General features: G+C 44.3%; 6 protein-coding genes across 24 annotated transcripts; 2 read left to right on the top strand and 4 right to left on the bottom strand.

The window, feature by feature from the left end:
* Window positions 1-11818: 11818 nt before the first annotated feature.
* ARL11 (ADP ribosylation factor like GTPase 11) lies at window positions 11819-12376 on the bottom strand. The gene has a single exon (XM_068395424.1). The coding sequence runs from the start codon at window positions 12374-12376 to the stop codon at window positions 11819-11821; it is 558 nt and encodes a 185-aa protein (XP_068251525.1).
* A 15873-nt stretch (window positions 12377-28249) lies between these two features.
* RCBTB1 (RCC1 and BTB domain containing protein 1) lies at window positions 28250-52023 on the top strand. Of its 3 annotated transcripts, XM_068424988.1 has the most exons (12): window positions 28250-28398; window positions 35115-35285; window positions 36129-36279; window positions 36804-36970; window positions 39629-39787; window positions 40879-40986; window positions 41920-42062; window positions 43080-43270; window positions 46347-46473; window positions 46970-47121; window positions 47816-47946; window positions 51106-52023. In XM_068424988.1, exons 2-12 carry the CDS (start codon window positions 35142-35144, stop codon window positions 51244-51246), a joined length of 1614 nt encoding a protein of 537 aa, XP_068281089.1. In that variant the 5' UTR covers window positions 28250-28398; window positions 35115-35141; the 3' UTR covers window positions 51247-52023. The 3 variants fall into 3 exon arrangements, with proteins under 3 accessions (XP_068281089.1, XP_068281091.1, XP_068281092.1); XM_068424990.1 differs by lacking the exons at window positions 46970-47121; window positions 51106-52023 and having other exon boundaries at window positions 47816-47929; XM_068424991.1 differs by lacking the exons at window positions 47816-47946; window positions 51106-52023 and having other exon boundaries at window positions 46950-47028.
* A 2426-nt stretch (window positions 52024-54449) lies between these two features.
* PHF11 (PHD finger protein 11) lies at window positions 54450-78330 on the bottom strand. Of its 2 annotated transcripts, XM_068425141.1 has the most exons (12): window positions 78244-78313; window positions 75170-75313; window positions 74467-74586; window positions 73428-73563; window positions 71173-71280; window positions 70239-70372; window positions 67089-67135; window positions 63081-63139; window positions 61632-61698; window positions 59845-59967; window positions 57930-58001; window positions 54450-55362 (listed from the first exon to the last, which is right to left on the bottom strand). In XM_068425141.1, exons 4-12 carry the CDS (start codon window positions 73533-73535, stop codon window positions 55223-55225), a joined length of 858 nt encoding a protein of 285 aa, XP_068281242.1. In that variant the 5' UTR covers window positions 73536-73563; window positions 74467-74586; window positions 75170-75313; window positions 78244-78313; the 3' UTR covers window positions 54450-55222. The 2 variants fall into 2 exon arrangements, with proteins under 2 accessions (XP_068281242.1, XP_068281243.1); XM_068425142.1 differs by lacking the exon at window positions 75170-75313 and having other exon boundaries at window positions 78244-78330.
* A 4755-nt stretch (window positions 78331-83085) lies between these two features.
* SETDB2 (SET domain bifurcated histone lysine methyltransferase 2) lies at window positions 83086-102575 on the bottom strand. 6 transcript variants are annotated; one of them, XM_068425135.1, is made up of 15 exons: window positions 102491-102575; window positions 101786-102150; window positions 100729-100788; window positions 98274-98396; window positions 96813-96878; window positions 95895-95997; window positions 94629-95195; window positions 92948-93067; window positions 91563-91732; window positions 90906-91134; window positions 88785-88869; window positions 87685-87793; window positions 86589-86920; window positions 85322-85410; window positions 83086-83401 (listed from the first exon to the last, which is right to left on the bottom strand). In XM_068425135.1, coding segments are annotated over exons 2-15 (2172 nt in total). In that variant the 5' UTR covers window positions 101787-102150; window positions 102491-102575; the 3' UTR covers window positions 83086-83283. The 6 variants fall into 6 exon arrangements, with proteins under 6 accessions (XP_068281236.1, XP_068281237.1, XP_068281240.1 ...); XM_068425136.1 differs by having other exon boundaries at window positions 101786-102156; window positions 102491-102571; XM_068425139.1 differs by having other exon boundaries at window positions 101786-102026; window positions 102491-102559.
* Window positions 102576-102755: 180 nt separating this feature from the next.
* CAB39L (calcium binding protein 39 like) lies at window positions 102756-174998 on the top strand. 8 transcript variants are annotated; one of them, XM_068422623.1, is made up of 10 exons: window positions 102756-102885; window positions 105177-105336; window positions 131988-132136; window positions 146746-146910; window positions 151226-151344; window positions 159610-159778; window positions 163278-163337; window positions 164910-164975; window positions 165667-165810; window positions 173087-174998. In XM_068422623.1, exons 3-10 carry the CDS (start codon window positions 132035-132037, stop codon window positions 173264-173266), a joined length of 1005 nt encoding a protein of 334 aa, XP_068278724.1. In that variant the 5' UTR covers window positions 102756-102885; window positions 105177-105336; window positions 131988-132034; the 3' UTR covers window positions 173267-174998. The 8 variants fall into 8 exon arrangements, with proteins under 8 accessions (XP_068278724.1, XP_068278715.1, XP_068278732.1 ...); XM_068422614.1 differs by having other exon boundaries at window positions 102756-102897; XM_068422607.1 differs by lacking the exons at window positions 102756-102885; window positions 105177-105336 and adding exons at window positions 122384-122505; window positions 122723-122950.
* Window positions 174999-183856: 8858 nt separating this feature from the next.
* CDADC1 (cytidine and dCMP deaminase domain containing 1) lies at window positions 183857-200701 on the bottom strand. Of its 4 annotated transcripts, XR_011050295.1 has the most exons (10): window positions 200623-200701; window positions 197192-197286; window positions 195467-195644; window positions 194054-194632; window positions 191904-191953; window positions 189967-190136; window positions 189253-189442; window positions 188346-188406; window positions 185565-187039; window positions 183857-184556 (listed from the first exon to the last, which is right to left on the bottom strand). XR_011050295.1 is itself a non-coding variant. In XM_068424971.1 (9 exons), exons 1-9 carry the CDS (start codon window positions 200699-200701, stop codon window positions 186966-186968), a joined length of 1476 nt encoding a protein of 491 aa, XP_068281072.1. In that variant the 3' UTR covers window positions 183857-186965. The 4 variants fall into 4 exon arrangements, 3 of the variants coding, with proteins under 3 accessions (XP_068281072.1, XP_068281073.1, XP_068281074.1); XM_068424971.1 differs by having other exon boundaries at window positions 183857-187039; XM_068424972.1 differs by having other exon boundaries at window positions 183857-187039; window positions 189253-189451; window positions 200623-200692.
* Window positions 200702-227461: the final 26760 nt, after the last annotated feature.

Genomic DNA, 227461 nt, shown 5'->3' with positions numbered 1-227461 from the left:
TGTGAGAGCTAAAAGTGGTGGCAGAGAAGCAAAACCTCCTCGCTGGGCAGGTTTCACCGCCGGCTGCAGGCTCTGTGCCTGGGGGTGACCTCCCAAGTCAGGCTATTCCCCTCTGTTACTCCTGAGAAACTCGGTGTGCGCATAACTTGCTCCTGACTTACTCAGTGTGTAGTTACCTGGAGTTGTGAAGCAGACAGCTGCATGGAGGCAGGCTCACTGATAGTCCCTGGGAACCAAACAACTGACTTGAGGCGGTTTGCTGCTTAAGAGGCTTTCGGTGGCAGTTTGCACCTTGGAGGAGGTGACTGCTAATTTATAAGTAGTTAAAAACTGCCCCTTTGCAACAACTTAGGTGGGCGTATCACTGCATTAGAAGCCCAGAAGTCTACCTCAAGGTGCAACAGCTTTCCTCCAGCTCTGCAGGGATCATCGTGGTTATCAACACAGCTTCTGGAGCACATCTCCAGCTTTCCAGCACTGCCAGCTCTGCCGGAAAGTGTCTTTCCCATCAGCTGGGTGAAGAGGTTGGAGCAAACTCCCACAAGAGCTGTGTTCTAGCCTAGACCTCACCTTGTACCTAAATACAGAGTTTAAAGCCTCCTTAAGTATAATGTCAAAAGAAAATGCTGATGGGAGTCTTAATGTTTTAAATATATGAAAGGCAGCTGCAAAGCTGAAAAGAAGAGATTGATCTCCATGCCCACTGGGAATAATACAAGAAATGCAGTCAGCAAAGGAGTCTAGGAGGGATGCTAGAAAATCTCCTACAGATAGGGAGAGAGACACCAGAGAAATACACAACCTTTATCTTCCACCCTGTTTCAGGACAAGTGAGTGAAGTTCCGTGGGCGGGAGCAGGGGAGTGACCAGCAGACCTGCTCATGGCTGTGCGTTCTTGGTGTCTCCTCTTGCCCGGTGGGTACCAGAAGTTGTGTTTCTCCGGGGTGATGGGAGACGAGGCCAGTGACTCCTCCAGTCTGGTGCCTGACTGTATGATCTGGGCAGATAACGGGCAGTTGTGACCTGGTTTCAGTACAGGAAAATAATTTATTTGGGAAGGATCTCTCCCCAGTTCATCATCGATCTGTCACACATATTATAGTCATGCCCTTGGTGTTCCTGTGCCCACAGAGCAATGCCCAAATTTGCTAAAATGGCTTGAGGTGCTCAGGGGAACATCACTCTGCAGGCTGAAAACCACCTCCCAGGCAAGAGCTTTGCATGGTTGCAGCAGAGCCGAGTCCCTGCTCCCCACTACCTCCTGGCCACCCTGGTGGGCAAAATCCCAGTCTCTTATTCCTGGCCCTCAATGAAGAACAGACAGTTTAGTGCAGCCTTGTAGGAAGCGGAGGGGGACATGGGACAGACATGTCTGGCCTATAGTGCAGCAGCATGGGTGCCCAGACACTTTGGAGGCTTGCAGGGTGGCTGGAGGCTTGACCCCTCCAAACATGGAGGGCACGTTGGATGGAGAGGTCCCCTTTCTTTGGCTCCCGCATTTCACATCTCTTTTGCAAGAAGAGCTTGAATTTTTCCCCTCTTGCAGCGGGTGCTTCGCAGTGCTGCTCCTCTCCCGCAGGCTCCCAAAAGTCACAGTCAGGTGTCATGTCGGTGCAGGCAGTGGCATGACCAGGAGCTGGAGGGGGGTCTGTGCCCACCAGGGCCACTGGCACATGTTAGGGCAGGAAGGGTTTGTCAACCGCTGCAGCAACCACCCACACCCCTCCCTGCCACCTTGGTGGGACCAGCAGTCAGGGCACCCCTGTGCTGCCCACTCGCTTTTTTTATTCCTTTAATCTGACACCTTCTGCTGGGCTTCACGAGATCTCTGTTAGCTCCATCGCAGATTAAATGCATTTCAGCCTGAGCATCAGCGTTCGTTGGGCGTGGTGTTTCAGTTATGGCTGCAGACAGATCAATGCACGCTTCTGCAGCAGTTCCTGCAGTGTGGGAATCTCAGCACCTTCCAGGTTGTCTGGAAGTTTGCTCCCCAGACAGGTCCCTTGGCTCAGGAGTATCTTGTTCACAGGCCCTCCAGCTTGCCGAAGGCATTTGCCCAGGTGAGAGCGGGTGTTAGGCAGGATGCTGCCACCGAGGAGCTTGGGAACAGCAGGGGAAAAACACATTCTTTTGCTTCCAGGTCTTTCATGAAAAATAAGGTGTCCTCCTTACACAAAGCCTGCAGTGGCTGTAGTCCACCAAGTGCTAAACCACCATGAAGGCAAGGTGAGATTCCCACTGACCATTCCTGCAACTAACTCAGGTGAGCATCACCCACACATAGAATCATAGAATGGGTTGGGTTGGAAGGGACCTTAAAGATCATCTAGTTCCAACCCCCCTGCCATAGGCAGGGACACCTTCCACTAGACCAGGTTGCTCAAAGCCTTATCCAACCTGGCCTTGAACAGCGCCAGGGAGGGGGCAGCCTTTCAGTTCTTTCAGTTTAAAACCATTCTCCCTCGTCCTGTCACTACATGCCCTTGTAAAAAGCCCCTCTCCCACTTTTCTGTAGGCCTCCTTCAGGTACTAGAAGGCTGCTAGAAGGTCTCCCTGGAGCCCTCTCTTCTCCAGGCTGAACAACCCCAAATCTCTCAGCCTCTCTTCATAGGAGAGGTGCTCCAGCCCTCTCATCATCTTCGTGGCCCTCCTCTGGACTCGTTCCAACAGCTCCATGTCCTTCTTATGTTGGGGGCCCCAGAGCTGGATGCAGTACTCCAGGTGGGGTCTCACAAGAGTGGAGCAGAGGGGCAGAATCACCTCCCTTGACCTGCTGGCCACGCTGCTTTTGATGCAGCCCAGGATACAGTTGGCCTCTGGGCTGCAAGCTCACATTGCTGGCTCATCTTGAGCTTCTCATCAACCATCACCAAACCTGGAATGACAAAGTGTCCTAGAAAGATTACTGTAGCTTTTAAAAATTATTTTTATTTCACTGCTTCTAAACCTTTAAAAATTAAAATGAAACTTCTATGGAGCACTGATAGTTTGTGTTTCTGGGAAGATCTTTGTCCTGAAGCTACAGTGCGGAGCATGTACTGCAGTATTGGCTGTGGCTTATTCCCTTGGACTGAATATATCGGGTTCAGTTGCTGAATAGAGATGCACAGTGCTGGGAATACACAATGCTGTGGCCCAAACCAGGTATAAATAAACCAAAATCCAGGCAGGACATGACAAAAACAAACAGTCTGACCCCGACTTCTTAATTTTCTTGACTCTGTAGTTGATGACTTTAATGAAGCAGCCTGGTTTGGGTGTCGCTTTTGTTTTGCAGATGAAACTTCCTGCACTGTCCCTGCTTTTAGGGTTTGGGGGTTTGTTTTGCCTTTTTTTTTTTTTCACAGATGTGTTATTTACTTTGCTACTTTATCTTTTTTCCTTTTTAAAAGGTTGACATGATTTTTAGAGCAGTACTTGTACTAGCATCATGGGTATAACATGCAGTCTCAAAATTCACAGCAAGTATGTTCTCAAAAGGTCTTTCCTTGCACCTATTTTCTTTCCTGGGGCACATCACCTTCAAGAAAATGGCAAGAAGCTCCATTAAGTTCCAGCACCAAAATGAGACTGAAATAATTTAATTAGGATGCATCTCCCATGAGGAGGACAGCAGAGACCATGAGATGATCCCGTGTGGCTGGAGCGATAGTGGCCATGAACTGGGCAGTGGGGGGACCACATCTCAGCAGACTGCTGCCTGCTGATGACAAGATCAAAGTGACAGGCAAAAGCAGGGCAAGCTGGGGCCAGCCCTGAGGATGCACTGAGGCACAGCCTGCTGTAAGCCAGCTTGCGGTATTTTCAGCTTCTCCCTCTGGCCGAGGCCCTGATCTTTCCTGGAGAGGTAACGCTCGCTGGGGCGCCCATTGTATTTCACAAAAGACCTGTTCTCCTGCGATTTTCCTGCATTCGTGCTTTCGTGTCAGCAGCGGCACGTGAACTCCCATGCAGCAGTGGAGGTGGCTAATGGGGTCTTTAGCTCTGTGAGAGAAGGGAACAACAAGGTCATTTGTTACCTCTGCTGATGGTGAGGGGGGATAGATGGCAATGTGAGCAATTTTTTTATATGGGATGAAGACGGGGTGCAGAAACGAAAAACAAAACTATTGAGGCTGTTTTCTTTGTCAAAGACAGAGCGGCATCTGATTGAAGGCAGTCACAAGTGCTTCTTCCCAGGGAGAAAATACAGGAGAATAAAGGTCTCTCTAAGGGAGAAAGCCCAGGGGGAACCAAGGGGCTGAACCAGCACCTTCGTGTTGGGCCGTGGTACCCACATCGCCTGAAGCCCTGGGGTTGCCTGCAGCCACCTCCACCAGGACATGTTCCTCACCTTCCCAGTCGTTCCCACACACTGTCTTTGAAGAGCTGCTTTTTCTTGGAGGCATGGCGAATGTTGTCCCCATCCCTCCTGGGGAAGCTCTGGAGGCTTGAGACCACTTTCCCGTGATTGCAGCCCAAAACCTGTTCTTCCTTGCTGAGCTTCCCTTGCTTTGCTGGTGACAGGCCCACCCCGTCTTGCAGAAATGGGGCATCCTTGGAAATGGCCTGTTGTATTTTGCTTCCATATTGACCTTCCCCCAGGAACAAGGGGAAGCTACTTCTCCACCCTTGTGAAAGCTCAGCCTGAGGCATGCTGTGCAGACACCTTATAGCTGGTGCGGTGCTGGACTCCTGCTCCAGCCCTGTACTGACCCAAACCTCGTGTCTCTGGAAATACTGCCTGTGTTGAGGGATGGACTTTTAGCATTGGTCTTCATTTACACTATTATCAAAGAAAAGGACTACTGTTAAATGCTGTCGAAAGCCAGAAAATAATGAGGTGTGAAGTGCGCATCTTTATGAACAGAACAGACCCACACCTGGATCATACGCCCCCGGGAAATGAAGGCCCCAGCTCTGCTCTCAGCTGGTATTTTTCTTCCCGAGGAAACCTCCAGTTTTATCTTTCCAAAGTCCTTTTCCTCCATTATCAAACCTCACGTGGGCCTGTGTGAGTTTGTCCTCTCGCTGCAGAAACTGGTGGCTTCATAACCCCACCACAGTTTGGTTGAAAAGCAAGTATTGCTCCCACATCCAAGGCAAGGCAGAGCGTTACCGCAGAGCCGCCCATCGCCAAGCGGTTTTTGTTTGTGCGTGTGGTTTTGACCTGTCGAAAAAAACCCTCCTTACCACATCCAAATGTGGTTAGCCAGCACAGGCCAAAAAAAAAATTAATAAAAATCCAAGGCCGAAGGGGGAATTTAAGATGGGTTCATTAGCTCTGGGAGCTCCAGGGAGATTGTTTCTCACAGCAATTAGCAGAGAAAACGTTGACGGTGCCAGACTGATTTAAAGCATTAGAGCTTTGGAGGTGACAGGTGTCATGTTGGGTCAGAACAGAATTTTATGCTTCTGGTCCGACCACAGAAAGGCTGGCAGGGGCGCGGGCAGAGGGGGACGCACTTGCCGGGTCCGGGTCGGCATCACTTTTCAAAGCAGTTGGCTAATTTATCCTTTTTTTTTTTCTTTTTGCAGGAATTTTTATACAAATCGCATTGTGTGAAGCTCGAGGTGGGGGGATGACGCGCTCCCAGCCATTGATGCATCGCTGAGGTCCTAACCCAAATGTCAGCCTTTGCCTGGCAATTTTAACGATATCCAGACAGCAAGCTCAGGGCTGCAACTCAAGCAAATGCATCATGAAAAAGTCAAGTATTGGAAAGTTTACAGAATCACAGAATCACAGAATGGTTAAGGGTTGGAAAGGACCTCTGGACATCATCTAGTCCAACCCCCTGCCAAAGCAGGTTCACCCAGAGCAGGTTGCACAGGGGCGTGTCCAGGTAGGTTTTGAATATCTCCAGAGAAGGAGACTCCACAGCCTCCCTGGGCAGCCTGTTCCAGTGCTCTGTCACCCTCAAAGTAAAGAATTTTTTTCTCATATTTAGATGGAACTTCCTGTGTTTCAGTTTGTGCCCATTGCCCCTTGTCCTGTCACTGGGCACCGCTGAGAAGAGTCTGGCCCCATCCTCTTGACACCCACCCCTAAGGTATTTGTAAGCATGGATAAGATGCCCCCTCAGTCTTCTCTTCTCCAGGCTAAACAGATCCAGCTCCCTCAGCCTTTCCTCCTAAGAGAGATGCTCCATTCCTCTGATAATCTTTGTTACACTCCATTGGACTCTCTAGTAGTTCCTTGTCTTTCTTGAACTGGGGGGCCCAGAACTAGACACAGCACTCCAGGTGTGGCCTCACTAGGACAGTGTAGCAGGGGAGGATAACTTCCCTTGACCTGCTGGCCACACTCTTCCTAATGCACCCCAGGACACCATTGGCCTTCTTGGCCACAAGGGCACTTTGTTGGCTCATGGTGAACTTGTTGTCCACCAGGACTCCCAGGTCCTTCTCCACAGAGCTGCTTTTCAGCAGGTCAACCCCCAGCCTGTACTGGTGCATGGGGTTATTCCTCCCTAGGTGTGGGACCCTACACTTGCCTTTGTTGAATTTTTTGTTTAGATGAAGGCTAGTTAATTAACCCTTTGAAAGCTGTAATATCTTGAACTGTAGTTTGTCTTAATCATAATTGCATAGCTGGTTTTTAATACCATTTGGCAATAGTATTTTTTTTTTACGAGGTGGAGTCACACGTGGTTTTGCTCCTTGTTTTTTCTTGGCAAGTTACATGTGGTGAATCTTTATAGGTGGTATTATTTCAGGGTTTCTTTAAGAGGAGGAGATTAATTTACAGCCATTAGGTCTATTAAAGCGATAATTAAGACATTCCCCTGCATTATACAGCCTGCCTCTTAACAAAAGGGTTTTTTTGCGATCTTTTTTTTCATGTTGTATTTTAAAAGAAAGTTCTTCTTAGCTTTTTTAAAGATTCTTATTGACCTTCCTTCCCCCAGGCGTTTCCCAGGTCTCTGGCTGCTGCCCTAACACTCTTCTCCCAGCATTACAGCCGGTCACAGCTCCCTCTCACGCGCCCCGTGGCTGCCTGTTCCCTCTTTAAATAGTTTATTGGCAACCGTTCATGCCCTCGCCCTGCAGCCCTGGAATCATCTGGTTCCCCTCTGATCTCAGGCCCTTCAGCAAGACCGTTGAAACCCATCAGAGAAGCCCTGCAGGGCAGTAACTGCAGGGCACATGGCATGTAGGTTCCTCTGAAAACAAAGAAATGGTGCCAAGAGCAGAAAACAGGTAATGCAAAAGTAGAAACGGTTTTGTGTCATGGACTGGCTGAAATATGGAAGTTGTGAAGAGACCACAAAAAAGGTGAATGGTCCTTCCTCTACCGGTGAAGAGAAAGGGAATCATCCTTCCTGTACTGGTTTTAACGTTTTTTTTTTCTTCCATCTCCCTGCTTTCCTTCTCTCTGAGGGTGGATGGAAGACTTCTTGTCAGAAATTAAAAAATAAATCTGTGCTGGGATCATAGTCACAAAAAGGGTTTGTTGAAGCTGCTTTAAAAACCAGTCCCACAGAAAGGTTAGTAAATCAGTGAGTAATTAGCTGTGTCCTTTCATAAACAGTGTGAAAGATGACTGAAGTGTCTCAGTGTCCTCAAAGGAAGCAGCAGTACGTGGAGGCAACTCCTGCTGCAGTGATCCCTGCAAAGCAGAGAAGGGATGGGAGGTGCCAGGGCTGGAGGAGCTGATGGCCCTGGGCAAGGAGGATTAATGCACAATTATGGATTCTGGTTATGTTACTGTAAAGGTTAATACATACCAGAGTGCCTCTAAAGGTGTTGAGTTGTTGAACCTCCATCCTTGGAGACATTCAAAACTGCTGTACCAGGCCTCGAGCAACCTGATTTAAGCAGAGTCTGGGATCAGATGATCTTTCCAAACCTTGCTATCCTATGAGTCAGCCACTTTTGCCAATACATTTAGTTCATAGCCACCAGGTTCAAGATCAGGGAAAAGCAGACCACGTTAACAACTAAATACTGACTTAGTCAGTTAAAGTGGGCTGATGAAGCTGTAGGAAGCTACTAGCAGAGTCTGGAGGCAGGATGTATGTTATAACAAAGGTGGTGAGGGGAAAAAAACAGCAGTGAGACTATTCCCAAGCAATACTTTTCCTTTGTAAAGAGAGCCAAATAAACACTCGTTGCTGAAAAATACAAAAAGGAAATACAAGAGAAACAGCCTGCTGTTCCAAACTTCTCCTTTTGGCTTTGAGACAGCCAATGCCAGGGATAGCAAGTGGACAGACTCAGCGTCCAGAAAAGCTGCTAAAAAGGGATCTTGAGCAACCAGAGTGGGCTCTGGGGCCAATAACCCAAAGGACACTTCAAATTTATGAGGAACCTGAAACAAGGAAATGTCCTAAGGATTTTTCTTTTGCCTGCTACTAAGAGAGAAGCTGTGTTATTTTAGTAATCAGCACAGAGGCTGTGACATCTATCACACACCCAGGAAGATGGAAACTGTAAGTTTGAGGGTGCCCTCCTGGCTGGAGTCCGTAAGCGCGGATGTTTAAGGGATTAATACCGCTCTGTGTGGCAGAGGCTTTCCTGCAGAATTATCAAGAAAAAGAGATAACAAACTTCCCTTCCTAGAGCTGGCTTCTTCCTGCAAACCTCCATGCTTCTGCCTTTGAACTGGGCAGGACTGTTGACACTGAAGCATTTAAGTGCTGTTGGGTGAGCGTCCTGCAGGCATTTGATTATAGCAGTGCAGAGCTCATTAGATTGACTTGTTTTAACATGCTTTCCAACACAGGAGAAAAGAGGAAATAATTAGAAGTAAACTCTGTGTTGCTGTTTCAAACATTATGACCCAGCATTGTTTTGACAGGCTCTAACAATGGCATAAATGAGCTGAGTAATGTGACCGAGCGTTTAGAAAAGCCTTATTCCAGAAAACAAGGATGGTAAATCACATGACGCCCCATGAGATGGGGATTTTGCCAAATTACTGCTTCAGGGGAAGTGAGAACACTTCCAGTAACCGGGATGTTGCTTCATCAGTTTCAGGCATTCAGGGTTCCCACTGCAAAGAACCACCTCTTCTTCCTCACCTCCTACCTCGCTATTTTAATTGGTGGTATCTACCAAAGGCTGGTGGTTACCTCTATTTGCTGCTAGGGGAGCCTATCTTTTCTCTTTAAAGGGCTTAAAAAACACTCACCGGGGAATGGGAAGGCTTCAGTGCCTTTTTTAACCACCAGCAGACAGTCCTGTAGAGTCAAATGCATGCACCACGAGCCAATTAAGAGTAAAACATCATCAGGACAACCCACCAGTCTACACTGAGTTTAAACTATTGCTGATCTGCCACCTTAATGTACAATACTCTGCTTTGTACCATGTGAGGTGCAAGATCAAAACACCGACGAACTCACTAAGGAGATTTTTTTTGGCATGGCAATGCAACACAGAGCCTTTTGCGTTGTGCCTCCAGAACTGGTGTTCAAAATGGCCAGTTGGACCCCCAAGAAGATGTGGCTTTTTCATGTACTGGTGACCGGGTTGCATAGATGACCTGAGTTTGTTCATCTCTGTCTAGGTATTAGCATTTGTGTTGTCTCTTGGTCTGCCTCTGACAGTCAAATACCCGACACGCACATTGGAGACTTGTGTGTGAGAAGCAAATGATGACCACCTACAACAAGCCAAAGGCAGATCAACCTACTTATGTTAACTGCAAAGATTTAAAGACATGAATTTTGTCCTCCTTACCATGCACACAGGTTTGTCATATAATTAATTACACAACTCAGTGCTGTTTAAGTAAACTCATAACCGTGATCATTTAGGCCAGACCAACACCGGAGCATTATTTATAGCATATAATAGTTCTTCTACATTAATGCAGCTAAAAAAAAGTGACTTTTTCTATTGGGAAGGATTTCTTTTATTGAGACCTTCCTATAAATGTCAGATTCTGTTTCTTCATGACCATTTAAACTCTCTATTCCAGCTGCTGCCTTCTATGAAATGAGGCTAACAACAACACCAGTAACAGCTGGATGATTAATTCCTTAACAACCGTAAAATGCTCTGGTATGAACAGAGAAGGATTTTGCCATGTATTTCTCCTTGGCATTTCTAGGTTGAATATGGGCCCCTCAGTTCAAGAAGGACAGGGAACTGCTAGAGAGAGTCCAGCGCAGAGCCACGAAGATGATTAAGGGAGTGGAACATCTCCCTTATGAGGAAAGGCTGAGGGAGCTGGGTCTCTTTAGCTTAGAGAAGAGGAGACTGAGGGGTGACCTCATTAATGTTTATAAATATGTAAAGGGCAAGTGTCATGAGGATGGAGCCAGGCTCTTCTCAGTGACATCCCTTGACAGGACAAGGGGCAATGGGTGCAAGCTGGAACACAGGAGGTTCCACTTAAATATGAGGAAAAACTTCTTTACGGTGAGGGTAACCGAACACTGGAACAGGCTGCCCAGAGAGATTGTGGAGTCTCCTTCTCTGGAGACATTCAAAACCCGCCTGGACGCGTTCCTGTGTGATATGATCTAGGGAATCCTGCTCTGGCAGGGGGATTGGACTAGATGATCTTTTGAGGTCCCTTCCAATCCCTAACATTCTGTGATTCTGTGATTCTGTGAATAAATTCTTCCTTGAAAGCAGCTGACTTCTGCTGCCTGAAAATTTTGTGTCCTTTCTCTCCCCTTCCCCCACCACTTTCATTCATTTCATAATAAAGTAGGGACTACTGTGAAATTGCTTAATTTTAACCCTGAATAACAGAATTTTGCGTACAGGGAGCCCTCAGGCACACATTTTATAGGTCTTTCCAATGGTAGGTTGAGCAGGATCTGACAAAGACCATCACTGCAACAAGGGACCTGGCCCTGTTGTGAGCTGCCAGGGGCATTTTGGCTGCCCTGGACGCAGCTGAGTGTGGAGATCCCTTTGGTTACTAACCTGCCTGTGCCCATGGTCACCAGTCATTGTCCGTAGAGTGGTGTCATCCACTTTCAAAAAGTCTGAGAGACAGGGCTTTGCCTTGGCTGGTCAGGCCACCATGAGGATATTTAGAGGTTGACTGGCCATGCAGACATGTTTCCAAGCATCTAGAAGTCAGGTTTGATTTCTTTCAATATAATCCAAGGAAAATGAGGTCCCATTTTCATGAAATCAGTATTTGATAAAAATAACGAATGGAAAAGAAAGACCCAAAACAAGAAATGCAGAAATTAATATACACGCATCCTTGAACCACGTTACGCCATCAAATCCTGACTTGTTTCCATGGCTTGAAGATTATACCCGTAGATGCTGCACTAAAAACAATTAGCTGTTGGCCATTCGAAGACCTGTGCTTAATGCTGCTCCCATCCAGCCATTCCTTTTAGTGGCTGCCTACTTTTCCAGCCGATGAACTTGTGATTCGAGCTGGAGAGAAGTGGCATGGGCACATTCAAACACCCTGCTGTGAGGATCACCCCATCAGGATAGCTGCACCTGGGCTGGGAGCTGCAGAAAGAAGAAAACCTCTTCTGTCCCTTGTGCACATCTCTCATAATTTACATTGCTCTGGCAAAAAGCATCCCCGCTGAAGCACTGGACATGCATGCAATGGATGAGCAGAGCCTGGCAACAGCGGCACAAGATGCAGCCAGTGATGAGAGTCCAAGAGACTGGGCCAAAAATGCTCCACGATGGGAGTTTTTCTTGGAGGTCCTCTTGGTGGGTTTTGGTGGTGAGCGGCTGGGTGTTTTGCGACACGTGCCGGCTGCAGGTCTGCTCATTTTAGGGGTACCTGGAGGCTGTGATCCTCTGTGACAAACCTGCTGGCAGCGACGAGTGAGAAGGGTCCACTTGAGGTTCAGGTTTGCTCTGGAGCTTGCCTTCTCCCCGCCGGCCCTGCAAGGGGCTACTCTTGGGATGGGGAGCTCTGCTCCGGACCCCGAAGCAGCTCTCCCAGGACAGCCAGGGCTTCCTGCAGGCCCTGGCCGGTGTGGGCGCTGCACGCCCGGAGCACCCAGCGGTGCCCTGCCAGCCGCCCCCACCGCAGCCTCTCCCCCAGCTCAGCGGGAGACAGCGCTCCTGGCACCTCCTGCTTGTTGGCCAGGAGGAGGACGGGGACACCAGCCATGCTGGGGTGGCTCAGAGTTTCCTCCAGCGCTGCCACCGCTTCGGGCAGCCGGGCTGTGTCTGTGCTGTCAAGCACGAAGATGAGGGTGTTGGTGTCCTCCAGGTAGTCAGGCCAGCTTGCCCGTAGGCTGCCTTGTCCACCAACATCCCAGAGGGTGAAGGATACATGACAGGGCGTTTGCAGAGACTCCACGTTGAAGCCCACCGTTGGGCAGGTCTCCACAGTCCGCCAGCTCTTCAGTTTGTACAGAAGGGTAGATTTGCCAGCAAAGTCGAGCCCCAACATGACAACTTGAGCATCTCTTTTGGGCCGGCCTTTGGAGATCAGCTTCCCCATCAAGATGCTGTTGCAACCGTGGCAAAAAAAATGCAGCCAAAAAAAGAAAGCAAGCGTATTTCCTCGATAATGTCAGTTAATAACAGAGTGCTCAGTCCTGCCTGTCTGAGAGAGAACCTTAAGTTGGCTGAAGAAAGACACAAGCAGCTTGCTTTTGCTTCTCTTCATAGGTAAAATGAGGTGAGAGCTATTATTTATGAGGTGTGGAGCAGAGCCAGGGAGCGCCATTCAAAACAATTTCTATAACCCAGCTCTGCTGCCGCTCGCTTCCATTTTCATTTGCGACCTGAAGTGATCGGTGCAAAAGAGAGCCAACATTTCGCAGGAAGAGGTGGGGAGATGGTGAAGCAAGTTCCCTCCTCACCACGTACAGAAATAAATGAGCTTTTGTTCATTGGCTTCTCTAGGGGAAATCCACACCCAGCAGGACAGGACAAGGAGGAACCTGGGTTTCAGACCAGAGTTACTCTGGGAATTTGCTGAATCACAGCTCAAGGGTGTGGATTTAAACATCAGCAACAAGACAACTGACAATTTTTCTGCCAGTCTTATGTTAAGAAGTACAAAACCAATCTCCATAGCATCAGCTTTTGCTACTTGCTGCGCAGACGGCAATGACAGCAATTTAAAAAAATGCACACCAGCATGTTTTTTTAATGTCTCATTGAAATACGACTAGTCAAAATGCCTTCCCTGGGGTGAAAAACTATAAAATTGTTTACATCAAGGTATTTACCACATTATAACATTCTAAAGTGAAGCAAGTCACTCTTTTGCGGCTGAGAGGGTAAAAAAATCCCTTAAAAGAAGGGAAAAATGTTTAACAAGACAGCACCTCTTGAACTTTACATGCCAGAGGCAAAAATGTACTGCTGAAAAAGCTCCCAGAGTGGCTTGTGCAAGAGCAGCTGATGGCAGCCAGGCTGAGTCCCAGCAAAGCCAGTATTTACCTTCTTTATTGGTTGGGTTTTGCTCCTAAAAGGCTGCTCAGAGATGTGCAGAACTGAAAGCCGCTGTAGATCTCCCATGGTGGCATTAACGCGGAGCTGCTTGCCAGCCACCTTTATTTTGGAAGGAAATGTGATTACAGAATCAACCAGGTTGGAAGAGACCTCAGGGATCATCGAGTCCAACTGTTGCCCTGACACCACCCTGTCAACTAGACCATGGCACTAAGTGCCATGTCCAGTCTTTTCTTAAACACATCCAGAGATGGTGACTTCACCACCTCCCTGGGCAGCCCATTCCAATGTCTAATGACCCTTTCTGAAAAGAAATGCTTCCAAATGTCCAACCTGAACCTCCCCTGGCAAAGCTTGAGGCTGTGTCCTCTTGTCCTACCGCTAGTTGCCCGGGAGAAGAGGCCAACTCCCACTTCACTACAACCTCCCTTCAGGTAGTTGTAGACAGCAATAAGGTCACCTCGGAGCCTCCTCTTCTCCAGGCTAAACAACCCCAGCTCCCTCAGCCATTCCTCGTAGGTCAGACCCTCCAGACCCTTCACCAGCTTGGTCGCCCTCCTCTGGACTCGCTCCAACACCTCAACATCTTTCTTGAAGTGCGGGGCCCAGAACTGGACACAGTACTCAAGGTGCGGTCTCACCAGTGCCGAGTACAGAGGGACGATCACTTCCCTAGACCGGCTGGCTACACTATTCCTAATAGAGGCCAGGATGCCATTGGCCTTCTTGGCCACCTGGGCACACTGCTGGCTCATGTTTAGCCGTCTGTCAATCAGCACCCCCAGGTCTCTTTCCGCCGGGCTGCTTTCTAACCACTCTTCCCCCAGCCTGTAGCACTGCATGGGGTTGTTGTGGCCAAAGTGTAAGACCCAGCACTTGTTCTTGTTGAACCTCATGCCGTTGGTCTTGGCCCATCTATCTAACCTGTCCAAATCCCTCTGTAGGGCCTTCCTACCCTCCAGCAGATCGACACTCCCACCCAGCTTGGTGTCATCTGCAAATTTACTGAGGGTGCACTCAATCCCTACGGCTAGATCATCTATAAAGATATTGAACAGCACCGGCCCCAGAACTGAGCCCTGGGGAACACCACTAGTGACTGGCCATCAGTTGGACTTTTCCCCATTCACCACCACTCTCTGGGCTCGGCCATCCAGCCAGTTTTTAACCCATTGAAGAGTCCACCCATCCAAGCCCCGGGCAGCCAGTTTGTCTAGGAGGATGCTGTGGGAGACAGTGTCGAATGCCTTACTGAAGTCTAGATAGACTATATCCACAGCCCTGCCCTCATCTACTAAGTGGGTCACTTGGTCATAGAAGGAGACCAGTCTGGTCAAGCAGGACCTGCCTTTCATGAATCCATGTTGGCTGTCCCCGATGCCCCAATTGTCCTGCATATGCCGTGTAACGGCACTCAGGATGATCTGTTCCATCACCTTGCCTGGCACCGAGGTCAGGCTGACAGGCCTATAGTTCCCTGGATCATCCTTCTGACCCTTCTTGTAGATGGGCGTTACATTTGCTAATTTCCAGTCAGCTGGAACTTCTCCAGTTAACCAGGACTGCTGGTAGATAATTGAGAGTGGTTTGGCAAGTTCATTTGCCAGTTCCTTCATTACTCTGGGGTGAATCCCATCCGGGCCCATAGCCTTGTGGGTGTCCAACTGGCACAGCAGGTCACTAACCGTCTCCTCCTGGATTACGGGAGGTTCACACAGCCCCCCATCCCTAACTTCACGCTCTGGGGGCCGAGTTTCCTGAGGACAACCGGTCTTGACATTAAAGACCGAGGCAAAGAAGGCATTGAGCACCTCTGCCTTTTCCTCATCCCCTGACACTACACTACCCTCCTCATTCAGCAAGTGGTGGAGGCTCTCCTTGACCCTCCTTTTGCTGTTGATGTATTTGTAAAAGCTTTTTTTGTTATCTTGGACTGTAGCAGCCAAATCAAGCTCTAATTGAGCTTTGGCCCTTTGTCCTGGTTTGGCCCAAACCAGGCCAATTAGTCTTAGAGAAACCAAGGTCACTGCTAAATTCCTCACTGCTTACGAGTGAAGAGCTGAAGGGGGGTCGCACCTGCAGGGAGGAGCAGACAGGGCAGGTGACCCAAGATTGACCAACAAGGTATTCCATCCCATACATGTCATTCTCACTTTCCTATTTATCACTAACCCACTGCCTCCTGGAGGTGGGGCCCAGGAGGGAGGGGCCCTCCTGTCTCCCACTGATTGGTGCCAGCTTTGCCAGTTCTCCAGTTAAAAGCCTGCAGGTGTGATGGCAGGGGGAGCTACTGCATTTTCCCCTCTGCCTATGCTGGGGGGAGCAACTCTGCCTGAGGAGGATTTCCAAGCTCTCGATCTTGGTTTTGTATATATTTGTATATATTTGATTATTTCTATTATTCTTATTATACTCTTTTTCATTACTATAGTTTATTAAAACTGTTTTAACTTTCCAACCCGTAAGTCTCTCTCCCTTTTCCCTTTCCCTTAGGGTGGGGGGGGGGAGAGGGTTAACAGAGAGCGTCTGCCACCGGGTTAATAGCCGGCCCAGTTTTAAACCGTGACACCCTTCTAATCTTCTCCCTACACAACCTGGCCACGTCTCTATAGACCTCCGAAGTTACCCGACCCTTCTTCCAGAGAAAATAGGCTCTCTTTTTTTCCTTAAGTTCTAGCCTTAGTTCTCTGTTTAACCAGGCTGGTCTTTTTCCCCGACGGCTTGTCTTCCTACACACCGGGGCAGCCTGCTCCTGAATATTTAGCAATTCCCTTTTGAAGCATGTCCAGCCTTCCTGGACTCCTTTGCCCTTCAGGACCGACTCCCAAGGGACTCAGTCCACCAGCATCTTAAACAGGCTAAAGTCAGCCCACCGGAAATCTAAGGCAGAAGTTCTGCTCTTGCCCCTCCTTACTTCCCCCACTATCGAAAAATCTAATATTTCGTGGTCGCTATTCCCAAGACGGCCACCAACCCTCACATCTCCCACTAGTCCTTCTCTGTTCACAAACAACAGGTCAACCAGGGCCCCTCCTCTTGTGGGCTCATTTACCACTTGCATGAGGAAGTTGTCCTCCACACATTCTAGGAATCTCCTAGATTGCTTCCTCTCTGCCATGTTGTATTTCCAGCAGACATCCAGCAAGTTGAAGTTGCCCACGAGTACAAGGGCCGGCGACCGGGCGGCTTCTGACAGCCGCTTGTAAAACTCCTCGTCTGCCTGCTCATCCTGGTTGGGTGGTCTATAACAGACTCCCACCGTAATGTCCGCCCTGCCAACCTTCCCCCTGATCTTCACCCATAAACATTCAACCTTGTCATCCTCACCATCTTCCTCAATTTCGACACAGTCCAAGCACTCCCTAACATATATCGCTACCCCACCGCCTCTCCTGCTTCGCCTGTCCCTCTTAAAGAGCTTATAGCCTTCCATAGTTGCACTCCAGTCATGAGAGTCATCCCACCACGTTTCTGTGATGGCAACCACATCATAACCTTCCTGCTGTACAGTGGCCTCTAGCTCTTCCTGTTTGTTGCCCATACTGCGTGCATTGGTGTAAACACACTTCAGCTGGGCTAGCGGCCTTGCCCCTGACACAGGCCTGTCACCCCTAGGTTCATTTGTGGCTGCCCTGGTCTTATCCCCCTCCCCCATCGAACCTAGTTTAAAGACCTCTTGATCAGCCCTGCCAACTTCTGGGCCATAACCCTTTTCCCCTTCTGATTCAGCTGTTCCCCATCTGGCATAAGTAGGCCCGGTGCCATGAAAGCCGCCCCGTGGTCAACGAACCCAAAATCCCACCTACAGCACCAGTCTCTCAGCCACATATTAATCTGTTGTACTTTCATAGTCTTTTCCCTATTTTCACCAAACACCGAGGGAATTGAAGAGAATATAACCTGCGCACCTACCCCCTTCACCAAACGCCCCAGGGCCCTGAAGTCCCTTTTGATAGCCCTGGCACTTCTCTCTTCAATCTCACCCCTACCCACCTGGAATACTAATAGTGGGTAGTAGTCAGAGGGCCTCACCAGTTCAGGAAGCCTCCTGGCAACATCCCTTACCGGAGCCCCAGGGAGGCAGCAGACTTCCCTGTGAGTCGGGTCTGGCCTGCATAAGATTCATCTGTGCTTCCCTGGGACCATGGGGGACTTCCACGCATCCACGGGAGATGCAGTTTCCCCAGCGATGATCTCCACATGACAGCTCCATGTTGCAAGCCACCATTGCTGGGGATGAAATTCAGCATGTGGAAGGGATTGTCTGGTCAGTGACCAGGCCACTGGTGGCCAACCAAGGCATATTTCCTGGGGGCAAGATGTGTCAGTTTTCCACCTCTTAAAGAAAGGAAGATGAATGAGAAACAAAACAAAACAAGGAGTCCAGCCCAGATAGGCTGCATGGGATCCTACAGACCATGTTTTGCAAGATATTTCTGTGATACATCTCTCCCGTAGTTAACCCACACAGCTGGTTAGCATCAAGAGCCTCCACAAGCTTTGTGCAGCTTGTGGATATGTAAGTTGTGTTGCTATGGTCAGGCTTTAGGTTAACTCAAAAGCTAATGTTTATTTACAGCAGTTGTTGCAGAGTTAATCTAACAGTATAAATGCACCACTATGCATGTGATAAATCATGCAGTATATGTTCATATGTGATCTTTTCTGAAACCAGTCTATAAATGGAAAAAGGGCAGGAAGCTCTCTAGATGGGAACAAAAAAAGAACTACAATGGGCGGTGGATCCGAATCCCTGCAGGGAACTGTTTGTACACTCTGCAGTGCATGCTGCTGCCTGTGGGTTACCCATTGTCTGAGTTCTTCATTTTTAAAAATAAGTTAAATTGTTGTCTGGCTCCTTAATCTTCTTGCTCTCCATTTTGGGAAAACCTTTCTCCCCATATTGCATTGTACTATAAAATCAAGGTATTTGGTATTTTTTGACGTACCAGTGGGTCAAGTGAATTGTCTCTTGATCTTTTGATGTTTCTCCTGTCTTTGCTACTGCTTGTCTTCTCTGAGGCTTGATAGGTGGCTGTGGTACACATCTGTTTCATCTGACCAGACATTCATAGCACTGTAACTTCTTTACGTAAACTAAAATATAGATACAGGAAGCAAGAATGGAGATTCTACCATCCAATGAATAATTAAGTATTAGAAATATGATGTGATGGAGTCTTTATTACATCACTCTCTAACATGCTACAGAAGTAGGCTGCTTCTGTAAAAGAAAAAGAAAATAAAATAAAAAGAAGAAATAAAGCCAGAATATAGAATACAACTAGGGTACAGTTTATTGAAGATTGCTTTCAGGTTTTCTATGGCACAGAATAGAGTAATTCATGGGCAAATAGAGGCAAATCTATATTCTTTTTTTTTTTACATTCTCATACCCCATGTATTGAACTGCAGCCTATTTTCTTTCTTTCTGCCGATTATTCCAAATACGGGGTGCAAATTGTGCCTACAGTCTGTTCCACCCACAGCTATGTTATAAAAGCTTAGTATTTCCAATAAATAATACATAGGAGCAATTGCAAGTCTGTTCAAGAAAGAATGAAAGAAAAGAAAGTAAAAGCAGATGAGATGAGCTCTGAGGGAGTGTATTGCTGGAGCAGAAAGGCCATACACTAAATAATTCACAAATTGTGTTCAGAGGCGAGGACAGCCCCTATGCCAGCTATGTCTTACATGGGTAGAACAAATGTTCTTGCCTCGTGTTTCATGTCTCTGAATTCACAGAAGCAAAGCCAGTGGTCGCTAATTCCATTTATAATTTCATAGAATTTCAGTCAATTTATTTGTTTGCTGTTTGTTAGCCATGCACTTCCCTGTTTCCTAGATATTCCTCACAAAGAGCAATAATCAGGACTAGTACTATAGGAGAGAATCCCCCCTTCCTAAATATTCCAGTAACTGGAATTTTGTCCCAATCACTATATTCACTGTCAAAGCACTTTGCCCTCACTCCATGGGGCACAGACAGGAGGAAGAAAGAGACTTTAAACTGCAAGAAGTTTATATTGGACATATGGAAGACATTTTTATGATGAGGGTGGTGAGACACTGGCACAGGTTGCCCAGAGAAGTTGTGGATGCCCCATCATTGGAAGTGTTCAAGGTCAGGTTGGATGGGGCTTTGAGAAACCTAATCTAGTGGAAGGTGTCCCTGCCCATGGCAGGGAGTTGGGCTAGATGATGTTTGAAGGTCCCTTCCAACCCAAACCATTCTATGATCCTGTGATTCTACAACTTGCAGTATGACATCAGGTCACAAACTGATCTTCTCTTACAGTGGGAGGGACTTTGCTCCCCCAGTCGCTGCCTTGAGGTCCATCCACTAGAGAGGTGTGGGAAGAGAGGTTGCCAGTGAAGACTGAGGCAAAAATGTTGTTGAGTACCTCAGCCTTCTCCTCGTCCATTATTACCAGTTTGCCAGTCTTCCTCATCAGGTGGATACGCTTTCCTGGACCTTCCTTTTCTGGCTGACATACCTGTAGAAGCCCTTATTATTATTCTTTGCATCCCTTGCCAAGTTCATCTCCATCCACGCCTCGGCCTTCCTAACCCCATCCCTACATAACCAGGCAGCGTCCCTATACCCTTCCCAGGATACCTGTCCCTGCTTCCACTGCCTGTGCATTTCCTTCTTGCCCTTTAGTTTGACCAGCAGGTCTTGACTCAGACATGTCAGTCTCTTGCCTTCCTTGCCTGATTTCTTACATCTGGGGACCAAGAGCTCTTGTGCTCTATGGAAAGCATCCTTAAAAATCTGCCAGCTCTGTTCTGCTCTGAGGGCAGTTTCCCAGGGGGTCCTATTGACTAACTCCTTGAACAGCTGGAAGTTTGCTATCCTAAAATTCAGGGTCTTGACTTAACTCTTCACCTGACCCATATCCCTCAGAACTGTGAACTCCACCAGCGCATGATCACTGCAGGCCAGGCTGCCTCTAATCTTGACATCACCAATTAGCTCACTTGTGTTGGTGACCATCAGGTCCAGTATCGCATCCCCTCTGGTAGGGCTGTCTATTACCTGGCCTAAGAAGTCATCCTCAATGCACTCCAGGAGTCTCCTGGATTGCCTACAGCTTGCAGTGCTACTTTTCTAGCAGATGTCGGGGTGGTTGAAGTCCCCCAGCAGGATGAGAGCCTGCGAGCACGATGCCTCCTGTAGCTGGAGTAAGAAGGCTTTGCCAATAGACTCGCCTTGATAGGGCGGCCTGTAGTAGACACCAACCACAAGGTTCCCTTTGTTGCCTCAGTCTCTAATTCTTTCCCATAAGCATTCAACCTGCTCATGGCTATTCTTCAGAGACAGCTCTTCACAATCTATCCATTTCTTGATGTAGGGGGCAACCCCTCTGCCCCTCCTTCCTCGCCTGTCCCTTCTGAACAGTTTGTAGTCATCGATAGCCACACTCCAGTCATGGGATTAGTCCCACCAAGTTTCAGTAATGGCAACTAGGTTGTAGGTTTCTAGCAGCATGGTGGCTTCCAACTCCTCCTGTTTGTTGCCCATGCTATGTGCATTGGTGTAGAGGCACTTCAGCTGGGCTGTCAGCTGTGTCACCTTCTTAGAGGAACACCCCTTAATTCCTTTGAGGTATTTCACTGTTTTTTCCCTGTTACCTCAGAAGCCCCTGGCTCATCTCTGTAAGACTTCAAGTGTACTCCAGTGTAAGCATGTCTCAGAGCAACAGGCTGAGGGCCCTTGCTACCACCCCATCCCTCTAACCTTGGCATGTCATCCCACAGCTTGTCAGAGGCAAACCTGATATTATCCCCCCGCCCTCAAGTCTAGTGTAAAGCTCTGTCAATGAGTCCTGCTAGCTCATGAGCAAGACCCTAGTTGAGAGTTCCCTAGGGAGAATACCTTATCTCGCGGTTAGACCACAATGCTCTTAGCATGGCTGTCAAGGTAGACTTCATGGCTGTGATGCCATACACCAAAACAGGGTGAGCTCTGAAGTAGGTAGGTCTAATTCTAACCAATTCACTGGAGATCAGTGTTAATCACATAGCAAAGGTGCAGCTGAGTCCATCAGAACCACTTCTCAAGAAAGCAGTGCCCCTTGTTACACATTACCAAATTACCAGAAGTATTCCAAAAAGCAAGGCAGAAACTTCCAAGCAAACTGCATGTCAATCCTTCCCTTTTATTAGTGCAAAACACTTCCCATTAACAGCCTCACAGGCATTGCACAGCCACTGCTGCTCACTCTCTTCCGCTAGACAGGCAGTGACCTTTGCATCAAAGGGGTAATTAGAGGCATGTGAAAGCTTAGTTCCTCTTGCCACCGAAACCAAAAGATTATCTTCACTAAAACTATAAATAGTTTTTCATCATAAATAGTTTTTCATCCAAAACTGAATTTCTTTGTAGATAATATGGGCCATTTCTAAATGACCTCACAAATCTCACCCAAATAATATTCACAATATCCACATGAGTGTCAAGGCACTGAGGACACTGAAGGGGCATCACCAGGCCTAACCAGCTTCCCTGGGGGTGTCCCCACCAGTGATGCTATGGAGCTCAGGAGACAGGTGCTTTTCCCCCCAGCACACACCTCTGACAGGCATGGCCCAGAGGGCATGTCCCTGCCCAGTGGTGGAAAGAGCTGGGGTGGGAGTTTGGTCCTACCTGTGTGTCTTAGTTTAGCCCACACCCAGGGCTAAACAATAGCAGTTTTTCTCTCACCCAATGTCCCTTCCCCAAATGAGGAAGGGAATTGGGAAAAAGAGGGAGACTCATGGAATGAAGTTAACCAGATTTAATGAAATGAAGAAAATCAATATAGATGACAACACAAAACAGACAAAAAATATACTCATCCACAAATCACTAGCAAGTTGCTCCAGGAATCACAACAAAAAAAAAAAAAACAAAACAGGGAGAAAGGAGGAAACACAAGGAAAGCAGGAAAAACCCCACCTCTTCCCAACAAATCCTCTCTTTTATAGTGAGCTTGATGTCAATGATATAGAATACACCTGTGGGCCAGCCAGGGTCAGCTGCCCCAGATTTAACTGCTGAGGGCCTTGATCACCATGGCTGGCCACAAACTGAAACCAAATCCCAGTGAAACCAGGACACCGTGTCACCTCTTTGGAAGGCAGCTCCAGGGGAGATAACCCTCAGCAGAGCCAGGAATTACAGGAGTAGATCTGGTCCTTACTGTGAGTGTTCGTCCTAATGGCATCCGCTTGGAGCAACAAGTAGATCTCAGTCCAGTAAAGGCAGAGCATGCCTCCCCATCCAGACTTGCTTGTGTCTCTGAAGAAAGCCACCAAAGCCACCATTCACCCAGCCCTGCCCGTGTTTCCTGCAGGATCTCCTCACTATATCATACATGGAAGGATCACTGACGGAGGGGATATTCAGACTAGCAGCTGGTGAGAAAGCCCGCTGGGAGCTGAAGGCGGCCCTGGACACAGGTGGAAGTGTTAACCTGCAGTGCCCACATGTCTACTTGCTGGCAGTCATCTTGAAGGGGACTTCTTCCAAGTTTGGGCTGTGAGAGTTCCTTGCAGAGCTGCTGGGTACCACTGGGTTTGACCTAGCCAGGACCGGAAGGACGATCCAGGGAACTATAGGCCTGTCAGCCTGACCTCGGTGCCAGGCAAGGTGATGGAACAGATCATCCTGAGTGCCATTACACGGCACATGCAGGACAATCGGGGCATCAGGGCCAGCCAACATGGATTCATGAAAGGCAGGTCCTGCTTGACCAGACTGGTCTCCTTCTATGACAAAGTGACCCGCTTAGTAGATGAGGGCAGGGCTGTGGATGTCGTCTATCTAGACTTCAGTAAGGCATTTGACACTGTCTCCCACAGCATCCTCCTGGACAAACTGGCTGCCCGGGGCTTGGATGGGTGGACTCTTCAATGGGTTAAAAACTGGCTGGATGGCCGAGCCCAGAGAGTGGTGGTGAATGGGGCAAAGTCCAACTGGCGGCCGGTCACTAGCGGTGTTCCCCAGGGCTCAGTTCTGGGGCCGGTGCTGTTCAATATCTTTATAGATGATCTAGCCGTAGGGATTGAGTGCACCCTCAGTAAATTTGCAGATGACACCAAGCTGGGTGGGAGTGTCGATCTGCTGGAGGGTAGGAAGGCCCTACAGAGGGATCTGGACAGGTTAGATAGATGGGCCAAGACCAATGGCATGAGTTTCAACAAGAACAAGTGCCGGGTCTTAGCGTGACTGACCAGCACTGCCTGAAACAGTGTCAACCATGACATGGCATTGATTTGTTTGTCCTCAGCACTCTGAAAAGACGTGGTATATGCTCCAGGGTCTCTGGGAAAGGTTTGATGCTTTTCTTGGTGGTGTTTAGTGAACATTTCCCTGTTGTTCAATTTCTGTATGCCTCATACAGCTGGAAAAGAAAGCTGTTGAGAAGATGTCAGGGCCCTGAGGGCCTCAGCCCATCCCCTTTCTCAGGGAGGTGACTCAGGGCTGAGGCTGACCCTGCATGCCCCCCAGCCTGCCTGCTCCCTGGCTGGGGACAGTGGGACAGGTCCTGGCTGCCAGACCCTGCCATGACACCCCCTTGGGAGCCCTCACTGCACCCTGTATATGTGGGGAAATATGGCACAGAGCAAAGACTTTTTCCTCATGTTCTCATCCCTTAGCTGGCAGGTGTTGCAACAGCTGATGAGGAAAGGAAAAGTACTCACCTTGCTTTGATTTCTGTTTGAACTACTACATCTTTTGTACACAACTGTACAATGTTTTTCATAAGTATTGTTACTCCAATCTCTGAATTTATAATTTCCAAAGCTGTTTAGAATTTTACCAGGATGCAGGTCCTCTCTGTAGACTCAATTTTTCAAGTGCTACCTAAATTATTTTAGTTTTTCCCCACATAAATTGGCAATGCTTTGTACTCTTCTGTCTATACCACTGTTCCTTCTTCTTATGTCTTAAGTTCACAGATCTCTTCCTCCTTGACTCCTAACATTTCAGCTTTATCTCCTCAGGGCAATTCAAAACTAAGCATCTTTGGCTTCCGTACCTATCCTAACACCACATTAGCTCTTCCTCTTACGGTTAGTCTGTATCCCCGTTTAAGTCATACATTTGTCCACGCTACATACTGCATACATGCTGTTTTCACCTTAGAAACTAGTTAAAATAGAGCTCTGAATATCTTGAAATGCCTTAACCTCAATTCTTCCGTTATTCTTGACGTTTCCAGTTGAAATGAAAAAAAAGGCAAAAAAATGGGTACGTATACAATATCAGTATTCTGTGTTTGCTCCTCCAGCTGTTGAATGTAAAAACTATGAAGAAAGGACTGGTTTTTTTTACTATTCTTTCAGTTGCTATCAAGACGAAGCCCTATAGAGGCTATCTAATGATCCTTAACCACACTGCCTACTTGCACTATATATAATACAGGTAATATCTTATCTGCATCTATTATTTCTATGGGAAGTAAAATTACAGCTTGGAGGTACAAAGCTCAGCTCTCCAGATCACTCCAGAGGAAATTCTGCTTTGCAATATACAAACCCAGTTCTCCTTAAGGGGCCTTCCCTTGTTCCAGTTCCACAGGAAGAAATATGATTAAAATGACAATGTAAGCATGGACCTGAAAATGCGCTTCGTACAACTTGAAAAGTTCCAGCACAACAGTGGAATCTCACTCTCAGCACTCCTCAGATTCAGGGGTTTTGGATGCAAGGTTTTGTTTGATCATTTGTTTTTAATTTTCATCTTAGCTTACATGTTTAGAACATTTTATAACAATAAAGGAAATGTATTGAAAAGATATCAGAAATTATCAACAAGAATGAAAGCTACAAACTGATCTTTACTACCTTTCTGTCTGGTAAAACGGATAAAAACAAAGAAAACCTGTGAAAATTGAGAAATTGCATTTTATCCGTCTGGCCACTGAGTGTCACTGTTATCCCACTCCATTTCTCAATGGAGAGACTCTCTCCAGGGGAATCAGGAGATTCCCTGCCAAACCGCAGATGTCAGAGCTCCTGCTTTGATTAGGGGAGAACTTCCCTCTGTAGAGCCCTCAGGCACCTTTTTGCGGCCGGATGACTTTGAAACACGTCTTGCTGAACAACAGCTTACGTATATTTTGTGTACCTGTTCTTTCACATCCATAGAAAGCTGATGGTGAGGACTGCAGAACAGAGTTGGAATAAGCTTCAGATTGTTTTTGTATCAGATTTAGCTGGCATCATATCCTCAGACTCTGCAGTTTGAATGAAAACTGTTAACCGACTGATGGAAAAAATAATGCTGAACGAGAAGGAGAGAAACGCTTTGAAGAATTTTCTTTTAATATCCTTTAACCGGTCACTGACAGTTGCCATCATGACTCTTCACTGTGGTCACTTATAGAGCCACAGATACAGAACAGACTTTTTAATCTACAACTGACAAAATTACAAATTCTCCTAAACTTGGGTTTATCTATGACTACACACACCTTTGTAATCTCCAGTTTCAACAACATATACTCAGGAATGAAACTGCTGATTCAGGTTGTATTATGGTTTGGGGTGTAATTCCATGCCATGCTATTGTCCCTTTCAAATCTCAGATGTTCCCAGTTTGGTCACTTGAGAAAAGCCCTTCATAGTCACCTGCTATGGTTATCAAAAGAGATGTAAACTGAGACTATCAGTGTAAGAGAGAGGGATTGGCATCTGAGTTAACCTGCCCAAGTCAGCAATGAGTTATACGCATCATCTGTATACTGTCTTAAGCAATAATTCCTTTTATTCTACAAAACTTGTCTCTGAATATCACTGCTTTGCCTGGGTGGCCTATTTAATGCTTTCACAACATTTCTAGTCTGTCATAACTTTTCCAAGTTGGATACAAGGTTTCATATCCCTTTTCCTGCTAGAAAAAAATGATGGGGGAAGGTTGCTTTTTGTTACTGTTGGCTTTTACAAAAAGCCAAACTGAAAGAAAAAGAACTGAAACTAGATATTGGTGAGATTATAAAATTACTTCTGCTCCATACAGAACACTTTTTTAGCTGTTTCAGCTGATTGTAAAGCTCAGACACAGTATAAACTGCCTGCAGCTACTGTTTAAGGACTTACTGCACGCAGTAAAAACTAATTAGTGCTAACTAACAACAAGAAACTTAAATCCACGTGAATGAAAAACCTGACTGGGGACTTGTGTTCCAGTACTTGTTAAGACAACAGGGTTTCTGTATATTGTAACTAAGCAGGTCTGTTCTACAGTTCTAAATAGGACCAAAGTCGTGTTCACACAGCTCCACCTTCGCACCATTTCCTAGCAATGTCAGGAAAAGCAGTTGTTCTTGACAAATGATTCCTTTGAGGAGCTACAAACACGAGCTGAAAATAATTGTCTGTGTTCCCTTTCCGGCTCTTGTAGGGCTTCCCGTGGAGGCTCTGATGACACTTTTCCACATATCTTCTTATTTGTGCCTTCTCTTTTTGTTGCTCCAGAATTTGCACAACCTATTCAGCAGTGCTTTCCTGATGCCAGCTAAAGTCACTCAACAGCACAGTAAGCAGGAACTTGGCAGGGAAAATCTCTTTTTACCCTGGGCCCACAGCTGTGCTTTCCTCGCCTCATATTCCAGGGCAGAATTTCTTCAGCATCACTGATTCCCTCTCAGAGCAACTCATCCACACTTGATTCCTGGGTATTGAAATTGATTTTTATTTTCCTTTTATTATAATTTCTTCTTTAAACAGCTTCCTCCTAAACTGACCACCCCCAAAGACAGATTGATACTTCTACTGGGCTCTACCCTACTGCTTTTGTTTCAGATCAATCAGCTCCCCACTCAGTGCAAACCCCAGCTGCCTTCTGACCCTGTGCACAGTCAGGAAAATAAGTGCATTTTAGGAAGAGCGGAAGCCATTTCCTGGTAACAACTTTGTGTAACAAAAGAGCTCTCTTGGGAGGGCTGGCCCCCAACCTTCCCTTTCCTGGATCCTCCCGCACAGCTGCCTCTGAATTGATCTGCAGGTATAGACTCAGAGAGGTCTGTAAAGAGACAAGAGTATGTCAATGGTAGGTTTTAACCGGTAGTTAAAAACTGGCTAAAAACCTTTGAAGGGAGAAAAGGCTTTACGTGACACTGCCAGAAGACCGTTAGCGCTATCTCTAGCAACCAGCTGCTTTCAGACATTACAGGCATTACCCTTAAGTATAACTAGCACAGATCCTGCCACAGCCTGCGAGATTCTGCTTGACCGCGGCCAGGGCGGGAAGCCTGGGCTGGTTACAGTCCCAGCTCGTTTTCCCCCTCGGCTTCGTGCCAGTGAGGATGCGGGGGCAGAGAGGTGCCATCCGGCACTGCCGCCGCGGGAAGGGACGGCCGTGCCCTCCAGCCTGCCCCTGCCGCGGCACCTCCGAGCGAAACCAGCCCGCGGAGCAGTTCCCTGGGCCCCGTCGGCCACAGAACCCCGCCCAGAGGCCTCACACGAGCCCGCGGCGCGACGGGACAAGCCCTCGGGCCCGTCTGAGCACCCTCAGGGCGATGCCTGCGGGACGCCAGCCGGGGCACGTGGGCTGTGCCGGCACAGGAGCCGCAGCTGAGGGGCAGGAGGGGCCTGTGAGCTCCCGGGGCAGGGGGGCTGTGCCGGCACGGGCGCCACCCCCTCTCCCCTCACGGCGGGGCCCGCGGTAGCTCCGCGCTTGACGAGAACTGGCTCGCAGCGCCGCGCGCCGGGCGGGCGGTCACGTGGCTACGCTTACAGCGTCCAATAGGCGGTGAGGGAAGGGGGGAGCGCCACCTACCGTCGGCCACGTGACGGCCCGCGCGAACGGTCAAGCGGGAGCAGGCCCCCCCCGAGGCTTGGCGTCACGTGACGCGGCTCTCTACACTCCCCCACCCCCCCCGCCGCCCCCCTCTCCTCCCTGGCCCGCCGCTGTCACGTGCCTTGACGTGCGGCGCGCGCGGCGGGGCAGGCGCGTAGCGGCCCTAACGGCAGCGGCTCTGGCAGGGGCACCTCGGAGGCAGCGGGAGCGCCCAGCCCGCCGGGCGGAGGGCCCGCAGGGAGCCTGCCGAGGGATGTCGCAGGGGCCCGGTGAGGAGCGCTTGGCGCGGTAGCGCGCGGGGCCGGGTCGGCGCCCCGCCGTTGCCAGGCTGGGGCGCCCCCCTGCGTGGGGCTGCGGGCTCCTCACGCCCCTCGCGTTTCCGTTAGGGCGCTGTGAGGGCTGCGGTGTGGCGTGGGCGGGAGCTGCGGGCGGTGGGGAGAGGCTGGACGGAGGTCACCGCGGAGAACCCGGTGAGAGGGTCTGTAAGGGTGGCGATGCCCATCCGGAGAAGGAAAAGCTTCTTCTCACTTAAATGGGGCTTGGTCGGGGGCCATCGTCCGAGTGACTTAGCGAAGCTTTCTCTTGGTCCGCCTGTGAATTTCTCCCACACAGCTCTCTGAAGGTCTCCCTTCCTGCTCGGTGTAGCTCACAGTATGTTCTTACAGGTTTTTTTTCTGATTCATGGTGTTTCAGTTCATCCTTCCCTTTGTTGCCTGCTTCCTGGAGGCCGAGGTCTAGCTTACTAAAAAAGCAGGGCTCTCAAATTTTTTTCCTTAGTGAGCTTTATATAAATAATCAGTGTTTCTTCAGTTTTTAATACAAATTTTCGAAATTAAATATTAAAGGAATATTCACTTTTTAAAAGGAACTTTCAGGGTTCTAATTTAGGCAGTTTAAGTGATCTCTTTCGGAAAGCATGTTGTCTACTGATGAAAGATCAAATGGACTTTAATTGTTTAAAGTAGGGATGGGGTTATGAGAAAAAAAAAATGCTAAATGTCCTGAATGGAAATGTGTTTGGAGCACAAAGTTTTTTAGGAAAAACAGTGTTTGGAAGATGCAATAATTCTTTAGAGCTTTGGTATGAATGATTTCCTTTGAATGCTTATCTCTGTATGCATCAGATTGAAATATAGGTATTGCTTTAGAAGATGTCCTGAGTGAATGGCTTCAGCAAGTTGCAGTAATGGCTCAGCTTAAAAAAAAAAAGGCATATTGTGACTGTAATTACAGTTTTGTTATGATGGGTGGATGACTGTCATCCTGCTAAGGGTTTTTTTCCTATGGCTAAAACAGTCTTAATTCAGTAGTATTCATGTATGTGGTGGTTTTTGCTTGCTTCTAGCTCTATCAGCTGGTTACTCAAAGCAAACAGGAGGTCTGATTGTCAGCAGGTTTTTCTTTCCCTGTATTGCTCATAAAAGGCATCCAAAAATAAATCGTGCAGAGGTTTGAACACACAGATTTTGTCATAGAAGTCTTGTCTTATGTAAGGTCTAAGGAAAGCAAGTTAAGGCACGTGGTTTCAGGGAGCGCAGTATCTTTCTGTTGGCAGGGAGAGAACTGCAATGAAATCACTTGGTTCACGTATCTGATTAATGTCAATAGTATGTATTGTTTCCCTGTTCTTTCTCAATACTGAAATATGAGATTAAGAAACCAAACATAAACTGGAGAAAGCATTGGGAAGATTAGTGTTATGTCTAGGATTTGACTCTTTCTGGGTTGAAGCGTACTTAAAAAAGGATCAAGTGTGCCAGTCATTTCGTGTGGTTGTAAAGCCAGATATCACAGCTTTTGTGTTCTCACTGCTGTTTATAATTCCCGTAGACAATGAGGAGAAATGAAGGCCTGAGCCTGCAGTTTCTTTCTGTGCAGGAGTAAGTCCGCCCAGCTAGAATCAACTGCAGCATTGGAGCCTGAGGAAAGAGTGACACAAACTAACATGCAATTGTGTTCAAATAGTCTTTACAAATAAAGGGATAATCTTTGAGGAGTTAACTATCGTTTCTTGTTGTGATGACAATTGGTACTGTTTTCCCAGTAGGATGTTGTGTTAGGCTATTGTTCTCTCCAGCACGGACTTGTGTAGCTGAACTATAAACTCTGTAAGACTTTGTCTAAAATCATTTAACAAAAAATTTTGTAAAGGCTGTCCTTTTTTTTTTTTTTTTTTTTTTAAGGCAGGGATTCATGTTTGTTTACGTATGTCACTGAGAATCGGCCTGCACGCTGTTTCTTTAGAAAGCAAACTAGTGAGAAGTTGAATGCCTAGACCGCAGTTTAGCATAGAAGTTTTGAAGGGCTTCTGTCTCTGAAAGCGTGTGGCTTTTTTTAATTGTGAGCAGATGTAGATTTTTTCCCCTGTTAGTGACTGGTCTGAGTTCAGTTTCTTTTCATCATAATATGTGGCCAGTTCAGTTTCCTGCTCTACAAGTCATCCTTTCTTGATTATTTTTAGCCTCACTGAAATTCAAACAATCATCTTTGTTTCTGTTCCTGTTTGTATACTGATATTGTTGGTAACTTCAAAGATGTCAAAGCAGTTAGAAGAGGTATTGTTGATACAAGCTCCCTCTGCTGGTTAGTTCTGCAGTGGAAATAAAGCTACAAGGTATATGGTTGTTTATCACTGAATCATGCAGCAGAAATGAAAAGACAGTTAAAAGCAGTGATATACAGTGTTTCTAAAAGCAACTATCTACCAGAACACCAAGTTTAAGCTTATGACTTTTATACTCATGAGGCTTTTAATTGCAATTAATGTAAAATCTAGGTGTTGATACGTGACAGATACTCCTTAGAACTGCTGCTGCCATGTTGGATACAGAATCTAAACAATAGCTTGACAGCTAATATATTGAGACGGCTATTTGCAGACAGATTAAAATAACTTCATTACTTTGGACTCCATCTGGTACATTTGCTACTACATTGCCCTTCCAAATTTTCAGTCAAGGTGCAGTCATTGCATAGTATGTAATGTAGTGGGATCCAGGCCTCTACGTGATTATCAGGAGAAGTAAACAATAATCTTAGCTCTCTTATTGATGCACTAAAAGAAGGGTGAGTGAAGAACGCTGTGTTTCCTTGTGCCACTGCTTGCAGTGACATGACTGAAGTCTCCTAGATCAGCCTCTCATAGCAAGGATTTGCTCAGAAGAAACTCTGCACATGCCTTTCACCGCCATGTTCAGACAAATGTTGCACAAGGGTGAGGTTTGAGTGTGATTGCTGTGAGAGGTCAGTCACAATATTGCAGTGTCTGCCCTTTTAGAAAGCGTGCAGTATGTCTTTGTCACGGTTTAAAGCTGGGCCAGCTATTAACCAGGTGGCAGATACTCTCTGTTAACCCTCTCCCCCCCCCCCCAAGGGAAAGGGAAAGGGAAAAGGGAGAGAGACTTATGAGTTGGAAAGTTAAAACAGTTTTAATAAACTATAATAATGAAAAAGAATATAATAACAATAATAATAGAAATAACCAAATATATACAAATATGTACAAAACCAAGATCAAGAGCTTGGAAATCCTCCTCAGGCAGAGTTGCTCCCCCCAGTACAGGCAGAGGGGAAAAGGCAGTACCTCCCCCCAGCACAGGCAGAGGGGAAAAGGCAGTAGCTTCCCCCAGCACAGACAGAGGGGAAAATGCAGTAGCTCCACCCAGCACGGGCAGAGGGCAAAATGCAATAGCTCCCCTGCCATCACACCTGCAGGCTTTTAACTGGAGATTTGGCAAAGCTGGTACCAATCAGTGGGAGACAGGAGGGCCCCTCCCTCCTGGGCCCCACCTCCAGGAGGCAGTGGGTTAGTGATAAGCAGGAAAGTGAGAATGACATGTATGGGATGGAATACCTTGTTGGTCAATCTTGGGTCACCTGCCCTGTCTGCTCCCCCCTGCAGCTGCGACCCCCCTTTGGCTCTTCACTCGTAAGCAGTGAGGAATTTAGCAGTGACCTTGGTTTCTCTAAGACTAATTGGCCTGGTTTGGGCCAAACCAGGACAGTCTTAGAGGATGCTAAAATTAATTTGGTTTCTGTTTTGGTAACACTGAGTTACTTTACTGATATCTCCATTTAGAGTACTATATATAAATATATATTCCCCAGATACTTTTTTCCCACTATAGACCTTTTTTTCCCTCCTGTGGCAACTAGAGCTTTTATTGGAAAACTAGGAGAGTGGCTAAGGTTGCTAAGGAACCCATCTTTAGAGACGAAAAAGGTGGTACTTATGCCTGGGCTGGACATCTATTTTTTGTGGAAAATGGAGAATAAGTAGTTAAACCAGCTTTCTGTGCACAGCTAAAGCTAAGAAACAGTAGTCCATGTATATACTCCAGAACTTTCAGGTTTGTATGTTATTTCACTCATTTAGATATAAGCATAAACAAAAATAGCTGCTGTTGCTACTGTAAAAATGTTGCGACTGAATGATGATGGGTACTCCAGCAAATGGCGGCATCTAAGGACAATAGTTAATATTTGTAGAGGAAGGGAAAAGGTTGTGTGTTTGAGGAGAAGCAGTACATATTATATAAAAGGCAAGAGATGTTTTCTGTTTGGTTGGTTTTGGTTTTAAGGATTTTTTTATTAACCTTTATTGGTTGCTAAAGCTGGAGAGACTTTAGGATTTATTAAAGAAACTAACCTGCCAGTGACAGATGAGTTGTCATGAAAAACCTTTTAGGGAAAACGCTGGAAATAACTTTGTAGGATTGTAGTAACAGTTGAAATTGGAAATATACAGCATTTTTTTTAGATAAAGCAGTGTTACACCTGTCAAAAACTGTAAGGTTCTTCATCTGTGGATGGAGTTCATTGCTCATGTCATCAATCTGGAAAGTCTTGTGTACTTGAAAGCTTTTCTTTTATCTACTGGTATTAGTTTGTCTGACAAGATATCCAACTGAGCTTTGAGGTATGGGAAATGCAGTGTAACTCGCATAGGTTTTCTGAAAGATGAGTGGTTAACTGAGTCATTCAGTAGTGGAAAATAAGCCGAACGGATTAAAGACCTAGTGCAAAGATCAGAAAGGGAGAAATAAACTAGCACGTTTTGAACTGCTTACCTCTAGAGTGGAATAGGTTCTCGGGGTGCTGTAAAACTTGTTAACGTTAATTTGCTAGGACATTCTCCATCAAAATAACATTTTGTCTTCATGTCTTAAATTGACAGGATGTGTTGAAGAGAACTTCGGTGCAGAAAATATTTTTCTTAATGTACAGTTTATTACATTCTTGTGCCCTGCCAATTGTATATTATATGGGGCAAATTAAACAGGTAAAGTCAGAAGGGACAATTACTTGGTCTGCTCAAAAGAACAAGTCATCACTGTCTCCTTTTAGTTGATTGATAGTGTCATACATTAAAAGATTTACCAAAGTGAGGTAACAAATCTTAGCAGATAACTGGACTAGAAATTAAGGCGGCTTAAATGCATTCAAATCTGTTTAGCTGTGTAGAATGTGCTATGGTCTTGGCATCAGGTAGACTTTCAAAAGCTGTTCTACAAATACATTTGTTATGAATGTACCATCTGGAGACTTAAGGTGTTTTCAAGACCGGCTTCAAATGTGAAATGTAGAGTGAAGTCAGGCTCTTAATGAGACAGGTGCCCATAGAGCAGAGCTGGGTTTATTGGAGCAAGGTTACAAACTTTGATAAGGAGACAAGTCTGGGTTTTGTGTGTTGGGTTTTCTGTACCTATACTTCCACTGTGACCTCAGTGTTTCTCAAACTTTTTAAAAATAATAATAATAAACCCCCTCCTTCCAAAAAACATCTGCACTGAACAACCTGTATTTTAGGATTGCCTGCTGGTCTTGAATAGCTGTCTGAAGCCATGTCTTAGTTGTCAGCCCAGTTTTGAGAACCAAGCATCAGAAGCAAAGGAAAGAGGCTCCTCTGTGTTCTCACTGTTGTCCATATCTGATACCCAGGCATCATCAAGAAGCAGCCAGACTTGAAAGCAACAAAGCAATGAATAGGGGGATGGGATAGGACTGGAGCAAACAAATGAAAAGGAAAGAACTAAATGTTGATGAGAGGATGGCATCTGGACTGTTTTTTTTTTTTATTATTGTGATTTGTGTCACGTCACTGACATTCTGTGGAATTCTCCACCTAGTGCTTTTCATATTTCACAAAACTTGCTGATAAGCTCTGTAGATTTGTTGACTGTCAGCTTTTCTCTTGAGCTGGTGCAATTGCCCTGAGGAAACCGGGAAGAAGGAGCAGTGTGGAAGGATGAATTGTATACATCTGCATTCATTGACAGATGATGCCTATACCCAGTTATGTTTCCAGCTTTTGATGTGGTCCAGCTTGTTTCTAAATAACAGATTATGACAATTTCACTTAATCACTTCTCTCTGATGTGTTTCACTGCTTAATTGTATAAAGTATAAACTCATGAGTTTATCTCATGCTTTTGTGCTCTCACAAATAGATTTTGACCGTAATAACAGCTTTTGATTATGCAAGATATGGCAGATTTGGGTCATATGCTCAAGAGCCCCAGCTTTATTTTTGTTTGCAGGATTCACATATACATCAACAACTTGCTTACATGGCATGTACAAGTTGTAGGACTACAAAAATGTTTCACAAATTAAAATTTTGTAAATAGGAGTTTCAACTGAAATTCCCTCTGAAAATGCCCTCAGAAATCCAGTCTGACACTCGTGGATATTTACTAGATCACAAACTTTTAACAAACTTGCTTGTGGAAAAGCAGATGTTCATCTGTCCTGAATACAGTTTACTTAAATATCCTGTTAAAAAGATCTGTTCTTCCAGTGTCCTACCAATGACTTGCTATTTGTTCACCTTAATACATGGCAATTTAATTGCATATTTCATATAGAATAGAATGTTATACTGCCAGAGATACAACGCATGTCTTTTATTTAAAGGAAATTATCTTATTGCCTGTTGATGAGAGTGCAAAATACACCTTTTAATAAGCTTTTGTTTTTGTTACAGCAATGTCATCTTACTTGTAGAAACAACATGACACACAGTGGCATCATGGTGGATGTAGGAAAGTGGCCAATATTTACCTTACTGTCACCTCAAGAAATAGCATCTATTCGGAAAGCGTGTGTATTTGGTACATCAGCAAATGAAGCTATATACATAACGTACAATGATGAGGTAAGCCTGTAATAGAGTGGAATGTATACTCTACAATTAATTGTTTTCAGAGTCCACTGAATACTTATAAATTAATATCTTCTCAAAAGCATTGTGTGAAATTTGTATATTTCAAAACATGTTGGATGTAACTTGTAATTTTTTTTTAGTCTTGTATGGGGACAATAAATGGAGTGTTTAGAAAACTTACAAATGACAAAGGCCAGGATGGATTACATGCACTTTTGAAGACAGTCAGAATTCAAAAGAAGTTGTGGTAGCTTGAAATTAAGTGCAAGCACTCCAGGTATGAAGATATAAAATGAGGTTATGGCTTGCTAAGTAACAATACAGTGGAAGATCATATGTGGATTTTAGTGATTCAGAAACTCAATGCAAGTTAGCATTGTGCTGCTGAAAGAAAACAAGCCAGCTGTTCTGGCATGTATTAATGGGAGGGTTTCTTGAGAGATTGGATAGAGTAGGATTTTTTTTTTTCCCCCGAAGTCCTATCAAAGCTGCCTGTAGGATGAGCCTCCCAACTGTGGCTGCTCTTTACAAACTGCTTTTAAAAGAAGGTGGTGTGTTCCACTTTCACAGTTTAATACTTTTTATAGTACAATTCCTGCAAATGAGAAGCCCAGCTGCCAGGCCTGCACGGATCTGAAGAATTCAGACTCATCAGTTAACTTCCAAAGTGTCCCCATGCTGACTCTTGAGCTTATTAACTTCCATGAAGAAAGTCTCTGGCCCTCGAGAGTCCATGGCAAAACTCTGTCCTGGCTTTGTAGAGACCTGGATATTACCCCATCTGTGCATACATGAGTATAAATCACTTGAAATGAGTATTCCTCTGTTTTTCAGGTATTTGTTTTTGGACTGAATTGCAGTAATTGTTTGGGAACTGGAGATAATCAAAGCACAATAGTACCAAAGAAATTAGAAGCCTTATGTGGAAAGAAGATTTCTAGTCTCAGTTATGGAAGTGGACCCCATGTTGTACTTTGCACTGAAGGTAGAAAATCAACATTTATTATAGAAACATAAGTTACAGATTTTAAGTTCCACTTGCATTTAACAAGAATGAATTAAGGTGTTGTGCTGGTTTTGGCTGGGATAAACCATGACAGGTGTAATTGTGTTAACTTGCTAATTGGATAATGTACACTAAGGGGTTCTCATTGGTCTTAAGTGGAACTGAATGTATTCTGTAATAGGTAAAACAAGTTTCTGTTACATTTCCATTACGTTGCAGCTGTAGAGTTTTACTCTATCATTTATGACATGCTCAGTCTTACCTGTGCACTTTCATGTGTTTCCACAATAAATCTAGAGGTTATACTGTGATATATGTATATAAAATAGTTGTGTACTAAGTACATAATTTTTCAGTGTACAGATGATTCTTGTAATAGTTTCACTATTTGTTAATGTCCTTTCACTTTCACGTTGGCGTTTTCTAATCTGTTAGAATTCTGTCTATCTTAACTTTCTTGGGATTTTTGGTGGTTTTAATCACAAACTTAAATATTTTTGCAGATGGTGAAGTGTATGCTTGGGGACATAATGGTTACAGCCAGCTTGGGAATGGCACAACCAATCAGGGCGTTACTCCTGTTCAAGTTTGTACAAATCTGTTATTAAAAAAAGTGGTGGAAGTAGCTTGTGGCTCTCATCATTCCATGGCGCTGTCCTTTGATGGGGATGTAAGTTGAAACCTGTTCAAACCTCTTAATCTCCGTCTGGAAGTGAATACTGCAGGTGACCTTGCAGTCTGAAGTTCTCTCTACAGTGTAGTTACAACATAACATTTACTCCTACTGCCTCAGGCTAGGGTGTCCTTCAGAGCAGACTTGCAAACAACTCAGAAAAACCCCACCCACAAACCCCAACAAAAAAACCCCAACTTAACCACAAAAACAAAGAATAAAAAGCTAGTGTGTCTTTCATTTGCTGTATGTCTGGCAAGGGTGAGACCAGAAAGCTGTGCCACTTAAGAGGTAGAAGAATGGTTTGTAAGGTGCAAAATGTAACATTGTTATTTGCTTGCAGTTCTGTTATTTAAGGGGCATATTGAGTTGTTCGTATTCACAGGTTAGCGTTTAGCCTGTTTCTTGTAGTCTTCATGATTTCCACACTGGTACTGTGGAAGAGTGTTGCTCTGCACACCTCTGAATACCTTTGTGTAGCTAATGAAAGAGCACTCGGTTTATATCCAAGTCTGCTTTATGCTCTTTGTTGACATGGCTTAAGGCTATGTGTCATGAGAAACATGTCCAATTAGTTTCCAGTTAGTCAGATTTGACCTGTGTGTGTGTGTCTGTCTGATTTGAGTTGCATGTTACTGCATGGAGGAAAGCCTAGTTTCAGCTCTGCTTTAAGAAGAGTTCTGATTTTTAAAACCTTCCTAACAATGAAAATGGAAACCGCAATTCTTTCCATCCTGGTCATCTGAGCATGTCTGTGTTATGGTTCTGTATGGAGTCATAGTGCAACAGTAATACAAAGTAGCAAATTAGTATTTTGAGGGTAGGAAAGAGATACTGAGTCAATTTAAGTGGTCTGTGTTGTATCTTTGAAAGGAGAGCCTGTGCTTAGGAAAGATCTGAATGTTGTCATGTTTGGCTTGGTTAAACTATAAAATTTGGTTTGCATGCGGGAAGGCAAGTTAACTAGTGGTGCCAGCTGCTGCATGGTAGCTGCCTGTGATGGCCATGCTGTCTCTTGTAATAAATGTAACATGCTTGAAATTTCAATGGAAGAGAGGAAGTTTCTTTGTGTTTACCGTGGAGCTGATATTTGCAGCTCGCTTGCCATTGTGGCTAGTTAATGTACTATAAATCCATCGCTAGTGTACCTTGCAGTAGCTTAGTCTATTTGTGCTCTGAGTTTTATTTGTACCAGAATTCATTATACTGAAAGCAGCAAAATGAGTTAAGTGGAGTTTTATTTACATAAAGATTTGTCTGCAAAAACCCTTGTGACTTGATATATCTGGAGTTTCAGAGACACATTGAAGTTGGAAGTATTCATGGAAATACTTGGCATGATTGATTTGTACAGTAGGTTCAGTGCAATTTTAATGCAGTGCAAATTAAAAAAAAAAAGTATCTGAATGATAGACTTAAAGGACTGCAGACATTCGTGCTCCTCTGAGAGGAAACTGATTAGCTCTTTGGCATTTTGATCTACCTTCCGAGATGTTCTTCCTTATTTTTTTTCTGTGTTATTGAAATTACGATATTTTATAGATAATCTTGAAATATTCAGTAGGAATCAAAGATCCAGCAAACACAAGTAACAAAAAGCAAAGGACTAATGCTTTCTTTTGTTCATATTAGACGTGGTAAATGAGTTGTGTTGGTGGGAGTTTTTTTGTTCTTGTCTTTAGTGGGGTTTTTTCTATTGGTGTGGGGTTTTTTTGGTTTGTTTTTTTGTTTGTTTGTTTGTAATGACCAACTTTTGGGTTGGTGTTGCAGTAAACAGCAGCTTCTGGCACCAAAGGATGTGCAGACTTCACATTAGGGTATCTGTCAGTGTGCTTTTACTGCCTAGCATGTCTGTGGCTGGGTGTTTCCAAGAGGACAAACTTTTTACTGGGTGAAGCACCAGAGAATGAGCTATCAGAAATAGTTTTATGCCAAGCTATGGGTGTGTATGCACGTAATGCAAATTGAAGGAACTGAAAATACGAAGCTATAAATATTTTTATAGCAAACTACTTCCCTGTCTTCTGGACTTTTAGATGAAAGGAACCAATAGTTTTGGTTTTATTATTATTAGTTTGCCACTGGCAAACTTTGAACTGTCAGAGATGGTACTTTTTGGTAATGTCAGTGTGTAAGAGAGTTTTGCTACTGTGAAACATGGGCTGACAAAACCATCTCCTTTCACAGCGCTTGAAAGATATAGAAGAGGTATGATGAGTGTCCAGCAATAACCTGGTTTAGAGTTCTGTGAAGAAAACTAAATAGCTGTAAATTGGGGAGTTCAGCTTGTCTGGGAAACAAATGACATTCTGGTTTGCATTCCTTTTTCCAACATCATGAAAGTATAAAGACAGTCCACTCCCTATGCTCTTTGTCTTATAGTCTGACTATAATGTGAAAATATGTTGCTTTTGTTTCCTCTCATAGTCAGATGCTCTGGTTCTGTAGCAAGAAGCTGAAAAAAGTGCTTTGTTCATATTTGCTAGATCAGTCCTATTGCTGTTTATAATTTTCAGCTGTTGAAAATTAATTTTAAGCATTTTAGCTCATTAAATAGGATAGTTTACCCAATCTGTTAATGACTACAGTAAGATAATTTGTTACAATTATTAAGACTTAAACTGCAGGTTTTTGTTTGTTTGTTTTTGCGGACAGCTGTATGCTTGGGGCTATAATAACTGTGGTCAAGTTGGATCTGGATCTACAGCAAACCAGCCAACTCCTCGTAGAGTTTCAAACTGTTTACAGGGTAAAATGGTAGTTGGCATTGCTTGTGGTCAGACCTCCTCCATGGCTGTAGTAAACAATGGTGAGGTAAGCATTGCTGCATTCTCGCGTTCTCTCTCTTACCCAAACTTACGAGGTTAATGTCTGAACATGGAGAAGTGCTGACATGGAGTGCTCAAGTTATAAAGTTGTATTGATAGAGTTACATAGAGTTATATTAATAAATTCTGTGAGACCAATTTAAGGAAAATTCTGCAGTTAACTGGAGATGCTGTCTTTACACTAAATGTTCCATCTCATGGCAAAGACTGTATTGGAACATAATTCTTACTGAGTCTGCAACTGCAAGGATTTGAACAGTTATATTAAGCATGTCTGCCTTCCTGCTTTCAATAGATTGTTTAACATATGTCTTAATTAGATTTTTTGAAAGTGTGCACAATTAAATAGTTAATCTTCCTGCAAGAATGCACTGACTGATCCTGGTTCTTAAACACATTGTTTATTTGCCAGCAACAAAACCAAACCAAGCTTTTGAACATTGTCCTAGTATTGTGGAACTGTTCTGTTTCACATAAGTTTATGGTACTGTCTTGCTTCTAGGTATGAACTGTAACCTCAGTTTTGCTACATTTCACCAGACTTGAAGCATAGCATTTCTTTGTGACTGGAGGGACTGTAAAAGTCCCTGAGGTTGACATGAGCTTCCATTGTACATACTTCTGTCTTGATGCGTCCACCATAACAAAACTAAAGGAAAAGTTAGAGCTAAACTGGGGACTTCAGTTTAAACTAATCCAATAGCTAATCAGAATAACTAATTTCTTGTTTTCTTTAAAAAAAGAAAAAGTAATAAGGAGAAAGGAAGGTGTAAAAGTCAAAATGTTGATGCTATGGGAGAGATTTTGGTGTATTGGAAGTTTATTGCCAAATTCCTAGTGCTGCAAAGACAAGTCTATTTTAGAAAGCTTCTCTCAAAGGCAAATGCAGCATTGAAAAGTTGAATACAGTCAGTTGTTGCAGTATATTTAGTATCTTTCAGCCTTCTCTATATTGCTTGAAATAGGATACAGTTTTTTAACAAGATGTACTTTTTTTACTTGTGCTTGATACTGAGTCTTAAATGTTCTATACTTCTACTGAGGAGTGGCTTAATTTTGTTTTCCTTTTGAGACCAGGTTTATGGCTGGGGTTACAATGGTAATGGTCAGCTAGGTCTTGGAAACAACGGCAATCAACTAACACCGTGCAGAGTGGCAGCGTTACATGGTGTGTGTATACTCCAGGTATGTCTAACACAGAAATGAAAACGCATTCATGTTTCTAGCATCTGCTAAAACTGTATCTTTGGAATCTTATACCTGCTCCTAGATTTCACAGTTCAAATACTGATTTTTTTTTTTTTTTTAACACCTGTAAATTATATTAGGCTTATAAAAAGTGCACGTAAGCTGTAAAGTATTTGCTTTTGTATATGTTCTGAACGATTTAAAGTTAGCTAGTGTAACTATAAGTAAATTATGCTATGGATACAAATTGCATCTTTGTTGCAAAGCTGAATGAATGAAATCCGCTAGGCAAAGACAAGAAATGAAGGGGAGCAAGATATTCAAATTAGATTCTACATTAATATTCTAATTAGCCCTTCAGAAGTGAGGAGAGAGGGGAAAATGAGTCATGGGTGTGGGTTTGGTTGTTTGGTGGTTGGGTTTTGTTTGGGTTTTGTTTTTGGTTTTGTTTTTTTTTTTCCAGCTAGAGAATAAAACTAAAAATTGGGATCTCCTGGGTTTTTAGTAAGGTTCTGTGGAGTTCCCTGTGATAACTTGGGTTGAACCATTGTTGGCTGTTGAACTGCAGCTCTCATAGTTTGTATAGTACTCAAAATACATTCTGAAAGTATTTCAGAATTGCAAGATGTGATGATGCAGTTCACTGTTCTTTGTGTGAATAGTCTGCAATTGAAAGCAAGTAAAGGCTAGGGAGACTTTGCAAGAGGGCAGTAAATTATTTAGGAGTCACCAATGAACACTAAATTAGTGAAGCTGGGACTTTTCCAGTACCTACAGTTAACGTATTTTGTGTTGAGAAATAACACATTGTAGTGCTACATGAAGAATGCCTGAGATATTTAACACCAGCTAGATTAAGGTGATGTGTGCGATAATTGTGTTTCTCATCTCTGTTTTGTTTAGTAGTAATGCTTATACATTTACTTACAGATTGCCTGTGGCTATGCGCACACACTAGCACTAACAGATGAGGGTTTGCTCTATGCCTGGGGAGCTAACAGTTATGGGCAGCTGGGAACAGGCAGTAAAAGTAACCAGATAAGCCCAGTGCAGATCATGATGGAAAAAGAAAGGTAATCTTATGGAAGCTGTTTCTGGATTGATAAGCGTGAGCATGTGTTATGCAGTCTGTAGCACTGAAAGCGTGCGTGTGTAAGGCTTGGTGGATTGTTTTTCTATGGTTAATGTTAAAAGCATAGGGAATGATGGTAATATATATTGCACATATATCTTGTAAGGAACTTTTAGACTTTGTTTTGTGTTAGCTTGGAGGAACAGTTATGAAGGTCAGCTTCCTGAATTTTGATGTTAAGTATATGCTTAACATGTTATCCTGTACACATACTGTAAGTACACTGTACATGTTCTATACATGTGTTACAGTACATGTTCTACTATGCTCTTAAGTGTAGTATAGTTGTTCTAAAAATAAGACTTTGTTCTGCTAAGGAAAGAAAGTTTGGGGAAGGAATCAGCTTAGGTGGATAGCTATGATGGACAATAAGTTGTCCCTAAAATAATTACTTTATGTTGTCTCATGCAGAGATGCTGAAAGACGTCAATGTTGTACAGAGGTTCATAAGTTGATAATGGTGTAAAACAACCCGTTAGTCTTTTATCTGCCAGAAATTATTGATACATATACTGAAAGCGATTGTAGATTCCTTCTGTGTTTTATCTTGAAATAATTTTTGCATTTAAAATGTGGGCTTTGTGCTAAAAAAGATTTACAGTTTCATAAACTCCATGAGCATTTTTGTCTTGAGAATAAGTGTCTGATGTGCATTGGTTTTAAAGGGGAAAAACAAAACTTTGTTTTGCTTCATCCCTTTCCCATGGTTATGGAAGAAAAGGAGGAATGTCAACTGGTGAGAATAACATAATTAAAGCAATATCTACAAGCAATCTGAAAACGTTACTGCAGTTTTTAAATATTGATCCATTCAAACAGTATCACATTAATGCAGGGAAAAGAAAGAAGTTCAGGAGTGTAGATGCATAGTTTGGTTGGCTGTTATTTTGGTGAGGCATTTAAAAAGTCACTTGATTCTGTACCTATAAGTATCTTACAAAGTTTCTTCTGTTTCCAGGGTTGTGGAGATTGCAGCGTGCCACTCTGCTCACACGTCGGCTGCCAAGACCCAGAGCGGCCAGGTGTACATGTGGGGCCAATGCCGTGGGCAGTCAGTGATCCTTCCCCACCTCACTCACTTTGCCTGCACTGACGATGTGTTTGCTTGCTTTGCTACCCCTGCCGTTATGTGGCGTCTTCTATCAGTAGGTGAGAACACGCTCCGATATGGCAGCCAGTGCTATAATCTCTGTGTACGTTTGTAGTGATTAGTACAGGATACCACTTCAGTGGCAGGATGGTTCCTGCTTTAAGGAGAACCGACAATTAAAACTAGCTCTTTTAGCTAGGTTTTTTTCTTCTGAAGAAAGTGGTTTACTTCAGCAGCTAAGGATCCAGAACAGGGTTAACAAGATTGTTTGTTTGCCAGTATACATATGGAGAGAGCCCTGTTTTACCATTGTACTGTGAGTATTGTGTATTTCCTGCATTCGTATTGTTTGAGCCCTAGCTCAGGACTGGGAGGCACTCCTGGATCATTAAACCTAAGTTTTTTCTCTTGAAAGTATTCCTACTTGGAAGACTGCTCCTGATGCTTATTACTTTGGTATCTAATGATTTTGAATTATAGGTGTTGTCTCTAGCTTTCCCTCCTCAGTATTTACCTTTCCAATATGAATATGAAGGAGCAAATCGCTCTCCTGTGTTTCATGTTAGGAAAGTAAAGAATTCAAAGTTTTCATTTTGTGAGATTATTTCTCTCAACTTGATTTAGTTTGACTTCTCAAAGACAGGCAGGCTGTAAATAATAGTCCCTGTATAACAAGACCCTAATATAATTGTTCTCTCTGTTGGAACTCTCTAATACTGCCTTGGATGACACTTTGGGATGCAGTCTCTGCAGATCCCAACAAATAAGCCCCAGCCTTTCTTGATTATCTTTGATTCACGTGCTGCTAATTCTTACTTAACCCTAAATATGCTGTAAAGTGCTTAGCTTGCACTTCCTTGAAAACATGAAGGTGTTTTCATGTTCAAAACATGAAGATGTTTTCATCTTATATCTGCTGCTTCAGTTCTCAAGATCATTTGGGAGATCTAAGCTGTTTTCATATTGACAAGAGATCCTACTTTTGTTAGTCCCTGTACAAAATCGGCTTTGTGGAGGGATCACATCCTAAGTAACCTTTCTTCAGACTCGGACTTTATCTTTGCGTGTGGCTTGTCCTAACCCAGCTTCTCCATCTTAACCTCTCATTTAGTATGTTACCACATTTATAGAGGTCCAGGTAACAGCATCTCGTCTATAGAGGAAAACTGGATAGTTTTACTAAAGAGACAGAAGATTAGATTGGAGTGATCTGCTTCTGGGTAAATCCAACTCTTGTTTTATCCCACTTTTCATTTTCTCCATTCTCTAATCCTCTGGGATATGTGTTAGTCTTGCCCCCTGTAGAGGTCTGATGGTTGTCCAGGTCTGTTGCCTTTCGCTAATTGTGAAGGCTGTTTAGATGACATCTCCGCAGTTTCAGTACCTTTCAAGTTCCTGATTTTTATGAAGTATTCCCAGACTGAGTATAGCACGGTGTTTGAATTTCATTCTTGTATTTTAATTCCTCTTAGCCTTTGGGGGTTCTTTCCCTCTTATTCTGATAATCCTACTGACTGAATATTTAAATCAAAAGTATTAATTCTGGGGGCATTTTTAATCTCCATTTTCCATATGCATTTTTTTCCTTCCCCAACCTTTTTTTATTCATATAGGTTGAAAAAAAACCCTTTCTTCTTTTTTTTTGTGTTTGTTTTTTTCCTTAGTGAGAGCTAACTCTGCATAAAGGTTATTTTTCTACTTCCAGTTATGATGGCTCTGCCAAAAAAATGAATCAGTCACTCAGGATTGGCTGTGGTGAAGTACAAATCTGCAGCCTTTTTTGAGGAATGAACTTAAGGTATTTGGAGTGAAAGTTGATCTACTGCATAGCTTAAGCTAAGCTGATGACCTAGAAAAACATCACATGAGCGAACAGAGGGGGACTGAAGTATTGTTTAGTTAACCCTGATGAGATGAAAGTTCTGTGGATGATCCATGTAAACCAGAGGAGTGTATGGTCTTTTGTGGCACAAGCGTGACTTGTCTGTTACAGCAGTTTGTTATAGCAGTATTTCTTTTTAAATACCAACTAATTTAGCTGTCCCTAATGGTGAAGAGTAATTTGTGGATTGTATATGGATGAACAATACACAGTTCTGTGGGACACAGGAGACAGACCGCATCCTGTTATAGTGGAAATCCACTTACTTTCTTTTCCATACTTTGCTGCTTAGAAGCCACATGTTTTGAAACACACTTTCAAGATGCATCAACAGAAGCTTCAAATAGTGTGTTAAATTAGATTTTCTAAAACTTCAGAGTTCCTCCTTTGCCACAAGCCTTAGCCAGCTTATGCTGTAACTCTTGTATGATTTCTAGAGACAGAATGGGACCTCTGTGGGACCAGTGCCATAGGCCCTAATATAAAGAACTGTCAAAGAGCTGTGACATCTCAGCTTTAATCCACTTCCAAAATTGCTGAAGTCCCGTGTCCTTGATTGTACCAAGAACACAGTATCTACTGTCTCTCTTCTTCAACAGCACTGCTTTTGGATTTTCTGTTGTCATAACTGACTAATAAACTGAGTAAAATGGTGTCAGTGATAGTTCATGTTAGTGAGCTCTGGCAAAGACCTTAACAGACAACCTGCGGGCTATATCTAATCTGCCAGCACTAAAAAGTGGTCAGCTGGTGACGTGTTTTTTTACTCTTTAGGCTCAGATCACACCGTGTCAGTGCGACTGAAGTACTGTACACCATGTCTCAAGTGAGTTGCAGGTGATGCTGTACACTCCCATTAGCAGCAGTTCCAGGTTGCAGAGCTGAGCTGACCCAGCACTAGCCCTGAGATGCCAGGAGACTAGCAATTTCATGGGTGGTGCCCAGGTGGAGAATGAGAAAGGAAGTTCTCCAGGTCCTTTCCTTGATGCTATGCTACCTGTGTGTAATGAGCTGGAATGGGAACTGCTGACCACTGCTGCCTGTAGTTGTTGTGGAGCAGTCCTTGTCAACAGAAAATAGTACTGGATTAAGTTGTTCTTCCCATTTCACCACTTAAGCCAATGGAGCCCTGATACTTACCTATTTTCCTTGACATGGTCTTAGTTGAGCTGCTGGCTTTAGTTAGTGATGTGTGTGTTCAGTTTAAGATGCTCAACATGTTTGTTTTGTTTGTTTTAAAATTGTTTCTGTAGAGCATGAAGACTTTTTAACAGTAGCAGAATCTCTGAAGAAAGAGTTTGACAGCCCAGAGACCTCAGACCTGAAGTTCCGTGTGGATGGAAAATACATCCATGTCCACAAAGCTGTTCTGAAAATCAGGTAGTGGTCATGTTTCACAGCTCTTGTTTATACAGAATAAGCTCTTAGTATTGCATCTAAGGTGTGGGGGGGGAAGTAAGGGGTAGGGAGGGACCCCTAAACCTGTAATATATAGCATCTATGTATCCATAATGACTTTAAATGAAGCGATTATAAAAGGATTTGAATCAAAACTGTGTCTTGAAATGGTCCATATTCAGTTTTCACTAAGCCTATTTATTGTTTCCATGATAACAGATTCTGTTAAGTTGGTCTGATTGCAATGTATACACAGACACTTCTGTAGCATAGATCAAGTAAGAGTTTTATCTTGATGCACAAGTATAACAATGCTCACAGTATTAGGAACCAAAATATGGACCACTGGCTGTGATGGGGTATGGTAAAATATTTGTGAACATTGCAGAGTGTACCAAATACATATTTCAGGGGGACTGTAACGTAACATTCATGTGTTGGTAATAACAGTGTTCCAGATGATGTCTTTGTCTCTTAGGTGTGAACACTTCAGAACGATGTTCCAGTCATACTGGAATGAGGATATGAAGGAAGTGATAGAAATAGACCAGTTTTCTTATCCTGTGTATCGTGCCTTTCTTGAGTACTTGTATACAGACAGTGTTGACCTTCCGCCTGAAGATGCAATAGGTATTGCTTACGGTCCAATTACGTTAGAAAGCGGCATCCAGAAAAGCTGAGACAGGGGATGCAGAATAAATGTATTAATATAGGCTTCTAGTCTAGCCTATAATGTGTTTTCCTGGTGATTAATTAAGCTGTCTTTAAAATACTGTTGTAGCAAACTTACTACAGCAACAGTGGTGCACATTTAGAAATAAACTATGAGCAGTTTTTTCAAGGTTGGGAGAGAAACTATTTCTCTGGGTTAAAATACTTGCAAATTTTACTAAATGGAGTTAGTTATTTTTTAGTATAATATGAAAGAATCTCAGTAGATCTAATAGGTGAAAGTTGGACAGCAGAGCAAAGAGCAAGCTGTAATTCAAGCACAGATTTTTATAATGGTAGCTTTTTGCTCATGTCATGGTGCCTGTTTTGTGACAGTTCCACCCTCGCAAGCAGTTAGGTCTGCAAATCAGTGGAACTGCTTGCGTATTTAGAGATTAACAGGATTGCGGCATGAGGTAATAAAAGGACTTTCTTCCTGTGTAATGGTAAAATACATTTCTCTGAATAGTGACCTACTTGCAAAAAGCACATTATAGACATGTAGAACATTGCGTACAGAATACGGATGCAACCTGTACCTCAGGAGCATAAACTGCTGTTGAAAGAGCAGAGATCGTTACAGCTGACTAATACGATGGTGTTTTCATTGCAGGGCTTTTGGATTTGGCTACTTCGTACTGTGAAAATAGACTGAAAAAACTGTGTCAACACATTATCAAGAGAGGAATTACTGTGGAAAATGCATTTTCATTGCTCTCTGCTGCTGTCAGATATGATGCAGAGGTAAACTTCTAAACTTCAATCTCTTAAATAGGTGGCTGCTTTCTGACTTAGACTATGGAGAAAAGCAGCCAGTGAAATTTTCATATAAACTCTCTCTTGCTTACTATCAGATAATACTGGTTGCCATTCTCAGAATTTGAGAATGTTGGACTTACAAAAACTGTATTTGCAATGAGAGATGTTAGCTTTTTTTGTTGTTGTTGTTTTTTTTGTTTCCCCCCCCATAAACCAGTACTGGGAAGGTGAACTAGTACACAGATATCTAAAAAAGAGTTAAGTCCCAGGCTGAGACTCAGTATCTGTAAATGCTTGCATTGCTTAATTTCATGGTAAAAGGTTATGACGCTGTGCCAAGCTTCATGAATTGCTATTTCTGGGGGGGGGGGGGGGGAGTGGAAACTGTAACAAAAAATTTCTGAGGATGAAAACACTATCTCTGAAACAAGGGAAGGGTTTAAATACAAAGCAAAACCCATAACATTATGAAAAGCAGTCTTGTAAGCCTTAAGTTACTTATTTGTAAGGTTGTGTGGTGTGTGTGATGCCATATGGTGGTAGCCTTGGGGATTGAGTGCATTTGTTTTTTTTGGTTGGCGGGGTGCTTTTTTGTTGGCTTTTTTGTTTGTTTGTTTTGTTTAGCTGCAGTCGAATACTTCCAGTCTTCGCAGTATGCTAATGAAATGGCAGGATAAGAACTGCTTTATGGGCCTAACAAATTTCAGAGACAGAGAAACAGTATGTGAAAAGGGGGGAAGGCTAGCGAAACTTGCCTACTGCCATAATGTCTGACTTCACTACTAGATCACTAACGTGCTGCTTTGTGAACTAATCAGGAAGTATTCCTGGGTTTGCTTTGGCTGTTTGTGTTTGGCATAGTATCTGTGCATCATGTTTGCAACTTCACGATTGGTTAGTTTTTAACTTGTTACTTATGCTTATAAAGCAGTTTTGGTACTCAGTAAATCAGCTCTTTGCTTTTTTTCTTGTGCTTAATATCCAGCAATTGGCATGCAGATGCCCTAACTTATTTCAGAGCCTTGTAGTGTGTTGCTCGTTTGATATACCTTACCCAAAGGGCTGTGTTAGTGTCTCAATTGTGGCTTCAGCTATACTGGGAATAATGATTTCTTTGGTGGGATTTCATGGGAAATAGAAAGATTTCCATATTTTAGCCTTAAAAGATTTTTTTGCAGGATGAGTCTTCAGTATGTGATTGAATCTGCTTGCAAGGGGTAGAAGAAATCCAGTTACTATGCCTTGGCTGTACCTCAGTAGCTAAATGAAGTTAGAAGTGGAGTTAGAACAGTAGGCTTAAGTGCTACATCAAAGAGAGAATGGGTGACGCTGAGGGGGTGGGTTTTAGTAAAAAGTGGGTTTTACACGCAGTAATGCTTCATGGGGGCTTGAAATTGCTTGGGTGATGTAGTTCATTCAAGGGACTGTGTGTCTGGAAGACAACAGTTAAAAGAAGCTGCTTCACTAATTTAAAATACCTCCATGACGTGAGACTCTCCTATAATTACTTTCTTTTGGTGATTGACTGAAGTGGCTAGAATTAGGTCAGGTCTGGCTTCTTTTTGTAGCTTTTAAAATAATCATTGGATGTACCTTGTGCCTTTATTCACTTAAGTCTATATTAAGTACAGTTTGCTGGGAGTGCATCCATCTCCAAATGAAATTCAATCTTTTTTTTAATACAGAACTTTGAATTTTCCAAAGTTACTTACTAATACCACAATATTTCTGTTTATTGTATGCTTCTGTTTTATTGACTTGGAATATGATTCTTTTTTAATAAAGCAGTGCAAAATATTGTAATGTGTATGATGTAATTTTGTTTAAAATGCTAGTTCATTCTGTTACTTAAAGAAAACCCTCAGTGTTCAGTTCTAATAAGCTTGTCTTTTTTCGTTGCACAGATGCCACACAAGTCAAGATCTGCAGCTTCAGAATGCCTGGTTTTAGGCCAGGATATATTTTTGTATTATTGCTGTGTCAAGAACTCTCACTGGCACACAGTTGTTCTAGCTTTGACCTTAAGTGAAAATATGAATATTAATCAGTCTTTCATACCTCATGTGGCTTAAAGAGCTCTGCAAACTTGTTACGCCTTACTGCAGCGCCCAGTCTGCTGAGAGCTGAGGAAGGGTGTGTTCTCACCTATAACGTACTAGTTCTACAAACTTACAACATAATGAAGAAATTAGAACAGGATGAGGAGTCGCTGTTTTGTAAGGGCTGCAGCATCCTCCTTAAAGCAGCTTAGATGTGTACCACAAACAGTACATTTCCTTCTCAAAAGAGGAGTTGGAAACAAACAGTCTGAGTGGGAAGCATTCTGTGGTCAACCTTATATTGACAACAACTGTCTCTTGTTCTTTTAGACATCGTTTCTCTCTGACATCATGTGGGCGCCATGATGGTTGTGAGGCTTTTCTAATCCTTAAATAGAAGGCACTTCCAAGTAGACTCAAATATCCGGAGTCCACTTTCTGCAAGAATTGCTATGCTGTGTTGTGCCACAGTTACTTCTTTTGAATCTTTCTTGGGACATCTGTGAAATACTTTGTAACATGATTCTGTTTCTAATGCACAGAGGGACCTTCTGCCTAAACCGTCCTTTAAAACGGTCCAGTTGGTGTATGCTTGCATTGAGCCTGGTGACGTGCAACTTCAAGGCTATAGTTAAGCCCTTAACTAAGCAGGAAGTCAAGGAACCTTACATATAGATTTGATTTTATATTATGGAACAAAAGAGCTGAATTTTCTTAATCCACAGTCTTGGTTATATATCATTACCCCAAGATCTCCTATTTCTATTGGGCAGTGAATGCAGATGAAACTCTTCAAGTAGGAAAACTTTTAAAATATATATTGCTCAGAACAGCTGATTTTTGTGACTGCACCTATATAGTGAGAAACGAATTATAGTTACTTTTCCCTTTGTAACCATGTTATATGGGTAGAATTACTATTTTCTGTTGCATTTACATAGTGACTGTGTGGGGAAAAACATTGAGAGCCACTGGGTTAATGTGTTTGTCTAATTCTCTGCAAAAATAAAGCATATACAGGCATTTGTGCCTGAATGTAATTTTCTGTGATGGAAGCAAAAATCATAAGATTTTTTCCTTTTTTTTTTTTTTTTTCCCTGTTTAGGACTTAGAGGAATTCTGCTTTAAGTTTTGTGTCAATCATTTGACGGAAGTGACACAAACTACAGCGTTTTGGCAAATGGATGGTCCCCTGCTAAAGGAATTCATTGCTAAAGCCAGTAAATATGGAGCCTTTAAGAACTGAACTGAGGCTGTAAGTTACGGGTGGTTGTAGGGGTTTTTTGCAGTTATAACAGGATGTCATAACTGTATGGGTAAAAGCATGTGTCCCCTGGTCTCTTGTACCAGAAGATGTGAAAGGCCACAGTGAAAATAACTATATTCTGTGCTCAAGAGTGAACTGTTTTTACAGTGTCAAGTGAAATACTCACTTGCATTTAGCAAACATGGATGGTGGAACCTGCTCAAGATTTTAGACGGAGAGAGGCAACAACAAAGGATACCACCGGTGTTAAGGACTTACCTTTTTAGCCTAGGAAGTCTCAGCTCTGGCACCACCTGTTAATATTTTCAATTTACTTTTAGGGGTTGGAGACTAGTCTGACCTGAGCCACTGAATGATGTCACTTAAATCATTAACTCCCTGGGATTATAGAGAAACAAATGGCATTTGCATGACTGGGAATGAATTTGCCATTTGCTGTGTGTAATTAACCAAGTGTATCCGGTGCTTAGAAAAGTGTGCAAAAACAATGTATCCTCAAAGCCTATGCAAGTGGCTTTGAGGAAGGGGGTAACTAGCAAATCTAATTGGAAGTAAATCTCTATATTTGGGTATACCTTAATGTCAGTTGTAATGTGTACTTCGTCTAATCTGTTCAAGCAATATTTATAATGGTTAATGGAAAAAAATTCCCTCTTCGGTGACTTCAGATTACATTGGTTCCCTTGGAGGGGAAGGGATACGCTGTTCTGAAAGTGCGGGTTTTGCATTTAAGTGTTGTATAAATTTAAACTACATGTAATAAAATTCACTTTTTTGTACCTGTTCACTAGCAAACTTCTTTGGACTTTGAAGAAGATTGCAAGCTTTTTGTGTTACATACAGCATATAAGTTGCTTTATTAAAAAAAAAAAAAAAAAAAACCCAAAACAAATAAGCAAAAAACAAAGCTGAAACCAAACCCACACCACAGACTGTGTATTACTGGATCTTACTCATTTCACTGTGCTTGACAAATACCCATGATCTCAATTCAGAAAACAGCAAATTTATGGACAGGCACTAATTTAGACCCCAGTGATTACAATCTATGGATCTGATTGTTTTCACTGATAAGTCTGTCTGTGACTGTAACCTTACAGCAGGTATGTATGGACTTACACACCCACTACTTTTAGTGTGCGCTTTTGAGGTGTTACACCCCCACCAAATACAGGGTAGAGCAGAGAACCTGGAACTTCAGATGTGAAGCTTAGGTTAACTACAGGTCTGATTACTAAGTTTTGTAAAGCCTAGAACTTTGTGTTGTTGATAGAGGCCAGGGAGCTTCTGTAGCACGATGTTGGGAGTTCAGTGTAGGATAGTCTGACAGCTGCTTACAAACAAATCATAACTGTTTTTTGGATGCAAACGCTGGACTGAAGGTCGAGCTTGGTGGGGGTGTATCAGAAGAGTACAGGACACGTCCTCTAAGCTGCCATGAAGCTTGTCAGTAATTCAGATTGCTGCTGTAGGGAAAAAGAGCTCACATGAGCTTTTACATCTTTCCCGTGACAGGGGCTTTGCATCTTTCTTTGTTCCCTAATAACAGATAAAGCCATGCGCTATGTTTTGTTTCAGGTGGGAGTGTTCTAGGCCAAATAGCTGTGAGTGGAGCTTGAGTCCTTGGCTGAGGCTGTAAACTGGTTGTGTTTCTAGTCCTGGACAGCCAGCAGCCTGAATTGTATGAGCAAGTAAAAACACCAGTGTTTTGTTCTGTTGGGCACAGCTAATAGTTCTGCCCCAGGAGCTTGTATTGGGTTTGCAGGGCAAGATTTTGATAGTAAGGCGGGGGGGGCTGCAGGGTGGCTTCTGTGAGAGCTTCCCCTATGTCCGATAAAGCCAATGCCAGCCGGCTCCAACACAGACCTGCTGCTGGCCAAGGCCAAGCCCATCAGCAATGGTGGTAGCGCCTCTGGGATAACAGAGTTAAGGAGCAGGGGTGGGGGGGAAAGAAAAAAAAAAAAAAACCCTGCTGCACACCTGCAGCTGGAGAGAGGAGTGAGAATATGTGAGAGAAACAACTCTGCAGGCACCAAGGTCAGTGGAGAAGGAGGGGGAGGAGGTGCTCCAGGTGCCAGCGCAGAGATTCCCCTGCTGCCTGTGGGAAGACCATGGTGAGGCAGGCTGTCCCTCTGCAGCCCATGAAGGTTAACAGTGGAGCAGATATCCACCTGCAGCCCATGGAGGACCCCACACTGGAGCAGGTGGATGCCTGAAGGAGGCTGTGACCCCGTGGGAAGCCCATGCTGGAACAGGCTCCTGTCAGGGCCTGTGACCCCCGTGGAGAGAGGAGCCCACGCTGGAGCAGGTTTGCTGACAGGACTTGAGACCCAGTGAAGGACCCACACTGGAGCAATCTGTTCCTGAAGGACTGCACCCCATGGAAGGGACCCACACTGGAGCAGTGCATGAAGAACTGCAGCCTGTGGGAAGGACTCATGTTGGAGAAGTTTGTGGAGAACTGTCTCCTGTGGGAGGAACCCCATGCTGGAGCAGGGGAAGAGTGTGAGGAGTCCTCCTCCTGGGGAGGAAGGAGCGGCAGAGACAACGTGTGATGAACTGACTGCAACCCTCATTCCCATCACCCTGTGCTGCTCAGGGGAGGTAGAGAATTCAACAGTGAAATTAAGCCCAAGAAGAAGGGAGAGGGAAAGGTGTTTTTAAGATTTGGTTTTATTTCTTATTATCCTACTCTGCTTTGACTGGTAATAAATTAATTTCCCTGAGTTGAGTCTGTTTTGCCTGTGACAGTGATTGCTGAGTGATCTCTCCCTGTCCTTATCTTGCCCCACCAGCCTTTCATTATATTTTCTCTCCCCGTCCAGCTGAGGAGGGGAGGGATAGAGCAGCTTTGGTGAGCACCTGGTGTCCAGCCGGGGTCAACCCCCCACAGAGCTTATGTGGTGAAAGTTGTTACTCTGTGCTCACTGATCCCCACCTTCATACAGAACAAGCTCAAGCTACTAGTCATGGAGCACATACAGCTGTTGTAACAGGACAGTGTGAGAGCCTGCCGTGATGGGTGGTGTCTGACATGATCATTAGGGCATTGGCTCACACTGGTTCTGCTCTGCCTGCTGCTGGGGGGCAAGGCATAGTTACACCACAGTGTGACAGCATATCCCCTCCTCAGCCATCGCCCATGTGACACTGGGGCTAGTGAGCATGACTAAAGACACAGCTTTCTTAAAAACAAACATTTTATTTCATTAACTTACCCTTTTGTAGCCAAACAATGCTTTTTTGTATTCAAACAATTTTTTTTAAGATAAAACACATGGAAGTCGTATCCTTTCTTAATGGAGAAAGGAAGATACAGTCTGTCGTTTGATCCATTTTACATTGTACGTGTTGTTTAGAGTATGATGCCCAACCATTTCTGGTCTGCCTGCAAACACTGTTTCACCACTGCCATTACAGCAGAACTAGTTATACTTTAAGCAGTCAATCAAGAATCATTTCATTAAAAAAAAACCCCCGAACTCCTGTTTGTAATTCAGAAGGCTTCTTTGAGTGCAAGTTCTGCTAATTTATCTATCAATCATCTTCTTTGGAAAGCCAAAGCAGCAATGTGATCCTTAAAACGTCACTGTCTAGATGCAGAGAGGGAAGCAGCGAGTGCAGAGTCGAAGAGGGCTCCCACAGTTACAGTGACTTTAACAAGTGATCCCTTGTCTTTGAGCAAAAAAGTCTTCATTGAGGGGGGGGTTTGTTGAGCTTTAAAAAAGCTAAATTTGGTGTATAACACTCATCGATCCATGGTAAAATTTAAAGAAAGGGACAAATTAAAATTATTGCAGCAGTGAGGTATAAAAATGAGTAAGACAGACATCCAGTTTTTGTGTCCCTATCTTGGTGGGGGAGGGAATTACTTAGACACTGATCAGACGTGTTCTATGGTTTCTATCACTGGAAAAATCCTAAATATTGACACCATCACAGACAGACAGAGGGGTTATTCGGACACCGTACTGGATGTACTAGCGGTGTTCTCTGGGGGAGGAAGGACGACGTCTTTCAAGTCCTGCAGGAGCTCGATCTTGTTATCCAGTCTTTTCCTGCTTTCCAGAAGTTCCTGGATTTTTTCTTCTGTTCCTATTAGGAAAAAGAAAGGGATAAAAGCTTTTATTAATATGTAAAATTATTAATGTAAAATACATGTTATATATGCATTAACACTGCAGAGGCTACCAACGCTTCATTTAACCCACAATAAAACCTCTGCCTTTTGTGAAGCAGTCGTTAGCCCTGCACCCTGCACGCCTGGTCTCTCCCTGAGGAGGTGGACTGTATTGTATGAGAGGGACCAGCTGGAGTGTCAAAGCGTCAAAAGAAAATATTACAGCAGTAGTTTTACACACTTTGCCATCCGTATACCATCACCTCAAAACTAGCTACATTGTAGGTTTAATTTAAACCATCACAGCAATGTAAAAATTACTCGTTTAGTTACTAACCCAAAGTTACCTGGCATATGAGCTTTAACAGTTCCATTTTCAGAATCCCTTTGTACAGGGACTCCTCCAATAAAGGTGCATTTTAAATCTTTAAAGATAACATCTCTGAATTACACACTTAAAGCAAATTTACAAGCCTAATGGATTTTAGCCAACAACAACAACAAAATTAAACCTAAAAAGAGATGGTTTGGACAACTGCATTGTGCAGCTAGATTCTCAAAAACACAACTTGAGAGCATTTAACGTTCCTGCTTCTGGCAAAATCGCTATTGCCAGTACGCTGATGGCATTAACCAAGAATTCACTGCTACAAATCCCCTGAAAACAAATGCTATCGAGGAGCTCAAGAGCTACCGGATCGACTGCTGACAGCAAAAAGAGGAGATTAAAGCTGATGGAGGTATCGCCCCAAGCAGGACACACACCAGAACAGAAAGCAAAACTAAAGGGAGTCACTGCTCCTTGGAGGAGAGAACAAGAAGCTCCAACCTAGACATTTGAAATTACTGATGAGGCGATAGCAGGTCCCATATGAAAAGTTTTAAATGCAGTCAAGTGTGCAGTAAAGCTGCATGCTGCAAAAGAACCATTTATCCCTATATATAAATGGGATTTAAAAAAGCAGTATCAACAATTACAGTTCAGAGTAACCTTGCTGTGCTGACACATAAGGCTTTAGAACAGAAGTAAAAAAAAAAAGGTAAAATGAAAAAATGGATTGGAGATAAAGAGTATCAGATGACCCAAAATGATCAGTTCCAGGAGACAGGTCAAAGAAGACACAGTACTTACACTAGTCCTACTTTATTTAGTCCTAGGCTTTGCATGTCATCACAGAGACTTGCTAGCTAAAGCTTGGAAGACAGATTAGGACACCAAAAAAAAAAAAAAAGAAAAGAAAAAAGCTGGTGATTTCCTTCCCTCCCTACAGTTTGCCTTGGAACTAACATGGTTTTCATTCCTTTCTCACTGGTTCATTTTAAGAGCTCCTCTTGGATCAGTTTTGAAATAAACCTTGATGTCTTGTTTTCATTATTGACCTGGAAATTAAAAGTAGGCTGATGGTATCAGAGAAGATTGTGTGGTACAGGAAGGACTGAGCTGCTCAAGTAGTGAGGAACTGGAGAGGGGACAACTTTTTCATGAGAATCACGTCGTTGTGTGTATGTAGGTGCCAATATCAAGAATTTCTCCTGTAAGCTAAGAAGAGGATGAAATAATTGATGCAGCTGTGAAAGAAACAAGTGTGATCCAAGGTTGTGTCACATGAGGAGTTTTGAGCAGAAGTGTTTTAAAACCCTCAGATGAGGCACTGGTGGAACCTTGTGCTGGATAACTCTGCAACCCCAGCCACTCCCACTTCCGAAAGAGGAATTTAAATGCCAGAACAGGAGACTGAATAGAGGAGCCTGGCTTTTTTCAGTCGAGTGAAGGGGAAACAGCAAACATGAGCAAACATTGCCTTCACGCACTGAACCTCAGTGTTAGCTAATTAAAACCCATTTCCCTTTTCACAGGGATAAACTGAAGCAGAAGTTAGAAAAAGGCTGTTAGAGAGGGAAATGGAAGCAAGAGACTTGTCTATCTGAAAAACAGTTTTAACCTTGTTGCTTACAATAGCTGAGACTGGAGTCCAAGCCCCAGGGTTTCCTTCCACACCTGTGGCCCCAAGCAACCGCTCCTGCCCTTGTTTTCATTTGACTCTGAGCATTCTCAGCTTGTTTTTCAAAGCACGTTACAATTGTCATCAGGTCCAGGTCAGTTCTGCTCAGAGCATTTAATGCTCTTAACTGAAACACAACAGCCAGTCTGAGCAGCATTGATCAGAAAGAAGCAGAGCTGTAACGCAGACAAGCTGCTGAAGGGAGGCCGCGGAGAAGGATGGGAGATAATCTGCAGAAGTAGGACACGAGTGCACTCTACAGGAAAGGGAAGTTCCTCTGGGGCAGAGACTCTTTGGTCTTTTAAAGCCGTGGAACTGTCACTTGCCTCCCCCTTCAAGTCAGCCAGCCAGATCTGACATACTGTATTTCTGAAGAGTCAGGTAGCAATGGCTTTTATTCAATTATTTATATAATGTTGAAAAAAAGGTTCCTTGGAATTTTCATTTTAAACAGTCATTTTATCAAAATGCTCAGAAGAATAACCTCAATGCCAAAACCCGTACCACCCGCTACTGCTCCGACAGCTTTTTTCACATACCCGAATGAATATTTGTCAGTATATTTTCAAACAGTCCACAGTCAAAGAGTGACATCACCGTCTCTTCATACTCTGGGGAAAGAGATAATTTAATTTAATATCACTGAGTAAAGGTTCACAGAACCCTCGTGTTCATGCAGAGCCCTACATTAGAAGTAGCACAAAACAGTAATTATTTATTTTATGTCATACTGATTGCTTGAAGTTTTAAGATGTCTTTCTTCTCATATAACCTATATTGAGAAAGAAGGATCGACTTGCCAATTCTACTTTTTTTTTTTTTTTTTTTTTTTTACTTTCATACAGAAAACAGGAAAGGGGACCTACCTGTAATTCCCTTTGTGTCCGCACCATGTGAACAGCCCATTTAAAAATAAGCAATCACAGAATCATAGAATGGTTTGGGTTGGAAGGGACCTTAAAGATCATGTAGTTCCAACCTCCCTGCCATGGGCAGGGACACCTTCCACTAGACCAGGTTGCTCAAAGGCCCATCCAGCCTGGCCTTGAACACTGCCAGGGAGGGGGCAGCCACAACTTCTCTGGGCATCCTGTGCCAGTGTCTCACCACCCTCACAGTCAAGAATTTCTTCCTAATATCTCATCTCAATCTACCCTCTTTCAGTTTAAAACCATTCCCCCTCGTCCTATCACTACATGCCCTTGTAAAAAGCCCCTCTCCCGCTTTCCTGTAGGCCCCCTTCAGGTACTAGAAGGCTGCTAGAAGGTCTCCCCAGAGCCTTCTCTTCTCCAGGCTAAACAGCCCCAACCCTCTCAGCCTGTCTTCATAGGAGAGGTGCTCCAGCCCTCTGATCATCTTCATGGCCCTCCTCTGGACTTACTCCAACAGGTCTGTGTCCTTCTTATGTTAAGTCATATTTCATTCCATCGTGTAAGGACTGTACGTGTAATGGCAGGGCTGACCATACCAATTCCTCTTGACAGATCACGTGACATGTGGGACAGTGCTATCACTGCTCGATGTTAAAAACCAGCACAGAATTATGCCTCAGTTTCATAACTGAGGCTTCCAGTGAAACAAAATACAAAATGCCTACAGAGTCTGCATGACCATTAAGAGGTCTGCTTAATGGTAAAGATCTTTGAAACCTTAATGTGTCCTGGACTTCATTACTGTTTCCAGCAGCTGCTGTCACATTACACACAAGCTGCTCGTAAGGAAGATTTAGCCAGGTGGGACATTTCACTTTCCATGAATGTGCTTCAGTTACTTTGCATAAATTAGTATGCTTTATCCAAAGGTATTAGTTATAACTTTGTAAAGCTGGGAGGCCAATAGCAGAGGAAGGTTTGAAATTTTCATTTTTAACTGTGTTGTGGACAAAGCAACATTAGAGTGGAATCCTCCAAGAACAAAGTGCTTCATACAAGCTGATACTTAAACTGATGAAACCCCCAAATACACACTAACAGTTGACAATAAAGTTCTAACTAATCATCCAAAGACTTAAAATATACATACTCAGGGATTTTTCCCTCAAAAGAGCATGCTGATATTAACAAATAGCTGGTCCCCTCTGTGAAGCTCTAAAAGCAACACAGACTTATGATCCAAATAAAACCTTCCGGTTCTGTTGAGGACCCCTCTCTTCTTCAGCGCCTCGGGGAAGAGGTCAGGCTGAACCTAACTATGCTTACGCCAACAGGTAAAAGGTGGCTTCAAAAATTCAAAGTTAGAAGGCCTAACTACGCTGAGTTGGCAGCTCTTCCCCTCTACTGACGGGTATACCAAAAAATACTCACTCTCCACCTGCTGTGCAGCTGCAGAAATTAGGCAGGACCGAGTTATTTAGCACTAAAGAAGTATCCTCAGGAAGGCGACCCAGGGCTGAGTGCCTGGCATTCACATCAGCATTTCTGCTCTGAAAGCAGAGTCCCCCGTGGGTCTCCATACCTGTTTCTGAAGTGTTGTCATCCATCAGTTTTTCCTGCGCCAGGTGAAGTGTGTCCAGCATTTCTTCAAAGATGTCATCCAGAAGCCCAGCTTGCTTGCATTTCCTAAGAAAGTCTATTCGAACTGTTAAAACACAAAACCACACTCTTACACAGAAGTGATCTGTAAAGTGGGCTTTACGGGCTCGCTTCAGAAACTAAAACTTTGGCTAATGTCCCCCTTCCAGTAACAAATAGTTATGAAAATGTCTGGCTGCTCCAGCTACCCATTCAGCCCTTTTCAGTGGGAACAAAAACATGGTCAGGCAAATGTAAGCATTGCGCTGGGTGTAAAATTACCTAAGCTCTAGATTTGGCTTCATCCATCAAAAGCAAATACCTCCACAACTCTGAATGCACCATTCCTAAAGCCTCCTGATACCCCCTAGTATAGGAAAGCAAGTGATTTGTCTTGCTTTTTTTTTCCTTCTAATCCTCAGGACCACACCGTGGACTGTACGGGCTGAAGGACAGAACAGTGCAAGTAGTGAAGCTGTATTGGATTTGGTAAGAAAATTAAGGCTACTTTTACTCCAAGTGATCCAGGCATTAAACTCGTTTATTACAGCCCATTTTATGCGCCTACTGTGTCAGATTTGGATTGCTAGGGAAATAACTACCTGTTTTTTCTTCATCTCAGAGCAGCAGGTCAGTGACAGGTTTCAGTAAGATGAATTCAATGCACTGTTCAAAAGGAAACAGCGATCAGGGAGCCCACTGCAGTCTGCCAGTCTCCGTTAAAAACAATGTTACTTTTTACTGGAGACATTTGTGAGAAAAGAAATGTCCTTTCACTTACACTAGATGCCCTGCAAATATTCCAGGATTCTTTATAGGTTCCCTGTTCTTTATAGTGGTAGTAAAAATTCAGAAAAAAACATTAGGCAGCCACCCACTGTTACAATACCATGGCCCTGTACTAAGCACAGCCATGGGAAGGGGAATAATCACCACTAACACCTTCCCAGCTTCCAAGTGACAGCATAATCCCAACAAGCAATTGCAGCAGGACTTTTGGGGTAACGTGAAACTGCAGAACTGAAGGATGGGTCCAGTGGTTGATTTCACTGTTGTAATACCATATTTATGCAGTAAAATACTATATTTGTGTTAAGCACCCTATGCACACCTAAGGTTCAAAAGGTAAGATAAGCATGTGGTGGCAGCAGTAACCGCAACAGCATTTAGTGCGCCCCATTCCTACCCTGTGAGCTAGAGCTCCTGTTCAAGGTGTGCTGAACTCCCCTCTCACTGCTGGGTTCCTGCTCACCACCTCCCTCCTCACAGCACCTCCTCTGCTCACCCATTCCAGAGTGTCACCTGGCAGAACTGTGCCCCTCTCCTTCAACAGGGGCTCAGCGCAAGGAGATCGAGGTGAAGGAGGACTGATTCCCTTTTAAATTTAACTGTAAATTATGGAGGAGGGGGGGGTCAGGCAGAGGCACCGCTGTTTGCTGGTCACAGCAGCCAACCAAAGCAGGGGCATTATAAAAATCTCAGGTGAACTCACTGGCTCACGTCACACAGCAAGTCCCAGCCAAAGCACAGAGAGTTGTTCGCTGCACAGTTATTAAAACCTGCACAGTCATTCTGCAAATCAGACTTCCACTCCCTCACCAGAGCTTGGGGAGTGACTTGTCTCAGGAGAAAAATAATTTGTAGCACCGCTGCTAGCAAACATCTCCAAGCTCTGAACCTCAACCTAACAGATCACAGTGTCTCCTAGTTGTTCTATAAAGGGAGTCACACCTTTATGCCTGTTGTTTTTCCTTTTTAGTATTCGTAAACTGTTTTCTTCTGCTGTCTCTTCTGTGCTCTGTAAGAAAATCAAAACGTATTTTTACATCATACGGACATTTACTGCTCTGTTTTCACTGTCTTACCTCTATACTAGCAGAAAGATAAAAAGTAACCCAGATTTCTGTGAACAGCCAGCTTCTCTGCACAGCTAACAATATTCCCCTCCAGACATTCAGTTTTTAAAAAGGTAAGCAAAAATGGCTTCAAAGCAAAACTCTTAAGAGAAGTCCAACACCTGGGGCACCACCCTCCTTAATTATTGCATTTGCACAATCGCACAGATGTTAACAAATGCCTATTGCTAATTCCCAGTGCAAATGACATTTAGTTTCCTAGACCAGAGGTAATACTAGAAAGGACTTGAGAGGAGAGGGGGAATATTCTTCTTGTCCTTTGGGCAGGACACAGTTGTTCTCTGCTGTTTCACGCCACACCACAGTACTACAAATAATTCCTAAGCTCTGCCACAAAACTCCACCAGTGTGCAAACGCATTGCTTACACAATGGTAAACAATTTAGTCCACAGTGATAAATCCTGGAGCCCCTCAGCTTCTTTTTTGCAGTGCTTGTATTGATTTCCGAGATCGCTGGCACTGGAGAGCAGCAGAAACAGCACATTACTGTGGGTCACAGGTCAAATGAATCTCAGTTATAATACCATGAAGGTAGGTGGATTTAGAGCCGAGAAATTATTGGAGACAAATAACCTACCCTTATGAGAGTACTACAGAAAAGCTGCAAAGATCGCCCATGTCCCCTCATATGACCTCCCTTTAATCTCACAACCTGGGAAAGGCAGAAGTTTTTCCTGAGGGAAGCTGAATGCTAATTCTTCTAGAAAGGAGAAATCCCCACCCCGCAAGAGTCAATGGGAGCTCCCAAACCCTTGGGAAGGCCACCTTCACCGGCAGAGCTGAGAACTGCCTGGTGTGCAATGAAAATCTGCCACATTTACCACGAGCACAGGCTCACAAACGAGTAAGTGCTAGTTTAAAAGGCCAAGGGACTCATCAAAAGCAGTTTTTCATGGAAACTGTGACAAGCCCTAAGCAAATCTGAGGGCTGTACTACTTGGAAAGAAAAGTAGCCCTCAAAAGGGAAGCTCCCTCCGGTCATGCCAAGATCACAGCCACCAAGTCAGCCCGGTTTGGAGGTTCCTGTTGCGTTTGTGCCACGTTACCCGAGGGCAGCATTGGCTCTGCCTGAAGCAGCTCCAAATGCAAACAGTTTTGTTTTGACAGAAGGACAAGATCAAAACAAGGCAGCCGTAAAGAAAAAGTTACTGCTTGTGTGAGGAAGTCTCTTTCGGAATACACTATCAAAATACTTCACTAAAGAAGTCCTTTGCTGTAGCAGATGTGGGTTCCTCTTTTAGAACTACTTAAAGTCAGAATTACCATTTGTTCCGTGATGGTGGAAGATTTCAGTGCATGTCTTCTCCTCTTATTAGCTGCATCTAGGAATCAAGAAACAACAAAGTAACAAATGTGTCAACCCCAGACTGACGATTTCACATCATTCAAATTCTCTCTTTTCCCAAAAAGCAATAAAAGCGAGGTGCTTTGGATGGCAAGGCAAGAGTTTGTTTCAGTTTCCCCAAATACCTGACATTTCAGTGGAATTCACATTATTTCCATGTAAGAAAAATTACAAGCCTGAACCATCAGGAAGAAATGCACATCACTGTAGCATTAGGGTATCACTTTGCCTTTTAAACTCAGTATAAAGCAAAGCCCAGTTTTTAATATAAGATTTTTGATTGTGGCAGAGTGAACTCATTCTCCCCAGCAGCAGCACTACCTCTACGTGGTAAAAAATTCACACAAATTTATGAGAGATGACTGGTTTTTTTTCAGTCGATCCTTGCTTATGTTAACACACCCTCAGAACTAAGACTATAAAAAGAATTATTTTACGCGTCCCAAAGACATACAAACAGCATTAGGTTTTTCATTGACATAATGACCTCCTAGAAAGCCTCCAGAAGCAATCTGACTTGTAAGTTTAATATTAATTACACTACAAAGTGGTTTTAGTGATGTGGTATGAGATCTCTGCAAAGTCATCTGCTTTTGCTCTGTCCTTCCTATCAGCACACACCAGCCTCTCTCCAACATCGTAACCAACAGCTGCTAGAAACAGCTACAGCATCACAAGCAGAGAAGGGTAACTGGCAAGGAAGACATGGCAGGAGCAGAGAAAGCTAGGAAAGACTTCAACCACCCACCAAAACCTGAGGGTTTTAAATGCAGTGGGGTTATATGCTCCCTTCCCGTGTAACTCTACATCCTTTGGGGAGCACTTAGTCAGGTTTTTCCTATTAGAAATCATCCTGTTAAGAGGAATGAGGAGTTACTGTTGGTACAGAAAGGCTGTTGAAACAAGTTTGGGTTTGGGGTACTCTTCTTTGAGTATGGTGCTGTACACTTGCATTTTTCATGGCCTGAAAGGAACTCATAGCCTCTCACTTCATCCAAAATAAAGCTGGGTAGCCTAAGTCGGAGCAGTCTAGGAGACGCTGGTGTAGGCACAGTGTGTTGCTTGCTGTCTAGCAGGACATCTTTGATCTGTGGTAGGATTTTCTCAGCTCTTCCTGATGTTTGCTTTAGGGATGCCTTATAAAACAAGAACACAGTCCGAAAAGCAGCCCAACTCTTTCTGCTCCCCACAGTGTTCTCTGCTCTTCTACGTTTGTCAGCATTTACTCTGGGTACATCCAAAATTTCCAGTTAAGCTGAGGCTGGAGCCTGTTTCCAAGCCCAAAGTGCCCTCCCATCCCTGCTGTACAGAGCTGCATGGGAACCTCTTCACTCCTAAGGTACTCTGTCCCCTTCCAATCACACAGCAGAGCCCTGACACTTCAGCACAGGAATGTTGTCTGGACCAAGAACAAGGGGATGTTCCTTGACCCCATTTTCTCCAAGCTACTGGGGAAAATAAGCGTGGAGAGGCAGCCCTTTTGTACCAGCTCCTGCTCCCATGCAGCCCAGTGCTGGCTCAGCCTGCCCCAGAGGAACGGCTGAGCTACTTCACCTGAGTTGGATCTTGAAAGTCAAAACGCTACCATGGAGCCACAGTGCTTCCATCCCAGCCTATCTCACTCTCCACATTCTGTGCAGACCTGCAAACACACTCAGCACGGGTGTCCCCTGCCTGCCCAGATGGTCCAGGAGCAGGCCGGACAGAGTACCTGCTCCTTCAGCCAACTCACCAATAGATAACCCTGGCTATTCTGAGCGCTACGCATCCATCTGAGAGCTGCTCAGAGGCAGGAGACATTGGGCTTGGGGAATCAAGTGTCATTTACCCAACTCTCACGGCTGCTCCCCACCTCCTGGGGTACAGCTACTCTCTGACAGAGGTGGGAGAAGCTCATTCAGGAGGCAGGACAGACACTGCTGGCAGAATCCAAATGAAGTGCTTCTGGAAGATCTCCTCTAGGAGAAAACTCTCTTCACACAGAATCACACACACACAGAATCACAGAATGTTAGGGATTGGAAGGGACCTCGAAAGATCATCTAGTCCAATCCCCCTGCCGGAGCAGGATTACCTAGACCATATCACACACGAACGCGTCCAGGCGGGTTTTGAATGTCTCCAGAGAAGGAGACTCCACAACCTCTCTGGGCAGCCTGTTCCAGTGTTCAGTTACCCTCACCGTAAAGAAGTTTTTCCTCATATTTAAGTGGAACCTCCTGTGTTCCAGCTTGCACCCATTGCCCCTTGTCCTGTCAAGGGATGTCACTGAGAAGAGCCTGGCTCCATCCTCACGACACTTGCCCTTTACATATTTATAAACATTAATGAGGTCACCCCTCAGTCTCCTCTTCTCTAAGCTAAAGAGACCCAGCTCCCTCAGCCTCTCCTCATAAGGGAGATGTTCCACCTCCTTAATCATCTTTGTGGCTCTGCGCTGGACTCTCTCTAGCAGTTCCCTGTCCTTCTTGAACTGAGGGGCCCAGAACTGGACACAATATTCCAGATGTGGCCTCACCAGGGCAGAGTAGAGGAGGAGGAGAACCTCTCTTGACCTGCTAACCACACCCCTTCTAATACACCCCAGGATGCCATTGGCCTTCTTGGCCACAAGGGCACACTGCTGGCTCATGGTCATCCTGCTGTCCACTAGGACCCCCAGGTCCCTTTCCCCTACGCTGCTACTCTTCTCAGGGAACAGGCCATACATTGTACATGCAGCACTTGAAGACACTAAGACCTTCAACCTCCTAAGATTTAGGCCTTATGAAGGAGGTGGTCTACAGGGCTGGGCTTAATGCCTTAATCTCACCTCATACTGGAAAGGAAGCAATCCTGGCCCTGTCTAGTACTTGGGCAGGAGACCACCTGGGACTCTGGACAGACCCAACAGACTGACAACCACTAGACCACAGGAATCAAATTTATTTTAAAAAAGGAGAGAATGTCAGGCCTCAAAACTAGAGATAAGTAAAAAGCGAAACTACGAAGTGAAATAAGAAGCTGTATTTGGTTAGAGAACCACAGCAATATCAGGTGTTAAACAGACTGTATGTCTGGCTAAGAAGCCCCAGACCCTATGACTAAAAGTTTAAATGATAATCATCTAACCCGCCCCTTAAGTGGCATCAGGGCAGAGCCAGACTTTGTCAAGATTAGCTAAAGTTCGCTAGACTTGAGTGGGAGCACACCACTCTTCGCATTAGTGCTCACTGTTCGACTGAGCTTAACTTCAAAGTAAAGGCCAGTCTAGGACCCACTCTGTTTTGAGCAGGATTGTATGCATTAGGTTAACAAAGTCACAGCTTTGATTAATTCCGTGAGATTCCTGACCACCTCTGAATCAGCAAGGACCAGGACTGCAAAGGACGCAATGCTTTAACAGGGGTTGTATAACCCTTTTGTTACACTTAAAAAGCTCTTTGGGATCCTTCAGAATGAAAGGCCCTATTTTAAAAAAACACTGCAGTGAATACAGAAGATGCAAATGTAAACGTTGTAACGTAACTACAAATAAAAATCCCAAGGTGACTATTCCCATAACAGCCCTCTCTTTGCCAATAAAGTGCAAGCTTGTGCATCACTCATTAGCGTGGCTCTCTTCTCTCACATGGATTTTACAAGCTGCTTGGGCCTACGTGCCCACACAGCATCAGAATAATTCCATGACGGATCAGGTCCACAGTGTTTTAAGTCAGTTTTGAGGGAGATTTGGGACAGATCAAATATAAACATTTTCTACTTCAAAAAACCTTCTCGATTTTTGTGCATACGCATGGATCTCAACCAAACCACTGCTGCAAGATTAGAAATCCATTGCTCAATTATAAGGTGGAGTAACATTTATTTTCTTCAAATGAATTACTGACTGTAGGATGCAAACTTTTAAAACAAATGAAATCAATGAAGCCATTAAAGAAACTCACCATAGTGATTGGTCCTATTGCCTGGGTCATGTTTTGGGCAGAACACTCTAAAATTTAAGTTCAATTTTAAGAAAAAGAGAAAAAGTATTAATAAATACGTAAACAGAGTTATGCTGACTGATTTCAACAGATATTTTCCCCTCTTTTTATTGAATGTAAACTGAAAGACGCTTAAAAAATTATTAGGATTTTTGTTCAGCATTACCCACATAGGAAAGCACCTGCTGTAAAGTCACATACATGCACAAGCTTGTATTTGTACTTTTAGAGCCCCAGTGGACTCTGAACACTGAAGCTTTGAATTATCACTTCCATTACCCTGCCTCTGTTTGGACTTGCTCACTGTTCAAATCCTGAGTCAGACATATTTCATCTGGTATGGCGATCACTGGGGCAGAGGTGCTCTCATTGAAACGCCTTATTAAAATGAGATTAATGCTGTCAAGATGAAATACCACAGTACCAATATTGCTTGATCGTAGCTACTGCAGTTCTGCCCCCTTGCCCTGTACCACTCTAGACCACTAGGCCAGGTCTAGAACCTCTTTAGACGTATCTGCTTACCAGCCAGCTTGAACTTATAAGCCCTGCATGATGGGCTGGCGTAGCCACGTGGCACTGCACTGCCACGCACAGAACCAGTTACTTGCTTGGAGATCTCTGCGCCCCTCCCTTTCCACTGCTCAGTGCTGGTTAGGTGGTCCCCAAATCCTGAGGAAGCAGGGTACCCTGTTTGAGACCCAGTAGCTTAAAGCTGCTCAATCCATTCGTTCCCTGAAGACTTTTGTAATATGTGAGATAGGAGTATTTTCTCTGGTTCTAGGAGAGCAATGTGAATTCCTTGGAAGAGGCAAAATGCAACGAATACAGCTGGAAATACTCCTTATCTTCTGGATACAATAACATATAGAGAACGTGAACCAGCTTCTATAATACGCCGTTCTTACAGAAGGATCCCAAATCACTTTTTAAGCAAAACTGCCTTGTCAAGAGTGTGGTTTAGCCGATCTCTTCATTACAATTCTATTTGCCAAGACTAATGCTCAAGAGTTTGGAAGCAATTTTTAAAGGGAACTGCATTTACTAGGACTTTTTTTAATTATTGTCATTCTTTTATTTTAACAAAACAGAAGTACTGACCTTAGAAACGCAGCCTGCTTCCTTGACGAGCCAGCTTTTTTGCATGAAATTCATGTTGATGCACAAAACACCAGATTTATGCATGCCTAACAATTCAGTCAGAAAGCTAAGTACTGGAGGCACCTTATTTACATCCCTGAATTTCTAATATTGCCCGCTGGAGGTTGGTTTTTTCCTCCCCTCCCTTTAATTTTATTCTTTCCTAGTTAAAAACAACCTTCCTAAGTACAAGAACATCTTATAAAGAACAGACAATACCTTTTACTACTCAGTCCACTTTATTTGGAAGCACTTCTCTACTATAATTTTTGCAAGACGACAGTACAAATTACACTTAGTTCCCCGCCTCTGCTCTTACTAGCCACTTCCATGGCAGTGTATGCCTTCTCTTTTTTTGTTCCGCTCTATTTGTTTTGATAATCACTGCTCATCATCACAATGGCAACTCAGAATTTAAAAACACCAGCTCTCTCTCTCTCAAAGGAATTCTCTCTTTTGATATGCTTTTCAGCATATCCACTGTTTTTCAAGTCTTGTTCGTCTTCTCTCCAATAATCTCAGGCTAGCTACAAATTTTGGGCTTTATTTATGCCACTGATACGGTGCAAAAGTCTTTGGGTTCAAATCCCTGAAACGTGCTTCACCATCTTCCTCTAATCAAGTCCTTTTTCATCTCTTCAATACAGGTTGCTATAACCTTGTTTCCTATATTTCTATATATGACAAGCAACTAGTCTCATACAGGGACTTAATACAAGGCATTTTTAAGGGTCCCTCTTGCAAACCTCCAAGGTCACCATCCCAGAAAAACACCAAATCAAACTATATATTCACTTCTTTACCAGTTTGTATCTAGACCGTTATCAGTCCCGTTCATTTTTCAACATCTCGAGAAGTTCAGTCTTCTTCAGCCTGAGGTATCCTTTCTAAAGCTGTATGGTGGCAGCCATTTATTCTATGATCATAGAAACTTCCCACCTTCCCAGCTACACTCTTTCGCAAGCTTTTCAGACTCCCAAAGACTTTAGAAGCATAAACGAAACATATCATCTTTGCTATACAGCTGGGCCTACAGCCTTGCAGAAAGGCGTATTTATTTTGGACCGAGAGCCCTAGTGAAGCAGCCAGGAGAGCAAGTGTTTTGACGCAAAAGGACCCATCTTCCACTGCTACTAAGGACTGCACTAGTCAACCTCTTCCTGAAACAAGTACTGATTAGATGGTCTAACATTAATCTAAGACTAACATGGCCTGTGATCTCTCTGGCCTTGCACAGAAATGAACATTGGGGGTTTTATGCACCTCAGACTTTACTACAATTTCAGCACTTCAGAAGGTCCCTAAAGTCCCAATTTCTCAGCCCCTTCATCTGCATCCTCCAAACAACTCGTTCCGTTTACTAACGGCAACACAGGCAGCCCAAGGGCAGCAGACATCAGGACTAGCATGACCAGGACAGAAAATTTACTAAAAGTCTGTTTAATTGTGTTAACGCTATCAATGTACTTGGAAATATAAGAAGGTCTTTGGTGGGAATATGAAGTTCTCTGCTAGCATGTGGAGGGAAAATTAACAGAATTTGCCTAATGTGAACAGATCCAGAAGTGCTATAGCCTGCTCTATGCTCAGACCACATTTACTGAAGCTTCTGAACCAACAGAAATTGAGAATTTGAGTGACATTAATAAAAATCTAGGTCCTTGAAGACTAGCTAGATAGCCAGTAAGGACTGACTTCCTCAGTTTTGGCCTAGTGATCTTTCAGGTGTGTTGCAGGCTCAAACACTGCATAGATTCCTTCCCACTACTGTGATGTTTTCCTGTGAAAGGAAGACATTTCCCCTATTGCTTGTGAACAGAGGATCAAGCAACACTTTAAGAGAGGAGAACATATTTCCTTTTTAAAAAACTTTAAAAAACTTTTAAAAAACACAGAATTTTTAAGTCTCTCTTCCTGACACCACCACCAAAACCTTAACAACAATTAGTTAGAAAATACTTGGTTAAATACCGGTAGACCCCATTTACTTCATCCGTTTCTATCGCTGCATCATCGCAGAGTGCACAGAAGTAGTGATAACTTCTGCGACAGGCTCTTTCCTCACATCCCACAGTGGCTCCTTTCTTGCGACAGAAGTTGCACACCTAGAACAGGACGAGGTTTAGCAGGTAAGCATTACAGACTGCTAACTGAAAATCTTGCCATACAAGACAAATATTATCCTCCGTGGGGAAATCAAATCTTCCATTGCAAGTTGCCTCTGTATAACATATTAGGCAAGATCACTCCTGCAAACTCCTACCACAGTCATTATTTCAGCTACTTTTTTGCTATTTTACCTCTATTTCATACTGATGAATTTGTAAAATGACACAAAGAGCCACGTGAGGGCACTGGGCAACTTCCCCCCTCCCCTAAATCTTGCCCAAGTTATTTCAATACCTATTGGTATTAGTGCTTGTATTTATGTTTTCTAGGCTAACTTTGTAATGAAAAGACTTCCACCCAGGAGGTAAGGGAGGAGGGCAGCTGAGGACAAAGCCAATAAGAAAAACCTCATATAAATTACCTTCCTTCTGCTAAAACCAGAAGGTGTTTCCCTTTACACTTACGGATTGCATAATTTTGTTTCAGGCACTGGCTTAGTCCTTAGCCAAAGTCTCTCAGGAAACTTAGACTAAGGACTTAGTTTCTTACTCTTCTCTTAGGGGGAAAAAAAAGAGGCCAGAAAACCAACACATTTTAGTACAAAATGAACTAAATTTCACCAAATATAACATCAAATCAATGTTTCCAACTCTAAATCTGTAATTTCCCTAATCTTAGCAGAACAGAAGGACCAAGTACTTTTCTGCATTTTTTTTTTTTCAAGCATAAAACAGGCCAGACAACCTTCAGCACTATAAGATAGGACTAAGTGCAGATTCAGAAAGAAACTCCTTACCAGCCGCTTTCCTCTCTTGAGTTCTTTCAACACTGATGCCACATCAAACCTTATATCCAGATTTTCTGGGTTATACTCTTCAGATTCCACAAATCCTGAGGAAAATAACTAAAGACAAAAGAAACGACATTAAGAATTAATAGAGGGACTCAGTCACCAGTGAAGAAAAGAGAGGAAGGGTACGGTACATCTTTTCTTCTCGCACTTGCCCTGCCTAAGGTGGCTGATTTTTCTTCGTGTTTTTAAAAGGTTTTACCTACATTGAACAAAGAGCTGTGCTTAAACATTTTCCCAGTCAAAAGAAGTTCCTCTGTCTATATAGGAGATTTCACATGTCTTGAAGGTGAACTAAGAAAAGATAACAAGGTGAAAAAGTGAACTTAGCAAGAAGTGTGAATGAAGAAGGTCTGAAAGTGCATGCTGCCCCGAGTAAGGAGAAGAATCTTTTTGGCTGACAGACCTCCACACCTTGAACATAGAATCATAGATCATAGAATGGTTTGGGTTGGAAGGGACCTTAAAGATCATCTAGTTCCAACCCCGCTGCCACAGGCAGGGACACCTTCCTCTAGACCAGGTTGCTCAAAGCCTCATCCAACCTGGCCTTAAACACTGCCAGGGAGGGGGCACCCACAGCTTCTCTGGGCAGCCTGTGCCAGTGTCTCACCACCCTCACAGTAAAGAATTTCTTCCTAATATCTAATCTAAATCTACCCTCTTTCCGTTTAAAACCATTCCCCCTCATCCTGTCACTACTTGCCCTTGTAAAAAGCCCCTCTCCCGCTTTCCTGTAGGCCCCCTTCAGGTACTGGAAGGCTGCTAGAAGGTCTCCCCGGAGCCTTCTCTTTTCCAGGCTGAAGAGCCCCAACTCTCTCAGCCTGTCTTCATAGGAGAGGTGCTCCAGCCCTCTGATCATCTTTGTGGCCCTCCTCTGGACTCGTTCCAACAGCTCCATGTCCTTCTTATGTTGGGGGCCCCAGAGCTGAACACAGTACTCCAGGTGGGGTGTCATGAGAGCTTGTTATCTGCTCAGTTGTTCAGCTGGATGCAACATTTCTCTGTAATAAAATTTCCATACAGTCCAATGCTGACAACAGTTGATTGCATGAGAAACATAGGAACATTGCACAAAGCCTGGGAGAAACCCACAAAAACTGCATGCGTGCACATTCGGGCCACTTTAATTCCCACAGAAGTGCTGAGCCATGACAATAAGTGAGAAAGGGGAAGTTCTCAGCAACTTTTTTCTAATCATTATATATAGCTAATTCCAAACAAAAGTGAGCTACCCCTATGTGAACTGGCAGGCACAGTCTGCCTGCTCAGAAGGCGATAGCTAACTGCAAAAAAGCCAAACAGTGCAGAGAAGCCTAAGGCAAAGAAATTAGTAAAGTTATTGGAAAAAAAAAAAAAAAATTCAACGTTGAAGCCCTAACAAAACCTGTTTCAAACGAAAGATCCAAGTAACACTGTAAAATAGGTATCAGATGTTTCTGAAGCATTCTGCTAAGGAAAAAAAAAAGTAGTAGAAAAACAAAGATGTAAACATAAAACCTGCGAGAATAAGAAGGCTGGAACACTGAAAGCCAGAGAGCTGCTCCAGCAGCAGATGCATCTCCTGCACTAAGCGACCCCCGCTGAAGGGAGAATATGGCATCTGTAATTGGTTCTGCACACCAAGAACCAGCTCCGCTAAGATTCCAGAATAAAGGGGAGGTATTTTAACAGCAAGAAGAGTAAATACATTCTAGGATCACAGCACGCTTAGAGCTTCACAGATATTTTTATATAATCAGCTTCTGATATTTTTATTCCTTATTTTATGTAAGGCACAGACTGGGAAGTTTTTTATCTTGATGTATCAAATGATTGGAGTATTTTCCTGCAAAGGTTTAAGTAAGTACACAACTTTCTGTGGTCTGAGAAACCTCATTCAATTTAATGTCTCAAGAAGACCTATTCCTACTACTAGAATATGTGTGTGTCTAGAACCATTGATCAGGAACATACATGCATGAAAACATCACAAATCAACGTGGTGAGCTGTGCAGCTGTGTCCTCCCTCTCTCCAAAATTCTGGCCAAGCCCTGTTGCTTTTTGTAGCTTTTCAGTATAATATAAGCTTGCTGGTTTGGGTAACCAACCTTTTAATTCAGACACCATTGTAGAGTCAAAAAAAGACAAGCAGTGGAAACTTCCCCTTTAGCCCTTCTTCTCCATTCCTCTTAGGTACCGACCAACTAAAAGCCACTCACCAGACAATCCTGATGAGCTGCGACATTTCGCTCTTTGGCAATATACATTACAGAACCAGCCTCCCCTTCTGAACAAAATGCACACGTTCTTCTCACCATCTTCGCCATTATCCAGAAAACACCTAGAGCAGGAAAACTGGGACAAAACACAAAGCAATTGATGCAACTATCATATGCCAAGCAGGATGCACAGAGGAAAGCAGAGCTTGCTAGCACTTGCCCTCTAACTGCTCCTTCACCTACATCCCCTGAACCTTGGTGCTTTGCTCCTCCAGCAACAACTACTAGTTGAATAGGCAAAGCCCACTCTTGGAACAGCAGTGGGATGGAAACCAGCTCCCAGGAGCTCCAGCAGTTAGAGCAGGAGGCAATCTGGTTTATTTCCTCTTGGAAAGTCACTAACAAGTCATGGGGGGTGATGTAAGAGCTTTCAAGCTTGCTTGGCAGTATCTGCTCCAACAACAGGCCCAAGAGTGGGTCAGCATGTCATGCCCTAGATGTGAAACCCTTTTATTTGGAGGAGGTCAATCATTCATAGCAGCGCTTTCCTTAAGGTAGTTCTGGCACATGTGGGTCTGCAAGTCAACTGAGAAGAGAAAAATAGCTGTCCTCAAACTTCTTCAGTGCCTTCCAGGAGTTCACAGAAACAAGGAAGAAACACTTAAGTCCTTACTGTAAAAAGGATGTAGCAAAGAAGTATGGAAAGACTTGCAAGTAAAAGGGGGCAGAAGACAGAGTCAGAAATGAGAGATTTGAACATTCTCTCTCAATGAGGTGGAGCGCTAACATGAGTGACATAATTTTCTCTATACCCTGGGATTTGCCCCATGGACATCTGTTCTCTTTTTCTGGCCATATCCACTCAAGTCTTAATTGTTCTTCTTCACACAGTCTCTCTTTTCCTCCCAGCAGCTGCAAAAATCTTAAGGCCAGCTACTTATTTCACAAAACAGTCTAAATGCTTCTGGATAAGCCTGTATCCGCATCCCCCACCAGCAGTTTAGAGCATCATGCCACACATTAGTAGCAGAAGTTTTACTTTGTCTGTGGTTTCTGTGCAAGTCCACCGCAGAAATCTTCCAACAATTTCCCACTCCTACTAAGTGTGATACTCCAAACTGCCCTTTGCTGGAGATGTCACCTCTGACAGCACAAACTCCTGTAGGGTAAGGGTAAGAAAAGTCCGGTTTTACTTTCAAGAAATAAGAAGATTTGAAGTTAAATTATTCTAGTGAGAGAGAGGCAGTAAGGTCTAAGTACAAAACAGGCAGGAAATCTCACAGTCCAGCAAAACTTGCACACCTTTCTGTGGCTTTCAACAGCCAACCTCTGTTTCCATTAGTTCCCATCTCCCTTCCATAAAATGGAGGGGGTAGTGGGAAGAACACCAGAGAAGAAGGGGATTTTCCCCAGCCCCCCCGGCTCTTCCACTGAAAATTTACTTAATCACAGCAAGTCACTTTGCCTCCACACACATCTGGGGTTTTTTCCTCCCATCCTTCTATCTCTTGTAAGCAAGGTAGGGTAGGGACTGATTTCCAATATCCATCTATACAGTGACCATCACATCAGTTTCAGAACTTAAGCATTAAATAAATATGACAGAAACAAATAGAAATGTACAGAAATAGAAATATTAGAAACAGAATAGAAACCAAAGACAGAAAGAAATTAAAATACAGAACAAGCTAGAGTTTGAATGGTCTAGAACTCAGAAAAAGTTCTCTGCAGCAAGCTAATACCTGGAATTGATGCAGATACATATGCCCTGCTCAGGCCCAGTCAGAGGATCCAGCTCCAGGGCCTCTGGGAATTTCGTGAGGAAGAGGCTCAGGGTGGAGTCTACAGTCCCTGGTGTTCTTACAGGCTCAGGACAAATCCTGGTGCTGCAGGAGAACAGAGGACACTGAGCCAAGGTCAGCCTTTGGGTTACTCCAGTGCCTTTGCAGGAACTCTGGAGCGGTGGAAGGACAGCTCTTGGCCACTCCTCACTGCAGGAGCAGCCAGCCTGCACCCACTGCCCTGTTTAGCTCAGTATTCTGTCCGCTACAGGAGCGTTGCTTCGGCCCTGTGCTCTTCTCTAGCTTTCTACTACAGATTACTGCCAGTGACAGGATATTGAGCGAAACGGGGCAATGGATCCGGCTGGTGTGACATGGAAGAGGCTAAGGGCATGCTTCCAGTTCAATAGTTTAATTACATTTCACCTAACTACCCCTTGCTTTAGCAGGTCTTAAGCCGGCTGCTCATGGATTCCATTGACAGCCCAGGATCTGTCTGAAGAGGCAAGAAACGGTTGTTCCTTATTCAGCTCCTCCAGTAACACCTGTGACAGCATAGATCTGTTATTCTTCCTCCTACTGCCTCTTTTTCAAGTTGGTGAATCTGAAACTATTCGGTTGTTCCTTGTATAGAAGCTGCTCCACATCTTCGATCATCCCTGTCACTTCTCAATCTTTTCTGTACTCCTGCTATGTTCCAAGAGGAGCAAACAACCTTCAAAATGGTGGGCTACCGTTTACAATACAAAGTCACAGTGGCACTCTGTATTTTTCTTTTTTTTCTTAATAATTCTTAATATTTCCATGACATTTTGGACTGCTTCTGAGCATGGACCTGACACTTCCATAGAACTACATATTATAGCCTCCCAGACCTCTTTACTAAGTGGTATCAGACAGTATGGAGGGCATCAACGTTATGATTGTTGGTCTGACATGCATCATTTTCCACTTATTTTAGATTTTCACCTGCTATTTTATAGTCAAATCACTCGCCATCACAAAGTGCCTCTGCAACTCGTCACTGCCAGCTTTGACTTTCACTGCCACAGAAGCAGACTGTGGGAACCTAAGGTAACTAATTCGTCTGCAAGAGCTGGAGGCCCTTCCACTGCCCTCCACTAATGACAGAGCAAACAAAGCTGCAGAACAGAAGACAGAGAAGCAGCTGAGGGAAAGAAATAGTCACATGCCTCTGGCTGCTCCTCTGGCATCTGGGCTGTTTCCTACAAGCAGTTGCTTTGGGTTTTGTGGTGTTTTTTTTTTTGCAACAGCAACAAAACGGAAGAAACTGGAAATGAAACAGAAAGTAAAAAGGGATGAGACCATTGTTAGCAAGTGCCCAGGGACTGTGCTACTTCCAGGTACACCTTGCTGAAACATTACTAGTTTGTCTAAGTATTTTCTCTCCAGAACTAAATCTGAAAGCATCCTTCCACGTAAACACACACATTTTACACACGAGGAAACTGAGGCACGGAATGGCACTTGGCATATCTGTAGGGGAGTAAGGAGAAGAACCCAAGTCCCCCAACTTCCAGTGTGCCACCTAAACCCACTGCCCTAGCTCTTGCTCTGCTCTCCACTTCAGTACAGTGAAGGAGTTGAAGTAGGGAGAAGGAAGGAAAACAAGCACCTATCACCCTACACTCACTGCGTCCTCCATTTGCACTCTGTGAGGAAAGACACACTACCGGTCATTATTAGCTGGGCATGACCTGCACCAGCACATCTCTGTTCTTCACCAAGTCATAAGCATAAACACACCCAGCCTTTGCAAAGCTTTCAAAACAAAAACGACAAAGAAATTGAATCCTTCTGATCACCTTTCACTTGCTACAGGGGAAATATTTTTAAAAATCTAAAAAAAATATTTTCTTTAGAAAGGTGTATGTAACACATCTGATCCAAGTGATGGGGGTGACTGGGGGGTTCCTCATCAGATCTAAACTCTCACCTATACGCAAGACCTTTGAAGATCATCTAGTCTAACCACTCTGCCATGGGCAGGGACATCTGTCACTGGATCAGTTTGCTCAAAGCCCCGTCTAACCTGACCTGAACACTTCCAGGGAGGGGGCATCCACAGCTCTTCTGGGCAACCTGTGCCAGTGTCTCACCACCCTCACTGTAAAAAATTTCTTCCTTATGTCCTATCTAAACCTACCCTCTTTCAGTTTAAAACCACTGCCCCTTGTCCTCTCACTACAGACCCTGGTAAAAAGTCTCTCTCTGCCTTTCTTATAGGCCCCCTTTAAGTACTGAAAGGCCACAATAAGGTGTCCCCAGAGCCTTCTCTTCTCCAGGCTAACAACCCCAACTCTCTCAGCCTTTTTTTCACAGGAGAGGTGCTCCAGCCCTCTGATCATTTTCGTGTCCCTCCTCTGGACCCGCTCCAAGAAGTCCATATCTTTCCTGTGCTGGGGACTCAGAGCTGGACGCAGTACCACAGGTGGGAGACGTTTGGACTTCTGTTGTTAGAGGTCCTCAAGCACTCCCTGATGTGCTTCATATCATAACACCTTACCCTCTACCAACACACTGCTTCCAGCATTTTAAACACAGCGGTGTCATTTTTAAGAGAAATAATGGTTCCTGCCCTTGCTACAACCACTAAATGCCACGCGGCGGAACTTGAGGAAGAAGGATATGGACCGACTCTCCATCGATTTGCCCACCTGGGCGCTGAGGCAGGGTTGGGATGGGGCCTGGGGAGGTGATGTCTTCCCTCATGCCCTGGTGCTTTGAGGCCTAGCAGGGTGAGTTGTCACCTGGATGGGCCTGCCTCGGCCCTGAGCCTCCCGGGGAGGCCGGCCGCTCAGGGCCGAGTCAGGCCCGGTGGTGGGGGGGCCTCCAGAAAAACGGTCACCCCCGCTGAGGGAAACGCAGGGTCGCCCTCACAGCCCCTCCCTCCCCCGAGCTCCAGCCGGGCCCATTCACTGAGACTCCGCGGGAGGGGCAGGCACTGAGGGGGTCGCCAAACACCGTGTGTCCCCAGTTCCCCCCTCCCTCCCCGGTTCCGCAGTGAGACTCACCCCGGGGCGGTGGGAACCATCCACCCCCGTCCTCTCAGACCGGCCCGCACCAACAGCCACTTCCGCGTCCGCCCGCTCGCTCGCTCGTCCCCGCCCCCCAACTCTCCCGCGCGGAAGTGGGCGTGCCCAGCCGCGGCACAGAGCATGCGCAGTGAGCGCCCGCCGGTGTCCCTGCGGGGGGCATAAGGAGTGGGGTTCCGCGTGATGCATCCTCCCGGCGCTGATTGGCTGCGGCTCCGGCGGGGAGGGGAGGGGGTGGAGGCGCGGCGCCGCTCCGCCGGTCACGTGGTGAGGGAGCGGCTCTCGGCCCATCCCCCGCGCCTTTGGGCGTGCCGGGGTCGGGGTCCGCGGGTCCGATAGCCGCGCCCGGCACTCCCGGTGGCCGCCGTCGGGCAACCATTTCCCAAAGGATTTCCGCAGGGGAAAGGGGAGATCCCGCATCCTCCCATCGCCCCCCGTTCATTTTTGCACATCCCTTAACCAGGACAGGCAGAGCAGTGGGATGGCAGGTGAGGGGCCTCATACGATGGGGAGGTCATAATCGGTGCCCCATGTGGAGCTGGCAGGGTGAGATCTGACCAAGCAGTTAATTCAAGAGATGGGCAGGAAAGGTCAGGACAAGGCCGTGTGTCTCCCGCAGCCATCAGGCCCTTTGTTTGGTCTCTCCACCGTGGAGGAGCAGGTGGCTGCGGTGTGCTGGCTTCATACCCGGCGATCATGGTGCTCACCGAGCACACGAAGGACCAGACCATCCCAGTGCTGCTGGTCAGCACTTTCCTTGGTCAGGAGGTCAAAGACAGGCTTCTCCTCAGGTGACCAGAACTATCAGACTTCCCACTGTATGAGCTCCTCGCTGCGGTGCTTTGCTGGGGCTGCCTTGCTCGTAAGCCTGACGGTTCATACATAGCCTGATCCCCTCTGCTGCCCTTGTAAACAGATGACGAGTGCATACCAGCAAACCACAAAGCGTACGTGATACTGGGAGAAGCTCGTTGCTCTGCAGGTCTCAACACAACACACACCACTGAGAGATTTCCTCTTCCTGCTTTGCACAGGCGCAATGTTTCTGCAAGCTCTTCAAACATCAGCGACTCAAGGTTTAAGGCAAAACCGTGCCAGGGAGAGCAAGGTTTAGGCCTATGTGAAGTTCCTCTGCATTGCGTGGGATAATGAAACAAGAACTAAATTTCCACCTTGATAAAACTCACCAGCTGCAACACAATAGGCACGTTCTAGCCCATCGGGAGGCCGCACCAAACTCAACATGGAGTATTTTTCAATCGGTTCCCTTTACCAGCTAGAACAGCTTTGGCTTTTCAGCACTGCTGGCGTTACTCCAGCTGGTTTCCCAAATCCCTTTGCACCTGCCCAGATGCAGCATTTCAGAGCTAAGATCAGCCCTTGTGTCCAGGCTTGCAATTAGATTGTATCAATTAGCCAGATGCTGCTATGCAACACCAATTCCTGAATCTATTATCTAGATGGTACTCGAATGAGTCAACTGGATTCAAGGTCCCTCGCAGGTGCATTAGAGTCTTAAACCAGGAAAACTTTCCTAACACAAGTCTGTTCTTCAATACAGAAAAAGAAAATTATGTGGAGGAAAACCCACTGCAAAGATCCCGTCTTCCAAATCCCTGCTCTACAGAGCCACATAGTTCTGCTGAAATAGGTGGAACAGGAAATTAGTGCTCTCAGTAATTTTTTGGCATAAAAAAATCAGTGCGATGTACTCCAATCCAGTCTCTTTCATATCTACGCCAGAGGTGATCTTCAGCTGTCTTTGCATTTGTATGCTCACCTTGGGAGCTAATATTTATTTCCCTGTAGGTCATGGAGCCCTTATACATCCTCACATCCCTACTATCCCTCTGTTGCAACAGTCCTGCTCACCATGAGAGAGTCAGCAACGCCCACACTGCATGGCTGGGTAACACCATTTCACAGGAACAAGGTACCACCCTGAAAAGGCCTAAACTTGTTTCAGAAGTCCCCTCTGCTGGTCCTCCATCAATTGTAAAACCTACACTCCCCTACAGGTCAACAGAAACTCTGATTTCAGGGCATCTCCAGAGCTCTGCTTCACATCTCAATGCGACTAATTCCCATCAGGCACTCTTCTTCTCTTTTGATACCCCTGGAACCAAGAGCTAAGCAGAGTGCAAGTTCAGATGAGCACTCCCACAACGCCTGTTGAACTGGCACAGCCATTATCTGCAGAGGATACTTGCCAGCCACCTTCAGCAGAACCCATTCTAATAATGATGAAACCACACACAAACCCATAGTGTGATGACTGGCACAAAAGCGGAGGAGGGTTTGTTCGATGGATGTGTCAAGCTCTCAAACAGGGCTGTGGAAGAGAAGAGCTGAGGCTTCACTGTGAGCACGATGGTTCACAGGTCTGTTATCTTTGTTAAATGCCCATTTTTAACAGGCTTAAATGCCTCACGCATGCCAAGACTGTTGAGAAATTCGAGAGCATCACGTATTGCAGCACAACCCCATGTTTTTTAAGCTTGAAGCATCCACAACAAACTCAAAACTTAGGGCCACAGATACGATGTTTGTCCACAGTTACACAGCAGAGATGCAACCCAATTAAAAGAGGACAAACTCTAAGCCACGTGGACATAAGCCATCCATCGCCTCTTGGCCTCAGGGCCGAGAACTGGTTCCTGCTTCTCCTTCATTCTGCAATACAGCTGTACGCTTGAAATCTCTACTCTGTGGCCATGGCAATCTCTCACAGGCATGTTTCATTCCCATATGCAATTGCCTAAATTATCACTAACTCTTGCAAATAGCACTCCTTTCTGCTCTGTAAAACAGGAAATCCAATGACAGAATCTCCTAATGGCCAAACACCAACAGACAATTCTGCATGATCTGCCATGCACAGCCTCCCACGAATTCGGGAAGTGAAGGTGAACTGCAGGGCCAGCTTTAAATCAACCTGCGACAGATGCACTCGACTCCTTGACCAAACTCTTGGTAGTTTGGTTCAGTCTCCAAAGGAAGCAAAGGCCTCAGCCATAACCGGGCCAAGAATTTCTCTAGTTCCAACCTGTTCTCTGAAAACCCACACAGGAACAGGGTGACATGGTGAGCATCGATGCATAGAGGCTTGGAAACTGGAACATAAATCATGCATAGCAGGTGGTTCTTCCAAGACTCATTTATCAAGGAACAAAGAAAGTTGTGGGTACGAGGAGTTTCGTGCTTACCTTTTCCATCACAGGTAGTTTGACTACGAGCCAACCACTTTATTCCATAAATACGACCAACTGAGTAAACCACCTTTGAGCTCTCCCTGCTAAACAGCTGGCTGCACGGTGGTGATCACCCCGTGAGCTGGGACGCCTCTCAAGGTTACTCCTTGAGGCTGAGAGACCCCCTTACTGACTGCAGATCTTTGGTAAGCGACTGATATCGCACATAACCTTGTATTATAGTGCACTGGGTTTTATATTGGTAACTTTGGTTTTGTGTTGGTAACTTTGAATCATTATTATGTACTCTGCAGTAAGTAAGAGTGAACCTTGCCATCAAACTTAACATTAACTCACTTTTACAAGACCTTACTTCAGTAAAACCACTTTTGCTGATACCTTTGGCGGTGGTTCTTCAAGCAGTCTAAATCACCCATCTGCGACACCACCTTCTTTGCACAACGCTCCAACACATCCAAAAGCCACACACTTGCACACCCATCCCTTGCTCCATTTCACCTCCTCCATCTGCACTCAGTGTCACCTAATGTAGCTTGCTTCTCTCTCACCAACAAACCACACGGCAAGGACTTCTGTGGCGCACCTGTCCCACACTATACAATATGGCACTGAAATGAGGCACCGTGGATTTCTCAAGAATTTCTCTGTGTGTCACAAACATGGAGAAGGATGCAACCCAACAAAAACCAGTCATTTCTCTCCTGCAGCAGTAGGACTTGCCCAGCTCACTTTGTAGCACAAACACAGCTCTGCAGAACTGTTCTGATTCATCTCATCGCTGTTCAAGACTATCTGTCCCACTGGATCCATCAGCCTTAGGTATATTTTTGCAATTCTTAGCCCCCAAACAGGCAGACTTGCATTCATAATGAGTTTCAGAAAACGGAGTTTTGCTAACTCAGCGTTGTGGAACGGCACAGAAAACATCAACTAACCATTGCTCTGCATCAAGTCACAGAAACATATCATAGAATGGTTTGGGTTGGAAGGACCTTAAAGACCACCTAGTTCCAACCCCCCTGTTATGGGCAGGGACACCTTCCACTAGTCCAGATTGCTCAAAGCCCCATCCAACCTGGCCTTAAACACTGCCAGGGAGGGGGCAGCCACAGCTTCTCTAAATCTACCTTCTTTCAGTTTAAAACCATTCCCCCTCGTCCTATCACTACTTGCCCTTGTAAAAAGCCCCTCTCCCACTTTCCTGCAGGCCTCCTTCAGGTACTGGAAGGCTGCTAGAAAGTCTCCCTGGAGCCTTCTCTTTTCCAGGCTGATCAGCCTCAACTCTCTTAGCCTGTCTTCATATCAGAGGTGCTCCAGCCCTCTGATCATCTTCGTGGCCCTCCTCTGGACTGACTTGAACAGCTCCACATCCTTCTTATGCTAGGGGCCCCAGAGCTGGATGCAGTACTCCAGGTGGGGTCCCACGAGAGCAGAACAGAGGAGGAGAATCACCTCCCTCGACCTGCTGGCCACACAGTCATGTCTCTGCTGCAGACAGCACAGAAGCCTGAGTTCTTCCAGTGCACTGTGAACTGTCCTTGTGAATGAAAAAGGGGGCGGGGGGAAAGACAAGGAGCACAGAAATTATCTATGAAAAGTCTGATGCCCATTCTTATGAGAAACGGCTCTAATTCTGTAAACTACAAAAGTGACATTTAAATGTAAACTTAAAAAACTATCAGGTGAAAGGCATTTTAGTTGAACGTAATTAGCACCACAGCCTTAAGTGTACTGTTCACTGTGTAGTAGTTCCTTCCAGCATATAAAACTCCAGGCACATGATGTGTTGACAGTAGGAAGGCTTTGCCTATAAGGTTTTTTTCCTGCACTTCTGAACTCCACACTGACAGGAAATCTCTGTCTCTGGCAAGCTTCCAGCTTCATAACCATAATCCCACGTGAGTTCGGTTCCAGCTTTCACATGCCTAAGAAATAAAACACTCGGTCAATTTGTTTGAACTAAGTGAAACAGTTCTGTGCTTACAATTTGTCACTGACAACTCACATGCAAACCCAAAAATCGTAGGGGGCAGGGAGCATCACACAAGCAGCTTGTTGGGAGAGAACCAAGAGAGGTAAGGAGGCTCTGGCACATGTACGCTGCTTTGCCTACCAGAGCTATGGAGAGTACAAATACCCATACCTAGGAGAAAAGAATTTATCAAGCAGTGTGATAGTGCCAGGGTCTAAACAACCTGCTCTAACTTCAAGGCTGATTCTGGGAAACAAAAATCAAAAAAGGAAAAAGCGTAAGTGAATACAACTAAATGAGAACACAGACAGTTTTGTTATTTTTACTAAGTACAGTGCATCACTGAGGTTTGAACAGATCTCTAAATACACTGGTGATGAAGACTATCATCTTTGGTCTGATAAGCTACATTTAATGCAATTTGCACTACGTGCACAAAGCCTAAGACTCAGAATTAAACACGTGCTCCTCAGGAACCAGCCGCTCTGACAGTACACAAAAGAGAAGAAATTTCTAAGACAGGAAATTCATTGTCCAAAATGAATGTTAAATTAAATACCTGAGACTAAGATGCTAAGGAACAACTGAAGGAAAATCCAATAAAGTATTACAAAGAAGAGAGTAATTCTCTGATACTTCTCACTGGATACAATATAAGGGACATCCAGTGAATTACCAGGCAGCAGGCTGACAACCAACAAAATGAGGACTTTTCAAACAGCACATAATTGCAACCTGGGACTTGCTGCCTTAGGTTGTTCTGAAGGCCAGAAAAGTAAAACAAATAAAAAGGTGACTGGGCAAGTTCATGGAAGATACACAATTAAGCTCGATGATCCAGATGCAGTACTTAACGTAGAAAAGTTGTAAAAGGGTGATTGCCAGAAAGAAAGAGGGCCAGCCAGGGGAGCATTCCTTCAACAACCTTCTTCCCTAAGTGTCTTCTGCTGACCACTATTACCTCTCTCCACCAGCCTCAGTCTCCACTATACATTTCTTTACAGAGTACCTGAGCAAGAAAGACTCTAGCCAAAACAAAATCTTTTTTCTGACATATTTCAAAACATTGTCTTCACAGTTCTTGGAAGCCCTCCTCACGGTGCAATCCACAGCATCTGTGTCAGTATGGACCAGGGTTGTAAGGCTCCACAGAGGATCAGTGTTCCGTGGGGTCGGTTTGTCTGGAACAAACTCTCTCCTCTCTATTTTAAGTTCTCACCTAGTACTCCCGCTGTCATGTGCATCAGCTAGCTTCATTTACACAATTAATCTTTCCCCTCCCGGGTTTAGCTGTCGCCTTCTTGTGTCTCACTGGCACCAGCTCTCTGTACCTCCCTTTCTGTCATCCACTAAGGGAAGACCCACATCTTTTGCTTTCAGAGGAAGTTTTCACCTCCGAGTATCCTAGTGCCACCTCCTCAGAATATGTTGGGCTACACAAAGTCCTGCTTCTCTTGGTAGCTGCAAGGAGAAGGCCTGGAGCCAGCTTGTTTGGCCCACAAAGTGTCTCAGCCTTAAGACCCTGTAGGGTCCAATTCTGCCATATGAGACCCAGATGTGCTGGCCATTACTTGAGACACAACACTAGGACCAGTGAACCTTGGCTTTCAAAATGACCATGCTGAGTTAAACCTATTTATCCACTGAAGATGATTATCACCAAAATGGACACATCAAAATTAAGCTTCCCCACTTTACATTTCAGTTTCTTCAGTCTTTAGTGCACAGTAAGAGTCACTTCAATAAGAATGTAGTTTTATGGCTTCATGATCTAAGCATCTGCCCCACCTTAGCATAATTATTTCCTAATAACTAAGCACTGGGTTTTCCCCTAATGCCTTCAATGAACAACATTAAACTTCAAAAAATCCACCTGTTTGTGAAGAACGCCACCCATGGGAAACTTCTGTTGTGAGTCTCTACAAACACACTCTGTGCAAAGAGATTTGGGCAGCAGCTGTGCTGTAAAAGAGAATATTTGAATTAGAAACAGTGAAACACCTTGTCCTTGGCTGAAGAATCTATTTTGTGTCAGATATCTGTCACTAGTAAAGGCAGTTTCTTCCTTCCCTTCTCCAGCCCACACAAATCTCTATTACTCAGTGCCATTCCCCCTTATTTTTGCAGTGACTATGTCTCTTTAAAGTATTATTTACATCGTATTATGAAAGTACTTTTGCCTAGGAAAACCAAGTTCTTTTATCGAGCTGTCCTCCAGAAATCTGTGGTGAGAATTCATCTCTGATTCAAGATGCGCCACAAATAATCAGTGTGACAGATGTGTCTCACTGTCAGCCAGGAGAGCAGTGCCAGGGAGCAAGCAATAGATTAAATGATTGTATATGTTGGCAAAGAGATATGAGACGTGAAAGGTCATTCAGGTGCACGTAGGAACACGTGTATGGTCATGGATGCAAAAGAAAAGTTTCAGCAAGATGCACTACTAATCTTAACACCATATTACCTCTGCAATGAATAACAGCTTAAACATATGCAAGGATTTTGCTATAAGACACGTATTCATGCCAATGAAGAGAAATAAGTTACTTGCAGAGTACATGCAGACGTGTCTGAAATATTCATCTTAGTTGGAGGTACTTGGCAATTCATTACTATTTCTTGGCAAGTCAAAATTGAGAGACTTATTTAGCAGATACATACATTGTATGACAGGCCACTTTCTGAACCTATGATTGAACAGTAGAGAAATTTCCTACAATATCACAACACCTATCCTAAATCAGCACGTTAGAATTTACAATGGTTGGCAAACAAAAAACGAGGCTGGGAGAAGGCTTGTGATTCAAAAATATGTGCCATTTTCTCTCCGGATCTCCAAAAAATGCTGTTCAAAAATTCAGTAGAAAGATGTCACTAATTACTTGGGAATATTTCACTCAGGAACCCAGTGGTGCCAAAAACTGCAACTAGTATGAGAGCACACATATTCTTTGGAGGCACTAACAGCTGGTGTGTCCCAACCTGCTGTTCCATCACTTCAGAGCACAGGGAGCATTACATAGCCTTCCTTGTTGTGCACCTACCACATATACAGTGTATGTGCAAAAGCTTTATGCAAATACATCATTTATTTATTTAAGCTAAGACAACTAAGAGAACACATGCAGCTTTTTACTTACGTTAAGAAAACGACCCACATTTCCTTCTTTTGTGGCATCCAGTACATAAATATTTTCTTCATTAGCATTCTTCAGAAGCGTCCTGTCACCATCAGCTTCCTCACAAAACGCGTCTTGTTTTGACTGCCTGTGATTTTCCTCTTCACAGTCACCTTTTAGTGGAACGTTTTTGGATAGCTTCACAACACACGTGTCATCCAGCATACCTGACTTGCCACAATCAACACCCTGCAGAGACAGACTCTTTCTTTTGCATTCTGCACTGTCCATGTCAGCAGGCTCAGTCTGTCCAATTTCCATCGGATGTCCTTCCTTCTGATGCTGAGTGGATTCTGTCAATGGACACGTAAGTTATTTTTTCAACGCCAGTTTAAAGCCAAAGCCTTGCCTTTGTTTGGCCCTGAACTCTTACCCACCCACCCTTCTTTGTTCTCAAAAATGTATGCAGCTTCCTTGCTATTCACAAGTCTGTAACACAACTGCCCTCTTCCCTGCCTCTCATCAATCCTCCCACAAACGACTTGCTCAAGTCTCCTGTGAGTGACCTAGTCTCTCGTTCTTCTCAAATCCCCCTCCAAACTGACTTCTTCCACATAGCATTTTATCATCATTCTCCTCCTTAAATCCTGAGAGGATCGCAAACTGTAATTAAGACAGAAACAAGATGGACGTGCAAATAGCATCAGTTTCACACTGCCTCTCCAGCTTGAGGCCCCCCATCCCTGCATTATATCCTGTTCAATTTTTGTTGACTGGAACATGTATAGGGCGCGACACAGTAAGATTTGCAAGACTGACTTTGCCACAATTGCACTGTATTAGAGAAGCTGCTGTCAGGACTATTCAACAGTCCCAAGATCAAGTTTGCAGGCAAAAGATTGCCCTGTACCAGTTAATGCACTGTAATATGTGAGGCAGCAGTGATTTTTGTACCGCTGTGCTCTCTTAAGAAGGCCTAGGCATTATGCAGATAACATCATTCTGCTCTGAGAACAGGCCTGCCCACATCCAAAGATCACTTTCTACATTTTAAGTCTATCACCTGATGGGACACAATCACACTAAGTGTGCAGCATTTATAGCTCTGCAAACCTACTTTCTTTTCCTTTCTTTGTTCCACTGGTTAGTTTTGTTTTGCTTGACTGATGAATCTGAGAACTATTATCTTCATCTGAGCTGGCACTGTGCACAAGTGTATCAATTTCCTTTAAAAAGAATAAAAGATAATGAAAAGGCTGTGATGCGCTGATTCTGTATGCAACTCTGGTCAACACAGGATAGCAAATGGGTTTTAGGACTCTAGGGTTGAAGTTTCAAACCTACTGTAATGCATGGCTATGGCTGAGTTTCAAAGCTCCATACATTTATGGAAATGCAACATGTATCTTAATTTGAAATCATCCTTCACAATAACCTGGAAAGAGCTCCCCACTCAATAAAACATTTAAATAACTGCTTAAATCCCAACAATTTCAACAGAATTTAAACATGTTTGTGTAAGTTGCTGAACCAAAGCCTAAACATGCTTTTTACAGTTTCAATAAAACACACAGAAGTGGCAGGATTTCTCTCCCACCACAAAAAGATGCTTAGTTATGGGAGCTCCAGAATGGACAGCACGGCCAAACGTTAGCGTGAAAATCCCACGTGCATTTCTTAAGTGCAATGAAACCAATGAAACCTACAGAGTAAGTTGACCCCAGTTTCCCTCCTTTGCATGTATTTGCAGGCAAAACTTCACACCCAGGTCAGATCAAATTCTCCCAACTGTGCTACTGCATGAAAAAAACTGCATCCAACTCCTGAGATTTTCTTCTCTCCCTGCTACGTCATTCTTTGGGGACACATCACAAAAATACTATCACTCTGATCCACTGACCCTGCAGTTCGTTACAACTGGGGGTGGAGGGGTAGAATGATTTCTTAAGACTCTCAATGCTGGAGTGTAAGTGAAGGGTGGAGAAGGGAAGGCTGTGAGAATAGTTAGCACTGGTCTCAGGGAACATGTTGAAGGACTGATAATGGGGAAGGGATGGGGTATAGCTTCCAGCACGCCAGCTTAGTTCACAGTGTGACACAATCTCATGAAGAAAGATCATTAGAACTATTTAAATGTATAAGATGAAAAGGTCAAAATTAACATACATATTCAGCACAGTGAAAAATTAATCTATTAAAGCCCCTTATTATTATTACCATTTTTAGCTGATGATTATGAAAAAGAACTGTTCTAGTTCCAGGCCTTCTCATGGTTGCAATACTTAAATTCCTTGGATGAACCCTGTACAGAAAGGTCAAAACGAAATTATAAAAGACAAAAAGACCCATAAGTAACTCTCACAACACGCATTTCTCTAAGAGTCTCTAGTTCATAAAGAACAGACTACATCAGAGCCCGCAGTCTGGCCTCGCCCCAAGTTCTGTGACTATTCTACCTTTAAGAATTGATGACCTAGGTTAGGTTCTCCACAGTATTTGTAAAAAAAAAAAAACAGCTGTTCATGCTTTTTTGAGAGATCAGCAGCTGCTTTTACATCCTTTCCCAGTTCTCCTGCCGAGAACCAAATTCTCTGTTGTTTTACTATTATTATACCACATCATTCCAAAATAGAGGACCTTTTTCCTGCTTTTTTGCCTTTTTCCTGCTACCACTTTCAACAGTTTTGACAGTGCAGCTTTCAAACAGGAAAGCAAAGATGTTGCAGGGACAAGGGATAGAGAGGGAGACAGAGGGGGAGACAGGCAATATATGGCAGATATAGAAAATACTCTCCCACAAAAGAACCTCACTGCTTCACATAAGGAGAAGGTTGAGGAAGGATGGGAAGCAGTATCTGGCATATATATTTAAAACATGTAAAATCACATTCATTCGGATTACATTCAGAGTGCAGTAGAAAACACCCATTTCAAAACTAATCTTAATATCTGTACAATCTCTAGCAATAAGTAACAACTGTTATTAAAGAAAACTTTCAGTGTAAAACATTTATATGTTTTCTTGCCACTAAAAACATCATGGTAGTTCTTTGGACTACTGATAATGGCAACAAATGCTACTCTTTAAGGCTTTCTTAAGATTTAAACCACTTTGTAAATTCAAAAGGTGCAGTAGCCACAAGAAGTTGTGATGTTATTACATGGTTACATTGTTTGTCCTTTTAAACGTGTTATGTTTGGGTAAATGACATGTCACGCTTAGCACACCAGTGTCCTCTCAAAGGTTTCTCAGTTCAGCTGGATTGTCTTTTCTTAAGAGGCAGAATAACGAAGTCTTTTTGTCTGTCATATTTTTTAGTCAGCCCACATGCGAAACATTTTTAGTCTCAGGAAAGGAAATTTATGAGATTTCAGGTAGCAGTGCAGTAAATGCAACTTTAAAATACTGTGCTTCCCTGCAATTTTTAGTAACAGCACTTAGCAGAAGTAAAATCTAGCTGATTGCTGATAATTATGTAATTTACAAAATTATGAATTCATTAGGAGGTTTCCAAGATACTGAAATGCAAGTGAGAACATATACTGGCATATATTTAAAAAGTTTCCATTTGCAATTTCATGGTGCTTCTCAAAGATCCACCATAATCTTCTACTATGAAATGAGCAAGAATTTGCAATCATTTATAAGCAGTACAAAGAAAGTGTTTACAAAGTAGTGTGGCAGAGCAGGAAATAAAGTTTAAGAAAACAAGCTCCTGACTTCCTTCTGAAAAGACTACAGCATGCTATTGACAAAGCCACACGGTTATTTTGCAGTAATTTTATTTTAGGAATCCTGGTAGGCCATGAGACCCTGACTGTAAAATGAAAACAGGACCAGAACTTTTGCATAATTCACTGCAAAAGTGAGGTGTTGTCAGACTCCTACTGGGAAAGATTAAGACTCCTGGCAGGAAAGGTTATGTTAGAAAGAACAGAAGGTTTAGAGACTGGGAGCAAAGGACAAGATAGTTAGTGGCTAATTTGTAATCAAACCCTTCAGTGTCATTAAGTATCTTTAAACCATTTATCTCAAGTATCTTTTATTAATTCTTTCAAATTAGCATAATGATTAATGCTCTGAACAGATCAAGTACACCCAGGAGATGAACTGGATTTCTAGAAAATGCCAAGTGGTACACACAGTAAGTAAAATTAATATAGAGAAAAAACGCTGTTGCACTAGAAGAAATAATCAGGAATAAACAAAAAAGTAGAGAAAGAAAAAAAACCACCCTCAGCTGAGGACATTCAGTTCTACTCTAAGTTTTACAAAGGACTTTCTAGAATAGCAGAATATTAGTTCTGTTACGTTTAAGTTTGCTTTGGTAAACTTACAGGGTCGATTTATTTTCATTATCCACAGCCTGAGACAAAGATTCCTCCTTCTCAAGAATGTCATTTTTGCCAGTCTGCACTAGTTCAGTCACAGAGTCTGAACAATCAGTGTTAAGTTTTCTTTTTTTGGAAAAAAAGCCATGGCCTCTGTCATTCACAGCGCTCTTCTCTTTCAGTTCTTGACCAGCATCTTCCGATATCTGAACTTCAGCTCTGCTCATTAATCTGCCTGGAAGAAAAAGAAAAGATTTTTTTTTAAAAATTGTTTGTTTGCTAAGATGAGTCACACTCACTATTGCAGCTCAAACTCACATTAAAAAAAAAACAAGAACATTATTTGGGAAAGCAAAATATGAATGCATTTATACTGAAGGAAAACTAGCCCTGGCACAGGATGCAGAGACCTGTGAGAGAAAAATCAACAGTGTGAGATAGCTTTTGCTCCAGAATGTTTTGACTGTTTGTCTGGCACCATCGCATTGCAGAGTTCTTCAAGGTTCTTCTGTTCATTTGATCATCTTGCAAGTTAAGATTATATTGATTCACTTCTCTTTCAACCCCATATTTCCCTGTTTAGTTCTCAAAAAAATTCCAGGGCACAGGCCACAGGAGAGGGAGAATTATGTTATACATCTTCCATGGGTCACCTTCTGTTACCTGAGTAGGTACAAACAAATGTCCCCTTGTCGATATCATCTAGGCAGCGGACGCCCCAGCCTTTCTTCGCCGTGTTGAACACTTGCAACCTGACTTGAATGCCATGCTGTACAAGTCTGTTCTGACACATCATCTTGTCACACCTGCACAACACACTACACTCATAAATTCTGTCAAGAGGAAGCAAAACAAAACACAATATAAAAGAATGCATTACCAAAACAAAGTTGCTATTATTAATTTCCCTCCTGAGCATTAATAAGGCAGTTGACTGAAAAGATAAAGACTCTGGCTAAAACTGATTGTTCAGCAGTGCTCTGAAGCTCATGACTTTCTTGATTGCTGATTCATCAGTTTTAAGAGTCTGTCAGCCAGATTTTGGTATAAGTAGATAAGAAAAAATAAATGCTACCTTTTTATTTTATAGGAGTAAATCACACAGAAGCAGAAATCCCTGTGAAGCACCCCATTCTATGCTGGAACAGATTTTAGCAAAGGCAACCTGTCTGCCCGGACCTCACTGTAGCTGTCATAAGTTTTAGAATGTAATGAAATATTTTTAAAAGAATTCACAATTATGCTTTTTTTTTTTGCATGTCTCTGGGTTTACTGTCAGCTTTAATTCTGCACGCCAACCATAAACTAACATCACACAGCAACAAAGGACTGAAAGGGGCTCCTTAAGCCAGTGGGTTCAACTCTTGGCTATTGCAGAAAGCTACGTTGCACAATTCCTCTCCTAAACACCTGAGGTTACTGACACCTTCCCCAGGCCACATATTATTCCACAGGAGCTGAATAAGAGAAAGGGCGAACACCTGCAGCACTGGGACAGCTTTGGAGACCCTTGGAAGAGTCACACGTAACCAAGTCTGGCAACAGCAGCTGGCTGACATTTCTTTAGAACTCTGGTCCTACAGAGCACATGAGTGGACAAGATATAGGGCAAAACCCAAGGGTGGCTACTACTTCACACTTCTTTGGCTGATCTACGCTGTGATTGTCTTGCGATAGACCTCCTTCCCTTGTGGCAGGTTTCCTTCCCCTCTCCCTTCTCCCCTTGGCATGCCTGAATGAACCAGCACATGGGCCAGATATGACCTGAGCTCCTGGACCAGCTACTGCTATGTTACTCTTCATAATCTTCTTGGACCTTGAACTAAGCTGTGAAAATTGTAGTATCTGCAGTACAAAAGTGTTTTTTTCATCCTATTACTCAAGTCAATTAATTATTATCATCCTGATCTGTCAGTATAATTGTGACAAAAATGGAAGGTTTCAGTAATTCAGAAACTGCAGTTATTTTAGTCCTGTAGCTCTTACACTACAGGAGTATAATATGAGCATACAAATAAAATAAAAGTTAATAGTTCAGTCTTTCTTACCCACTAGGAACAGGTCCCTCCAGTCTTTTGTAACTGTATCCACGGGATGTTTTACTACTTGGAGACAGAGAAATTTTACTACAGCCTCTTGCAGTTAGCTGTAGGCATGCACATTTTGACCTAAAAAATAACAGTAAAACATCTCAGAATGTATTTGGGGCAGCCTAAATCAAACATAAATCTAGATAATTTAAAATGTACTTGACTATACACACACATACTTTTACATATACCTATATTCTGCTCCCTCCCCCTGCCCCTTTTACTCCACAAAGCCATTTCAGGCACCCTGCCCTTCTCTTTGTCTCTTGCCTGGTTATGTGTGCTTTACAATAATCATGTTCTCTCCACCCCAACCCCATTCTTCTGCCAAGCTCTGTAAAAGGTACATGCAAACAGCTGAAGTACAACAGAAATTTATTATAAATAGGACACTGCCAAATAGATTGAATGAATGAATATCATCTGTTCTAGCACAGCATCCCAGCCTGTTAGCCACTACTTCATTACTATCCACCCACCGTAGCCCCCTGGAAGTGAAGAATTCCACACTGCGGAGTGGAGAACTCAAGCAATAATGCTGGTCTTCACCATCTTAAGTCATGACAACTCCAAAGACCCACAGCATTTGTGCCAACAGCAACAGACCAAATCCTGAACCCCAAAACTGCACATCAAAAGAATCTCAACTCTTGGGCGAGTTCAGTGCCAAGAAGCAGCATGATATGTGCTTGCTGATCCCCACTGCTCAGCTGAAACTAAATAATTACTGAAGCTTCATTATACTAGGCTGTGTTTTCAAGCTTTTGTTGGGTCACCGGCATTATACTGCACACCAGCACATGCAACTGCCCCAGCTATCAATCATACAAAATTGATTCAACACCAAATAACACCTACAGATGGGGATCAGGTCAAAGACAAACACCCTTCAAGAAAGCAGACAAAATTATCACCAAACTCACATATGTTAATTGTGGCAGGTTCTCACAGAGTAATGTGTAGCCCAGAGTTACTGGGCTATAGAGAAAGACAGCAATGAGCAACACCATTTGAACTGCTCAGAACATAAATGTGTTCTGTGACCACAGGGTTTCATAGCTTCTGTTTAGAGAAGCGGAAGGACGGGATATAGAGGTTGTGAACACGGATGTTTCTTCCTCTGCCCTCAGTAACCTTCTAAGTTCCAAACAATCTGATCTCTCCAGGCTGTCCCATCCCATCTCTAGGATACCATCCCACAGCAGCAGCTGCAGTAGAAGTTGTCATTTAGGATCCTTCCCTGCCTGCCAGGAAAAAGAGCCTTCCTCTGCTGGCACAAGACTCTCCCTTCCCCACTCCTTTCCCAAAGCCGAGAGCTCTGCTTGCCAGCTCCACTTGGAAGAGAAGCACTGTCAATTTGGGAAGAAAGGGAAAGGAACACAATAATCCACCTGTTGATTGCTTCCTTCCCTACAACAGAGGCTGGACAGGTAGCAGCACCCAAGTTCCGGAGAAGACAAAGACACAGTGGTGTCAATCAACACAGAGCATGGCACAAGACAAAGACTACAGATATTCCAGCAGCATTGGTCCTTCATTATTTGGCACTGTTTGGTACTGAGTGCCTTCACACTTACACCACCACCCTACTATTGAGGCATCACACGTCACTTGTCTGGGATTAGATTTTTCTACCTACCTATCAATGCAGCCATCTGTGCAGTCACATGAGTCAACAAATACGCTGGAGAAATTGTTGAGACAATATCCACGCGGCCACGATGCCCTCCGATATTTGAAATAAGGTAATCTTGCACAGTCAAGATCATTACAGAAGGAAATGGGCACAGACTCAACTCCATTGCTAATATCAAAATCAAACACAAGAGGTTCGGGATTTACAGTGTTCCTGCCCAACAGTACATATGTGTTGAAGGAGAAGTGATCAACAAATAAGAAATTGCACTCTGTTTCAAATAGATAATTTTGCACATCTTGGAAGCTTCGCAGACTTCGGCCACAAGGAGCTTTATAATTCACATCCAGTGATCTCGAAAGGCAGTCTGCTTTTGCATGCCGTCTTTGAAAGTGAAACAGGATTGGTATCATAAGAGGATTTTCACCCTTGTAGGAGCCTGCTGCTCTGTTGGCAAGACATGCACTAGAGCACTTGTGGTTCTGATACTGAAGGTTTAAAGGTAAATCTTGAATTTTACTAGATGCTTCTTTACTCTCTGGACCCATTTTTTCCATTTCCTCCTTTTTGCTATTTGGAATAAAAAAGAAAAAAAAAAAAAAAGAAAAAAAAAGCAGCATCTTAGACTACCAGTAAAAGGCTCAGTTTTTTTTAGTGGTTCAATATCATTAGCGCAGGAAAGAAACAGTCCATCGCTAGAAGGCCAAGGGTTTCACTGAATCACTGTTCGCAATGTGTTACTGTCCTAACATCATACAAAGACATGTTCAGTGGCATTAAAAAAAAAGGCAACAACTTCTCCCCAGAAAGAACTCACATACTAAAACACAGAAAGGACATCAAAAAACAAACAAAAAGAAAGGAACAATATCTTTACCCCCATCTTCCAAATCAGTACCTGAGGCTAAACACAGAGAGACTAAGTCATGTGCCTACAATCTGCACAGTCTGTGAAAGCCTGAGAAGTGAACACAAAAATTGTTAAGTCCTAACCCTAATAAACCTGGTAATACTCATGGATCTTTATTCACAACCTAACACCCTGTTTTATTCTGCAACATTCTCACACAGTAAGTTAGACAAGACTATTCAAAACCTCAGGTTTTCCATGTTAGGTCAGTTAAAAATATTTTCACTTTGAAAACTGGCAGGATTCAAAACTGGGCTTAAAAGTTTGAATTTAGAAATATGAGAGAGAGATTAAAATCTCTCAAATGCACTAAAAATACGTCAAATAAGGAACTAGAATAAACTATTAAATACACTGACCTGTGAGAACCTTCTAGAGCGTTTGCAGTGTTGTCATCTGTAGGAAGACACTGCAGCTTGGGTTTGGGTTCCTGTATGCCATCTCCATCAAACACATCACTTTCTGAAAAAAATTTAATGCGAGCAAAAACTTCAGCAATCCACATTTCAATTTATAATCTAACTTACTTTAGTTACTAAAGAGATAATTGCCAAAATACATTAAAAACAACACATTGCTATGAACTACAGTGAACAAAGAGCATGCCAGCAAGTGCCCTACTAAAAAATGAAGCTGCTTTTTATAACTTATAGAAAAGTCATGTGTTTCCATATAGGTGTGCAAGTGAGTGACTAGCTGACACATGACACACACTCTCCCTCCTGCTCCTCCTCTCCCTCTCTCTCTCTCTCCTTCCCTTTCCCCAGGGGAGAAAAACTTAGGTGTGCATTGACAAACTTGCAGCAGAAATGCATCATGAAGATTTACCCTTTTTCACAGACCATCAGGTGACTTGCACATTAAAATCTTCCACGTAGCTTTCAAAGTGCATGGAGACAATACACATATGAAACACATATACAGATTTCTCTTCATTATTTGAGGTAAAAGGATACCAGGGTATTACAGCTAGTGGAGCCATGCACTAGATGACTCTGCTTGCAGCCAGCTCGGGTTCATCAGGGCTTACCAGTTCAAATTCTCTTCACTTGGTACAAGCCATATATACATACACACAAACCACAAAAGTACAAACCCAGGTGAGAGTCCACAGCCTAGCACCTGAGGAAACTAATAATTACATTTTTTCCTTTGTAATGCTAACAGGCTTCTCAGATCTCTTTTATTGATTTCAATGCAGGGAAATAAGCTCCTGGTGAGTAAAACAACACAAATTAAATCCACATACCAAATAAAGACAATTGAGATGCACATACCATTTGTCAAGGTTAAGAGATCACCTAGATTAGCTTCATTCACCAGTGCCCAAGCCTGCCAGCATTCTGTGCAAAAAAACAAAACAAAACAGATACAAAGTGTAATTTAAGTAATGATAATAGGGACAATGACAATAAGGAAAACAAGGTGTAAATCCTCCAGAGACACTTGTTTCCTCACTATGCTAATCTAGAGCATTGCAAGAGTGATACTATTAGAAACCTGTTGCACCACAGTCCTTAATAGACACATCTACAAATTACAATAAAATTACTGCTCATATTAGTAGTTGTGAATTAGCATCTAACCCTCCAGCTTTTGGAAACCTGTTGGAATGTTTCCAAACACACACAACCCAGTAGCCTCCAGTAGCAGTAATATATGTAAACACAATTTAGTTAAGTTTCTCTCTTTACTTTGTCATCGGACTAGTCATCTTCCGGCTCAGAAGGGCTAGATCTTGGCAGACCAAATTAATGCTACTCCTAAATTGGTGGAAATTGCCTTCAGCTAGTAAGAACACAAAGAAGACACCAGTTCTGTCTCAACCTCTTACCCCATGCAATAAATATTACAAGGTGGCAGACAAATGTCAGCAAAATGCATGTTAATATTTTCATTTGAAATCTTTACAGAACAAAGCATAGAAAAATTCAAATTTAACTATGTCACAGATTCATTGTGTCATCTGGGGATTCAAGTTCAGCTTTTATCCATGCACTGCTGTAACACTTTGTTATAAAAATCAAGATGTGGGAGCTCAAGTACACAAAAAATTGCACTACCAATTTAGAGCAAGCAGTACAATGCACAGTGTGTTGCTTTACCAGTTTAAAAGCATCTTACACTACTGTACATTTCCTTGCACAAAAAAAGCAATAAAATTCATAGATTACACTTACATGGGTGACTTAATAAAAAAAAGTAATTTCTCTGGATTAAATAAACCAGTAAAAAAAACCCTGTGTACTGATCCAGGCTTATCAGACTTCTGATTTTGATGTAGAGAAAGGAAATTTATTTCCATGAAAATCAGGACCAATCTTAAATGCATTGCTGTCACATTTTTTGCTAATGTTTCAAGTTATAATGGTTCATCAACATCAAATAGTTATATGATTATAATCTCACCCCAAACCCATTCAGTTCACTGAGATCAGCTTGAAAGGCTAAAACTGATGATAAACAAAACACAAGGCACTGCAGGTGTTTCATTACTTCTAAAAGCCACACATTGTTTGAAAAAATTATTCAGGTAAAATGAGAAAATGGCACAACACACCTGAAATGACTAGTCTTTTTTTAAAAAGCAGATATATTTTTATAAGTGTGTAAAAAAGCCAACTACTATGTAATTTAAATTCAGAAACATCTGAATTGTAGCCGATATCACACAGCCCTACACAAAGCAGGCCACAGCTCCCCTGCAGTCCAGCTTAACTGTTACAAGGATTTCAAACCTTGGTTTGTGGCAGTTCCGTTCTTGATCTTTTGCTTCAGCAACAGCAGCACATTTTGCACCCGCTCAAATATGACATCCACTCTTCTACCTCCCAATTGTGTCCAAAATGTCTTCAAATCACCTGAAATGTAAATTCCCGCTTACAAGTCTGTGCAGCTCCCAAGTCTAAAACCACAAGTAGCTCCTAGTGGACTTTTCAAAGGCTCCCACTCATTTCATGGGGAGGCACTTCTGAAAAACCAGCCAGGAAAGCTGTCTGCTTTTGTCGGCTTAAGCTTTCAGGAGTCTATTCCTAAACCTAATCATGAAAGTCAAGTGATGAACTGGAGTGGCTTCTGATGGTCCATGATGCTCCTTCAAGTAACTTTTCAAGCATATCTACAAAGGGTGCTGTGAAAGCCTTTCTCCAAACACCAGCAAATTAGTCCCACTATAAATTAACCACCACTGAAACTCATAGAAGTGACACAGGAGAATATTTTCAACTGAATGAACTGAACACATTATTAAACAAAAGACATTTTAAATTTTTTTATAGCTGTAACCTCCCTTAGCTACACAAGCTGACTATCCTGTCCCATTAATATTTTTGGTATATTTTCTAGGGAAAAAATGTTCGATATATTTTCAGATAAAAGCAGTTTGATAAATTTTGTTCACCAAGTGATACCAGTTGCAATAATTAATACAACCCTTATATCATGCCTCCTTCCTCCACTAGAAATATTTATAAAGAACATTTTGTTTAAAGAAATGTTTTTTAAGCTACTGGTTCAGAATCTCTTCTCTACCAAGTGTATGTACCTTTGAGGTACTAAGCCCATTCATGAAAGCTCTTGTCAAAACATTAGCAGTGCATCCTTAGAAAGGACTCTGAAAAGGGAATATTGTTCAGTGTGTCAACAGACCACTCCAGAAAAGGCAACAGGCTCCCTCTCATGGTTAACGTTTCTCTTCTTCAATGATCAAGCACAAAAGAATAAGTACATCTGTTTCCCTACTCCATTTCTAGAGGCAGAGTCTACTGTCACCATACTAGGTTTACATTCCGCTTTCAGACAGTAAATCTCGGTTGGCAAATGCGCTATAGCGACACCTCCCCAGCAGTCATGAAACACTGCCTTCTTGTAAGGCTAGTACAAAAGTATTTCGTTAACTGTTCCCTTAGCAGAGAATGACTTCTGTTGCCCAAGATACCAGAAACTAAGTAATGCTATGGCAGTACACAGTCTACGGTTATTCTCAAAAGTGTCATGACAGCAGTGAAGAAAGTAACAATCTTTTGTCACCACAACACCAGCTGCTTACGTCACCAGCAGCTAAGAGCATAACATTTAACACCAACAGGCAACGGTGAAAGTACTTTATCTTATAAAACAACTGATTTGGCACTAACCCTCAACATCATTTCATGACCTTTATATTCACAGAACTTTAAAAAAAATATGCAACAGTCAAAGTCCCATTACAAAAAACGCCCACAACACTCCTGGAAACCTACACTAGCGCTCTAAGAGACAACATCTGCCCTGGGCCATTCTCATCCTTTTGCGGTGCATGACAGTATCACAAATTTAAATATCAAGAAATAAGTATATTCTAGTAAGAAGTTCCACCACTGCAGATTAAATCTGCTGTTCTTATTTCTTACCTGTTTTCAGGTATTTCAATATATTTACTAAGTCTGGAATGCACTGATGGATAGATTACTTCAGAGGATCGGTGACAGAACAGAGTTTTTAATTTTTGGGTCATCAGTTATAATCTTGCATAGGCCAAAAGGAAACAAAACACTTACTACTCCGTGTAGTGCTCAAACCACTCACTCACCTTGGAAACGCTTCCCCAATTCTCACGCTGGAGTGCCCCAAAACTCTTAGCAGCAAAAACTTGGTTTTGCACAGGGAAGCAACGACTCCGTATGAAGTTCATAGTATTTTCATTTCAAAAAAGACCGATGTCCACATCACTAATCTCCTCTCCAGTGTTAATGCTGCTACTGTCAACCCCAGTCAGAAGGACAGGGAACGAACAGACATACGGTGCATCTACCTTGGCAGTGTTTAAAATGATCTCACCAGCTGATGACTTAGGGTGTGGACTGGCACCTGGTGGCAATAGTTCTAAACCTGGCTGAGGCCATTACCTCTGGAGGGATTTTCTTTTCCCTCTATAGGATCTCATGGTCATATATATCTTTTTTCAGCACTGTGCAGAGGAATGATGCTAGAGCAAGAAACAAACAGCCAAGGCCAGTGCTACTTATGCCAGCTACCAGAAAAAATACTTGTCTGAGTGTTTCCTATGACGGATCTGCAGTGCTGCTGAGTAACAGCTTCTACACACACCATAAAAGGCAAAACTATTGTCTTCCGGTTATCATTTTCACATCAGAAGTGGTGACAAATATGTAATACCTGCCCCTTTCCCTCCAAAAATCCAAAGTATACTACCTTCAATCCTCTCCTCCCTGGAACTGGTAAGGTTCTCCGCTTCAAAGCGGTCGCGTGGCACTACAAGAGGTGCAGAACGGACAAGTAAGAGATCAGGTGAGAAATCAAAATGGTTGTAGCTACTTAGTTTTTCAAAATTTATACAAGTAAATACTACAGCGGGTATCAGTGGGAGCACTGTGTGAGAAAGCATTGTGGTGAGACAGTCATTCCACTTTCAAATGGTCATCCCACATCTTCCAACCTTAACAATTCTATGATTCTATGATTCTCAAGACGTAGCTGAAGATCACTCAAATAAAACAAGCTGTGTGGGGATTTTTTTTTTTTTACATAGGTCATTTCTTATTATTCCTCAAGCATGAAGCTGTCACAAGACAACCCACACTTCCCAGCATATTCAGCGGAGCCTACATAATCCCCGCTTCCTATTGGCTCACATTTCTCCCTTTTTTTTAAATTAATGCTGGCAGTACAGCAGTACTGCAACTAAACTAATTTATTTAGGAAAAAATTAAGGCTTTTTTAGGTAAAAAAATTACTGAATCTGTTTCTCAACAGATGCAAGATAAAACAAGATATCTTCACCGTAACAACACCAAGGAGAAGTAAGGCAGCATTCTTCGACCACACTGAAGATACCAAATTTCTGACTACCATCACTAATGACACAGAGGATCATAGAATCATTTTGGTTGGAAAGGACCTTTAAGATCATCGAGTCTGATCATTAACCTAACACTGCCAAGTCCCCCACTAAACCATATTCCTAAGCACCACATCTATTTGTCTTTTAAATACTTCCAAGGATGGTGACTCAACCACTTCCCTGGGCAGCCTGTTCCACTGCTTGATAATGTAAAACATACCTTACTTATAAGTTAGCTACTTAATCTTTTCTATATTATAACTGAAGAACTATTTCCATTCTTTCTGGCACAGAAATCTCATTTGGTTGACTGGGAAGAGAGGTTAAGTGAAGACTGTTAATTCCTAGAAAGGTTTCTCACAAGATCTGCCTAATGACTGCTCAAAACATGTCTTTTTTAAGTCTTACTTTTTTTCTCTTCCACTTTCTGGGGCAGCTGCACGAAGAGCTGTTACACTCGTTGGGGTATCGCCGGCGCTGAGCCCCGCTCAGGTAGGAAAGCAGTGCGTTGATCTTGCTGTCCTCCAACACCGCTGTAGGGTCAGGGCGAGGGGCCTGCGGACAGGAGCCAGGCTGCCTGTCGGGCCGGGAGTGCTGCACCGGCTCTTGCCAACGGCTGACATGGGGTGAAGCTGTGGTGGGGGTGAAGCTGTGGCGGGGGGAAGCCTCTGGTCAGGGGCCACCCTGGCCCGGCCCACGGACACTCGCACGCCACTCGGGGCCTCGCCCCAGCACCTTCCACCTTTCTCCGGCCCAGACACCTCTCAGCTCATCTGGGGCTCAAGGAGAGAAAAGGATTAGAGTCGCGCGGCGCCGACAGCAGGACACGCCGCTAAGCCGAGGCGCAAGGGCTACCCAGACCCCCCCTGCTCCCCCCGGCACGCGTTCCCCGGGGTGCGGGGAACAACGGGCTGCGGCCCGAGGGAGGCCGGGCCGATCCCCCCCGCCGGATGACGGGCCCCACACGGCTCCGCCTGGCGCACCCGGCGTTATTTACCGCCCCCCGGGGCTCTGCTGAGGGACGGTACGGCACGGCGCGGCCGCGGCCCCAGCCCCGGCCCGCTGCCCTTCTCCGTCGCCACCGCCTCCAAGCCCGCGCCCGTTTAACGGTACCTGCGGGCGGTGCACGGCCGGGCCGGGCCGGGCCTCCTCCCCCACCGGAGCACGCTCCGCCCCCGGGAGCGCGCACTGCACCAGCGCTGCCGCCCGCCAGGGTGCGCCATGCCGCGAGGGAGCCCCTACCACCGCCCCCCCACCAGCAAGGCCATCGCCACGCCCCCACAGCGGGCACTGCGCCTGTGCACTAACGCCACACCGCCCCTCCCTCCGCCCGGCTAGGGCGAATGCGCATGCGCGGAGCATATAGCACCTCCCCCTCCCGTGTGCCGGGGCGAGCAAGACCTTGGTGATTGGACGCTGAGCCTTCCGGGTTGTGGCTTTGCCCCAGCGTCTACTCTCCATGCGCAAGGCGGAGCCGGCCCACACGAACGAATGGCGGCGCGCAGGAGGTGGGCGGTCACGTAAGGACGCGCGCTTTTCTTTGTTGCTATTGGCTGCGGCGGGGGCGCCGGTGCGCGCGGCGCCGGCCAATGGGGCGGCGCTGGAGTGGGAGGGGGGCCGTGTGGCCGCGGAGAGGTAGCGGAGGCGGGGGGAGAACCGAGGGACAGGCGGTGCGTCCGCCATCTTGGGGGCGGGGCGATCAGGGGGTGGGTCGTCCCCGGGGGCGGGGCGGGGCTGTAGCCCCGTGGTGGCGGTGACGCCGCGGGCCGCGCGCAGGGGGGGTGCTGCCATGTTGGGACGGCACGGCCCGGCTTGGGGGGGAGAGGGCCGGGTCAGGCAGCTGATCCGCTTGGGTGAGCGTTGGGTTGCGGGGCTGGCCCCGGGCGCTGTTTTGGGCCTGGTGGAGCGCGCCTGGCCTGAGGGGCTGGGGGATGTGATGTTTCTCTTAGCCTGTGGTGTGGGCCTGGTGTGGGGTGAGGCGGCCTGCTGTGCCCCCTATGCCTGTGGGGCTTCCCACAGCTGATGTGGGGTCCGGGCTAGGCCTCTGTGGGAAGTTGTCTTGGGCAAAGGGGTCCTGGCAGCTGGCTGAGCTCAGTGGGGCTGCAGGCACACAGGTGGGCAGCAGGGGAGAATAAAAGCAAGTTACTGGAGGGTGTTTGGGCCTTTGAGTCCAGTCCACCAAATTACAATATTTGGTAAGTGAACGAGTTTCTTAACTCCACTGCTGGCCCCTGCCCTTTGCCTTTGCTGGTTGCAACTGTACCTTATGAAGTGCTAAGTGATTACTGCCTTTTTGGAAGTGTGAAAATAAAAAAAGTTTACATTGCCCTTAAAATTGTCAGCAGCATTACTTTACAAGTGTTTGCGTTGTGGGTCTGTAAAGGGATTTTTAAGAGAGGCAAAAATGAAGCCACTCTTAAAAGGTGAGGAGGGTGGTTTGTCACCACTTTTTTGTCACTTCTTTTTTTACCACCACTTTAAACTGTAGAGATAATATGCTCAAATAACTGTAAAAGCATTTCCAATATTGTGGATATTATTAAAAGTATTTCTTTAGTTGGGAGGGGATAGGAATTTAATTAGTCTTTGGAGGAATGCCATGTCTACATGACTTGGAGCTTTGGTCAGACCCAGGATCCTCCAGAAGATTTTGATGTCCAGCATCTGCTTTGTACTTTTATAAAACCTTTTAAATGTTTACATAGGCATGCCTACATCTGTGCCTGTGTTTGAAGTTCACTGATTAGCTCGTGAGTACTGCCTAACTCTACAGAGAGAAATGAGACAACTAACAATAACATTGTTGGGAACAGGGTGGCTCAGCATTACTAACGTGCTGACAAATCTCCCAATAAAAACAATAGTTTATGTTTTAAAAAGAGAGATTTTTCTCCTGTGATAGTTTGTTTTAAAATTAAGCACAAGCTTTTCTTGCTCTTGGAAGACACAGCATTATAAGATGACGATTGCAAATTAAGTAATTTCATTTTACTGAATTATTAATATATAGGCACGAGCAAGTGAATACTGAGTGTTATGAAACACTTGTGGTGTTACAAATTGTGTATGAGGAATATACAAAATTCAGAGAAGATGGAGCCCAGCATCATAATGATTGTATTAACTAGAAGTTATTTTAAACGATTATTTCCTCACCAGGTTTTCCTTCTTTAAATAAGTGTCTTCTAAGTGGCCTTCTGTGTTTGCCTGCATGCTTTGAAACTATGTGGTAAGCATCAATCAGCAATATGGAGATGCTATAGTAATCTCATAAACAGTGAGTGTCGTTAAATAATCATATTTGCAGTTGGATAACAGGATTGTATATGTCTGCTTGCCTGATATGGTTAGGAAATGATTGGGGTTTTGTGATGATAAAGTTGCCATATGCTTCATGGTCACGAGCAGCAAATGAGCTCGAGCCTTTTTCCAGCAATAATTGATTGAAATGTAAGTATTAGGAATCTGACCACAATGATGGTGTTCCTTGGGAGCAGTCGGTGGCGTTATCCTGCAGCACTGAGGAAAGCAGCCCCTTTGCTCCAAGCTTATTCCTTCTACCATAGTGGGGTCTTTCGCCTGGGGCTTGTCAGTGAACACGCACTCTGCTGGTCGCTCAGGTGAGGCCTTGCTCCAGAACAGAGAGCAGGGAAGTATCAAGGCTGACCCTGGAGGCTGATGTAAGAAATCTACTAAAATTAAATGTAGGACTGATTGAAATCAGACTTTTGCCTTATTCACGCGTATATAAATGTGTTTTACGTCGGTGTGACTGCAAATGCAGTTTTCTGTGTTTTAGGAAGTGAATGCAGAGGACGCGTAGTGAAGAGGCAATGCTGGTGTAATCTGTGTTATTCCCTACGAAGTGTTAGGAGCACTCAAAAGCTTTTATTAGCAACTGGGAGTGATGGAAGAAGCTGGAAGCACGTGTCTGCATGCCTCAGACAAAAGATAAATTGGTAATATAATTTGCTCATTAACTGAAGCAAAAGGAATGGGAAATACGTCTTTCTTAAAACAGAGATTAATGACTCTAAGGAATCAGTTTTGAAACATACCTGCATTTCCTTGGTTTTGCTTTTATCTAGAACTGTAAGATATGCTTTCTGCAACATAGCAGCAAATTCTTCCAGTGAGCTCAGTTCTTCCCAAACTTGTTAGGTGGCAGAAGCTTGCAAGCGATGCTGATCTGACATCCCTGTAACCTGCCCGCAGCACTCCTCGAGCAGCAGTATAAGCTGCTTGGGGCTCTCCCAGCAGCTTCTGCAGTCTAGACCTGGACTGACTAACCACATCTAGAGGTGAGGGCAGCCCGTTCCACGTTTGCTAGCACCTTGGGGCGGGTGACAATGAAAGGGCTGGCTGACCTGGTGAATGGTGCCATTGATTGAATTGATGAATTACGCTTTTGTGTTACGTAGTTCTGGTCGTATTTAGAGACTTCAGATGAACAATTTCAGAGACAGGCAGACCACAAGTGGCCCCTTTGAGTGGGAGGAGATGAAGCTGGTCCAAAAGGAACTATCTCACGCAGTTCTCTTCTGCGGGGATGTTTTTATCGTTGTGAATGCGGTGGGGATTTGGGTGTTTCCTCATATGGCCAGATAGCCTTGGGTGAGGTGCAGAGGCATGGGTCAGACTCCAGAAAATAGCAATGCAGTCAAAGCCAGAGACTTTGGAAAGCCATGGGCATTCAGAAAATGTTTTCTAATTCTCATTTAGCTTTTTGTCCTTTTCTGATGGGATTGGCTCTTTGTTTTATTGACTCTTTTCTTCTTAAAGTATCTTCATATCAGTTGAGTACTTTTGCCAGCTCCTTCTCTGTCACATCCTCCCTGTTATCCTTCCTGGTTATTTAACTTGCTTCCTTATAGATAAGTGTCCACACCTCATTCTTTCAAAATGCAACTGTAACATAATTTTCTCTTTCTATGACATTGATTAGTTTAAGTATTGTTTATATGTAGTCTCCTGTTTTTCACACATCTAATCTACCTTGAGTAAGATAACAATCAGAGAACAGGCAATTTTATACAGATCATAGATCATTGTTTCTTTACAAAACGTGCTCAGTGGGGCATCCTTTGGTTTATCTTAGATATTTTGCTGTAACACATCATTATTTATGCAGACACAGACTAATATTTCCTGTAGGTGTGTTGCTTACTAATTGGAGCTATCACAGACTATTTACAGGCCCTTGGTATGTTTTGTTATTATGTTTTGTAATTCTGTTGCTATTGTAGATATGTTAGGTTTTAATTAGGTTATTTGGATATTATTTTTTCCAGCTATTGCATCAGAGAAAGGGGAGATTTGGGACCTCTGAGAAGCCTGTAAAATGATTTTGTTCTACCTGTGATGTAAGCATGTTTGCATTCCTGGCAACTAAAAGTCAAACAAATTGTCTATTTGAGAAGTGGAGCTTTTAAAGTCATAGACTGTTATGGTCTTAAGGGAATCTTAAAACACAGGCAGAGACTGGCTATGAAAAGGAAAGGAAAAATTTGTGTCACTGTTTAAACAATAGACTTCTTTCATGTGGAGGACCTAGATGTCTGTTAATTACCAACTGGCTTGAGGGTTTTGGAGTCCGGCCCAATATGCTGAAACTCTTAACCGTCCACTAACTGGCATATCCTTCCAGGTCTGCATTTGGAGACCGGTAATGTAATGGATTTCATCTTTGTAGACTGTTTATGTAGTAGAAACGTTTTCATTTTTAGCTATATTTCTGTCTTACAGGCTCAGTATTCATTGCCAACATAGATTCTAGACAGTTGCATGAACACAGAAAGAAAGGACTGGTTTAAATGTTAGATAATGCTGGATGAGGTCGAGCAGCATGTGTTGTCTTTGCTGTGCCACGGCCGCACCAGAATACACTGATCAGGACCTAAAAGTGTGTCCTCTCATTTTGGGTGACTCGGATGAATTAACAAGGTCTGAAAGCCTGTGATTACAGTTGCACTTGAAAGCGCCTGAGATCTCTGGAGACCAGGCAGTAGATGTATATGATGAAAGGAACCCAGAATAAATGGGTGCCTAAAACCCTTTTTATCTTCATTTCTCCATGTGAACATAACTATATATTTATCTGAAATAAATTTTCACTGGTATTTTCTGAAATAAAGCTAGTGGTTGTAAAGTATTCTGACCCTTTTGATGAGCTCTGTTTGTGTGTTTGCCTGCAGATTCAAGTACGTGCACAAAGTATTTTCATTAAATGAAGATGTAGCAGACAAAAATTTCTAAGCAATCTTCAAGATTTTGTGAATTTGCAGTGTTCCCACTCCTAAGAGATGTTCTGTGGGGTGGTCCACAATTTCTTTTTGCTTTGCCTTTATTTTTTAAATCAAAGTGTAGAGGAAGCTGTCCTTGTGATGCCAGCTGATCTAAGGCTGGTCGGATAGCGCTGGTCTTGGTAGCAGCTGTACAAAGGAAAAGGAGTGAATTGGACCTGACTTAATAAAAGCCATCAAAAGGAGGCATATGGCAAAAACTTGAAGTCGTTATTGTGTGTAGATGGAACAACCGCTTTCAAATAAAACTGAAACCTGTAAGGTTTCAGGTATACTAAAATGAATTTGACTACAATCATAGAAAACAGGGTAAATACATGTCATGGTGCAGAGGCTCAACAGTAGGGCTCTTAAAAAGAACATTCTGGACTAAATAGTCACAGCCTCCTGTGGGAAAACTAATTTAGCTGAAGGAAAATACTGGTTTTATCAGTTGAGGGTTTTTCCTGGTCCAATTCACTGTCCTGCATCAGCAGTTGGTTTGGCCTAACTTTGTAGAGGTGTGGAAACTGGCGGTAAAGTGTGGAGAACAGGAGGAGCAAGAATGGGAAGCAGTATTGTCCTATTAGTATTTATCATGTTTGGTTTTGTTAAAGAGCATTATGGAGGGTCAGGGAAGCCACAGTCTTCTGAACATTTTAAATTGTCACTGGCAAAGAAAGAAACAGTTCTGTTCTCCCCGTGTTTCTCAGCCCTCCCCTGTTCATTTGTGTCATTGCTCAGGGAACTGGTTGGGCTTAAAAAAAAAAAAAGTTACTTAGTTGGCTCAGCTAATTTTATCTGGATGACTTTCCCCATCTAATTTACTGTGCAGCCACTTGGTATTTCTGCTTCTCTCAGGAACTGGGGGTGGCCTAGGGGCAAAATGAGCATCGGGAGATAGATGGATTGCTTTCTCATTTTATTGTCGGTGTCAATTATCCCAGTTTAAAAGTGTTCGTGCAACCACTACTGTGAGCAAAGTGCTGGTATGAGCAGAACACTTACTGTGTCCAGGTTATTACGGATGGTCTTCATCGCACAGCAGAGCTGTCCTAAGCTGGACCTCACTGTGTTCTCAGTTGTGCTAGACTAAAAACCCCTCCTGCTTTTTACAGACAGCGGAGATGAATGGGCTTCTCTTGGGGGTGGCTGAATTTAACTTCTTTATTGTTTTTTTTTTTTCTGTAAAACCCTTGAATGACTGGAACCAAAGAAGCTATGCTGAAAATGTGTGAGACATCCTGTCAGCAGCACTGAATAAGCAAAGTGAACTGTGGGCCCAAACCTTTGCAGCCCTTTCTTGTAAGAAATGTTACTTAAGTGACTCTAATATATGAATTTGGTGCTCCTTTCACAGAAGTGGATACATATGCTATCTGTTATAAGGTGATACCAAAACCAATTTAGAGTGCATGGAGACTGAGAGCTTAAAACAAAAAAAAAGCTTTAGTAAGATGGAGTGTTGCTGGACAAATAGATTTCATGTGTATCTGCCAAAACCAAAATGTCCACTGAATACTGCTGGTTAGCTTAGTTTAGTGTGCAGATAGGGTTTCTGTCAAGTTTGTGATGAATGAGTTAAGTGATTTGTGTGTTGGTAGCATAAGCTTTAAGTGAAAGATTAGTTTTAAGATGAGTTGATTTTATTAACGAATTCATAGCAAGGTGCTACAATCCTTGCATTAGCAGATAAGAATGTATGGTTGCAGCCTGGGTATAGGAATGAGGAAGAAGGGACAGGATCTTTTTTTTTTTTTTCCAGAACTGTTTTTTCCACTACGTATTGTAGAAATATTTTAAAATTGCATCACCCCTCCTCCAAAAAAGTGTTCATGGGTTAATGGATTTTTTTATTTTCTTTTGTTCTTTTAGTATTGTTCCCTGGATTGTCCATTTTAGAAGTGACTGATAAAGGTACTTCCAAAAATTTCACTCAAGTTACATTTAGTAAGTCCCTCCACAGTTCCTTTAACTTCTCCAAAAGCTGCATTTTTAAGGGAAGTAAGAGGGGTTTGTTTTTTTCCAGCTGTTACATTTTCAGGGTGCCCAGCAGGCTGATCTGTCTCCCTCTATGGTCATGCCATTTCTAGAACTGGTGCAAGGGAAGTGATGGCAGGCAGGGCATGACTTTCTTTTTTGACAGCAAAGTAATCCTAGAGCAACTTAATTGTGAAACATCATCTTTAAATTATTTTACAGCATGAGTTTAAAAAACCTTCTGATATCTCAGTAGTTTGTGCCTTGTGTTTCCTGTTGCGAGAGACAATAATCAAGATGGAAGAAAGTGCTGCTGCATAACTGGACTTTGAAATTTGGGGACAGTTGAGTGACAACTACTGGATTGGGTGGTGTTTGTTAAAGACCCCATGTCAATCTAGCACAAAGACACTTGTACGAATTTATACATACAAATTTATTGCAGCAAAGAATACAGTTCACTTGCTCTGAAGTGTTGGAAGGAAGTTGTGTGAAGCTTTTTAAGTAAGGGCACTGGAGATTACTGAATATGGAGAGATTAAAATAATGTGGAAAGAGAGTTCACTTCCAGCATCTGTAGTGATCCTAGCAACACGTAACATTCAGCTGTTATGCCTTTTTTTTGTATGTCAGCAGGGAGGCACGGCTGTATCAACTTTCACTCCTCAAGTGTTCGTTTTAATTGTGTACTCTCACTTTCTGCAGTTCATTGGCAGTCAAGCAGCTGTCTTTCACTTCTGCAAATGAGCAAAAGGCTACCAGTTCATGGTGGTCATTCACTGCCTGTTGGTTTTGGATACAAGAGAAACTGTCTGCAATATAAGATTTATTTGTTATTACAAATAAGGCACCAAATTGAAATGTATAGAGTGAGGGCAGGTTTGTAGTGTGGTTGTAGTCATCTGTTGAGGTAAATATCATGTGTATCACATAATCAGCCTCTGGGAAAAGTGTAGGTTTGGGGGGTTTTCTTGTTCGTTTTTAGTTGGGGGTTTTGGGGTTTTTTTTTGATGGATTAGTTAATGTATATTAACAAATGAGCTTAAGTAAGGCTGAACCTTCTGAATGCAAGCTTACTAGATAGAAATTGTGTTGACCTTTGGTCCTACTCCTCCTCATCTGTAGGCCGTTAATAGGTCTTGCCTTTTACATTACAGTCCGTGTCTAGGTCTGTAACTGCCTGTGACATCTGTACTCCTCTGTTGCAAGCATGGCGCACAGCCTTGGGCAAAATACGAAAGTAAAAGACAAAGTGCTTTTGGTCAAAGGCAGTTTGAACGAAGGCAGGTTTGAATGAACTCAGAGGTCAGATTGGCTTGGTAGTCTTTAGGATATGCGCTGTTCGGAAACAGTTTTTCCTTTCAAAAAAAACCAACATTAATGTAAGGAGATACACAGCCCTACAGTTCATTTGTGTTCCACCCTGTTTTGTCAGGGAAAGGAATATGTTGCCAGAGGATTTACTGAGATATCCTCATGCAATTCTAGTTTCTTGGGCAGCAGTTAAATGCTGAGAAAACCTGCACAGAGATGTTGCCCATTGTTTTTCCTCTTTCTCGCTGAACTCTCTCTACCCTGTAAACTGAGTACCTCTTCATCGCAGTTCACAAGGTCATGGGAGAACATGGCTACAAAAGTATGTGATATTCTTGTCTTTGAGGATGGAAAACATGGGGGACTAAGCAAATCTTCAGTTCTGCATGATGTGACGTGCTGTTATATCACTAATATATTTCTAACATCATTTACAAGAGTCTCTCTCAAAGTTGGGGGGGAAAAATTGTGAGAATATGTGGCTATCTAGAATGTGCAGAGCCAAATACGAAAAGATAGTTTAAGCAAAGGAAGAGTCCCATCTTGATTTAGAAGTAGTTCAAGGGCAGCGGCCAATATATAGGGATAAGTATAAGTAATTTTATATAAAAATGGTGAAAGAAAACTCTTCAGATTTTCTTTAGGATCTAGGGCTAATGAGAAGTTCTAAAAATACCAGGAACAAAAAGAACAGTGACATATGTTTGATGGCTGCACTAAAGTTGTCAACAATGATGCTGAAAAGACAGAACTGTTATGTAACATCTGTAGTGAGAACAAAGCTGAATATTACATATAATCATATAAGGGTGAACAAATCCATTGTATTATAGCAGATGGATTTTCAGACAGACTGAAAGAACACTTTTGAAAATTTGTGTTACAAATTTATGGAGGCTGAGGAATATATTTTTTTTAAAATAGCTAATGTAAAACTGTCCAAAATCTTAAGTATTGAAATATAGCAAGTGCTATTCAATATGATTAATAGAAAACAGGTATTATAAAATGTCTAGTATATCAGTTAGATTAAGGGTTTGATCTCATCTGTCTAAGAAACTGGCTCCTGAAAATGTTACACTCAATGAAGAATCATTGAATTAAGATAAAATTTTCTGATCTTCAGTTGTTGGGTGTTTGTTTGCAAAAAAAAACCAATCCCAAATGAACACACAGTTGGAAGAAAATGCAAAATCCTTTCTGACAGTTTTATCTAGGCCATGTAGAGTAGAAAAATGACAAATGATGGCATAGCCTCATGTATTTGATTGAATTAAAGAGCACATTAGCTGGCTCTTCTAAAAGATGGACTCAAACCTTTGGGAAGTTAATCACCGTGAAAGAAGGCTGGATGCACCTTAAGGATGAGGAACACTATCCTAAAAAACAGCAATGCAAGGTATCAGGGCTCACGGGCAGCAGTCAGTGGACAAGACACTCCCTGTAGATAAGTGGCAGCCAAGAGCTGATAGTAGTTGAATACACTGAACGCACAATGGGAGATTTCTTTTGCAGTATTATGGACCTCACTTCTGGGATACAATCAGGTTTGATGGATTCACTTCAAGACATGCTTTTAAATCGAAGTCAGTGCTGGTCGCAGGTGTTGGAAAAACGTATCTATACACTTACTGTAGATAGCGACAAAGAAGTAAATTCTGAGTTTGTTGAAGTGATTTGATCACGTACCTATCCATGAATAAAATGTAGAGCCTTCAAAGAGCATACACTTGCAAATACAGGAGTCACAGCAGCAAGAAGCAGTAAGTAAAAAAAGAATATGAACTTGCATAAAATGAAAAAATATTTTAAGTGATAAATAGTTAACTAATGCACTAGCCCATTGATGGACTTCATAGATTTTCTGTCACTTAAAATTAATGTCAAGATCTGAGACCATTATAAAACCGCTCTTGTTCAAGAAGCTGTTGAGCTATGTCAGATGATAATTCGTGCTTTGTGAGAACCCGGGTAGATCTTTGCAGTTTTAAAATTCCATTGTTGGTAGTAAGAACATTCATTTCTTGTTTTGAGAAGAGGAAAAAATCTATTTCAAACTTTTTTCCAAATAAGGTCTTTTTTTGTAAGTCTGTAGGAAGCATTAGACCTCTGTGCCGTTTAAGTTCTGTGCAAATTATCACTACGTGTCATTACGTGTTACTTTTAAACTTCCTAACCATGTCATCTATATTATTTTTAAATAGAAAAATGTAAAAATAAGTCGTGTGGTTGTTGGGTTAAATGACAAGGTATTAAATAGCTTAGGTTTACGTCTTTAGTTACTTGGCTAATACGCAGTTGTTTGGATATAGGTCTTTGTGTGCTGAAGTCTTTCAATGGAAGTTGTTATGCTTATGAAAATAATTTCATCCTGTGATGACAGCTAGTAGAGACTGTCTTGCTGTGGTCATGGAAAGTTAAACTGGTATAATTCTTACTAGGTGACCTTCTCACAGGATTCTGCCTGCTCTCAGAAAACAAGGCATTTCTTTTCCCTGGTACTTGGGTGGAACCTCCAGCATCGGCAATAATGCCAGACATAATTTTGTAGAAGTGAGAAGGGGCACGATCTTGTGCCACTGAGCAGTCTGAGCAACCCAGGCTTTGAGCAAGGGTTAAGCCCAGAGCTAGCGACCTTGGACTCCCCTTGAACGGTGCAAAACAAAGAGCCCCGTGGTGCCTGCTTCGGCGGGAAGCAGAGCTGCATCCAGGAGGGGGAAGGCAGTCATGGCTCTGAGTATGTAAACCTATGGACCAATCACAAGTGCGATCGGGGCGCGTGATTAGCATGTACTCAGGTTACCGCCTATATATTCGCGGGGTGCTTTGTTAATAAACGAGAAGCTTCCATACTCACATTGAGATTTTGTGGTTTACTCCGGACCGTCGCCCAGCACCTGCGAGTGCGCCCCCCCGTTTTTCCCCTTACTTCATAATTTAATGTCCCTACGAGCACTGCTCTTCTGAAATAAATGTTTTTGGGACTTTTCTCTCTCAGTGCCACTACCAGGCCTACATTTCTGGCTCCTTGGGTTTGGGAATCTCTGCTCAATTTAGTAGATAGGAAGTTTTGTCTCCTTGTGATGTTAGGCTTGGGCATGGCATTGCAAAATGATATGAGAGAGAGAATTGAGGTCGTGAATGCATATTTGATATTAGGAAATGTATTCTGACGATGTTCAGACTCAGATAGCTTCTGACTATGATACAAGCATTATTTTTTTGCAAAGGTACTGGATAACTTCTCATGTCTGTGCTGATACACCTTGAGACTCCTTTTTGATTTGTGAGGGAGTACACCTTACTCACTTTCAGTGCTAATCATGACCTTTTTTTTTTGTATTGGACAGTAGCAGTCTTTTACCCTTCAGAACTGTAGATTTTTAATGACAGATAAAGTTTATTGTGAATGCACACTGCAAAAACACGCACACAAGAGAAAAAATATCAGTTGCTTCTGTAGGAAGAGAGCAGATATGGAAGCTACCATTAGCATGAGAAAACTGTCACTTCTTATACTATTTCCAGAGGGTGTGACAATGCTTGTAAGTATAGATCTGTGTGCTGAGTAATGAAGGAGCTGTCAGATTTCATTGAGAAATGTGTAAAGGAGTGATGTTTGCCAAGAAGATTTCCATCAGTATATTTGACCTGATATGATCTTTCGAGGTCCCTTCCAATCCCTAACATTCTGTGATTCTGTGTGATTCTGTGATTCTGTGATATAACCTGTATATCTAGAGCTTGCCATTTATGTCGTGTGGTGAGTTATTTTCTTCCAGGTATCCAGAGCCTGTCAGGGATCTTCACTGTTGAGGCTACCCAGAAGCAGAGTTGAAATCAAAGCACACCCAGGTGCCTCAGCTGTTCTCCCTCCAAAAGAGAGATCATCCTGAAGACAAGCACACTGCTGCATGTTGGTCCTTGTTCAGGACAGGCTTCCTGTGCTAAAAAATGCCAGCCTGCAGCGTGCCTTCTGCCATTTAAGAAATGCAAGGAATGACCTTGGTTTATTAATTAAAACAAAAGGAACTCAGCCCTTAAATGGACACTTCGTGGTAGTATGTGTCTGACATAATTAATTTGTAATATGTTGGATGTTGGGCAACACAGATAGGGAGAATAGCAGTTGGCTTTTTAGCAGGGTGGGAATGTGCATGGTTAGGTTTTCCCCACTGGAGAGTAACAGTATTGGACTTCATAGAATACCATACAGGTTAATTGGCTCAATATAGTCAACTTTCGGCCAGGATGGACTACATAGCTCTTTAGAGGGGCACTGGAGGCTCCATTCTGGGACCAGAAGAATATGTGACTAAAATCTGTGATAGGGGATTCATGACAATGGGGACCACTCATCACCTAACAGGTAGGATGATCACATTAAAGTCACGTTATGATCCTTATTGTGGGACAGAAAGTGCAAGTGTCCAGTGTTGCATTGAATGACCATGTATCTGTCACATGAAGGCATATATATTTGCAATCTGACAAGTGATGAATATACTTAATTGTTTGTCAGGAGGAATGACTTTGGTGTACTTGTGAAGACGATGTCTCTGTGTGCAACTTGAGCTCAAAGAATTCTCAGGGTTCCCTATCCTGATCCAATATGTTAAACTAACATTGTTGCAGGACAAAAACTGGTAAAAGGCAAAACATGACAAGACCTGGGTTCTCTTTCTCCAGAGGAATAGTGTTGACTGCAGGAGATTTTCTTGTGTGACTTTGTGCAAGTCAGTTTAGAGCAACACTTGCTTAAAAATAACAGCCTTTTATCATGAATTGTAATAATGCTTAGGTTTTATTGTTTGACACTGGAAAAAACTGTAATTCTTCATCTGAAAGCAGCACTTTAGATTCTTTTAGCCTAATATTATTCTGGTTTTGGTTCAACTGTTCTGCTTTAGTAGGGTGCTTAACTTGCATGAGAAGAGACTGAGAAGTTTGTCTGTGGGTATGGTTTCTGGAGACATACATCACACAAACTGCAAGATTGTTATCCTAGCCTGCAAGAAAAGGACACAGCAAGCTGGGTGCTGCCTAGTATGTTTGTTTGGGTTCCATCACTATAGTGTCAAAGCACCCCATGGTCTTGAATGCATTCGTTTTCCCAAGTGGCTTTCCCAAGATCACGTAGAAATGTGTCACAGAAATAGGAACTGACTCTTGGTTTCCTTGGTCTGAATTCATTTCTTCATCAGTACAACACCCTACCTCCCTATGGGACTTTCTGATAGTAGTTGTTCTCTTGTCTGAGGCAATCACTTGAGAAGTACATGGTTCTGTGGGTAAATCCTGGCCTTTGCTGCCCTGAAAAAGTAACTATCTGGGATGCAGTAAATCATTGACAGTGCTGATTTCTTGTTTGATCTCTCATCTAGAAAGAATAGCAGTCTCTGAGCTCTCTTTGACTGCTGAGTCTTGATAATCAGAAGCAATGTGAAGCAATGTGTTGTCTCTAAGTACTGCAGATATGATTTCAAAGTCTCCTAAGAAAAGGAATAGTTGCTCTTTTAGGATCTTTCAAGCGAATGAGTGTGGAGCCATTTGTAGCTATTTAGCACATTGATTTTTGGATGACACTTCAGCAAACCTCTAAGGTGCTAATTGCCATAAACTGGTAGAGTGGTCCTCCTTCAGATATATATTTCTTTTATACTTTGCACTTGGCATCACCTACACTTGGAGACGGGATTTGATGGAGCTTTGTCTGATCCAGAATGACAGTTCCTATCTACTGACATTCTTTACCGATACATTTTAGAGTGCACATCTTTGCATGTTTGTTTGGTGCCACCTCAATTTACTCATACTAAAGTGGATGTTATGGTGAGTGCCTCACGAGAGTGTTTAACTTGTGTTTAAAATTAAGCTTAATTTTGTTTGTTGAGAGCATCTGATGAAAAATGCCGTAGACTTCTATAGCAGTGGTCAGTAGAGGAAAAGTCGTAGTCCATTGGCTTTTGTTTTCCTAAACTGCTTTCTCTCTTCTCAACAACAGAGCCACCCATTATGTATAAAGAGTTATTGTCATCAAAAGTCAGTTGATCTGCCTAATATTTTCATTGCATATCACCATTTGTGAGATGGATGTGGACTAATGCAGCTTTCAGCTTCAAGCACTATTAGGAAGTTTAAAGTCCTAGTTAGGGATGCTCCATTATCTTTCCTTACCAGGGAAGTTGCAGGGAACATAGGTAGGGTTTTTTGCATATGTGAGCTTGTTGGAAGGGGATGTCTTAACTTGCAGTACCCCATGCTGTCGTACTAACTCATGCCTAACACTTAAGAAAATTGCTTGCTGAACTTATGTGGAAACCAGCAACTAAATTCAATATTTGCAAGAAGACTAAACAGTATTAATATTGTTCGGCTATTTCAGAAATGGGAGATGGTGGATAAATGCTCTTATACACACGAAAGAATTTTGCAATCTAATTAAGAAAAATGCTAGCACTGATGCAAGGTTTATCTTCCAGCATATTAGAGAGCAAGGGCTTACTTGGCTGTGTACATCTTTTATTTGTTGGTACTGTAAATAACTCTTTTTTCAGTGTGCTGCGATATGAGCTGCAAGGTTGGGTCTCTTGTGGTACCCATGTGATGAGAGGTTAAATTTTAGATCTTCAGCAAAGCTCTTGTTCCTTCTGTAATGAGCTTTCCTTTTCACAGTTTTAATTCTGTAAATAGACCTTAAACAAAAAAACATGTCCACTGAAGTGGTTGGCTGTACAGAGCTGGGATAGAAGTGTGGAGAGGTGAAGGCTTTAGTTATATTAAAAATACCTGCTCAGCTCTTTACGGAGTTACTGATTTTGGAGGACTACTTTCTGTTCGCATACGTCCGCTGGTAGAAAGCACGATGTTGTCATGAGTTCAGTGTTCCTCCACTCATAAAAGTGGGAGTACGGGTATGGTGCTTAATCATGTTTTGTGTTGGGACACAGTAGATAAGGGATGCGATTAACGTTTTATAAGTGACCCTTTAGAGCAGACATAAAATTTTAATCTGTTTTATCTTTCAGCTGTTGGGCGTTAGTAACTTCCTGTTTAGATGTAATTTCTGTTTGGGGTGGGAATGTGCAGGGAAAGGGATTCATTTTAGGGGACTTTCTCTAAGGATGGAGCTAATGGATGCCTTTAAAAGGAGTAAAATTTTAAATACGCTGGCCTGTACGTAAAGTATTTAATACGTAAAGGTTTCTGGTAGAAAGGCTGGTGTCAGTGCATGATTGCTGGAGTGATGTACCTGTGAATAATATGTTCAGTAAAAACTCCTGAGCAGTTTGTAAGAGTTGGTGCAGGTCTTAAAAAAAAAAAAAAAAAAAAAAAAAATCATCTTAGCAATTGTTTATATTTGCATTAAATAAAACACAAAGGAAAAGGCAGTATGTGCTTAAGAGCACTAGAGGGAGCCAGGAGGAAGAAGAGGGGAAAACTGTTGAAGACCTGTTTGCATTTTTAGGAATAGCTTTTACAAAGCATCCATTTAAATCTTCTTGCTTTACATCAGCTAAAATGCAGCCACAGTTCTGCCACTGCCTCTGGCTGCTCTCTGTTCCCCCACGCTTCACTAAAGAATTTTCAATTTCCTAGTCCTGAGAGGGGCCGAAAGCTTTTTAAATGGCTGTAGGGAAAACCACCTGCCCCTCTGTAGACCGTACCCCCTTTTTTTGCCTTGTTTTGTATTTGGATGAGCAGCCAAAGGTTTATTTGCCTTTCAGTGCCAGTGGCTTTTTTGGGGGGGATCAGTTCTGTGTTCATCTCCCTCCAGGTTTGTATGGGGGAGAAAGTAAGTGGGGGTGTTTGTATTAGGGATCAATTAGATAAAGAAGTGTTTTAATGGCATTAATTTGGAGTGGCCACGTTGCTCTTGCAGGTGATCTGTGGAAAATGAGTATCTGCGAGTTTGTAGAATAACATGCAAGCACGAAGTGTATGTAAAGTCTCCCCTCTTATTTTATGAGGTTTTAGAAGTGTTTTTGGGCACACGTTTTATATTGCTTTGTCGTAAAGCTAAATGCCTTGAGTTAAAGCGTAATGGCTTTATGATGTAGATGTCATTTGTTTTTAGTTCCCCCCACCCCAATAAATTGCCATAATGTTGATATCTTGGGATTTGTAAGAGTAGGATGAAATCACATGGAGGAGTTCTTTACTTTTTGGGTTTCGGAGGGCAGGGGAATCTTTTTAGTATCCTAAAGTTTCTCTTCTTGATAATCCAGTATTACACAGCTAAACCTGTCGCTGTGGAGAATTGAATTTTGAGGGACTAGAGCCTTGGCCTTGAGCAGTTTTTGGGGAAAAGAAGGAAATTTTTTGTTGTTATTATCTGAAGCTGCTTAGGGCTTTGGAATGCTGGAATTCATCTCAGAGGAGGTAGACAGACTGGAAGTGGGTGATTTAATGAGCAGAATTAATATATATGTACTGTGTGTTTATCATACGCCTCTGTAATTTATTGCTCCTACACTCATTGTTCAAGCTCCCTAATTTCTCTTTTCCACTTTAGAAAATAAATGAAAAGGGCAGGTATAATGGACTGGCTTTTCTTCCTGTGGTCTTTATTAGATGGCATGATTTTAAGTTACGAAAACAAGGACAAACATTTCTCAAAAGTACTCTAACCACGCTTTAGCCTGAGGACTCTGCTCACTTTAAAGGAAACAAATATAATGGAATTTAAATATTTGGAGGCTGGAGTCAGCAGAGCACAGAGATTTTTTTTTCGGTGTATTTTGAGGCTATAAAGAATTGTTGGCTGTTCCTAATTACATCATTGCAGATTTGAGATGGCTACAGATTACGAACTGAAGCAAACATTTCTTTTGAAATATTTAATAACCTCTTGATAACAAAAAACTCCCAACAGGTAAGAGCGCTAAGTAATTATGGCTTAATTCCTGTTGGATGGTTCAGGGTCTTTTCCTGTCATCTGAGAATTAACTGCATTGAAGATGAAACATAGTATTGGAAAAGCAGAGGATTTTTTTTCCCCTTTAGCTACTCTACTTTGCACAGATTCTCCTGCTGCAATGCAGGCATGGGGGCAGGCGTGCTTCGTGCTCTCCTGGTGTGTAGAGGGCTCCTATTAAAGCCCAGAAGTATTTCCTCAGGTAGCAGACTGGCAGAGTTGAACTGTAAATTGAGTATATGTTCAATTCACTCCTCAGAACCAGGAAAACAGGCATATTTAGTCCAAAACAGAGGATAATAATTTTTTAGATAAAGTTCTCATGCTTCCAAAGGTCTGCTTACTGAATATGCTGTGAATACTTCAGAGAACTCCGTGATACACAGATTATCCAGTGGGACCCCTTAATGTGCAACTAAACCAGCTTTTTTGTGATTGTTCAATCTTTTTTTGGTGATTATTTAACTGCAGGCTAGCGCCCACCAATGTTGAACTCCACGGGGCAACAAAGGGGTGTCTTTTTACCTGTTGAAGTGGTGGTGGATGCACTATGGAAAGGATATAATTTCCCTTGGGAGAGGAGAAAAAGGAGTTATTCTCTTAAAAGCCCACAGTGAAGATTAATGAAATAAAATGCTTAGACTTTTGTGTTGCCTTAGGAAAAGCCGGTACCTTCAGTAGTAGCCCAAGGGCAGAGTTTTTATCTTTTGACTTTCACTATGACGTTTACCCAAAGGCCGTGGTATCCGATAAAAAAGAAAGGACCAACCCCAGAGTGGATGCAAGGTGCCAGGGTGCTGCAGGGCGCAGCACCCCTTCCCTCTCCCTACCTAGCTGGGGCAGAGGCAGGCGCCCATGAAATGGTGCCTGGCACCGGTTTCCCCCCCCTCTAAGTCCTTCATGTCATGAAACATCAGCCTGTGCTGGTTGTCCACATGCCCAATAAGTTTCATGAAGAAAGATGCTGCTTCAGAGGGCGGCTCGTCCCACCCCAAGCTTGGTGTCCCCAGCATCCCTCTCTGAGCTTTCTCTGGAGGTGGCCTAGAGAGGAAACCTGACCGGGGGTGTATAAGGTGAAGCCTTCAATTCTGTGCTGGAGGAATATTTCACTATGGGTTTGGAGCAGAAGTTGCCACTTGGTGTCACTTGTTGCAGCGCTTTTGGGTGCAGCGGGAGCAGCACTAGAGCCTGTTCCCAGTAGTGTTCAGGCCAGCCCAAAACCCAGGGGCTGAGGTATCTTGATGATCTGTTAGGTAAAGCGTAAGCACAAACGTTGGCACGCTTTACAGGTGAGGCGAGAGCACAAACCTGCCGATCTGGGGTTAGCTCGGCACCTCCTGTGCAAACGCAGGAGCAAATGCAGGGGGGTGAAGGGAGCAGGGACTGCTGCTGCCTCTCTGAGCCCGGGGGACGGGGAGCGACTGGAGCCGGGCAGGCTGCTGATTCTTGGCTCTTCAGAGTGAACTTGGGATACTCCTGTTTGCCTTGGTTAGGAGCTGAGATGGCTAGCAAAGGATGTTAGCCCTGTAAAAAGTGGCTGTTTCATCTCTATTCCTCAGAAATGAGGTTTCTTATGCTTTTTTGGTGGCCTTTAATGTAGGGCTGTGAAGAGCTGCTGCAGGTGAGCCCTAAATCAAGATCTTATGCAACTGTAGTGCTGGTATGCGGCAGGGGCTGAGATTCGCTCCCCAAACAAATGTAGCATACAGAATTATTTTTAATAATGTAGGGTTTTGGCTGGGCTTTGCCCTGAGGAAGAGGGGTCAGGAGGTGAAATCTCCCCTGAAGCTGGTGAGCTCAGCAGAAATACATGCCGGGCTCTCATCCCTGCTGGGGCTCAGGCAGGATCGGGGTGATGGGATTTAAATCCCATCCTGCAGTGTCCACAGTGGCTGGTAGAACATAGTCCTTTCCCTGCTCTCAGTGCCTGTTAGACAGCCGGCGGGGGGAAGGGCACTCACCATTCCCTTTGGGAATATGTGGCGTTTGCTGAGCAATAGCTGCTGAGAGAGAAAAGTGAAGCATTAAAAATTCCTTTAATTGCATTTTGCTGTATTTCTGTGCTTGATAATAGCTGGTAGTACTTGTTTCAGAATACTTTAATTGTATGATTTTTTCCCCCATCACATTAGCCTTCGAAAAAATAATTTAGGTTAATGTTTTTCTTCAGTGGGATATAAATTTTGCTTAGAGTATACTGTAGGTTTTTTTTTTTTCCCCTCCAGTATTATCATGGGAAAGTATTCGGATCTTTATGTTATAATATATAGTCAGGCAGGAAGCAGCTTAACTTTGGCTTCTCTGGGTAGGACTCTGCTGAAAGACACGGTGTGTGAGCATGTTGATTTTCTTGTTATCTTGTAACAACAGCCTGCTGTTGGGCTTCCTTATTTGCATTCTCAGCAGGACGGCAAGGTGAATAATTTAATTCCAGCAGCATCCGCCACGTGACAGTGCGAGGACCCGTCAGCGATGCCTCCCCTACACCGGCAGACTTCGGAGGGGAATGGAAACTTACAGAAGTGATGCGAAATCACCGCCATCTCCTCCCTTAACCCTGGAGAAATCTCTCGGCGGAGCGATCGCTTCTTCCTTTGCTTTTCCCTGCGTTCCTCTGACGTGGAGTCTGGAGGGGGGTGTGTGAGCCTGCGAGCGAGACGAACGAGGGAGTGGGAAGCGGGGAGGGCGGTGGGGAAAAATGCACGCCCAGCCAGGGAGCTAGTCAGAGCAAGAACGGCGAGGAGACGGAGCGAGGCCGGGAGTCCGGCCGCGGGCAGCGGGGAGTGGAAATTTACAGCTGCTTGTGAGCGCCTGTGCGTGCTCAAGCGATCCTGTCTGCTAACGCTTCTCCAGAGGCGGACGGTCGCCCGGCAGAAGAAGAGCGGGAGGCCGAGTCGCGGGATCCCTTGTCTCTGCCACACGTCGATGATCGGCAAGGGGGGGAATAAAGCGGAATTAAATGGAAGATAACTGAAGGCGGCTGCTGGCGGCGCGGGCTGCGGGGAGGCGGCAGAGCTGTCTTCAGCACCCGGCCATGGGGCTGCGCGGGGCTGCCTAGGAGCCCCCACCTTTCCGCACGCAGTGAGTGTCGGCCGAGGTGGTGTCCTCTGGGTGACAGAAAGTTAAGGCATTTAATAAAACTTTCCTTTTTCCAGTTAGCACCAGTCTTTTCGTAATAAACCGCTCGCCTGCTTGTTCTCGATAGTTACGCTGTTAGCTTTTTATAGCTTTGTAAACTCTGTTACCAGGAGTGGCTGTTTAAAGCAGGCAACCCTAAACAATACTGCTCCTGTTACATAAGGCGCTGGCTCCGCGACCGAGCGCTCCGTGTCCATGGAATATCTCTGGAAATGGCTTTATTTACAGTGCGGTTTCCAAAAATAAAATATCTGCAATATATCATTTCTCTTGCTCCTCTCCGCTGACTGCCTGCAGCTGCGGACTGGCTCTTGAGAAGCAGAGGGATGAGAGCGTGGCCGCTTGCATAAGGCAGCGGGAAATGGTTAGAGATGAAGGGAAGATGCGAGTGTGTGTGTGAACTGTCACAAGAAACAACGTATGTAAATTAACCATCTCGTTATTTACAGTCAATAGATCTTGTCAATCTGAAATGCTAATTCTGTGCAATGGGCTATTCATGAAGTCGTTGTTGGGCAGAACTTTCATTGAGCTTAAGGGAAGTTTTGTTTCTGAGCAAAGGCTCTTTTTTGGGCTAATATTAGTAGTAAAGTGAAATTGCTGCTATAGAAAATTATTTTAATGTGTTATGAAGCTATTGAAAGTAACACAGCAGGCTTGCTAAGAGCATGACCAAGTGAATGCTGTGTGGAGAGGTAACTTTCAGTAATATTGAACAAAAAACAAAAATAGTATTCACGTTCCTTGCTGACGGGTTTAGAGGAAGTCCTATTCCCTCTTGGCTGCCTATGTAATTTAAATTATATTGCCAGTTTCCATTATTTCTACAGTTATTATTACTACTAGAAATGGAAATTTACCTTGGTTTCCCTTTTACTTAAGTAAATGTAAAGCTGGTAAGGGCTGTTCTGTTAGAATTGTGTGTACTTCAAAGACATTAGAGACCTCTTTCTGCATGACTGAGCTTGTGGGAGTTTTGCTATGGACTACAGTTAGGTATGGAATTGAATTCTTAATTTTCTAGGTTTGAAAGATCTCCATGGTGACAAATGGAAACAGGGATCCCAAATATTCTTGGCTTATCAATCCTGCAAATTTGGTGGCTGTAAAACCGCTGGTTTCTTATCTTTTTAGTTTTATTCAACATAAAGTAATAACTTATTACTTCTAGCTAGTTCATTAGCATGAGTGGGAGGGCCTGTGTAATCCTGTGATAGAGATGATTGATGCTGGTGTGAGTATGGTGCCACAAGACACTGCTTCTGCGTGGGTTTAGAATCTGAATGTTACCTGGCATTGCAGTGTGCAAATGCTGTTTTGTAATAAATATTTTATAATAATAATAATAATAGATGTGGTAGCACAGGACTTGTTGCAATAGAAGGACACTAGGCAGCAAAGTCAAACACTCAAAGAGTTCCTAACTTTACTTCTGGCATTTATCTGTGCCAAGGTAGCCTGTTTTCTGTACCCTACTCAGGATACTTTCATTAAGTTTGTATCATCACACATTTACACCCCCTTTCCATCATCACTGCCTCATTCTGGGTTTGGCTGGTGAACACCTGAGCTGTAGCATCTGCTCCAGCTCTCTACCCTCCTTCCATCCCCTTCTTCCCCTCTTGTGCTGGTACAGCTCTTTGTAAGACTGTGGGGAGAACTGGACTGGAAACATGTGTGACCTTTTTTTCCCCACTAGGCTATTTTTTGTTAATCTGGGTCGGTGGCCTGACCTGGCTCACCATGTGGCCCTGCAAACAGCTGTACCACTCCAACAGAGGCTGTAGGGATGTGAATAGATGTGGAGCAGGGTGTCACCATTATGGAACAAGGCATTTATCAAACTGTTGCCTCAGTGACCAGATAGCTATTCGGTGTTTCATTTTTTTCCCCTGTGTTTGCTGAGAGACCATATAGGCTTTTTGTTTTTTTATTGAATGGGCATTCAAGCACTCAATTAAAAATAGAATTATTAATTTCTTTGAGTGCTTCCATAGAGCTACACCACAGCACTTGAGTGGAGCATTACCGTGAATGCCTTCAGTTTCATAAAAGTATTGAACAACTATGTGATATTATTATTCTCATTCTGTAGAGGTGATCAGGTTAAGGGCAGAGCTGCCTGCTTACTTTCCATGTGTGATCTTCAGGATGCTTGCCATCTACTAAAAAAAGACATTTGTCGTGATGGTAGGCATTATTACAATGTTTTGTGTGTTCAGGTGAAGGTGGATTACCTTCATTCCAGGTAATGCAACAAGTAGCCAACAGCAAGGCTTATGATGAGTAAATTCTTGAGTTTTTGGAACAATTTTGTTGCCAAGCAGAGATGGCATTCATTTACCCTAACCATAAAACTGTCCTCCTGTTAATAATGTTCTGTCTCATTTGCACTGTACCTTCCAAAATCTGCAACTTGTTGAGGATTTGCAGAGAAGTTACTTCTTGTGTAACCCTGATTCCTTCTGCGTATTGAAGGAAACGTGGGTTGTGTGAGGGGACTGCATGGGGGAGGATGGATTGGACTTCTCCAGGTGATCATCACACATTGGGGCTTCCATCCCCTGGTTTGAGTATGTGACTTTGTAATTGCAACAACTTTCCCAAATATGGCAGGAGGGAATAAAGCATCTCTTCCATTATGTAGAGACTGAATTAGGCAAAATTATGAAGAAAGTGTGCTAATTCAGGCCCCAAATATATGGGTCTTAGGCACACTGGGGTGAATGGAAAATGAAGGTCTTTTTTTCCATTCAAGAAGCTCTCACCCAATAAGAGTTATTGAAATGTTTTGATTCTGATCAATAAGTTGATGAAGGTTAGGAACTAAAACAAGATGGTTGTCTGATACTTGAAGGGAAGGAAATTTTTTCACTCATTCCTTTTTGAAGACCAAATGGCTTGTCTGGAGGAACGTCTGTGAAGAGTGCATGGATGGGCTCACATGCTCTCTCCCATTCTTGCCTTTGTGGGCAGGAGGAAGCGTTTGTTATGGAGCTGCTTAACTGAGTCACTTCATAGTGGGATGGAGTGGTGAGTAGAGCGATGTTGCCATCTGCATTTTGCCTTCATCGTGCTTACAAGCTCAGCTGCGCTGTAATCTTTTGAGAAAGTATACAATTAACAGCAAAGAAATCGGGGAGGGTGCCTATAAACAGCTGGATCTCTTACTGTACTTTATAGTTGTATTAAAGAGCTCAAGTTGCACTATTTTATTTTAGTGCATTCCCTTAATGAGGAGATAAACTGCCAGAAGAGATATTTTGAAGACTGATAAAAGTATAAGCTTTGGTGTCAAATGATCTAGGTTTCATTCCTGACACAGCCACTGATTTTTTTTTTTATGTGGCCTTGGGTGAGTCTCCTAATCTTCTGTGCTTAAGCTTCTGCCTTTGCAGAGGGGGCAGAGTAACAGCAGGTATATAGCTTTTTTTGGAAGTGTGTTTTTCCATCTTGCTTAAATGTTTGCAGAGTTGGAGGACTCTGAGGAAAGGCATGCCCTGAATGTGAAGGGATGTTATGTTACCTTTGACAGGGTACTGAATACCCTAATACTCACGTCTTGTAAACCGCGTCCACCTCTGGATTCAACTCGCTGCTTTAGTCTGTGTGATATATTTTTTTCCTTTTTTTCTGACTTGAACAGAAACAGCCAAACATTTAGAAAACAGTGCTTTAAAATTACCTTTTGGTGTTTCTGTCGCTTACCTAAAATAAAATCAATGCCATTTTTTTCTCTCAAACAATCACGGAATTATATTCCTTGAAAGTATTTTTGTAAAAGTAGGGCTCGTAAAATGCGCTGGAGACTCTGGCTCTGGCAGCTGAAACGTCCTGTTCATACTGATGGCAACAGCAGGCTTCGGAAAACACCGTTCCTGCTACAGCGCTGCCAGGGTGTTCCACATGCGACCAGGAGAGACAACCTCCGAGGCCAGGAGTCGGTCCAGTGAGATACAGCTGTTTCTTTCCTCAGTCTTATAAGCTAGTCACAAGAGCACCAGTGAAATAACATCAACACAACTAAATGTTTCAGAAGTTAGCTGGTCCCCCATTATGAATTCAGGATGCATTTCTGATGTTATAAAAATATATGCTGTTGAATAACCATTAGATGGAAAAAGTTTTCCTAGAAAGTAGGAAAGAAAGGGGCTCATTCAGTCCTGTCCCTTGCTGCCAGACAGCAGTGTCAAAAATTTATGAACAGATGCTCTGTAGTGTGCCTGGTGGAGTAGGTCATTTCAAAATCTCAAAGCTCCAATGGTTGGAAACCTTCACACTTTCAGCTAAAGTTTATTCATTGGCAGTTTATAGCGATTTGCTTCTGCATAAATAAAGTATTATTGTTATTTGAGCTGAAATAACTTCTCAGACTTCCCTGTATTTTTTATTCTAAGCTTATCAAGGTGAGCACTTTTAGCTTCCTAGACATGCTGGTCTTCCTGTTTTCTGGCCAGGCTACGGTCCTTCTCTGCCCCCCCTCTAATCTCCGTTGATTTTACTTGACTGTGGGTGTACAGGCTTGCATATAATGTTCTATATGAAGTTCATCACGACTTTGTACAAAGACTTGCATACCTTTGTATTTCTACTGGTTATTTTCTTAATTCATCATGGATTTGTATTTGTCTTTCTCCTGTCTGTAAAATACTGGTGTAGTCACTAGATACCAGTCTTTGTTGTTTCTCATGGTAAGTCCTCAGCTTGAAGCAGGTATCCATAGAATCATGGAATAGTTTGGGTTGGAAGGGACCGTTAAAGGTCATGTAGTCCAACCCTTCCCGCAATGGGCAGGGACATCTTCAACTAGATCAGGTTGCTCAGAGCCCTGTCCATCCCTGACCAGGGATGGGGCATCTACCACCTCTCTCTCTCTTCTCCCATTCAGCATTATCTGATACTTTTTACTCTGAGTTTTTATCCCGTTTTTATTATCTCAGTCCTTGAGGCCATCCAGTTTCTCAGGTAATGATATTCCAGTCCTCTTCTGTGTTGATAATACCTTCCTATTTGGAGTCACCACAATTTTTGGGTAGGCTCTTAATTCCCGTGCCTCTCTAAATAAGATCCTGTCCCCAAATTGCCCTTACCTTCTCAGATGATCAGTCTCCCTTCTATTTTCTATTATATTCAATTTAGTGTGTTTCCATGTCAGATGCATGGGTTCTACTGTGCTTTCTCTGTCTAAAATTATATTCATAAGGGATTGTAGCATGAGCTACCTTTGGTAAGCCTGTGTTGCATTCTCCTCAGTTGTCATTTATCTTTGTGTTTCAGTTATTTTTAGACTGTTTTCTTGAGAAAACAAAGCTTATGTGGTCACACTGTCCATCTCTCATCCTACTTCTCTTCCCATGGTAACTTTTGAATTTACTGGCCAATTTTAAGCAACCTTGACAGAGGGCTAGATGCCTGGAAAATACCGAGTTCCGAAAAATGGACTGAAAATAAGTGATGAGAGGGACAAGGAATTTAAATCAAATTAGTGCTTCTAGTGAAGAGACCTTCCAAGTAAAGCTTAGAGAGCAGGGAGCTGATACAAGGAGGAGGACAGGGCAGAAATGCCCAGTTGAGTTAGGAGCTTTAGCAGAAGCTCATGCTTTCTTTGATGCTGGAGAATCCAGTCATGATGAGCAAAGCTGGAGGAGAGGAGTCCTTGTTTTGCCATGTGCCTTAGGGAATAGCCAGCCATAAGACTAAGGAGTACGACTCCCAAATCTCAGCAAAGTGACTTTACCCCTGTTTGCTTCTACCTGTAATTGTGAATAACACGTGCCCCCTAGGAGATTGCTGCATGGAGAAACAAAAGGGACCGTAACCTGCAGCTGCCAGTATATATTTTCTGAGGTGATGGATCATCTTTTGCCAGATGCTGATGGGTTAAAAACTGTGTACTGAAAAGGGGTACATCCAAAAACATTCTTTGATGCACATCTGGGGCTCTTCCCCTTTTTCTCAGTCTCCCTCCACTTGCATACAGCGGATGCTTTGCTTTGTATGTAAGACTGATAAATGAAGTGAAGCAGACTTGGCTCTGTTCAGCGGAGGGTTGAACTAAACAGTCCCTTGAGCCCTTCCTGCCCTGTTATCAGTGATTTTGCTGTTGCAATTAGAACACTGGTAGGGCATGAAGTAAAGAGAAATGGTATTTTATCACTGAGCAGTGCTATGGTGACTTGGTGGTGAGACTGGAACTATACAGTGGAAAAGTGCTAGCCTGGCCGTTGGAGTTCTATGGCAAAATTAGTGATTATTTAGAATCATAGAATCATTTTGGTTGGAAAGGACCTTTAAGAACATCAGGTCCCACTGTTAACCTAGCACTACCAAGTCCACTGCTTAACCATGTCCCTAAGCACCACATTTACACATCTTTTAAATATCTCCAGGGATTGTGACTCCACCACTTCCCTGGGCAGCCTGTTCCAGTGCTTGACAACGCTTTCGGTGAAGAAATTTTTCCTGATATCCAATCTAAATACTTTCATCCAATTTAAATACAGACACCATACTCTAGACAGCTATGTAAGTTACTTTCTGAGAGGAAAATGTGTTTATAATTTATAGTCAACATTTCAGTTAGAAATGTGGACTTCATTTTTTTAAAATCTCAGAACCTGTAGCTCATGAGTACTTCAATTTAAAAGTTAAATTATCTTCCCATTTGCTTTTCCTTGTGTGGAGACTTCTAAAAGGGGAAGATGAAGGGCTGGCTTCAGCAATCTGAATAAACCTACCTCACCTTGAATGAAAATACTTCTTTTCTGAAATGCAATGTGCCTGTTAAGCTCCTGCTCTCAGACTCTTTCCTTCTTGCATCTTCACATCCTCATGCCGTGTCTTCATGGATAATAAAAACATGCAGAATCAGGTCCTTTTCAAAGTGTGTTGTGTATTACTAATCTTCTAATTGCAGCACATGCAGGGTTACGGGGTGCTTGGCACTTGCTAGCAGCATTTGAACAAATTTATTATATAATACTGGCATCCCAGTCTTTTCCAGTGCTTGTATGTAGCTGAATGCACCCAAATGAGTTAGTCATTAGTATACCCAGTGTTCAGTCTTGCATGTTGTCAGGTTGAGGCGTGACTCTGCTCTGTTGCTGGTGGGATGGTGCTGCCAAAGCTTGCAGTTGTGAGCTCATGGGAGCAGGACGCCGCAGTTGAGAGCTCAGCCAAGGAGTGAAGGTTATGTAGCCAAAACTGCAGAAATAAAAATGAGTTTGAACTGAACCATGAGGAGCTTGAAAATGGAAATCTGAAAGAGATGAGCTTTCAGACGTTGAACATGAAAACATTCCTGTAAAACTGACCTAGCAACAAATGAGAAGCTATATACAAATTCACCTACCCTGGACACTGTAAAGGAACTTTTGGTTTAAATAAGAAATTTAAAAATATTTTCTGCATGTCATGGAAACTGTTCTTGTACAGATAACCTGCAAAAATATTTTGAAGTGTTTTTAGTAAGACGTTAGGACTGAGTCTCTATAGATTTTTAAATTTTTTTTATTTTTTTAAAGTAATCCTCTATGGTTTGAATTTTATACTTGTCTGGTTTATATGGTTGCTATTTATAGTTGTAATAGAATGTATATGTAATCTGGGTATTGATTCCATAGGATATTTGGGGATTAGTAACACATGGATGTATGGCACAAATGGGGTCATACTTCCTGATGGACTCTGTAGCGTGTCAGTAGTAACAGCGAAGCATGAGAGAAGTGGATTCTTTGGGACCACTGGGAAAACATTCCACCATTCTGTTTTCTTCTTTATACTGTGTATATTGTGCTCATTTAGTTCTCTCCTTTAAAACCTCTTGTCTAAAGCTTTTTTTTAATGGTGAAAGTTGAATAAGGAGGTTGAAGTGGTTTGTGTATATATTTATGCTTTTACAACTAATCTTGCAAATGTTTGTGGGAAGGGATGGTGATGGTTGTCTTTTGTTGTGGAAAGAGATGAAAGTTTGAGGTTATTTTTGCTTTTGTTTTTTTTTTTCTTTTTACCTCTTCTTCGTTATTGTACAAACTGGAACGCAGTCTGGAATGGTGCTGGGCTCCCCCTGTAAAGTGGTACTGCCTTACCCAGAGCATAATCCCATCTGTAGTCTGTCCATTAACTTCATCAGATCTTTGTATCGGATCCTCAGCAAAACTCATGGGAATTCACAACTTAATGCTACGTAGGATCAAAAACTAAGCTACTTGGTTTCTTTCATGTATAAATACAGTGGTGTGGTATTTGCCGTTCTAATCATACAGAGGAAGAATGTTTTAAATTAAATAAACAAAAACATTTTTGTTAAAATGCTCAGTCTTTCATTTAAATGTCCTGAAAACATCTGTGTCCGTATTTGGGCCTGATTCTTCATTCCTTATTTAATTCAGGCAATGCTTTACACAAGTGAGATCTGACCCACAGATTCCTGCAGTCTGTCAGACTCAGAGGATAGCTTAAACTGCTCTTCTTGAGAAGCTTTAGGCTGAGAAAGAAAGCAACTGAAGAAGAAGGGGCGATGGCAGAGAAGCTGAGACCTTATCTTGCAATGCTCTAAACAAAGGACATTTTTGCTACGCTGGCATCTACAGTTAGTTATCTGCATTGTGACGAAGCCAGGGAAGTTTGGCAGAAACCCCTATCAGAAATTGAGTGGAGCCTGCCAGATACGCAGTGTCCAAAAAACGTTGGACATGGGCATAGACTCACTGGAGTGTTGACCTGTAGGTCAGGGGCTTTAGGAAGCATCCAGCTCCTGCGCAGGTTCTGAGTAGTTGCTTTCCACATACTAATGGTGGCTTGTGAATCCTGGATGAACTTGCAATAACTGTACGAGAGAACTTCTACTGCTCTACTGAGTAGCTGAAGCAAAACATAGTGCCTGAGGCATAACCTTTTCTTGTTCGTAATGTCTTTTTGTGTTTTTATTGCGTTTTCATATAAACCTTAAAAGCTATTTTTGTTTCTTGTTTGATTTAAGGCAGTCCTCTTCTATCCTGAAGGAAGAAATCCAGGTGAAGAAAAACCATGCCTTTGTTTAGTAAATCGCAGAAAAATCCTGCTGAGATTGTGAAAATTCTGAAAGAAAACATGGCCATATTGGAAAAACAAGAAAAAAAGACAGACAAGGTATGAGGTAATGTTGTAGAAGACCAATAAGGTTTTTATGCTAGGGTAACAGTAGAATAAAGGGAATAAAATTGTGTTCACTCACTACCCTAATTCTGCAAGTGCTTGCACATCTAAGTAGCTTTGTATTTGGATGGTTCTGATGAAATCAGGGGGCTTTTGCATAAGTAAAGTATAACAGATCTGGGAGTCAAACAGAAGATGTTGAGATCCAGGAGCCTCAGCCAAAATGAAGGGTGATCTCCTACCACTTCAAATAGTAATGCACCTAATAAAACAGCTTGGAAGGCTGTTTGAAAACTATTATACCGTTAATTGGTTTAGCAGGATAACAAATGAGACTGCCAATTAATGCGTGGGTACCCACAGAGCAAAACTTACTTCTGATGAACATTCTTCGCATAAAACAGCAAACCTGCGTATATTCAGATGTATATAAAAGACATCTCACTCTGTCGATCCTTTCCAATCTTCTGGGTGCTGGTGCTTCCTAAATGAACTGCGCTACTCTTATTCTAGTTATAGTGCGCTAGGTTTTTGCTAATACTGTTGCTCTCCTCTAGCTCTGTTGCACAGACCTGAGTTACTTTTGCCACTCTTCCAGTGACCAGTTGAGAAGATGCACCCCAGCATACAAAATGCTCCCAATTAGGAATTTGTGCTTACATAAAGTCAAATAATTAATTTTTTTTTTTTGCATCGGAGACTCTGACCCTCCATATTATTACTGTAGTAGAATGTGTTATTTTAATTAACAACAAACTAATTTTAGGTTAAAACGGAATGTCAGTGGAAACAGAAATAGCTGATAAGTGACATTACCACAGTTTTTGTGCAGCTGATGTTTGTGTGTGCATGTTGTGCTTCCCCCACCTTGTGCAGGAAGGGGAGCCTGTGTTAGAACGAACCCAACCCAAAAGGTAAGCACGAAGCCTTTTGTGCCATTAGTGAAATCCTCTTGAAACTTTTCAGTTCAAAGCAAGTAGCTCAGAGTGTGTTAATTATGTAAGATCAATCACAGGGATTTCAGGGAGGCCTCTGGCATTTGATGTCTCATGCTGAAATACCTTCAGTTAACTGAAAAGCACTGAGAGAATTTGACTCTGAACTAAAACTTAAAATAAGTAACTAAATAAACCAACAGAGTCTGCCCTCCCCTGCTGAATTCATCCTTTGGAGCCTGATTAAAGAAGAGATTCAAAGCAAAAGCTCTAGACTTGAGTTTCTTTTAGATTTGGTTTGCAGCATGACTCCTCTGGGTTGTGGTTTTCAGGATTTTTGGCTTTGAGATGGTTTGTTTATTTGGGTGTCAGTGACAAAGGAGGATAAATCCAGACTTCTTAGAAAATCGAGAACTCAATATAAATTTTTGATAAAAGTCAGAACAGCTGGTGTGTGTTTTCCTCACAAAGCAAAAGATACAGGAGCGTTCCCCTGACGTATTAGGATGGAAACAGCTAGCGAATTTAATGACGATGCTTATTTTACAGGAGGAGGTTGGTTTTCAGTATTTTCTGCTGTACTTTATCACTATGGGATGGAGGCTGTTCCTGGGGTGAATGTGGGTGAGCGGGCAGAGGAGGGAAGGGAGGACGAGGCAGTCGCTTCAGCAGCAAGGCAGAAAGTGAAGAAAGCAGCCTTTTTTAGGACAGTATTTACACATACGCTTTACACAATGTGCTTGTTGACTCTGGACTTTGCATTTCAATGTAGAGGAAGCTCAGAGGCCCTTCTCCTTTCAGAAGGGAAGGTGTGAGGCTCCTCAGTGACGCTACCTTTCGTCTAAAGTGATGCACTGAGCTGTCCTGAAATAAATACCTATTAAAGAAAATAGCCAGATTCATGGTCCTGAGTTTAGGGAAGAAGTAAATCATAAGGCATTTCTTTAGTGCAGTGACAATGATAAACTTTAAAAAAAGGCAGGAAAAATAGCTCTTGCAAAAACAATCACGCCGTCACTTACTATCCATATAGGTTTGTGGGCTTAGTAAAACCGTTTTTATGTGTTGTTTGCATTTTGAATTGGAGAAGAAAAGATGATGGGGAGACTTTCAATGGCACATAGGTTTTCAAAACTTAGTAATACTGGTGAATAACTTCTTGTCTTTTCATGAGTATAATTAGAGAAATTTAACTGAAAACAAAAGCAAAGAAAAACAAAGCACAGTGCTGCACTCTGAGCTCTTCAAAACCTGGCAGGGGTTTTAAATTTACCTCCAATTTGATTTCCAAAGGGAGATGAAATGCGTCAGACTTTCATAAAAGGGCCCAGAGGTCTGGCTCCTGCAAGAGTCACAGACCCTGGACATCCCAGAGCTGGTTTTGGACCCTGTGGGCCTAAGAACACAGAAGTTTGGGAATCAGGGCTCCCTGAATCCATTTGAGGATTTCTGGCTCCCTGTCTGCTGCGAGAACTGGAGGGGTACTGTTGTGCCTTACCATAAACCCGAGGTTCCCAGGACGTCTAGGGTATGACTCCACAGCATCCCTGATGTGCGCAGAATAGCTTCCAACTAGGACTTGCCTCATGCTTAAACAAGAAGATTTATCCTGTGACAGTTGAGCTGTTATGGTAGCACAGTCAGTGTGGTATGTGGGCTGAGACAGCTAAAAGCTGCTAATACAGCCGGAATTGGCAGAGAAGTGTGGAAAAGCCTAAATTAACCACAGGGCTAGTGGAGAACCTCCTTGTTTCCTTTCCCAGTTGAGAAATCGTATGTACGAGGTGAAGATGCCCTGAGCAGCTGCGGGGGCGCGAGGTCGGACAGGGAGAGGCTTGACACTTCTAATACAACTTTGTGCAACTTTCAGCACCAACCGTCTGTGCCTTGGAGGGGCTGTTTTTAAATAATGCAGAAATGATCGTTTCTACCAAGCTCTGCAGTACGCAGGTAGAGGGAGCCTTACAGCAGATCAGTTAAGGCTTTCTGGGTAGCGGGAAGATGGGGGAGGACACAACTTATTAGACAGGATGCAGGGAAATCACTTGTAAGTATAAAGGCAATTATACGTCTTCTCTGAGACACATTGCTATGTACCCACATAATAAGCAGAAGTTTACACTCTTTCTTAATGATGCTTTTTGTTAGTCATAGATTAGGACCCATTCAGGCTTGGCTGAACTCTATTGACTACACTAGCATTTGTCTTCTTAGATAAGGATTGAGTTTGACCCAGTTCCTCCATGTGTCTTTTTTCTTTTTAAACCTATTAATATGAGCAGTGTTGCCATAGTGCTTTTTAAACACTCTTGTCACAGGTTAAAGCTGGGCCGGCTATTAACCCAGTGGCAGATGCTCTCTCTTAACCCTCCCTTCCCCGCCAAGGGAAAGGGAAAAGGGAGAGAGACTTACGGGTTGGAAAGTTAAAACAGTTTTAATAAACTATAGTAATGAAAAAGAGTATAATAAGAATAATAGAAATAATCAAATATATACAAATATATACAAAACCAAGATCGAGAGCTTGGAAGTCCTCCTCAGGCAGAGTTGCTCCCCCCCAGCACAGGCAGAGGGGAAAATGCAGTAGCTCCCCCTGCCATCACACCTGCAGGCTTTTAACTGGAGAATTGGCAAAGCTGGTACCAATCAGTGGGAGACAGGAGGGCCCCTCCCTCCTGGGCCCCACCTCCAGAAGGCAGTGGGTTAGTGATAAATAGGAAAGTGAGAATGACGTGTATGGGATGGAATACCTTGTTGGTCAATCTTGGGTCACCTGCCCTGTCTGCTCCTCCCTGCAGGTGCGACCCCCCTTCGGCTCTTCACTCATAAGCAGTGAGGAATTTAGCAGTGACCTTGGTTTCTCTAAGACTAATTGGCCTGGTTTGAGCCAAACCAGGACAACTGTCAACTGAAAAACAGGCTAAGTTTGAATGTTTGGTTCTTATTTTTATTTTATGGGTGGGTGTTTTTGCTTGCTTGCTTGTGTGGGTGTGTGTGTGTTTAAAGCTTTGTCATTTTCTCAGATACATTCTGATGGGATTGATAGACCACAGATTGAAAAGTGCTACCACACGTGGCTCCTCTTCCTCTGAAGTGCTCTTTCCATTATCTTCTTTCTAAAATTTTTAAAAATAATATCTATTTTAAAGAAGGTATTGCAGCACTGGTAAATCAAATGTAACAATTGGGGGATTAAGTAGGGTAAGACAGAGCTGGAAAAGTGGACTAAAGCCTTCTTTATAAAGCATCATCCTCTCTTCCAACATCTGAAATAAATAAGGTGTTCTTGTGACACGTGCAGCTGCTGACATCCTGTTCAGGCTTTGATGCAGTGAAGAACAATTAATTACGTTTTATTACAGAATTCTATAAATGCCATAAAAAGTTAATCTTGGTCATGTAGAACCAGACTGTGCTTGGATTTAATTAGAAACACTCATTCTGGAATTAACTAGTAAAGCAAGGAAGTATTTAAATACCTAGGAAATGAAGGCTTCAGAGCTTAGACCCTCTTCCTCCTTTCTGGCACGAACTCAGGTAGCATTTGGAGGATACACATAAATAGGGAGCACGAGGGGAGAAACTCTGATTTGGATCAGAGTTGGACAGATCTGTTGAACCTGAGGAAGAATGGACAGCATGTGACATGCTGGTCACACTGCTTTATTTATTACTGATATGCCACCATGGTTTTTTTTGGTGGGTGTTGTAAAAGAACATTAGTAGAAAGGATACCTGACCTATCTCACAAAAAAAGGGGGGTGACATCCCAACTTCCTGAAGTCTTGTGTTCAGCCACCGAGCTCCGTCAGCACAAAGGCAGCGCAGGTGGCATCCACTGTGTCACCGAAGGATGTCCTTGAACACATCACCCTCTCACTGCTAACCAAACGCCTTCGGGTGCGGCACCCATGACTCAGTGCCATCTGCGGTGCCTACAGGTTTGGTAACATTTCCTGAACCTGCCCTGCAGCAAAAGCCTTCAACGTGTCACATGCGTTTAATTTAGAATAGGGAACTGATCTGGGGTCGGTTGAAACTTTGTCTAATCTTTGTACTTGGCTTAGATGGGCTGAAAGATTTGCAGTTTGTAGCGTAGCTGATCCAAGACTTGAGTTTGTTGTGGAAGGTGAACCCAAGTGAGTTAGAGCTGGTTCAGGGCACTGTGCTGAGTGTTTTCTTGGCAGGCAGAACTGCAGGCTGCAGCACTCTTAGCCAGTGTTCAGAAACGTTGTGAAGCTAGATGTAAAATAACCTGAAGTGTCTAGCTTCTGCCTCTTTCACTTAAATATATTTAACGAGACTGCTTGTTCGGGTAGGTCACTGTAATCTGTCCTCTGTTTCATCTCTGTGTGCTGTAACAAATTTAATACTGTTCAGAGGGGTCAGGAGAGCAGCCTTTAAATAAAGCTGCAGTTAAAAGACTTCAAGATTTCCAGAACAAATATTTATATCAATAAATCCTGCTCTTTTAAATAGCACCAATGAAGCAATTTTCAGCTCCTGTTCACCTTGCTCACTCCTGCACTGATAAAGTGGCTGGGGACCAGTGCGTGAGACAAGATGCATGCCAAGAACGTGATGTGCATTTGCATGGAAGAACGGTTGCGTGACTACTGTGAACGCAAATACCCATGGATGCGATTCTGCAGCTGCCAAAGTCAGTTGCAAAATTGCCTTCGACTTCATTGCTGCACCCTGAAACCGAGGGAATGAGATAAGAAGGGCTTGGCACCCTTTTCCTTCTAGCTGTGCATGGCCTGGGGTTTGTGGAGCGTTTCATGTTTCAGCTTCCCCATTCTGCTAAGGCCTGTTACTGCTCTAGAGATGGGAGAAACTCCAGATACTATCAGGTGCTGGTGCCAAGAGTTTAAAACCTGTCTCTTCTGGTTGCCTTTTTTTTTTATTTTTAAGGACCTTACAACCTTTAGTTCTGTCTTAAGTGCAGGATTAACAATGGGAAAGGAATTTATGTCCAGGTGGGGCAAACCTGTCTCTTCCATTTAATCATACAGCCTTTTAAAAGGCATTTCCTTGTTGTGTCTGCTTGGCTAAATTGTCTTTGCCAGCTTCCTTGAGTACTTGGCTATAGTATTTTGCTAAATGACAGAGTTCATGCCTCCTGATCCAAAATGTCCACAATTTATTCCTATATATCCCTTTAGCACGAAATTATACCAAGAATAAGTCAGTTGGGATGATCCTGAAGCTACATAGATGTTGGATCAGATTCTCCTAATGGCTCTTCTTGGGAGTCCTTACAGTTGCATGTAGAGAGAGTTGCGTTGGCACTGTTCTTTTAGGAGTAAAATTGGTTTGAATATTTTTGAATGAGAATATTTTTAAACAAGATAAAGCCAAATCAAGGAGCTTTATGCTTTTGGTTATAATATATAGTGTGGAGTACTGGCAGTTCACTGACTCACACATTGGAGTATTTAATATCATGCTGGAAGGCATCTGTGTGTGTAACTGTCTGCTGCTGTGCAAGAGAGCAACAGTTTAGAAAGAGATTTTTTGCCCTGGAAACACGCTAGGTACACAAACAGAAGCTGTATGTACCTATTCACCATATTCTCATGAACAATTGAGGATTTCCTGATGGCTATGCAGATGGCAGATCATAGAATCATAGAATTGTTTTGGTTGGAAAGGACCTTTAAGATCAACAAGTCAAACTGTTAACCTAGCGCTGCTGTATTTTTCTTGTGTATATTTGGTATCTGAGTTTGGAAAGCTGGAAAAGTTAATGCAATCTGTTTTTTCTTCACTGTTACGGTTGGTCATAAATTTTATATTAAGTCCCCAGATGAATAAAAGTAAGAATAAGCCCTTCTGATCTGTAACATATGTACATACGTGTGAAGCCTCTAACCTGTTGGTGAAACGGAGGTAAAATACAGACAACCCACTGAAAGCTTTGAAAAGTTGCAGTTCAGGTGTAGGATGTTGGACTGTTGATTATTCAAGGCCTGATACTTTTCCCCTTACAGTTTTTGTAATCTTCTTTGGAGAGGAGTAAAAAGATGCAATAGATCTACATCACATAACAGGAGATCCATCTCTCTCTCTCTTTGACAAGCATAATAGGTCTGGATCATGAGCACTTAATATGGCACTTTTAAGATTAATGTGGAATTGCCGTAAGTATCACAGAATCACAGAATGTTAGGGATTGGAAGGGACCTCGAAAGATCATCTAGTCCAATCCCCCTGCCGGAGCAGGATTACCTAGACCATATCACACAGGAACGCGTCCAGGCGGGTTTTGAATGTCTCCAGAGAAGGAGACTCCACAACCTCTCTGGGCAGCCTGTTCCAGTGTTCAGTCACCCTCACCGTAAAGAAGTTTTTCCTCATATTTAAGTGGAACCTCCTGTGTTCCAGCTTGCACCCATTGCCCCTTGTCCTGTCAAGGGATGTCACTGAGAAGAGCCTGGCTCCATCCTCTTGACACTTGCCCTTTCCATATTTATAAACATTAATGAGGTCACCCCTCAGTCTCCTCTTCTCCAAGCTAAAGAGACCCAGCTCCCTCAGCCTCTCCTCATAAGGGAGATGTTCCACTCCCTTAATCATCTTCGTGGCTCTGCGCTGGACTCTCTCTAGCAGTTCCCTGTCCTTCTTGAACTGAGGGGCCCAGAACTGGACACAATACTCCAGATGCGGCCTCAGCAGGGCAGAGTAGAGGGGGAGGAGAACCTCTCTCGACCTGCTGACCACACCCGTTCTAATCCACCCCAGGATGCCATTGGCCTTCTTGGCCACAAGGGCACACTGCTGGCTCATGGTCATCCTGTTGTCCACTAGGACCCCGAGGTCCCTTTCCCCTACGCTGGTCTCCAACAGGTCTGCCCCCAACTTGTACTGGTACATGGGGTTGTTCTTGCCCAGATGCAGGACTCTACACTTGCCCTTGTTATATTTCATTAAATTTCTCCCCGCCCAACTCTCCAGCCTGTCCAGGTCCCTCTGAATGGCTGCGCAGCCTTCCGGCACATCAGCCACTCCTCCCAGTTTTGTGTCATCAGCGAACTTGCTGACAGCGCACTCTAATCCCTCATCCAAGTCATTAATGAATATATTGAATAGAACTGGTCCCAGTACTGACCCTTGAGGGACTCCGCTAGACACAGACCTCCAACTGGACTCAGTCCCATTGACCACCACTCTCTGGCTTCTTTCTTTCAGCCAGTTCACAATCCACCTCACTACCCGATCATCCAGACCACACTTCCCCAGTTTAGCTGTGAGGATGCTGTGGGAGACCGTGTCAAACGCTTTACTGAAATCGAGATAGACCACATCCACAGCTTTACCATCATCTATCCACCGGGTAACATCCTCATAAAAGGCTATCAAGTTGGTTGAGCATGACTTCCCGTTGGTGAAGTCATGCTGAGTGCCCCTAATGATCCCCCTATCCTTGATGTGCCTAGAGACAGCACCAAGAACAAGTTGTTGCATCACCTTTCCGGGGATGGAGGTGAGGCTGACCGGTCTATAGTTCCCCGGGTCCTCCTTCTTGCCCTTTTTGAAGACTGGAGTGACATTCGCTTTCCTCCAGTCCTCAGGCACCTCTCCCATTGCCCACGACTTAGCAAAGATGATGGAGAGTGGCCTAGCAATGACTTCCGCCAGCTCCCTCAGCACCCGCGGGTGCATCCCATCAGGGCCCATGGATTTATGGACGTCCAGATTGCTTAATTGGTCCCTGACCCAGCCCTCATCAACCAAGACAGATTCCTCCTCTATCCTGACTTCTGAGGCCTCAGGGGGCCGGGGCTCCTCAGGACAGCCTCCAACAGTATAGACAGAGGCAAAGAAGGCATTCAGTAACTCCGCCTTCTTTTTATCCTCTGTCTCCAGGGCCCCCACCTCATTCATCAGTGGGCCTGCATTGCCTCTAGTGTTGGCTTTACCTGCAATGTATTTGAAGAAGCCCTTTCTGTTGTCCTTGACCTCTCTTGCAAGGTTTAATTCCAAGGAGGCCTTAGCTTTCCTCGTTGCCTCCCTACATCCTCTGACAACAGACTTATATTCCTCCCAAGTGGCCAGCCCCTCCTTCCACGATCTGTACACCCTCTTCTTCCACTTGAGTTTGCCCAGCAGTTCCCTGTTCAACCATGCAGGTCTCCTGGTACCCTTCCTTGACTTCCTACCTGTTGGGATGCTCTGATCTTGAGCTCGGAAGAAGCAGTCCTTGAATGCTAACCAACTATCTTGGGCCCCCTTACCTTCTAGTACCCTGTCCCATGAGATTTCCCCTAGCAGTTGCTTGAAAAGGCCAAAGTTGGCCCTCCTGAAGTTCAGGGTTGTGATTCTGCTAGCTATTCTGTTCCTGCCACATGAGATCCTGAACTCTACCATCTCATGGTCACTACAACCAAGGCTGCCCTCAACCTTCACCTCTTCAACCAGACCCTCCTTGTTAGTGAGGATAAGATCCAGCAGTGCTCCTCTCCTAGTTGGCTCATCCACCATTTGCATCAGAAAGTTATCATCAACACACTGGAGGACCCTCCTGGACTGAGGATGGCTGGCTGAGTAGGCCTCCCAGCAAATATCAGGGTAGTTGAAATCCCCCACGACAACCAGGCCCTGTAATTGCGAGACTGCTCTCAGCTGCCTGTAGAAGGCCTCATCACCGTCCTCATCCTGATCCGATGGCCTGTAATAGACACCCACAACAGTATCACCCCTGCCAGCCTGCCCCTTAATTCGCACCCAGGAATTAAGCTAAGTAGCTAAGGAGAGGGGAAGGGCAAGGTTAGTAAGTAGAGGTAATATTTATTAAGCCAGTTGGAATAGCTAGAAATTTAATTTGCTGAAGTTGAGGACTCTTGGTAAAGTATCTCTGTGGGGTGCTATGGGTTTTTTAAAAAACTGCCTAAAAAACTGTAGGAAGTTTTGATTTCTGAAGCAGATCTGCTTTGTTTATTTTGCTAGATCACGTACAAGCAGTGTTGCAGATAAAACAGCTTAGCTTTTGAGTATGGAAAGTCCCAACGCATGTAATTATGGAAATAAAAATTCAGCTTTCTGCATGAACAGCAGATAAGACCTTTGTTTTAGCCTTCCGTGCTACTCTTTAAAAACTCTCTGGAAGATTTTACAAGAAGAGAAAAAAATTAAGACTTAGAGGATTTCTTTGTAATCCCTTAATGAAAAAAACCAAGAAACTCCTTATTGAACTGTCTTGTATAAGTATGGAATATAGAGAAAAATTTAGCTGTTTTGCAGCATTCCTTAATAATGCAAAATTACTGCAGTAAGAACATTGTCATGCTCTTTGGCTTTCCTGTAGAGATCAGTCAAAAAAAATAGACAAAACTCTTATCTTCTAGACCTGGCAAAACAAGTTAAACTGAAGAACCCAGTATTAGCACTGGGAAAGGAAGATCAACACTGGAGTATGGAAATATTTCAATATAGGCATAGTAGTGTTACTCATTCTGTAATAAAGACTGGAGCCTTGCAACAAAATCGGCTGCTCTTCACATGTATTAGGCTGCGGAGAGGAGAGTTTTGAGGTCTTTCAGGGAAGATTTTTTTTCATGTAGAATTTCAGGGAATAATTTCTTCATAATCTCCTTTCTTTGTGTTATGATCCCATTAAGTTAACAATGACAAGACTTTAATCTATGAGGAAAACAAGCTTGAGACCTAGTATCTTCACCTCATAAAGTTTCCAACTCTCGCTGTTGAAGCTGTTGGTAGGTTTGGAGAGACACATTAATGCTGACAAACTCCCAACTTTGTAAGCAGGGGTGATTAAGCACATTTATAATTTGACTTAGAGAAGTTACTTAAGCTTATTTATGCTGTCACTTCTCAAGCTCCAAGGCTTCTACGTCATCTAGTCCAGTAGGGTTAGCAGAGTAATCCAAGAATTGTTAGACTTCAACATTTACACGAAATGTTATATTTCAAAATGGACCCAGAAACCTCATGTGGGTTGCCAATCACTATAAACTATGCTCTGTGGGTAAAGAGTTATTTCTTGTTGGAAATAACTTGTTAGTCTGTTGGGTCAAAGTAGAGAAGAAATGGCCAACATTGAAAAAACTGCCATCATTGCACAGGTCAGTACAGGTTGTGGTCTCCTTCACTCCCCTTACACAGCTATTGCAAATCAACCTTGTAACTCATTTGAGACTTACCCATCTACCCAGACTGAATGTTAGTGTTCTGCAGTGGAATTGGATCCTCCCAAGTTTGGATGTTGTGAACTGAGACGCCTGTAGACTAGAAACCTGCAAGTTGTATTAGGAGGTCAAGATCCTGACATCTGTGCGGTGACAGCAACGCGAATGCTAAATTGATGTGTGTGCTGGGAATCAGCTTGCATTTCATCTTCTGCTTTGTTGTCTGTCTGCAACTTGAATTGTTCAAAGTCAGCGTCTCCCACTTTTGACATTTGTACACAATACGTATAATCTGTTCTATTTAGGATTCTGTGTGCAGTTATCTCCTCTTCCCTTTTTTTCCCTCTGCTCACACCAGCTTCTCTAAATATAATGGCATAAATTCCATCATGATGTAAAGGACCCATACCTAGAGGAGCATGGCCTTCTTCTGGAAGTAAGATTGTGCTCAATTGCAAGAATGAGGCAAATGGCTGAAGTGCTTAGATACTTCATGAAACCTTTTCTTTTGCTCTATAACTTCCACTGAAGTGAGAGTTGGAGCACTTTGGTATTGTTGCTGTTGCCACTGATGGAAAATAAGTAGTAGTACAGAAGTCATAATTGACTTTGGAGTTTCTAGCAAATATCTTTTTTTTTTTTTTGTCACTGAAATTCTGTTTAAGGCATCGTTGGGGGGAAGGGTGGCTTGCTGAGGTTTTTATTGTTTTTTGCACATTTTCCTAAAGGGGGTCAGGACCAGTCTGGCTTCTTACGACAAGCTGTTCTGCAGCTACATTTCTGTTGTCTTGTATTTTCCACGTATTCAAGTGAATGTATTTGCTTGGTTGTTTGTTTTGGACAAGTCTTGGGTCTTTGGATCTCAGAATGTCTTGTCTTTTTTTTTTTTTTTTTTTTTTTTTTTTCCCCTGAGTCCTGAGCAAGTTTCCGTCCCAGAAACAGTGCTTATGTACTTAGGGTATTATTCTAAAAATACTGTAAGATTAAGTAGAAATGTCAAAATGGAGGCTAGAAGTGGCTGTTAATTTAAGAATCTGTGTTTGGGATTATGGTTTTCCTCCAGATAGATTGTGAGGGACGGGTGCAGAAGAGCGGTCCTGAGAATTGACCTGGAATAGCTTTTGGTGGGGGGTTGAATGTCAAACCGCAGACTTATCCAGAGGATGTGAAGAGAGAGGAAGTTAAACACAAAATGTAAATTGCATGTAGAAAAGCCGAGAAGATGAGTGGATGGGATGACAGATGATTAGAGAAATACAGCTGTGGTGCCCAGTTGTGTGCATCCACACACAGTTCTGTAGTTCTGTGTTCTGTAGTTTCTTTTTCTCCTGCAGCGCTTTACTTTTTGGCCTCCTTTTTAAGAATTAAACCTAAAGCTGTGTCTTGCAGATATTTTTCTACATATCAGAAAGGACTACTTATACTTGAAAGGAAAGGTATTAATTTTTTTTTTAACCATAGAATGCCAGAAATATTCACACCCTGCCCAGCAGAATGGGTGAAAAGCCAAAAATATATGGGTTTTTCCTTTGATATGAAAATATTTGCACAGCTCTTATAAAGATTTAGAGCTTTAGTTTCCAAGATAGCAGCCCTGTTGTTAATCCCATCTGTACTCTGTGGGATCTCTCTGGTGACATACCTCTAATATCTGAGGTAAAAATAGGCTCTTTTGCTGAGCGATGGTAAGGAACAAGAAGACTTCTACTGTGGTTAAAGTTATCACATAGTCATATTCATTTACACTCATGCTGACCTATCTCACCTAGCAGAAAACTGAGAGCAGGTACAAACAGTTTGGGGGGAGAACATTTCTTTATGCTGTGCAAAATCAATGCTTGAATTTTCCAGGTAGATGCAATATGAAAGTGGCTTTTTATTGGTTTTCTTTTTTTTTTTAGGATTTCTAGGCTTTTTCTATGATTTTTGTTCACTAATGTGAATAAAACCTGTGATTTTAATCAGTATGAAAGTGTTGGGAGATCAGCAGCAGTTGAGAGATGCCTCTCCAGAGCACTGTGGGGTTATTTTATGCAGATTGATGGGGTGGTATTTGAAAGCATAACATTTTTCCTTTCAGTTTATGTGAGAGATGTATTGAAATTATTGGTCTGGCTTTGAACATCCATTAATGTCCAGTTAGCTTTTACAAATGAATCTTGGGTTTTCTGTGTGTGTCTTGATTATTTATTTTTTTTCCCCCCGCTAAGCTAACAAAATGCTCATTTCAAATAAATGTTTGCAATATAGACGTAAAATGCTGTCCTATCTTCAGCATCTTTAACCATCTCGCCTGGCACTTTCCTGTCATTCTCAGCTTTGCTTTCAAACCTCTCCCTTACTCACTTCCCACTCCCTGCCAAAAAATCCAACCAGCCTTGCTGCTGGTCACGCGTGTATTAAATACATTCCGACCCAGAAAAAGCCATGGCCTCCATAGCTCCGTGGCTAGAGCGGGTGGGATTTAAACCACACACAGAGTTGAAAAAACAATGCCTTTGCTCCACAGAGTCTTTATTTATACGAAGTGGAGCAAACCTGGGAGGAGAGCATGAGCCAGAGCTGCCGTGCTGTGGCCAGCGGTCGTTTCTCTTGAGAAGTGGGATGTTATCATTCACATCTGATTTAAACCTGCTGATTGCCATGAATGCCAAGCTGTTGATACATGTTTCTGTTTCATTTTCCTTTCCATTGTAAGCTTTCTGGTCAAGATATTTTGTAAGCTAATTCCTGATTTGTCTTCTACATTAGGTACCTGAAACGTTGCGCAGAATTAGTATACGCTAGGCGGGAGCAAAATATGAAAGATTTATTTTAGTTTGCTTGGTGGCAGCTGTGGAGCTTTACTAAAGCAAATTGTTTAATTTAATTAATTTCCCAACCTGAGACTGAAGTGCTTTTGCGCTCAGTAGGCAAATCCCTTGCGGAAGATGCTGGCTCAAACCTCACGTGATGAGGAGAGTGCAAAGCTGGCAGGGGTACAAGGATTTATTTGGGTTACCCGTAGAGGAGTGGGAACAGTCCCTCAGCAAGCAGTTGGTGGGGAAGGAGCGCAGCAGCCACCCTGATGGCGGGAGAAGCCACCCGGATCGGTACCTCCGTCTGGCACCTCTCGCCCCACATATGTCAATGGACCCGACCCCCACTGGGGAGGATGGGGGGAGCGATGGTGAAAGTGCCTCTGCTTCTGCAGCGCAGTGCCTGTCTCCAAACCCATAAAGGATCTTGCTGACGCCGGTTGGTAACTGCACTCCTGCCCCTGTTTTATGCCCGTGGTCTGTAAGTGATTGCATGCTCTGTTTAAATTGAATATATTGTGTGCTTGTGTAGGACCTGCAGGATCCAGTGTGGATGCTCCAGCCTCATATGATTACACAACATTTTTAAACCATTTTGCAATAGATAAAGATGATTATAAGTACAGTTAGAAGCTTTTGTTTTGAACTGCTTGTCTTTTAAAATAAAACACTTTTTTTTCTTTGTCTTTTTTTAAACAAAATCCTTATCTGCTGGCGAACAGGCATCAGAGGAAGTGTCAAAATCTCTGCAAGCAATGAAGGAAATTCTATGTGGGACCACAGACAAGGAGCCACCTACAGAAATTGTGGCTCAGCTGGCACAAGAGCTATATAACAGTGGCCTTCTAGTGACGCTCATTGCCAACCTGCAGCTGATAGATTTTGAGGTAAGTCAGCATCCATAAACCTTTTCGTCTCCTTGGTCTCGGTGTTGTCAGTGAGTAGAGCTGTGTTTTTCTGTAAATCTAGATAATTTTATTTCATTCGAAACTGTTCTTCACATGCTGAAGAAAGTAACTGCTGTAGATTGGTCCGTGTCCTGATAGATGTGGTTATATACGGGAATTAAATGCAATGCATCTGATTTAATTTTTTTTAATTAAAACAAAACCCATAAAGAAAGATTGCCATGTGTATCCAGCAAGATAGGAAATGATGCTGAGAATACTGTCTATGACTGACCTTGTAAGCTGCAGTGATGAACCTCTTACTTTGGGATGGTGCAGCTAGAACCAACCACCATCTCTGAAGAGTGTGTCTGATTCAGAAGGGGTCCAGGGACATAGAGTGAAAATAATGGGAAGCATGGGAAAATCTCATGTGAAAAAGACTGAAAAAAATTAGGATGGTTTAGTTGAGAGGAAAGGAGTTAAAAAAGGGGTTAAAAACTGACAGCAGGTGGCAAGATAAATTGGGTTGCCCCCACTTAGTTCTTTGGATTAAAAGAAGAAGGGATATAACTTTTTTTGCCAGCAGAAAGATTAATATGAATATATATATGTGTATATATTACTTAATTTTATATATTTATATATAAAATTATATATTCCATGGAGCTCCTTGCCAGTTTTGTTGTTAATGCCAAAAACTTAGTAGATAACTACTAAGACAACTGAACTTGCCTATAGATAAGGAGAAGAAGAGTTATGGTAGAAAAGATTGCAGTAATTCAGGATAAATATAAACCCTTTTAATTGGCTTTTGACTGGTAGGGACTGGGAAGAAACTCCATCACTGGCAGGTCATTATAGTATTCCTGTGGTCTACGGTCAGCCGGGATAGTGGTCCCCAGGGACTGCTGTTATGAGTCCTGTGATTTCTATGGCTCCCGGGCGCTGGTGAATCGTCACAAGCGTCCGAGCATCTCCGAGCAGTGAGAAGTCACCAGCTCTCAGGAACCAAACCTCTGCCACCGAGGTCTGAAGCAGGGGCAGTACCTGATGTGTAGGGCAGGGTGGCTGCTGAATTTAAAAATCAGTTCCCCACAGAGAACGTATGATGCTCTCAGGGCCACCTTTCATGGGAGTTACTTTCTTATGGAAGATTTTTCATGATATTGAAGTCATTTGTTGTTACTTTACTTTTCTTTCTGTATTTTGTAAATGAATGAAAGGGAGGAACAATGGGAGATTGATGTTTTCATTTTCCCCCTCCTCCTCCTACCCCCAGTAAAGCCAGGATTCAAGGGACTGATTTATTTATTTTGTACTAATTTTTGAAAATGTTGTTAGTGGAGATCTCTCAGTCTTCCTCAGGTCTTAAGTTCAGGAGATTTTTTTTAATACTAGAATTTCTTCAGATCCTTTCATTTGTCTTCTCCCTGCCACCCCTGGTTACTGTTAAATGTCTTAATTACAAAAAAAACACCTCACACCCAACAACCCAAACTCCTAAAAATTCAGTAATGTATTTATTTGTTTTTAAGAAAAAAGCAGAAGGGGGGAGAAGCAGATACTGTTAGCAAATACACCACAGAAGGGAAACTACTGCATTATTTTAGTTGCCTGACAGTCTGTATTGCTTTTATCAGACAAAAAATTCTGTCTGGACATATTGAACCCACAGTCTTCAAATGCAAGCACTGAATGAAATATCAAATCTGTTGCTGAATTACTGTTATTACAAAGAATTCTAATAACTTTTATTGCAAAATAGATTTTTCCATGATAAAACCTTTTCAATCATTTAGCAAAACTATTATGCATACTTTTCTTTAGCAAAACAGTAGAAACAAAATGTCATTGAACAAGAGGATAGTAAGAGCATGTGCTGCTTTGTCTTCATGTTCCCATTGACTTTTTCAGTTTATCAGCTTTTTTGCTTCCATTTTGTTATATTGGTGTCCACAGTTAGCATTTAGGTTTCTTTGTTGACCAAGCAATTTCATCACTTTATAACATGCAGATTAATTTTTTGATCCATATGCAATGGTAGAAAGCAAAATCATAAATTACTTGAAAATCTGATTTCTGAAGGGTATAATGTTTATGTAGGTTACTTTGTTTTGTCCTGACTCCCTGTCTTCTCTTCACCAACCCTGCTGCCCACTTTGGTCCCAGTTTTGCACAGCTGTACTTAATTTTTGAAGATCTGTTTTCAAAGACTTCATGAAGCTTGATGGCTGTTTAGAAGAGTGAGACCAGAGCTAATGACCCTACCAAGAAAAAGGCAGAAGCAGAGACTTGAGTCCTATCTCGTCTGTGTTTTATCTGCCAGTACACTTATGGCACGTGTGGCTGGGCGCGGGCATATGTGTAGGGGAGACTGTCATGTCCTTGCATATGTCCATCGCACATCTATAGAGAACACAGGTTTATTGCTTCTGCCACTCAAGAAACAAGATATAATTTTGATGATGATATTGTTATGAAGCACTAAAGTTGGGTTTGGGCAGGAGTCCAGAATCAAAATCAGACTGGAATATGAAATTTGTTGTTGAACTTTGAAGATATAAAGAAAGTGTGCATAGAGGAAAAGTTAATTAAAAGAAACGATGTCACTAAGTGCATGTAAGCCTAAAGGTTCACAAACTGTAAAGCCACTCAAAGAGGCAGTAAATAGCCACAAGCCTGGGACTGGTGGCGTTAGAAGCTTTCCCTTAGTTTCTCTTGAAATAGGAGCTAAATTATGGTATAGGTATCATGCAATTTGTTATTTATATAATGGCATCCTTTGCAGGTTTTTTGTTCTTGTCTAGCCACTTTCTCTCCATGCTGCCTTATCTTGTGCTTCAGTGGCCATATGTATTTCATTATAAGGCAGTGCACCTAATATTAAGTATCTAATGTAAAATTTGACATAGCAGAGAGAATCACTTAATTTTTGGCCATTTTCACCTCACCCTTTCAACAGCTCTTCTCTGTCTGGATTGTTTTCCTCTTGGAGTAACTGCTGAAGCCGCTGGGGATCACAGGATTCCAGAGATGCATTACAGGTGTTGTAAAGATAGAGGAGAATGAGATGACTTTATAAAGAATTAGCCTAATTAAGAGAAGTCCAGGAGTCAAAAGTGTTGTAGACAAAGGCAGATGGACTGGCTTGCTCTGATTTGATTCTCCTATTTAATTCCCTGAGTCCCTGAGTCTCCAAGCCAGCTGTGTTGGACCGAGTAGGAAAGCAGAATATTTTGTGTTTCTCAGCAGTGATATGTTTGTAGAGGTGAAACCAGGGAATTTCTCTCTGTGTGAAACTATCTGCTCCTTGGCTTCAAACGTTTAATAAGTTCTCTGCCAAGGAATGTTTGTCCACTCGAGACAGATCAATGAGCATGTACAGATTATAAGTAACCTTTTGCTTTAGCTTGCCCTGTGCATAGTGACCCGCTGTTGACTCAGTGCCTTGGTTACTGGTCATTAGTGCAGCAGTCTCCCCCCTCCATTAATTTCACAAATCAATTTGTCTCCTGTGGCCAGGGGAGAAAGTGGTGGGGGAGGAAGAGGGCTTCTAATGCAAGATGTATTGGCAAACCCCCTGTGGCTGAATAGAACATAATTTGGAAGGGCTGAAAAGCTGTTTGCACAGGGAAGCATTCAAAGACAAAACGTGATTGTGCAGATGTGTGTGTATAGGAGAAAATGAGGATAAAGTGAAGGATCTTAGTTGTGACTGAAGCAGAGACATGTATGTGATACAGCCTTTTTGTCAGTAGTAGTTACTTCATTCTTCGTGGTGAAATAATGGGCACATTTTAAAATTTAATCCTAATTTTCAAAAACGCAATCACACTTGGTGTTGATTGCATTTGAATAATGAGAAGCTTTAGCTTTGTAAGTTTAGGCTGTGGGGCCTTGGTACTTGGTACTAGCTTGACAACTTAAATTGGGAGGCTGTGGGAGCAATAGTACACACTGCAAAAAACATGTTTGGCTCAGGGTGGTGGCTTGCTTTTTTGGTACTTTAATGTTGTTACTTAAGATAGCCAGGGACTTGCTTGACAGAATAAGGGGGATGCACATCTTCATTTAGAAAGAGAGGTGTAAATGGGAGTGGCGGGATCAGTAGTCTCCAGAGGCACCTGACGGAGGAAGTCTTGTTGTGACGTTAAAGAAACAGCAAAGTATGAGGTGATGGGACTGTGGAGAGCCCGAAAAATAGACTGACTTGTTTTGTTTTGTATTTCATTTCTACTTTAAATAGAGATTACAGTAAATGGTCATTTCTTCACATTTTTCCAGTTGAAGATATATTTTGCTTCTTTAACAGGGCAAAAAGGATGTTTCCCAGATATTTAACAACATCTTGAGAAGACAGATTGGCACACGCAGCCCTACTGTGGAATACATTAGTGCCCATCCACATATCCTATTCATGCTTCTAAAAGGGTGGGTGATTTAATTTATTTTCCTTAAAGAGCATTGCCTGGAACGTGCTGGCATTGCAGTTGATCTACTTTCTCACTTTTTAGTTTAAAAAAGAAAAAAAAAAGATTTTGAGATTTTGTTCCAGATTTTTTGTTTCTTTCATATTGACTTTCTTTCTACTTAACTGTATAGTTTTTAATGACTGGATTATTTTATTTGGCCGTTATTTCTTCACCAAACTTCATGTTGGAATAATGATGTGCTGATTGTTTTTGACTGTTCCGCATGTGATGTGTACTTCAGTTCTTGCCCTAAACTCTTGTGTAGCATTGTCAACGACTGCTGAGTTTCATTTAGACCTTTTTGCATTGCAGGAGTGACTTAGAGCAGCATCTGTAAATAAATGGAGTCAAATGCTGGACCACTATGTGGTAGACCAGCAAGAAGGAAAAATGCATAAAAAAATAGTTGTGTCTGTGGGGCAGACTTCTCCAACGCTTGTAGCCACATGTGAACTTCAACTTTAATTCAGTAATGAATTCCACAACTTTCAGCATTAAATCTTTTTTTCGGTCTTTTAACCTTTGAGGGAGTCAGTGCTTAGCTGTTACCTGGTGTTTCCCAAGGTAAGTTCGCCAAGGACGGGGAATAGACTGCTGTGTGGAGAGGACATCAGCTGTAATTGCATTCAGGAATGCACAAGTGTTGGCCTAAAATTCTTGAAGTTTCTGTCCCCTTTACTTTTGGCCACAAGCACCTTCTGTTCAGCGAGAAGCTTTACTTTTCCAGCCCTTGAAGTCTACTGTTTTCTGCTCAGGAAACCACAGAAACCAAGGAAGCCAGAACTTCAGGATTTTTTTTTTTTTTATTTTTCTCTAAGGAAAGGAGAATATATGTGATTGGGATTAAAGAACTGGTGTAAAAATAAGTGCATTTATTAGCTGATTGATATGAAACAACGTGGACTCTCAGAGTAGTTGTATGGTCACACTAGCAACAGCCATTCAAAAACATGACATAAGCCTTTTAAACTAATGGTTCTTAAGAGAATGAATTTTTTAAAATGTCTTTTCTTGCTCGTGAGGCTTAAGATTTGCATTTTTACCACTTGCTCCACAACCAGAGTTAGGAAGACACTTAAGCACCATCTAATGTTTGTGCATGACAAGGCTGCAGCCCCAAGGGTAAAATTCCCTTCAGCCTCCCCCCTCTCCCAGGGGCAGATCCAAGCCAGGAGAGAGAGAGGCACAGGAGTCCTCTAAAATCACAGAATCACAGAATCACAGAATGTTAGGGATTGGAAGGGACCTCGAAAGATCATCTAGTCCAATCCCCCTGCCGGGGCAGGATTGCCTAGACCATATCACACAGGAACGCGTCCAGGCGGGTTTTGAATGTCTCCAGAGAAGGAGACTCCACGACCTCTCTGGGCAGCCTGTTCCAGTGTTCAGTCACCCTCACCGTAAAGAAGTTTTTCCTCAAATTTAAGTGGAACCTCCTGTGTTCCAGCTTGCACCCATTGCCCCTTGTCCTGTCAAGGGATGTCACTGAGAAGAGCCTGGCTCCATCCTCTTGACACTTGCCCTTTCCATATTTATAAACATTAATGAGGTCACCCCTCAGTCTCCTCTTCTCCAAGCTAAAGAGACCCAGCTCCCTCAGCCTCTCCTCATAAGGGAGATGTTCCACTCCCTTAATCATCTTCGTGGCTCTGCGCTGGACTCTCTCTAGCAGTTCCCTGTCCTTCTTGAACTGAGGGGCCCAGAACTGGACACAATACTCCAGATGCGGCCTCAGCAGGGCAGAGTAGAGGGGGAGGAGAACCTCTCTCGACCTGCTGACCACACCCGTTCTAATCCACCCCAGGATGCCATTGGCCTTCTTGGCCACAAGGGCACACTGCTGGCTCATGGTCATCCTGTTGTCCACTAGGACCCCGAGGTCCCTTTCCCCTACGCTGGTCTCCCAACAGGTCTGTCCCCAACTTGTACTGGTACATGGGGTTGTTCTTGCCCAGATGCAGGACTCTACACTTGCCCTTGTTATATTTCATTAAATTTCTCCCCGCCCAACTCTCCAGCCTGTCCAGGTCTCTCTGAATGGCTGCGCAGCCTTCCGGCACATCAGCCACTCCTCCCAGTTTTGTGTCATCAGCGAACTTGCTGACAGCGCACTCTAATCCCTCATCCAAGTCATTAATGAATATATTGAATAGAACTGGTCCCAGTACTGACCCTTGAGGGACTCCGCTAGACACAGACCTCCAACTGGACTCAGTCCCATTGACCACTACTCTCTGGCTTCTTTCCTTCAGCCAGTTCACAATCCACCTCACTACCCGATCATCCAGACCACACTTCCCCAGTTTAGCTGTGAGGATGCTGTGGGAGACCGTGTCAAACGCTTTACTGAAATCGAGATAGACCACATCCACAGCTTTACCATCATCTATCCACCGGGTAACATCCTCATAAAAGGCTATCAAGTTGGTTGAGCATGACTTCCCGTTGGTGAAGTCATGCTGAGTGCCCCTAATGATCCCCCTATCCTTGATGTGCCTAGAGACGGCACCAAGAACAAGTTGTTGCATCACCTTTCCGGGGATGGAGGTGAGGCTGACCGGTCTATAGTTCCCCGGGTCCTCCTTCTTGCCCTTTTTGAAGACTGGAGTGACATTCGCTTTCCTCCAGTCCTCAGGCACCTCTCCCGTTGCCCACGACTTAGCAAAGATGATGGAGAGTGGCCTAGCAATGACTTCCGCCAGCTCCCTCAGCACCCGCGGGTGCATCCCATCAGGGCCCATGGATTTATGGACGTCCAGGTTGCTTAATTGGTCCCTGACCCAGCCCTCATCAACCAAGACAGATTCCTCCTCTATCCTGACTTCTTCTGGGGCCTCAGGGGGCCGGGGCTCCTCAGGACAGCCTCCAACAGTATAGACAGAGGCAAAGAAGGCATTCAGTAACTCCGCCTTCTTTTTATCCTCTGTCTCCAGGGCCCCCACCTCATTCATCAGTGGGCCTACATTGCCTCTAGTGTTGGCTTTACCTGCAATGTATTTGAAGAAGCCCTTTCTGTTGTCCTTGACCTCTCTTGCAAGGTTTAATTCCAAGGAGGCCTTAGCTTTCCTAGTTGCCTCCCTACATCCTCTGACAACAGACTTATATTCCTCCCAAGTGGCCAGCCCCTCCTTCCACGATCTGTACACCCTCTTCTTCCACTTGAGTTTGCCCAGCAGTTCCCTGTTCAACCATGCAGGTCTCCTGGTACCCTTCCTTGACTTCCTACCTGTTGGGATGCTCTGATCTTGAGCTCGGAAGAAGCAGTCCTTGAATGCTAACCAACTATCTTGGGCCCCCTTACCTTCTAGTACCCTGTCCCATGAGATTTCCCCTAGCAATTGCTTGAAAAGGCCAAAGTTGGCCCTCCTGAAGTTCAGGGTTGTGATTCTGCTAGCTATTCTGTTCCTGCCACATGAGATCCTGAACTCTTACCATCTCATGGTCACTACAACCAAGGCTGCCCTCAACCTTCACCTCTTCAACCAGACCCTCCTTGTTAGTGAGGATAAGATCCAGCAGCGCTCCTCTCCTAGTTGGCTCATCCACCATTTGCATCAGAAAGTTATCATCAACGCACTGGAGGACCCTCCTGGACTGGGGATGGCTGGCTGAGTAGGCCTCCCAGCAAATATCAGGGTAGTTGAAATCCCCCACGACAACCAGGCCCTGTAATTGTGAGACTGCTCTCAGCTGCCTGTAGAAGGCCTCATCACCGTCCTCATCCTGATCCGGTGGCCTGTAATAGACACCCACAACAGTATCGCCCCTGCCAGCCTGCCCCTTAATTCGCACCCACAAACTCTCAACTCGCTCCTGATCTGCCTCTGGACAGAACTGAATACATTCTAGCTGCTCACTCACATAAAGAGCAACTCCACCACCTCTCCTTAGCGGCCTGTCTTTCCTGAACAGGACATAGCCATCCATGACCACATTCCAGTCATGCGAGGCTTCCCACCAAGTCTCTGTAATTGCCACTAGATCATAGCCCCCTGACCGAACACGGATTTCCAACTCCTCCTGCTTACTCCCCATGCTGCGTGCATTGGTGTACAGGCATTTCAGGGAGCGAGCTGGGCACACTGATTTCATCCCAGATTCACCCCCTGATTCCACCCCCTGATTCCTTCAAAATTGGCCACATTCCAGCACAGCTGAGCAGGGAAAACGGTAACTGAGAGAACTAGTCAGTACCAGGGATTTCAAGAACCGTGAGCTTGTGGTTGAACGTGTTGGCAAAGCTCTTGGTTGCTGCGATAGGAGGAGGTCTGGACACACTGCCGTCCTCACAGGCAGGGTGTTGGGGAGCCCAGGCAGGTGGCCAGGCTGAGCTATGTCTTGCTCTTACAAGTGTAGTGATTTGTTGTGATTTAGCTTTAATTTTGAAAATTTTGACTTGTTTTGTGTTACTGGACGCTAGCTTCCTCAGAAAGGAAACCGGTAAGCTAGTTAAATGGATTTTGGTTTCATTTGTTCATTAAAATTCACCATTTATATAAACCTCAAACTAGACATTTCAGGACAGTGATGATAATTCTCTCAGTTGTCGTTAAGTTGTACAACTGTTTTCAATTTCATGTATGGATACAGTCATTTTCTTCCCTTTCCTCTGTCTTTGCTTTTTTGATTTTTCACTCGTTTTGTTTTTACACGTTGTGCATGTATCGCTACCATATGTCTGGGCTTTATTTAAAGCTAAAGAATATTTTGGATCGTGTCCCAGATATTCTTTGGCACCTGTAACAACCAAGAATATTAAGATGATAGTAAAGATTTTACGTTACACATATGTGCTGCTGATGGGACATTTTACTGTAGGTGACCTGAGACAGTGGATGTATTTAAACGGCATCACTTAGGTGCTTTTTTTGAGATTGCTGCTGCATGCAGCAGCATGTCCATCTTAGTTTGTTTCTCAGGCTCCTTGTTCTTCATTTCTTGCTATCTCTGCACAGCGCTGCGCTGTATCAGAATTGCTATTTCTGGAGTTTTTTGTTAGAAAGTCCTGTTGAATTCATCAGCAGTTGTCCAGAAGACAGTCCTGTCCATCCCTGATGGTATCTGAGCAGCTGCTGCAGAACAGCGTAATGATGTCAGACGCGATGCTGCCTTACCTGCCTATGTGCTGCTGCTGGGACTGTCCAAAAATGATACTTAAAATATGTGCCTACAGCAAGGGTAGGGCCCTGAACACTCAGCTTGCTGCATGCAGGCAGCGTGCGGTGCTTGTGTGCAGTCAGCTATGAGACTGGGAAACGTGGACTTCATGTTAGACACCACCACTTGAAAACGTGACTTGAGGACATGTTTTCATATTTATTTAATGCTAAATGAAATATATGAAATCAAAGTCTGCTGAAAGGAAAGGAAAGTGGATTTGGCTGGCTTGTACTGTTCAGTGTTTGTTATATGACATTATCTGGAGAGGGGAAAAAAAAAAATCTACCATGACTTATAAAAGAAACAACCTGGGACTATTGTGAAGGATTGTCATTGTTTTACTTGTATTGGATGCAAAATTTCCTCTGCCCCCTGACAGTCAGTTCCCAACAGCATCAACAAAAGGTTGCTTTTTCATTGCATAATGTGAGCTCTGTTGAGTGGGAAGGATCCTGAACCGGAGCTCCCGCCCAGTCTTTCCTGCCTAATACTCCAGCGGCACTGCCAGCTTGAGATAACTGTTCTTACCTTTTAGGCTTCGTTTTACTTCCTTCCAGCTTCTCAGCTTCAGAAAAACACACAGCACATACTTCACTACTGTTTTTTTCTTTTTCTTTTTTTTTTTTTTTTTTTTTAATGGGTTAATTGACCTTCCTGCTGCATGAGGACTTGCTTTAATAGTACCTTATTTTCAGGCTTTGTGTATGAGTAGGATTTCAGATGAATACAATGTTTGGTGTATATAGAGTACCGGATATATTTGGGCCAAATTTTTTCTCTGGTGTCAGCATATTGCATTAGCCCAGAAATAACTGGTCCTTGGTAATTTAAAATCTTTTCCCTCTAGTACCGTGACTGTAGAGGACTTGAAGTTTATGGTACTTGCATTGTTTCTCACAAGTGAGTGGCTGAAGTTGCAGAATTCCCCTTGAGTTTCTCCAAGGATAAACTCCTTATCCAAGGATAAACTCAAGCTGTAGAAGTTAGTGTAAAATCCGATGAGAATATAGCTGCTTGTCAAGACCTTGTGTCTCCCAGGCTCAGTGCCTTCTCGATGCTCCTTAGCTTGTAGCATCTTCTGCACTAGCCATCTCCTTTGCACTGAGATGCATCTCTGCTCTCAGTCTTGCCTCTTTCAGCCTCCACAATAAGTATTTTGAACTATTTCAAGTCCATTATTTCCTTTTCTGGTTGCTCCCAGTGGCCAGTATGTGGGGGTTTCTTTAGGTTGTAAGTTCATCGGAACAGAGAACTCCTCAATATTTTTTTCTGCTGTGGGAGTACATCAGCATAGAGCACTAATTGCTCATTAGAAGTGATTTTGAAACACATTTCTATCATTCCTGCCTGGTGGCTTTGCATGTAAGTGTGGGTGCAGAGAACATGCCAGTTATGACTGGGCAGCCTGTGAACTTCTTCCAGGCATATTCCAGGAGCCAAACCCAACTTCCCTCGCTTATGTGAACAGCCAAAGGTCCATAGCACGCTTCCAGATAATGGAGTATTTGACTAAGAATGATTCTGTTGATACTTACGTTTTAAAAAGTTATTGTGCTGGAAACAATGTAATTTGTTTTTATTCCAACCAAAATATTCCTTAGCCAGCTATTAAATATTTTCCTGGCTGCACTCCTAGGAGCAACTCCGCCTCTTTTTGCTTGAAAATTAGTATTCCTGTTAATGGAGTCAAGGAGAGGTACACCTCAACGGAAAACATCAGCGAATCTCCATTGTCTAAAGACTTATAAATTCACATTTGCAAATGTTTCCCAAAAGGAAACAAATAGGGGCTTGAGCGCCTGCATTTCCTTGAGGGTGGGAAGTTTCATTTGCCTGTTTGGAATAGTAGTTCATTTTTCATTAAGCCAACTATTGTTGACATCAGGTTGAAGTATGCAGCTCTGGTATGCTCGCAAAACACTACCATTCTTTTAAATTGCAAGCTGGTGGTAAGTTTGAGGGCCCACTCACTTACAGCACAGATGGCATTTTGTGTTTTTCATTTTTTTTTTTTTTTTTTTGGCCTAGTGATAGGAATTAATTGTACAAAGGAAAAATGATGCTGATAAGCTCTGGGTGATAATACACAGTTCTGATATAGTATAACCAGCTTATTGAAACAGAGCATACTTTCTGTCCCCTGGGACTTCATCACTTTCACATGACTGAAGATTGCTGGAAGAAGTTCATTTTAAGTCCTGCCTGACTGTTGGATTTCATACTTTTTTTTTTTTTTTTAAATTGTGTTTCTAACAGTGTTGTTTCAGATTAATTTCAGCTTTAAAGAAATCAAGACTTTATAGAAATAGAAGATGATCTGAATTGCCTCCCCCCCCTCCCTCCCTTTCCAAGATCAAGAAGCGTGCTGGCTTGTGGCTATTGCAATGCTAGTGCCATAAGAGGATTGTAACTTGAGGAACGAATACTTGTCTTCTGAACAAAGTCGTAGCCTCTGCAGAGGAGGGATTGAGCAGAATTCCTCCTAAACTGCAAAAAAGATCTTCACAGCTGCAGAACGCTTAATCCTGTGTAGACTGCCTGGATAGACTCTTCCTACCCTCCTTGGTAGACATTAATATTCTAGAGCAATGCTCTCTAGGAGGAGAGTGGGAGGTGATGGATGGTCATGAGGTGTTTTATTTTTCTTGGATGAACTGAGGAGCTCAGAATTAAATCTGAAAAGGGAGATTGTTACATTGTAGGGGCTTTGCTTTCTCATCAATCCAGAAGGGTGAAGGAGCTCTGTCGAAACGTTACGTGCTCCCCACAGTTTTTCCGCAGAGAGGAGGTGTAACGCACATTTACACCGAAATGTGTTTTGGCTTGTGGAGGCAGAGGTTTGTGATGGAAAACGCTGGGAGCCTTATCTGTGTGTCTGCTCCTGAGCTTTGGGCTGAGGTCTTGAAGCTGGGTATAGTGCTGTGGCTGGGAGCTGCTGTCTGTGTGTTATGTCCCCTCTGGTGCATGCATTCCCTATGCTACAAAGTTTCCCGTTGCTAGAAAAGTGCCTGTTTATCTTTGTTCTTCTAGGTTTTGATCTTTTCCATTTCTTTTCATTCTTCAGATATGAATCCCCAAATATTGCCTTACGCTGTGGAATTATGCTGAGAGAGTGTATCCGGCATGAACCCTTGGCCAAAATCATACTTTTTTCGGAACAGTTCAGAGACTTTTTTAAATACGTGGAAATGTCAACTTTTGATATATCTTCTGATGCCTTTGCTACATTCAAGGTAAATTATTCAACACCTGCATCATAGTGTTGTGTTAAAAATGACACTCCATCAGTAGTCATCACTGAATGTTGTGTTGCCTTTAAACTGGGTGGCTTTTTTATTGTTCAGTAAAGGATATAATTAATCCTTGGTCTGTTTGTAACAGGATTCACAACAGTGATCAAGTCTGCAAAGAATCTTTACTTCAATATAGATTTACATTTCAGTAATGTTCTTCATCTTGATAACCAAGGTCTTTTATGCAACCATTTAAAACTCAAATTAATCATGTATTATGTACAGTTCTTGTAAAATGCATAACCTTTTTCTCTCCCTACTTTCCCCCGGAGACAAAACCACTACCCATCATGACCACAACCTAAATAGAAGGAATAATTTAAAATTCACTTTTAAAATCCTCTAACTTTGCTGACCATTCTGAGTTTGGCAGTCAAGTTTAGACTAATGCCATGCCCGCTGATTATTTTACAACTTATTTGTATGCTTACTTTTGTGACCCATGGTTCAGTGTAAGGACCATACTGCTATGAGCTAAGTAGGTGAAAGCACTGCGTAGACTCTGTGTAGAGTCTGTGTTGTATTAAACATGAAGTTGGGTGACGCTTGCCAAATTTCTTGGAGTTTGTATGTGACCGTCGTTTTTCCTGCAACGCTAGTATAGTCTTTGAGCAAAATTTGGTGCCTATGAGCTTAATGTACAGGGAAGATTTATTTATTTCTGAAAAATAATTTAAGAAAACTGAGGTAAATTCTTTTCAGGTAAAGACTCTTCTAAATATAGACATAACTCCTTATTTCTTCTATCGTTGAGTTCCTTGCTGTCATAGAAACAAGTTGTTCATTCTTTCCTCTCAAAGCTAATTAGAAACATGATTAGATAGACCTTAGAAATAACTATAAGGAATGTTAGATAGAGTTCAGCTCAGCAATTCAATCCATACTGAAACCCAGCCTCGGTTTTTACTAACCTACTGAATGGGGTAAAGATTTGCATAATGGAGATAACGTTGCATTATTCAGTAATCAGTTTAGCAGGATTACCAATTCAAACCACTCGTTAATCAATAGCAGCATCTTTCAATTATTTTAAGTTGTGCTGTCGTGGTGTTCATTAGGTAAATGTTACGAAAGTGGAAGTAGCACAGAAATACAGACAAGTAAAAATACATCCATAGGGCTGTATAAAATGCAACTGAGATATTTAAATCCTCTGGCATTTTACCCTATGCTCAGAAGAGTATTTGTCTCTGGTCAGAAAAGTGCTCCTGGACTCTGTTCCTAGCTTGGCAGAAGAGATCTGCATCTTTTGCCCAGGTCTTGCTTTGAGCACAACAGCAGAGTGCTTGGTGATGGACTGTCTTCACCCCAGCCAGGAGGTGCGATGGGGACCAGGGTCAGTTAAGCTGCGGCAGGGACCACAGACTACTGCGACCCTCCGAAGGAAAGAGGGATTGATGTCATTCATGGATCTGCAGCTGTGGAACTTCCTTCTGTCCACTGTGATCTGAGCATATTTTTAGCAGGATTTAAAAATAGAATTCTACATCCTCACGTGCACGGGAAAGAAAGGAGTATGAGGGCAGTTCATCCTCAGACACAGGGCAGAAATCACCTTTTAAAATACTTGGGGAAAATCTATAAACTGCATTTTTTTAAAATTGCCTCTTATTTTAAATTACCTGACCTGATACGTGGTTAGTTCTGGAAGTAAACCATCTGTTCATCTCATCTCCTATTTGTCTGTTACTCTGAGTAGCTACAACAGCAAGAAGTGATGTGGAATCATGAAATACGGAGCTGCTTCATTTCTAATACTGTAAAAATAAGTGCTATGATTGCTTGCTGGCGGGATTACTGAACTCGTTTTTTCGGTTCTGTTTCTCCCATGTTGGGTTTGTAGTGTTGCCACCAGCGTGTCTGGTTCAGAGCTGAAAGTCTTGGATAGTCTATGCACCAGAGGAGGGCTTAATTAAATGTGCATTAAAGTCTGAGGATATTTATAGCAGGGAAGTATTGGGATTTTTGATGATGTGGAGATGTATGTCTTAAATTCAGCCAGGTGCGCTGCAGAGAGGAAACAGAGCTGTTGCAAACGCAGAGGAAAGCAGCTTGTATTTAGAGACATAGTCGGCTGTGGAGGGTACCAGCAGTGGTTGGAAAGAGTGCTGGCTGAATATTGCTGCTCCATGCTCTCTTGTGGTTTTCTATGAAAAACTCATTTTGGATTATATTCCATTTGTGCCCCCTATTGAAAAATGTTGTACTTGCCACCTAAGTGTCCTGCGTAAAAGCTTGTGAATCATGTTTGTTGCACTCAGCCTTTTAAACTGCTGTCGTTGCAGTCCTCCTAAATAAAGGAACGTATTAAAAACATGTACTGGATTTTATAGCACTCTGCTTTTCTCTTATAATTGATGGTAAAAATAAATTAAAGGATTAGTATGTAAAGGATTTCTTTTATTTGTGATGCTGTAGAGGATATGTCTGTGCATCTGCTTCGGCTACTCATCAGCTTCAGTCTCTGACTGTGGTATGAAAACTAAGGAAACGATGATGAAAAAGATAGCAACTGATTCACAAAAAAAATATCAACTTAAATGTACTTCATCAGGCATTTATTGTGATCAGTGTTATGTTTTAAAGGAGGCAATAAGATAAAAATTAAACTTAAATGCCTCAAACTGGCCACTTCATTTCGTAGCTATTCATCCAGTAAAGAGACTATTTCTTCTGGAGCTGAACATTTGCATTTTGCACCAGCATTCCACTTCTGTGAGAGAGGTTGCTTTAATTTAAATTTGAATTAGTTGGCCTTTTAGCATGGGAGGCATCCCATGCAGCTGTCTAAAAGGTCTGCTACTTCTTGTGTCAGTAAGGCCACCTTGGGCAGAAAAAGACCTGCAGAAGGGATTCATCCCACCTATCTGAAACTCCTTTCTGGGGAGGAAGTGGCTGTGGAGGGAGCCTGGATGGCTAGCTTAGATTGGTGCCTAACTTTTAGGCATGAAATAAATAAATGTATATATACAGTTGTTGAATTTGAGTCTGCCTTGTTGTATACATTGGAGATGGGCAATAGCAGCTGATCAAACTTAACATAATCTTCCAGCTGTGGGGTAACACATAGATCTCTTTTGGCTTTGGGGCTATAGTTGATCCCTCCATAAAGGGTTAATTTACCTTCTCCCTTTCTCCCATTCCAGTTTATTGTAAGTACTGTTGCACAATGACCATAAGAAAAGGTGTGAGGGAAAAGGAATATAAAGCAAGTGTTAGAATAGTTTTATATTGATTCTGTTAGCATTCACTGAATTCTCCTTAAAATCCTAGTAAAGGCACAATGCATTTTGTTTTTAAATGCTTTCTGTCTATAGAAATAATGTTGGAAATACCTTCTAAAAAATGACCTGTTAAAAAATAATAAAATACATTTGAGAGTAAAGGGACGATGAAGTGAGCACGCTCTCTCAGGTAACCTTTCTCTGTTCTTTCCCAGGACCTGTTAACGCGACACAAATTGTTGGTAGCAGAATTTCTGGAACAAAATTATGATGTGGTAAGCATAAATGACAGAAAAATTTTTAGAAAATTGGTTCATGCTTAGCTGGAAAAAGTGCGCTTTGAATAGCGGAGGGTTTCATGCTCCCCATAAAATAGTCACATAGGACTGCAAAACTAAATGTTGCTTTTACTAAAGCAGAATCCTTGTGTGACATATGAAATGCAGGTGCCCCCTCTGCACATACACGGGGACAGGCGCCAAGGTTTCAAGAGAACTCATAGTTTAAAAGCAAGTTTTATTCCTCTCTGCATGCATCGTATCTCCTCATATGTGAACGGATCTGTCAACTTTGTATGTAAACAGATAACGGGGAAAATAGCATGCACGTTTTTAAAGAGTTTTGTGATATTTCAGCACCAATAGGGCCATAACAGTGTCATTTATAATACTTTGGGACAGAGGAGAAGAGTTACTGGAATAAGTCTTAGCATTACTGGAAATTACATGTACCTAACTGGGGAACTGAAGTGTGAGCATTCCTTTTACCATCCTAAGGCAATTAGTCCCTTGGCTTGCTGCCATTTTTCACTTTGTTTTTTTTGGCTCGGTTTTGAACCAAATGTGGGTCAGAAAAATTCCGTTGGAATCAACTAAAATTGGACTGATATTGATCATGGAATTAGACTTCAGGTTATGTTCTCATATTACCTGAGGTATTCTTATTCTTTCTTTTATTACCAAAGTGAAAAGGCCGAAGACTATTTCTTTCATTCTAGAGTTACCAAGAAGGTTAAATAAAGATCAGGCTTATTATTGCTGAGTCACAAATGCAGCTTAGCTGGAGCAAAATTAGTGTCTCTGCTAATCTTTTTTCTTAATACTGAAGCACTGCACTGGAACGCTCCCCATTCTACATTTATTTAACATTTAAAATTTGTAAGTATAAATTGTGGAATTGAGCATTTGTTTTGATGATTCTTGGACAGCAGGGTTGGGTTTATTTTTTGCTTATTTGTTTGATGGTTTGAACGTTTTGTAGCCTTCTCTCAGTATTCTTGACCACAAGATTCCCTTGGCCCAATCCTGGAAAAGCCAGCACGCACTCAACTCCTAGTGACCCTCATTGGGCAGACGGCGTTAATGTGCTGCTCAAGGCAGGTGGCACCTCACAAAAGGAGTTTTTGGCATACGCCAGTATGGGATGCACTGTCACCCATTTGGGGTGTTGCATTAAATCACAAAGCAAGTCATGACCACAATATAAGGGAGTAGATGTTACATGCTGGACTCACGTGTCCTGGCAGCAGATTCACCCTCCTGTAAGAGAAGGCTGTACAGGCACTGGCTTACTTCTGCCCTAGTTGGCTTGCACCAGCTCCTGTGACATCCAGTCCATATGTGGTATCCCTCTCTGTAGTATTTGAAAGAGGAGTGTTCCTGGGCATTAATTCACTGCGCGATAACCAGCCAAGAAAAAAAGGCCATGAGAGCTGGACCTGGCATGGCAGTGAAGTGTTAGAGGGTGGCAGTGCTGTGGCCTCTGCTGTTCCTCTCTGGTGTAGGAAGGACCGGGAGGAGGAAGGATGGACATGAATCAGATGCATTTATGTTTTCTTGTTACTCTAGATCTTTGAGGATTATGAAAAACTCCTTCATTCTGAGAATTACGTAACAAAAAGACAATCTTTGAAGGTAAAGTCAAGTCTCTCAGCACCTTTCTTCTAAATTTGAACTCCACATTATGCAGAATATCAGGATGCGTGCATGGCAATGGAGCAGCCACGTACTTTCTAACAAGAAAGAAAGAAGTGTGCTTGAGATGCTTTTCTTACAATGCACAAGAGCTCGCTGTGTCTTTTCTTTCCTGGATCTCTGGTGAAGGATTGGGCTGTTTCTATGGAACAAGCACTATCATTTTTCCTCTGACCTCAGATCTGTACTTTGGTTCAGAACGTAGGTTAAAATGAACTTGAGAGTAACATGATAGTCTCTGTTTGTCTGGTGCTGCTTGTTGCTACAGCACCAAGTCTGACATGAGCTGCAGATGGGATCAGATAGGTGTGTTAATGTAACATCCAAATGAAATGAAGGTGTCTCTGTGTGACAGCTGCACTACACTTGCTTCTGTCCTAGCTGGCTCACACCAGCTCCTATTACACCCAGCCTATATGTGGGATCCCTCTCTATAGTATTTAGAAAATGAGCATTACTGGGCATTCAGTAACTCACTGCATGATAACAGGTCTAGTTACCTTTTTTTTTTTTAAAGGTAGTGACATCGAAGCCTCTTAGGCAAACATTAAAATATGTTGCTGCTTTCTTTGCTTTCAAAAATAATGTGGTAAACTGAAAAAACTGGTTTTTTTTGTAATTATGTCTGTAGCTGCTGGGTGAATTGATTCTGGACCGACACAACTTTGCCATCATGACAAAATACATCAGCAAACCAGAAAATCTGAAGCTGATGATGAACTTGCTGCGAGATAAAAGCCCCAACATTCAGTTTGAAGCATTCCACGTATTCAAGGTGAGCTGGTATGATCTGTGGAGATGGAAGACTTTCTCTTCTCCTCATAAAAGTGTTTTTCTAGGTGGGCAAGAGAAAGCACAGAAAAATAAGGCTAAAGGTTGGGGTTTACAGTCACTTCCAGTGTTTGAGAATGTCTTAATTGAAAATGTTTCTATCAGCCTCTGATATCTGTTCTCCTTCCTTCAGGTGAGATCTAAAGCAGCATCATTTTGGTTTGTGCTGAGTGTAGTCACTCAAATAGTGATGAGGTGGATGCTACAGGTAACAAAATACACAGCTTCTAGGTCATATCCAGGGTACCTTCCCCCAACTCTTAGGTCGTTTTTCTATGTGATTCTGGGTAAAGACAAAAAATGTCTTAAAACTGTATAGTAAGACTAAAAGTAGATGGTGCTGGCACTTTTAAATTTGCTTTTAAAGGTATTAAAAAGATTTGGTAAATCTGAGCTTGAAATGAGTTTAATCCATCCGTCCTTTTGCAGTGATTATTAATGCAGTCTTAAACAATTACCAGCCCCAACCAGTGTCCCTTTTTTCATGATGATTAATGTTAATAAGTCAAAAGTTTACTGTTTTCCTATCAAAAAAGTTCTCTGCCCTGGAACAGAGGGTGAGTTGGATTGTTATTATGCAAAATTACCTTTAATTTCGAATGAACACATTAAATTCAAACTATGTAAATAGAGTTGTTAATGATTTTTTAGAAGAGGAACACTGAGCCTATAAGGATATCCTTCCCCAAGATGGCTGAGAAAGATACCAGATCACACCAAAGGCACGCTATTGCGAAAAGGTTACATCACCCTCCACAAATTCAGGGTGACTTGTTGAGTTTTTTACTTCTGCCATTTCTGATTTAGAAAAAAGCTTTTCGATCTGCAGTGTGGATGCTTAGAGGATGTGCAGCTGCTCCAAAAAGCTTTCTGTTTCCAAAAAAAAAAAAAGCTTCAAGGAGGATTAAAAAATTCCCTCCCTGAAATAAGCAGCTTGGTAAGCTGTTCCCTTGCTGACTTCTTCCATAGTCAGCTGAACCACTGTGAGTAACTTCTACTCCTTCTTCTTATCAGGAGGTATGTGGCTCCAAGATAAGTGAGCAGTCAGGCTCCAAACACTTGCAGCCTTTGAGATGCCGATGGAGGGAAGGGATCAGAGGATTGGGCTCTCTTAGCTGCTCTGTGAATAAATGCCAGATTTCTATGTATGCAACACATGGGTTACTGTTCCTGAATTAATGATAGGCATGGCCCAGGCCTTGGGAACAGCTGATTCCACTTACTTTAAGAGGCATTTGAAAAGATTTGGAATAAGTTGAAAGGATTCCAGTGTGCAACCATGTCACGTGTTGCTGTTGCTCCCATTCTGCCTTCCCATTCCTCCCTTTCTTTCCTTTTCCAGTATGTTGCATCCTATTGGCGATTAGAGAGGAGATACTGTAGGCTCAGCCTTGCTTGACCACTTGCAATTGCCACCATGTGGACATAATGCTGAGGCCTTGGGGTGCCCAGCAAAACAAAAGAGTGCGTGGTGGTAACGTTTTGTCTGTTCAGTTCAGGGAGCCAAACTGTCCTCAGATACTAACCTCCAGGAGTCGTTTTTTTCCAGCAGTACCTGTCAGCAGCATTTAAGGGGTGCCATGACGTGCCTCATGCTCTCTCACATGCATAATACTCGTTGTGGGGAAATTGCAGACTCGGAGCAGAACCTGATCAGCTGGAAATTGCTTGTTTATAACCACCAGCAGCACACTACATACCTCCAGAGGTACAGCAGAGCTCCCCTTTTAGGTCCTCACTGAGGATCTGGGTCAGCTGGATGTAGAAGCATTCAGCTTCTCCCCGGTGGGCATGGTAGGTATCGGGTATGTTATAGAAAATTGCATTGTGAATTAGCTTTGTAGAGCGGGTCAGAGAAGAGCGTTTTCCTCTGATTTCACTTCTTAAATTGAATTCTAACTTCTTGAGAGCTACCAAAGGAAAGCTTAAATATTTAAGAGAATGGGGGAAAACACTACTGGCTGATTGTGCCCTGTCTGCCTACTGTTTCTGGGTTGGTGTCCCGCAGCCCGGTTCTCTTGTCACCTGTAATAATTCCGTGCTAATGTAACTGGGACAGGAGTCTTGTCCCCAGCTTTTAATCTCATAAATTTTAAACTGTGCTTGCATTTCTAAATTGTGCTTGCAAAATACCTGGGCAGTCCTGGTTGAAATTACAGTAGACTAACTACAGTGATTTGAAATCAAAGGTCTGCTGAGAAATGGATACTTGCTGCTCTGTCTGAGCTGCCAAAAGATTTGGGTTTAAATTACCTGATTTAGATGTTTCACCAGTTAGACACAGTTGAAATGAAAAAGTGCTTGTTTTTTAAGCATACAGATTCCAACACTCCCATGCCCCAGCTGACCCAAAAAAAAGGCATATGACTCTTTCCTCCTTGAGGCAATTTCTAATTATTGAAGATTCAAAACTGTAAAATAGAGATGAAAATGTTGAGCACCTCTAGTGCAAAAATATCTTGCAGGAACATTTCCTGGCTGAAAATGCCAGTACCCTTCAAGCTCTGAGAACATTTTACTCCTCCAGGATGCTTTGGGTGGGAAATTGAAGACAAACAGAGTGCCCACTTGCAGCTCCTCCTTCCATTCTCCATTGAGGAGATGCCTGATCTTCCTCCTAGCTCCAGCTCCTTCTCTTCCTTTTGCCTGAGCAAAATGGAGCTTCTGCCTTGCGGCACCATCCTAAAGGGCTGCGGCTGCTTTGTAAAGCTGGATGTCCCAGACAATGTGTGCATGAGGATTAGCCAGTATTTAATCATCAGGAAAAGCTAACACACCTCACTCCTTTCCTCCTCCTCCATAAATAAACCAATGGGGTTGCCTAGAATTGTAGGCTTTGAGAGTCACCGGTTCTTCTCTGCACTGATTTCAGTGGAGAGGTCTCAGTCTTGAGCATGCACGCCTTGAGGACCAAATATTGGGAAGGGCTCTCCAGCTTTTCTGATGGATTTGTGACAGTTATTAGTGGAGCCTGCTTTTGGTTTGCCTGTAGGGGAGACCAAATCCCTTTCTGTATCACGTGAACGTGGTGCAGGTACTCCTTTGACCTTATGCATTTACAAATAAAGGTTAATAACAAGTTCACTTGGCTTTCACGTAAACAATTAAATTATTTTGAGGAAAACACCCTGTAGCGGTGAATTGGGATTATGCAACTTTTTTGTTCTTAAGCAGACGTTTAGCAAGATATATTTTACTGTTTAAAAATAGAATGGGTACACTGTGTTTTGTGACCTTAGTTTCATTTTTCCATTCTCTTTCATGCACATTACAGAGCTACCTCCTGCAGCTTGCTCTGCAAATGGTCTCATGTAATTTGACCATACTGCCAGTTTCCTCTTGGTACGAAGCTGAAACCACATCTGTGAGGATGTGTCCTCTCTGTCCTTTAGCTGGAGAGTTTATAGGGCAAGGAGTGTTATGCAAAGCGTTACACTATAAGCAACATGAGCCATAAGGCACTTCTGTGTGTGGTTTCCTGACACCCAGTCCAGGGTATCCAACCTCTGTAATCGCTTTTGCTCTGCTGTAGTCCCAGAGGGTGGTGATGACTGGTTATTAATTGTAAGGAAACAAGGTCAGGTTCTCTAATCAAGTGATTTTGGTACTTGAAGTAATCCAGGGTATGACTTTTAATGGAGAAGAGAGCAACAGTTCCACTTTGGACAACTTTTGAAGCTTCAGAGTTTGATTTTCATTCCAGGCCTTTTGCAAATATTCACAAAACAGAACTGTGCTGAAATGGCTATTTTTAGGTTTGGAATTTTAATATGAGTACTCTATTTTGGTCTCTGTCTGTCTCATATATCTGAATTAAGTGCTCTAGAACACTAGCAACACTAGCAACTTTTCATGATAAAACCATAGATTAAACAAAGTTCTCTGTGAAGTGTTTTAGCTTCAGTTATACTTTGTTTTAATAGAAATGTTTCAGATAGATAGCATTAATAATGATTTCTGTTTTCAGGGATTTATCTCCTCCGCTGTGACAATACAGAGTTCTGAATGTGGGGGGCTCTTTTAAAAGTGAAGTCTCATGATGATCCTAATCGTGGGCTTTGCGAAGCTGATTAGTTGATACTGGCAGAATTGATTCTGTTTGCTTAGCTGAAGTATTGAATAACATTTCAGGAATTTTCTGGTCCTTTAAGATTCTCTCTTTATGAGTTGACACTGAGCAAGACTGGCAGTCAAGATGATTGTTTGAATGTTCAGTTTAACAATTTTGCAAAGGGAAGATTATAATCTATAAATAATTGAGCAGGAAGATAAACAGGATGTGATGTCTTCTATTAAACTAAGTTCTTTAATTATTTGCTCTGGTAATACCAGTTGTAGGACCAATATGAAATGCTGGTATTTACTAGGTTTACCACTAAAACCTTCCAGTTCTGTTTGCAGATGAGGTGACTTTTACAAGAAGAATGATTTAGATTTCTCCATTTTGAGAGTCAGCCTTCAGTTATCTTTATAAGGAGGCCTAATATTCATTGAAGGAAGATGTTCACTTCAAGGTCAGACCATAATCAGATCATTTCTGAAAATGTAGGTCCTGTCAGTTTACTTGATCTTTTTCTTCTCTTGGTCACAAAGGGGGAACTGACCTCCAAAATTAAAAAATTCTAATGAAAATCTGTAACAGTTACTTTCCTTATCTGTGCCCATAGGCTTATGTACTGCTTTTCTCAAAGGAAGCTTGTGCAGGTGACTTAGGGCTTAATCATGGTCCAGATCCTGGAAGTACCCAGCCTCCATCAGCATGGTGACCTTCTGTCGGTCAGCATGTGGGAAGCTGCATCATGGGGCTGCTCGAGCTGACAGCATGAACTGCTGCAGTCTCAGCCAGAGCCAAACATTTGTACCCACAAGACTTCAAGATCTGTATTTCTTAGCTAAGGCACAGAGTGGAAGCTGTAAAGTACATTCAGTAATGATTTACATTCCCAAACCCTTTATTTCTCATATGGGGAACCTATGCATCAATAACGGCATATTGAAGTTATTTGCAAGGGAAGGGATATTGCTTTCAGATGCTGCAGGCAGCGACAGAACAATCAGCTATCGACAGTCCATCAAGTGTAGTGAGAGCTGTGAACTCGCTGTCCAGCCCACTGGTAGATGTGTCCCTGGTAGGGTGTTGTACTTTGAGTACTTGGAGCATCTCACAGGAAAGCTGTTATTTTAGAATGGCTGCTCTGATGGGATCCTTGGGGTTGTTGGTGCTACTCTTGAGAAGTTTTAGGTGGCAAATAGCATAAAAAGAAATTATGTGAGATTATAGCTCAGGGTAATCAGACAAAGGCGATGTGGAGGCTTGTGCAATGAGAGTGTGAATAACTGTAGATACTATACTGTCATAGGGACCACGATCTGGCCACTAGATCAAGGAAAACTTTGTAAAAGACTTCAGGCTTGGGCTAGGGAGCATTCAGCCAGCATGGCAGAGGTTGCAGCTCTTTCTCCAGAGCAGAGGGAAAAGTACCTTGAAGCAGGGACTCCTGGGAGCGACCTGAGGAGGAGGGATCCAGAGGAGACAAAAGCATAGGCAGGAATTGGGGATCTTATGGCATCAGGATGCCAGGGTTTAAGAGGAGATGCTTTGCCTCACCTTTATGGAATAAAGAAAAATAGTTTTACCTCCCTCTCTGTGCAGAAGTACTTGGTGTGGCACTGTTGATGTGTACTGAGCCCCATTCCTTCCACACATTCCTAACGCATGGCATTTTCCACACCACTCGTATAACACCTCCTAATTGGAACATACGAAGCCTAACAATGGGTCTGGTCTGAATCCCATACCAGGCTTTACCAGTTGTTGTTTCTGGGGGCAAGGGGCTGTAATGCAGCCCCCCCAGAATGGTGTGTGCATGTTCCTCATCATGTAACACAGCACCTCCCTGCGCCGCTGAACATGGCCCAGGTTTTCATGTGGGCACAATCTCAGTGGAGATAAATGAACCTGCAGAAGAGCCCCAGGTCTGGAGCCAGAGGCAAGTGGTGGTGCCGCCTGTGCTCGGCCGGGCAACATGCCATTCTGTACTGTCAGCAGATCTTTGTTTTCATTCTGGTTTGAACAGACTTGGAGGGAAACGGGACTTTTTCCAGTCCCATCCATCCTTAATTTCTTCTCATTGGGTAGAGAATAACTCAAGTTATTTGTGTCGTTGCACAAGCGCTTGGGTGGTGTTTTGTTGACCAGCCATGGTAACCTCGGTGCGAGCCAGATGTGGGAGCTCCTCCCAGGGTGGCCAGGGGTGTGCTGCGCGTGTGTTCCCACCACCGACTCCCTGCCCCGTCTGACCCCAGTGACTGACGTCCCCAGAGCCCGCATCTCTGCGGCATCCTGAGGTCCCTGGGAAGAGCTTGTCACCGCTGGCCTTTACAACCGGCCTTAAGTTTCCTGTTGTCAGCCAGCGTGTAAAGCAGAGAAAACGTTAAAGAAACAGTGTCGCAGCATAAGGGGTCGTGTTCAGAGCTGGAAAATTCTGCGGCTTTAGGCTTTACAGGAGGAAAAATCAGAACACAGCTAGTTTTATCCTCAAAACCCTCTATTTGAGAAGACCAGCAAGCCCACAGCGCTGGGCTGGCTGCACCAGGTGAGCATCTCTATGTCATGTCACCTCCCTGCATTGCCACCCTGCCCTGCTCGGTGAGGGCAGTGACGGCGCCAGGTGCACCACGGTGCTCCTGCTGCTGCTGCTGGAAATTTCCACGCTCCCACGAATGGATTAGGCAGAGGGAAGTGGAGCCTCTGACATATTTTTCCAAACCAAAACAAAGCTGGCAAGTCTAATTTTAGGCCTGGTTTAGTATGGAAATGATATCAATACTGACACAAAGCTTTTCCGTTCTCCTCATAATTAATTTCTGTGTATTTAAGTCTTGCATGTGGAAGAGGCTGAGAATTGATAGCCTGCTCTCAACAGCTGGGTTTACAATCAAATGCTTTATCAACAAAGAGCAAAATTAAAGGGAAGCGATATCACACGCAGGCATAGCTTTGCTTCAGTTTGCTGTTGAACCAACATGTTTATAACTCCTCTCTCTGTGCCTTGGGACAAGGTGTGTAGCAGCAGAGTATCTGCCTGCCAACCTTCAGCTGGCTTGTTAGAAAATAACTTACAGCGATATTGTGATTGACGTTCATCTCTCCCTCCCTCTCCCTCTCTCCCTCTCTCTCTCTCTCTCTCTTGCTGTGCCTGGGTTTGTTTGCATGTTAGGTTTTTGTGGCCAGTCCAAACAAAACACAGCCTATTGTGGAGATCCTGTTGAAAAACCAACCCAAGCTAATTGAGTTTCTGAGCAATTTCCAGAAAGAGAGGACGGATGATGAACAATTCACTGATGAGAAGAACTACCTGATTAAGCAAATCCGAGACCTGAAAAAGCCAACGGCATGAAGAACTCTTGTTTTCCACTGTAGGCATTAATCCTATTTGTTAAGTCCCTCTGTGTCCCTTAAACACCACGATAGTGCTTGAGAAGGCACAGCAAGTGCCTGGTTTTTATTTTGTCTTTGTTCCTAGATGTCAAGAGTATAGGGGTTTTACATGAAAACTAAAACCCACAAAAATCTAGAATAATATATTATTTTTAATCAAGACTATAATTATTTATGTCAGTTTAGAATCTCTCTGTAATAGAAGCTGGTTTGATGGATTTTCATTTGTGCTCAAGAAGAATGAACCTCTTTGCTTAACTTTATCAGCAAACTCAAGCTGTTGGTGAGTGCACAGAGCAGGTCTTCTGAGGGCTGTAACGTTGGTCCTTTGCACCTGTAGTTGTGACTTTGTTCAAGTGCTGCACACACACAAGACTGTGAAAGAGTACGTTCGTCTCTGGAGTTAGCTGCACTTATAGATTGGGTTCTTTAGTCAAAACAGTGGAAGATGGAAAAGCAGTAAAGGTCACATTTTTGCTTTATTTTTGTGTTCTTTCATCTGTAAGTTTTCTTTTCCCTTAGATCAGAGGTTTTCTATTCAGTGCTAGGGCATGGATGAAGACATCAGCCAGATGAGCTGTTTCTGCTTGCCTCCCATTTTCCTGTACGTAATCTACCTTGTGCTAGAGCACAGGCTATTCCCACCAGCCCCCAAGCAGACCTATGAGGAGCAGCCCCAGGTATGCGGTGCCCATGTACTCCTTAACGGGAAGAAGGCAAGAGCAACCCCCTTCCGTCAAGGCCCACTCTGTATTGCTAATAAAGTCATCCTGCACCTACTAAAATCAGCAAGAAGTCTGTCCCCAGTTTCAGTGGAAATAATTTTGTGTGGTGGCCAGAGCTACGTGGCTGAATTGTGCCAAGCACTGAGTCCCAGCACTGGTGCAAGCGGAGCGTCCTCAGCGTCTTCCCATCCGGATTCAAATCCCAGCTGTGCGAGGCGGGGTTGAGCTGAGCTCAAGCAAGGGGATGCTGAAATGGCCTCAGCCTGAACTGCTGAGTGGCCTGGGGTCCTGGAGTCTGCAGGTGCTCTCAAAGCTGAGAGCATTCAGAGCATTCATTGGGTACCTAAATCAAAGCATCGGAGGCCATTTGGTAGACCTAGGTGCCAAAGGCTACCTTGTAATCTGGTGTTTTCTATCCTTGTTCATCCCGACATGAATTCAGGTTCTGCAATGAAGTTGTAGAAGGGGAAATCATTGCACTGTTGATTTTTTAAGTTTAATAAGCTCCGTGGTCCAAGCAGTGTTTCCCAGGTGTGTTTGAAGAGTTTTTGGAGTCTGTCTTTTCTAGCAGGAAGTGAAAATGTGACTCTGATGCTTTGTTAGGAAGTGGAGTTTGAGAGCAGGGAGTGGAAATTTCTTGAATTTTTCTGGACAGCCTAAGTTCTGAGTTTTTCTATTTTTTGTAAGACAGTTATCTAGCTAAAACTCTCGCTAATGCTTCAGATAAACAGGTGAAACTGAACTTTAAAAACAGAACAAGACTTTTTCCTTCATAAAACCGTTGTATATTGGGGTGACTGATACTTTAATTTATGTGCTTTAGAAAAGGGATGAAACAGAACAGATTGTGGACTCGTGTTTTTTTCAGAGGTCAGATACACACAACAAATGTACATTTTAGTTGCCTGGAATTTAAAAAAATATATATTTACAAGCTATTAAAGGCATGATTACTGATCACCCTTTATTTCTGTCTGTTTTTTTCCTCTTGCCTTTCTTGATAGGCAGATTCTGCACAGTGCTAAATTCTTTCTCTCCTTTGCCAACTAGTTCCAGCAGATGGAGAGAGAGAGGTGAGCGCTTTCTTCAGAGCTAATGCACTCTGCAAGCATCACATCTGCAACTCAGGCTGTCAGGGGACCGGGCAACCCAGGCTGCAGTCCAGCTTAGCCTGACTGCTATCTTCACCCCCAGCCCTGTGGGTAGTACTCACTATTGGTGGTAGCTTGTGAGTTGATTAAGGACCATCTCCAGAATAGCAGTCCTCAGAGCTAGTCATCTAAATCTGATCCTTTGAGATCTGAAGCCTGAAACCAAAGGGCACTTGGCTCTGCTCTGAGCTCCTGGGGTGGGGCTGTCTCCGGGGCTGGATTAACACAGAGACACGTGTCTGTTACCTCAGCCCCTGGAGTCACATGAGAACATCAGGCTTCCAGCCTTCGCTTGGAAAAAGTGTCTTAATGGTGTATTGCTGGGGAATGCCTGCCCTTGACAATGGGAGTATAACCCGTGCAGAGGTGCCCTGCGCATCTGTGGAAACAAAGAGCGTGGTCAGCACTGTGAGCCACTTTTGTCTGCACAGTCTGGACACACAAGTGTGGCTGAAGGCATCAAAACCTGGCTGTGATAGCAGGAATGAGGTTACACCCACACTGGTGTTTGTATAGACAGAGATGTGACAGGCCAAGGGGGAACAGAGCGATGGGCCCCATCCTTGCAAAGGCAGCCGTTTCCAGTGTGAGCAGACAGCAGACCACAGAGGTAAGTGGTAAAGAAGGCTTGTGAAAAAGGGGTCTGTGTGCATGTGTGTCTGCAAGAGAGGAAAAAAAGGAGTGGTCCTACAGTAAAATGACATGTGCCAGGCCCCTTGCAGCTTATCATAACAAGAAGCGGGTCCTGAAGTAAATGTTGTCAGCACATCTCAAAGTAATTGAATATTCCCCAAGCTCAACTTGCTTAGCTCTTTGAAAGAAGAAAAAGCAAAAGAAACGGTGAAGATGAGATTAAGCACCATAATAATATTTCACAGCAGGTGGGGACACATCCCTAATTAAATGAAAATGAGGTCTTGTCTAATGCAACTTTGAAATAACCATAGAACTTTCAATTTCCTTTGGTGCATTCAGTCAAGGTGGTTCTTCTGCCTAAGCGACTGCTCCCACCAGGAGCTCACAATTTCTCTGAAATTAATATCTGGAGGAGCTGTATGACTGCAGGATACAGTTCATCAGAGTGAGGACTGGGAAGAAGACTGTAGTCCAGAGACAGAAGCTGGAAGACGCTTGGGCTGCAGCCTCTCCATTCCAATCCCCACCCAGCATTCAGGGGGGTTTGGATCGTACGAATGAATCTCTGCCAACATGCTATATATGATCTCGCACATAAAACCTGATTTGAACAGCAGAGTGCCAGGAATCTTTGAACCATAAGCTTCGGTCCTGGGATTTGAGCAGCTTGTGCTACTAAGAAAAATCTGATGAGAAGCAGCAACAGCCTCCCCTGTTTTAATGGCATGTATGCCAGCAGGTGTGAACCCAGGGGGAGGATGCAGGGCTCTGGCCTTCAAGAAACGTGGGCGTTAAGACCGCTTGAGCGTCTTAATCTGCATGCTCTGGGGACAAGATCAGATGAGAAGGAAAGAATGACTTGGACGCTGTAATCTAATGATAAAAGCACTCACATGAAGGAGTGGAGAACTGGATCCCATTTGTTTTCTAGTGCATGCTTTGTTCTTGTCTATGAAATTGAAGCAGGGCTAAGAGAACCCAGGCCTTTTTCCAAAGGGCGCAGTGATGTTTGGTCAGTAGAGGGGCTTTTCCTCTGGGCCAACAAATGCTTCATTTTTCTGTCTGAAGTAGCAGCACTTCAACATTTTGGCTGGAAGCACCTTATCATAGAATCATAGAATTGTTTTGGTTGGAAAGGACCTTCAAGCTCATTGAGTCCAACCATTAACCTAACACTGCCAAGTCCACCACTAAACTGTATCCCTAAGCACCACATCTACACGTCTTTTAAATACCTCCAGGAATGGTGACTCCACCACTTCCCTGGGTAGCCTGTTCCACTGCTTGACAGCCCTTTCAGTGAAGAAATTTTTCCTGATATCCAATCTAAACCTCCCCTGGCACAACTTGAGGCTGTTTCCTCTCATCCTTCTATCTCCCTGCAGAACATCTTATGCCAGGTGGGTTTTGGTCTCTACGACATTAAAGGGAATTTTATGTAGCTCTCCCCCTTCTTGTCTAAGCACTTTTGCATAAAAATACAGGTTTCCACGGCCTTCCACTGTTTTTGGTCTTGCATTTTTGCACCTGCCACTTTCCCTGTGTGGGGCTCATGATGCATTTGCCTTGAGCATCACCCACTGGACTTGTACACATGGCCTGCAGCTGAACAGCATCAAGCAGCTGAGGACTGTATAGACCATAAGGATTTGTTGCATTTACCGCCAAGCAATGAAAGCTCGTTTCATAGCTCTTACGCTGATGGACCTAAAGTGGCCAGTTGCTTTTCTGTCAGAGCAGAGAGGTGGCAGAAATTCTGCCAGTCTGCAGTGCTCCTGGGGTCTAAGCAGGAGACACCCAGCACTCACTGATGTCTGGTCACAAATGCAAGCTCCTAAGGGCCTTCACTGCAGGAGCCCAAGTGCTGGAGCTGCTGGTTTACATCAGTTTCTGGCATAAACGCAGGCCCAGCCTCAGGAACTAAGATGTTCCCCTTTCCAGCCATCACCTTAACAGAGAGCTCAGCCAGTCTTTCTACCTGTTCAAAGCACATCCCACTAAGCGACAAGCCTTATGGAGTTACTCACTCGGGCCCACTGCACATTTAGCCCATACATGCACCAAGTGGAGCAGCACAAGCTGTTAAGGCTGGGTGTGAGGTGTCCTAGAGCTTCTAGTGGGAGGTCTGACCCCATAGCAAGAGAGGCAATCCCGCTGGTGAGAGCTGCTGTGGCCTGGGCAAGAGAAGGAGCTAAAGTTGCTGCCACTCCAGCCCATGCTGAAGGGGAGCCTTGCCCTCCAGCAAAGGCTGGGATCCCTCAGCCTGCGGTGCATGAGGCCACATGGCAGCAGCAGTCCAAGCCAGCTCTGAGCACGGCTGGTGCTGGGCAGGCAACATGGGATGAGGTTAAGGGAAAACCCGGAGAACGTTGGCAGTTTTGGCAGTGTGGTTCAGCTGTAAGCAAGCATCTCGCAGGGCTGTGGCTTGGCCTGGCTCCCCTGAGAGCCCCAGGGAGAGGCAGGCGGTGAGCCTGGCCCTCCTGACTCATGGTCCTCCTCCACAGCGCCAGCCTCGCGCTGGCCCTTCTTTCCAGGAATGTGAAGGAGGAAAAACAGTCAAACAAGCCACCCCTTTTTCCTATGGCATTGGTTGTGAGTGGCTTTGCAAAGCCACAGTGACAATAACCTTTTCCACCTCAGGCTGTGTCACAGCACGAGTGGCAGGAGCACAGGGAAAGCCTGTGCCCAGGGTGAAGCACCAGCTCGGCTCTGGCCAGGCCATGGCCATGCCCAGCTGTGTCACAGCAGGGAAGGGGCACCCACACCTGTCATCTGGCTTAATATAGACTGGGGTGCTGGGGATGGGGACAGGGGGTGTCCCAGCACATGATGTGAGGCAGCGTTCTGCCTTGCGTCATGCAGCTGAACACTCTAATTCACCATTGCTACCAGAGCCCCATGGCTGTTTTTTGTCAAAATATGGCACCGGCAAACAGGCTTTGCTACTGAGCCTTAGGTCCAGGAAAGTGTGGCACTGCCCTTGCCACCTGTGACACTTCAGATATGGCTCAGGTGTGTATCCCATGCCACCTCAACCCCCTCCCTCCCTTGGTGTGCCTGTTTTACTTCCTGTTAGTGCTGCTTGTAGGGGCTATGAGCCTCTTCCCCGTGTGCAGATTTGGGAATGAAGCCCCGTTGTCTCATGGCCAGACGTGTAACCTGCTTGTTTTAACTGTCCTGCCATGCCAGCAGGCACCTCCAGCGTGTCAAGGTTTTACGAGTAGTTGGGCAACAAGCACCTGACCACCAAGGTGACAGGCACAAACAAAAAGTCCTTTGGCTGCATGACAGGCACCAGCCCAGTCACAGCACCACAGCCCAGATCCTCATAGTTAAAGAAACAAAAAACCACTCAGCTCCCTAGTGCAGCTCTCCAGGGGAGACCTACCAGTCCGCTAATGAATGGAGTTATTTCTTCTGAGGGCACAGAGAAAACAGGAACGTGTCTTTGGGGCCATGAAAGTGCCTTGCTCAACTTTTATGAACAGAGGCCCTTTATTTCCAAATTGCTGGGTACGTTACCCCCACTAACACACGGCTTTGGCAATGCCCTTTGGCTCGCTCATAGAACAGCTGGCTTGACAAGGGTTTGGAGCGGATTTAAAAATACCACTGTCAAAGTACAGCCCGTTGCATCTGCTCAGAGCTTTATGCAAACATGCAGTCAGGGCAAGCTTCTCAGCAGGCGGCACACCCAGGCACAGCCCTGCCCCAGCAGCCAGCAGGGAGCAAACAAACCCGTCATTTGCTCAGGCTGATGGTCAGATGCCCAACGCAGGACAAGCGGGAGCCTGCAGCGAGCAGGTCTCACGAAATCCTGTGGGAGAAGTGGAGAAAGGCACCTCCTCCCCATTTTAAAGCTGGGTGTGGAGGGAAAAATGATATTCACAGACAGACTCGCCTTGTGCCCCAAGGAGTGTCAAGGGCAGAGCCACATTTAGCTCATGGGATAGAGCAGGTTTTCGCTGTGGGCTGACAGCAATGGCTCATGCTTCCCGTCAAGGGCTCAAAGGAAGGAGACACTGGGGACAGGCCTACTGGCAGGCAAGACAGCATCATCTCCCAGGGGATGGCAGGCGTTGCTGAGGGAGGAGAGGCATGTGTTCATTCCAACAAAAGACCCAGCTCTCCAGCTAATAAATACCACTTTTAGCCATGCAGCTAGGCTCCTCTGCCTCTGCTGGCTTTTGGTTTTGCTAGATAAATCTGTCTTGCCCCATGATGGGAATGAAAGACCAGCAGCAGGTGAATGTACTGGCATTCATACTATTTCATAGAATCATAGAATCATTTTGGTTGGAAAGGACCTTCAAGATCATCGAGTCCAACTGTTAAACTAACACTACCAAGCCCACTACTGAACCATGTCCCTAAAGCACCACATCTACTCATCTTTTAAATACCTCCAGGGATGGTGACTCAACCACTTCCCTGGGCAGCCTGTTCCAGTGCTTGATAACTCTTTTGGTGAAGAAATTTTTCCTGATATCCAATCTAAACCTCCCCTGGTGCAACTTGAGGCCACTTCCTCTCATCTTATCACTTGTTACCTGGGAGAAAAGACTGACACCCATTTCACTACAACCTCCCTTCAGGTAGTTGTAGAAAGCAATGTGATCTCCCCTGAGCCTTCTTTTCTCCCGACTAAACAACCCCAGTTCCCTCAGCCGCTCCTCATAAGGCTTGTGCTCTAGAAAGATTTAAACATGTCTTTCAGGTATTTCTGAAAGGACATTGGGGAGGGGGAAAGTGTGTCAATGCTGGCATTTGTATGACATGTCCCTAAAGCCTGGTTCTTGCTAAAGTTATTGTTCAAATGCTTCATGGTTTCCCCAGGCTTCGTCAACCCCTTATTTATTTCTCCAAGTCAGAAATTTAGATGCCCTGGGGGAAAATTTACTGGCAAATCAGTGAGGTGACCTCACCAGGGCCAAAGTAAAGAGAGTTGAGCAATGAAGGCGAAGGAGGAGAAAAATGCAGGCAGACTGCAAAGGCTTCTGTTTTATTCAGCTACCTCTTTAGTGCCAGGGATTAACATGTTGCAGAAGTACTGTCTATATTAACGCTCGAACAGACCCCCCATCCCTTCAACAGTGGTGGGAATGCACAGTGGTCCTGTAGCTCCAGGAAGATCATCTGGTGCTGAGGCAGAGCCTGGCTCCTCAGAAAAAAGAAGTGGAAAATTTCAGGTACAAAGAGGTGATACTTGGAGTGCAGGAGATAGATGTCACACTGCAAAATACCCCAGGGAAAAAGCTCAGCACTTTCCTCTGCATGCCTGTTCCCAGCCTAAACAAGGTGAAGCCTGTGCTGTTGCAAGTCAAGCAATGCCCTTTACCTACACAGCAGTCATGCCAGCCTCATTTTTTCCTCTTCCTTATTTATGAGTTTTGAGCTCTCTCAAGTGTTCTGGCATTTACAGCAAGCATCAGCACACTTCTATCTTTTGCTGTCTGGAGCAGCCAGATTTTCTGGATGCCTCTTGCTGTATTTCTGGTAAAACACATCCCTGCTGCAGTAGATGTACAGACACCCTCTGGCTCCCTGGTGAGAGCAGGAGCCTGGCCTGCGTGCAGGGTCACTCTCCCTGGAAAGCCCCGGGGGCACCCGTCATTCTCCTGGAGAAAATGGCTGCTCGTGGCTTGGATGGGCGTACCCTTCGCTGGCCAAAAAAGTGGCTGGATGGCTGGGCCCAAAGAGTTGTGGTGAATGGAGTTAAATCCAGTTGGTCACAAGTGGTGTTCCCCATTTTTGTGCCCCTCCCTACAAGAAAGACATTGAGGTGCTGGAGCAAGTCCAAAGAAGGGCAGCGAAGCTGGTGAAGGGCCTAGAGCACAAGTCTTATGAGGAGCAGCTGAGGGAACTGGGGTTGTTTAGTCTGGAGAAAAGGAGGATGAGTGGAGACTTTATTGCTGTCTACAACTACCTGAAAGGAGGTTGTAGTGAGGTGGGTGTCAGTCTCTTCTCCCAGGTAACAAGTGATAGGATGAGAGAAAATGGCCTCAAGTTGCACCACGGGAGGTTTAGATTGGATATCAGGAAAAATTTCTTCACCAAAAGGGTTATCAAGCATTGGAACAGGCTTCCCAGGGAAGTGCTGGAGTCACCATCCCTGGAGGTATTTAAGAGACATGTTGATGTGGTGCTTAGGGACATGGTTTAGCAACGGACTTGGCAGTGCCGGGTTAGCGGTTGGACTCGATGATCTCAAAGGTCCTTTCCGGCCAAAACGATTCTGTGAGTCTGTGATTCCCCTGATAACAGCGCCCTCTGGCGGCGGCGCTGCAGCCCTGCACCCGTTCAATGGCGGTGCTGGGGAGCAGGAGGTCCCCCCGCCGCAGCTGAGGCAAAGACGGTTCAGAGCCAGGGAACTAAACTGAGGAGCCGTCTCTGAGCCGGGCTCGTTGCAGGATCAGCACAGCGGCTCTTTGCCTCTTCTCCCCGAAGCCTTTGCGGTGCTGCCCTTCGCCTCCTCACGCGGGGGCTGCAGGACTGGTCTCTGACTGGGGCCAGCACTGCTGGCCACAGAGGCACAGCAGCGCTCTGAGTTTCAAGGGGGTGTTTTGGCATGTCGTGACGGTAACGACCCCTATCTTGGCCCTACTTGTATCCAACACATTATCAGAAGGAGCTGGGTTCCAGTAGAAGATGTCTTGTGCTACCAACCCCTTTCCCTGTCAAAGAGGGAATAAAACTGCAAAACACTGATCAGCACATTCTGCCAAAGACTAGATGTTGCCCGTATATATGGATGCAGCACACAAAACTGGCACGTTAGCAGATAGCTGCGCAAGTCTGGGAAAACAGGAGGCCAAGGCAGATCAGCAAGTGTCTGACAACAGTTCTCTGCAATTATCTTTCTGTGCAGGGTGGAGTTCAGCTCTGTGCATGTGGCACTGTCACCATCTTCATTAATAATACGGTAACACAGATCTACTAGAGATTGGCATGCACCATCTGCCTTCTTTGCTTTTCTAGTCTCCAAGCCATGTTGCTTACTGGATCTAACAAGTCAAAGCCAAACAGATACTCTATTTGAAGTCTGTTTCGCAGGCAGAATGGCTGGAACACAAAAAAGTCTATTTAGCCTGCAAAGCTTTTCAGAGTAGTCCCCACATTAAATATGTCTTTGGGAAGCCTGTCCCATTGCCAGCCCAGCTAACCACGTCCCACTGATTGCTCACGGTGTGTCTACAATGACGTTTCAGTTCAAGAGCACTTCTGAAACGCATCTCCCATCTGCTCCTGCTTACTGTGTGTGGCTCTGTGACACAAGCCAGCCTTGGAGTGCATTGAGTGGGTTTCTTTCAGATGAAGTTAAACAGGAAAATGAGCTGTAGGAATAGCCCTAATGCACTCCACTGGCTAACAGGCCTTCAGTCCACATGCCCAGGCTAAAGCGAGGTGGGTGTAAAACCCCTGATGGGTCAGGCCTTCAGCAGCACCTGCTTCATGCTACAGACTCGCTCCCCTTCAGCTGCACTGCTGACCAGCGTAGCTGTTGGCCCCAATCACCAGAGTGATCCCCCTCTGCGGTGACTCTGAATCAAGGAGGCTGCGTATGCCCGCACAGGCAATCCAGGGCAGCAAGGCAGGAGGCGCAGCAGGGACCAATTTTACTGCTGGGTGGTCAAAGCTTTGCCCACTTCTATCCTTTCCAACCATGAAATGGGCTGGGGAGGTGGCAGCTCACGCAATGCTCCCGGAGGCAGTTCTTATTCTCCTGAGGAAGATGGAATTAATGCTCATTAATGCTCGCAGGGCCGAGGGAGGGGATCCCAGCCCTTACCCCAAGCTGCCAGGAGGCACAGTCTCACGTTGAGACAAATTCTTCAGGAGAGCAGAGGGAGGTGATGCAGCTCAGCAAACAACTGGGACTGCAGAAGCAAGGACAGCACTGGGCCGGTAAAGGGTGTGAGCATTTCAAAGCACTCTGTAATGTTCCTAATAACCCAAAGCACTTAAAAATACACTTCAGTACTTACTGTCAGTTTAATTTATTAGCAGAAAACATGTCTTGCTGTAAGGCAGACAATTAATAGAAAATTTCTGTAATTCTTGGTCAAGAACTCAAACTAGTTACTGATACTTACTGCTCTGAAATGAATGGAAAAGACCCAAAATGCATACAGAAATTTCATACAATATATAAAATATATAACTTTTACATTTCTTCATTTTAAATACATTGCTCTTTTTATGTAAGAAACAAACATCCTAGAGTTCATTTGCAAAATAAGCACTGCAGGAGATGTCCAGTCTTCCGTGGTTTTCCCTGGTAAGCAGATGACATGCACAGCAGCACCTACAGAGTCCATGTGCTGTGAGAGAAACCCCATTCACAGTGGTCCTACTGGCCAGGATAAAGACGCTCCTTTTAATCCCAGTAAGATTTAAAGAATTCAGGCTATACTGATAATCAGAGCCTACAGAAATTTGTGACCCTGTGGAAGAATCTGTAGAAATACAGCAAGACAGAAATAAAGCCAGACTTCCAAGCCTTCAGCCTTACAAGCAATTCCAAGTTTCATGGTAAGTTTTGTACGAAAATGCTCTTTTTAAAAAACAATAAAAAGTAAAGGTAAAATCTTAACTCTTCATGAAGTACAGGTTACTAGCAGCATTCACTGCAGCATAGTTATTTAACCTGCGTGATATTTGACTTGTATCTTGATTTACTTCTCCATGTACCCAGGCCACTTATGATGTTTCAGGGACTTCTCGATTTCAGCTGTTCCTACAAAGACACAGACTTCTTTACCGATTTTGATACCAGCTGACTGATCAGTATAAAACTTGAAGGGGCCTTAAACCTGCCCCTGTTTTTTTCCCTGCTTCTACTTCAAGTAGAAGAGTATTGCCAATGGATTATGGAAACAAGAAGGTTTCAGTGGGTGGAGTGGGGCGGACTTTTTACTCTAATCTGGGACAGCATTCTTCTGATCTGCAGAAAAAGCCCAGAGTAATTATTCTAACACAAGATGCTTACAAGATGTCAGGGGAGAAATATGCCAAAGTAAAACATTTATTATTTAAAAACAGATTACAATCTTGCTTATGGAACACCAACATTTGACTTCAACTTCATATGGAAGCTGCAAACAATGAAATGATATAATCCTTGATGAGAGGAAAAAACTGTCTTTCTGAGGTTTGTACAGGATCCAGACCAAGATCTTGATCCCCAGGCCTGGACTCTGAATGTGACAGGTGAGGCCTAGAGCTCTTGCAGCTGGATCTGCTGGTCTAGATTCAGGACTGGGGTTCCTCCACACTAGATTACAAGACCTGGTGAAATGTCAGTTCAGCAATTTCCTCATGAGCTACTGCGAAAAAGCACTCTTTTCATGGTGTGATGCAAAAATGGGCTTCACTAGCCTTCCCTTAGTTGACAAACAGTGTCAGATTTTTCTCCTTCATTCACTACCTCGTCCTGGGAAATGCAGCTGTATGCACCCTGCTTAGCACGACAGCAGTGGAGCAGGAGGTCAGCCAGCTGCCTGAGGAGATTCCTGCTGCTAACACTCCATGCACCACACTCAACCAGCAGCCCTGGAGTAGGCTTCAATCTAACTAGGCTCAGAGAAACAGCAGCTGCTCCAGTGAGAATGAATTCTCATGGTGGTAAGAAGATATAAGCATTCCCCAGTTCTAAAGTTCAGGTACTCAAGAATGAAGTTATACTCTGAGTCATGAGGGAGGAATCACAGCTCCTTGCTGCAGCTCCAAGCATTAAGAACTGTACCTTAAGTTACAGGACCAGCAGCCAAACTGGGTGAGAACAGACTCCATATAATTAATTCCACGTTAAGGATGCTTTGCACAGTATCCAATCCCAGCTTTGCTATCTAGTTCCAACCTTTTCCAAAGCCTAGAAGAAACAAACAGAACCTACAGCAGCATCTTAGAACATGATTCCCCTTCCAGGACTTTAAAGAGGGCAGCAAAGACAAGACACATGAAAGAACTGGGAAAAGGCTGTTTATATATCCTACCAGCAGCAGCAGAAAAAGGTTTACGGTGTTTGCACTTAAGAGCTAAGCAGAGGAGTGAACAGAAAGTCTTGGAACGTCTGCTAAAACAAAGAGCTAGAGGTCATATTTAAAGCAGCAAACGGGAATAAGGAGAGTGATCTCTCAAAAGATGCTGGGTACAACTCCGTTCTGCTTACCTATTACCTACCCAGCCCCCCCTCAAAACTAACAAAAGCATTAGACTGCAGTTTCACTGGCTGTTTTAATGTCACCCTTGCTCCACGTGTAGTCATCCAAGAGATTGGCACCTAAAAAGATTCCGGCTATTCCACTGGTTCCATCCTATCTATGAAAGAACAGGACATCTGGCACTTTATTAGCTTCTGTATTCCTAGAAGCCTGTTAGTGAAGATTAATAAAACCTAAACACTAGCACTCTTCACACAGTATGTAGGGGCCAGTGAGATGGATACAGCCAAATTCTTTCAGGCCTGCATCCAGAAGCTGAGAAAAAGCAAAGCTCATCTTTGTCTACATTAATTCAGATGGGATGCACTTGAGGAAGCACATGGAGCAGCAATACAAGTACCACAAACCGAAATAGCTCTGCTGATATGGTAGTTGGAAGAGGGTACGTATGAGAGACAAGCTTGATCTCCAAATCACTTACCTAGCAACGACTGCCATCCCACTGTCTTTGTCTCCTTTATACAAGCCACTTTTAGGAATAAGAATAATTGCTAGTGATTATTTATCTACCATTTCCTAGAAGATTCCCTTGATGATGGTACTTGAAGAAATAGGGCTTATTTCTGCATTCTGCTAGTGCAGAACTGAGAAATCCATTCCCTCAATCCATACACCAAGCAAAAAAGACACCATTTTATTATTACTCTGATCTACCAGCAATAAACGTTCGGTATTTTTTTTACTGTGTTAACAATGATTAGCCACCCAGTTACTTTCACAGAAAATACAAGCAGCATTTTTTCCCCAGGAACTTCTAAATTAAAAAGACCTTCAGGTACTTCTGTAAAACATTTAAGACATCATAAATAAACTTATTCTAAAAATCACTTTCCGAACAATAAATAAAACTCTTCCTTTTTTGAAAGTGCAAACACGTTGGATTATAAAAAGTACAGAGCAAGACTGCAGAAGTGCTTAATTATTCAATAGTGACCAAGACACAGTTTCTTGTTTTGGTGCTGCTGGTCATCTAGTGATTTTGTTTTCTGGACCCCATCTAAAGAAAAAAAATATGTGTGAAACATTAATACAACAGTAAGCATAGTCTAAATACTCAACACACACAGGCACACTGGAATAACAGTGGGTAGGGAGTTGGGGTGGGGGAGCTTGTCTTCTTCCCCATATAGAGCAACAGGCAATAATCACAGTAGCAGAAACATACCAAGGCAAAATAGCAACTTAAAACAGTTCAGTGCTGAAAATGCAAGCATACCACCTTGAAGAAAACAGTTAGAAAAATGAGCCCTGTGACAGGTTGTCAAACAAAGTACCCCAGGATGAATCTGGGTCTAAAAACCATTTAGCAGAGAGAGGGACAAATAAGCCCTAACATTTTGCAGTGATTACTAATGCTGTAAACGCTGCTCTGAGCCCTTCCCTCCTCCCTTTTCCCCCAACTCATAAGGAAATAGCTAACAAAGAGACTTCTCCACTAATCTAGCTTGCTACATGTTAGGAATTAGCTTGTAGTACGTGGCTGTTCATGTGCTACAAAAACCATCTTCAGTCTTTTTAATGCTCCTAGCATGGTACTCAATGCTTTGAGTAACTGCCAACTCCCTATCTTTACGCTCCATACCTTCATGCTTGAGGCACAAAAATGATTTAGCTTCTTTTTCCACATTATTTTCCCCTCTGGATGAGAAATATTTTAGGGACTGGTAGCTGACAGTAGATGCCAATGGCGGGTCCCTTTTGTAGCACAAAAAGGCTTCAATGTAAGACTCATCTAAGGTCTGTTTTCAGAAGATGACAGCTCCCTTGCTACAGGGGTGCAGGTCGACAAGGGTTTTGTGGCCTTTATATTACATATGTGTATATATATACACAAAAATAACTGTTGATTGAAAAGCATTGGCATAGATTCTACTTCATAAAAGAAGCACTGAAATGTTCTGCAGAACATATTTAAATGACTTGGAGGAGTCCAATTTGTCTTGAAAAAGAATGGCACTCTTTATAGAACACAATATAAAAAGTCTTTACAGAACAAAATTTGAAACATGATAAAGGAGCCTGAAATGATCTATGTGCAAAACACCATATTCTCGACCTTGATAATAGCATTACTAGATTTTGTAACGTGTGCCAATGCCAAGCACTTGTTAAAACAAGCTTGTTTTTGACTTACCATTAGTTCATCTATTCAAAAAGCTCAGAAAAGTTTTCATAGCAAATTTTAACTAATGAAAATCAAGATTAATTAAGACTAATCAATCCCAGAGGGATTCAGGTTTATTTAAAACATGATCTCACTTATTGATTTCAGTCATAAAATAAATTAATTAAAAAATACTTACTTTCCCTGGCTGTGGGGTCCCGGAATTCAAGGGCATTAGTGTGCAATGGATTTAGTTGCCACTGGTAAAAGAAGAAGAAAACATTTACTTATTCCAGAAGACAGAAGAAAGAGCAAAGGAAGAAACAAAAAGTACCCTACAGTCCTTCACTGTAAGGCATGACTAGGGGCAAGGCAGGAAATGAAGGGTTGCCACACACTTGCTTTAAGGATAAAAAGCTATTAAGAGATGCGTGGCCATTTACTCCCTTGAGGAGGGGAAACGAGACAACAGTGCTGCAGTTTGCCGTGGTGAGCACCCTGAGTGCAGGTGCACTTGGCCACCTTCAAAACACACGACAGATCTTTCATGAGCTGCTGGACGAGCCAATAAAATCATACAGTGATCTCCCACGTCAGCTGCCATGCTGTGACAGGGAGGCTTGGAGAGAATTTCAGAGTGTGAAGAGACCACCTCAAACAACAGCAAAGAATTTCTTTTCAGAAAGGGTTATTAGACATTGGAATGGGCTGCCCAGGGAGGTGGTGGAGTCACCATCTCTGGATGTGTTTAAGAAAAGACTGGACACGGCACTTAGTGCCATGGTCTAGTTGACATGGTGGTGTCAGGGCAACGGTTGGACTCGATGATCCCTGAGGTCTCTTCCAACCTGGTTGATTCTGTGATTCTGTGAATTAGAGGGAAATCTGCAAGGAAATTACAGAAAACAGACATACTTGGACCCACCCTCTGGCATATGGCACAGCACTTCTCCCCAGTGTCGTGATAGAAGAACCTCTTAATTGCACTTACTTGACTAAACAGCACAAGGAAACACTGCTCTATGCTGGCTGCAGATGACTGCTCACTCCACCCTTCCCGCAATGCTGCCCAGAGTTTTTAGAATATAGTACATTTAGACACTTACTGTAAATTTGCTTACACCCTCTAGTTCACCAAACTTCATATAGGATATGTCTGCTTTCTTTTTTCCAGCATCAACATCGCCTGCATAGATCTGTTTGATACCAGCTCCTTTGATTAAAGGGACACATTCATCACACGGACATTTTGTCACAAATATCATGCTTCTCTCATCTGGCTTTATTTCTCGACACCTACAAGCACTCAGAAAACAGAATTTCAGAGTTTATACCTTGATAGTTTTGAATGGTGACAAACTTGATACCTCACAAGAGCAAGCAAAGTGTTATCTTCTCTCAGAAGCAACTTATTCCTAATTGAGTGCACAAGTATACAACAATATCTGTTTAGTTTTACTATCTGTGAACAAAATGCCATCCCACCTCTCCACACGTATCATTGTCAGAAGCCTCAACAATTGCCACACTTCCATATTTCAGGTTATAGCACGGTCCTAGCAGGAAGCAGAGGCAGTGGCTTCTATCTGAAGGATAGATGCCATGCACTGGAGTGAATATCCTTTCAAAACCAAGTTCACTTAAGAAGTCTGAAGAAACCTCAGGAGCTGACTGTGTCCATGCACATTCAAGTTCTGCACCACAGGCATAAACAAGACTGTGTTTGCAATCCACACTTCATCACAGTGACATCATGCATTTGTCATGGAATTGTTTCTGAACCATCTCGTTCTTTTCTGTGGTAAAAATAAGCCTGTTACCTGAATGTCAAGGCATTCTGCTCCGCATGTATAATGTATCTGAACTTTCTGATTTCCCGATCTTTTTGTTTATCATCCATGTGTGGAAAATCAGCATATTCGGATCCAACAGGAAAGGCGTTGTAACCGCAGCCTACAAAATACATTGCTCCTGTTCCATCGCAGCTTCTCTGCAACAGTAAGCAAAGCATCAAATTTGAAAATACTTAAACTGAGTACTAAGTCAAAGTGTTGCGCAACATATACTTTCACATTATCAGCTCATGCCAAGTTACAGCAGTTAAAAGAGAACTCAGCTCTTGCTGACTGCACCATGTCTGTACGGAGCTTTTCCACTAAGCTCCATAAAAGCTGCACCGGCAAACTGTAACATCGCACACAACACACTGCACCAGGCTTTGGAGCCTTTCCTTTTAGCAAGTAATGCTGATAGCAGGAACAAAAAGTCTGAAGGATTTAGTCCTTAAGCCCTTCTGCAATGTACAAAATTAAAGACAGCTGGAGTTAGTCCCTGAGGTGCCACAGACTGTTTCACTTGTCTCTCAACAGAGCCAGTGACCAGTGGGCTGATGAAGTAGCAATCGGCGATTGAAATCAGAACAAGAAACAAAACAGCAATAAGCAGTTGATGATTGAAGTGCTAAAAACAAAGGAAGACTATGTTGCAGCTGCATGAAGAATGAGGCTTCCTGGAATTGGTAACGTGCGTAATCAGAGACTTAAAGAAATAAAAACTTTATGTTTCGATGGGAAAAAGCACAGTAACAGTACCTGTAGAACAATATCACTTTGATCCAAAAACGACCCTGCTGAAGCCAGTACAGCATTTCAATTGCAATAAAAATCCTCAAGTGATTGTCAGGCTATGATTGCACTGAGACCTCGCCAAAAAAGAGCTGCAAAGAGGGACCATGCAGAGTAGGCACATGCTGCCTGATCAGCAGCTGTGGCAAAAGTTGGTAGACCGGACACCTAGAATCACAGAATCATAGAATGGTTTGGGTTGGAATGGACCTTAAAGATCATCTAGTTCCAACCCCCCTGCCACAGGCAGGCGACACCTTCCACTAGACCAGGTTGCTCAAAGCCCCATCCAACCTGGCCTTGAACACTGCCAGGGAAGGGGCAGCGACAGCTTCTCTAAGCAACCTGTGCCAGTGTCTCACCACCCTCACAGTAAAGAATTTCTTCCTAATATCTCATCTCAATCTCCCCTCTTTCAGTTTAAAACCGTTACCCCTCGTCCTATCACTACATGCCCTTGCAAAAAGTCCCTCTCCTGCTTTCCTGTAGGCCCCCTTCAGGTACTGGAAGGCTGCTAGAAGGTCTCCCCAGAGCCTTCTCTTCTCCAGGCTGAACAGCCCCAACTCTCTCAGCCTGTCTTCATAGGAGAGGTGCTCCAGCCCTCTCATCATCTTCGTGGCCCTCTGGACTCGCTCCAACAGGTCCGTGTCCTTCTTATGTTGTGGGCCCCAGAGCTGGATGCAGTACTCCAGGTGGGGTCTCACAAGAGCAGAGGGGCAGAATCACCTCCCTCGACCTGCTGGCCATGCTGCTTTTGATGCAGCCCAGGATATGGTTGGCCTTCTGGGCTGCAAGTGCCCATTGCTCGCTCATGTTGAGCTTCTCATCAGCCATCATCCCCAAGTCCTTCTCCCCAGGGTTGCTCTCAATCCATTCTCCGCCCAGTGTGTACTTGTGCTTGGGATTGCCCTGACCCACATCGGGGCAACACACTTCCCCTTCATTTTGACAGCATAACAATGAACCAATCATTAACTTAGTTACTAAAGAACGAGAAGTGCAAGCTTTCTATAGCACTGTGCATGTGTATAAAAAAAAGCACGTGTATAAACTTAAAGCAAAATAACAAGCTCAAAGCAGATACAAGTGTATGAATTGTGAGTGCAAGAAAAAGTAACTTTTTCAATACTTACTGATTTTTCTTCTGCCCAAATAATAGCTCCAACTCCTGTTTTATGATCCTCTAAAATACATAACATTTTAGCAGTAAGTAACAAATCAAGCACTTCTGAGTTACCTATACATTAACATATGACATCCTAGATCAAGGAATAACATTCATTATTGCTTCATGGACAGAGGAAAAGAAATGCAGAAAGATTAAGAGCTTCAAAGTCATAGGAGTTTACTGCAAAAGCTGGGTATGCTTTAACTGCAAGGCCAGCCATTCTAAGACTTTGCTACGTACATTTGTCCACAAATGCTAAGAAGCAACCAATGCATATATCAGATATGAAAATGTGTGCCAAGAATATATATGGACAGGTTCGCTGATGGGAGACTGTAAACTGATGAAAACTTTCTTGCTGTTTATTACTTAATTTGATTACTTAATTTCTGCCATTCCTTAAGTTTATGGTTCTCTGGTCTGAATTCCTATCAAAGTTAGTTGTATTTTATACCTTAGTCAAAGAAAAAATGTTAACAATTGGATTTTGGGGGGTGTTTCCTTTCACTACCACAGAAAACTGGAACAGAACTTTCATTATGTGACGTGGAAGATTTTTATGGAACTTGGAAATCTTCCCCAGTAGCTATGGATGAGAGTCTTGATCAGTGAAAACAGAGAATACCAAGGAGAAAAAAAAATTTCAGGCTTCCAATGATTAATATTGTAGAAGATGCTGTTTCAATGTAGCATTTCCATCATCCTTAGTATCACTACTATATACAATCACTAAAAGAGGGTCTTTCCTGCCAAAGGCATGTTTTATGAGGGCTGACTTTATTTATATTCTGCATATTTATTAGTCACTGATGTATATTAAGCCAGCATTGAAAACATCCTATGATCTTGCTCCCGTTATATCCACCTATATAATAATGTAAAGTATCAAAATATGTGTGTGTGCTGTTATTTATTTTAATTTCATTACAGGACTAAAGTGGAATAAGCTTTACTCATAAAACAGACCTGAGTCCAGGCTGAACAGCACAGATAAGACTGAATTTTGCTGCCCCAAGAATGAGTACTCAGGCTTGGTCATTCTATCTTGCTCTGTACAACAGCAGTTGTACAAAAAACTCACAACTAGTTCCATGAAACTTCTGAATTACTTCTAAAAACATAATCTCCTCTGCAACTTTTGGTGACCAAATTTGCAGAGGGTACCTGAAGAAAAAAAAGAAACACAAACCAAAAAAGGGAAAGGTTCTAAAATATGTAGATTCACCTTTACAAATAACGTCTGAATAAGTCAAAAGGCACATTCAGCACCTGACTTGATAGGTTGGTTTTGTGTGTGCCTGTTAGAGGACTAGTTTTGTTTTAAGCTTTAAATATGTACTATTTATTTGTTTACAAGGGTTTTAAAAAAGCAACTACCTCCATCTAGATGAAAAAAAATCACTAAGTTTTTTTCACTAACATCATAACTAACTACTAAAACTTGGTAGTTTTAGTAGTTTTAAGTCTTCATATTCTGTTCTCTGAAAGAACTTCTCAGTTTACTGCATTGCTACCCAGACAGAATACAGTAGCTAGCAGAAGTCACCTGTATCAAAAGGTAGTCAGTAACTTCCTTTCCACCCTGAAAGCCTGTACATCAAAACTCCAGCATCTTTGCAAAGAAAACCCCCATCAGATATATCATCACTTTCACTAATAAGATTGGAACTAGGAAACTTAATATAACTGTACTTAATGCCCTACTGGAAGGATATTATTTCACTGCTCTTTTCTAAAGAAGTGTACACAATATGCTTAAAATATTGGCACTTATTTGATAACAGAAACATCTTGTGAAAAGAGCCTCAGAGCAGCCTGAAGAATTTAAATGTCATTGTATTCTATTTTCAGATAGGTGTTGGACATGTTGTCAGGGCAGGCTTTGCTAGCACTGTCTGTGAAATACCTGCCCTGATTTTCTCTTGGAAAGCTCAGTGCTTTCACACACAATACTATGTACACCTGTGGCATTTTTACTTTCACTGCTGCTCCTGTTTCACAGACGTAGGAATGGAATTCAGAAGCTTGCTCAAGGAAGTATTTGGAAGAAGTAAGACTTCAGGAACTCGTTCTACTCATGAGGCCAATTCTTCCTCCACTACTGTAACAACTCACCTGTCCGGTAGGCAAGTAGTCGGGCTTGTATCATACAGTGCCTTGCAATTTCTTGGGGCAAACCCTGATGGTCTGTTTCATTTGTTTGCCGTGATTCACTGCTGTAAAATCCAAAGCATCCAAAGACAGGGACACTGGCAGCCACTGTCGCCAAGACCAAGACAAGATCTTTCATATTTTGCCTAAGGTTGCTGAAGTATGGATTTTCACAGAGGTTCTCCAGTCCTATTGTCATCAACATTTGCTTGTGCGTTTCTTCATTTGAAATTAGGAATAAACTTTCATACTCTTTTATTCTCTCTTGTCTACATGCAGTATAAAAGTCAGTATTCGAGTCAGGCTGAGATTTTGCTATTTTTTGAATAAAGTCAAACTTGGTGGAAGTTTCTTCAACAAATTGCACCATATAGCACACCAAGGGCTGAAGCAACACACACACGCGAGCACGACTGTTTGACTTCAGTCTTTCTACTGCTTTGGCATCTAGCTTTGCATCATCAGAAGTCATGGGATTGGATGCCTCATTCTGCAAGCTGATTTCAGGATCTGCAGGCCAGTAAGAAATCCTGTTCACCCCAGCTGGAAGAGAAGATAATGCAGCAAAACGAACCATGCAAGCACAAGGGAACATAAACCTCCTTTTCAACACACTATTGCCTAACCCTGTTTTTACTCCTTTAAGGCTGTAAGTGCTGTTTCAGTGGCATCTGGACAACAGAAATGCTAGCATATACGAATATCCAGAGCTTATCAGACTTGATAATCAGACTATAGACAAAAATTGGAATTTCCTAAGTTCTAAGATCTTTGTGGCAGCCTTATTTTGCATCTTACCTAGAACAGATACATTAACACCAGAAAAGTTAGCACTAATAGAAGTTGCTGCTGAGATTAAAAACCAATACTTGCAGAAGGGCTGTACCAGCAGATCCCATTTCAGGAAGTGAATAATATGACCTGTCTTCATCTCACTTGGTGAGAGGAAACCCTAAAGTACTCCCTGTGATTTCTGCATGAAAAACACCCTTCCTCTGGTGCCACAGACAAGCAATGAGAGGGCAAGGAAAAATACAGCAATCTAGGCCTAGTCATCAGGCTTAGGGTTGCTCTGGCAAAGTGCAACAGGTATGTCAGAATCTCAGCAGCGCATCCCAACCAAGAGACAAGCACCACCAATAATAAAAGTTGCACAGAGAAATACGGTCTCTGTAGCAAACCCTAGTTTCTTGATCATCGGCTCCAGGAAATGCACATTCAATACTGTTCTCAGCCTTGTGGAAAATAATAAGTGCACGCTACACAAGTTAGGGATTGGCATTCACAACTGGGACAGTCCAAAGAGAAAACAGGCTTTCTGATACCACCAATCACAAGTGTAACATTTACTCATACTCTCCTACCGTTGTTGCTTACCGTTTACAATCATTTTTAAACAAGTTGAACATGGTTTTCTGGAAAAATAAAGATCACAGTTTTTAAGTCTTGATCCGTGTTTAATGAGTGCAATCTGGCCAGCATGCAAGTCTGAACTGGAACAATGAAGACCGATAATCTTCATGTTTTTCACCACAACTAGACCACTCTTCTTTACCTACAGAAAAATGCATTACTATTATTATTATTTTACTTTTTTTCAGCATCAAGTCCATAGAGATGTTACAGCTCTTCCTTGGGGACCGGTAATCATCCAGGATCAGAGCATATAGCTCTTCAGTACAAATTGTGACATGAATCATTAAACAATCTCTGTTACATTTCCCCTAAGCAGTATTTTTTTTGGTGGTTTCTACATGTGCCTGTTAATATCAGAGTGCTGTGCCCTGTCAAACTTCAAATAGTGACTCGTCACAAATTCCTGATTTTTCTGGTCATGGCTTTGCCCATAACAAAACCCAGAAGCAGCACAGAAAATTCTGTTAATTATAGCTGAAAACCCCTCTGAATCATCCAGCGTCTGGAAACGCTCATGAATTTAATTTCTGTCTTAAGCTTGATCATCCTGGGAGCCAATAGCTTCTCTAGCTTTATTTCGGTCTCTTCATTTATAGAAATTACTCCTGGTTCTAAAGAATCTTCCATGGAAAAAGTCTGCCTACCACAGACAATAGCTCTTGCATCTGGATTCCCATGTATTGTGAGGAAACTGGATACAAGCTAGTTTGATGAAGCTGGTGAAACAGATCTCATTATGCAATCCAGCTGCTACCAGAACATTGTTGCCTTAGATCTGTAAATTATTCAATTTCTTTGCAGTTGCAGGAATGAGGCTGTACAAAAGCCCTACGTACAACCCAAGTGCCATTCCTAACTGAATTACTAAATTTGAAACTGCTTTTGAAGTCTGTATGGTGCTGCTGACCTATCCCTCTTTCAGATCTAGTCTGGGACATACCAAGCTCTGAAAATTAGGCCTAACTGTCACTCAAATTATTTTACTACTTTTCTTTTTTGTCCTGGCTCCTGGCTGATACATGTGCTATGGATCTTAGCACAGGGGTATGCTCTGCACAAAGTAGTAATCATTTTAAAGAGCACAGTAAGAACTCTGATCACAAAAGGAAACACCCTGTTCCACGACACTCTGAAAATGCCCCTCTGCTTTGAAGTGTAACTGGCAGCTTCTTTAGAAGACCCATTCTCAAGGACAGTTTCTTTTCATTGTCACTAAGGTAGTTATCTACAAGTTCTTGATCAGTAAACGTTTCAAGTAGTTCTGTGCACCTCCACTGTATAAGAGAACTCTTCTACAATCATGAACATTGACATTTTAAGTAGTATTTCTACACCATCAACCACACTGATTTTAAAGTTATAATTAGTATATACTAAGAAGTGCACGGTATACAGCATGCCTCCTTTGTTATGCTCTTCAAAATACCCACCAGCATTTTTTACGGTTTGCTTCACCTGTCAGGTCAAAGTTTTTCAGAAATAGCATGCTGTTTAACCATTTTGCTCTTTTTCTCCCATGAATGGATTTTTTCTACTTCTAAGAAATATTTGAAAAATGTTCATCAGCCTTTTTTTTTCCCCCCTCTGAACTATCTGTCATGTAAAGAGCAGTTAGGTTAAATTCACTGCAGGATGTATTAACATCTGTTCAGAAAGACCAATTAATGGTAAACGTAGACATTTTACCTGTGATTTTTTCTGTTGCTCAGATGAGGGAAAGAGCTCCATCCAGAGACTGAACAAAGTAAAAAGATTGACCTTAGAAAGTCTTGGCATTTGACCTGTCATTAAGAAAAAAAAAAAATACTTATTAAAGACTATTTATAAAGAAACCCCACATAGCTGAACAATATTTGCCAAGACTTCTACACCACAGCTGCTACAGAAGCTGGTTCATGAACCACTTCTGCTATTACAACAGCTAAATCCACACTGTCCTCTTCAGGGCAGTAGCTGTCAACTCAGAATGCTCACATCTGGATGCAGAGATCAGATTTGTGCAACAAGAGAAAGTGGTGGAACTTCCACTGAAATTCAGTGAGTTAGTTCTACTCTGAGGTGAAGAGAGAAATAACCGATCAGATCCCACATAACAATGTTCTCAAATGATTCACAGATGATTACAGAAATTTGAGACATAGCTTGTGATTCAGCTTCAGGCTCACTACAGAAGAGAGCAGAAATATCTCGGCAGGCATCATGATCTTACACTGATACCCAGAGCAAGAGTGGATGAGCCTTTGTGAAACCTTCCAGTTACATCAGTTCTGGAGAAACCTGCTTCTGGATTTTTACAGTCTGCTTAATTTTTTTTTGACACCATTTCCCACAGCATTCTCCTGGAGACACTGGCTGCTCATGGCTTGGAAGGGCGTATGCTTCGCTGGGTAAAAAACTGGCTGGATGGCTGGGCCCAAAGAGTTGTAGTGAATGGAGTTAAACCCAGTTGGCGGCTGGTCACAAGTGGTGTTCCCCAGGGCTCAAGACTGGGGCCAGTTCTGTTCAATACCTTTATCAGTGATCTGGATGAGGGGATCAAGTGCATCCTCAGTAAGTTCGCAGACAATAACAAGTTGGGTGGGAGTGTTGATCTGCTTGAGGGTAGGAAGGCTCTGCAGAGGGTTCTGGACAGGTTGGATTGATGGGTAGAGTCCAACTGTATGAGGTTCAACAAGGCCAAGTGTCAGGTCCTGCACTTGGGGCACAACAACCCATGCGATGCTACAGGCTTGGGGAAGAGTGGCTGGAAAGCTGCCTGGTGGAAAGGGACCTTGGGGTGTTGATCGATGGCCGGCTGAATATGAGCCAGCAGTGTGCCCAGGTGGCCAAGAAGGCCAACAGCATCCTGGCTTGTATCAGAAATAGTGTGGCCAGCAGGACTAGGGAAGTGATTGTCCCTCTGTACTCAGCACTGGTGAGGCCACATCTCGAATACTGTGTTCAGTTTTGGGCCCCTCACTACAAGAAAGACACCGAGGTGCTGGAGCGAGTCCAAAGAAGGGCAACGAAGCTGGTGAAGGGCCTAGAGCACAAGTCTTATGAGGAGCAGCTGAGGGAACTGGGGTTGTTTAGTCTGGAGAAAAGGAGGCGGAGGGGAGACCTTATCGCTCTCTACCACTACCTGAAAGGAGGTTGTGGCGAGGTGGGTGTTGGTCTCTTCTCCCAAGTGACAAATGACAGGACGAGAGGAAATGGCCTCAAGTTGCGCCAGGGGAGGTTTAGATTGGATATCAGGAAAAATTTCTTCACTGAAAGGATTGTCAAGCATTGGAACAGGCTACCCAGGGAAGTGGTGGAGTCACCATCCCTGGAGGTATTTAAAAGACGAGTAGATGTGGTGCTTAGGGACATGGTTTAGTGGTGGACTTGGCAGTGCTAGGTTAACAGTTGGACTTGATGATCTTAAAGGACTTTTCCAACCAAAATGATTCTATGATTCTGTGATTCTGGTTAGATTTTTACAAAAATTTAAACCTATTGCTCAGGCTGTCACTTCTGACTAAATAACCAAAGAGGTAGCAAAGCATCCCTTCTTGGACCACCACCTTGTGCTGTGTTGTGCTTCTACTCAGAATCTGGACTTTGTGCTGTGAGGGCCAGTGCTCAGCATTACTGAGTGTCCCACAAATGAACCCTGTTGTGAATTGACATGAATTTACAATGAGAAGCAGGAGAATATTATAATGAAAAAGGAAAGACCTGTGGTCACAGTTATCATATCTATGTATCCACATCTTTATTCACTTACATAGTTAAATGTTCCCTTAAATTCAACGGAGTGAAGAGAATACTGATTAAAGTGGCCTGGAAAAAAGGTAGAAGATATCTTACAGAATTTAAAGCAACTACAGAAGATTGGGGAAGAAAAGGAATCAGGCTCTTTGCTACTGAGAGCAAAACCATATACAAAAGGAGCGTTCTTTTCAAGTGCATCAAGTCCTTACAGCTTCCCTACTCTACACAGCTTCCCTACTTCACACAAAGGTAGGATTTTATTCCTTCAGGTTAGGGATCTCGCTTCAGGTTAGGGATCTCCAGGGAAAGCATGCTGCAAAGTCCAGTGTCAAAAACCCTGCTGCTCCTGCACCTGCACACAAAAAGAAGCAGGGCACTGCCCATCTGGACATGGCTCAAATACAGGATTATGCCACGGTTGCAACATAGGAGTCCTTAGTTCAAAGTCTGGAAGGCTTGTAAGAAGTCATCTTACAAGTATGAAACTAGCACTGTGCTTTGACAGCACCAAGGAGGAGGAAATCAGTGACATCACTCTCCTGTCTGGAAAAACGAAACTAGAAACCATTTCCAGAGTTCATCTTCTTTGCTCGCTTGGCAGCAGGATTTTCATGAAACTAGGATGAAACAAAACCCATTCACCTATCAAGGAGACCTGGTGGCCCTGTCATGGTCCTCAGTCTGACAGCTATATATAGAGCCCGTGGGCGATCTGTATGTACACACCACTCCCCTGGGACGGCAGGGGTGGCATAGATGAAATCTATCAAGATCTGCTTCATCTGGGCACCCCCAGCCTTGTGAGAAAGTTCCTCTCTACTAAGTTCGTACATGGGCCCTGCTGTAGGGGTTAGTAAGAACACCCCTCAGAAGACAAGCATTTTTATACACATTACATTTTATACAGATTAAATATACACGGTATAGAACTGGAAAAGGAAGTAATTTTGACAGGGAGGGAAATGCAAAATACAACCATATGTTATCAAAAAGCCTTATGCGGGCAGCGGGGGGGTGTGGGGGGGTGGAGATACTCTATTCCATTGTCTGTACGGGGCAGGAGCACCCTATGAAATAGCAGTTGAGCGGGGGGGAAGGCAGGAGCTCTCCGAGCAGCCCCGGGGAGGGGAAAGCCTTACCAGCACCCTGAGGAGAGGACAAACAGGACGGTTCCGGGCATAAACACCTCGAACCACCCGGTGGACAAGATACCCGCGAGGGCCAATCAGCACATACACCACCACCCCCCGCCCCGCCAGCCGTTAGCGCCCGCTGCCCACCGCGGCGCGGCCGCCGCTCCCTCACGGCCGCGGCAGGGGCAGGCCCCGGCCCAGCGCGCCCCGCCGCCAGGCCCCCCACGGCGGGCACGGGACGCCGCTCACCGGCCATGCTGTCCGTCTGCGTGCTCGCCGCGCTCATCCGCGGCTCCCCCGCCGCCACCGCCTCCTCCGCGCCGTGCATCGGTGCCGGTGCGGGTCCCGGTGCCCGCCGCGCCCACCCACGCCCCGCCTACCCACGCCCCGCCTACCCACGCCCCGCCTACCCACGCCCCGCCTACCCACGCCCCGCCTCCATGGCCGCCCCGCTCCTCCCTCAGGGCGTCGCCGCGGCGGGGGCGTCCGCATGGCAACCGCCGCTGACGGGCGGGAGCCTCTGCCAATAGGAAGCGGGAGCGGAAGGAGAGGGTGGAGCTTGTGACGGGGCGGGTCGGCGGCTGAGGCGCAGCGGCGGCAGCCGGCGGGTGCGGCCTTTGGACTGGGGCCTTAACGTTAACGTACACCCCACCGCGTCGCTCTTCCAGCGAGATATCACCCCTTCAGGAGTCGGGAGGCTTCGGCGGTGGTTGTCGGGCTAACCGCTGCCCGCCGGGGTGCAGCGTCAGGGGGAGCGTTGTCCCCGTGCGCCGCGGGCCCTCGTCCCCGGCCTGGCCCTTGGTGGCCTCCCGGGGAGAATCCGAGCCCGAGGGGCACCCTGGCGCCGACCCCGGGGCTGAGCCAGCGTCCACTCCCCAGCACAGAAGTGGCTTCTGCAGCTGCCTGGCTGGCTTGTAGTGTGAGGGATTTTTCTGTTTGCTGGGATCATCTCGTGCCCTGCTAAGGGGTCTGCTAGTTCAACTGCCTTGGTTAAGTGTGTGAAAAATGGTGTTTCTTTATGTCATTGCTGCAGCACGACTGTTCAAGTGAGAGAAGTTACGCTGGCAAAACCCATCCTTTCACCCACGCTGCTTGCTCCCGCCGGGGAACAAGAGCAGAGCCTCCCCAGGTGGTGTTTTGTTTGTAAAAACTGTGTCTTTCCGGTGTGGATTTATTATATGGTGATTACATCTATGTAGGAAAATGAGCAAGGCCTCGTCTGTATAGAGCAAGCTATGAAAATTGATCTTTCTTTCATCTTTTAACATATGTGTTGTGGCTGCTGTCACCAGCTGACGGCAGCCAGTAGACATATGAAAACTTCATTGTGTATGAATCAGTGTTCAGACTCTGGAAGGCTGGCTCTGGGGTTGCTGCTTTGACTATCTAAGGCCATGGTGAGAGAAAGGTTGGAAGAGAGCAGAAAAGGGTTGCGTTTTTTTTGTTGAATTTTTCTCTTTTTTTGTTACTTTTTTTTTTTTTTTTGCTTATTTTGTTGTTTTTTTGCTTGTTTTTTTTTAAGCAATCTTTGCCTTGATTTGAGTCAATAATTAAGGGTATATTTACTTCTTGGGTATCAAGGCATTGGGCTCCTGAAAGATGAACTAGTTTGATGGGATTTGATGGACTAACAGGTTAATGGACATTAAATTAGAATATACCCAGACTTCATGTTTAATATCTTTTCTTCTGTGAAGAGAATGACTTGTAATTAACTGGATAATTCTTACTGATTACAAAAGGGCTGTAGTATGCAATAGCTTCAAGAATTTGAAACATAACAAGGGAGTTACTTCATCCCAAAACTGTGTACATTTATAAAGAAACCATTAATGGTTTGTGGAAGAAATGTGATACATCCCTGAAAGTGGTTGAGGTATCAGTTGAAAGTACATGAAGTCTCATGGTCACAAGAGGGCTGTGGATGAAGTCTGGAGTAAAGAAAAAGAGGAGGAGAATCAGCTGTATGTTGCAGTCATTAAAAATAAATGCCCAAATCCTTTTCCAGAAAATAATTCTCAAAGAGCAAGTTTTCAGAAGGAACGCAGTGCCCACAGAAGGACACTCAGACTTTATGCCTTGTTTTTTGTGGGTCAAATCTCTTGACAATGCTGTGGAGAGATGAAGAACAGAGAAGGTACTAGCAGGCAAATCTGCTGCACAGCTGAGGTGATGTTAACATCACCTAATTAGTTTGCTACTTGGTTTTCCCCTTCTTTTTCTCTGGCAAGAGACTGGCAAAGGCAGAAGGTATTTTTTCCTCCCTGGGAACTCTGTTAAAAATAATGACTGTTCAGAGAAAGATCTGAAAATGCAGCTGAAGTTAACCTTGTGACTTTTCCAAGAACGTTAAATCGGGATGCATTTGATGGAGCTCCTGAAGTAGCTGGGCATCATCACAGAGGCAGTGTCACCCTGTCTCAGAAGTGCTTGCCCTCAAGTTTGGACACTCTGCCCGGGAAACGGTGCAGCAAAAGTGTGCTTGTGAAAGTCATTTCCTCCTGAAAGTTATGGTTGTGGGTGTTTGTGCAACTGCCATGTTTTAACAACTATGGTTTAATTGTCTGTGGTATTTTACCCTCTGAAGAGAGTTCAATATTTGTGTACTGCTATGGAAGCGTGGGAGAAGCCTAAGACTGACATACACTTCATGCCTATGCAAAATGAACTGTTTGTCTGCTGCCTCATCTCCCCATTCCTAGGAACTGCTGTAAAACTGATGTTTGGGTCATGTTGGCTCTCTGAACAGCTGTGGTTAGCTGGGAAACAATTTTGGCTGTCTCAGGTAGTGCCCAAGAATATAGTTTTAGGGTAGTGCCCAAGAATATAGTTTTAGGGTAGTGCTCAAGAATATAGTTTTAGAGTTCAGTGGTTTCTACCCTTGCAGGAGATTGCAGCTACCTGCCTGGACAGGTCAACCAGACTGGAAGGGGGTCCCAGAAAGTTATTTTCAGCAACAGGCAGCTCAGCTGCAAATGGTGCAGCTGGAGCAAGAACCAGAGCCTCTGCTGCTATGCTTTACTTTCTGGTGTTATGAGGGATTCGAGGTTTGTGCTCTGGCACATTCAGCTTTCACCATAGGCATCTAGAGGGATCAGCCTTCATTAATAAGCTCTGCTGGACTTCATGGTCTGTATAAACCTATGACTGATGGGCATTTTGACCAGAGCTTCTGTGGTGGAGTGTTTAATGTCTCTGCCACTTTTTCTAAATATCAGGGTGTGTAAAAGCTTCTCTCTGGCTAAATCTTTGGAGATAAATACATAAACTGCTGTCATGTATAAAAAAAACCAATATAGTTATTTAGAGATGTTGACTATACAATCCCATCTTGAAGAGTTTCAGAAGTGAGTCCTAGACCATCTAGACTAAAAGGACTAATGACTAACAGAACTAAAAATGACTAAAAGGATTTGAGGATGTGACCTAAAGCAATACAGAATCTTTTGTGAGTCTCAAATAAAATCAATATAAGTCTAGAAACTGGATGAGAGCATGAATTAGGTTATGAATTGTTTCTCTTTGAGGATCCTTTTTTTTCCTGTATGGCCTAGAACGGATTCCTTTGCTTTGCAAGTTACCACTTGTTCAACTTTTCAAGTCATGCAATTTTTTTCCCATTCAGAAAAATTCTTTTCTAGACCCATCTTTTGTGATTTGTGACGGCTAAGGTGTTGTGCGGCGAAAGACCTGCCCTGAGCAGGAGCCCCTCTGAGAGCCCAGCCCTGGGGACGTTACCATGGGAAGGTGATGGGGTTTCAGCAGATCTCACAGGCCACAAGCCAGGGCACATTGGCTATGCCTGGACTGCAGTGGAAGAGCAGTCTTTCAGGTGGCTGTAAGGAGAGTGCTTCACTGTTTTGTCGGTTTCCATCTATATAGCTATTATATGGTCTTTGCAGGTAACCACAGTGAGGTACTGGCATGGTGCCTGTTGCTGGACACGTGGGATCCCAGGTCCTGTGCAGGCCATGCCTGCTACAGGCTTTTCATATACAGTCTGGTTGCTGAGCGTGGCTGTCCGTATTGTGGCACAGAGCTTGGACATCTTCCTGCCTGCTCCCTTACCACAGGTCACCCAGTCGGGTTTCCACGCTTTCACCCTGCTGCAGGTGAAGACCGAGGATGGTAACACTGAGGTAGGAGATCCAGGCCTGCCTGAGGGCTCAGCTCCTAGGGGTGCTTTTTGGCCCATATTTCAGCTTCTGAAATACTTGCTTTGCTGGGAGAAGGTGAGGTACTTCTCTTGTGGCTTGTCCTGCTGGGCAAGCTGCAGGGAGGGTAAAAAGGAGGGAGGTGAACCAGAGACCTCTTCCAAAAGCTTGGGCTTTAAGTCTCTATATCAGACTCTGTCTTTAGCACGCGTTGCCTTTTTCTTTGCTTTGAAAAACAGCAAGATTAGGAACCATCTAAAAGTCAGTTTGACAGCAATGAAGACACAATCTGTCAGCTCCACAACATGGAGGCAGCAAAAATGGCTGCACAAACCTTCCACCTCTCTCCTGCTGTAGAAATCGTAGGTCCTAGTCCCCCTCTTGTGAAGGGAAGAGTTCAGCATCCTGCCGCGCTGCCAGCACATAGTACCGCTGATAACTGGGTTATGAACAGCTCTTTCCACAGTGGTCACAGAAAGCAGCTAGTGGTGCCTCTTTCTTCCTCCTAACAGGGCCAGGTTCGTGCTGACAGCCTGGAAGTGATCACTTCTGCAGTTACCTACAGATACTTAAGTCCAACGCTTGCCTGGTTATACTTTCTAGTAGACAACAACCACTAAGGTACAGTGAACATGTCCTGTGAGGTGGTGAGCATCCCTTGGCTGCCTTAGGATTTCTCCCGAATGGTGCTGAGCACTAATGAGGTTCTTTGGACACTCAGCAACCACTCTGAGTTTGCTACACTGGCTTCAACATGAATGTAAGGTCTTGGGCACTCCCCACCACTTTGCCCTGTGGGTCTGTGACCCAAATTCATTCACAGTCCAACTCCCTTGAGCTCGGGATGGGATTTTGTTCCCTGACATTTGTGTGATAAAGCTCGCAATTCCATTGTGCAAATATCCCAAAGGCTGCCCAGCACAAAACCAGCACCCCGTCTGCTCTTCCAGGCTGCAAGCCAACAGAGACAATTTCCTCTAAGGTTGTCTTTTTGGACACGGGTTATAATGCAGTGATGTGTGCTGTCAAACGGTCTGACTTGGATTTTTCTCCCATTCTGTAACAGATTACCTCTCAATTTTTCTTATGTGTTTCCTTAGACAGTTTTGTCCCATGTTTCAGTGATAAGGAGGCAAGAATTCAATTTTGTTTCCCTATTTAGAAATAAATGCAGTATTCCTAGAGCCAAGCCTAAAATGAAATACATTTGACATTTCCACGTGGAAAGGTGTCCTGGAGACAGATTGCTCCTTGCACACAGATGCACTTTACAAAGCAAGAAGTGTCTGAAAAGAAGGAAACAAAATGAAAATGAAGACTCTGGCTATTACAAGCTCCTGACAAGAGCTGCTGTTTCTCACCAACAGCTGCAATCAGACCAAATCAGTTAGTGAAGAGAAAATACGTAAGGAGGGAATAGAGCGTACGAGGAAGAAATGGGTCTGGGTGGGTCTTTTCTGTGTGATAGGGGGGTTGTGCTCCATGGGACCACCTCCTGCTGCTCTTCTGCATTTTTCTGTGCCTTTCCCAGGCTTGTCTCAGCCAGGGCTGTTTTCAGGCAACTCCATCCTCCCCTGCTTCCTTCCCATTCTCAGGCTCTGCAGGAGGGATCTCCCTTCACAAGCAGGGCAAATGTCACTATGTTCAGAATCTGTTCCTCCTGCATTTTTACAGTAACTTCCCAGAGGCAGGAAAAATGTGCCGCTGCTCCATGTGGGAGCAGCTCGCCTTGTCTCAGCTCCCTTAGCCCAGCTTCTCAGTGCAAGGACTAGGTCTGAGGGCATGGATCCTGGAGACCTGTGATAGCACAATAGCTGCTGGACAGGGATCACTCATTTCCATCTGGGCGTGTGAAGAACTCATTTTCGTGGAGGTCTCGCTGAGAGAAAGAGCCTGTGTAAGGCAAGGGGTGAAGGTCCCTCCATCCTCCTTGGTGGCTGAACGTGGCAGTCTGCCCTCCTGCTCTGACCCGGCAGGGTCAGTCCCTCATGCTATGGTCAGCACACAGGCTTGCTGCGGAGGAGTGGGATGCTGAGAGGAAGTGGATGAGATGATTCTCTTGTCCAGGTCAGTCCAGCAAGCTCTACTGAAGTCTGTTGCAATGAAGCTCAGTGAAGAGGTAATGCCTACCAGCCTCAAATAACTTCCAGGGCTGGGAATGCTGCCTGTCTTGGCGTCAGCAGAACTGAAACCCTGGATTAAGAAAATGTTCCCTGTGCTGTGCTCGGCTGCTCCAGAAGAGGGGGAAACTCAGCCTCTCTCCAGATTCCTCTTCTGCGGTTGTGGACAGCCTCTGCTTTCACAGGGTCAAAACACAGCTTGCCTTTGGGATGTATTTACACAGCACAGACAAAGAGCAGACCTAAATTCAAATTAGGGAGCTGATTTCCTTGTTAAAATGGCAAAATTTGTTGCACAGGAGCTACACATTTGTTGGGCCTTATGCTTCCCTTCATAATCAGTTTAGCTGCAGGCCCGTCCATGCTGGTATCCTTGATTTATAGCAGAAGCGAGGCTTTTTTTTTTTTTTTGCTTTCAAAGACTTCCTGGAATTGCTTTGCAACCTCTGCAGAGCTTCAGAGCATGGAAACATTGCAGAGTCCTGCAGTGCATGGGAACCCTCGATATAACAGCAGGCAGCTACTGAGTCTTGTGGAGCTGTCACGGGCTTCATGACGCTCACTGAGAAGGAACATAAGCATTTGTAGTCATCTGACATCGTAGCCAAGTTTCTGAGAGCACTGATGTAGAGGTGACTCGCTTCCGCTGTGGCAACTATAAGACTCATTAGTGGCTGCTGCCTGGGAGGGCAGAGTGTGAGGTCGCCCAAGATCCCACCATCCTTTGTGTTCTGCCATGCTGTTCCTTGTCATGTAGGATATCTTAAATAAGTTCAAAACCAGTTACTTTTATTCTTTTGCTGCCATTTATCTCCTACTCTGGCCAGGGCAGCTGTCATCTCTGACACAGCGATTGCACCACCTTCCAGAGGGATTCGAGTGCCTTGTGTAGCATCCATACACTGGTGGTCGTTCTCCTTCCATTCCAGGTAGATATATCTTCTCATCTTGCTTGCATTCCTGCCACTCCATACGGGCTTCAGTGATTTCCAGGTGGTGCCTCTCAGGCTGGTTCACTGTGCTGCATTTGGGCTCTTTATTGCTAACTGCAGGGGTGTTGGGTGAAGTCCCGGGTTTAGGACACTGTTGTAGTACATTATCTGACTGTATTGGAGACTATATTGGAGAAGAGAAGACTGAGAGGGGATCTTATCAACACTTACAAATACCTTAAGGGTGGGTGTCAAGAGGAGGGGACCAGACTCTTCTCAGTGGTGCCCAGTGACAGGACAAGGGGCAATGGGCACAAGCTGAAACAAGATGGGAAGTTCCATCTGAATATGAGGAGGAACTTCTTTACTTTGAGGGTGGCAGAGCACTGGAACAGGCTGCCCAGGGAGGTTGTGGAGTCTCCTTCTCTGGAGATATTCAAAACCTGCCTGGACGCAACCCTGTGCAACATGCTCTAGGTGAACCTGCTTTGGCAGGGGGTTGGACTAGATGATCTCCAGAGGTCCCTTCCAACCCTTAACCATTCTGTGATTCTGTGACTTGTAGTACATATCTGACTCGTACCCAGCTCTGGCTTTGGTTTGGAGACTTTTCAATAAGCATCACAAGAAAGGTGATTTCTTAGGAGAGATTTGAAGGATGATGATGATGACTAGCTTCAAGGCCATTTAGGGGGAGACCTCCTCCGAACCATGCAAGTGGGCTGGGGTGCCAACACTATTGTCTGGGAACTCCCTCCACCTGCCTGCAGCCAATGTGGATATGGAGATGGGCATCACAGGATGCTTGGCAGCAGCATCGCCCTCTGGATAGCAGAGAGAGATGGCTGGCAAGGAGAGGGCAAAGCCACAAACTGCCCGAAAGGTGAAGAACAACTTGGTTTAAAGGTGACATATTTATGTCATGTCTTGTGCTTTTGTTTAATTTTTATTTTTATTTTTGTTTACTTTTATTTAGTGTTTCTATTTGATGTCCTTAGTCCCCACCAACTTTGCTGGGGATTCAGCACGACTTTCCCCTGCCTCCACGTCTGCCAGGGTCACCAGATTTCTTGATTTTAATCTTCTTCACTGCACTTTATGGGGCTCAGTTCTTGCCCACTTAATTGAGATGTATCTATTACTTTTTGACTCCCTCACAGTCATATAAGTGGCCTATTGCATTTAAACACATCCGAGAAATTGGTGGAGGACTTCTCACATTTTTGCTGTGCTCAGGGGACGTTTCATTGCTCTCAGAGGCTTCCCCAGAGGGTTCATGGAGTCTCAGAGCATCTTCCCTAAAACAATGTTCTACCCTGTGGGGTAGCTGTGGGGTGGGATGAGGAGACCTGCAGGTGGTTGCCCACTGAGGAGCTCCAAGAGTGACATCTGTTTATTTTCCTTCATATTCCTCTCAGAAAGAAGAATGAGTCCAAGGAGTCAAAATGCCCGACACTGAGAGTTAAACCTGACAGGCTAGATCGAGGGAGGCAAGTCTGCTCCCAGGAAGAGTCCTGAGTCTTTCTATGACCCCTGAGTGCTCTGTGCTGAGACCCTCTGGTAACACCAAAGTGGAAACCCTGGCCTGAGGTCAACTGAAGGGACTTTGTGTGCTGGCTCAGAGTTTGCCTTGAAGCATCATGGGAAAAGGGAAGACGCGTTGAATTTCATCTCCTGCTCTGCCTTTTTGCCTGAGCTATACTGGTCCTGTGGGCCCTGGGACAGTGTCTGTGAGAGGCTGTGGGGAGGGACAGGACCTGTGCGTGTGCAATGGCTGCTCTTCCAGGGTGAACTTTCCCACCTTTAACTGCTGATCCAACTGAACTGCGATTGGTTGCGGTTGCTGTGAGTTTGAGGTTGGGTTTAGTGCCTGTATTGGGTTTGCGTGGCAAGGTTTTGGTAGCAGGGAGGCTACCGGGTGGCTTCTGTGAGAAGCCGCTAGAAGGTCAGTGGAGAAGGAGGGGGAGGAGGTGCTCCAGGCACCAGAGCAGGGATTCCCCTGCAGCCTGTGATGAAGACTGTGGTGAAGACCATGGTGAGGCAGGCTATCCTCCTGCAGCCCATGGAGGTTAACGGTGGAGCAGATATCCACCTGCAGCCCATGGAGGACCCTACACTGGAGCAGGTAGATGACTGAAGGAGGCTGTGACCCCATGGGAAGCCCGTGCTGGAGCAGGCTTCTGGCAGGACCCGTGGCCCCATGGAGAGAGGAGCCCACGCTGGAACAGGTTTGCTGGCAGGATTTGTGACCCTGTGAGGGACCCACACTGGAGCAGTCTGTTCCTGAAGAACTGCACCTCGTAGAAGGGACCCATGCTGGAGCAGTTCATGAAGAGCTGCAGCCCATGGGAAGGACTCACATTGGAAAAGTCCATGAATTAAATTAATTTCCCCAAGTTGAGTCTGTTTTGCCTGTGATGGTAATTGCTGAGTGATCTCCCTGTCCTTATCTCAACCTACCAATCTTTCGTTATATTTCATCTCCCCTGTCCAGCTGAGGAGGAAAGTGATAGAGCCCCTTTGGTGGGCACATGGCATCCAGCCAGGGTCAACCCACCACAGTGCCCCAGGCCTTAAAGGTTAATCTTTTTAACACCAGCTCACACAGGTTGGTGTTAAAAACTTTAAACAGCTTTAACATGAGCTCATGCAGGCTTGTGGCTAATGGGGACAGGCTGTGGGCGAGGCATCTGGCTCACCACCAGCCCCTGGCAGCCTGGACGAGACCCTTGGCAGAGACATTTGTCACAGACAACTTCTGAAAGGGAAATAAATGAATCCTTTCGGTGAGTCCTGGCTGGAAGGAGGAAAGGGAAAAGGAGGGAAGGCAGACAGGGTTATCCGTGCTGTGCAGCAACGGGAGGAAGATGCTAGATGGAGTCCAAAGGTGGATATAGAAGTAGGGGAGCTCACCTCAGAAAAGGGGTGGCATGCAGATGGAGTGATCTGAGGGGAAGATGAAGCAAGTGAGAGGCAGGACAGAGTTGTCAGCCCCACTGCTCTCTGTCCTCTCCCTGGGTATATGCTGTCCAAGGGGGCCTGGGAGCTCCCAGCCACTCTGAAGGAGACTAAGGTGAATTGTAGGGGAGCTCTGCCCCTGGATGTGGGGGGCTGAGGACAGTGACTCTTGGATCCAGCCTTCACCAGGGTGGACGGAGCAGTGGGTATTGCTGCTCGGAGCTGCTGCAGGAGGAGGTTCGGAGCTCATCTCTGTGAGGTACTTCCCAACCTGGACAGCCATTTTCTGATCCAAGGTTGGCTTTTCTAAACACTCTGGAAGTCGCTGACTTAGGTGCAGTGCCTGGAGATTTGTGTGGCCCGTGGAAGCACTGGGTGGCATCAGGCTTGACGTTTGGGGTCACCAGAGGGTTCCCACAGTAGGGACATTGAGCAGAAGATGGTGTTGCTTTTGCTCCCAGTGGTTTGAGGCTCATTGGGGTTCCATCAGTGACATCTGGGCAGGCTCCAGAGATCCTCAGTCACTTGGTATTCAGCCTGTTATTGCAAGCTCTTGCCTGCCTGGTCATCAGAGACACTGAGCCTGCATCAGCAATAAACAATATACAACAACTGGACTTGAGCCTGCAGCATAGTGGAAATGCTGGGCTTTGCACCATGAGAAAATGTTTTAAGATCTACTGGTACAAAGTGCCTGAGAGGTTTAATTTCGTGTCTGCCCCCCAGCTCCTCAGATGCAAACCTCACCCCCAGACGCAGTGTTTTCCCCCAGTTTTCTTCTGAGCTCCAGGAAACTTTGATAATGGGTTCTTTGATAATGGCTGGTTTTATAAGACAACAGGCGTGACTGTAATACATGGGAAAGGCTTATGTCGTAGGGGCAAAAGGGTTCTGGGACAGGAATTAGCAGGGCTCATTCGGAGAGCTTTAAACTAGATTCGAAGGGGGATGGGGTAGTAGCTGGGCTTGCACCACTGGGGCAACGCTCTAGTGTTGAGGTAGACCAGGAGGCCTCCCATCCCCCTGGGGTGAAATCGGTGTGCTCAGCTCGCTCCCTGAAATGCCTGTACACCAATGCACGCAGCATGGGGAATAAACAGGAGGAGTTGGAAATCCGTGTTCGGTCGGGGGGCTATGATCTAGTGGTAATTACAGAGACTTGGTGGGACGCCTCGCATGACTGGAATGTGGTCATGGATGGCTATGTCCTGTTCAGGAAAGACAGGCCGCTAAGGAGAGGTGGTGGAGTTGCTCTTTATGTGAGTGAGCAGCTAGAATGTATTCAGTTCTGTCCAGGGGCGGATCAGGAGCGAGTTGAGAGTTTGTGGGTGCGAATTAAGGGGCAGGCTGGCAGGGGTCATACTGTTGTGGGTGTCTATTACAGGCCACCGGATCAGGATGAGGAGGGTGATGAGGCCTTCTACAGGCAGCTGAGAGCAGTCTCTCAATTACAGGGCCTGGTTGTCATGGGGTATTTCAACTACCCTGATATTTGCTGGGAGGCCTACTCAGCCAGCCATCCTCAGTCCAGGAGGTTCCTCCAGTGCATTGATGATAACTTTCTGATGCAAATGGTGGATGAGCCAACTAGGAGAGGAGCGCTGCTGGATCTTATCCTCACTAACAAGGAGGGTCTGGTTGAAGAGGTGAAGGTTGAGGGCAGCCTTGGTTGTAGTGACCATGAGATGGTAGAGTTCAGGATCTCATGTGGCAGGAACAGAATAGCTAGCAGAATCGCAACCCTGAACTTCAGGAGGGCCAACTTTGGCCTTTTCAAGCAATTGCTAGGGGAAATCCCATGGGACAGGGTACTAGAAGGTAAGGGGGCCCAAGATAGTCGGTTAGCATTCAAGGACTGCTTCTTCCGAGCTCAAGATCAGAGCATCCCAACAAGTAGGAAGTCAAGGAAGGGTTCCAGGAGACCTGCATGGTTAAACAGGGAACTGCTGGGCAAACTCAAGTGGAAGAAGAGGGTGTACAGATAGTGGAAGGAGGGGCTGGCCACTTGGGAGGAATATAAGTCTGTTGTCAGAGGATGTAGGGAGGCAACTAGGAAAGCTAAGGCCTCCTTGGAATTAAACTTTGCAAGAGAGGTCAAGGACAACAGAAAGGGCTTCTTCAAATACATTGCAGGTAAAGCCAACACTAGAGGCAATGTAGGCCCACTGATGAATGAGGTGGGGGCCCTGGAGACAGAGGATAAAAAGAAGGCGGAGTTACTGAATGCCTTCTTTGCCTCTGTCTGTACTGTTGGAGGCTGTCCTGAGGAGCCCCGGACCCCTGCGGCCCCAGAAGAAGTCAGGATAGAGGAGGAATCTGTCTTGGTTGATGAGGGCTGGGTCAGGGACCAATTAAGCAATCTGGACGTCCATAAATCCATGGGCCCTGATGGGATGCACCCGCGGGTGCTGAGGGAGCTGGTGGAAGTCATTGCTAGGCCACTCTCCATCATCTTTGCTAAGTCGTGGGCAACGGGAGAGGTGCCTGAGGACTGGAGGAAAGCGAATGTCACTGCAGTCTTCAAAAAGGGCAAGAAGGAGGACCCGGGGAACTATAGACCGGTCAGCCTCACCTCCATCCCCGGAAAGGTGATGCAACAACTTGTTCTTGGTGCTGTCTCTAGGCACATCAAGGATAGGGGGATCATTAGGGGCACTCAGCATGGCTTCACCAAGGGGAAGTCATGCTCAACCAACTTGATAGCCTTTTATGAGGATGTTACCCGGTGGATAGATGATGGTAAAGCTGTGGATGTGGTCTATCTCGATTTCAGTAAAGCGTTTGACACGGTCTCCCACAGCATCCTCGCAGCTAAACTGGGGAAGTGTGGTCTGGATGATCGGGTAGTGAGGTGGATTGTGAACTGGCTGAAGGAAAGAAGCCAGAGAGTGGTGGTCAATGGGACAGAGTCCAGTTGGAGGTCTGTGTCTAGCGGAGTCCCTCAAGGGTCGGTTCTGGGACCAGTTCTATTCAATATATTCATTAATGACTTGGATGAGGGATTAGAGTGCGCTGTCAGCAAGTTCGCTGATGACACAAAACTGGGAGGAGTGGCTGACGCGCCGGAAGGCTGCGCAGCCATTCAGAGGGACCTGGACAGGCTGGAGAGTTGGGTGGGGAGAAATTTAATGAAATATAACAAGGGCAAGTGTAGAGTCCTGCATCTGGGCAAGAACAACCCCATGTACCAGTACAAGTTGGGGGCAGACCTGTTGGAGACCAGCGTAGGGGAAAGGGACCTGGGGGTCCTAGTGGACAGCAGGATGACCATGAGCCAGCAGTGTGCCCTTGTGGCCAAGAAGGCCAATGGCATCCTGGGGTGTATTAGAAGGGGTGTGGTCAGCAGGTCGAGAGAGGTTCTCCTCCCCCTCTACTCTGCCCTGGTGAGGCCGCATCTGCAATATTGTGTCCAGTTCTGGGCCCCTCAGTTCAAGAAGGACAGGGAACTGCTAGAGAGAGTCCAGCGCAGAGCCACGAAGATGATTAAGGGAGTGGAACATCTCCCTTATGAGGAGAGGCTGAGGGAGCTGGGTCTCTTTAGCTTGGAGAAGAGGAGACTGAGGGGTGACCTCATTAATGTTTATAAATATGTAAAGGGCAAGTGTCATGAGGATGGAGCCAGGCTCTTCTCAGTGACATCCCTTGACAGGACAAGGGGCAATGGGTGCAAGCTGGAACACAGGAGGTTCCACCTAAATATGAGGAAAAACTTCTTTACGGTGAGGGTAACCGAACAGTAGAACAGGCTGCCCAGAGAGGTTGTGGAGTCTCCTTCTCTGGAGACATTCAAAACCCGTCTGGACGCGTTCCTGTGTGATATGGTCTAGGTAATCCTGCCCCGGCAGGGGGATTGGACTAGATGATCTTTCGAGGTCCCTTCCAATCCCTAACATTCTGTGATTCTGTAAAACCTCCACCAAAGCTTAAGTGCAGCATCCCAGGTGCCCAGGAGCATATAGTAACAGACCAGTTTGTAAATAGTTCCCTAAAGCAGTGGAAATATACCTCTGGATATTAAGTTTAACGTAAAAGTGGCTTGTTTTGGTGAAGGTAAGCCTGTTCCTAAAACAAATAGGAGGTGGTACCCAGGGACACTGGGGCTTGTTCCCATCAGGCTCAATCCAAGGCCAGGCCAACATTCAGTCGTTTTAGCTAATTCAGAGCAGTTTGGGTCACACCTGCATCACTTTATACCCGTCTCTTTTTCCACTGACTTTGTATAATCTCTTTGTTTGAATTGCAGTGATGGCCTTAGGCTTTGTGTTTCCTGTGGGACCAATGCAGCACAGTACCAAATGGGATTTTAAGGGGATGGCTGTCGGGAGAGAACACGTGTCTCTGCACCTCTCTGTTTTGCCAGGCCAGCTGCAAAGTGCCTTTGGAGACAGCATCAATTTAGCGAATAAAAGAGCAGCTTTGAACTTGGAAGATCTTTGTTCACTGAAAGGTCAATTTGCATGAGCACGCCCAACCTCTGTATCAAACAGCGATGGTGCTTCGGCTCTGGTGACCCTCTGGCTAGTTGTCTTTTTTGTTTGTTTGTTTTAAATTCTAATTGATACATTAAAGGGAAAAACAAACAGCAAAAGCCTTTCTTATTTTTCAGACCCAGGCCAGCGCCAGCCAAGGGGAGAGCCTGCCATAGGAGAGGGCAGGTGACACGCGGAGGCTGGGGAAGGTGGTGACAGTCCCCTCGCCCAGCCCTGATGCCAAAATCCTCCAGACAGGGGCAAGTGGGGAAGGAGTTGCCTGTGGGATGCTCCAGGGCTGCTCTGCGCAGCCCCGAGCGGGTCTTTGCTGCTGCCCCAGGCTCATCGCAGCATCGCAGTTTTTCCCTGGAAGGGAATTGCTTAGAGCTGACACTCAAGCAATCAGCTGGCATTCTTCTGTATTGGCAGCCGTAGGACAACGAGAAATTGAACTTTGCTGTGGTCAGTGCTTTTGTATTAGACAAGTACATAAAATAATCATGGCATTTTTAAACTTCGTGTTAAAAATGATACTGTGCCTGTGACCTTAGCCACAGAATACCTAAGAGAGTATCATCTGTGTGTTAATGAATGCCTTTATTTCTCTTTCTCTGGATATGCCACATGTCTGGTGACAGTGGTGAATGGTGAGAAATATACAGGTTGTGACTGCATATCACTGAATCCTCAGTGGCTTTCTGCGTTGATTCCTTGGCCAAACTGATGCTGGCTGAGAGGATGCTGACATTTATATATCCTATTATGTCCTCTGGGTCACCCTGAAGTTATTTATTACTAGTGGCCAGTGGGAGAAATCCTTGTCATTGTGAATCTCAGAAGGGAGAACAAAATCTGTTATGTCTTTTTCTTCTTAGTGTGGTTGTATGTACCTGAAAAACCACCCAGAATTATTTCAGAAGAAAGGTCCTGTGTAGGTGAGTCACCCCTGATTCCAGTCTCTTTCTGTTTCTCTGATATGGAAGTAGATTTTGAACTGATCTGATCAGTGAAAAATGTTATTTGAACTTTAGTCATAATACAATCTAGAAATGGATCAGCTGGTATCAAATCTCCTTTGCTCTTTCCATGCTCATCTATCACTTTTACAAACTGCTATATGAGGTAAAAATTATTCATTTGAACTTTTTTTAAAGTATGTGGAACTCACGAATCAGTCTGATTTTCTTTAAATTTATTTTGGCATCCAGAGCATGTGACAATTTTGTTTCAGTAGTTATTTTATCAAATAATCAGCCACTGTATTTGATTTAAACCTGCTCCACTGCTCGTGTGAGATGCTACAAATCACAGTTCTTCCATCAGTAAGGTATGCTCTTGGTGCTACTAGAATCAATTTCTGTCAGCAAGGAAGACCCTCACATCTCTGGGATGACATTAATGATCAGTGTTCTCATTCACATGGGCTCCTACCAGCTGACCAGCGTAGGTGAATTCCTGCCCGCTCGGACGATGAACATCCCGTGGCTCACAGGCTTAAGCAGTGAGATCAAAATTCCCAAATCTGTCTGGCAGCTCTAAGGTTCAGGCTCCAAACCCTAGGGACAAAAAGATGTAGTGTCACATCAGCGTGACCTATCTTTTGGGAAGCTAGGCTTTCACATTGAATAAATGTGAAGACAGTTGGGTATTACTTCATTTTAAGGGAACATTAATATTAACCAACAATGGATTCCCAACGGGAGTGCGTGGCTGGTGTGTGAATACCAGATCAAACTATTATGACTGGTGTTGAACATTAAAATACAAAATAAAGCTGGTTACAACATGGTGAATGTATTAGACTGAGAATTTATTGTAAGGGCACAAAAGACGGCCTCTGGCCATGAAGATGATCAGAGGGCTGGAGCACCTGTCCTATGAAAACAGGCTGAGAGTTGGGGCTGTTTAGCCTGGAGAAGAGAAGGATCCGGGGAGACCTTCTAGCAGCCTTCCAGTACCTGAAGGGGGCCTACAGGAAAGCGGGAGAGGGGCTTTTTACAAGGACAAGTAGTGACAGGACGAGGGGTAATGGTTTTTAAACTGAAAGAGGGTAGATTGAGGTGAGATATTAGGAAGAAATTTTTTACTGTGAGGGTGGTGAGACACTGGAACAGGTTGCCCAGAGAAGCTGTCTCTGCCCCCTCCCTGGCAGTGTTCAAGGCCAGGTTGGATGGGGCTTTGAGCAACCTGGTCTAGTGGAAAGGTGTCCCTGCCTGTGGCAGGGGTTTGGAACTAGAAGATCTTTAAAGGTCCCTTCCAACCCAAACCATTCTATGATTCTATGAGTTGTTGTTTTGAGTACATGTCTGAGACTAACACACTGAGGGAATATTTTTTTTTCAGTCTGAAGGAATATGTTTGAAATGAATATGAGGATTAAAATAGTTATGTATAATCATAATATACCCATTTACACAAGTGTTTCAATGCATAATCTTGCAGTACAAGACAGTCGAGTCTTGTAATTTATTTCATTAAAATATGTCATGCTCAAAATCATTACATTATCATAACTATACCATTTCAGGAATGTTTCTTACATTGTTTTGCATTCAAAAGTCTCTCTTCCTTTTTCACCAGTTTCTATTAATTCTTTCTTAACGCTTCTGTGACACGGAAGTGAAGAGTACACCTATCTCCTTGTTAGATGGGTGTGAGGGACCACAAAACGGCAGATAAATGTCTCAATGTTTGCAATCGTGTCCAGCGACAAGCTCTGCTGCCGAGGCCCATGGGCATGCGTCCATTGGAGGAGACCAGCATGGAGGCACGCACCCATTGGACGAGGCAGCATGGAGACACTTGCCCATTGGATGAAGCATGTGCGCACGCCCGCCCTCTCTCCATAAAAAGGACCCCATGGGCCAGCCGCGGGGTCCTTGCTTCCTCCTTGCTTCTCCTGTGCTGCTGCTGCCCCGCCCGGTGGCTGTTGCTCCCTGCCGCTGCCTCCCTCCCCCTCCGGGCAGCGCCTACTTCTGCTTCTTCGTTAGCATGATGACTGTCTCATTCATGAAAAACAACAGGCTGACTATGGAGTCATCAGCTGTTGTTTCATGTCCAATTACAAGTTTTTCTTCTTCAAGTCCCATATGGAAAATAAAATATGTTCACACTAACAAGAAGCTTCTTATGCCTCACTCTACCTGATTGAAACATATGCAAAATCTTTCCTCTCCCTGTCTATTGAGTAAAAAATATCAAAAACTAGTATTCAAAGGCTCTGAAGTCCAAAACAAATTCATGAGCAATTTTGAATGACAATAAACTCAAGGCTTGTTATGCAATCTATTCTCCGACACCAAGAAAAAAAGGGGAAATGTTTCAACCAATTTTTTCACTGTGAATCACTCACTCACCTTTTGCTGTATTATTATACAATGATATTTAATTTTGAAAATACAGTTTCCTCATTCTTTTCTCAAAAGGAGAAGGAAAGTACTCTCCAAGATGCTTTTGTGTAAACATATCACATATACATGTCCAAAGAACAAGTAAAAACACTTTTAAAATATTCTAAATGGAGGCAATGGGAGTTCTTAAGAAAATGTAACACAAAATTGTTTATAAATGCTCCATTTAGGTTATGTACAGTAATGTGAAAGTGCATTTATTTTTGCAACAGACTGTCTGCCTCACAGGCTCCTAATTTCTCTGTATTCTTTCTTTAATTTCTTCATCTGCTACTTACTTTCTTGATCTAATTAGGAGACCAAAGTCTAGATTTCAACATAATTTGGACTCAATGCAGACCTGGTGACATTACTAAGACCACTGGAACTGGCGTGCCAGTATTTCTAATCTTAGGCATACGAAAGTAAGCAGGACCTCTCCCAAATCTTCAGGATCTGCCATCTAATCCTATTTCACTGCTCCTTTAAGAAAAACCTATTCACGTGTTTAAGAATGAACAGGTTGAGATCCCTTTCAAACTTCAGGTGGTTAATTTTGGTTTAATGTCTTCCTAAGTACAATCACGCTTTAACGAGGCTCCAGGGTCAGTCGTGGGCTGTGTCAAATCACCGATTTTCCTTCCTGTGCATTCAACATAACTGTGCCGTCAGCTCAAGACTGAACAGAAGCTGCAATTCTCCCAGATGTTTCACTTTTCCTTTTAAACAGCACTTTGTGAATACACATTTGCCAACAAGGTAGCCCTTGTCCTTGTGGGAGATTTCAATTTCCCACACATCAGCTGGGAACACCGTACTGTCACTGCTGGGACAAGTAAGGCTGGGAAATTCCTGAAGTTTGTTGAAGAGCATTTCTTTTCACAAGTACTGAGTGAGCCAACTAGGAAAGGTGCCCTGCTAGGCTTGCTATTTGTGAATAAAGAAGGGCTCGTGGGAGATGTGATGGTAGGAGGCTGTCTTGGCCACAGTGATCACAAAGACGTTGAGTTTAACACTTCTGGTGTAACAAGAAAAAAGGTTATTGTAATTGCTACCCTGGCTATCAAAGAGCAAACTTGAACCTACACAGGGAGCTACTTAGCAGTGTACCCTGGGAATCTGCTTTTGAGGGCTTAGGGGTTCATGAGAGCTGGTCAGTTTTGAAGAATCACCTTTTAAAAGCACAGGAGCAGGCAATCCTGTTGTGTTGAGAGTCAGGCAAGCGGGGCGGAAGACCAGCTTGGCTGAACAGGGAAGTCCTCTTGGAATTCAGTCGTAAAAAGAAATTGTACGGTCTCTAGAAGCAAGGTCAGGCTTGGCAGGAAGACCTCAGAGCTGTGGTTCACAGACGCAGGGAGAAATCATGAAAGGCCAAAGCTCAGTGAGAGTTGAAACCGCTGATGTTCTGTCAGACAGAAAAAACGTCTTTTTGAAGTATGCTAAATAGCAAGAGGAGGTCTAAGGAAAGTATCGGACCGATACTTGAAGAAGATGGTCACCTGACAAGTGGGGATGAAGAAAAGATGGAGGCATTTAATGCTTTTCTTTGCCTCAGTCCTCAGTGTTAATGATGGACCTTGGGCTGCCTGGTCCTGTGAGTGGGAAGACCGTAGCTGCAGGAGCAGTGACTTTCCATTTGTGGACACAGAAATTGTAAGGAACACAGTTGGTGTTAAAAAGTTGGAGTTAAGGAAACTCCGTCTCTGGACTCTGTCACCAAAGTTCATCCTCTTTCTCCCTGTCCCATAACGAGAGAGAGTCTTTCCACTTGGACCACTGCTTTGGCTGGAGGAAACATGCCCTTCTCACCCTCACGGCAGTGGCACCAGGAGACCTGCAGAAAGAGGGTGGGCCGACTGCGGATGGCAGCAGTACGGGCACGAAGCATCCCGGGACACACGCACACACACTCGTGACCGAAAGCAGCTTGGCAGAGCTGCTGGAAAGCAGCGTGGCAGAAAAGGCCCTGGGGTCCTGGTGGACACAGAGTTGCCCAGGAGCCAGCAAGGTGCCCTTGCCCAAAGGCGTCGGGGAGCGGTACCCTGGGCTGCATGGGGCAAAGCATTGCCAGCAGCTGGAGGGAGGTGACCCTTCCCTCTGCTCAGCACTGGTGAGGCTGTGCCTGCAGCGCTGTGCCCAGGGCTGGGCTCCCCAGTCCCAGGGAGACATGGGCATACTGGGGAGAGCACCCAGTGCCCCTCCCCCCCCCTTACCCGCCGTTGTCACCGTTGGGGGCAGTTGTGCTGCCCCGGCGTTGTCCCGGCAACGGCCCCAGTGCCTGCAGGGACGGCGCTGTGCCAGCACTGAGCACCGCTGGGGAGAGCCAAGCTCTTCTCCAGCAGCACTTTGCGGCACCGAGACCCCCTTGGCAGCCTCGCCTGGGCCGGCTGGGCACTTCCCTGAGCCCCACCAGCGTGTCCCAGGCGAGTCGTCTCTTTGAGTCGTCGGGATGGGCCAGGTGAACTGCTGCCGCGGCTCCAGGTAGGCTCCCCCCGCGGCTGGGGGACACGCCGGCACAGCCGTGCCCCGCAGCAGCCGCCTTCTCATGCCCGATGCCGTCTGCTCTGCAGGGACGACCCTGAGCCTGTGCAGCAGTGCCAGCCTGTCCCGGCATCCTCCGAGCCGCTGCTCCGGCAGCGCGTGCGGGTGACCCAGGGCCGTGCGACGAGGAAGAGGGACCTCCTCCTCTTCAGCGACGCCTTAGTCATCTCCAAGCCCAAGTAAGACTCGCAGACCCCAGCTGCCTTTCCTCCCAAGCCCTGGCCCTGGCACCAGGCAGGGACACCCAAGGAGCAGCTCCAGGACCTCCACACCCTGGTGCTGGATGCACCCATGGCCATGCCCGTGGCAGGCGGACGCTAGAGGGGAGCCACGGGGCTCGGCCACCTCCAACTTATTCGCTGCCGCTCGTCTCTGCAGACGTGGCAGCGCCCCGCGCCCACAGCTCTGCCTGGCCCTGGGCCAGCTGCAGATGCTGAGCAGCAGGAAGGGCGCAGCTGGGGATGCCGCTGAGAAGGAGGAAGGCAAGGCCACCAAATCCCTTGTCCTCGTCTGGCCCTGCGGCTCCTGCGTCGTCACTTTCCGGTGCGTCTCGGTGCCATGTCCCACGGCAGGGATGGGCAGCGCCTCTGTCCTGCCCCACGGGGCTTCCTCCTGCCGCTGTGGCCGTCCCCATGGGGCAGGGCTGTGCCGGCGCCCGCCTGTGCCCGCAGGCTGGGGCGCAGAGGGCACTCAGGCTGTTTCTCCTCTCTTCCTGCAGCTCCCGGGCGGTGAAGGAGCTCTGGGTCAGCGCGCTCCTCAGGTAAGGCCTGCCTGGCAGTGCAGCCTGGGGAGCCGTGCTCACATCACAGGGGGATGCTCCAGGCGTAGCTGTACGATGCGGAAACACCGCTCCCCAGCTGGGGACAGGTGCCCCCACAGCTGCGGGCAGCTCTTGAGGAGGCAGAGCTGGTGGAGCGGCTTCTCCCAGCTGTGTTCAGCCAACACCTGCCCAGCCCCGGCCTCACCACTGCCGCTGCTCTCTGCGCGACTGCCGGGCGGTACCCAGCTGTTTCAGGGCAGCTTGGAAGTGCTCCCCGGGCTGGCAGGAGAAGGAAGAGGTGGCTTGGGTCTCACACAGCTCTTTCTCTGCCCTTTCCCCATGCACAGGCCACCAGAAGGAGGGGAGGGAGCCCAGGTGACCCAGCTGCCCTCCGTCAAGCTCCTGCAGAAGGAGCTGAGTGGCCGCAATGCCGTGAGTGTCCCTCCTGTCTCTGCTCTGATCCCAGATGCTGCTCCAGCCCAGCATCAGGTGCATCACTTCTCACCTTCTGCTCTTTTCCCCTTGCCCAGGCGATGACACTAGACGCCAGCAGCCTGGAGAGGCTGGTCGAGGGCCAGGCAAAGGTCAGGATTGCTTGGGGTGCAATCTCGGCTGTCCCCACCTCTCACACATGGCCAGGGGCCAGTGCGGCTCATTGGGGGCCCTTTCTGCTGTGGGGGCTGTTCGGTGAGCGCTGTGTGTTTCTTGCAGGCTGGTGCAGAGCAGCGGCCGCCACCCGTCCCCCCTGTCAGCCAAGGTGAACGTGGCCACGCGGCTGGTGAGTTTGGAGAAGATGGGGGCAAGGTGTCCCCCCTCTTCCCCTCTCGCAGGCGGGCACTCGTGCTGCGCTGGGGCTGCTGCTGCCCTTCCCGCAGGGCACGGCCATCCCCATCGCTCTGCGGCAGGAGAGAGCTGACCCCCGAGGCCCCTCGTTCGCAAATGACGCTTCTCCCTTGTGCTCGGCAGCGGGGGGACAGTGCTGAGAGGGTCCGGGAGCGCTGGCCTGGCGCTTCTCCACGGCTCTTTGCTCTGTTTTCCTTGGCACAGGGGGGACCCGCAGCAGGAGGAGGTGGCTGCCCTGGCCCTTTGGGCGGCGAGGGACCTCGGCTGCTGCAGAGGCGCCCGGGCAGTCGGGCTCTGGCAGCGAGGGGGGCTCTCTTCGGCCGGCCCCTGGCAGCTCTCTGCAGCCAGGACGGCACACTGCCCCAGCCCATCCAGGTAAGCAAGCCTGGCCATGGGGTCCCCATCCCTCTGGCTCCTCCGGGGAGCTGGTGCCCCCAGCAGAGGACCCCAGGTGAGGCTCGGGGACAAAGCCGCCTCCTCCTCATGTCTCCCACCTCCAGCCACCCCTCCATCCTGCCCCAGTGAGAGCTGTGGAGCCGTCCGCACTTGCTCCTGCCCCCGAGGAAGGTTCGCCTGCCCCAGGGCCTGTCTCCAGCCCAGCAACTCTCCTCCTCTGTCCCCTGCAGGACCTGCTGGCTCTGCTGCATGAGCACGGGCCATCCACGGAGGGGATCTTCCGGCTGGCAGCCAGTGAGCGCGCCTCCCGGAAGCTCATCGACGCCCTCAACAGCGGAGCGGAGGTCCACCTTGAAAGCCAGCCCGTGCACCTGCTGGCCGTCATCCTCAAGGTGACCCCTTCTGACCTGGCGCCCAGCAGGTCCCAGCTCTGTTGGTGCTGACGGGCACCTGCGAGAGCAGGAGCCAAACCCCAGCCGCCTGCTCGTCAGCCAGAGTGCCACAGATGCTGCCTGTGCTCCTGGCCGCAGTGCTCAAAGCCTCACCCGGAGCCCGTGGCATTGCAGGGCTTCCTCCGCAAGATCCCCTCCAAGCTTCTCCAGTCAGAGCTCTACGAGGAGTGGATGAGCGCCCTGCAGAAGACCAGCAGTCAGGAGAGGCTGGCAGGGCTGAAAGAGTAAGTGTACCGAGCAGCCTGCCTGCTCCGCAGGGACCGGCAGAGGCCGGGACTCGCCTGCAAAGCGACGGCCTCCATGAAAAAGACTTGTTTTCTGCCAGCAACCTCTCGCTGCTGTGGGGTGGGGTTTGAGGAAAGTGGCACAGAAAAGCATTTCTCTCCTTGGAGCTCTTGCCGCAGGCATTGGGGGTTGCTCCACAAAGGGACTCTTGCCAGAAGGGCAGGGTGGGAGGGAGGTGGCCGTGTCTCAGTGAAGGCAGTCCCTCTGCTGTAGACCAGGCGTGGCCAGGGAGCCTTCCCTCGTGTGGGCTTGGCTGAGATGAGCCTGGGCAACTGGTGCTGACAATGTCTACTTTATTCACGTGGTGTTCCTGCTCCCTCAGGGTGGCCAGCAAGCTGCCCGAGGCCAACCTCCTGCTCCTCAAGAGCTTGCTGTCCCTGCTGCAGAAGATCAGCAGCAACACGGCCCGCAGCAGGATGACAGCCAGCAACCTGGCTGTCTGCGTGGGGCCAAACCTCCTCAGCCCACCTGAGGAGCACAGGCTCCCCATGGACGTCCTGGTGCAGGTGATGGGGAAGGTACGCTGTGTTTACCAGCTGGCTACAGCCTTCCACGCCCACCCAAGCTTTGCTGTTCAGAGGTACTTGGCTGCCTCCTCTCTTCAGCAAACGCTCATGGGGGAGCTGAGGGAAGAGCAGCCCCACAGCTGCAGCTTTCTGCACAGAAGAGAGGGTCAGGGCTGGGAAAGGCTCTTTGACCTGTTTTCAGCCAGCAAGCTGGAAACCAATGGTTTGCTGTGTGCAGGTGACGCAGCTGGTGGAGTTCCTCATTGAACACTATGGGGAACTCTTTGAGGAGGAGGTGCCTGGGCTTGCCAGTGCATCGGCCGAGGAGTCACCAGCACCAGGGACAGAAGCAGAAGCAGCGGAGGTATGTCAGGGCCACACACAGCGTGACAACAAAAGCCTCCCCTCTCAGAAGGTGGCACTGCTGCTGCAGGGACAAGCAAGGTCATCCACCAGCCTGCAGCTCTGCAAAAGTGCAGAGTAAGGCCGATGCAGGTTGGCCATCACACTTGGTGGGGAGATCCCCCCAGAAGTGGCTCAGCTGGGCTTAGCAAACCCATGCAAGGGGTCTGCCTTTCAGAGCTAAGGTAGCAATTGGGCAGGCAGGTCCTTGCCACCTGCTACCTTCCACATTTCCATTGCAGGTGCCTCCAGTTGCCCCAGACAATGAATACCTGAAGAGCTCGTCTGGGCAAAGCAGGTAACATGAGCTAGCTTTGATTAAGAGGAGAATTGGGTGAAGTTGATCATGGCTTTACCTGTCTAACAATATAATTGAATGGAAAGGTTGCCAGGCTCTTCAGAAGAAAACAGAAAGCGAAAAGCAACCAGTGAAGAGGGGAGCGATGGGCAACCAGACAGGAAGAGGAGAACGTTGGAAAGAGAGCTCTCAGGGATGGGCAACTGAGGGAATCCAAGCACGCAAGCAGAATGAGGAGCCCAGGTGTGTAACAGACCCTGTTGGCCATCTTCCAAATGCTTTGAACACTGCTCTGAGTATAGGAAATATTTCCAGTGTGCACAGAGATGGCCCCAGAGAGGACGCATGCACCTGCCCTTGGGAGAACGTGTATGTCAGGAGAAACGTACCACTCCAGCGTTGGCAGTTTTCATTTGCACTTGTTGAAGCTCTATTTGGGCAAGGCTGAGCAGACACCCCAGCAAGGTCACAAGACTCACACTTTTGAGCTCTTTGACCTGCTACCTACACAAAGAGCAAAGTCCCGCTTTTCTGTTCATGCCAGCTGGCAACCCCAGCAGTGGCTGGTGGTGTCTGAATCCAAACGATGCAGCAAGGAGTTGTTCCAAGTAGCAACAGACACTGAGATATTGGCACTTGTTAAAAAGCTCACATTTCACCTGAGATAACTGAGGGAAGGAAGAAATACCAAACAATCAAAAAGCAGGGTGTTTTGCCTGCAAACAGGGGTTCCTAGCAAGGGACAGTGAGGGATGTTGCTGCTGCTCGGGTTTTGGAAAGGAGCACATCACAGCTCCCGGGGGGCTCCCTGCCGAGCCCCACTGTAGAGGTTTGGTTAAGTGAGAAGGGGCACGACCTTGTGCCACTGAGCAGTCTGAGCAACCCAGGCTTTAAGCAAGGGTTAAGCCCAGAGCTAGCGATCTTGGACTCCCCTTGAACGGTGCAAAACAAAGAACCCCGTGGTGCCTGCTTCGGCGGGAAGCAGAGCTGCGTCCGGGAGGGGGGGGCGGTCACGGCTCTGAATATGTAAACCTATGGACCAATCACAAGTGCGATCGGGGCGCGTGATTAACATATGCATAGTCTATGTAACCGCTGCTTTGTTTGTTAATAAACGAGAAGCTTCCATACTCACATTGAGATTGTATAGTTTACTCCGGACCGTCCCCCAGCACCTGCGAGTCCCCCAGCACCCCCCCCGTTTTTCCCCTTACTTCAGCCGGTAGCAGAGAATGGTTCCCTTCGGCGTGCTCTCTCCGAGACTGCGGTAAGCAGCGAAAAGGAGGTGTTGGGAAAAAGATGGCTGGGAGAGGTGCTGTTCGGGTTCAATAAAGGGCAGAGCAGACACTGGAAGAGTTGGCCACTCAGCTCCCAGGGTTCAGGTGCTGTTCGGGTCCAAGAAAGGACAGAGCAGACACTGGTTGGTGCTGTTCGGGTCCAAGAAAGGACAGAGCAGACACTGGAAAAAGGGCAGCCACGGAGACAGAGGCTGCAGCCGCGTTACTCGCAGGTATCCTCTCTAAGAGAGGGAGCGAAACAGCGGAGAAACAGCTAATTAAGCTGATGAAGTTGGGCCAGCGCTGGGGACATTTTAAAGACACAGCGCTTGTATTTTCTGTGGAGGAATGGAGAGAAGTGGGAGACTATGTGGGAAAAGACTGTTGAGAGGGACCCCGAGGAAAAAGAAATTAAGGAGGTGCGTGGACTCTGGCAAAACGTGATAGAGACTTTAAAAACTATGAGGGCAGAAAGAGAGGTCGCCCGCGCGGCTGCTGAGATGCGGCCGGCGCCGCCGGAGCCCGCCCCAGCCGCTAAAACGGAAAAAACTCGGGTTCTGGCTCGTTTCTTCGGGTTACCGGCAGTTAAGGGCATGTCAGCAAAGATAAAACCATCTATCACTGAGGTCCGTACGGCGGTAGAAGCGGCGAACTCCCGGGAGAAATGGCGCAGTAAGAATTTAGAGGAGGAGGTTGCAAACAAAGGAACACATGGTGCTCCTAGGACCACGTGGCAAAGGGAGCGGAAACAGGAGGGGGAGGGGTGGCCAGCCCCTCACCCTGCTCAGCTGCCGGCGGAGAGGGGGGCCGGCCCCTCCCCTCCGCGCCGCCGGAGTACCCGCCCCTTCCGCCCTCACCCTGTCCGTCGAGATCGACTTCATCTACACCACCTGACCGTGGGAACCCGGAGACGGACGCCACCGGACTTTTCCAGCAGGTCTTGCGAGCGCCGTTCCGAAAGTGGTCTAGCCACTAGCATTCCCGGTTTTCACCCCAGCGGCCCGGGTTCGATTCCCGGCATAGGAACCACGTGACTGGAAAATTCTTCAACAAGCAAAAGCTGCAGTTACACAGTATGGAGTAAAATCAGACGCTACATAAGTGTATTTGCAATACCAAATATACAGGTTTAATATTTTTGCCTGTTAGTGAATGTTTTACATGTGTAAGGTTTTGGTTGAGACGTTAAATGGTGGAGGAGTACTGTGGATGTGAATGTGGGAAGTAATTTTAATCATGTGTAATTGGTCACAGGGCCTAAGTTGCAGTAATTAACTTTTTGCTGATTTATTTAACAATGCCTTGT

This window comes from Nyctibius grandis, chromosome 2 (genome assembly GCF_013368605.1).
Source record: "Nyctibius grandis isolate bNycGra1 chromosome 2, bNycGra1.pri, whole genome shotgun sequence".
Classification (NCBI taxonomy): domain Eukaryota; kingdom Metazoa; phylum Chordata; class Aves; order Nyctibiiformes; family Nyctibiidae; genus Nyctibius; species Nyctibius grandis.
Note: the sequence above shows the minus strand (reverse complement) of the source record. Positions and strands in the feature narration are given on the sequence as shown.

What these genes read in the sequence shown, in the direction of transcription:
- CDADC1 (XM_068424971.1), bottom strand. Translation starts at nt 200,701, where the DNA reads ATGCACGGCGCGGAGGAGGCGGTGGCGGCGGGGGAGCCGCGGATGAGC. An exon ending in GCAGACGGACAGCATGGCCG is followed by an intron (nt 197,287 to 200,622) that starts GTGAGCGGCGTC and finishes TCTTAATGACAG; the next exon opens with GTCAAATGCCAAGACTTTCT. An exon ending in AGCAACAGAAAAAATCACAG is followed by an intron (nt 195,645 to 197,191) that starts GTAAAATGTCTA and finishes ATTTTTCTGTAG; the next exon opens with GTAAAGAAGAGTGGTCTAGT.
- SETDB2 (XM_068425135.1), bottom strand. An exon ending in ATTTGTTTGTACCTACTCAG is followed by an intron (nt 91,135 to 91,562) that starts GTAACAGAAGGT and finishes TTTTTCTTCCAG; the next exon opens with GCAGATTAATGAGCAGAGCT. An exon ending in ATGTGGGTCGTTTTCTTAAC is followed by an intron (nt 85,411 to 86,588) that starts GTAAGTAAAAAG and finishes TCTCTTTTACAG; the next exon opens with CACAGCTGCTGCCCAAATCT.
- PHF11 (XM_068425142.1), bottom strand. Translation starts at nt 73,535, where the DNA reads ATGGCGAAGATGGTGAGAAGAACGTGTGCATTTTGTTCAGAAGGGGAG. An exon ending in GAAGTAAATGGGGTCTACCG is followed by an intron (nt 67,136 to 70,238) that starts GTATTTAACCAA and finishes CTTAAATTTTAG; the next exon opens with AGTGTTCTGCCCAAAACATG. An exon ending in CAATAGGACCAATCACTATG is followed by an intron (nt 63,140 to 67,088) that starts GTGAGTTTCTTT and finishes CTTGATTCCTAG; the next exon opens with ATGCAGCTAATAAGAGGAGA.
- RCBTB1 (XM_068424988.1), top strand. Translation starts at nt 35,142, where the DNA reads ATGACACACAGTGGCATCATGGTGGATGTAGGAAAGTGGCCAATATTT. An exon ending in ATCATGATGGAAAAAGAAAG is followed by an intron (nt 42,063 to 43,079) that starts GTAATCTTATGG and finishes TTCTGTTTCCAG; the next exon opens with GGTTGTGGAGATTGCAGCGT. An exon ending in TCCGCCTGAAGATGCAATAG is followed by an intron (nt 47,122 to 47,815) that starts GTATTGCTTACG and finishes TTTTCATTGCAG; the next exon opens with GGCTTTTGGATTTGGCTACT.
- CAB39L (XM_068422631.1), top strand. Translation starts at nt 132,035, where the DNA reads ATGCCTTTGTTTAGTAAATCGCAGAAAAATCCTGCTGAGATTGTGAAA. An exon ending in AAGAAAAAAAGACAGACAAG is followed by an intron (nt 132,137 to 146,745) that starts GTATGAGGTAAT and finishes GCTGGCGAACAG; the next exon opens with GCATCAGAGGAAGTGTCAAA. An exon ending in AAGCATTCCACGTATTCAAG is followed by an intron (nt 165,811 to 173,086) that starts GTGAGCTGGTAT and finishes TTTGCATGTTAG; the next exon opens with GTTTTTGTGGCCAGTCCAAA.
- ARL11 (XM_068395424.1), bottom strand. Translation starts at nt 12,376, where the DNA reads ATGGGGAAGCTGATCTCCAAAGGCCGGCCCAAAAGAGATGCTCAAGTT.